The sequence below is a fragment of the Streptopelia decaocto genome (assembly GCF_964273445.1).
Source record: "Streptopelia decaocto genome assembly, chromosome: Z".
Taxonomy (NCBI): Eukaryota; Metazoa; Chordata; class Aves; order Columbiformes; family Columbidae; genus Streptopelia; species Streptopelia decaocto.
Window position 1 is genome coordinate 80315164 of NC_138657.1, and position 285346 is coordinate 80600509.

A 285346-nucleotide genomic window follows, 5' to 3' on the forward strand; every position below is an offset into this window, starting at 1 on the left:
ACAGGCTGATGGCTCGTAAATTATTTCACACCTTCAGAGCAAACAGGCTGAATGGTCAGAAACAAATCTCTGAATTTCACCTCACACCGCCACACCAAACCCCCTCCCCATTTAGATCTTATCCTGAACTTTCGCCCAGCCAGAGCCGTCTACTCCGAGTATTAAAAGGTTAAAAGGTAACTAATTTTTAATTTAGGAGAGCTGCCAAAAGGTCTGATTCATACCAAAAAACTCTCAAATCATACAGGAACCAGGTTTCATTTCCCCGCTTCCTGAGGACCCACCAGAAAGGTGAAAGAGGAGTCACCAGAGAGAACAGGATCGGTGTTGAAAACTGAAAAGCAAATAGAGTATCTGGTTATCAGTCTCAGGATACAACTCCGAGGGAACAGAATCTTTCCTCTTGGAATCGCTCCTAATTTTACACCCCCTGATGGCACCGTGGCAGCGCATGGTGCTCATTACGGCCGACTCCGAATGTTTGGGACATGTCCCAAAGGGACGCTCATAAAACACCAACGGGAGGCTCAGAGCATCCCTGACATTTCCTACCACGTCCCCTCCACACCAGGTATTCTTGACAGAGAAAGCGAGAAAACAACCAAAGATGAAAATACTCTATTTAAAGGATTAAAATGATGGTTGGATTCAAGCCCTTTTATTCCCAGGTTTGTTCCTAAACCAACTGAGATGACGTGGCTGTGGCCATTTTCACCTCACTGGCATAGAGCTCTTCCATTTAGAAACTACAAATATTACAAATAATCTAGAATGTGTTGCACAGATAATCTATATTCTTCCATATTTACCTTGCATATCAAGTCTTGTAAGTAACGTCCATTGAATCTCAGAGAAAGACCTTACTGTTCAAATACGAACACAAGAGAGGGCTAAAAACCATAACGGAGAAAGCGGATTATTAGGAGCTTGAATAGGAGAGAAAGCAGTTCTTAACCTCTTCACTGCTCCCAATTAGCAAGGAAAAGAAGTCTAAATATTTCTCATCTCATTCTACACGGCATCATTCCTACGCTGCAATGATTCTGTAGAGCTTTATAATGAATTTTATCGCCCTTAATCCTCCTACCTTAGACTTTTAAGCTCCTGGGAAACGTAGCGAGCACCCTTAAATGAGTCAAAACATTGCCACCATTTAAATTGGGATGTATTAATAACTAAGATAGCGATCAAAACCAATTTTAACTGTGGAAAATAATGGAACGTAATAGAAACATCCACTCACTTCTAGTGGCACCACAGGGCGCTACTTAACAGTGATGTAACTAGATCACAGTTTTTCATTTTTCCTCCATATGCATTTAGAGTTTTTAACGAAGTGAAAATGTCCTGATAACAACCAGATGTTCGGTTATGTGTACCAGCTCTGACCAAGCTGCTGAAAGAAACCTTTATAATTTAAAGCCTTGGGAGCTCTATCTTGCAACAAAATGTTTAGCAAGAGTTTTGACGTAAAAGTCCTACAATTAAATACTGAAGGTGCATCTTTTTGCTGACTATGCAGTTTTAAGCATTAATATACACTCTTGAGTGCTAACATTAACAAACCCAAAAGAAAAAGCAAAGTATCCGTAACATACCCAAGGGAGCCATAAATCAAACATTCACATACTGTAACACAAGTGTTGTAAGGGGCTGCTCACATCTAATTCCTGAAAAGCAATAATGCTGTAGTTTCTATAAAATTCCTTAAAATTAAATGTTAATATGTGAAACCTTTTTCCTTGGTGTTTCGTACAATGCGGCAGAGCCTGGTTTTCAAAAGGGTAAATCAAGATCTTTTCAATAACTCTCAGAGACAAAACCACGATGCTGCAGAGTCCCACGGTCCCCACTACAACCTGGTTTAGCTATGCACTGTGTAACAGCCTCTAAGCACATTTGCCTTCCACAATACAAACTAACTTTGAGAAATAGTTTCTTAAATTCATCATAGACGATTCTGAACACTCCTAAATATGCTTTGCTGTACATTTCAGCAGGTTTTCCCAAACAAAAGTCACCACATCTGGGTGGTTATTTCATTCAAGCACCTGAATGCCAATACAATCATTGGTCCCAACCAGCACAGGTTCATTTGACGAACTTATTTTCTTTCTACTACAAGGTTACCCACTTACTTGATCAAGAGAAGCCTGTTGTGGTGATATTTTTGGATTTCAATAAAACCTTTGACAGAGTCTCTCACAGTATTCTCCTGGACACCATGTCCAGCATACAGCAGGGTAAACACATAATCCATCTTAGGGCCAAGCACTCTTCAATGGCTTCATGAATGATTTGGAGACAGAACTTGCGGGACTGCTTAGTAAGTTCAGCGATGACACAAAATTGGGGGGAGCTGTCAAAATTCTGGAGGGCGGAGAGGCCCTGCAGACAGATCTGGACAAACTGGAGAACTGGGCCATCACCAACCGCATGAAGTTCAACAAGGGCAAGTGCCAGATTTTGCACCTGAGACAAAGTCTGTCTTGTCATGAGGTGACCCTGCCTCCCCTCTGGCTGCCATACTGAGCTCTGAGGTGGTCTTGGTGCCCCTGGGGCTGCCATTTTGAGTGCTGAGGTGATCTTGGTGGCCCTGGGGCCGCCATTTTGTGTGCTGAGGTGATCTTGGTGGCCCTGGGACCGCCATTTTGTGTGCTGAGGTGATCTCGGTGCCCCTGGGGCCGCCATTTTGTGTGCTGAGGTGATCTCGGTGCCTCTGGGGCCGCCATTTTGTGTGCTGAGGTGATCTTGGTGCCCCTGGGGCTGCCATTTTGTGTGCTGAGGTGATCTTGGTGGCCCTGGGGCCGCCATTTTGTGTGCTGAGGTGATCTTGGTGCCCCTGGGGCCGCCATTTTGTGTGCTGAGGTGATCTCGGTGCCCCTGAGGCCGCCATTTTGTGTGCTGAGGTGATCTCGGTGGCCCTGGGGCCGCCATTTTGTGTGCTGAGGTGATCTCGGTGGCCCCGGGGCCGCCATTTTGTGTGCTGAGGTGATCTCGGTGCCCCTGGGACCGCCATTTTGTGTGCTGAGGTGATCTCGGTGCCCCCGGGGCAGCCATTTTGTGTGCTGAGGTGATCTCGGTGCCCCTGGGGCCGCCATTTTGTGTGCTGAGGTGATCTTGGTGCCCCTGGGGCCGCCATTTTGTGTGCTGAGGTGATCTCGGTGGCCCTGGGGCCGCCATTTTGTGTGCTGAGGTGATCTTGGTGGCTCTGGGGCCGCCATTTTGTGTGCTGAGGTGATCTTGGTGGCCCTGGGACCGCCATTTTGTGTGCTGAGGTGATCTTGGTGGCCCTGGGACCGCCATTTTGTGTGCTGAGGTGATCTCGGTGCCCCTGGGGCCGCCATTTTGTGTGCTGAGGTGATCTCGGTGCCCCTGGGGCCGCCATTTTGTGTGCTGAGGTGATCTTGGTGCCCCTGGGGCTGCCATTTTGTGTGCTGAGGTGATCTTGGTGGCCCTGGGGCCGCCATTTTGTGTGCTGAGGTGATCTTGGTGCCCCTGGGGCCGCCATTTTGTGTGCTGAGGTGATCTCGGTGCCCCTGAGGCCGCCATTTTGTGTGCTGAGGTGATCTCGGTGGCCCTGGGGCCGCCATTTTGTGTGCTGAGGTGATCTCGGTGCCCCTGGGGCCGCCATTTTGTGTGCTGAGGTGATCTCGGTGGCCCTGGGGCCGCCATTTTGTGTGCTGAGGTGATCTCGGTGGCCCCGGGGCCGCCATTTTGTGTGCTGAGGTGATCTCGGTGGCCCTGGGGCCGCCATTTTGTGTGCTGAGGTGATCTCGGTGGCCCTGGGGCCGCCATTTTGTGTGCTGAGGTGATCTTGGTGGCCCTGGGGCCGCCATTTTGTGTGCTGAGGTGACCCTGCACCTGGGACACAGCAACCCTGGCTGTACATACAGACTGGGGGATGAAATGCTGGAGAGCAGCTCTGTGGAGATGAATTTGTGGGTTTTGGTCAACGACAAGTTGAAGATGAGCCAACAGTGTCCCTGGCAGCCAAGAGGGACCCGTGTCCCGGTGCATCCAGCACAGCACGGCCAGCCAGGCAGGGAGGGGAAACATTTATAGTGTAACTCTGATCAGAGAGAGGGAAGTGAAAGGTAAACTTGCAACTAAAATAATCCTGATCAATCTCCTGAAAAAAATTAATACTGCATTAAGCACAAATATCTCAGCCTTATAACATCTTTATGAAGAACAACATTGGATTGGGTATTAGAAAAAGCAAGTTTTTCCACATCTCCTTTCCCCTCACCTATTTAATGATATGGGGATAAAATAATGAATTAAGCCATCGCTTTGTTAAACATGTTCCACCAATAAGCCAGAAAATAATACACACAAAACCCAAAAACCTTCCACATCCAGCTGTTAGGAAAAGCATGTTTTTTGCATAACTGAACACTAAAGATTACAGAGAGGATTTATAATCTTTTTATAAGCTGTATTATATAAGTGTTTTCAACAGCTACTTCCATGCCCAGCGACCACATTGACACAGAAAGAGATGCTGACAAGTTCAGCTGCTGAAAAGGGTTAAGAACCATCACGACTGCAAAACTTCTTTCTGCCAGTAAAACAGAAGAAAAGATACTGGACTCCACAAAGACATTGGGACTTCCAAGAAAGAAAAATCAAAGCCTGTAGGATTTAGGAACTTGCCCGTATATCGTGGTCCTTTCACCTCTTTGTATTTCCTCTAATCCGCTCCAAACAAAAAGTGTAGCTGCGCCAGGAAGTCCTGACAAGCTTTGCTGAACGACGCTCTAAATCATCTCACTAATTAATGACACGCTACCTACCCAAACCCTGGTGTAGCGTTGACAGAGACATATTTAATGAGAGCAATGTTTCAAAAGCTATTGCAACTTTGTCAGTTTTCCAAGCAAAAGAACAACCCAAAGGAGAAAAACTAAATCAGCAACAGAGCAACACACTAAATAGATAACGTGAAGCTCTTTCGGAGCTGTGATGTTTTAATGAAGGCACTACATTTTAGGCATAGATTACAATTTAATACAAAGGATACTGCTAATGCTTGGGTTAAGTTTATGTCGGGGGAAAAGAACTTAAAACTTATCAGGAGAGGTGTGGAAAAACATTTCTGTTTCCCAAGAGCAAAGCAAGTTCTCCTTCATATCATACTGAAGGATGTTACAGGACACAGATCCGTAGAATCAGTGTCTCAAATACAGCAAAAACATGAAAAAAAACATGCAAACAGTTCTGCAGGTATAGAGAAACATTCCACTTATTCATTTCCCTTCTTTTTCAGATGTGAATTTGCTAGTATTCCAGAAATAAGTCTTAATTAAGTCACAGGATTCAAACCCAAGTATTTCAATATTATAACCCCATCACTCCGAGTTTTCTGGTCTTGCAAATGCTCAGTTTATACAAGGAAGCTGGAAAAAAAACAACCAACCAAACTTACAGGAGGGGAATTTCAACAATGAGCTGGATGAGGCAACACAGCAACTCTTCTATGAGGTCTTCACACTCTGTTCCTGGAAAGAAACATACCAAAGGTTTTCTGGATTTCCAAATAACAAAAGCAAGCACAGATTTGAACACATCGATCCAGACGATCGATATTTTAAACACTAGAAGAGTAATTTTACTTGGTTTAGAAAAAGAAAGGACTTGGGATTATCACCAGAGCAAATGGTGATGCTAAACCTTTATATATATATATAAGAATAACTAATAACAATAGGATAAATTCAATGAGATGTTGATATTCTAGGAAATATGATAATGTTAAACACATCAAGCTTTATTTTGCTACTTCCCTAACGTGATATTAAATGGTGTCAGTACTATCAGTTGAATTGATGTGACTTCTCACTGCTCCACAGTTCAAGTCTACCCTCAAAATTCTATATAGTTCTCCACCCCTTTTTTTAATCCCAAATTAAGAATAAGCAGCTACAGATATAAAACAGTTCAATTTGTCTAACGTACAATGAACAATATTCTAAACTGTGATCTGTCAAATACATGCAGCCTACTGTACATATCACTGCAGCTCTTCAGCAATTCAATCTATATATTATTTTTGCCTGAATGCAACTTGATTCATGTAAGAGGTTTTACACATGACAAGGAAGAATTCATGAATTTCCAAAGTGCAGAAATTATTCTACAAAATGCTAAAAAATTGATTTAAAAACAACTCTTCTTAAAGCCAGGATTCAATTTGAAGAAGCACACCAGAGGGAATATGCACAAGAAAGCCAAATTACTTCTTTCCACCATCGGTTTATTAAAAACACATTAAAAATTGTCACCTAGTGAACTGCAAGTTCTAAAGGAAATAGGTTTTATTTTATCACGGAAACATGGTTTCCTTTATATAGAATCCCCCATGAGGAACACAACGTAGCTCCTGTTAGTAAAAATACTCCTGTTTGGAGTATTTAACCTTCGAAATCACCACCGATAATGAAGCCCAGATAATCCAAAGCAACTTGAATGTGACCATTTCCTCAAGTTTTTTGAATCTAGAAAAAGCTTATAGAGCAAAACTGCTGTTAGTTCCCCAAAGGTAATGAACTGTTTCTCTGGACAATTGAGGAAACTGAGGACGAAAGAGGAAAAAGGATGGGAAATAAAGTAAAATGCATTTTAAGGATATTGTTTCTTCCACTATGCTATATACACAACTCATTTGAAGCGAGAATAATACTATTTGACTATGAAAAAGGGCTTTCCCTTCACACTATACTCAAAATAAAGTGAGAAAATATTGGCTTAGCACAACCACGTAGAATGGAAGATGTTGGGCTTTCCTGCTCTGTTCTCAAAGCAGTTTTTCTTTTCTTAAAACAAGCTTAATTGCTGTAATCAATGTCATTCAGCTCCGATAATTAATGTATCCTCTTCCCCATTGGGGCACATGCATTCTTGTTTAATTCTCCTCTTGCCAAGACAATGAGGCGGCCGCGTGCCAAATCTATAACGTGAGAGGGAGCCGTAAACACGGAACGTGATGGATTTTCATCAACAATGCCTCTTTCAATAGCAGGATAAACACAATACTCCTTCACCTTCATAGAACACATTCTTGGATCAAACATACGTGTAAAGCCTCAGGGAAAATAATAAAGGGTGAATCTGGCCAGATTAGACTTAGAGAGAGGAATCGTAGGTGCATCTTCTACATTCTATCACTGCAAACACAAAGACTTTTAAAAAATAAATGAAATAATTATTAATATTTCCTCACAAAACAGTATTTAAAGCCCCCGCCATCCCATTCATTACACAACCAGACTTAAAGCTTCTTCAGGTTTTGCGGTTTTACTCTGAGGACTCCCAAAAATTCCCGATTTTCACTGAAGAGTGTTAATAATGAGTCCATAAACTAATTGCCATCCTTGTTTCCTTTCTATGACAGCTGAATACTCATTAAATCATTTAAAGGCTGCAGTAAACACATTTATTCCCCCTCTATGTCCTCTTATTTGCTATAATACACCAAATAAATTCCTCAGCAGCCTTGCAATAAAATCTTGTCTATAGAGAATTAATTAATTTTCCTATTACAGGTCAGGGAACAGGTTCAATAAGTTGATTATTTGACTTAGACTCCTCTAAATCATCATTCAGTTCTGAATTCCGAATTCACAGGTAAAGACTGTGCAGAAATTATGGGATAAAAACCAGTGGAAGCCCCATTTTAAAGTGAAGAACATGTGTTAACAAGACTAAGTCCGGCCTCAAACCAGCAACTGCTGAGTCCAGTTTAGAATTTACCAATATCATGAATTTTGAGCTGAATCTTAAAGCATGAGGTTTAAATTTTCATAAGGATTTTCCTACAATAACTACTCACCAGCCATTAAGAAAATAAGCCAAGAGTACTTCAAAATTCACACGCTGCATTAAAGCTTTTATCTTATCCGCATAATTTAATTACACTAATATGAGAATGTGTTGAATAAGGCTTGTTTTATCATGCTCACAATTGACAAACAGTAAAATTACATCAAGCTGTAACAAATGAAAAGACTGTAAGGACAACTAAGGACTTCAAGTTTTTAAAAGGATGCTCAAAGATAGTGTGAAGTACGTACAACTTTAGTAAAAGTAGTAATAAATTTGTCTGAACTTCACAACAAGTTTGTCTGAACTTCACAACAAGCTCTAGTTTCTAAATAATAGTAATAAAAAAACCCCAAAGCTACATTTGACTTCATTATGAAAATACAAACAAAAAGAGCATTTAATTCTGGTCTGCTCACTTGAATAAACCCTACCACAACAGCATTTTATTACACTCCGTTAATAATCCTTTACCTTTCCTATAGCTACGTTTAAACCTATAGGAAGGGATTCACCATCTAACCATACTCCAGGTATATTTTAAAAAATAGGATGTGAACCATCTCCACATCCAATCAAGTGCTACGAGACATGGTATAAATGTGGATATACCACAGCGACAAGAATCACTTTCCGTATCAAGCCGCAAGGAACTCCCAGTGTAATAAAGATCGCAGGGGTTCAAGAAAAAACATCTCAGCTTTTCCATCTATTCTACTGTGCTACATTGCACCATTTTTTAACCAAGAATAAACATTAAAAACGTTTGAAACCAAGAATAAACCCAAGGCTGAACTCCTCTGAGTCACAGTAGGCGTCAAGGAGTTCAAACTAAATTTTCATGACCAATTTTGCTGGGCTGATTGTTGAGGGAAATCCACAATCAGACACTTTTGGTCATTCTACCTTCTTGCCAGACCGATTTGGGCTTTTTGCAACTACAGACTCCACAGTATCTTTATAACAAAGGAAATCGAGGCTCCTGTGCCAGCTTGATCCATCATATTCAAGAGCATCTCGACACGGTGCTACACGAAGATTTGTAGCAGCGTCAGGACTTTGGTTTTGCTGTAATCGAACTGATTTTGAACATATTCACATTATTCACGCTCAAAAAAGGAGCAGATAGCAGAAAAAGAAGAGCTAGATTATTTGAGCATCCCTGTCATCCTTCATCTTGTGTAACACGTGCTCTGTTTCCTGGAGATGCACTTATTTTTTTAATATTATGCCTAAATTCTATGACTTTCACTGCACTCTTGTATAAACTACTGCGCACTAATTAAATTTTAGCCGTTGTCTTTTCAATGGATCAGTTCTAACCACAGTAAGGTTACCGTTATCACCTTTCAAACTGTATTAAAATGATCAAAGCTAAGGTAGATCTACAGCACCACTCCTGAACAACTGTTTCAAAACAAATGGCAAATTAAGTTTGGAAATAAACAACCTTGTTAAATTGAATATAAAACTTTAAAGAAAGAAATAAAGCTATTTAAACACTACTCTAGAAGAGGTCTGTTTTGCACTAAGAACCCATAACACATAAAGAGCTTGTTGAAAAATGTTTAATTTTAGCAGAAGATGGCAGTCAATGTTATTAAAAGATCTCAACACATTTTGAAGGTGTTCTCTTTCACTTGTATGATAAATACATCAAATTAGTTTAGATACAAGGGAAGTCGGTCAGTCTGATTATTGACTACACACGGTGTCCCGAAAAGTCAACTTGTTGTATGGAATGTCATTGGTATTTTATTTCTAGTTGAAAAGCAAAGTTTGGGATTCTTAGTCTAAACAAAACATCGAAAAATAGAATCATTCTGGTCGGAAAAGACCCTGAAGATCATCAAATCCAACCATTAACCCAGCACTGCCAAGTCCACCTCTAAACCATGTCCCTAAGCGCCATATCTAAAAACAGCAGAACTTTTTAGGAATAGTTTCTTGTGGGATATTTGTTTCACCTACCATACGAGCCTGGCGCTTTCTCTTCATAAGTAAAATGAAGTTGCAGCTCCTCTTCTGACATTCGACTGATGAAGACTTTGAGCAAACAGCAAATGATGAAGAGCGCGTTGTGAGCTTGCCAAATAAAGAGGTGACTGGAAGAAAAGCAGCAGAAACAAACAGGAATTAGTCACGTTTGACCTGCAAACATGCACCGAAAACCACAAGAAGCAAAAAGGTTGAGGGGAATCCTGAGAGAAAGGGGCATTCAAAAGCAAACTCTTCCTTTTTGAAGCTCCCAATCGGAGCTGTGACTGTGGGGGAACAACTACAGAATATTTCCCGCCAAAACTACGCAGCGCTGCACACGCAACCTCCTGTTCTTTCCTACGGCTGTCGCACGATATTATTTCAAAGGAAAGTCTTTACACAGAAGTTCGTGTTCAAATCCAGTCCAGTTTTAAGAAAATATTGGTTCATACAATTAGATTTAGCTAAAAAGATCAGGTGATTTTTAAACAGCTCTAAACCAGTAGTAACCAGGAGTTACACCACTTGTATGCTAAACGTGTTTATGTAACACATAAGATGAACACAAATGTGGCTTTTTCCCCAGCAATATATTTACCTATTAGACTTAACCTTCTGTGCTTGGAAAAGTACTACATACTCATTCCATTTCAACCAAGGATTTAAGAAAATTCTAAGTTTTGGTCCGTGCGTTAATTAAAAGTGAAAAACTCGAGAGTGAGCAGCAAAAAGAACATTTAAAAGCTTTTTTGCCGGGTACTTACTTCTGACATTCTGCTGAGATTTTTAACTCTTTGGTTCTAGAAAGAAAGACTTTAATCAACGAGCCAAGGTTTCCTGTTCGAGGATTCTTCTCAACTAGATGAGGAAAAATAAGAGATGATTACATAGTTGACACTATTTAGTTCAAATATGATATAGAATGAAACAAAATTTCAACATCTTAAATATTTCTACATAATCTGGTTTTCTGGACAGCTGTTGCTTTTCTTTCAAGATTCTCCAGGACACGCTTTACTACTCCATAAGAGTTTTCTCCTAAATTTCACATACCTTAAATGTGGAGCTCATGCTCCTTCCTTTCCAAGACTTCTCTACAGCACAATAGGCAGAAAACTGGGCAGGTTTTCACAACCAGCTTTTCCCTTCTTGAAAGATCATTGATCAAATGTATATTTTCTCCCTTTGGCCCTCTGATAAATTCTTCCCCCTTATTGATCAGCTTAATTTGCGACAATTTCTCACCTAAAGACTTGCAGACTGAGATGGTGGCTTCTTCCAACAGCTTCAAGTCAGCACTAAGGGAGGGAGGAAAGAAAAATGGTGACATGAGCAATTGGGTTTCTGTGCTTAAGTGAAAAATCATCACAATATTTCTATGAAACACTTCATTTCACCAGTTCGTTATCTGTTTTACATAGATGGGTTGAGGTGAGAAGGAACCTCTGGAGATCATCTTGTCTCCCACAACCACATCCAGGTGGCTTTTCAATATCTCCGAGGACAAAGACTCCACAGCCAGCGAAGAGCTACTATATGAAATAACATCTTTTTAAGAAGCATCAATTAAAGAATCTTCAACTTGACATTTAACCTCAAGCTGAGCACCACTTTCCTTTAACTAATGTTATTATATTAACGCAACGATCACATCAGATACACCAATTTCTTCCTATCTTCATTAATTGCCTGTTGGTATCTAGTCTGAATCTCCCCTTTTATAGTTCAAAACCATCACCCCTTGTCCTGTTGCTCAAGTTATTGGAGAAGATTGTACCATCTCTATACAGACTGAATTATTAATAATATTAATAACAGTAGTCATGCTGAAATTCCCCAAATTAAGTCAAAAAAACCCCAACACAAACCAAAAACCAACACACACGCAAAAAACACCCAAATAGCTCAATGCTTGCAGATATGACACAGTATGTAATACAGGCTGAACAATTTCAGAGCTCATGCAGCTACATCCTTACAATTAAAGGGATGGAAATCACCATCCTCAGAATAAATAGGAAAGTAGCAATGTAATGAAACCCAAATAGTAACTCAGCCTATAAAATCAGTGGTCTGGCCTCCGTTCAAGCACTCGTCTCCTATAAAAATATTGCAAAACATAATACTGCCATCATTAGACTGTCAAAGTCGCCATTGCTTCCTAAGCATTAAATTTGCCGATGAGTAACCTGATTTATATCAAAACAGAGATGAAACACCTCAACCCCGTCTTGGCAACTACCTGTAGGTCTGCAACGGAACTTCTAAAGAAGAGTCCTCCTTTTTCTGTTTTTCAAATTTAAATTGTAAGCCAGTTGACAGCACAGTTGCATCAAGCTGAGATTAACCCTGGTGATATTTGGGAAGCCCCTAAACCGGCTCCACTGTCGGAAAGCCACGGGGATTTGAGCTCTTGGAAGCCGAGTTTAAGCAATGAGGATGAGAAGAGGAGGTAAAGATATTGGTAGAAACAGCAGCAAAAAGAGTCATTCCAAAACTTTTTAATAGGAAATGTTGCAAGACAGAGACGCCAAAACTTAAATTTTAAGATGCCTGCAAGTTTTCCTGTGTATCAGATTAATTTAGTGTGTAGAGACAGCTCAATATCCTAGGACAACTTCAGATTACGGAGATTGGCTTTTTGCTATATCAAATATCAGCATTTTCCTCCCTTCTAAATCGCTTTGAAACATCAGTTTCGGAAAGAACAAACTTACCCTTCCATATATACTTTAAAAGCATTAAACCCAGTCTCAAAGGCGGTCTCTTGTTTCAGTGCTGAAGACATGCGGAGTAATTCAAAACAAATGGTATAAAGCAACTACAGACAACACAATTTCTTAGGTCTATGCGAAACAAGGACTTTTGCACTCAAAAGAAGCTTTTCTTCCCTTTAAGTCATTAAAAAACACACCAAGTCCCCAAATAAATTCCACAGACTTGCCTAATTCCTACAAATTGCCAGGATCAAAACAAGCCCTTCAGATCTTCAGTAAAGCTTTTAACATTGGAGTCGTTCTTTTTCCTACTAAAACAAAGTTCAATGCTTAAAAAATAAATACAAGCCGCTCACCCTCATTCCTACAAGAACTGAATTTTGCCATCCTGAAGACAACAACATCTGTAAAATTTCAGTTGACACCATAGAAACACTTAGAGAGGAGGAGATGCAGCAGGACACTACCACAACAAATAAATAAGTCTGAAAATCGTGGGTTTATATTCAAGATAAGTAATATTAGAGCTACATTCTCATGGATGGTTTCATAGACAGAGTATAGTGAGGAGGTACAAAAAATAGCCCAATTTGGCTTTACCAAGGGGAAGTCATGCTTGAGCAACCTCATAGCCTTTTAGGAGAATGTACCAAGGTGGATGGATGGTGGCAGAGCGGTGGATGTGCTCTACCTTGACTTCAGTAAAGCCTTTGCCACAGTCTCCCACAGCATCCTCACAGCTCAGCTGAGGAGGTGTGGGCTGGACAATAGAGTAGTGAGGTGGGTTGCAAACTGGCTTAAGGAGAGAAGCCAGAGAGCGGTAGTCAATGGTGAGGAGCCTAGTTGGAGGCCAGTATCTAGTGCAGGGCCTCAGGGGGCAGTACTGGGGCCAGTATTATTCAATATATTCATTAACGATTTAGACGAGGGAATAGACTGACTGTCAGCAAGTTTGCTGGTGACACCAAGCTGGGAGGAGTGGCTGACACGCCAGAGGCTGTGCTGCCATCAGAGACCTGGACAGGCTGGAGAGCTGGGCGGGGAATAACCTGATGAAATGTAACAAGGGCAAGTGTAGAGTCCTGCATCTGGGCAGGAACAACCCCAGGTTCCAGTATAGGCTGGGAAATTACATATTAGAGAGCAGTGTAGGGGAAAGGGACCTGGGGGTCCTGGGGCCAGCAGGGTGACCATGAGCCAGCACTGGGCCCTTGTGGCCAGGAAGCCAATGGGACCTGGGGTGTATTACAAGGGGGGTGGTCAGTAGATCGAGAGAGGTTCTCCTGCCCCTCTACTCTGCCCTGGTGAGACCCCATCTGGAATATTGTGTCCAGTTCTGGGCCCCTCAGTTCCAGCAGGACAGGGAACTGCTGGAGGGGGTCCAGCGTAGGGCAACAAAGATGATTAAGGGAGTGGAGCATCTCCCTTATGAAGAAAGGCTGAGGGAGCTGGGGCTCTTTAGTTTGGAGGAGAGGAGACTAAGGGGGGACCTTATTAATGTTTATAAATATATAAAGGGTGAGTGCCATGAGGATGGAGCCAGGCTCTTCTCGGTGGCAAACAATGATAGGACAAGGGGTAATGGGATCAAGCTGGAACACAAGAGGTTCCACCTATATTTGAGAAAAAATTTCTTCTCAGTGAGGGTGGCAGAGCCTGGCCCAGGCTGCCCAGGGGGGTTGTGGAGTCTCCTTCTCTGCAGACATTCCAACCCACCTGGACATGTTCCTGTGCGACCTCACCTGGGTGTTCCTGCTCCAGCAGGGGGATTGCACTGGATGAGCTTTTGAGGTCCCTTCCAATCCCAAACATACTGTGATACTGTGATATTTCCAGGCACCTGGAGCAAAGCTTAGCAGTGGATTTCTTAATATGGGCGGGAAAAAAAGGGAGAGAAAGGGGAAAAAGTTGCCTATTTTTTTGGTGAAGACAGAAGATACATTATATTAACACTTAAGCAGAAAATGCCAGGGCCAAGATTCATAATGTGGCACAAACGAAATGCTACAACCAGCTGCGGTGTTGCCTTTGCTCTCCGATCCCTGCAGAGATGACATTTGGTTAATGAATTAATAGAATAATGGCAACTTAACACTAAAACCTCCATTTTTCATTAATTACTGTCATATAATGATCACAGTGACCTGGGTGAGTTCGCACAGAACCATATGTTTCACCTGGTACTACCTGAACTAAATTATTTGGGTTTGGGCAAATAATATACATATATATATATATATATATATAAAATATATAGTATAATATCCCAATTATATTTACCACCTCTACAATTTTCTGAGGAGTGAGTAAAAGATACAACCTGGTGTTGGGATTCAAACGGGGTGTGAGCAGTGGGGGAAATGCTCAAGCTTCAAAGAAAAATACATTTAACCACATAGCAAGAAATTATTCTATTTGCCTTTTTCTATAGAGGGTAGGCCCACAGACCTCAGCAAAACTGTAATTAATAGTGAAATTAATTCTACCAGCGTAGACTTCTTTAAAGCAAATGAATTCAGCTTGGTTTATATTAAAGGCATCGAAACATGAGAGGTTTTGCAGTGATTAATGTCTTGCAACGTCTCAACAAGACAAGCAGTCAGAATATTTGGCGTATAAATTGTCACTACAAAGCCATCTCTAGGCAGGAAATATCTGCATCACATAGGAAGTGCTGGGAAGGAGAGAGAAGAAATCAAAATGAAGTTTAAACTTGCAAGCTCCAAAACTATCCCTTTGATATCAGCTGTCAAAATTACCCTTTTATATTTCACAAGGAAGAGTGAAAATTATGAGTTATGATATGTAAAGGCATTGATTATTGACCAGGTAGAACATAATACAGAAACAATATTTAGTTAATATAAATTCTGGCATATATGGTAGAAACCTATTACTTCCAAAGAGAAGAAAAAATTATTAAAAAGAAAAACCAGTGGAGTTATTTTACAGTGGCTGAAATAAATTCAGTTGCTTTACTTTAAATTGACAAACAATCAGACTTCAACAAAACCATAATTAATAAAAGATGGTAAAAGAAAGGAGTCATCTTTGAAAAACATGGTTTTATCCCCTGCAGAGGGATCTGGAGAGACTGGAACAATGGGCCCATTGCAATGGGCTGAAGTTCAACAAGGCCAAGTGGCGGGTGCTGCCCTTTGGCCACAACAACCCCCTGCAGCGCTCCAGGCTGGGCACAGAGTGGCTGGAGAGCAGCCAGGCAGAAAGGGACCTGGGGGGACTCATGGACAGGAAGCTCAACAGGAGCCACCAGTGTGCCCAGGTGGCCAAGAAGGCCAATGGGATCCTGTCCTGGATCCAAACCAGCGTGGGCAGCAGGACAAGGGCAGTGATCCTTCCCCTGTGCTCTGCATTGGGGAGGCCACCCCTGGAGTATTGTGTTCAGTGCTGGGCCCCTCAGCTCAGGAAAGAGATTGAAGTGCTGGAGCGGGGCCAGAGAAGAGCAACAAGACTGGGGAAGGGACTGGAACACAAGCCTTATGGGGAGAGGCTGAGGGAGCTGGGCTTGTTTAGTCTGGAGAAGAGGAGGCTTAGAGCTGAGCTCAGCACTCTCTAGAACTACCTGAAGGGCAGTTCTAGCCAGGGGGGGATTGGGCTCTTCTCCCAATAGGACAAGGGGCCATGGGCTTCAACTCTGCCAGGGGAAATTGAGGCTGGAGATGAGAAAGCAATTCTGTGCAGAGAGAGTGGTCAGGATTGGAATGGCTGCCCAGGGAGGTGCTGGACTCACCGGCCCTGGAGGTTTTTCAACTGAGATTGGCCATGGCACTTAGTGCCATGATCTAGTCAATGGACTGGAGTTGGACCAAGGCTTGGACTGGATGATCCCTGAGGTCTTTTCCAACCCAGTCGATTCTGTGATTCTGTGTGTGATTCTGTGAAAATATCTCAACGTGGCAATAGAAAGTATTCTGTATATAAAATGACATTATAAGCATTTTTATTATAATAAGGGCAGACACCATGGTATAAGACCCAAATGTAGTAGACAGAAAACCAGCAGCTTTCCAGATGGTTTTTTCCTCTAAGTAAAGGTTTTTTGCTTGCCATCGACTACAAAACAGAAGAATCGGCCCATTCAATAAATTCACACTGTGGGAATGTTGACTTTAATGGACTAGGCAGAGGAAAGATGTCAAAAGAATCCAAAGCCGTGTCTAATTTATTGTACCAATTTCCAAATCTACCATATTAAAGCAACATAAAAGTCGCTCGGTTTTATGTCTTTCCATTAAAGGCTCCTGCGCACTATTCTGGAAGCAGCCGCTCATTAAAAACTCCGGGAAAGGAACAAAGTGGAACAGTCAATATTAAGCACATGATTTGCAGCAAGTTCTGGTTTAGTTAAGTCCGGTTTAAGTTTGACTAGGTTTTATATGATTTTAACTCTGCTCCAGTGAGTCCGTTCTGTGCAAAAAATAAGGATATGTGAAGGAAAATTTAAAATAATTAAAATATATATATATATAGAAAGGAATTTTACCTACTTGCCACCCATAACCTGCTTTACAGAAGAGGAGATTATAACACAATTTTTACAGTGCAAAGCATGAGGCAACCTAAACTAAACTGCTAGTAGCCTTTGATTTTACTGTCATTTATGTGTATATTACTCATCTCCTACTCCTAAATCATTTAAGTGGCTTTACTTGCCAAATATTCCAGACTTGCTGTGGCTGTAACTATTGCTCATGGTCACGGGCAGTGAACAGGGATTCACCGACAGCTCATTTCTGATAATTGAAGGTTGATTCATAATCAGGATTTACGAATGCACAGACCAGAATGACCCCCAGTTCATATTCACTCTTAATACTCGCTTAACTAGGAAGAAAATCCACATGATGAGAGGAAGAACAGCAAAGCATAAGGAAAAGAAGACAGACAGCAGCGCCGTTATCAGATATGGTATCATGCCCTCATTTTTCTCAGAGTAGAAAACCAGTAAATTCACCAGCTCTCAAGTCCACGAGCTTTTGGTTTTGGGGATTAAAAGACTATTGTTCCTTGGAAGATCCAACTGGGTTTGGCAGCCTGAAAGATCTTCCTTTGGCAGCTGCAATCTGGACGACCTTCTAGAAAGCAAAGCACAACTTGCATATTCCTCATCAGACAGAAAGTACACACAGAAGAGTGTTCAAAAACCCACAAACTTATAGAAACAGATTCAAATTTCCCTTAAATATATTGAGAGTAGCCTCTGTCTTCCTTGCAGCTACTGGTTTCTTCATGACAACGAGGTGAATGTGTGACTCAAAGTGAACCCAATCCCACCACGTCTCAGGTGTTGCTGGTTTTTGTTGTCTTATTTATTGTTAGTTGGCTTTCCTATGACCATATATTCTCCTACTACCTTCTCTTTGCATGTTTTTCTCCTCTTTCCCTATAGCACTGTCATATATAGGACAGAAGTACATCTGAAGCAGCATCCAGAGAATATGACCCCTTTCCAGATGGGGATTGTATCAGTCCCATCTTTGCAAAAATTCAAGGAAGTAAAAAAATATTATTTGAGAAAAAACCTAAATTGCGTCTTGTTGACCAGGTGAAAACCGGCTCCTTTCCACAAGAGCCAAAAAAAGGCATCTTCCTCCTGTCTAAACGCGCTCAAGCCTCATTAAAACAGAGTTAACTTGATACTTTGCGAGGTTTTAATCTCAGAGATGAGCATTGACCTCTATTGTTCTGTTCGTGCAGGCAAGGTTATCTGATTTACACAACGGCATCCAACATCATTTGTCAAATGCTTCTCTCAGGTAGGTGTAACTTAATGGGAAATTTCTGTTTCCTTCCAATTATTAAGCTGCACAAAAGATGCCTCTAAAAAGATCTTTCTACCAGCAAAGAGCACCATCTGGTGTTCAGCTAATTAAACTTGCAACTGGCTTCTGGATCAGTTTGGTTGTTTTTTTAATTATGTTTCTTGTTTGTGTATTTTTTCCTTTGATTATGTTTGGTTTTTTCTAAGAGAACTTACTCTGCACTGGATCGGACTCCATGAAATAAGCATAAAAAAGCTGCAAACTATGAAACACTCCTTTATTTTGGCAGTAGAGGAAGAAGCAGTAGAAGAACTGAAGAAAATTGATGGGGGTTGACATGTAACTATTTCCCCCCCCAAAAAAAACCAAATCAACATGGTATTATATGACTTGATAGAATATTGTCCAACTTGTTAGTCACATGTAGGCTGTAAACAATTCTTGTATCTTCAGGGATCTCAGAGAAAACACAACTGTTCCTTACCCGCTGCTAATTATGCACCACCCTTGACGAACTTTATAACCCACCCCAACACTGTATCTTCTTGTTACCCTGGATACTCTCTCCATGCAGGAGTCAAAATCCTTCCTCCTCACTCTTTACAAAAATCAAGTCTAGTAAATGCCTCCCAGTTGTTTACTGGAACCATTTTCCCTCCCAGTTGCCTGAACATTCACTTAGTCCCAGTAGTAGGAAACATCTGCCTAATCTGGTCCTAATTGTTAGGAAAATAAATGCCATTTTTTGCCTTTCAGAAGGTACTGCGCACAAGACACAGCACAGAGTGAAGTTACGTAAGACGTAAACTATACCTCACTAGAAACCACCTTGCCTTCAGTAAAGCCTTTGCCACAGTCTCCCACAGCATCCTCACAGCTCAGCTGAGGAGGTGTGGGCTGGACAATAGAGTAGTGAGGTGGGTTGCAAACTGGCTTAAGGAGAGAAGACAGAGAGTAGTAGTCAATGGTGCGGAGTCTAGTTGGAGGCCAGTATCTAGCGCAGTGCCTCAGGGGGCAGTACTGGGGCCAATATTATTCAATATATTCATCAACAATTTAGACGAGGGAATAGAGTGACTGTCAGCAAGTTTGCTGGTGACACCAAGCTGGGAGGAGTGGCTGACACGCCAGAGGCTGTGCTGCCATCAGAGACCTGGACAGGCTGGAGAGTTGGGCGGGGAATAACCTGATGAAATGTAACAAGGGCAAGTGTAGAGTCTTGAATCTGGGCAGGAACAACCCCAGGTTCCAGTAGAGGTTGGGAAATTACATATTAGAGAGCAGTGTAGGGGAAAGGGACCTGGGGGTCCTGGTGGACAGCAGGGTGACCATGAGCCAGCACTGGGCCCTTGTGGCCAGGAAGGCCAATGGCATCCTGGGGTGGATTAGAAGGGGGTGGTTAGCAGATCGAGAGAGGTCCTCCTGCCCCTCTACTCCACCCTGGTGAGACCACATCTGGAATATTGTGTCCAGTTCTGGGCCCCTCAGTTCCAGCAGGACAGGGAACTGCTGGAGAGGGTCCAGCGTAGGGCAACCAAGATGATTAAGGGAGTGGAGCATCTCCCTTATGAAGAAAGGCTGAGGGAGCTGGGTCTCTTTAGTTTGGAGAAAAGGAGACTGAGGGGTGACCTTATTAATGTTTATAAATATATGAAGGGTGAGTGCCATGAGGATGGAGCCAGGCTCTTCTCGGTGGCAAACAATGATAGGACAAGGGATAATGGGATCAAGCTGGAACACAAGAGGTTCCACTTAAATTTGAGAAGAAACTTGTTCCTGGTGAGGGTGGCAGAGCCTGGCCCAGGCTGCCCAGGGGGGTTGTGGAGTCTCCTTCTCTGCAGACATTCAAAACCCAAATTTTAGCAGTAAGGCATTGTGGCCTATTTAAACCTGTTACACAAGGGGTTAGATGGCGTCTGTTACTACCCTTTGTGAAAAAGCCAGATCCTTTGCAAGGAAATACCGATGATAATAATAAAATAGTCAAATGAGACGTTCACCTGGCAGAAGATTATCAGGTCACATTATAAACTGTAAAAAACAGTTTAAGTGATAATTAGAAGTATTAGGTAATACCAGACTGTTAAGACTGATAATCAATAGATAGGCCAATGAATTTAGCAATGGACAAGGATTCATTTTCTGTGGGTCCTCCCCAAAATATTAATTCTGTTTATATCTACACCACTTGCTGGAGTGAAGAGACACACGGAACTTGAATTTTAGATCTTCAGAAAATATTTTTGTGGATACATGCCAAGCTTCTTTGTAAAACGTAAAAGACAGGTGGGGTAAAGCCATCCAAAGAAACTCAACAGGTAACCTACAGTTAAATTATGGAAGATGTACTGTAAGTCAAGAGGAAATATTATGTTAGTCTTGAGCAACTCCAGCAGCTTTCCCAAAGAAACAACAGAACATGAAAAAAGGAACCCACAGGAATGGAAGAGCCTCCAAAATTAGAAACAACGGTCCATTTTACACACGCATTTATTCCTCTGCTACCTACAACAGCATTAACAAAACCACTCCTTTGCTTTCAGACTTAGAAATACACAAGCAAGGTTTAGTTTTTCAACAAGAACCCTCTTACCTGTTTGTTGGAGTGGTAAAGCTGAAAGACAGCAGCTGATTCCAGAATGGGTCATTCTCAGAGATGGGCTCTGCTCCTGCTAATTTCTTTAAGTACTCATTTTCTGGAAGCTCACTGATGCTGCTGCTATTTGCTCCCATCTTCCTGATTTGGCAAATTCTTTTCTAAATGTTCATTTCTTCAAGGAAAAAAAAAGAAAAAGAGACACATTTAAAGTCTTTTGTACAAATAAGGAATATACAGATCCTAAATTAGCAATCCGTATCAGAACACAGTATCATAGTTGTATCGACATCAAGGCTGCTACCAGTGGGGAAAACTACAAAGAAATCACAATTTAAGCAGAGACATCATGTTGACAAGCTATTAAAAATTTTTGTTCCAAGTGGATATGTGTAGATAGAAAATTATTTCTATTGTCAAGAAAGGGAGTCCGTCATGGAAGAAACTGCTGCGTGTTATCAATGATCTGCACCTTGAAACCTCTTGTCTTCAAGGAGGGAAAAGCTAAAAAATATATACATCAAAAAACTGCTTTTTGAAGCAATGCCACAGAAGCTGGTAGAGATATTGTCCAAAACCTTTTTTCATTACCGGCTGTGTTGTCCTTGACCTGTGCGAGAATGATGAGGTTTCAATTCTCCATGCTGCTCGTCAGCACTTCTCACCTTTATAAACAATTTAATTAAAGAAAAAAACACCATGATGCTATTAACTATGCACCAGGGATGCTCCTAAGCATCTTCTATCTTTCCAGGACACCAGCTTCAATAATCTTCCATCTTTTGAGAAGAAAGAACTGTGACTAATAGCTTTGAAAGCTTATATTTATACATAAAAGAAATAAGAGCAGGAACAGCTATACTAGAAGATGTAAGATACTACTTGGTAACAACTCTTCCCCTTGGTCTTCATAAAGGTATAGGATCTGTTTCAAGAATCACTCCAGTACTGATTAAGACTCATCAGCATTGCAGAAGCAGTTGCTTCCAGAAAATATCATTCTAGTAGCAGTAAGCACAAGACTTAGACTACACTACCTTTGAAATCAAGTCGACAAATACTAAAGCTCGAGATTAAACAGAAGAATCAATCAAAATAATCAAATTGTTCGACAAATACTTGTAAACTACTTAGTAGGTACATGGACTTCGCAAGCTTTGCCTTCTAATCATTTGTGCGCCAACTTCACTTCGAGCATTCAAATAAACATATTTTTTTTCCCCTCTGTTATACCCCAGGTTTTTTCTTTCCTCTCCTAAAACATTCTATTCGCTATACTCCTCTAAAGTAAAAATCTCCCAAAGTTCTACTGATACTTACTAGAGATGACCACACTTAAAACCAACATTCAACGGGTATAACAAAGCTAACTCCTTCCATCATTAATTAGATTATCTCAAAACTTGCTGGTTTTGTGTTATGCAATGATTTGATGGTGCAGCCTGAGCACCTTCAGCTCCTACAACCTCAAGTGCCATAAGCCCAGCATTAAATCTGAAAAACATTTCAGGTGGCAAAGGAAACAATTATTTTCTTCAGAGTTCATTAATATCCTTTAGGAAAAATGTCTAAAAATAATTTAAACATTAAAAAAAAATAATATTTAATTTTCAAGCACTTTAGCAACAGTAACAAATTATCCCAAATGCTTTAACTTCAATGGTTACATGTTATCCACGATCTCCAATACACTTACAAGACATATACTATTCTCCAGTCACCACCCCAAAGCATTTTGAAACATATTTTTAAATAGCAGACGTGTTTCTTTTCAAAACAGCTGCTATTAGCTCAAAAACTCTCTCAGATCAAACATGACTTAAATTTGCAAATTGCTTTTGATTAAGAAGCATCATCACTGTGTCTCTAACACTGGTCGGGGCAGTAGAGGTTCAAATTTTTATATGATATAACAGGTTGGTCAGTATTTGGAACACACCACTATATTTTAATTGTTTTTTTTTTCATTTTAAATCGTTACCCATGACTTTCCCTAGACTTGACTTCCACGACAGCCCCCACTGCAGCTCCATGGAATCTCAGTCACTTTGGAGCAGAAGGTTCAATAGATTCTCTTTCCTCACGTGCTGAAGTGGGAGAGCCACAAGAAACACCAAATAAGAACAAATCGCTTCTCATTTCCGAAAAAATCAGTCCCAACCCCAGCAGTAAATTACTGAAATACACTAATTGCTAGCACATCTTTTAGTTTAACACTATTATTACCTCTACCAACAATTATAAGTAAGCTGGGAGCAACCCTACATAATCACAGTGTCCCACTCTGTTAAACCCAACATCTGTTTAGTCCTGAACTTGGCTCGGGACGCAGCAGCAGCCGCTCCAGAGCAACCACCGAGGAGTTTGTTCTGCACATCAGGACTCGTTCCGATCTCAAAGGCCGAGAGGTAGATATATATCCCAAGTTTACTGTCCCTTTCAAAAGATTCTAATATTAATTATTAACAATGTTGACAAGAATGTAATTTTTTCTCTTCAGTTTAAAAGTAATTAAGCAACATACATGTTGTGTCTGAGCTCCCAAATGTAACTCGAGGTACAACATGTACACTGTTCAAACTTGTCATGCTCTCTAAACCTTCTATTTCAATCATTTTAGACAAGAAATTATAGTTCCATTAAGTATGAAATCTCCTACTAGTCTCAACTTAATTGATATTATACTAATTCATTCGGTATAACCAGCTCCCCCTTCCAAAACCATCCTTGTCATGATGGTCTGGTTGAATCTGCGTTATCTGAATAATATATATAATATATATATATATAATTATTTTTTTAATTATTCTCTAAGCTAGGCCTTTAACACAACCATATGAAAACAAAATTAAGAAGTGATGCTATTTGAAAACCTATATTTGAAAGCCTAACAAAATTTCATTTCCATATATAAAACCACTTTGGTTACCTTTATAGTGTTAGGAACTAAAACAAACGCACGTTGTTTTCCTTTCAAGGAAAGCAGCTGATATCGCTGTAAAAATTAGAATATATAAGAGGTAATTCTGCTTCTTCAAGTATTAACACAGCTGCTGCACTGAGGTTTTTGGCTAATTCCCACTTGTATCCAAAAACTGTATGTTTAAGGCCACATTTCACCTGTGAGACATTAAAATGTCCCACAAAAGCCTAACATAAAGCTTCCCACACATTTATGAGGCTATTGCAATAAATACATATAATTCTTCATGCAGCAGAAGATGCAGAAGATACAGTAACCGTAGATATTATTCCGCACCAATATTTTAATTATAGTGTCCACGCAATGTATTTGAGTGTCTAATGATCAAAAAATCAGCATCTTTTTACATCTTCAAAGGTAAAAAGCAGTTATACAAATATTTCATTAATACCAAGAGATCATTCATTAAACTTCACATATACTCCCAAACGAGGTACAAAAGCATAAGGATTTTAGGTTTATCAATTAAAATGGTAAAATTTTGCTAAACAAAACTAACAATGGAGAAATATACAGCAATGAGAATTCATGTCCATAAAAGGGATCTTCATAAAAAAAATAATCTTTATAATCCTCAGAATTTATGACCTTCTGCCACTTTTTATCAAGAGAAAAACACCGAAATAATCTTTTTTTTTTTGTTTTTAAGCATGTTAAGGAGTAACAATATTTCAGCTATACCTTAATGCCTGGCAATCATCAAATGCAATCAAACTACTACTAAGAATTTATCTCCTCTTACACACCAGTCACTTATCACCGACCAGCAGGGGAGATTTCAGAATAGAATAAACGCATTCTTCACAACTAGAAATTAAAAGCATTTCCGACTGGTTTTAAGTTAATGAGTTACGCAGGAAAGACTGTTTCAGCTTATTTTACTTTTCGCTGTACTGATTTGCAATTTTCCTCCACTTTTCTATCATGTATTTGGCCACCGCTCCTTTCTCCAACTCCCTTTCCCCACACCTCTTATTTTAACACAGTGTTCAGACACAGAAATCATCAAAAAAGACAAACACGCACACAAAAAAATGTTTTGTGCAAAGCAGAAAGAGACAGACAAGCTGGTTTTTGTCAAAAATACAACATGTGAGCTCTTTCTGAGAACATGGTCAACCATAAATGGGTCTAATCTTTGCAACCTGGGGACAAGTATATTTCATAGTTCTCTAGATATTGGTCAAATTATTTCTCCTCTACCATTTTTCAGACTCTATGAAGTTTGATGGCGACTGTCTCCACTATATCTACAGTCCTTTAATATATTTTTGCAGCAGCACAGCACACTAACCACTCACCAGGTACCAAAATGTAATTCCTTAAAGCTCAAGACCTTAGGACAGACGTACTTTTGTACAGCAATAAGAAATGCAACATAATCATTAAGTGGTCCAGGCAATACTTAAATACAAGAAAAACAAAACCAAATCTTTAGGTAGCTCCCAAGATAACTGAATCGGACTTGTCCACTGTTTATTGTGCTGGATAAGTTAAAAAAATGCTAATTTTGAAGAGCACAGTCTGCTTACTTGGCATCACACCCACAGGACAGTTGTTCTGCTTCCAAGTGATTTTTCAAGACCGTCTTGGTAAGTTAGAATATTTCAAGCAGAAGAAATGGGACATGAGTGAGCCCAGACACTGGTTGTTGACCCAACTGCTCAGTAACTGATGCTACAAATCACCTTTGTCTTTGCCAGTTTATTCTAAAGACCACAGTTTGCTGACTTTTCATAAAATGTTCTGAAAAGCGGGTGATAGGAAAATGAAAACCTAAATTCTATAAATGAGACTGAGATTTGCAGCTTCTCTATCTTCTTAGTACTATCTCAACACACATTTTTCTTCATTCTTTATAATAACATATAATCACTATCTAACAAGCTACTGTTGTGGTGATCAAATCTATTAATGTGATCGCTAAGGAGGCGCGTTTACTAAGCTCAAAATAGCTTATTACAGATGAACAACTTGTCACCTTCACAGCCTTGTCCTGAACTGGAATTACTGACTCGTAGGGGGAAAGAAAAAGCCAAAAAACAACCACCTTGCTCAAACTGCTTTTCTCTAAAGTTAAGACAAGGTCCAAAAAAGCTTCACAAAAAAAAATGCCAGTACTTCTTTCTGTTCCAACCTTTTGCCTCAGAATAAAAACAATCAGCATTTCTAGCATGTAAGTATTCTATGTTTAATTGCCACACATGCAACAAAACTGGTCTCTTGTTCATTAGCATAAAATTCCAAAAGATCTCCCTAATTTTATCCTTTTTTAATGCTGCTGGTTCCACTCCCACACTAAAACATGATACTTGTCGCCAAATCGCCCTGAAGGTTCAAAAACTCTAAAGGGCTTTTTTCTGACCTCCTACATCATTCCAGTGATGACATTTTATTAAACAATTACTAAACCAATCCTTATAATTTGACAGTAGAATGACAGTATCAGCTTTAGAAATACATCCTATCATAACGTGAAGGAAGAATGTGGGGGGCAATTTAAAAAGAAAAATAAACCTCTATCATTACTTTTACATTCCTACATCTCACGTTAAAGTCACAACTCAAACACAGCAAGTGTTTTCTGGAATACATGCAGAAATAATCTCTTTAATCTGATTAGTAAAACACCATTAGAAGGTCAAGCACACCTTACATTACAGTTTAAAAGGCTCGCTGTTTCTCCACCTGTTAAATAGCTACTACAGGTATAAAATATGTGTTCCAAAAGTTTCAAGAAGTGACAATCCAAATGCTAATTCTGCTCTTCGCAGTGGGTGGGTATTTCTTGTTGAAAGTTCATTCCAGGACAGCTGGACTGGGACTATAAAATGAGAAGAACAAATTGAACTTTCAACGAGAATATCAATGGAATATGGAGCTTAGAAAAACTGAAAAAGACTAATCAAGAATATACACAACCCATACCGAGATGGAACTTTACATCTTAAGAACATACTGCATATCGGTACCAGTATTACTGGTTTGACTGGATCTTCTTCCTGTGGCCAAAACCAAACTTTTATTAGCACAAATCCAGCAATGGTTCTCAAAAGAATAATTGCTACACAAACTACCTGATAATCTGGAATGGATTATAGTGTGGGAAACTTTGATATTAAAATGCTTTATGATTATTGATGAAGTTATCCCTCTTTTCTTTTTTTATATTCAATAGACCTACCTAAAAAAATCAATTTGTAGTAACTGACTCAGTTACTGCCATAATTAAAATGGGCAGCTGGGTTGGATACGACACAAGTCATGCTAAACCTGCTATGATTTAATAATCTAAGCAGCTACTAGCTTGGTTTATCTACCTCTTTATGGAAGGGATGTTAAGATTACTGTTATACATATTTAAGATTTTCTCCCTGTTTCACTCTCAGGCATAAATACAACTTGTGTAATGGCCAAAGAGATGTTTCAGAAAGAAAAATTCAACAATAATACCTTATAAGCTTCAGCAAGATGCTTAGATGTTCATTAAAAAGCCTACTTTTTTAAAATATTGGTCTATATTGCTGTATTTCAAAGGTTATACAATTATTTTGGCATCTGTACTCTGCCCACAATTGGGCATTATGTATATTTTTACAACACAGCTATTTGTCTGCGCTTTATATGTTTTGTAGGTACATCTAATTTTATATTACGCTGCAGATCATGATTTATATCACTTATCTCCAGGGCCTACAGCAAATGAAATTACACTTGCCAAAGCGCGTGACTGCTTTAAGGTGCAATAGGCTTTCCACTCTAGAGAATACACTCGGAATAAATACCTTTATCACGTTTAACCATCCACTTTGACCACAGTTCATCAACCACCAAACAGGATTTCCTACTTTGAACACCTTCTGTCAGTCGCCAGCGTGTTAAAAACATCCTGGAATCTTCTTCTGGAAGCACCAGAGCCAGCTCAGTTCAATATTAATTTGCCACACACACTTTTTTTACTGAATTTATCACCAAAATACTAAGCAGGACTGGAAGAGAAGGAGCTGGTGGTTCCTTCCACCAGGTGAGAGTGCTGAGCAGGGTCTAGCATCCCCAGGACCATCCATGGGCTTCTCCTGACACAGCGGTGATGTGAAAATAGAAAACAGCCCAGGGATAGAGTAGAACAACACCTGCTTAAGCTCCTGGCAATCTAAGGAGCAACGACCATCTTTACTTCACCCCAACCGGAGCAATTTCAACGGTTTTGACTCGGGAATCGACCAAACGGGGGATTACACAACCCAGTTGCCTGCATTAGGAAATTGGACCAAAGCACCCAGGAGATTCTTTACACTCCCCTGCACTCAAAAAGCGCTCGGTGCAGGAAACATGAACAATCTACTTACTGCTACTAATACCTGAAGGATTATAATCGCAGCCCAGCACATTATCCCTCAGTCCACGCGGCAAAAGAAAACAGATTATGGCTTCACAAATTCACTACACTTAGCACAAAAGCTAAAAAAAAATATATATATAAATATACACACACAATATATATAAATATATATACAATATGTGGCATGAAGGCATCCAAAACAAAACCTGATGGCAATTAAGACACAAATTCCTTTTTAAACCAAAATATTTTCCCACTCTTACTAAGCGTGAACCTTCAGAATATGAAAATAAACCGGCAATAGTGACCAGGAAGCAGAGCAGAACCCGTTATATTGCAAATGCAGTAATTGGGCACTAGAAAAACCTTGTGGTTCACAAAGGCAGAGGAAAATACGTTATTTTATAGTCTTTTCACTAATAGGGGCATGAACCTCGCTCGCTGTGGTTTGGACCGTGTATAAAGGGACAATTCGGTGACGGTCCTGGGGGGACCCGGAAGGTCCCAGCGGGACCCGGCTGAGGAGATCGGCAACTCCACGGTGCTCTATCGCGATATGGGGCCGAGCAACGACGGTCCCCCCGCCTCCCGCGTCCCTCAGCCCCCGCCACGGGGCGGGCCCGGAGCAACCGCCGCTTACCCCGTCCGCTCGCACTCCAACCGCTGTACGGGCAGGTGGGAGACCGGTAGCGAGGCCGCAGCACCCCCGCTGGCCCGGCCCGCTGCCCAGGGGGCTCCCCTGGGGCCGCGGGGCCGCCCGGCGCGGCCCGTCCGCTCCGCTCCCCTCAGGCGGCTCCTCCGCGCCCGCCAACGGCCCCGCTCGCGCAGGCGCGCGCGCCCACCGCCTCCCAGCCTTCCACGTCGCCAGCGCCTCGCGGCGCGCATGCGCACAGGGCGGCAGCGGATTGGTCAGGGGAGGCGCTGCGCCGCGGGGCACGCTGGGAAGTGTAGGCTGCTCTGCTGTGTCTGTCATGACCCCTGAGGTGACTGGAGGTGCCTGAGGGAGGATTGAGCAGGCACAATCCTGCCCTCACACAGCTTTACAGCATTCTGGAATCTTGTGTCCAGTTGTGGCCCCTCAGTTCCAGCAGGACAGGGAACTGCTGGAGAGAGTCCAGCGCAGCCACCAAGATGCTGAAGGGAGTGGAGCATCTCCCGTGTGAGGAAAGGCTGAGGGAGCTGGGGCTCTGGAGCTGGACAAGAGGACACTGAGGGGGGACTCATTCATGGGGATCAATATGGAAAAGGTGAGTGTCAGGAGGATGGAGCCAGGCTCTTCTTGGTGACAACCAGTGACAGGACAAGGGGCAATGGGTGCAAACTGGAACACAAGAGGTTCCACTTAAATTTGAGAAGAAACTTCTTCCCGGTGAGGGTGGCAGAGCCTGGCCCAGGCTGCCCAGGGGGGTTGTGGAGTCTCCTTCTGTGCAGACATTCCAACCCGCCTGGACACCTTCCTGTGGAACCTCATCTGGGTGTTCCTGCTCCATGGGGGGATTGCACTGGATGAGCTTTCCAGGGCCCTTCAACCCCTGACACTCTGTGATTCTGTGATAATTGATCTCTAAGGCAGGGGGGGAAATTAAAAACTAGCCCATGGGTCGATGTATAATTAGGATTTGGGGAGGGGGAACGGAGGGAAGAAACCACCAGAGACCCACCAAATCTATTTACAGCAAATAATCGACTGCCACGAAGAGCGTTCCATCCTGAAAGATCTCAAAAAGCGATGTGACGAGCTCCTTTTTTCCCCAAAAAGGATGGTCGTTGCTTGAAATTTAAACCCTATACATTTAAACCACTTAAAATAGTACCAGAAAACTTGATCTTTGGGAGTTTATCTTCACTTGTGTGAAGATAACTTAGGATTTACATCTATTTTCCAACGTGCTGTCCCAAGCGCTCTCTGGATAAAGCCACATTTGGTTGGTCTTTCACCCTTTTTCATCATCATCACTTTATGGCTTGAAGAATTAAATGTTTTAAGGCTTCGATAATTATTTTACCATTGCCATAAGAAAAAATATGAAGTTTTAATACATTTTTTTAGCGCTCTATGTATGACAAGATATAATCCTGCTGTGAGATGAAGCGCTGCCCATTTTGGGTCCATCTGCCTTTATTTTCTCATCTCCATGGTCCTTCACTTCTGAGGTGGTTTTAATGCTATCAGCAGCTGGTTGTGTAACCACCCTTTAGTTCCTTCATAAACGAAACTCTTCACAATATGAATAATCCTGTGGCGGGTGCACCCGACCCCCCAGCCAAACCAGAGCAGTTTGGTTCAGGCTCCAGAGGAGGCCACGACCTTCTTTTAGGAAACCCAGAGAGAAGCAGAATGGCAACCGAACCCCAATAACTTGTGTGCGCAGGGAGTCTCGTGCAGACTTTTCCTACTGTGTGCAATTTGACTACGAGTCAACCACTTTATTCCGTAAATCTGACACTTTGAGCCACTTTGAGCTCTACCCACTAACTAAGTGAGCTGTGTGGCAACGGTTTTACTACTCATAGGTGAGTGGATGAGCCCAATTTAATTGTAATATGAATCATTTAGCTTAAGTAGATGCATACTAGATATAACGAATTATTTAGAGGCATAAGGCTGTGTGATTTTTTATATACTCTTTGTTTCATGTTACTTGCTAAAATTTTAAGCTGTAAAATTCTGCTCATATTTACCAAAACCAACTACAAACTCCACGGAACACTTGTAAGATAAGGCCTATTTCACACTTTGCTGGGAAAAAATGGGATTGGGAAAAATAACGATCCATTCCAGACATCTGCAAAATAACATCTAAAATCCAGACTCCAGAGCGAATGGTTATCAGGGAGGGAATGGTTGCAAATTGGCTTTTGTGAATGGGTGGAGGCCTCACCTGAGTTTGATTCTTTAAGAAATCAGATTCTTTAAGAAATACAGATTCTTTAAGAAATCTAAACGTTGTTCTGCAGTGAGCAGAACCCTAAATTACCCCCCTGCAACAGTATCGCAGCGCGTGACGCTAAATACACAACCCCGCTCTCACACCTACCTGTAAAACCCGTCAACTGGGTGTGTGAGCAAACAGGACACATACAAACGGGGCAAGTGCAAAGGTGGGTGTGACCACTTCATATACGTTGGCACAAAAAAGCAAATATCTTTAGTGTCGTGTCCATATGGTGTTTGATAGGACCACTACGGCAATAAAAATGGTGCACAGCCAACAGAGTGGCTATCGAAGAGGTGAGATAAACAATCCTCATGCAAAATACAAGTATTATCTACGTATAAATATATTCAAAACAATTCAAAGACTTTGTTTCAAATGCAACAATGAAAGAAACAGCGCTATGAGCTAAAAAAACAGTCATAAAGCAAGTGAATCGCTGCAGCAAATATGGTTTTCAAGACCGTTTCAATTAAACGACTGCAGTCAGGCTCACTGAAAAGCAAAAATAATGACAGGCTGTGAAACCTAAGATATTATTTGGTTCATCAAGCATGTTCTGACAATCAGAAAACCGCACAAGGGAGATAATCCCTTCCTTCATCTATTAGACAGTTCAATTATTTGAAGTTCTTGGCATCGAGCTACCAAACAAACACATGGAAGGTACCATGTCACATTTAGACCTTCCTGTAAAGAAATATAATTTTAAGTTAGATTATTTTAATGTTATTTTGTTAGTTTTTCAAATAGTGATTTCTTGATTCTTCCTCAATAATAAATAAGCGTAGACAGCTGGAATGCAGAAGGTCTTAGGACATGATTTGCAGAAGTACTTTGGTCTCTAAATCTGCCATTTTCTACAAGTTTTCAGTAGAAATGAAGTTGCTACTCCTCTAGTAAATTCTAGTAGACGTCCACCATCGGTAGGTGTCTAAGCCCTTTTGTAAATCTTGCTTTTAGTGAGTAATAAACATACAGAAATTTTCTCAGTTCAATTAAACATACTTGATACATACATCGTTCTCTCACATGAGGATTTCCTTAATTTCTGTCGACTTATTTGGCCTAAATAAGGCTTTATGCATTTCTTAGCAGCCCAGCAGATGATCTCCCCTCCTTCACCTGTTTTTTTAATCTATTATTTCTTAACTCTTCGCACCACCACACGATTACTGACCTATTCTTGGACATTTTTGCAACACAAACCTGCCAGGCCTCATTCCAGAAAGCTTTGTGATGATTCATTACATTAGCGTCTAATTGCAGCTTCGAAAAGTATTGAACCACCACTTCAGAAAGCATGAATGGGGTCATTTTACAAACAAGAGGCATTATCTGCCTATTTTGCTTTTTGCAGGATTTTTGGCAGCCCTGCTCTTTAAATACGGTGCTAGAAGCCTCATTACTATGGTTTATTGTCCGTGTCGCTGTCTGATGCACTTCCAACAATACCCTAAACAATTAATTATGTAGATTTTAGAAACCGCACGCATTTACAAACCAAAGCAGCCCCAGTACGGCTCTTGCTCTACCTTTTGTCATGTTCCCAGCTCTAAGAGCTGAAGGTATTACTCCAAAACTTTGGCCTGCTTATCAGATGCCCGTAATTTTAAAACAGTGTCTAAGATTAGGACACAAACCACAGCAGAAGGGATGATCTTTTACCTTCTACCGGCTGAAGTTTCGATGGATACGATTTGTCGCAACAATATACAGGTGAAATATCCAAAGATACAGAGGACAAAAATGAGCAGAAACTGGAGCGGCCTCTTTTTCTCACTTCTGCTTCCTAATCCCCGTCTTCTCTACTAAACAATCCACGCAATAATATATCTGAGAAGCGATAGGAGCGCACAGTTAGGATCGCTACCTTTTATTGTATGGATTAGACCATGCAGGCACGCTTAGAATAATAAAAACCAGGTTTTAATATCCCAAAGAGTAAGTACTTGACTGGTCTAAAATGCCACATCTGCGATACACCGATCACACGCGGGATCATGTTCCACGGATGATGCAAAAGCTGCTTCAACAGCAACACGAACTTCACTTCCTAATTGACAGAGCTGCAACATTTGAAACCACCGCAACAGAATATAAAGCAACAATTCTCTTGTATCATGCCCCCGCTGCTCCTATCCGGGAAAGAAAGGCACAATGTTTCAAGGGAAATAATTCATGGAAGTATCAAATCAAGCTAAGTACATTTTGCATATAGCAGAACTCCTTTAGTTCATCCACAGATTTGACATGAAAATCTAAATTCTTAATAATTTAACCATGACATTTATATTCGACAATGCAATTTATAGTTCTTCAGCAAGATCAAGAACAGCTACAGTTTTTAAGGTGCAAACATGAAGTATTATATAGTAGTTAGTCAAACTAAGATGCCAAGATACATTTACCTTCCTAGATTTATTAATAAGTTATTTAACCTAAAAGCTAATCGCATCCAATAGATGAAAAGTAGTTCCAGTGAGGAAAATAACGAGCATTTTTTAAATTAAGAAATGCGCTAGCTGCCATTTCTGTGGCAAGAGACCCTTGTGATAAGTGATAAGGGGTGTTTTTTTCAGCTAAAATGTGCAAAGGAAAAAAAGTCTCTAAGTGAGAGAAATATCACCAGTTCATATTGGACACGAGGGAATAATATCATCACGAATTAATTCCTTTAATCCGTTTTCTTGTCAGAAACCTCTGAGGATCTCTTTGCGGCAATTCCATTTGCGACCCCGTTGCTTTCGAACTGCAAAGAAAAGAGTCACTAATGAGATGGCAAAAATAAAGGACTTCACACCCAGAACGGTTACAGCCAGTGACAAAAAGGACTTTCAGAAGCAAGGGCAGCGAAGGAATCTGCACAAGAACCAAAGAGCTGGTGTCTCGTTTAGATTTACATCTTATCAGCAAGGAAATAAGGGCAGAGGTAACGTACAAATCTTTGCATTTTGTTAGAAGAGACAAATAATACCGTTTTCCCCCATTATGAGCGGCAGAGCTTGCTGAAAAGTGCTTTTTTTTTTAAAATTCTGCTTCATGCATCTGGTGTGATGCACCAATTATTTGACTTCTTCCTCCTCTGAAAGAATACGCAGTCATTAAAAATAGAAAATTAACCAAGTTGTTTCAGAAGACAGGTACAATTCCTGTCCTTCCAAGACCAAGAAGTTGTCTTGAAACATTTATTTCCAACTGGTTCATAAGAAAATAGCCACAAAAACATCCATAAAAACCCCCAACTATTTACACTTTAGCGCTGCCGACCCCAAACTATCACTGGGTGCTTGATTTGCACTTTCCCTGTTGAGCTAAATGCATTCATCTTACTTTATAAACTCCAAATTCATCCTCCTGATGTCTTTTGGCAGCGGAAGGTGCCCGTGGGTTCCCGGTGTCGCCTCCTTGAGCTCGTTTCGGGGCAGGCGTTTCTTCCAGCGCTTTCTTGGGCCACACGCGCTTGACGAACGGTGCGATAAGCGGGTAAATATACGGCTCGAGGAATTTCTTGTAGACCCAGAGGAGGACGGGGATGACGATACACGGAATGCACACCATGGTTTCCTCTTGTTCTGTCACAGAGCTGGTGAGGCGGAAAAAACCCCAACAATTTAGGATGCCACGAGCTAAGAAAACAATCTGAAATCATGAATAAGGATTGCAGTTGATATTTGAACATAAAAGGGTCTTTACTAAGAGATTAAAGTTTAAAAAACGCTGTGCGTTCCAATGTTATAAAGTCCTCAACGAGGGAAATATTCATGATGTTTTAACCAAAAAAAAGAGTAGAGCTTGTATTCATTCATCATTCCCACAGCTGGAACTTAGTAAAACACATTCAGAAAATAAAAAGGTTTTGTCTAAGCCACAGAAATAGAGTTTTATCAGTGAGCTGCAGATATTAGCTCAGTTCTTACTATAACAAAGGGCCCAAAAGGTTTGTTTTTCACTGTCCGTGTATTTGATATATTAGATTGAATATATCAGACACACTCTGCTGCACAGCACAGCTTTGCCCTTCACGTCCCTCTTTTTCAAGCCACCAATATCCCAAATTCTCCCCTTAAGCAGCAAAACAAAAGCTTCCTGGGATGGAGAACGAAGAGGCAGATGCCTCAGGATCAGAGTTTGGCTTTTATTTTAAGCTGACCTAAAGATTTTTCAGCCCCAGGACGAATTTCCAGTTGATTAATTCCACGTGTAGCTTCGGCTGCTTCGGATGGAGTTTTTACGGGATCTGTTAATCCCTGAAATCAGAGAAAAATCTTAAATTGAGACAACACAAACGAGGTGACCTGTTTAAAAAAAATAATTCAGGTATTCTCCCCGCCGCGATTTCTTAAATACTAAATTTCCAGCAAGATGTTCACAGTATCACAGTATGTTTGGGATTGGAAGGGACCTCAAAAGATCATCCAGTGCAATCCCCCCATGGAGCAGGAACACCCAGATGAGGTTCCACAGGAAGGTGTCCAGGCGGGTTGGAATGTCTGCACAGAAGGAGACTCCACAACCCCCTGGGCAGCCTGGGCCAGGCTCTGCCACCCTCACCAGGAACAAGTTGCTTCTCAAATTTAAGTGGAACCTCTTGTGTTCTAGCTTGATCCCATTACCCCTTGTCCTACCATTGTTTGCCACCGAGAAGAGCCTGGCTCCATCCTCGTGGCGCTCACCCTTTATATATTTATAAACATTAATAAGGTCACCCCTCAGTCTCTTCTCCGAACTACAGAGCCCCAGCTCCCTCAGCCTTTCTTCATAAGGGAGATGCTCCACTCCCTTAATCAACTGCTGGACTCTCTGCAGTAGTTCCCTGTCCTGCTGGAACTGAGGGGCCACAACTGGACACAAGATTCCAGGTGTGGTCTCCCCAGGGCAGAGCAGAGGGGCAGGAGAACCTCTCGGACCTACTGACCACCCCCTTCTAACCCACCCCAGGTCCCATTGGCTTCCTGGCCACAAGGGCCCAGTGCTGGCTCATGGTCACCCTGCTGGCCCCAGGACCCCCAGGTCCCTTTCCCCTACGCTGCTCTCTAACAGCTCATTCCCCAACTTACACTGGAACCTGGGGCTGTTCCTGCCCACATTCAAGACTCTACACTTGCCCTTGTTAAATTTCGTCAGGTTATGTTGTGGATTCATCCATTATAGAACAACAGAAACACCCCGGGTTGTCTCCACAGCCCCTTCACGTCCAAATTCCTGACCAAAAATGAAGTCAGACCTACGCCAGATGCAAAACTCAGTGCAAATAGGCTGTAATATGTTTAAAAATTGGTCGTTCCGTGATACTAATGCAGGGAATTATTAGGGGTAGTTATTCGACTGTTATTATGAAACAGGAAAATAAAGCCTACGCAGCCAAAAGGCTTTATTTTCTCTTTCCAAAAAGGATGAGCTCGCCTAAAAGGGCTAATTAGGGACCCCCCGGAGCGGCCGCGCCCCGCCGGTTCCCGCCCGGCCCCATTTACCTCAGCAGCGACCGCCCGCCGCCGCCGCCTCCGCCGCCACCGCACCGGAAGAGCACGGCGCGCTTCCGGCTGACGCGCAGCGCCGACGCTCCACCAATGGGAGGCGGCGGTGTGTGCGTCACGTAACCCACGCCCCGCCCGCAGAGGGCGGTTCTGCTCCTCATTGAACGCGGCCGCCCCGGGTCCTACCGCCCGCCGGCAGGAAAAAGAAACCACCCCGATTTATCTAAAATTCGCTTGTTTTGCATATTAATAATATCCAGAGCCAGCCCTGAAACGCCCAAAAAGTGCACACAAGACTTGTAAACTTTTAAAATTTATTTATGTACATCTCTGGTGGCAGATTTTACTCCCGCGCCATCAGCTTTTGCTTCTTGAGCTTCTTTTGGGAGATCTGAAAAAAAAAAAAAAGAAAACCAACAAAAATGAGAAAACAGCAACAGGCTGGACCTTCCTAAAACAACTTAAAAGAAGTTTGAAGTCGGAATTTGAAAGGAAGACTGAGGATTGTTAGAAATGTCTTCACCTGTTTGCAAAATGATCCACGAATCGCATTGGACCTTTACAAACTTACAGACTTAAAATCTCACCCTCACCCATCACATCTGGGAGGGGCAACAAGAAACCAACCAATATGACCCCCAAAAAGTTCCTTTTTGACATTCTCCAGGCTGTATTTACAATAAATATCAAGGTTGCTCAGAAATAATCCATTTTTTTTTCATGGGTGTTCCAAAGGTGTCCTAAGATAAGTCATCACAGCAACCCCGCGTCCCAAAAATCCCTGAGTATTAATTAAATCCCCGCGATGTTTTGACGGAGGATACGAGTCGGTACCTTTTTCTTTTGAGCGACTTCTTCCTCTGGTTTGGGCACGATCTGCTCCTTCTCGGTGAGGATCATCTCGATGTGGCACGGGGAGCTCATGTAGGGGTTGATCCTCCCGTGCGCCCGGTAGGTGCGGCGGCGCATTTTGGGAGCCTTGTTCACCTGGATGTGCTCGATCACCAGAGAATCCACGTCAAGCCCCTGGGGCGGGAGGGAAAGATCCAAAAACCCGTCATTTTCCTCTTGGAATCAATCGCCTCCGCAGCAGAAATTTTAATAACCACCTCCTCACGTCACTAAAAACACCTTAATTTACCCCAATGACCCTTCTACACGTCACGATGTATTTAAAATTACGCTGATGGCTCAGAAAGAGAGAATTATTCTTTCATGGTTACTCCAAAATAAATTAAATTGTCATCACCGCCATCAAATAAACACAGTATATTGCAAAGATACAAACTGACCACGAGTTTAGAGATATTTGCGGGTTAGTTTGTACATTTTAAAGAGACCTAAACCACACTTAAGAGTGGTTAACCACGCACAAACTCACTGTCCACAAAGAATTATTACAAACTCTTCACATTTAACACCGTCTACCCGGCCCTACCTTGAGCTCCGCGTTGCTCTCCGCGTTTTTCAGCATGTGCAGCAAAAACTCGGCGCTTTTTTTGGGCCACCGGCCCTGCGTCCAGCCCCACTGCTTGGCCTGCAAGACAAGGAACGTTCTTTTCTTTTTGTCCTGTACACGTCGTTAAATTGCTATTAAATCCCTTTTTTGGCAAGCTCGCGTGTCAAAATAACTCAATGTCATTAATTACTTGACACTGCGAGTCGCTACAATGCTTACGCTGGAATCACAGAATGGACTGGGTTGGAAAAGACCTCAGAGATCATCAAGTCCAGCCCTTGGTCCAACTCCAGCCCATTGACTAGATCATGGCACTAAGTGCCATGGCCAATCTCAGTTTAAAAACCTCCAGGGCCGGTGAGTCCAGCACCTCCCTGGGCAGCCATTCCAATGCCTGACCACTCTCTCTGCACAGAATTGCTTTCTCATCTCCAGCCTCAATTTAAGTTTAAGCCCCCTTGTCCTATTGCTGACTGCAATAGGGAGAAGAGCCCAATCCCCACCTGGCTAGAACTGCCCTTCAGGTAGTTCTAGAGAGTGCTGAGCTCAGCTCTAAGCCTCCTCTTCTCCAGACTAAACAAGCCCAGCTCCCTCAGCCTCTCCCCATAGGGCTTGTGTTCCAGTCCCTTCCCCAGTCTTGTTGCTCTTCTCTGGCCCCGCTCCAGCACTTCAATCTCTTTCCTGAGCTGAGGGGCCCAGCACTGAACACAATACTCCAGGGGTGGCCTCCCCAATGCAGAGCACAGGGGAAGGATCACTGCCCTTGTCCTGCTGCCCACGCTGGTTTGGATCCAGGACAGGATCCCATTGGCCTTCTTGGCCACCTGGGCACACTGGTGGCTCCTGTTGAGCTTCCTGTCCATGAGTCCCCCCAGGTCCCTTTCTGCCTGGCTGCTCTCCAGCCACTCTGTGCCCAGCCTGGAGCGCTGCAGGGGGTTGTTGTGGCCAAAGGGCAGCACCCGCCACTTGGCCTTGGTGAACTTCAGCCCATTGCAATGGGCCCATTGTTCCAGTCTCTCCAGATCCCTCTGCAGAGCCCTCCTGCCTTCCAGCAGCTCCACACTCCCTCCCGACTTGGTGTCAGCAGCAAATTTGCTGATGATGGTCTCAATCCCCTCATCTAAATCGTCAATAAAGATGTTCAACAGGACCGGACCCAACCCTGCCCCCTGGGGACACCACTAGTGACCGGCCGCCAGCTGGATGCAGCCCCATTCCCCAGCACTCTCTGGGCCCGGCCCTCCAGCCAGTTCTTACTCTAATTTTATATATAACGTTAACGGACTGTTCTCAACATCATTTTCTTACCTGGGCGCACCTCCCGACTCCCCCGTTGTAGCGGCGGAAGGGGACGCACTGTTTCTTCAGGGTGACGTCCTTCAGGTACTTGGTGGCCTTGCGGATGTGCATGCCCTTGATGGCCTGCGCCGTCTCACGGGTGTTCTACAACAACAAATACACTAAGCCCTGAAGAATAATTAACAACCCTTCTTATTTTCCTCTTTACTACCTCATTTTCTAACGCTTGGCACAATTTCCATCACCAAAATTAGAATTTTAACCAACGTCCAGATCTTTCCAAACAGCAAAATAAAGTTTGAGTATTTATACTTTTCGTAACTCTTTTGACCGCTGATCCAAAAAAAAACGAACCTAAAGGATAAATTCTTACTAAAAGGTTAAATATGGCACCTGAAAGGAAGTGATGAGATACTAAGCTACAGCGTAATTATCTTCATAAGGAAATTATAAAGTGGTGAGAAAAACAATGAAAAAATCAAGGATAAATGATCAGTGCTTAAGACACTAAATGTGAAAGTCTGACAGGAGTTATAACAATAAAATGCAAACCAAACTAAGTGAAATATCACTTTATTAACACCGAGCAGCTGCTCAGCTCTGATCCAACATCATATTCCTTCCAAATGGCCAGAAAGGGCGAATTAAACAAGGAAAATAAATCCCTCATCTAACACCAGCCCGATTCCTCCTGGTAAATTCTGTAAAGACTGATTTTCTATTTTATTTTATAATCTGTGTTATGAAGCTCCACCTTGGGTTTGTTCCTGTGGATAAAGAAACACTACAAGCAGGTAAATAATAAGCACACCACCCTACTTACTAAATATATCATGATCCAGAAGACTAAAAGACGCTTCCTTTAATAAAAAAAGGCAAGACAAACCTTAAAACCAAATATATTTACACATCACATACCTTGAAATGCACTCGCAGGTTGGAGCCCCGTGACTTGCATGCTACGGGAAAAAAAAGACCAATTTTAAGAATTAAAACCTCAAAGATCTACGTGAACATCCACGAAAAAAAGTAACAACTCACATTTTGTGGGGTTCTCCGGATCCAGGGAGTAACGCACCATTTTGGGAGCTCAGCTGAAAAATAACAAAAAATATATATATATAAAGCTTCTAACAGAGATATACAGAACCTGCCGACAGAGAATTAAAGGAGCTGCTCAGAAATTACGCTTTTTTTTTCACAGTTAAATCCAAAGGTGTCCTAAGAGAGTCATCACAGCAGCCATGGCCTCCGCGGGCCCTGATCCCCCCTCATCCCCGAACGCCGCCATCGCCATCATCTCCATCCCCCGCCCGCCCTCCCCCGCAAATACCCAGGGAGTCCGGCGAGGCGGACCGAGCCCTCGCCCCCTCATCGCCTCCCCGCGGCTCCCGGGGCGGGATGGCGGCGGATGGTGACGGATCCGTGTCGGACATGGCTGCCTCACCTCGGGGCGGCGGCGGGGAAGAGGAAGCGCAAGTCACGCCGGAGGCCGCGAGAGCCGTCAACTCTCGCGAGAACTCGGGCGAGATTTCCCGTCGGGCGAGATTTCCCGCCGGGCGAGATTTCCCGCCAGGCGCTGAGGGGCGGGCGACAAAATGGCGGCGGGCGGAGTTCACTGAGGGTTAAAGGCATTGGTGTGGAGAGAAAACACCTGCTTCAGTCAGAAAACACTGATTAATGAGCCAAAGCACAGTTTTATTAACCCCAGCTCAAGGCCGGCGTTGTTTCAGTTTAGAAAGCAGCTGACTAGAGCGAGGAGCAAGGCTGAGGGCTGCAGCTAGATGGCGGTTTAGGATGGGGATACAGCAGCACCTGACAGGGGTGTCAGATCTAACCAAAAAGATCCACGGTTATGAATTGCAACTGGTGCTGCATCATTATTTGGAAAAAAAAAAAAAAATCACTTGTTAAAACAACCCCGAAGTTCAGACTGTGTGTCTGAGAAAGCAGCGGTTCAATAAAACCAAACCATTGACAAAGTGGTACCAGCGCCAGCAAAAGGCTCATTGAGAACAGTTCAAAGTGGAAAAAAAGGATAAATATCTAACTGTGCTGCCGGTGTCTCATGTTCAGACACCTCCCTGCCACGAGAGGTCCTTTTTTTCTTTTTAATTTTTGGATCTCTTGTTTAACGCTAAAAAACCCAAAGTTCGGATTTCACTCAGGTGGGATGAGGAAAATATTGGATCTGTCACAAATATTGAGGTGGCTGGGAACTGGAAAGCTCCAATTCTGACTGCAGCTCTCCATTCACCTGCCTTAAAATGTGCCTTTTCCTTTCTTTTCAAGGAGGAACTTCCTGCAAAGTCTCTTAAATCCACATATTGTACCCAAAATTGGATGGATATACCCCAAAATCCACATATTGTACCCAAAGCTGGATGGATATACCCCAAAATCCACATATTGTACCCAAAATTGGATGCATGTATCCAAAATCCACATATTGTACCCAAAATTGGATGCATATACCCCAAAATCCACGTATCGTCCCAAAATTGGATGCATATACCCCAAAATCCACATATTGTACCCAAAATTGGATGCATGTACCCCAAAATCCACGTATCGTCCCAAAATTGGATGGATATACCCCAAAATCCACATATTGTACCCAAAATTGGATGCATATACCCCAAAATCCACATATTGTACCCAAAGTTGGATGGATATACCCCAAAATCCACATATTGTACCCAAAATTGGATGCATGTACCCCAAAATCCACATATTGTACCCAAAATTGGATGCATATACCCCCAAATCCACGTATCGTCCCAAAATTGGATGGATATACCCCCAAATCCTCTGAAGCCTCAATCTTGAAGAAGGGGAACCTGCTGGGGTGCGAGCAAATATTATTTCTTCTTTTTTCTATACTTTTTGTTAAAAAACCAACCAAAAATAGAGTTAACAGCCCACACCCACAAGAACACTCCTTTTTGTTTATAGATGCTTATTTTGAGATACTTCAAATGCGTTTTCTCCAATGAACGTTTCCATTATTATCTGTGGGATTGGAAGCCATTTGGCACACACCACCATCTCAGAGCAGAGGTACGTGAGGAAAGATCAGCACCGCAAAATACACGCACGGCAGAATTCTTAAGCCCAAAAAACCACACAGCCACCAAAAGGCGTTTCCCTTAGGGTCTCATGACTTTGAGGAAACAATAAATATGTGAAAAGAGATCTCAGCGATGACTTCCGACACTTTCTTAGTGTTTCGGTTCTTCCTACAGAACAAGAACTGTCAGGTTTCTGAGAGCGCCAAGTTTCCAGGTGCAGTAAATTAAAACTAGGAGAAGCTGAGCTCCTCAAACACATCCAGGGGCATCTCGTCTCACAGCCCACCTGGATGTAACTTTACTTCTTCGCCATTTCTGCCCCCAGGACCTGCCTCCATGTAGGAGAAACGCAGCGTCTTTACGTGAAGCACCTTTACACGCAGCTGCAGCTTCGCAACAGAGCACCCAAGCAACAAGAAAGTTTTTGACACCTGGTGGGAATTATCACACGGTTATCACGTTCATCAATCAACCCCCAAACAAACAGGGTGGGTTTTTTGTTCCTTACATTTCTTTTTCACTGACACGTGGAACTGTTTATAATCAGGGGTGGAAGGGCAGAGGTAGGAGCGTCTGCGGATGGTGTCAGGAAATGAGCTGCACGTTTTCAGCTTTGGCAGGAGGTTCACGACTGAGCACGTGCCCTCGTTGAGATTTGACCCGGATTATTATCTGCCTTGGACATTTAGCTTGTGTGAGCGGACTCGATGAGAGCTTTTGCATCCTAAGCAGAAAATTTAGACATTTAAATACCAAATAACGTCCCAAAAAAACTCCAACATAGGAGGCATCTGCCTCCTGATCCTACTGGAATCTCAACTCCATAGGACTTTCAGCATGGCTTGTAGTGACAGGACAAGGGCTGATGGGTTTAAACTAAAGGAGGGAGATTCAGCTGGACATGGGGAAGGAATTGTTGTCCCTGAGGGTGGTGAGAGCCTGTCCCAGGTTGGGCAGAGAGGTGGTGGCTGAACCATCCCTGGAGACATCCCAGGCCAGGCTGGACGGGGCTCTGAGCAACCTGAGCTGGTGAAGATGTCCCTGCTCATGGCAGGGGGGGCACTGGGGGAGCTTTAAATGTCCCTTCCAACCCAAACCATCCTGTATTTCCATTGTATGACTTTACCTTCCACTCCCCTGGTGCCACTCCTGGTGCTTAACTCCGGTTTGTTAAAACACAGTACTGTGCTGGAGGAGAGGGGGTTTGACCTGTTCTTTGCACACGAATGGAAACCAATTCCTCCGATTTTTCTCTAGATTTCTTGGCATTCATCTTGCAGACCCAGTTTTTGCAGCCCAAGGGTTACTTGGGGATATTAACTGTCATTTACAAAATTACATACAAATGGGTTGCTTGTCCTAATGCTTAAGCAGAAAATCTTGAAGACGTTTTAAATTGAAACCAGCTTGAAGGCTGGAAACACTGAAGCTTTCCAGCCTTCAAACCTGTGCCTTCTCCCCCTGAAATTCTCTCACCTGACCAGTCTACAGACTCTTACCAACAATCCCCACAAGATGGGACTGACCACTGTCAGCAGGACAAGACGCTACAGGAGTTTTGTTCTGCATCGGTTATTCTGTCTTGGACCTGGGGGCGTCCAGCCTGGAGAACAGGAGCTGAGGGGACACAGGGACACGAAGAAACGGCCTCAAGTTGCGCCAGGGGAGGTTGAGGTTGGATGTGGGGAACAATTTCTTCCCCAAAGGGCTGTGGGGCAGTGGAACAGGCTGCCCAGGGCAGTGCTGGAGTCACCATCCCTGGAGGGGTTGGAAATACACAGAGATGAGGTTCTCAGGGACATGGGGCAGTGCCAGGGGTGGGTTAATCATTGGACTCAATGCTCTTGAGGGTCTTTTCCAACCCAAATGATTCTACGATGAATACAGATTTTTTTAATATACATATGTGTATCTACAGGTATGTATGTTACATCATGTCATAAGGGGATTATCTAAAACATATGAACAACCGGCATGCTTTTGATTCCCTGTAAGTCCCCCTAAACCACAAGCAATTCTTTACAACAAGAGCTTCGCTACACACTCTTTATTTCTGTGATGTGTGTACCGTACCCAGGCCGGCGGTGAGGAAACGGCCGCGGGAGCTCGGCGTCACCGCAGCGCCGTATCTGTCCTGAGCGTCACCGCAGCGCCGTATCTGTCCTGAGCGTCACCGCAGCGCCGTATCTGTCGCTGCTGACGCGTGACGCCGCGGGGACAGCACCTTCCTGGGCTGCTGGTGAGCGGCCAGCCAGGAGCGTGGGCAAATCAGCAATAAACCACAGCGATCGATGAGATTGCCTTCATTCTCAACAGTTTTGGCATCTTCTCCTACAGCAACAGGTTCATCCACCCCCGCACGCCCAGCGAAGAGGGAATCACTGGTAAAATAAACCTCGTCTGTGATTCAATAACCTCGTTGCTGAAGTTTGTGTGTATTCAGTGTGTTTTCTTGCCAACAGCCCATTTACGCAGGTTGTGGAGGTCTATGACTGCTCGGTCGTGGATTTAATTGCCAGAAATGAACCAGCCGATTGCCTCGATTGAGTAAAGCAGTAAGTAAAGCTCTGCCTGATCATAAACACTATTTGGGATCAATTAAATCGCAGGCTTACGTTTGCTCTAACCTGTCTGGCTCATAACCGAGAACGACTTGAAATGTGCTTTTGGTTAACCAAAAATATCCCCGGAATCAAGGACATTGCCCACAATCTGCATCCACAACTTAGGCACGAATTAAAGTATGGGAAATTCAGTTTAAACATTAAAGGTTTTTCTACTGTGAGGACGGTTGAACCCTAGAAGAGGAGGCTCAGGGAGGTTGTGGAGTCTCCATCTGCATCTCCTAACCACGACGGATCAAAGATGATCCCTACCTGCTCTGTTATTATCTATCTTTTCGGGGCTGCCTTGGACAAGAACTTCTCTGGATCAGCTGATAAACCATCATTAAACCTGGTTTTCTCTTCTGCAGAGCAGAACCCAGGGCAGGACCCATCTCTGCCACCCCTGCAGCCCTCTCTGTTCTGCACCAAGGTGAAGGTGCCCTCGGAGCCTGGAAAACGAGGTTGGATTATGTCCCTGAAGCAAAAGTTCCAGCCAGCGGACAGGTTTCTGGTCATGACACGCTGAGAAGCTACAGCCCTGAACATCTCTTCCCTTCTTCCAAACTTAATAAAACCCGCAGCAACCCTTCCAGGATATCCACTTATCATCCCAGTGCGCGAGTCCTGTCTTCATTCTTTATTGTCTGCGATTTTCCTCCAGTTTCTGCTCTGACAATCGCAGCATCTTCCTCTCCGCAAGACAGAGATTGATTCCAAAGTCGCCTCTGAAGTCATCCCGCCCTCCCGGTTTGCTCCTTCCCTCCCTCTTCCACTTATTCCTCTTCGCTATGACAACAATTTGGACACAACCCCCCTCTCCAAGCTTTCCCGGTCACGGGGAAGCTCATATGATGGGCCGGGCCGGCTGGGCAAGGCCGCGCGGGGCCCCATTCCGAGCGCATCTCCGGCTCCCGCCGCGTCCCACGGCCACGCTGGGACTCCGACAGGTGCTGGACCCGCAGCGCGCGGGGCCGCGACGGCAACTGTGTGCCCACGGGGCTGGCGCGGGCCGTGGAATTGCCTTCCAAATATCAAAATGGAGTATTCTAGTGGGGTCTCGCACCCGTATCCCCCATCCTGCCCACGCACAGGCCTCTCCTCACACCTACAGCGTGCTCTGCTTAAAAAATATGCGCGTCTAACCAACAGAAAAAAACCCTCTTGTTTTCCTGTGCCCTGACCTTCGTCTGTCTGTCTGCCTGTCTGTCCTTGGACTGGGAGTTCCTAAAATGAACATCAGCAGTGTCTGTACGTCGCAGGCAGGAACACGAGTACAAAGTACTCAGACGTGCCCCGAGCTTTTCTTCACTAATTACAGAGCCACTGACTCTTCCTAATAAGAACGAGAAACACAATAAAGGGGAGAAGTTAAGCAATTAAAACTAAATGGCCGGAGAGTGAAGCAGAGCCCGGTGGGCGACCTGCATCCTCAGGGACATTTAATTCTTTCCTATTTTCATATTTCACGTGCTGTAACCGCATGTGATAAATGTCATTACCTTGACGCACTACGGGATGAGACTGGATTCAGCAATAACTGATGAGTTTTCATATTAAAACGTGCAAGGTGGGGAAAAATCAAAGCAATAATAGAGTAGGTGTAATAAAAGGCAACATCTGAGGAGAGCAGGAGATTCCAGCTCAAATTTGAGAAGGTTCAAAGGAGAGAAAAAATGAAAAGCAAGGTGCTGGAGAACAAATTATACCAACCTTGATGATCCACAGCGTTATCTTGTGCTGCTTATTCCTGGGCCCCAAACTGTTTGTCACACTTTTTCTCTGAAAAACAAGATAATGTGGAAAGTCTATGTTTGTGGTTTAAAATACCGTTCGCCTTTAATGTGAATCACAGTAAAATAATGCCAAAGAATCTCTTATCTGTGATGGGGACCATAAGGAGAGGAAGAACGTGCATGAGCTGACCCAGCACAGCCCAGGAAATACGAATTATCTGGGATTTGCCATTGTAAAGCTTGGGAGCAAATTAGCAATAATGGAGAGAACGAACATTATATGGTTTTATAAGGCTTTGCTAAAGTAATTAACTAATTGGTTTTCATAACTAACTCCTTTTCTTTCCTGTAGGCGCCGGGAAGTTGAGTGGCATGCTCAGAGTTTCCTCGTTTCGCTGTCCATACGGATTTACGGGATCAGTTGTGAAAGCCCGAGCGCCACCGAGATCAATTGAAAGTGGATTTTGGAGCGTTGAAAATCAAGCTCTGGATGGTTTGGGCTTCAGTCTGGGAAGTTTTCGGAGGAGATGTCAGCTCACTAATTATTCTGCCCCAATGCCAGCTTGCAAGGTCTTTCAACTGCTAATTAACCAGAAATGAGCCCGAAGAGCTGTACCCTGGTCTGACAGACCCTTCTAAGCTGGCAGGAAAGCTTCTGCCTGCTCTGACGGTTCTTACGGCACCTCTTACTGATGGTGTTTCCACATCCAGCCCAAATTTGGGCCAAATATTCCCATAGATTTGAGAAAAAAAATGTGGATAAGGATATGAACTATAACACAATCGCTAAACCAACCAACCATGCCCCAAACTCCTCTCTGGACTCTCCAGCAGCTCCACTTACCAAAAAAATATCAAGGGAGTAGTGTTAGTAATTGATTATTTTTTAATCTTTTCTCTTTGCTGGATGCAGGAGAGTTAAGGCGGGAGCGATGCTGGGGGTTCACCATCCAAATGGTCAAACGATCCCAAACTTCTGAGCCGTTTCTCCAAATCCCCCCAGCAAAATAGGACCTTGGAAAGGAGGAGAAGCAAACCCTGGCCACCCATGACACCTCTGAACTGCCCCAAGGCCACGTTCAACCCCAAAATGCTCAGCATTCATACAGCTGGGATGGAAAAGCGTGGGGTTTGAGGTAAATGCTTAAAAAGAATGAAAATACATGTCATTCCTCAGCACAGACCTACAGATGTCCTTGTCTGGAGGGTGGTTGGAGCAGGACAAGCACCCACCAGCGGCTCTTGTGTCTGACACAAAGCGGCCAAGCGGTCTGGATCCACCTCTCGGACCACGGGACGTGCGGGGAATGCCAAGCTGCTGAATTCAAGCTTGTCCCGTCAGCCACGGGGAATATTCGCTGAGACACATTGAGCTTTCAGCCTGCGCTCCTGCACCGCTGGGGCCGGAGATGGGGCCTGAACAACCATCAGAGCAACCTGGGGACTAACGTGAGGTGAAAAGAGAGGAAAAAATCATCGTAAAAATCACTTCGTGCCACTCACGGCAAAACGCCACAACAAAAAAGCGGCCAAGAAGAAGTTCGGCCTTGGCGACGGGCGGTCTGGCAGCAGGACCTGCGGTGGGGATCAAGCGTTCTGGAAAGCTCCGGCGATGCCCGGAGCCAGGTACGAACTGTAACGTTCCTCCCGTTCACCAGAATGAGCGTTTCGCAGGAATGCGGGGATTTATTCTTCAAGGCCCCGCGTACCCGCCAGCCCAAACACCGCGCTGCCGGAGCATGTGCTCGATAAGAACCCGGGGACGCATGCCAGCGGATTTAATGTGGGACAGGAGGCCCGCTGCAGGTTTGCAGACTGTTGGCAGGGTCAGCTGTAAATATTCCCCTCACAATCAAAGGCATTCATCGCAGGATTACATGCTGGGGGCTTTGTGCTAAAGTAAATTTGCAACTAACAGCACCATTAATAGTCAGACAGTTTAGTTGGCTCGCTGGCTGCTATTTATTTCCCCCCCACACACACCCCCACGGTCATTTTGACTACATCTAAATACCACGGGGATGGATGCTTGAATGATGTAGCCTAAGAAATCAGCTTAGAAGAAGCAGGAGAAGGGGTTACGTCCAACAAAGGGAGCTCAATGGGGTCCGGAGGGGGACGTCAAAGCGGGTAATGCTGCTGAAGCATGTGAGCCGATTTCATAACCTGTCGGAGATTAACCTCTTCTGTAAACCTGTCGAGGGAGATGAAGAATTCATTGCTTCTATAAAGCCTGCTCATTTGAAAGGCTGAAGAGGGGAGGAGAAGCTACGTGGGGTAAGGAACGGCCGCGAAACAAAGACACCGAGGCCTGTTTTCGCTCCGCTTTGATGCTCACGTCAAAATATCCTGAGTAGAAACTGCGCCGCGTATGCGCTAAATAGATAATAATTGGTGGCGTGAGGGGATGATGACAAAAAAGAGGTCGCACGGGGTGATACAAGGATGTTTTTTCAGCGCAGAGCAGGACTTTTTGGGGAGCACAGATCACATATCGCACGTGGAGCCTCCAGAACTGTCGCTCAGTGCACCCTGAGTTTGCTGCGGCTCTTATCTCTCCCAGTTCATTCTCCAGCCCCATCTCTATCCCTCCTCCACATCATCTCAGAAATAAATTAGGCTAAAGGAGCCAAGAAGGAAACGAACACCAATCTCATGAAATTCTGCTGCCTGTGTTTTATAATTGAAAAGAAAAAACTGGTTTATAAGTTTAAAAGAACATGACGAGAACAATTCCTCCCTCTCCCCTCCTGCAAATCCTACTCCCTATTTCATTGGAGAAAAGGAATGAAAAATAGAGGAAAAACCAGGCAGGAAGAATGGAGGGTGTGGAAAACACTCTCCAGTTTCTAAATGTGGAATGAGAAATTTGCAGAATGGCAAATAATCACTCCCTGGTGCTGAATAGCTGAGCAAAAGCAAAAATAAATCAATCTCTGGCTTATGCCAATGAATGATCCTTAACAAGAACATCTTCAGCTCTTCTCATTGTGCCATTGTTTTCGCCCCACGAACCCAAAAAGAAGCATTAAAGACAGTTGTTTTGCAAAAAGCTTCTGACTTTAGTCTCCAAGAAGAATTGTGACCGCGCTCTGTGTTTTGCTCACATGGAAAGAGCATTGAAAGGGTCTCATTGCTGGATGCACGGCCGTGGAAACCTCTCCAATCCAATGTTGCTGCTGAAAAACCTCTCTAGTCCTTCCCCAAGATCACCAGCAGACTCCAGAGCGTTCAATATTTTGGCATATTCATTTATATAATGTATTGATTTTAGCTTTTTACTCCTAAGACTAACTCCTTTCACATCCTTTCCACCTCCGCATCTCGTGGCTCTGCTCTGATTCGCTACGTTCGGTGCAAAGAACCCAACGCAGCACCCACCTGCGACGAGCTTGTGATCCAGCCAGTGAAAAACTCATCAAAACTAGGAATTTCTCCATAAAATTATTGGCTGTAATGAAGCGTTATTGTCCAAGCACGTCTGGGTGGGAGCCTTTTTATCCCCGCCAAGCCACTACGGTTACGGAAAGGTCATCGCCGAGCCACACGCTGCTTCGATACGATGCCCATCGCACCAATCCCTGGATGATCGTCACCAGGAATTGTCTCCATGCGCTTTCTTCTTGCTGTTCTCACTGCTACTGTCGTTCTTTGGAGCCAGAAGCAAAGAGCAGGACCCCCCCGCACCGGAGCTTCGTGGTGCACGAACACAAGGAAGAGTTTCCCAAGGCCGAGAGGCAGCGGCTGAATGCGAAGGCACAGGAGAAAGAACGAGAAAACGTCACGGTAGCCGATGGTCTGGCAGAGTTTTCTTGGCACTACAGATGTTTTACAAATGATAAAAGCATTTGGGGATGAGCTGATTCATTTCCTGCAAGAATAAGTCTGGTCGTGGGACAGCAGCTGAAACAAGAGACCTGCCAGTGACAAATAACCAACAATAGTGGGTAAAATGATTAAATAAAGAGAAAAGTGATTTATTTTCCTTGTGATGCTGAAGCATCGGGACTGAGCCATTGGGAAAGCTCCTTGTGCTCAAAATGCAGAGCGAGGTTTTGTCACTATTAACGCCGTGCAGATTTCTATTCGTGCTTTTAGGGAGATGGTTTTGGTAGATGAAGCAACACATCGATGTAAGATGCTGCCTTTGGAAAGGTATCTGTGCTGTGTGGAAACTGATCCAGCTTTCCGCGCTGTTCCCAGTGCCCAAAATGAAGATTTTAAGTGGGCTGTAATCTGGGTGAGATGGAGGAGCCTTGATTCAATTCCAAAACATCGGGTATTACATCCTTATCATGCGTGGGGCTGCAAGCCCTGGGGCATGGAGTGCGGCGGGGGGAGCGCTAAGCCCCCCCCAGCCCTTTGCGGGCCCATGTCCTGCCGCTTCACCCACCCGTGACCACCGCGGCGGCTTCACCCACGCACCGCCCCCCCCATCCCACGTGTTCCTGCCCCCACACTGCGTGTTCCCGCAGGTTGCACAGCCCTTTGCGGGGCCGTGTCCTGCTGCCGCTTCACCCACCCGTGACCACCGCGGCGGGCTCACCCACGCACCACCACCCCCCCCCCCATCCCGCGCGTTTCCCCCCACGCCGCGTGTTCCCGCAGGTTGCACAGCCCTGTGCGGGGCCGTGTCCCGCTGCTGCTTTGCCCACCCGTGACCACCGCGGCGGGTTCACCCACACACCCCCCCCCCATGTCCCGCGGGTTTCCCCCTCCACGCCGTGTGTTCCCGCCCCCCCGCGTGAGCTCCACGCTCCGCCCCCTCCCCGGCGCGCGTGGCCCTTTCATTCATGCTCTCGCAACGTCACGGAGGGCGTGACCAATGGGAGCGGCGCTTCGGGCCGGCGCCGCCAGACCCCGCCCCATCGGGCCACGAGCCCCCCCCTCCCGCGCTCGGCCCCTTAAAGGGCCCCCGCTCGCCTCGCCGAGCTCCCGCCGCGCAGCCCCGTCCGTCCGTCCGTCCATCCGTCCCGCGGTCCGTCCGTCCGAGCGATGAGGAGGCTCGTCCTCCTGCTCTACGCCGGCGTCACCTGTTGCATCGCGGCGCGGGGAGGAGGAGGAGGTGGGTGAGCGCGGGCCCACGCGGGACGGGGGGGCAGCGTGGGGATGCGCGGAGCAGGTTCCCCTCCCCGCAGCAGGTTGAAGGGCGCTCTGCTGACCCTTCCCCGCTCTGCGATCCACTCGTTGGCAGATGCCACCGGCGCGGAGCCGCTGGAGGACACGCAGGACCGTGGGCTGGAGCCGAAGCCACAGGTGAAGTTCAACCTCCGCTCCTGGGCGGCCGCCGAGGAGGACGGTTGCGCGTTCGCAGCGGGCCAGCGCGAGCGGCTGCGGGAATGCGGCTTCAACGCCACGGCCAAAACCTTCTTCATCATTCACGGCTGGACGGTGAGTACGGGGGACGCCGCGCGGCTCCGGGAGACGCTTCGTCTACAATCCATCCCCTTAGAGAAAATAAGTTATCCCGCAAATGCTCTGTGCCTGCAGAACATGTCATATTTTGGACAACTTTTCAGGTTTTCAGCACTCTGTGTTTGCATTTCATAGAATCATTTGGGTTGGAAAAGACCCTCAAGACCATTGAGTCCAACCATTAACCCCAACCCATGTCCCCAAGAACCTTATTGCATGTCCCCAGCGCTTGAACTCAATCATCCTATATATATCTTTTGCAACCTAAATGATTCAATGTCTGTATAATTTGAATGCAGGACAAGGACCTTGAGATTAGTGCCATGATCTAATAATTAGTGCCATGATCTAATAAACGGACTAGAGTTGGACCAAGGGTTGGACTCAATGATCTCTGAGGTCTTTTCCAACCCAGTCGATTCTGTGATTCTGTGATTCTGTGATTTTTCCCTAAAACCCAATTAAATGACCACTCTGTTGCTAAATATACAGACTCGCTGTAATCGCAGCTGCGCGTCCGCAGCCTCGGCTTCTGCTACGTGAGAAAGAAACAGAGGGCACACAGGCTTTCTGAAGCTTCTTTTTCTTCTGCGTTTGATGTGCACGAGGGGATTTATCAATTCCACCGGGGTTTATGCAAGCGGCGCTGCCAATCATTTTGCAATCCATCAGAATTTCTGAAACTCTCGAGGAAAAGAATAAAAAGAGAGCGATAAGGTGGCACGTAACGAACGCCTCTCCCTTCTGCCTTAAAAGGCAAGGCAGCTAATTACAGCCGGAGTCTCTCAAAACCTGTTTTTCTTAGTGCTGAGAAGCAGTGGGGCTCGTAGAGGAGCAGAATATGCAAACCATTATACAAATAACTCAACCGGGAACGTGTCACCTGCGTCCCGCGAGCTGGAAACCACCACCTGGATGTGTTCTTTTCTAGATGAGCGGCATGTTCGAGACGTGGCTGGGCAGCTTGGTGGCGGCGCTGCAGGAGAGGGAGCGGGACGCCAACGTGGTGGTGGTGGATTGGCTCCCGCTCGCCCACCAGCTCTACACCGACGCCGTCAACAACACGCAGGTGGTGGGGAAAAGCATCGCCGGGCTGCTCGACTGGTTGCAGGTACGGCGAATTGCCGGTGCTCGCTGTTGTAACGCCGTTGCACAAGGGGACGGAGGGTTCGGTAGCGAGCGGAGAAGGTCGGGGTGTCATCACCACCCCAGGGCTCAGTGGGGTGATGGCTCGGAGCTCCAGTGTCGCTTTGCAGCGCTTTTGGAGCAGCAATGGTGAAGTGGACATCAAATTTAGGAGCCCTTCTTCCTAAAGTCCTTCCTCCTAAGGTCCTTTCTTCCTCCTAAAAAGTCCTTTCTTCCTCCTAAAATCCTTCCTTCTTCCCAAAGTCCTTCTTCCCAAAGTCCTTTCTTCCTCCTAAGGTCCTTCTTCCTAAAGTCTTTCCTCGTAAGGTCCTTCCTTCCCCCTAAGGTCCTTCTTCCTAAAGTCCTTCCTTCTTCCTAAAGTCCTTCTTCCTAAAGTCCTTCTTCCCAAAGTCCTTTCTTCCTCCTAAGGTCCTTTCTTCCTCCTAAGGTCCTTCTTCCTATGGTCCTTCCTTCTTCCTAAAGTCCTTCTTCCTAAAGTCTTTCCTCCTAAGGTCCTTCCTTCCCCCTAAGGTCCTTCCTTCCCCCTAAGGTCCTTCCTTCCCCCTAAGGTCCTTCTTCCTAAAGTCCTTCCTTCTTCCTAAAGTCCTTCTTCCTACAGTCTTTCCTCCTAAGGCCCTTTCTTCCTCCTAAAATCCTTCCTTCTTCCCAAAGTCCTTCTTCCCAAAGTCCTTTCTTCCTCCTAACATCCTTTCTTCCTCCTAAAAAGTCCTTTCTTCCTCCTAAAATCCTTCCTTCTTCCCAAAGTCCTTCTTCCCCAAATCCTTTCTTCCTCCTAAGGTCCTTTCTTCCTCCTAAAGTCCTTCCTAAAGTCCTTCCTTCTTCCTAAAGTCCTTCTTCCTATGGTCCTTCCTTCTTCCTAAAGTCCTTCTTCCTAAAGTCTTTCCTCACTAAGGCCCTTTCTTCTTCCTAAGGTCCTTCCTTTCTCTTGAAGTCCTTTCTTCTTCCTAAAGTCCTTCTTCCTAAAGTCTTTCCTCACTAAGGCCCTTTCTTCTTCCTAAGGTCCTTCCTTTCTCTTGAAGTCCTTTCTTCTTCCTAAAGTCCTTTGTTCCAAGGTGAACTCAGGAGTCGGGAATTCAAAGTCAGCGTTGGGTTGGAAAATGAGGAAAAAGCCCACGGTGCTACACTCACTAATTAAATCTGTGGCCAATACCGAAGGGCTGCTGGCAGCTCCCTGGGTGAAAGTTGCTCCAGATGCTGCTTAAAGAAATAATATTATAATTGGGGGTTGGGTGCTGGTTACTGTGGCTGTGGATAAACCACAAGTACCACCCAAACCATTCAACTTGTAGTCTTGACAAAATAAAGAGCAAAACATGCTCGTCTGCCCCCTCTCCCCAACTTATTCTTAGATTTAGACTTGTGTACTGCAGGTGGGAGAGATGCCACATGTCCTGAAAGCTAGGGGAGGGGAAATTACCTTCTTTTTTAATATATGTTTTATTTTTCCTTGCAGGAGAACCCACTCTTCCAGCTTGAGAACGTCCACCTGATCGGGTACAGCCTGGGTGCCCACGTCGCTGGCTTTGCTGGTAACCACGTCCGTGGGACAATAGGCAGAATTACAGGCAAGTGGCTTTTTCAAAACGATTTCCTTAGTGGCAGCGAGTTTCCCCGAAGAGGCTCATTTCCTGTGTCGTTACGATGTCATTTTGGGGCTTGCTTAGTCAGAAATGACAAGTTTCCTACCTGTGGCAGCAGTATGGGCCTCCTGATGGAAGAAAACAGCTTAATTTTGAACCCTAAATGTAGGGGAGGTTCAATTAAATAAACCTTTCAGAGGCGAACCTGGTCTTGAGTATATTTGAAGTTAAACGTGGGTTCAAAACAACGCCTTAATGTCAAGATACTAAGCCTCTGAGTGGTATTGTTTCTGTAATTATAGCTCATAAATTAATGGAAGTGTGAGCTTTTGGGTGCAGTTTGTCCCATGGGATGTTTAGTCAAAAGGAATAAAATCGGAGAGTGTCTTGAACAGATTGCTTCTAACTTCTAGAGGGAAGCTGATTTCAACATGTAAGAACTTAGGACATGGTACAAGGGACTCTATTCTAGATGAAATCACCCAAATTTCTTACCTGGCGTCTCGCTCACTGTCTCTAACCTCAGGTTTGGATCCGGCTGGCCCCATGTTTGAAGGAGTGGACCCCAGCAAGCGCCTCTCCCCCGACGATGCCAACTTCGTGGACGTCCTTCACACCTACACGAGGGAAACGCTCGGCGTCAGCATTGGCATCCAGATGCCCGTGGGCCACGTCGACATCTACCCCAACGGGGGAGACTTCCAGCCTGGCTGCGGATTAAGCGACGTCTTGGGAGCAATTGCCTATGGGAGTAAGTTCTCGTTACTTATTTTGCCTCTGGTCAGCGTAGACTCTTCGTAAATAGATTTGGGTTGATGCTGGGGGTTGATTTGAACTGTGGGGTTGTCCTGTGTAGGGACAGGAGTTGGCCTCGATGATCCTTGTGGGTCCCTTCCAACCCAGGACATTCTGTGATTCTATGACTTACCAGAGCAAACTATTTCTTTCTAAACTGCCTGTAGAACTGGAGAGAATTGCTAGAAACTACAACCTGCTTTTAATTGTGAAGTAGCACCTTCTCATTCGTACAATAAACTATGGTCATCTTACGTTGGGTCTAAAACCCTCTGTAAATCTCTTTTAGTGGTAAATGGCAAGTCGCCTTCAAGTCATAGAATCATTTTGGTTGGAAGAGCCCCTCAAGATCATTGAGTCCAAGCAACAGTGCCTTGTACTAACCCCTTGAATAGCTCATGTTTGAAAAATTTGGGCCATGCTCAACTCATGTTGGGCTACAAAAAGCCTAAAAAACGGCAGCTGGGTTGACAAACGATTAAATAAAACGTATCCCTTGCGACTCTGCTTCTTTAGCTATTGGGGAAGTTGTTAAATGCGAACACGAGCGGTCTGTGCACCTCTTTGTGGACTCCCTCGTCAACCAAGACAAGCAGAGCTTCGCCTTCCAATGTACCGATTCCAGTCGCTTCAAGAAGGGCATCTGCCTGAGCTGCCGCAAGAACCGCTGCAACGGCATCGGCTACAACGCCAGGAAAACGCGCAACAGGAGAAACAGCAAGATGTACTTAAAAACAAGAGCTGATATGCCGTTCAAAGGTACAGTTTAAAATCTCATCTCTAAGAGCAGACTCCCAAACGCAACGTTGGGAAAGATGTAGAGGTGGAAGAGGAGCAGCGTCTCGAAGCAGCGCAGCAGCAGGTGTTAGTCTGTTGCTGTTATTGGGCTGCATTGCTGTCCTGTGGCATCCCTGGGCTCTTTCCTCTGTGTAAAATCAACAGGCCACAAGGACACTCTGCCTTTTAAGCAGGATTAACTTTGACACGTGTTATAATTCCAAGACCACCTCGACCTTAGAGCAGCGTAAGGTTTGGGGAGCCCTCCCCAGAGTGCACCGCTGTTGTTGTTGTGTGAATGTCAAGTTTGTAATGAGTAAGGGCAGGAAAAAGTGATCAATTCTATCTCAATAAATACACACTCTAGCTTTTGCCAGCCAACACTGTTTCACAAAGAGCTGAGCAACGTTGTCTCTCAACAAAGTCGGTTTCATCTGTGCCCTCCTTGTTTCTCTCCAGTCTACCATTACCAGATGAAAATGCACGTCTTCAGCTACCAAACCTTGGGAGAGGCTGATGCCACTTTCTTCGTCACCCTTCATGGCACCAACGGAGAATCTGACCCCCTCTCTTTGGAAATGTAAGTAAGCTAAAGCTGGCCCCTTGTGCTTGCTTAAGCCTGAGACTAGACAAGGCGGCCTTACTCTTTTTCCCCTGGTAACAACTGAGCTTGGCAGCCTCACCTCGTCACCATTCAAAAAAAACCCCTTTTCATCCCATAACTTCATTATCCAAACAATTTGATGAACCCAGTCCTCTCCACGGCTCATTATTGAAGTGTTTTGCTTTTGCCCTCTACCATAATTCTGAAAGCACCCGTATCTCTGGAGGCATCGCTGACCTCCTTTAGCTTTTCCCAGAAGAAACACGAAGCATGAAATCCATATTTAAGCTACGGAGGGACAGCTGAGCCAAATACACGATCAAACCAGCTACCCAAGCTCACTTTCTTTAGCATAATCACAGTAATTAACTGGTGACAGTCGAACACGAAGCACTTGATAAGCCGCAAAGAGCTGCGTTTAACTTCTGGCATGGAATGAATGAGCAGCTGGCACGGTTCCACCAGGAAGAAACGCTGAGTCTCGGCTTGTCTTTCAGGCTTGATCAAATTGGCCTCAATGCCACCAACACCTTCCTGGTCTACACGGAAGAGGACATGGGTGAGCTTTTAAAAATCAAGCTTACCTGGGAGGGAACGTCTCAATCGTGGTACGACCTGTGGAAAGAGCTGAAGAGCTACTGGTACCGGCCTGCGAAGACTCCCCAGGAGCTGCACATCAGACGGATACGTGTGAAATCCGGGGAGACGCAACAGAGGTGAGAATTGTGTTAAGTCTGCACGTAAGCGGACTTGAAACTTTAATAAAAAAGAGAAACATGCAGCATCTAGCGAAAAAAGTTGGTGGTTTGAGCTTAGCCGGTACCTTAAATTCTCTTTCCTCTTCGGTGTTACCAGGCAATGCCCCCATGGTGTAGGAGAGCAAGTTATTTGCCAGCAGGAGGTTGCAAAACAAGTCACTGCAGATGAGATTCAAGATGTTGTTCTGCTTTATTTAGACCCTGCAACACTGTCTCACCTGCCCCTGGGGGCTAAATTAGGTACTGCGAGATGGTTTAGATCATACCCAAAGGGTTAAAGTACTGACAGCACCAAAAATAGTGAAACGTAGATGAGCATGGCTGTTATTTATAGGCAAAATGTGCTACAAGCTAAACCTAAAACTGCAACCGGTAACATAGGATATAAAACAGCCATTCAACAAGTTGATGGTGTATCGAGATGCTCCATAGGAAGGATGTCAAACCAACTTGTCGCAGAATGAGCTGCAATCCATGTTGTATGTTAATTATAGAGACAAGAGGTCCCTTGTCTTGACTCCCGATTATTCCTCCTAGGTTTGCTTTCTGCGTGGAGGATTCCCAGCTGACCAGAATAACACCCGGGAAAGAGCTCTGGTTCGTCAAATGCCCAGAAGAATGGCAAAAAAGGTACCAAAAAATCAGCGGAGAGAAATCCTCTGACGCTGGGTTGAGTAGAGCCAGGTTTATTTTTGTTTAGACTCCTGGAACCTCTTTTTCCTAAAAAAAAGTTAATAAATTCCAGCCCAAGATTCCCAGCTATTAGATTAAACTTTCATGCATGCCTTAACTATCACTAACTAGGTGATATTATCCTCACTTCTGATCTTGGTTTATCATCCTGTACCTTTATGTGCTTACAAGATCGGTCTAACATGATCCTAAAGAAACTGTCGTGGTAGATGCTACAAATTTGTGGCTACCAATAGCCAAGATCCTTGCAACAGTGGAGAGCAAATTAGAGGCATCTATTAAACGCTCCTACCCTGTAAAACAGAGTAAAGCTGGGAATGCAAAGATTGTTTTGGCCTGGGAGAAGATCTTGATCTCTTGATCAAGTTTGGGCTTAAGACGCAGCTGAGGAGTATTGAGTCCTACTGCTTCATCTCTGGCTCTGCTAATCTATTTTGAGTGTAAACTCAGCCTTGGCCAGAGCATCTCAGCCCTGCCTAAGCTCCATGGGACTTTCCAGACACTTAGGATCAGTCCTAAGAGTAGGACTTCCAGTAAGTCTGGTCCCCGTAGTGACAGCTTGATTGCTTCAAACCACCTCTAGTCATGCTTTGAATGAATCCTTACTCATTTGATTAATTATTGTCTCCTTTAGACGAAGCCCGGCCTTTTAAATTTCAATTTGTCAATGTAGAGCTTTGTGGCTTCTAATCCAGAGAACAAAGTGCTTGTTAGGCTTAGCAAAGTCACGCTTTGCGCAACCTCCAGAGCTCAGCTTAGGAACGCAAGCTGGTTCCGTTCCAGCTTTGGCAGAACCTCCCAAGCTGCTCTAAGACGCGGCGACAAACAATTCCGTGAATGAAACCCCTGTGCAAAACGCTTGTTCCTCTGCCACAGGTCTTGAATAAATATTCCTGCAGGTACAATAAAATAAGATCTAAAACCTATAAAACAGAATTGGTGGCAGATGTGCCCTTCCTGCTTCCTCCTGGACTTGAGCTTTTGCACGAGGCGAAGGTGCAAATCTGAGCTGCAACGCGTTAAGGTTTCTAGGAAATGATCCTTCTTCCCCGAGAGCACAAGAACTTCTTGTCCAGCTCCCCATTCCTGCCAAGTTCACTGGAAAAGGATATAATTCCCTACTCGGAGATTGAGTCTGCAAACATCTGTCCACCCCGAATGGATCCGAACAGGCAGAGTGTAACGTCCAAACCTGTATTTTCTGTTTGCTGCCTGCTTACATGCATAATATCTGCTTCAGGCTCTCGTTGGGCAAAACGCTGCTTGGACAGAATATAATACCAACCTGTGCTGCCTAAACCTGTTCTTAGTGTCGCAGAGTTTCGTAGGAATGATTTATTACTCCTCTTAACTTCTGCGTTTTACTAAATATTTATTTCTCTCTCTGCTCTTCCCAGATCTGTCTCCAATTTGCTCTGAGTGCTTCTCGAAAGGCTCACAATGGAGCGACCTGGATGCCTGGAGACCACACGGGTGGCGAGAGGCAAAATAATCTGGCTTGGTAGCACTTAAAGCAACTGGCTCTTGAGGACAAACATCTCGGATCAGGTGCAAGAAACTGAGGAGCAATTGATGGACTGTGATCCTAGACCTAGAACAACTCAAATGACATTTTCCCTTCCCCAAGGAGCCTGGTTTGTGCGTTTAACCTTCTCTTGACCTGTTACACGCTGTGTTTCTTGCCCTGCTCCTGTTAACTGGGCCTATGGATGAGACCCTCGGCGACTCGGGACCCTCGGCGACTTGAGACCGCCGGCGACTCGAGACCCCCGGCGACTCGGGACCCTCGGCGACTTGGGACCCTCGGCGACTTGGGACCCTCGGCGACTCGAGCCCCTCGGCGATTTGAGCCCCTCGGCGATGATCTGGTCTGCCTGCCAGTGGAGTTGAGAAGATAACCACACGAACTGCCCATCAGAACGTCAGCGATGAGCTGCCAAGAACAAATTAGCATCTAGCGTAGGACTTACCGTGGGTCTGATAGAACTATGGGCTGCAGGAAGCCAAAACCAGCACAGGTCAAGCGTGTGGGGTTGTTCAGGGGAGGGGTGGGAATAAGCACAATGCCACTTATCTTCAAGTTGTCCTTTGCTTGCCTTAAAAATAACCCATTCTGTGTCTGGCCGATACTGAAATCTCTATATGACCTTAGGAGAAGGTATTTCTGCGTCTTTCCCATTCCTGGGGCAGAACATGGCCGGTGATGGTCGGCGTTGGCCACCAGATTGTCCCGTCCCACGTGTCTTTGCAAGAGGAGGTGAACGGCTGCCCATCCACTGACCATAGAGGAGGAGGAGGGTGATGAACCAAACTGCTTCACGCTAGTCCTGTTGACTACTGAGAACACGTTCGCCTCGGTCCAGGTGCTGTTGCAGCACCGGCGCGTCATTAAGACCTTATTTTGGGGCGAAGATATTGAACTGAGCCAAACCGATGACATCCCACCCTCATTGCCACAGCGTCCCGGTTGGATTCGCTGGAGCTGGCTGAACTTGGCTTTGCTTGGAGTTGGACGGACTCTTTACGGCCAAGTGGACGTCGTCAGAAGACGGTGCACTGAGTTCTGAACATTTAGCAAGTCCCGAGGCCTGCAATGCTCTGAATTTTTGTAGCGCTTCAATCCAACCAAAGCAAGCACATTCGGAGATTTATTATTGTTGGTTTTCCACAGTTTTACGCAAAGGCCTCAATAACTGAAGCCTCTGGTGCCTGTGACTTGTCACCGTGCCATATTCAGAGTGGTTTCAAAGCCCTATTTGTATATTGTGGTTTTTGTATGACTTAAAACCTAATTTATTTCTCCTCTTGTACATATGTAAAGTTTTCAACATTTTGGTTTGGAGTAACAGTTTTTATAAGCCAGAAAAATAAAGGGCTTTGTAAAGATGAGTGAAGTCTTGTTATCGCTCTACCACAAACTTTGCCAGAAGAAGCCCAAGCGCAGTAGAAATAGGACACAAAGGCAGCCAGGTGGGTGCTGGCCTTTATCCAGCACCAAATATCTTCAGGAATGGACCTTTCCTTCCCACCCTGTTTTATTTCTGCCATATTAATATTGCTTTGGGCTGAGGAAAAGCAAGATATTGTGTTACTTGCCCTCTATGGTTATTGCAGTGAACACAGTGGACTCTGCTGGCCCAGGCAAGCCAGGACAAGTTCGGACAAGCTCCCTCTTTGTTGACTTCCTGCATTCATTGTTCTTCCTATAGTAAATGTCATTTTCACTTCACCTTTGCCTGAGTTCAATATTTAGCCAACCGGTAAATACTTTCCAAGAAAACTTCCCCGAATCTGCTCGCTCACTGAGGTTTTTCCCAGCAGCGGCGCCGGCCCATGTAAGGAACCCCCTCTTTGTGCTCTGCCTCTCCCCGCCACGAATTGGTGGCACAAATCCAGCAGCGACAGAAGGACTTTGCAAACAAACTCAATACCTCCAAGCTGGGGGAGATTTACATGACATTACTTAGTTAACCTTTTCCTAGGAAAAGCCCAGCAATGGCTGGACTCGACTTGTGCAAAGGCAGGGGGACACATACCAGCTTAGTTTGGGTTGAAATCCTTTTTTGTAGCTGCGATGGGTGACAGGACTACACGTCCTGCAAGTGATGCATCCCAAATCAAATTGGAGAATTAATGCGTCCGGTGATTTGGGATTTATTTTTTGTATTGGACACGGCTGCAGCGCAAGGGCCGGTGAGTCTTGCACAGCGATTCTCCTGCAAGGACAAGCAAATAGAATCATAGTTTGGGTTGGAAGGGACATTTAAAGCCCCCCCAGTGCCCCCCCTGCCATGACAGGGACATCTTCACCAGCTCAGGTTGCTCAGAGCCCCGTCCAGCCTGGCCTGGGAGTCTCCAGGGATGGTTCATCTACCCAACCTGGGCCAGGCTCTCACCACCCTCAGGTGCAAAATCCTCATCAGAACGCACCCCTGCACCGTTCCCCACAGTTACGAGTTGCATTGAGCATTAGAAAAGTGGAAAAAAAAAAGCCAAGAGACTTCACTTTTTGGGTAGGAATAGCAAATCTGGGCAAGGCCTTGCCCAGAAACAATACAGGGAATTCTTTACATCCCTCCTCACCCCAAACTGCAGCTGCCTGAGCTCCAGCATCCCAGTTCAACCTCCCGCCACGGGGCAGTTTCGCCAGGTACACCCCGCTATCCCTGATTTGAAAAGAAAGCGATCGCAAAATCTGTTTGGAGCCTGTTTGTCCCCCATTTCCCCGTGTAACGTCACCCCTTCCCTCAGCTGTAAGATCACGGCTTGGCCAAGCAGAATCCCCTGACGCGGGACGTACCGGCTGCCTCACGTAGACGCTTTCCAAGCTACAAAAGAAATCTGAATAAATTCAACATAACAGCTGCGTTTGGGAAGAGAAAGACCAGCCAGAGTTTTCGGGAACTGACATTCCAACATCAATTCTACAGCTCGTTGCCTGCCCGGTGAGCCCGGCCAGCCCGGCAGCGAACACAAAGGATCCGGCGACTTGTGCAAAAGCATCGGGAGGCCGGAGGGATGGGTAAAGCAGCTCGACCCAGAGCTGACCCCAGTTTCCAACTCAAATCAGATCACTTTTTATTGCCTGATTATTGGGGTGGGTTGTTTTTCCTGTCTCTGTACCTTCTGTTCTTGGTTGTTCTGCAGCTGTTTCACAAAGCTTTGCGATGTTTACGGCAAAGAGGACACATCTGATCTGTAATAAGATTAAAAAATGAGGAAAAGAGACTAATAAAAGAAGGTTTCCAGGCCATGCTGTTCCACATCTAATTAATACGAACAGGCGCACCAGCAAGAAATGACACAAGACTTGGACCAAACCTAAAGGCAAAGCTGGTTGATCTTTCCTTCCTTTCCATATGGCTTTCCATATCCTGTTTTGGGCTGAAAACATGTGTATCCTACAGAATTATGAAGAGAAAGGCCACATTCAGCTTAGCTGGAGCTTAAGCAAGTCTACTGAGACCATCTTAACTCTCATGCTATAAAATCCACAGATGTTAATGAGAAGATGATCCTTGCTCTGCAAAGAAACAGCCAAACCGTTCGGTTATTTGAATAACCCATTGAAACACCCATGGAAAAGCTGGATGGAGAGAACTTCCATGCCAGATCTTAAACCATCGGTTGGATAATAGAGCTTCAAACTGGCTCTACATTTCAGAGCGGTGGATCTGGCTGGTTTAGGGATGACTGGGGTTAATCAGAAAGCTCGCTGCTCCCTCTACAAATTAATTAGCGTTGACTTGATTGTTGAGGAACATGAATCCTCACGATACTCATCACCAACCTGCACCGCTGGAGCACCAACCAAGGGAATGGGGGAGCGAGGGCAGCAAAATTCGCCTTTCCATGACCCTCCCGCTCGTAACTAAATTAAAGCGCAACAAAATCAACCCATGGCCGAAGATTAACAGCTTTGCCTTAATCGTGCTCCACGAGTGCGTGACGGAGACAAATCCCAGACGCCTCGAGCTCCGATAACTGCTCAGCACACACACCAGATGGGCACACGGGCTTCTCTTCCCAGCACTTTTCATGCAGGCAAAAATAGCTGAAGAGCTTCTTTTGCTTAGTGAAGCTTTCTGCCACTTGTTCAGCCTGCTCTAACATAGTTTACACCTCCATCCTCATATAATATGCCGGAAAGCAAAGAAATTAAAAATTAAAACAGAGAGAAGGACTCTCCTAATAGCTGTTATGGGAGAAATTCCATTCTCAGGAAAGAAGCAGCACGTTTACACGCTGTACATATTTCCCGTAATGACTTCCATAAGAAAGCTGCTAATGTGTCCCTGTTTTTGCTTTTGGGCGAGAAGGTGGTTGCTCCGGAGTCCTCGTCCCAAGAGCTCTGACCAGTGTTTTGTAGAATCGTCTTGGTTGGAAAAGCCCCTCAAGATCATGGAGTCCAACCATAACCCACCCCTGGCGCTGCCCCATGTCCCTGAGAACCTCATCTCTGTGTATTTCCAACCCCTCCAGGGATGGTGACTCCAGCACTGCCCTGGGCAGCCTGTTCAATGCCCCACAGCCCTTTGGGGAAGAAATTGTTCCCCACATCCAACATCAGAAAGCAAAAATCACCTGTTGAACTTGTATTTTTTAATACTAGTTGAAACTCTGGAGGTATCTGATGGGTCGATGCTTCTCTAATTTATTTGTAATATAACATAATTAAAGCTTAAAGAGGAAAACAATGCAAAATAAGCTCTCTTCTAGTCTACTCTTCTTCAGTACTTGGGAGCTAGAGAGGACAATAAGTGGGTAATATATACACAAATGTGTATACAGAATTGTACTCTTGATCTTTGTAATTTTTAAAAGAATTATTAATGATAAAAAGAAGGGGAGATGCATTAAATGATTTTTTAAATCCCTTTCTGATGGCTTGTGATCTGAAAACAACTGGTGACTGCGTGAGGCCAGTATGGGGCAGGTTACTTTTTAGTGCAAGAATAACGTAAGGTAGCGCAAGAATAATGTAAGGTAGTGCTGTGGTTTTGCATGGCATTTAAAAAGAGCTGAGTAACCAATGCTTCATGATTTATTATAGTATTTTATATTGTGTCCTTTAGGATTGGGCAGTATTGGAGTATTAGTATTAGTATTAGTATTAGTATTAGTATTAGTATTAGTAAGCAATTCTGTGCAGAGAGAGTGGTCAGGCATTGGAATGGCTGCCCAGGGAGGTGCTGGACTCACCAACCCTGGAGGTTTTTAAACTGAGATTGGCCATGGCACTTAGTGCCATGATCTAGTCAATGGGCTGGAGTTGGACCAAGGCTTGGACTTGATGATCTCTGAGGGCTTTTCCAACCCAGTCCATTCTGTGATTCAACCTCCCCTGGTGCAACTTGAGGCCGTTTCCTCTCATCCCGTCGCTTGTTCCTTGGATTCCTTTTTCCTCTTCCCATCATTTTCATCTACTGACCCGAATTCCTGTCTGAAGTCCAAGCCACACGCTGCCTCCGAGCCAACTCCAGCAACAACATCCAACCCTGACCTCGACCCATTGCGCGTTCCAACAGCTACTTAACAGGACACGATGAACTTTCTATCTAGCGCATCTTGCCGAAATTGAGCCAAAAGAAGCTCCGGTTTTGCAGTTCGAGCCAAAGATTCTCGATTAACTTCTGCTGCTCTGGAATAGGATTCGAGCATTCAAGTCGTTTCCCCTTCCCCGCTGGAAGAACGTGAGTAATAAGTGGAGCAAACCTGCCAACTAAATGGGAGAAGCAATGAACCTGACTGAATAAATGAAACGCTGTCAAACGACGGAGAAAAAACAAAAATAGGAAGAATAAAACCCCCAAACTTATGTGTTTCATTCTCTTAAAAGTTATTAAGTGAGGGAATGCAAGGACAAAATCAAATAGACTTCTGATATTTAAACAGATCTCCCGAAGAGAATGAACAGTGATATTGGAAATAACTGGGATAGGAGAAATTAGCCAGAAAAAATATTCTACTCTTCCACTTATAACAAAATAGTGTGTTAAGAAGAAGAAGAAAATGTGATGAAGACCATGTTAATTCAAGTTAGATTATGTCCAGGCCACTGGAGCCTAAGCCAAGCCCTGCTGCTCATCATCAGTTTCCATAAGGAGAATAACTTCATTAGTTAATTCTGCATAATCATAACCCCTCTCACCTTGTAGCTTGTGAAAATCACCCAGCACCCACATTCCTGCACCCACATCCTGGGGGTGGCTCCCACCCATGAGCCACTACCAGTAGATCCGTATCAGTTCTCCCTATTGGTTTTTAAGCCAAGCTTTAGAAGAATTGGCCCCATGAGCCACTACCAGTAGATCCGTGTCAGTTCTCCCTATTGGTTTTTAAGCCAAGCTTTAGAAGAATTGGCCCCATGAGCCACTACCAGTAGATCCGTGTCAGTTCTCCCTATTGGTTTTTAAGCCAAGCTTTAGAAGAATTGGCCCCTTCCACCGCTTTCTGGGGAGGAATATTTCCTAATATCCAAGCTAAACCTCTTCTGGTGCAACTTGAGGCCATCCTGGATGTCAAAGGTGTTTACAGGGCTCCATCCTTTATATCTTTATGGATCCTGGCTTGAGCATCCTGAAGAAACAGCCACTACTCAAGAGGCGCCTTTCCTGGGAATTCTGAGACAAATTGGGGTTGCAGGCGGTTTGGGAATTGGAGGTGAAGGATGGTGTTTTCCCCCAGCCAAACTCCTGGGGAATATTCATGATACTCACTCTATTAATTTGATTTCTCCATCAGGATAACGCCACTTGCAGCACCTTCTTTACACCCGCTCCAGACCATTTAAACATCTGTTCGCTGTCCGGGGCAATCGGAGGCTGATTTACCCTTAAGGAGATGGGCACACAAGCATGTGTTTGTAAACCAAGGATGATTTATTCCTCTTATTTATTCAGAAGGCACGCCATGTCAACCCCATTCAGCACGCCTTTTATTTATTATTTCATTCCTGCGCTTCGAACAAAGACGCGCATTGTTCAACCCCCCTGCGTTGTTTTCCCCCCCCGGTTTTGCCGAATCAGCTTTTAACCTTTGCATTTTAAAAGCTTTTTGATTTAAAAATAAAAAAGAAGCAAGAAATCTGTTTTTCTAAGCCCACTGAGTTACCTCCTTACGCGGCTTCGACGGCGTTTTGTTGCTCCAACAAACCAGAGGCTGTTTGTGCCAGTTCACCCAGATCCTTCTGCCCATCCCATCCCATCCCATCCCATCCCATCCCATCCCCTCCCATCCCATCCCATTCCATCCCATCCCATCCCATTCCATCCCATCCCATCCCATTCCATCCCATCCCATCCCATCCCATCCCATCCCATCCCATCCCATCCATCCCATCCCCTCCCCTCCCCTCCCATCCCATTCCATCCCATTCCATTCCATCCCATCCCATCCCCTCCCATCCCATCCCTTCCCCTCCCATCCCATCCCATCCCATCCCATCCCATCCCATCCCATCCCCTCCCCTCCCCTCCCCTCCCCTCCCCTCCCCTCCCCTCCCATCCCATTCCATCCCATCCATCCCATCCCATCCCATCCCATCCCATCCCATCCCATCCCATCTCATCCCATCCATCCCATCGCATCCCATCCCATCCCATCCCATCCCATCCCATCCCATCCCATCCCATCCCATCCCATCCATCCCCTCCCATCCCATCCATCCCATCTCATCCCATCCCATCCATCCCCTCCCATCCCATCCATCCCATCCCATCCCATCCCCTCCCCTCCCATCCCATCCCATCCCATCCCATCCCATCCCATCCATCCCCTCCCATCCCATCCCATCCCATCCATCCCATCCCCTCCCATCCCATCCATCCCATCCCATCCCATCCCATCCCATCCCATCCCATCCCATCCCATCCCATCCCATCCCATCCCTTTAACGTGACTGAGCTCAAGAAACAAAGCAAAGGGTTGAGCCTGAGCTTGGGCACATACTGATGTAGCTTTTTCACCCTGATTTGGGGCAAGAAAACCAAAAAATGGTTAACATGGAGCGGTTGGGGCTCAGCGGCAGATTTTAGGAGCTGTTGAATTGAATTGTGGTCTAAATGGATCCACCGCCCCACGGCAGAAAGGTCCGGGGAACGGCACAGGAAAAGGAAAAAACAAATTAAATCTCATAGTGCTCGTTAAACTGCAAATGGTCTCTGTACCCGTTGCAATTAGAGCTGACCTATTGCAAAATACACACCAAGCATCTCGCTGCTGGACTCCTGTTGAACTATCCAGACTCCCCGGAGATGATGCTGAAGCAATCGTAGATATATTTTCACTGGCTGACCCCAAAAAGGGTCTCTGGTTATAGCACAGAACAGAAAAGTAGATCCAAGGTTGGTCATCAGCACTGATATTTAAGGACAACCTCAAGGTTGCCCAGACATACAAAATATGCTACAAATCACTCAGCAAATGGTCAAAACTGGACGATGAGGTTGCTGGTCTCTCTGTTCCTGCAGGATGCTCAAAGCTGACACAGCTGTTCAGGTCTTGAGCCCAGAAATAGGATGAGAGTGGAGGTTGAGGTTGGATCTTGGGGGCAATTTCTTCCCCAAAGGGCTGTGGGGCATTGGAACGGGCTGCCCAGGGCAGTGCTGGAGTCACCATCTCTGGAGGGTTGGACAGACATACAGATGAGGTTCTCAGGGACATGGGGCAGCACCAGGGGTGGGTTACGTTTGGACTCGATGATCTTAAAGGTCTTTTCCAACCAAATGATTCCATGATTGATGACAAATCTCTCAACAGCATGTCCATAACTCGCTCTTCTCATGACCTACTGTCCACAATTACAGGTGAAACTGCTTCAGGTCTGGACATGAGCTGCCGTGGAGGCTTGGGAGGTGGGAAAGGACGGTACCAGCAACCCAGCCTGGTCAAAGGTGATTTTCAAGGGCGAAATCTATTTAAAGCCATTTACGCCGGTCCCATTTTGAGCTTGTGGTTTCTTTCCTTGAGCTGAAATTCTGATGGCCCGAGACAATTATAATGGAGATCCACGGCAAACATGGGGTGATGTCGTGGGGTATACGAAGACTACCAAGGGACATCTTATGCAAGTGTGACCCCATCTATCCATGTGAAAATCCTCTATATAGGTTAGAATGAGCAGAAATACAGTCCCTTTCAACTATATGACATCAAGGACCAGCGCTGACCAAGGGACATGCTTATTTTGGCAAATACAGACTTTTTCAGCAGTAGGAACATGCTACGAGAGCTCCTACCTCATTGAAGTCTGCAGAAGATGTTGGGTCATCAAGGAGCAGCTTTCAATTCCCAGCTTCTGGTTGCAATCTGGTCCCAAGTGTGTTATTTGCACCCTCAAGGGAACACACCAGAAGGGATTTCAGCAGCAATATTGTCTTTATTAACTCTCTAAAGCTGCAGAACAACCTCCCACCAGCTACCGGGGGAAAAACAACTTGAAAGAAGAAAGACATGAAAGAGTTTCAAAGCAGAATTTGTGCACTAAGAGCACAGATAAAGCACTTTGCCCATGACCACACGTCTGGTCTTATCCATATTGGCCTTGATGGTCGAGTTCATGGTCCTAAAAGATCTCAACTGAGTATTTCCAAGGTGTTCAGGTGCCAAAGGAAGCAGGTGAGAACTCAATGTGTTCTCCTGAAAGGTTCTTTTCAAAGGATGTGCCCAGGCGTGCAGAAAATGTGCCCCTCCGGCCTGTCTCTTTATGACCTTCCCTTCGTATCCACCATCTGCTGTTATTGTGTCCCTTATTCTTCAAAACATCTCAAAAACAAGTCTAACATGGTGATACTCCCTGCAAAGATGCCCCTTACTACAGCAGAGGAGACCATGCCGTACCTAAACCTGAGGCCCCAGACCTGTTCTCCAGCATGTTTGCAAGTGGTCCTACCAGATCTTGGTGTTTTATGGACCTCGTGGTTGATATTTTCACTTGTCAGGAGACAAGAAACACAGGTTTTGCACGGGAGTTTCTACATACACAGGAATTTCAGTCCTGGAGCACCTCAGATTTCTAGATCGGTAGATAAGAGGTTGAGGAGAGACCTTCTCGCTCTCTACAACTGCTTGGTCTCTTCTCCCAAGGAACAAGCACCAGGATGAGAGGAAACAGCCTCAAGTTGCGCCAGGGGAGGTTGAGGTTGGAAATTTGGGATAATTTCTTCCCCAAAGGGCTGTGGGGCATTGGAACAGGCTGCCCAGGGCAGTGCTGGAGTCACCATCCCTGGAGGGGTGGGAAATACACACAGATGAAGTTCTTATGGACATGGGTTGGTGCCAGTGGTGGTTAATGGTTGGACTCAATGATCCTGAGGGGCTCTTCCAACCCAAATGATTCTGTGATAAATCCTCAAGTCACTGCTCAGCTGCACAGGGCCTGGAATGCATATCAACCCTTCCCTGACCTTTTTCTTGGGCCTCCTTGAAAAGTTGGCCCAAATACAGTGAGAAGACACTGAGGCAGATCTCAGACTACTGTAAGCTCTGCCCTTGGTGTGAAAAACAGGGAGTTCAGGTTATTAAAACACAGCTTTGAGTTCCAAGAGTCTCACGAGGTGAGGAGCACCTCTTATCACGTGCTTGTCATAAGACAAGGGGTGATGGGTTTAAACCAAAGGAGGGAGATCCAGGCTGAACAACATGAGGAAGGAATTGTTGTCCCTGAGGTTGGTGAGAGCCTGTCCCAGGTTGGGCAGAGAGGTGGTGGCTGAACCATCCCTGGAGACATCCCAGGCCAGGCTGGACGGGGCTCTGAGCAACCTGAGCTGGTGAAGATGTCCCTGCTCATGGCAGGGGGGGCACTGGGGAGCTGGGAAGGTCCCTTCAACCCAAACTACTCTATGATTCTATTCTCAATTATCGACATCCGATGGAGTATGGTCTGTGGAGCTGGAATATCCATTTATATATCACTATATGCAAAGATAAAAAAGCAATTACCTCGATGACCCCTCTGCAGTTTCTATATTGAGGTCTTGACCTCTTACCTTATAATTAGAACAAATAAACAACAAAAAAACCCCACAACAACAAAAAACACACATTCAGCTCTTCAGCTCTTCCAACAGCAACATTTTAGATCCAACTTCAACACCTAAGGTGAAATTCTACATCTGACTTAAATACCCAAGATAAGGATGTAATAAAAACCCGGCTTTTTGGAATTGAATCAAGGCTCCTTCATCTCACCCAGATTACAGCCCACTTAAAATCTTCATTTTGGGTACTGGGAACAGCACGGAAAGCTGGATCAGTTTCCACACAGCACAGATACCTTTCCAAAGTCAGCATCTTACATCGATGTGTTGCTTCATCTACCAAAACCATCATCTCCCTAAAAGCACGAACAGAAATCTGCACGGCGTTAATAGTGACAAAACCTCGCTCTGCATTTTGAACACAAGGAACTTTCCCAATGGCTCAGTCCCGGTCGATCCTGCTTCAGCATCACAAGGAAAATAAATCACTTTTCTCTTTATTTAACCATTTTACTCACTGCTATTGCTGGTTATTTATCACTGGTAGGTGTGATCGGCTCTTCATTAAGCCATTGAACTGGTCCACAAAAGACTGGGAGTGGGAGCAAAACGACTGGTTTTCTGTAGTAAAGAAAACAGGGGGAGAGCAAACAAGATATTAGTTATTAAAATAATCGCTGCTATGCAGTAAGAAAAGAGAAATATTGAAAAATTGGGAGAGAGGTGAATTAAAGAAAAATCACTGTAATGTGCGCAACATCAAAACAAGAATTGGCTCCGTATGAAGCCCATTTGGCTCTGGCAGGGCCCATTTGTTTTCCCCTCTGTTCTTCTTTATTCCTGCTGCTTGGTATAAAGAGAAGATAAAGAAAAGGCTGTAGATCACGTTGCATAATAAAGCACAATTTCTTGCAGGGGATTTAAAAGACAGTAGATCTTGGAGGTCTCAAAATAGATCAAAATCCCAATATTCACTAAAGAATGAATCACTTCCCCAAGGATCGCGTGGCATCGAGCAGCAATATGAAGTGTGGAAGGGAAAATTAAGGTGTAGAAAGTGAGGTGGATCAATCAGGTTGCAAATCTCAATAAATATCTACGTACCAAAGCATGGGTGAAATTATCTCCTCAGGGAAGTAAAGCCTCCCTCCAGCCAGGCTCAAGAGCTTGAGGTCTGTCCATCAATGGAGATCCCATATAACACTAAAATAATATGAAACATTCCTGAAATAAAGTCTTTGAGAATTATTAAAACTGGGAAAAATCTCCTTCCAGTTTGAAGCACCAGGTCAGCTGGGATCTGCAGAGGTTGAACAGGTTCCAGTATAAGTTGGGGAATGAACTGTTAGAGAGCAGTGTAGGGGAAAGGGACCTGGGGGTCCTGGTGGACAGCAGGGTGACCATGAGCCAGCACTGGGCCCTTGTGGCCAGGAAGCCAATGGGACCTGGGGTGGGTTAGAAGGGGGTGGTCAGTAGGTCCGAGAGGTTCTCCTGCCCCTCTGCCAAGGGCCAAGAGGCAGCAGACCGTGACGGCCAGACCCACAGCGCCCAGGCAGCAGCGGCCACCCCAGGGAAGAATTCGGCCCAGGAGAGCGAAACACACGTCCACATCCACGCTCGCACCGTTGCGGCCAGAGGTCGAAATCCAATGCGGTATTTTATTCCTCGTTTAAGTGTCATCTGGCTTTCAGGGCTGAAAGAACATCCGTGTGTGCCCGTGAATCCACGACTCCGCCGGGGATGAAATGCGATTTGCATTCGAAACGAGTCACTGATCCCGTTCCCATGAGGTTCACTTGATGCCCGGCTTAGCAGAGGAGCAGTTGGGTTTTATTTACCGCTGGACTCGGCGCACGCCGGCGGCTCCGTATTTGACATCAGCCCCGCAAAACGCCTTTGATTTTCAGAGACCACATAGAACGATGGTGGCTGCATCGGTTCCTTAGAGCTCCCCACCTCCAAAGCTTGGTCATCTCCTCTACCAATGATGCTCTGAAGACTTTCCTGGTCAGTTTTATCACCCTTGGTGTAAGAGATGCTGTGGTCCTCCTTAATTGTTTCAAGATACCACTACCCAAAAGAAATACACTATTTATATAGGAATTTGCTGATTTTAAAGTGAACTCTTCTGGCTTTTGTGCTACTGGAAGAGGAAAGCTGTGCTACTCCTCACCTGCTTAGTCAGCACTAAGCTCTTAGGCCTGACCTTGATCTTTTAGCATTAGCTAAAAGGCCACGTTGTCCAAAACGCAGAGTCCCAGCTTCTCAATTTATCTGCCCCGAGCACAATCAAGACAAGTGTGCAATACGCATGCAAAAGTAATGAATTTCTTCCTCTTATTTAACCAGGTGGTCACATTGACCAAATAACCACAAGGTGGGACTTGTACTCACTTATCTCTTTACCAATGAAGCGCTTTCACAAAGTTAAGAAGCGAAGCGATTGCACCTACTCCAGGAGGAACTGTAATATCCTTTCTTATTTGAACCAGTTTGGAAAGCTGGGACAGGTATTGGGAAGATCACGGAATCTTAGATGCCATCTAAGCAAAAAGTGGCCACCAAAATATTCCCGTTCTGCTAGTATAGCACAAATGGACTATAGGGTGCCCTCTCTCAAGATATTTTAACAGACAAAAGGGTGGTTAAATGTCTTCCCCCATCCAGGGATGTGATAATTTGGTTAACGCACGATTGCTCGGCTGGTATCACGTGGGTAAGGATGGAGATTTTGGTTCCCCATGCAGAAGGTACCTATAGCAATGATCCAAGCTCCTTCAATCATAGGCTCATTTTGCTTGGAAGAGACCTTTAAGAGCATTGACTCCACATTAACTCAACCCTGCCAAGCCCACCACTAAACCATGTCCCTAAGCACCACATCTACGCATCTTTTAGGTACCTCCAGGGATGTTTAGTTCATTTGCAAGGGTTTGTGGCAACCACACTGCACTAAAACACACTAAGCAGCAGACAAAAAGAGGGGGAAAAACCCAAAACAACTTAATTTGAACTTGTTGAGCTGGGACTGGTGGCCTCATTCACCTGGTGACAAGAAGCCAAGGTGGAGCGGAAGAGGCAAAGTGACAAATCCTAAAACCAAGGGTTAAGCCCCCTGCCAAAAACATAACCAGGGTGGTTCAGAAATACCACCAGCCTTGGTTATCGGGAGCCGAGCAGAGAAAAAACGGTCAAATAAGGGCAATTGAACAATCCCAAGGAAACACAGCCCAAAGGTTACCAGAAACGAGAGGTTGATCGAGGACAAGGGCGGAGGCTGGATGTGGTCGACATGCTTGAAAACCCCTCAACAATAACAGGGAATGTAGCAAGGGAACAAGTGAAAGGGTTTCAAAATAAAGCTTGATCGCCTTCCTAAATATATTTGTGCTGACTCAGGTCTGTCCTCACACCAGTCGCCTGCCTGATGGAAACAAAAGTGCAGTAAAACAGCTCAACAGGGTGAACACCCAATACATGGTGATATTTTTGCACGTCAAATGACTAAAGGAAGAGGTAGATACTGGGGAAGAAGAGTTATTGATTCATCAGGTGCCCAGGTACGTGGAAAAGTGACACTGATATCAACTGAACAAAACAACACACACATACACACACAAAAAAAACCCCACTCTGCTTGTAGACTTTCTACCTAGAACGTTAATTTGGAATATTATCGGTTACACATGTTTGGGGGAGTCTGGTTGTTGAATATCCACCAGTTCCTTCTGATGTAGACACATGGGTTTCCCATATCAAGCTGCTTCTTTCAGGCCAGCATCATACTGGTTGGGACTATATATATTTATATATCAACATATATATATGCCATAAACCTGCTATAGCTAAAAGTCTGCCAAAGCCAATACTTGTGCAATTGCAATTCTGCAATTGGTACCCCATGAAAATACATTTACCCAGCTGCCTAAAGGCAACATGGGCTGGGGAGATAATGGGGGGGACAATCCAAATACTAAACATCAAAACAGCAAGAAAGAAAATAGGGGCAAAAAAAATAGATTAAATCGTAGCGATTGCATGAGAGGAATAATTGGGATGGATAAAAATGTTTCAGAAACGGCTGTTAGCAGCAACTTTTGCAGCTGTGGATCGTTCACTGGTGCTCTCTTCATTTCCTTGGCACTCCCAATGTGTCTGGTTTCTTTTTTCTGGTACTCAGACAGCAATTTGTTGGGGATAGAGACTCTTTTTGGGGTCTCCATGGAGGACTTGGCCCAGCGGGACTCTGATTATGGAGTGTTCTGCAGGCCATAAAACAATAAAGACAGCTCAACCCTGAAGTTTTGACAATCTAGAAACAGTCACGACACTCATTCTTTCCTGCCAAATATTTGACTCGGGGTGAGCTATAGATTTAAAGCATATATGTGAATATATATACATCAACAGGAACATTTTTGATGGTTATTTAGGTTTCTGTTGATGGGATTCCTATAGAAACTGCATCAGAATAATAGCAACAGATCTTCTCCATCTAGCTTACAACACATGGTCCTCCTGAAAACCTCTTCCCAACAAGCACTCACCAACTTCTCCTTGGCTTGCTGGGACTGCTGCAGGTAATTTGGAGGTTCACCAGGCATCTGGTTCACCCTGCTTCACAGATTTTGCTTTTTCAAACTGTTTTAGGGTTTAGTGATCAGCCAGATATAAATAAACCCAACAAATATTGACTTGTGAAGACGCAGCATATGTGTTTATGTCACCATGGGCCTTCCCTGCTAGGATCCTATTTATCCAGCCACAGCTCATGTATATATTCTACCCCTCTACTTCAACCCCCAACTGTGTTGAATCCCCTAAACACTCCGGAGGAGTTTAAAATGAGCTCAGATCTCCATGGGTGGCTCTTACTTCTCCAACGGATCACGTCCAAAGATGAGGTTGAACCTCACGCAGCTTGGAGGTTGCTCTGGAAGGTTCCGTCCATCGAGTGACCCTTGTAGAGGGGCCAACAACTTACATTGGCCCAAAGCGTAACCCCCAGAAATGCGTTAAGGCCGGGATCAAAGACCACAAGAAATGGAGCATCACTGCTGGGCTGCTAATCCTCCTCTTCCAACACAGCACCAGTCTCACGCCAACAAAAACACAGCTATTTGTTGGTTTTAATCACTTGGAGGTCTAAAACTTCTTCTTAAAAATGCTTCTTCAGCCTCTAAATCAGCCAGAATGGGGTAGGGGTGCGTTTGGCAAGTGTCCTGCAGGAGGACACGATGGCTCATGTGAAGTCAGAGGGTCATGTTTCCATCCAACCAAGCGAAACGCCAAGTCAATAAGTGCGTGATGGATGTGTCCGTCCATAGGCATTTCCCTAAGTATAATCAGGCCATTCTGGTCACCTCTGGGACACTATTTGCGCCAAATCTTGGTGTTTCAATCAGTTAGTTCTTCAAAGAGAAAGGCCACACTTCCCCATGTGTTTGTACACCATTGAGTGCCATAAACTACCGATTCTTACAGGGCAAACACCACCAAAAAAAGAGTATTCATAATGTTAAAGTGCAGGAGTTTTCTTATTCAATCCAAGAAGTCCAGAAATATTTTAGAATATAAGTGCCAAGGCAGTCAGCCAATAAACAAATCAGTACTTCTTTCGGTTTCAAAATTCAGCCGTAATACAGCAATTCGCTTCCCTTTTATCCAGGCTCAACGTAGGGGGCAAGTTCAGCTGAAGATGGAATTTGCTGCAATATTTCCCCGAGCTCATGAGGTTGGAACGACTCACCCCAAGCAGATGCCACAGGACTTCAGGTGTCCCACAGCCTCAAACCTCCTGCTTGATCGCTCCCCAAACGTCACCTGGAAACTCTTGCCTGTTCCTTTTTGCACCGCGGAGATTCGTCGCCAGATTGCGCCCACCTACGTTTGGCAGGACGCCACCACCCATCGGGCTCCAGCGATGAGTAACACCACGTTTCCCATGCATTTTTTGTGTATTAACAACACCAATACTTGTGGATTGGGTGAGGAACAGCTGCAAGTCTCTCTCATATGAAATGGATTTTCCCTAAAACGCGGCTGCTGTGAAGAAACCACTCGTGAGTTTTGATCTGGTTTTGCTGGATCCTCTGAGGATCAGGGAGGTCAGGAGACTTCCAAGACCTTTGCCCTTCCTATATCCCCATTTTGTCTTTGTCAATGTAGGCAAAAAAAAGGGCAGTTTTGGCTCTAAGGCACCAATATTTCAATGCAGTTGGAAGAGGCCTTAAATGATCTTGGTCTCTTCTCCCAAGGAACAAGCGACAGGACAAGAGGAAACAGCCTCAAGTTGCACCAGGGGAGGTTGAGGTTGGATGTGGGGAACAATTTCTTCCCCAAAGGGCTGTGGGGCATTGGAACAGGCTGCCCAGGGCAGTGCTGGAGTCACCATCCCTGGAGGGGTTGAAAATACACACAGATGAGGTTCTCAGCGACATGGGTGGATTTGCAGTGTTGGGTTAATGGTTGGACTCAATGATCTTGAGGGTCTTTTCCAACCAAAATGATCCCTATGGATATCTTTGCCAAGGAGGAGACCCATCTCTCCTCTAGGACCTGTTGCAACTCAAGGTGATCCAGAAAACCATATTTATTACTCGCAGAGACCAATCGCCAAGATCCAACCAACAGGTCCAGCTCCCCCTTCCAGTAACACACAACAGAAGATCCGCCCACACCATCAGGTTATAATTCAGTCATGTTTTTCAAGACTTTTTAATTTTCTTCCAGTCAAGACGGTCGGGAGCTTTGCTTATTTATTTAATGGAAGCTCAGTTTCTCACAAACACAAGAAATCGGGCTTTAGAAAAGCATCACAGTAAATGGCAAGACTTGGGAAAGAAACCCATGACCTGGCAACACTACAAATATACACAGGAATTGGGAGATTTAAGAAATTTAGGCTTCAGAAAACTAAGAAATACTAAGAACCAACTTCAAATCCAACTAGTTTTAGTGCAAAACTCCTAAGCACCATAATTTTTGGTTTTCAACCTCACCCCCTAAAAATCCAGAGGAATTAAATGCATTAGCTTAGCACTGACTTAGCAACTGAGCTCTTCACGGCCAAGCAATTCCCAAAATTCGGTGTTTTCCCTGCATTTAACTGTTATACAGGTTCAGTGGAACTGAAAATATAAATGGGTGACTCGAAAAATATTGAATTTTAGAATATTTTTTGTTGGAAGAGACTCTCAAGATCATCGAGCTTTGTGCTTGAGACTCTTAATTCAATTTGGATATTAAAAACGAAGATGGCGGAGCTTGGTAAGGCAAAAGTTGCCTCCAACATGGCCACTGATTTTAGAGGAATGTTGGGAATATCTGGCTACATGCCACTAACAAATTAAATTAGCAGGTATTATAGAAGCTTTAAAAAAGGTCGTTTGTCATCCAGTGCCTAATGAAACTGAGGAAAACCACGGACACGAGGACATAGGGCTCAAGTGGCAATAGTTTGGATTTGCTTCGATAATGCAACCGCTCAGCTTATGAAATGCAGCGGTTGCAAACAAGAGGGAAATGACAAAAAGGCCCCGACTTTGCAGCCAAATCGGAGACTTAAAAAGGCCTTTTCAGCAGGAAAATGCTCTCTCCCTGATGGAGGAAAATCAATGCAGAGCAGGGGAACAGAAACAATAAAATATGTTAATGCTCTTTTGCCTACCAGAGAGTGAAGCTGGGGCCCAAGGAGTAAATGATGTTTCGGGGAGATTTATCTCAGTTGTGCTGCTCCCTTTAGCTAAAAAGAGAAAATGAATTAAAAACATTAAAATTAATAAAATAGCAAATTTTTTAAAAATAAAAATAGAAATCAATCTTTTTTTTACTACTATTGGAATACACAATTTAAACCGGCCTCGGATATGTTCCCATCCCTCAGTGACTCCTAATACACGTCTTAACGGCCGAGCCGCTATCTCGCATCAGGTTGTTTTGTCTACGGCCAAATTCTCTTCGTTTGAAGCAACTAAAACAACTCGTCCTCCTTTGAGTGATTTTCACTGGGATTTCACGCACAAGGACAATTCTGCACCTTCCTCCCCCCAGAATTTGGGACGACTGACTTTTCATTCTGTTTTGATGCCAAAGAACTTGGGCCTAAAGAACTTGGCTTAAAGAACTTGGCCTTTCTCTTTGAACCAGCCAGGGAGTAAGTTCAAGTACCCAACCAACTGTATCTGTACAACTGAATTGTTTGCATATTTAATATCACTTCTTTTTCTGATTTAACATGACCCTAATATGATTTGGGCATCATAAAGAAGGAGTTAACATGACCCTAATATGATTTGGGCATCATAAGGAAGACAATTCGCACCATGTTCCCAAGGGCAGCGTGGATAAAACTGAGCTTGGCTGGGCTATGACTACCCAAGGCTGGGCTTAGCTAATATCTCCTGTTGAAGCAGCTCTCATTTATATATATAATCTCTCATTTATATAAAAATCTCTCGTTTATATAAATAATTGTATGCAGCTTGACAAAGAGACTGTAGCCCAACGATATTGATATCACAGGTAGGTGTTCTCTCCACAAATATTCAGAGCCAATTAAGTCTTGAGTCGCAAAAATCTCGAGTGGTCGAAATAAAAGAAAGAATAAGGATATGTAGAGGTTTGCTTATAAAAATCTTTGCTCTTTTGTGGTTGTATTGGATGTATTGGCCTTTGGGCAACCCAGTTACCTGCATTTGAAAATGTGCCACGGAATCCATGCGATATCAGCAGTGTTTATAGGAATTTGGGGATTACCGAAACACAGAATCCCAGAATGTCAGGGACTGGAAGGGACCTGGAAAGCTCATCCAGTGCAATCCCCCCATGGAGCAGGAACACCCAGATGAGGTTCCACAGGAAGGTGTCCAGGCGGGTTGGAATGTCTGCACAGAAGGAGACTCCACAACCCCCTGGGCAGCCTGGGCCAGGCTCTGCCACCCTCACCCCAAACAAGTTTCTTCTCATATTTAAGTGGAACCTCCTGTGTTCCAGTTTGAACCCATTACCCCTTGTCCTAACACTGGTTGTCACCGAGAAGAGCCTGGCTCCATCCTCCTGACACTCACCCTTTATAGATCTGTAAATATGAACGAGGTCACCCCTCAGTGTCCTCTTGTCCAGCTCCAGAGCCCCAGCTCCCTCAGCCTTTCCTCACACGGGAGATGCTCCACTCCCTGCAGCATCTTGGTGGCTGCGCTGGACTCTCTCCAGCAGTTCCCTGTCCTGCTGGAACTGAGGGGCCACAACTGGACACAAGATTCCAGGTGTGGTCTCCCCAGGGCAGAGCAGAGGGGCAGGAGAACCTCTCGGACCTACTGACCACCCCCTTCTAACCCACCCCAGGTCCCATTGGCTTCCTGGCCACAAGGGCCCAGTGCTGGCTCATGGTCACCCTGCTGGCCCCAGGACCCCCAGGTCCCTTTCCCCTACGCTGCTCTCTAACAGCTCATTCCCCAACTTACACTGGAACCTGGGGCTGTTCCTGCCCACATTCAAGACTCTACACTTGCCCTTGTTCTATTTCATTCCATTTTCCCGCCCAGCTCTCCAGCCTGTCCAGGTCTCTGATGGCAGCACAGCTTCCAGTGTCACCCACTCCTCCCAGCTTGTTGCACAGTCTTCAGTTTCAAGGAGAATTTTAGTTTTCTAGGAGTTTTCTAGGATAATGGAAAATATGAGCAGCTAAGAGCGGAAGGGAGAATTCCCTGCTTCCACTTCTTTTTGTGCGTGTGCCCAGTTTCTGTAACTCCTTGGGATCGCGATTACGCCATGTGGGAAGGTACGTCTGGGAAACCTCAAAATGCCTCCAGATCGATTTCCATAAAAATTTACTACCCTCGCAGTTAATTAAGTCATTTGAACACGCTGGTGTGATGCAGAGGAGATGAAGGATTTGCGGCCGTGATTATGTGATGGTGAGAGAAACGCACCACGAGGAACACGTTCCCCTCGTCCTGAGTTCGCCCAACGCAAACTTGAGCTCCACAGCCAAATCCATGCGAAGAAAATGAAATAATACAGACTAAATGAAGGAATTAAACATCTTGCTGCTTCAGATCATTTTCCTTGGCACCACTCATGCCATAAGAAGATAGTTTATCCCAAATAGGCTTTTACTTTTTCCTCTCTTTTTCACAAAGGGATGAGAGAGAAAGAGGGAAGGTGAATATATTGCACCTCCCGCTTTTTTGGGCATCATGACCTTATTTTAGTGCATCAGGACAACGCTAGAAAAAAAAATACACATCGTTTTGGGAATATTTTGCAGGTGGAGTCATAAATCAACTAAAAAACCCTAAAATCTCTTGGCATCCCGTGTTCACAGGCAGAGCCAAGATTCCTGCTTTGACTTGATCCGCGGCGAGGGAGGGAACACAACCCGTCCCTCCGCTGCCGCGATGCGAAGGGCGTTTGTTCTCTGTTATCAGCAAAGAGCAGCTCCCAGCTTACACGCCGTGCTTTGGAACTCAACCAGAAGACTTAAAAAGCCCCTCAAAACTGTATAAAACCCGCTCTTTTTTTTGTCATAAAGTGGTATTTTTTGGGGGCAGAGTGCCCACCCTGAAATGTGCTTTAATAATGTTGGTGCTTATGACATGTAGACCCGGCTTTTCACGTCACATGAGCCAAGCTTAAAAGCGATTCTCAGCCCCTCCGTGAAATCCGCTTGATCCTCGCGTTGAAATGTGGCTATTTCCAGATGATATGAAGCACCTGTTTAATGAGGGCTGGGGCAGGAAAATCCCATATTCCAGCCAAAAAAGCAGGAGGAACTTCTGGATGATTTAACTGACTTCTCCAGTCGGCCACGCAAGGGAAATTATGGGTTATTGTCCTGCTTTGACTAAAATTGTTCCACCATGAAAGTGTCCTGGTGACTCCCTGACCACGACTGAGTCACAAAGAATTGTCCTCTGCTCCCACCCCAAGCACAAAACCAGCACGACCATCGTCTGCCATGACCACGGGGACCAGTGTTGAGCTGGCACGGCCACAGGCTGACCAGTTATTAACGTAATTACGGGGTTTGGGAGAGAAATGATGATACAAAGATTGGCTGTGTGACTAAGCAAGTCAAGGAGACCTTTGAGGGCCACCTCAGCAGGAGATGATGCTCAGATTCTCCTGCAATAAGGTACAAAACACCACAAAACCCTCTTCAGAATGAAGTTGGAGATTACTCAGGATAAATGGCTGGAAGGCATTCAGGGACCTGTTCTTCCTGTGCTTGCAAAATCGGAATTAATAGGCTTTATCCAGATTCAGTTCCTCGTTGGGGCAGGAAGATTACAAAATAATTCACATTCTCCGTGTAGAATTAAACTGACCTCTCCCCTTCCTGTCTTCCCAACCTGACACAGTAATACAAGGACTCGGATTACTCGTCACCTATAGGTCTGACACCATATATCGCTTGTGGGATCATCCATAAAGCACGCGAGATAAAATGAGACAGAAAACACCCAGCGAGTCACGGTGCCCACGAGATGCGCTGCCAAAACCTGAGCAGAACAATGGGGTTCGGAACAGACAAAAGGACTGAAATCTGAGCCACAAAAGTATCCAGGCAGCAACTGCAGCAAATAATCCACGGGATGAGGCTGTTAAAGGAGAAGGATCAGCATCTACTCAGCTTCCTTGGGTGAAATCAAAGAGAATTAGTTCAGGTTTGGGCCTCTCATGCCATGAAAGGCCTTGAGGTGCTGGAGCTCAAAATGGCGGCACCAGAGTCACCTCAGGGCTCAAAATGGCAGCCCAGGGGGCACCAGAATTACCTCAGGGCTCAAAATGGTGGCCAGAGGGTGAGGGGATCACCTAATGAGAAAGGCCTTGAGGTGCTGGAGCGAGTGGAGAGAAGGGAACGGAGCTGGGGAAGGGGCTGGAGCACAAGTGTGATGGGAGCGGCTGAGGGACCTGGGGGGTTCAGCTGGAGAACAGGAGCGGAGGGGACACGGGGACACAATGAAACGGCCTCAAGTTGCGCCAGGGGAGGTTGAGGTTGGATCTGGGGAACAATTTCTTCCCCAAAGGGCTGTGGGGCATTGGAACAGGCTGCCCAGGGCAGTGCTGGAGTCACCATCCCTGGAGGGTTGAACAGATACAGAGATGAGGTTCTCAGGGACATGGGGTAGTGAGAGCGCTGGGTTAACGGTTGGACTCCATCTTGAGGGTCTTTTCCACCCAAAATAATTCTATGATCTGCGTAGACCTTGAAGAGCAAAGAGAGAAGGGACGGCTGGAACAGCCAGCCCAGGCACACAAAGCTCCTGCAAAGGCCAGAATTTAAAAAGCAGCTCTGAATGCCCTTGACTGTCTAGATGTTGTTGCTGTGCCGTTACGTACGCAGCGCCGACACTCCAAGCTGAGTAAATGGAAGAAAACAAACCCCACACCCCTAACTGAACAGAAACGGGACTCGCTGATCCCGAGCATTCAAAAAGGATGAGTCACAAAACATCACAAAATCGGAAAACACTGTTGTGACGTTTAAATGCCCAGGGCACAGTTGCTTCATGCAACATTCGCCTCCCACGGTGAGGAACAGATGAGCTTAAAACCGGGAATCTCAACACCCTTCCTGAAATCCAGCACATGAGACTGTTGGGAAAGTAACTCCTGGGACACTTTAGAAGATAATTTATCTTATGTTTATTCTTTTTCTTAGCGAGGGATGTTCCCCATGCCCACTAGAGAAGTGTCCACCATGAACCAGATGCATCCTCTCCAAGGAGTCCCTTTTATCTGCGTTACTGTTTGTGTTTTTCATTGACTTCCCCCCACACACACACTTAATATCAGAAGAATTTAATCTTTCCAGAGCATTTCATTTTCAGGATATTCCCGAAGCAGTTTTAGCACAGTGCTTGTATTGGTCACCCCACCAGTTCGCCTTTGAGCATCATGTACCAAGTGAAGCATCACCAGCTTCACAAAGGGAAGGGTTGTATTGCTTTTTACCCTTATCAGTTTGGGATTTATTTTATTAAGTAAAACTGACCGTGAACTTGGGGTCCTCTGTATTTTCCAGCAGGGCGTATCTGCTGTGTTACTGAATCTGCAGCCCAGACACGCTTTCAGTTTTTAGCAGCTTTAGTCCCAATATCAGCTGTTTGCAGACAGTCGTCCCTGTGACCTGCGTGCTGTATCTTGTACCTACGAGAAGCCAAAATAACGCACATTACAGGAAAACTCAGGGTGACCATGAGCCAGCACTGGGCCCTTGCGGCCAGGAAGCCAATGGTACCTGGGCTGGGTTAGAAGCGGGTGGTCAGTTGGTCAGAAAGTTTGGCCAGTGCCAAAGAGCCTTTGCCATTTCAGCTGCTTAGAAAGAGCTGAAAATACACCTATAAAGCTTCTCCTTCGAGATGCGCATCCAAAAAGTGCCACCAATTCATTATTAAGCATCTCAGCCAGGCGGACATTGAAATCCAGCTCATGATTTACATACAAAGAGGGGAAGAACGAGCAAAGAAAGACGCACAGAACGGGATAGCACTGAAAAGATATAAGATCTATTTAGTGATCCCCCAAATGTTGAGCTGTGCTGCCTTCAAAACATCAAACCAAGACAGAAACAGCTCAACTTTCAGATCTATCCCCCAAGTCCTTTTCATCCTGTTGTGGCAGCTCAAGCAGCTGATATTTCCAAGAAACGTTTGGGCCAGAAATGGATATGTTATGACGGATATAAACACGGGCGAGCCATTTGTAGTGCAAAAGAGACAGTGTTTACTGTTGCTGAGCAGTAGAAAAGATAAATAAAAGTATTCTCAAGTGCGTTCAGCTGCATCTTGCTACAAGAAACTGCCCTGGTTGTTCATAAAAACCTTTACAGAGCAGGAACTGGGAAGGAACCACCTTGTTTTCCCATTATCTGGGGAGATTGTCTCCTCACTTCACCATGATTATTGCATTCAATCCTCTTGTTTTGGAGGTACCTTTAAGCAAAATGATTTCTTGCGGGATGTGTGGCAGATACTCACCCTCAGGAAGTTACTTTGCATCTAAAAAGGGGGGAAAAACCCTTCACCAACTCGCCACCACCATAAATCAGTCATCTGCAGAATGTGAACTGGTGTAACACAGCCCTATCAGCACTTCAACAAATATTTCCCAAAGGTTTATACAACGTGAACATCTCTCTGTTTCCTAAAAGTGCTGTAAATGAAGAAACTTCCCAGGAAACACGACAAAAACCCCCTTAATGGTACTGACCTCCAGGGTTCCGTTACAGAGCCTATAAATGGGAGACGTTTTGCCTTGTGAATAAAAGGAACCTAAAAGCCGAGTTTCTCTCTAAATGTTTAGCGAAAAAGGTCACATCGCGATGTCGTCGCAACGCGAGAAGGTGTTTCGGGAAGGGTTTGACACACAATGGGGAGAAGCGAGACCAACATATCCCTGGTCTTTCCAGTATCCAGCATCAGCGTGGAACAGCGCCGAAAATCCCGCCGAACCCCACGGGGCAGGCGCAGATACTATTTTATATGTAAAACTTCATTAACCACCCGTATTTTCAGCTCGCTGGCACCGGAGCTGAGGCTCTTCTCCAAGATTAACGCCACTTTTCGCTTATGTTACCCCATAATCGCATTTCTCTTGAATCCTGGACGCAGATACCGCTGCTGCTAAACCCACTCGGGAGCCAAGGACACACAATATTGTGCTTTTCTTATCATCTCCTTCAAAGTGTGCACAGATGGTCGGTTACGAGCAACACGCTCTCCCTCCCGCAAATAACCGCTGATTCTAGGAAATCTCAGCATCCTGAAACACAACTCAGAGGAGACGCAAATACACATCGTATTTTGCACGGTTGTATCGATACCCAGTATAATTTAGGACCGGGGTGGGGGGGGAAACACAAGATTGATTTCTCCCTTTGGGAAAAGCAGCCAGAGCTATAACCCAGTGCATGGTTTTTAATTCTTATTTCTAATTTTAATTCCCCTTCCCCATGGGGAAAGCGGCACCATCCTGTAAGACTCCCCAGCACTTAGTGATTTCTTAATACTTTGTAGATTTGCAAAGCTCTTTCGTTTCCTGTTTTGTCTACTCCGGTTCGCAGCATCATAAATCAGCGACGTCTCCAGCTTAAGGAGACTGGGTATTAACAACAAAAGTAGACACGCAGACAGATTGGACTCGACTTTGTGACAAGATGAGCCTCACGCTGGTTTTCTTTGCCGTCTCCTTTGCCACATCGAGCTTATTTTCCAATGGGATGCAAACCCCTTTGGTGCTCGTGGTTCCTGCGTGACGGTGTCAAACCTGTTCAAGTGGGCCCAGAGACTCCATTCTGTTCCTAAATAACATCCTTGCCAAACCGTTTTAAAAAAGAGCCAAATAATGAAAACAGGAAACCACGAGCGGTTTCACCCACAGTAAGTTAAACTGTTAAAAAAACACAAAACAAAACCAAAACGCCAAAGTATATTGAGCTGTGTTTTTTGAGACAGGCTGGCCTGACGGCCTTCTCATTCCTGGCTGGTTTCCATCTCCCACCATGGCCCAAGACATCCCCCTGCTTTCCAGAGCATCACCATATCAACACCCAGCCAGTAATTACGCTAACGAAGAAAAATCCTTTTCGTTTTGCTGTTGTTGGCAACTCCACCCTGCAAGGAACCCCCTGTCCAAGCAGACGAAAGGAGGAACTTCTCAGGGTCATTCATCCCAAGGGAATTTGGACTAATCAACCCAACTTGGGGCTCTGAAGTCTTCCTGGTGTCCCAAGAAGTCAATGCCCATCCATCAGTGAAGAGACTGGATTGCTCCCAACACACCCCTGGTTCTCCATGTCCATCCGTCCTTCCTCCCTTTGGTCCACCATGGATGCCCACGGATGAAGATGGTGAGGGCAAATTTTCTTATGTAATAAAGTTTCATTTCACACTGGGAATTTCAAACCAACAAACCATCCGGCCTCCCCACCCCAACCCACAAAGTCCCCAAAGAGGGACTTTCTGAAGGCCAAAAGGAGCCAGAAGTCCTTTTTCTATCCAAAACACTTTCTGTGCACAAAAGGCACAACTACATTAAAATAAGAAAGCACCAAGAAGGGAGGATGAAGAGATTGGCCCCTGACAGCCCCTCCTGGTTCTCCACTTGCTGGTGGGTTCCATTGCCGCCTTCTCCCTCCTCACCATGTCCTCTTGGACAACAAAGGACCAGGAGGTCCAAACCAAGATATCACATCGGCTCCATGTGTGGAGCTTCTGGTGTCAACGGTGTGGTCTGGAGAGGACACCGATGGAAAGTTCTCCACAGAAACAGAGAATCCCAGGTTGGAAGGGACCACAAGGATCATCTGGTCCAACGTTTCTTGGCAAAACTACAGCCTAGGCAAGCTGGCCCAGCTGAATCTTAAAAGCATCCAATGTTGGGAATCTACTGCTTCCCTGGGGAGATTGTTCCAAGGGCTGATTGTTCTCACAGTGAAAAGATTCCCTCTTGTGTCCAACCAGACAGGGACACAAAGAAACGGCCTCAAGTTGCGCCAGGGGAGGTTGAGGTTGGATGTGGGGAACAATTTCTTCCCCAAAGGGCTGTGGGGCATTGGAACAGGCTGCCCAGGGCAGTGCTGGAGTCACCATCCCTGGAGGGGTTGGAAATACACAGAAATGAGGTTCTCGGGACATGGGGCAGTGCCAGGGGTGGGGGAACAGTTGGACTCGATGATCTTGGAGTTCTTTTCCAACCCAAATGATTCTGCGAATCTATGGTAGGAAGCATCTCACCTACAGCCAGTAGAAAGAGAGGGGCACTTCCAGAAAACAGATGATCCCAACATAGCAAAGCAACGTGTAAGAAGATACATGAGCAAATAACTTGGAAAAGCATAAGAAAACCCTAAGAACCAAAAAAAAACCCAGCAAAATTGGGCTGTTTGCTTCCTGAAGATTTATAGAGAGGTAGGATGACTTCACTTCCCTCCTTCGCAGCCAAGTGAGATGGCGAGATGCAGCTCACCTTCACGACACAATAGATCAAAGCGTATTTTATTTTAAATAGAATTTTTATCTAACAACACGACGCCTTGAAACATGAAAAACACACAAAGGATTTCACGTAAGGTTGTGCCTTAACTCCCCCATAACCCAGATTATTTGTACGCAAAGCACCACACGACAAGAGACTTAATTTATAAGTGATAATCCACCTGGAACTGTTAGCTGGCTTCCCACTGTTATTAGGTGATTTGCATGAAAAAACAAAAAGACATCTCCACAAGAAATGGAAAATAAGGATGGATTGTTGAGTCCATCCCTCCAGCCAAAAACAGAACAGGTAGTATTAATCCATAGAGCTGGACTTGAGTGCTGGTCCAGAAAATGTCTCAAGATGACTGAAATGACTAAAAAAGCTTCTTTGCGTCCTGCATATTTAACTTTTTCCCTTCTGCAACACGCTACGCTGGTCGCTGCTATTGCAACAGAGAATTTAAGGGGTTTTTGATCTCCAGGGCGTCTTTGAATCACAGAATGGACTGGGTTGGAAAAGACCTCAGAGATCACCAAGTCCAACCCTTGGTCCAACTCCAGCCCATTGACTAGACCATGGCACTAAGTTCAGAACATTTCCTAATATCAAAGTACCCTCTTCTTCCCACCTGATTTTTAAACATAAATCAGTGTGGATGCACACTGACCTCTCTTTAAATGAATGCAAATACGAATAATTTCTGTTCCGGAGAAGCACCAGGGTTTGATCTCTTTGCTCGCACGGATTTCCCGGGAAGAAGGTGAAACAGGATGACACTCATTTGAGAAGTATGTTGCATTTTTGCAAAGTCAGAGCATCATTCATATTTGACAGGAATGAACTAAACCCATCTTTGTTTCAGGCTTTAGCAAAACTAGAACAAATGGAGTCAGCGTTAATCCCACGGGAAGAAAATGCAACTGCGTTTCCAAATTCTTTAGGTTTCAAGTTATAAATCATTCATCCAGTGCAGGACTGCAAGGGGTGAGGTAACACACAGCTCTGAATCTGATGACATATTTCCCCTGTCCTTATTAATTAAGATCAGATGAATATGTCCGTATGAACATATGTTCTCCAAAATACCTTGACCTACCAAAATCACACCCCTCCTGGTAGAAAAACTCATCAGGACAGCGACTATTGTATATTAACATCATGGAGCTTTGGTGAGAAGTCTCCATAACCGTTCCTGGGACAAGCAGAGCAAGTGTCCTGTGTATTTTTGGTGACAAACGATAAGCAGAACAAAAGGTGCCAGTGTAAGAGTCACCTGAGATCCGATCGACGCAAGTGATGAAGGCTGGAGAGCCTCAAGCAACCATGGGTCGTCTTCCAGATGCTTGACCACACCGATCTCTGGAAGTTGATGGGAACTTGGACGTTGACCACACGTGGAGACAGCAGCGCGTATCTACATTTGGACACTGACAGTCTGGCCCTGAATCCCACCCACGGTGCTTTTTTTAGTAATTTCCCAGGATTAGATTGGATCTTGGGAACAATTTCTTCATGGATGGGGTTATCGGGCATTGGAACAGGCTGCGCAGGGCAATGGTGGAGTCACCATCCCTGGAGGGGTTGAAAATACACAGAGATGATGTTCTTATAGACATGGGGCAGTGCCAGGGGTGGGTTAATGGTTGGACTTGATGACCTTAAAGGTCTTTTCCAACCAAAATGATTCTATGGTTCTAAAGTTCCACCAGAATGGTGGATCAGGCCCACCACAGGAAATCCTTCCCTAATCTTCTCAGCCACTCTCTGCTCTCCATTGTCACTCTCTCCTGATTCATTTTGGCCCACTTGAAGGTGAAGAGCAGTTTTCAGGTAGGACCCCGTGAAAGTCCTATTATTTTTCCTCCACAAACTACCACACGTTGTCTATGGGTCTCAACACCAATGGCCTGAAAGGTCTAGACCAAAACACATCCCTTGCAAGAAGAGCTGAGATGGCAGATGGTGACTTCTCCAAGGTACCATCCATGACTTCTCTTCGCTGGAAGGAGCCCAGAAATACATAATGTTGATTGGCACCTTCCCGTTCGTAGGGTATTTCTTAATACTGAAGAAATGTTACTCGGGTATCACCCTCCACGTCAAGTACACACAATATCATTCTCCAAGGCATGTTGAGGTCCTTGGCAAGCTTGTGCTCTCCCAAATGACAACGCAAATCCAGCTTAGTCCTCTCCTGGATTATGTAACCATGATGACCCAATTTCAGACAAGAGGTGTGTCCACATCATGTACTTTTCTTGTCTGAGGTTGGAGGTTTGGAATTAAATAAGGAAACAAACCACCATAAGTCAGCATTTTGAAGGTCCAAAGTCTGCTCTGGGGCTCTTATTTCTCCAGTAGTTGCCTTCAGCAGTGAGGAATGAGGGACAATGAGTCAGAAATGGGTCACTGTGTCCTACCACTGCCTGTGACACACAGCCCTTCCACCTTGGGAAGATTTATAAATTCCTCCTTTATCTCATAATCCTTCATTTTTACCCCGTAACTTCCTCGGAATCCTCTGTGAGCCAGCAGGATGTTTAAGGCAAGATCGTTGCATGGCTTTGGAGCCGATAAATCATATTCCTGGGCCAACCAAAGGATGTTTTGGCAATATTATCCATCTCTTCTCTCATCCCCAAGCCCCAGAAGAGGGATGGAGTCAGTTCAGGACCTTCATGAAGCTGCTCCAGACGCCGTTGCCTCCATGACCCTTCCCAAGACAAGCTGAGGTCTCAGCGTGACCGTGTCGCACGAAACCGAGAGCCCCTTGGCACAAATCCCGCGTCTCACAATCGTGTTTTCAGCTCCTGGAGAAGTTTTCTTCCAAACGGGATTAAAACACGAACATTGTCAATTGGTGCGTATTAGGGATCGCATGGCCGGCAAAAATATTTACCCTGGGATGCCGGCCAAACCCTTCCCACATGGTCATGTCCTGCCTCCCAAAGCTCTCCCAGGAACAAAAACAATAAATAAATACTTAAAGTTGGTGCTGTCGTTTGCTTTAGAGGTGGGGACGTGTCCGGAATGAGAGACGGCTCAGAGCAAGCGCTCCCATTCGCTGAGAGAAAGCGCCAGAGCTTGATATGGGGGGGTCAAAAGTGCCGCTTTAAATCACTTTATTCCTTAAAAATTGTCGTTTTTGGTTAATCTATCCCGGTCTTCATCTAAAAGTGACGTTGCCTGCAAATGCCAACACATCAGATGTGGACGGCGGCTCCTTTCATCCCCACAGAGGCCTCGGGGGCTCAATTCGCAAAGATCTTTTTCTTTGGAGGTGGCAACAGATTTCTGCCCCTCGCCCCCCTCTCCCACTCCAAGCTACATTCACAAAGGAAAACCCGAACCACACCACATAAATGGATCCTGTAGTGTCTGCAATGTAAAGAATTAGCTGAATGGGAAGAAATGAAGCATGGTCTTTATGTCCTAGTTACAGTCAGTGCAAACATCGCCGCTAATCCCTGTTGTCGGAGGGGAGCGGGGAAGGGACACGGATGGATCCCACTGGGAACATTTTGTCTCGCTCAATCTACACTTGAGATCACTTTTTTTGGGGGGGGTGTAATAAGATTGAGTTGTATTAAGAGGCCTGTGGATAACGTAAAGCTGGGGGGGATATTGTTCGCCGGCTTTTCTACCGAATGTAGCACCTACAGTCTTCATATGCAGGGAGGTCTTAGCAACCCATTCATTTCAGGGGAGAAAAAGGAAGCTATTCATTGCCAGTAAATCCCATTTTGCCATGGCAACCCCCCCTTTTCCCGCCCCTGGCGCACAACAGTTGCTCACAGGGCTGTTTCAAACCAGACAACAAAACCAACCCATTGCCCATCCAGCCCTGGCATCTTCTATTTTGAATCCCCCGGCGACATCCAGCCTGTGAGCCAGGGCAGGGCCAACCCAGTGATGGGGAAAGGGGAAAAAAGCTGCATTGTGACCTCCCCTTGTCCCCCACCATCCCACTTCGCGGCCCTGAACGGGACCCAGCTCAGGGACGGGATGTCGTAGCATCATAGAATCATTTTGGTTGGAAGAGACCCTCAAGATCTGCAAGTCCAAGCACTAAAGCAACATGGCGATGGTCTTGTCACAAGAGCTGCTGGGTACCAACCCAGTTCCCACCAGTTTGGGAGCCTCCAGTTGGCCTGGCCCCCTCCAGCCATCCTTGGGCACAATTCCCATGGCTTGCAGCCCACAGCCACCAACAGAAAACGCCGGTTTGTGCCGCTCATGGAGCGTGTCGGGCATTGGAACAGGTTGCCCAGGGCAGTGGTGGAGTCACCATCCCTGGAGGGGTTGGACAGACACACAGATGAGGTTCTTATGGACATGGGGTAGTGCCAGGGGTGGGTTAATGGTTGGACTTGATGATCTTGGAGTTCTTTTCCAACTAAAATGTGGTTCTGTGATTTTGGGGTTACTAAAGCTGTGTTCAAGCTGCCAGGGAAGCCATGGGAGATGCAGAGCTTCCCCCAGCAGAACATATTCCATTCAAGGTCTCACCTCTTGTCTGTCCATCTCTCTCTCTTCCTGATGTCCCATCCGTGCGGAGCCATTAGATGCGTAGGACGGGTTGGGGTACGGGAACAGCACCCTGCAAGACCAAAGTTCTTTGAGACGCTACCCCAAGCCACTTTGATCTTGTATTCAAACTACATCTCAAGTTACAATTTCAACCAGAGCAACCAAGAGATTGTTGGCCCTGAGGGTGGTGAGAGCCTGGCCCAGGATGGGCAGAGAGGTGGTGGCTGAACCATCCCTGGAGACATCCCAGGGGCTCTGAGCAACCTGAGCTGGTGAAGATGTCCCTGCTCATGGCAGGGGGGGCACTGGGGGAGCTTTGGAGGTCCCTTCAACCCAAACTATTCTATGATTCTAAGAGCGAGAAAGAAATGACCTGTCCGCTGTCTCCTCGCAGGAGCAAGACGTGATTCCTTTAAGCAGTTTTTACCTGTAGAGACTGATATGACGCTACAGGAGACTCACCTGGCAAGCAATGAAACAGGGAAAGAGCAGCCAAAATAGAGCTGAGCAGCATCGGGAAGACACGACCTCCTCGTGGGCTTTAATTTTGCAGCATCACATCTGCTGCCAGCAGCTCTTCCCAAAAAGCTACAAATTCCATCGCTGTTTGGTTAACCTGAATTCATATTTAAGAGCAAATTAGGGATTCCTGGCATAATTTCAGTTGCATAAAAAACAAAACAGATTTAAGAACTTGTTTTGATGAAGAATTAATGGGTCGTTCTCTTTTTAGAAACGCAGAGAGAGTGCGAAACATCAGGGAATAAAAGCAAATGTTTGTGCCAGGTGTTTTTAGAATAAATCCTGGGAATACCACAGATTTTATCCTGCACTTTATTATTGACTGTGGCAAACGAAGCCCTTCTGCTGACCCAGGTTTTACTTTGAGACATCCTGGGCACTAAACCCTCCCTTTCCACAGGCAAACAGGGTCAGGCGGTTGGTCACACCACAGCCTATTAATATTTTAAACAGATCCTTTGGCAAATTGCTCTGGGTGGTGTTTTTTCAAAGCACACAATGAATGTCATTATTTTTAGTGGCACTTCTCCTCCACAACACCTTCCCAGAAAATCCAGCGCATACTGGGATCTCCCCCCACTTTCGCAGCCATAAAACAGTAACTTTAGAGTCAGATAAGACCCCTGTCTTCAGAAAGCAAGTTGTCTTTCTCTAAATCCAACATTTAGTTCGGCCGAACAGACTATTCCTGGATGCTACTTGTCTCCGTTCACCAGAACGAGCATCTGGCTTGCTGAGATATTTCAAATAAGTTGCGACGAATCCCACCAAAAAGCCCCCCTAGAAATAAATCCCTTAATGACAGAGTTTGGCTCGCACCAGATTCACTGCAATCGTGGGAGGAAGGGAGGAAAATAAACCCAAAGGCTTCGCCGTTCTCAAATTTTCACTCAAAGGGCTTTGACGTGAGAAAAAGCAGATTAGAACGAAGCGGTTGGAGAAATTTCTGCTGCCAGCTGTCTGTCCTGCCTCGCTCCCCTCCGCTGTCCCCGTGGACGTGACACAGACAGCCTGGCTCAGGCAACAGCTGTGAAACCACTGGAAATTTCACACAGATTTGGGGTTTCTTTCATATGGGATGTGTAACGTGCAGCTGTTGAGCAGCTGCTCTGCGGGAGCTTAACCACCCGTGCAGACCTTGGGGCAAGCAGAGCACCCATGGTTGATCGGTGTCCATAAATCAGAGCTTGGCCGTTGGTCCCCATCAGTTTTGACGCGGAACGTGGTTTTGGGATCAATCTCTGAAAGGTCTTTGCTCCTTTGGTTTGGTTCCCGAAAGGGATCAGACTCTGGGCGCACAAACCCAGCTCAAACCCAACTGGAAGGTGCGTGGAAGAAGAGCTCTGACCTTGCAAAACCAGACACGGTGGCTGCATTCTGGGAGGCCTCAAAGTATTCAAACGTTGAAAGACCTGCACCACAATGACATAACACGATGTATTTGGGAGAGTTAAGAGCCAAACTCTCTACTACTTGACTATTTTGCTTGGCCAAAGCCTTAAATATGTGCTGGATGAGCAGGCAGTGAGGTGGAGTGTGAACTGGCTGAAGGGAAGAAGCCAGAGAGTCGTGGTCAATGGGCAGAGTCCAGTTGATCCTGTATCCAGTGCAGGGCCTCAGGGGCAGTGCTGGGGCCGGGACTGTTCAATATATTCATCAAGGATTTGGCCGAGGGAATAGAGTGACTGTCAGCAAGTTTGCTGGTGACACCAAGCTGGGAGGAGTGGCTGACACGCCAGAGGCTGTGCTGCCATCAGAGACCTGGACAGGCTGGAGAGCTGGGCGGGAAAATGGAATGAAATAGAACAAGGGCAAGTGTAGAGTCTTGAATGTGGGCAGGAACAACCCCAGGTTCCAGTGTAAGCTGGGGAATGAGCTGTTAGAGAGCAGCGTAGGGGAAAGGGACCTGGGGGTCCTGGGGACAGCAGGGTGACCATGAGCCAGCACTGGGCCCTTGTGGCCAGGAAGCCAATGGGACCTGGGGTGGGTTAGAAGGGGGTGGTCAGTAGGTCCGAGAGGTTCTCCTGCCCCTCTGCTCTGCCCTGGGGAGACCACACCTGGAATCTTGTGTCCAGTTGTGGCCCCTCAGTTCCAGCAGGACAGGGAACTGCTGCAGAGAGTCCAGCGCAGCCACCAAGATGCTGCAGGGAGTGGAGCATCTCCCGTGTGAGGAAAGGCTGAGGGAGCTGGGGCTCTGGAGCTGGACAAGAGGACACTGAGGGGTGACCTCATTCATGTTTACAGATATATAAAGGGGGAGTGTCAGGAGGACGGAGCCAGGCTCTTCTTGGTGACAACCAATGACAGGACAAGGGGTAATGGGTACAAACTGGAACACAAAAGGTTCCACTTGAATATGAGAAGAAACTTCCTGGTGAGGGTGTCAGAGCCTGGCCCAGGCTGCCCAGGGGGTTGTGGAGTCTCCTTCTGTGCAGACATTCCAACCCGCCTGGACACCTTCCTGTGGAACCTCATCTGGGTGCTCCTGCTCCATGGGGGGATTGCACTGGATGAGCTTTCCAGGGCCCTTCCAACCCCTGACATTCTGGGATTCTGTGACTCTGTGAAATGATAAAAATTTTGAACTCAAGAGGCAACCTCCTTCATGCAGCATCTTTGCTCCTTTTAAAGAAACATCCTCAGGGCTTTGGAATCTCAAGAATTTGGAATCAACTCTGATTTTGTTCTCTCTCTTTAGGTGGGAAATATTGCAAAGTTAATCGACCTTTTTAATCAAAGATCCTGAAATACGCCCACGCGACACCGCTGACAAAATCTGCGGGTGATATTAGCGTTGGCAGGATGGGAGTTATCGTTGAGGGCAGGGCAGGTGGGCACGGGATGATGGAAATTTCTCAACCGGCCAAACATATTCAGATAAATCCTATTTTCCCTGAGCTGTATGGAAAGTTGCGGTTGGAGTTGCTACCTACGCGGTGGGAAAATGCGTCCTGGAAGGTTTCAGATGGAAAAGATGAGGACGCGACGATATCACGGTGATGATGCAGGTGCAGCGATGCTGAAAGAGCTGGTAGCGATGGAAAAAACATAAAGGTAGAAGGAATATTTGCAGGTCTCTGCACCAAAAGGAAGGACAAAACACAATGCAACTGCATATCTGTGGATTGGGAAAACAAAAGAAGTAAATAGGTACTAATGGACCCCCAAAAGCCAAAGCCAGACAACTGCAAATTAAGAATAAAGTGCCTTTTTGCAGAGTGTTTGATTAACCACATGGAACAACCGTCACAGGAGACAATAAATCTGCATTTCTTCATCTCTCCAGCTCCAGGCAGCACTTTTCTCAAGAGTATTTTAGCCAAATAGAAGTTATTGTGAATAACGGGGGGAAAGAAGGAGGAGCTTTGTCTTTCTCCAGTTGTGTCGGGATATTTGGTTTTGGTAATCACCTGATGCTTTAAGATGTTTTAATCCTTCCCTTGCACAAGTCAGTGTCCTTTCAAGTTGCCTTTTCCTCTTCTTGCTGAGCAAGGATGAGAACAGCCCTTGATTGGGACACGCCAACGAAGAGCAAGAGAGCGCCGAAAAGCTGCCACGCAACACATTTAACCCTTAATATCAGTCAAAATGCACTTAACTGGAATAATCTGATGGGGTTGATCAGCAGGAGTCTCTGTGCCAAGGACAACCCGTGGTAGCCTCCTCCTCAAAACAAGGGGTGCAGCCCTTGGAGATGGGGGTTCCCACCCCAACCCTCGCTCTTAAAGAGTCCAAACGCTGCCAAGAAAAGAATAGAAGGAGGCATTTGAGACATTAAATCCATTTGGGTCGGGGCCCGAATTAGAGTCATATGTCTCAGGGTTTAGGAAAACGTGTCCGTGTCCTCACAATGTCACCGCTGTGACCAGTTGCTATCGGCCCCCACGCTGGGGGTTGGACTAAATGAGCTTTGAAGGTCCCTTCCAAGCCAAACTATTCCATGATTCTATGATGGTCTGTGCTGGAAGACCATTCTATGATGGTCTGTGCTGTTTGCTCGTTAGGAAATCCTTGGAAAAATGCAGGACAGCCTGTTTTCTCAATGTACAACGTGATGTTTTCTGTCCGCCTCCTGATAACGATCAACTGAGCAAAGTGAAGCACCAACTTCTTTTTTGAATTAAAATTATTGCTTCCATTCTTAGAGTTGGCCAACGTAAAGCTCATCTGTTTAAGATCCTGCGCCGGAGGGTTCTCCTTCCACCCCAAGGCTCCTCATAGACACCTTGCAAGTATTTTAATGCAAACATAAATGATTTGATGCTTATGAAATTGTCCCAACCTCTGCAGCTCGGCTCTCCTTCCAACAATGCGTTCTCTGTGAGCCCCTGAATAGAAAACATCAGCCCATAGTGATAGAGCTCCAGCCTTAACCATGGGATAAAAGTGCTTTTCAATGTGTACTTGGGAGAAAAAAAGTGTCTTTTAATGCTCACACAGTACTTCTTTTAAAATGCTAACGCCACTTACAGCTATTGATAGGAAGAAGTCGGACTAATCTTAGCAAGACGTTCCCATGACCTTTCAGTATCTGCGATATTGCAACTTTGCTTCAAATTGTCTTTGCGGGGGAAAACAATGTAAAATCTACCGAAGGATTTAGAGCAGACAAACGACTACTTGTTAAGAAGCCAAAATATTATAAGAAGAGATTTTGGGTGGCTTTATAAAGCTGGGACTGAAGCGAGAGCAATTCCCAGTGGGAATATTGAAGAGCAAAATGAAAGTGAGTGAAAGGGCTCAGCGGTGATTTCATACGACACAGAGTGTACCTGGGGAACTCCCTGCCCTGTGATATCAGCTCAAATCAGCCCTTAAAAATGAAGCAACAGGGATGAAACACTTTGACCCCATTAACTTTCTCAGCAATAATTAAAAATACTCCGAAGAAATCAAGTTGCAAACCCCCTTTTGTTAGGAAGCAAGGCCGTGAAAGTTGGGAAGAATCAGCAGATTAGAGATGGTAAAATGAATCTTTAAGCAAATTCGCATCAAGCAGCAGCGCTGGGATATCAGATGGAATGGACTGGACGTGGCACTTAGTGCCATGATCTAGTCAAGGGGCTGGAGTTGGACCAAGGGTTGGACTTGATGATCTCTGAGGTCTTTTCCGACCCACTCCATTCTGTGATTCTGTGAAGAGGCTGAATTAGGAAAATAAAAGAGAAAGACAGAAGGAAATTTCTCCTCCCTAATGTCTTTGTGTACTGTGCTCGCCAAGTTATTCAACACCTCTGCCAAACAAAGCTCTACATGTTGTAGCCGGTCAGGCTGACCGAAATCCCAAAGAAACACGACAGCTGGGATAAAACAGAAATCCTGGCAGAGAAAATATATCAAAATGCTATAAGATGGTAACAAAGCAAACAAAAAAAAGCACAAAACCTGATATTAGCTTTGGCTGTAATTAAAATCCGACGGTCGGAGAGAAGCTCGTGCCAGTCTGGCTCTGCTGGGACTCCTGACAACGACTCTGTCCTGATGTGATCCCTGGGTTTGCATTCCAAAAGTGAACATCCAGCGCTTCAATCGAAACCTACAAAGCAGATTAGATTGGTCAGTTCATCGCAGGAGTTGGCCAGGGCGCAGGTGTTGGTTAATCCTGGGGGAACCGTGGTGATGCCCTTTGGAAAACTGGCCAGAAGCCTCATGGTTTTTAAAATGTATTTTAATATTTTTCAACAGAAGCGAGCTGCTGAATAAGGCATTTGACACAGTGTCCCCCAGCATCCTCCCAGCTGAACTGAGGGAGTGCGGGCTGGATGAGCGGGGAGTGAGGTGGAGTGTGAGCTGGCTGAAGGGAAGAAGCCAGAGAGTCGTGGTCAATGGGCAGAGTCCAGTTGATCCTGTATCCAGTGCAGGGCCTCAGGGGCAGTGCTGGGGCCGGGACTGTTCAATATATTCATCAAGGATTTGGCCGAGGGAATAGAGTGACTGTCAGCAAGTTTGCTGGTGACACCAAGCTGGGAGGAGTGGCTGACACGCCAGAGGCTGTGCTGCCATCAGAGACCTGGACAGGCTGGAGAGCTGGGCGGGAAAATGGAATGAAATAGAACAAGGGCAAGTGTAGAGTCTTGAATGTGGGCAGGAACAGCCCCAGGTTCCAGTGTAAGTTGGGGAATGAGCTGTTAGAGAGCAGCGTAGGGGAAAGGGACCTGGGGGTCCTGGGGCCAGCAGGGTGACCATGAGCCAGCACTGGGCCCTTGTGGCCAGGAAGCCAATGGGACCTGGGGTGGGTTAGAAGGGGGTGGTCAGTAGGTCCGAGAGGTTCTCCTGCCCCTCTGCTCTGCCCTGGGGAGACCACACCTGGAATCTTGTGTCCAGTTGTGGCCCCTCAGTTCCAGCAGGACAGGGAACTGCTGGAGAGAGTCCAGCGCAGCCACCAAGATGCTGAAGGGAGTGGAGCATCTCCCGTGTGAGGAAAGGCTGAGGGAGCTGGGGCTCTGGAGCTGGACAAGAGGACACTGAGAGGTGACCTCATTAATATATAGATATATAAATATCCTCATTAATATACAGGTATATAAAGGGTGAGTGTCAGGAGGATGGAGCCAGGCTCTCCTCGGTGACAACCAATGACAGGAAAGGGACAATGGGTTCAAACTGGACCACAGGAGGTTCCACTTGAATATGAGAAGAAACTTGTTCCTGGTGAGGGTGGCAGAGCCTGGCCCAGGCTGCCCAGGGGGGTTGTGGAGTCTCCTTCTGTGCAGACATTCCAACCCGCCTGGACACCTTCCTGTGGAACCTCATCTGGGTGTTCCTGCTCCATGGGGGGATTGCACTGGATGAGCTTTCCAGGGCCCTTCCAACCCCTGACATTCTGTGATCCCTTTTCTTCTGTCAGCGAGTAGTTTTTTTCCCTAGTAAAAACAATCATTAGTTTTACTAGCAACAGCTGTTATCCTGGCCTCGCCTCAGCAGCCCCCGTTCTCCTCAGTCCGTGTGGCTGGTAAGACCTTCAATCTGCAAAATATCAACTCAAACTCTGATCTTTTGGATTTTTTCTTTTAAATCACGTGCACTTTGCTTGCCCGGCCCTTGACCGGGGATAAACGTGGCCTGAGACCGGCGACGTTCGGCACCACGGCGTCCCTGGTTGGGCACCGGTGCTCATGGCCAAGTGATGGAGGTGAGGCCTACGAAGCCCAACCAGACCAAAGGTCACGAATTGGGCACCTTCAACATTTTCACCCATCTCCCATGTCCGCATCAGCTTCTTGCTGATAATTTGGGTTCCTAAACATCTTTGCATTGCTGGGAAACTCCAAAAGAGGGGAAAAAGATCCTTTCCCGGCCGTTCGGTGCATCAAAAATTGGCAATGCCAGACATTTTGGGTTGTTGCATTCAGCCTGAAGGCCTCTTTGTCTAACGTGGCTTATTCATAATTACTCAAGCTGCTAATTTTACTCTTATGTAAATGACGTTGGGAGGCAGAGCACGAAGGCAGGGAGGCACGTACGGGATAATGGGTGGGAGGAGGAAAGAAATGGAGTTAGCACGACATGAGAGCGGCGCCGAGCCGATTCCAGCAAACAGAAACACTTTTGGGAATTCCCTAGAAATCCGGGTGGTAAAACCCAACTCCTCCGATTAACAACGGAAAAGCTGGAAAAGACTCAGTCTCAACTGGGAAAGAATCAGTTCTAGTGCCACATTCATCCCCAAATCAGCCCCATCGCTGCCTCTTTTAGCCCCGGGGTCCTCAGTTTTGCCATCCCAAAGGCACAGCCCTCCGAGGTGGTTGCGTCAAGACGTCTGAAGACATCCCGCCTTCATTTCTTGCTGACAAAACTCCAAATGAAGCCTTATAAACAAGCTCGCTTGCTTTGGGATGCAGAGCAAACACAAGCAGATGCACACAGCAATTTGCAGGAGGCTGCCCTAAGCATATTTATTTCGGTGCTGGTATTTACCTGCTTAACCAGCACTTGTTTTCCATCTTAAACCTCATTACTCTTTAATAAAAGGCATTTACACTCGCAGCGCATACCTTGGCCATCTGGCTGGCTGCACCGTGTATTTTGGAAGCCATGAAGATGTCAAGAGAGGACAGGAGCGGATTTCTACAGCGCGCTGATGTTGTCACTCGCTTCACATAACGCAGAGAAGCGCTGAAAAGCAAAACGTGGCTTTTAAAAGACCTACCAGAAGTCCAGTGAATTCAACGAGTCCATACACTTCGAGCACTAATTTGTTCAACTAAACCTTCCCTAACGAGCCATAGATGTGGCTCGTTAAGCTTGTGCTTAATGGCTGTTAATTCTTAACGTAATGGGTCTGAACCCTACGGTCAATATTTTCAACTCTTATTATTTGCTGGGCCTTCAACGTTTTCCCACAGAAGGTTTGGCCTCATGTACCTATTGCCAGCACATCTTTTCTTGGCTACCTTGCACAGATACCCAACGAAGTAGCCATAGACTTCACCAAATAGCGCTTCTAGGAAAAAAAGTAGTTAAAAACTCAGCTAACGAAGCCAAAATATAGTTTTAGTGATACATCTTTAGACAAGCGAATAGGGAGAAAGCAGCCAGAAGCCAAGTGCTGGTTAAGATGCGAATGTTCACACAGGCTTCAGGAGGTATTTTCTTGTTTTCTCTACTTTTATCTGTTAATTTACTCCAAATCTATGTTTTTAGTGTCATGCACTCTTTGATCTGTCTGCCTTGTCCAATGGTACAGCTGGGTGAGCGGGAGCTGAGACATAACAAGGTTTTCTCCTCACCTGGGGTTGGTGACTCTTCAAATGGGGATACAGGGACGTGACTCCCCAGCGCTGCCTCCCAACACACTGGTTCGATGGGCACTGAGGTTTGCTTTGGGTCAGATACTAGAATCATTGAATCATTTGGGTTGGAAAAGACCTTCAAGATCATCGAGTCCAACCATTAACCCACCCCATGTCCATGAGAACCTCATCTGTGTGTGTTTCCAACCCCTCCAGGGATGGTGACTCCAGCACTGCCCTGGGCAGCCTGTTCCAATGCCCCACAGCCCTTTGGGGAAGAAATTGTTCCCCAGATCCAACCTCAACCTCCCCTGGCACAACTTGAGGCCGTTTCCCCTCATCCTGGCGCTTGTTCTGGGGAGCAGAGCCCGACCCCCCCTGGCTCCATCCAACCTCTTTTCAGGACCATCAGCTGATGCTCTTCAGAACTTGTCTCCTGCTTTTAAATGCTCTTTTTGTTTTAGCTCCCCCATCACCATCTGTCTCACCACGAGCCGTCTACCACACACAAAGCCTTTCAGCTCCACCACGCAACAAGACTGGGGAAGGGACTGGAACACAAGCCCTATGGGGAGAGGCTGAGGGAGCTGGGCTTGTTCAGTCTGGAGAAGAGGAGGCTTAGAGCTGAGCTCAGCACTCTCTAGAACTACCTGAAGGGCAGTTCTAGCCAGGTGGGGATTGGTCTCTTCTCCCAGGCATCAGCAATAGGACAAGGGGCCATGGATTTAAACTCTGCCAGGGGAAATTTAGGCTGGAGATCAGAAAGCAATTCTGTGCAGAGAGAGTGTTCAGGCATTGGAATGGCTGCCAGGGAGGTGCTGGACTCACCGGCCCTGGAGGTTTTTAAACTGAGATTGGCCATGGCGCTTAGTGCCATGATCTAGTCAATGGGCTGGAGTTGGACCAAGGCTTGGACTGGATGATCTCTGAGGGCTTTTACAACCCACTCGATTCCGTGATTCTGTAATAATATTATCCTGAGTAAAAAGTGATTTTACCATGTTAACCTTTCCAATATTCTCTGGATGTCCAATTCTAGCTAAATAATAGTCTGGGGCACTTTAGAAATGAATAAAATGTATTGGAAACAGAAACATTTCCATCTTCTTTTGATACAGGCTACTGAAAAGCTGCTCTGCATGGGGCCGAAGTTTTCCCCTCCTGGGGAAGATGTTAAGCACAAACTCTCAGTTCCACACGTTATCGCTTCACGTCCTAAAAAAATAAACCATCAGCACCATCGTATCCATTTGCAGAGCTGGAAATATGCTCAAAGAACCTCGACAATCCCTTAGGAAGCATGAAACAGCAGAAAATAATTCTGTTTCCATTCCACATCAGCTTCGTCAATTAAAATCACAGCCAAGGGGTGGGATTACATAGAAGCTGAGCCTAACGTGTCCAAAGCAGACTGGTCCATGATGGGATAGCGAATGAAATCAGAGCTGAATCACCGTTCTCCACTCCTACCACCCGCCGAGGTTCATGGTGTTTAGTGGTTTCTTTAAAATCTTCGCTCCTGGGCATCTGTGCGTAAAGGGAAAACGCAGCTGTCGCCAACATAAAACCAAAACCTCCTTCTTGTGGATGCTGGAAAAACAAGAATCAAAGAGCTCAAAAATTAAAAGGTAAACGAGCCCCACTGAGTATGTTATTCAAATAAGCCACTGTGATTTCAAGCAATTTTCTGTGTTGGGAAGAAGAGATAGGGAAGTGATTAACTTTTAACTAATTAAAGCAAGAGAGCCAGGGCTGAAGCTGGTATTGAATTCAAATGCTCCTGTAAGACAGATGTGACTGTTCCAGGAGACACCTTCACATCTGGAAACCGGCTCCTGGGCAAGTTCAAGATCTCAGCCTCTATAAAGTGTTAAAATAAATCCATTTGCCAAATTTGGGGGAAAAAACAGTTGCATAGCATCTGTTTCAGCAAAAATCTTAGCTCCTGCTGCTGTGTTATTTGAAGATTAGGCTACAGAGATGCTAATCAACGTGATAATTTCAAGGGAGATAGTTAGAAGGAACAAGGCTACAGAGCTGCTAATCAATGGCATAATTTCAAGGCAGATCATTAGAAGGGACAATTTTATTATTGTCAGATTATAGCATTTACCTCATAACATCAACTAGAGGTGAGAAGCTGAAAGCATCTATTTAAGAGATACAGAGATTGGGTTGACGGGAAAGAAATAAGGGAAAAAATCACGATTGAGGATGTGGATTTCTTCAGAAGTCGTGGTCAATGGGCAGAGTCCAGTTAGGCCTGTATCCAGTGCAGGGCCTCAGGGGCAGTGCTGGGGCCTATATTGTTCAATATATTCATCAAGGATTTGGCCGAGGGAATAGAGTGACTGTCAGCAAGTTTGCTGGTGACACCAAGCTGGGAGGAGTGGCTGACACGGCAGAGGCTGTGCTGCCATCAGAGACCTGGACAGGCTGGAGAGCTGGGCGGGAAAATGGAATGAAATAGAACAAGGGCAAGTGTAGAGTCTTGAATGTGGGCAGGAACAACCCCAGGTTCAGTGTAAGTTGGGGAATGAGCTGTTAGAGAGCAGCGTAGGGGAAAGGGACCTGGGGGTCCTGGGGCCAGCAGGGTGACCATGAGCCAGCACTGGGCCCTTGTGGCCAGGAAGCCAATGGGACCTGGGGTGGGTTAGAAGGGGGTGGTCAGTAGGTCCGAGAGGTTCTCCTGCCCCTCTGCTCTGCCCTGGGGAGACCACACCTGGAATCTTGTGTCCAGTTGTGGCCCCTCAGTTCCAGCAGGACAGGGAACTGCTGGAGAGAGTCCAGCGCAGCCACCAAGATGCTGCAGGGAGTGGAGCATCTCCCGTGTGAGGAAAGGCTGAGGGAGCTGGGGCTCTGGAGCTGGACAAGAGGACACTGAGGGGGGACTCAGTCATGTTTACAGATATCTAAAGGGGGAGTGTCAGGACGATGGAGCCAGGCTCTTCTCGGTGACAACCAATGATAGGACAAGGGGCAATGGGTACAAACTGGAACACAAGAGGTTTCACTTAAATTTGAGAAGAAACTTGTTCCTGGTGAGGGTGGCAGAGCCTGGCCCAGGCTGCCCAGGGGGGTTGTGGAGTCTCCTTCTCTGCAGACATTCCAACCCGCCTGGACACCTTCCTGTGGAACCTCATCTGGGTGTTCCTGCTCCATGGGGGGATTGCACTGGATGAGCTTTCCAGGTCCCTTCCAATCCCTGACACTCTGGGATTCTGTGATTCTGTGTGAACAGCAAAGTATTAATACACTTCAATCAGCAAAATTGATAGCATTCATTAATAGGTTTAAAACCCCCTGTTTTATGAACACTTAAATGCAAGAATGATATATTTGATCTTTTTCAACTGTTTCATCAAGATGAGATTGCACTGGGGGTTTTCTTTGAACAGCAACAGCCGATGGCAGCAAATTCCCCAGCGAGCATTTCAAGGAAATGAGAAGCATCTCAGCGCGTGTCGAAAGCTTCTTCTGTCGCTGCATAGCACGAGAATATCCGCTGAATTAACGCTGCAAAAATCCCCCTCTCGGCTGCTCTGAGATTTTCTCAGAAGACAAAGCCCCACGGATTTCTCTGTAGTGAGAAATTTCTGTGTGTGGTACCTGATGCTTTTACAGGCTGGTGCGTTCCCTCTACATCCATCTTACGTCAACGGCATCAGGTAAAACATCGCTCAGAAGCCACATTATAGAATCACAGGATGGTATGGGTTGGAAGGGACATTTAAAGCCACCCCTGCCATGAGCAGGGGCATCTTCACCAGCTCAGGTTGCTCAGAGCCCCGTCCAGCCTGGCCTGGGATGTCTCCAGGGATGGTTCAGCCACCACCTCTTGTTGTCCCACCAGTTGACTCCCATTACAGTTCTCATGGACCGAAGCTGCACCAGCCGCAGCGATACCTTCAGAGCAGAACACGCTCAGCCCAGCTCTTGCTCTTGTTATTCATAAACCCTAATTAGAAAGCACTTTCTCCACCCATGCGGTATGCAGAGGAGTTGGTTGCATCATTGGCTTTGATGTTGAGCTACATCAACCGATTCGGCCCTATCCAAGGAGCTGTTTGTCCAGGAGAACCCCAACCCAGGGAGGAGATCATGGACCTGGAGGATACCAGCTCAGAGCTCCCCTTGGACACGGGACGAGCAGGATTGCGCCATTTTTTGGAGCAGAGCCACGAGCAATCATTGCTACCAGCTCACCCTTCAAGGCAGATTGGAGAAAGTGATTTTCTAGCTCCTTTCATAGAATCATTTTGGTTGGAAGAGACCCTCAAGATCATCGAGTCCAACCATTAACCTGACTCCGGCACCAAACCATGACCCTAAGAACCTCATCTATACGTCTTTTTCCATATGAAAAGGCCTAAAAATGTGAATGAACCTGTTGATATGGCTGAGACCAGCTGCACTTTGTGCCTTCAGCTGGCTAAGACCAGCCTTCCCAACACATATATTTGATGGGAAATGACTTAGTTCAGCGTTGGTAAAGCTCAGAATAACATCCAGCCTGGCGCAATGGTTCACAGGTGGACAAGTTCTCTTAGGTCCTGAAGCACAGAAATACTAGAACACTATTTGCTTGTAGAAATCCTTTAATTCAGCCTGGGACTGCCCTTCCTGAAGCTGGTGTGGGGTTATTTACCCAGGCGGAAAATCGCAGGGTGTAACCAGGTGGGAATAACGTGACCTCAGACGGGATCTGATCTGGTCACCGGTCAAACAACCGGCCTGGCAGAGCAGCCTGTGATAAAGAAATGATAAAGATGATAAAGAAAACCCTTTCCCTCCTTCCCTGGAGGAGAATTCAACGTGAATGCCACTGCGACTCCTTGCAGAGCCTCCAGGCAAGGTTGGAAGCTGCTGAAGATGCTCCCACCTTCCCGATGCACATGAGATGTCCTGTGCCATCCCCCCGTGCTACTTGGTGGTGGGATGGGTGGTAGAGCCATGGAAGATTAGGGAAAAAAACACCTATTTTAGGCAAAGGCAAGGGTTGTTAGAAGGTTAATGGAAGAGAAAAGTCACCATCCTACTCACAGCTCTTTAACAGGAGCATAGTTGGACCACTGACATCTCTTGTCCTTCTGATATCTATTGTAGGTGGAGGAAAGTCCATCTGAAGACCCACCCAGCAGCTGTAGATCACATCAGCAGCCCCTGAACACACAGAAGGACCTTGGCGAACGCTTTCACTCCCTGACAAAACTTGGATCAAATTCAGTTGGGAAATGGCTCCAAAAATTACAGACAAAGGAGGCAGCTCCCACCTGCTTCAGCCCAACACCCTGTGGGTCGCTCTCGCCTCTTCTTTCCCATTAAGCCACTTCTGAGTCGATGCCAGGAGGTCGCTACTCTGTCATTTGCATCCTCCTCATCGTCATCTATGGATAACCCTATGGATAAAAGAAGGATCGCGTCATCTTTGCTTCTGGGATGTCTCATGCGCACCAGGAGGAACATAGAGAATAATATAAACCAGAAATATATCTCAGAGCTCGTAGCCACATAATGAGAAACATTTCTCTCTAACCAAAGATTTCCAGGGATAGAAACATTAAGAAATGATCTTAACGCTAAAAATTGAGACAAATTCTTCCAACCCCAAGATAAAGATGATATAAATCTAGGAATTGCTCCCAGGGGTGGAAAGGGAGAGATAGAAGCATCTCATCAGGAGGCCATGAAGAGGTGGGTATCACTCCAAAACCACCTCGGCTAAGATTTTGGGGGTGACCAGCCCCCTTGTTTACCCCAGTCCCCAATAGCAATGGGGTCCCGGGGTCCCCATCCCGGCCAGGCAGCATCATTGGGGACAACGGGCAGGACATCGGGGAGCAGGAGGTAAAAGCTGCTCCGAAGCACCTCAGATAAACGACACAGCTAAAAATCCTCCAGGCAAATCGCTCCACAAACCCCAAAGCTTCTGTGTGTGTTTAATTTTGCCATAAGAGCCCCAGCAGGTATGCGGAGAATTTCCAGGAGTGTATCTAACCCAGCGCAGCAGTGATTCACGCTTCCACATGGTTATTTCCCCCCCCCCTCCGCTTTCTACTTCTTCCCCTGCCCCATCTACATGACCCAACGCGGGCGCAGAACTATAGAAGCTGTATTAATAATCGTCTTTTATGTGGGTTTAAAGATCTCTCCAGATCTGCCAGCCCGCAAACTTGAAACTCTTTATGAATGTGACTCACTCCCCGAGCAAACGTTCATTGGCCGACAAACTCTCCTGATTTCGCCCCGTAAAAGTCCTTTTCCTATTGGAAGAGAGGACCTGAGGTGTTACCTACACTGCAACTCGAGTTCACTGACTCCGAATAACCCCAGATACCGGTAGCGTGTGATTTTATTCTCATTCATTCATCCTCGAGCAGCCTGATAATAAACACTGGTCTCCCCAGCAGAAATTCCCTTTGTACAGACATGCTTTCGACTTTTGCACCCGATATTTTAGACTATCTGCAAGACTAAAAATAAAAAACAAGTTATTTCTCTTCCCAAATATATTAAACATCCAGACTTGTTACAGCGCACTTAAAGGATTTCGATGAAAAGCCTCAATCTGGTTTGAATCAGCATCAGATCCCACTGGTGTCTGACCTGGAGATAAATGACGTCCGGTGAGAGATGAACGGATTGGAGAAACGATTCTAGATTCAAATACAGGCTTTGCGAGTGGCTCCTAAAGCAGAAAGCTGATCCATATGGATGCTGCACCGGCAATTTAAGGTGAGCCGAGGTTCCTGCGGTATTAAAATGTCTCGAATTGCTGCATTGTACAAAAATCCCCCCAAATTCCTGCTCTCCTGCCTCTCCCAGAGCTGCAGATGGATGAAGGAGCAGATTAGAGTCTCAGGAAGATCCTCAACTATCTCTCCCAACACAGAAAAACATCAAAAGGGAGGAATTTCCTGGTTAAAAAGAACTTGGCTGGGGTGTTAAATTCAACCCCTGGACACAAGTGATGGGCTCAGCTGCTAACGAGAAAATTATTAACAGGGCAGCATATAGAAATGTATAGATTTAACCTCCAACAAGCATGTTTTTCAAGTTTACCAAGTACATGGGCCTAGATGGGCGTCTCTTTTGTCCGTGTTTCTGTATTCATAGCACCACATGGAGCATCTCCCACCAGGACCTCGGTTCCATTAGAGCAGAAATCAGCCCCAAAATCTGGACCAGCTCATTTCCCCAACACATTTACACCGGTTCATCCGCTTTCTAAGAAAATCCGGAGCGAAGCGGATACGTGAGATGTAAAGGCAGCTATAAATTGCTTCTCTGCGGAACAGGCCGGAATAAAGAACATCACCACGGCTCAAACATGGAATAAAACATCTTGGATGTGTGCCTGGAACACGGCCACCTGCTGACAATCTACCGCAACATTATATACATGGTGATTTTACCTTCCTATTACGCATCCCCAGGGTGTTCCTGAAACAAGACTGTGTTCGATTATATAAGGTAACCCTCCTTTTTTTTGGATAGGCATTTATTTCTTCGCTCCCTCCCCTAATTTACCTGCTAAAATGTTCATTTTACAATATAACTTTTGTTCTACGCGCTTCCCAAATGTCTTCAGCATCCTACGCTGATTACACAAGTCACCGATACATTTTTGGGAGCGTAGACGTCGTTCTTGAGTATTTTTCCTCCCTTTTCTGCAAGGAAGCTGGTACCAGAAATGAAAATAGAGTGGAAAGCCCCAATGTGGATGGATGGATGGATGGATGGATGGATGGATGGATGGATGGATGATGAAAAGAACGTCTCTTCTCCAGCTCCACACTTGGGATGCAACAGCCCCATCGCAACACATTATAGATTACATAGGAAAGGTCACTCACGTCACTGTTTTATCCATGGTGTATTTGCACAACATATGTGGCTTCTCGTTGAGCTGTGACCACGTCACAGCAAATTCCAGTGTTGGCCTCTTCTGCAAACACCCACTCCATTCAACAAACGGCACTAAAAATGACATGAAATCATGTGAAATGTCACCGGAGCCAAAGCACACGCACATGGATATTTTTCTAATATACTCATGAAACAGAGAAAATCTTTAATCACCACAGATTAGCAAACCCCATCTGTTAAAAGACTAAAAAACCCCAGTTTTAAATAGAAACAAACAATTATTTGCTCATCGTGACACTAAGGTCAGTCCCGTCCTCCCACCGAGCTCTTTGTCATCCAACCTCACAGAAGCCAAACGTGCGTACAAAGCGCTGGGATCGGAGCCATCGGTGTGACATCCCCGTCCCGCATCCGTCACACATTTCGGAGCTTTGACCCCCGGCCAAGGTCCCTTCCCACCCAAACTGTCCCGTGATTCCACGACGGTCTCGTGTTGGGCGGATGGTGCCGCTGGGCAGCCCCTACAACTCACTGTCTGATTTTAGAAGCTGATAACAAGAGGCGTAAAGGTCCCAAAACCCCCCAAACCTTCTCAGCGACAACATCTGGATTCTCAATCCACATCAGGGCTTTGATTTTCCTGCCGTTCACCTCCAAGATAAACTGTTCAATGAGCTGCATCGGCTCTTAGGTAGAACAATATATCACTATATGTGTTCAGAAAAGACAAGCGAGGGATAATCACCGCTGGATGGAACCCAGAGCGCTACCGCAACGTCCAGCTGTTTGCTCCCTTCACCGCACGGAGATGGTTCCGCAGCGACGCGCTGCAAACACAGGCAGCGGGGTTTGCGGTCTTTTCATATTTTCCTTTTTCAGAAAGAGCAAATATCTCGGGAAATCGTCCAAGGCGGCGAGAGACGGACACGGACGTGCCAAAACACGATGCACGTTGGACACCATTCCCCGTTGCAACCTGCCAACGCGTTTCTCCAGCCGGCTGCTCTAAGAGACGAATTTTTCCATGGTCTGGGATCGAATTCAGAAGCGGCGAGATGTCCAGATGGTTTCTCCACCGGGACAGCAGCAGATACGCGTGTTCCAGCTTGGAACCCGCATGTCTGGCCTCGGGTCTCTGTGTTGATTCAGAGCGGTCACTTGTTTTCAGAGGAAAAACCTTACACTTTGATGGGAATCTGGTTGGAAAAGCCAAACTCAGCGCAAGTAGAATCACAGAATGGACTGGGTTGGAAAGACCTCAGAGACCATCAAGTCCAAGCCTTGGTCCAACTCCAGCCCATTGACTAGATCATGGCACTAAGTGCCATGGCCAATCTCAGTTTAAAAACCTCCAGGGCCGGTGAGTCCAGCACCTCCCTGGGCAGCCATTCCAATGCCTGACCACTCTCTGCACAGAATTGCTTTCTCATCTCCAGCCTCAATTTAAGTTTAAGCCACCTTGTCCTATTGCTGACTGCCTGGGAGAAGAGCCCAATCCCCACCTGGCTAGAACTGCCCTTCAGGTGGTTCTAGAGAGTGCTGAGCTCAGCTCTAAGCCTCCTCTTCTCCAGACTAAACCAGCCCAGCTCCCTCAGCCTCTCCCCATAGGGCTTGTGTTCCAGTCCCTTCCCCAGTCTTGTTGCTCTTCTCTGGCCCCGCTCCAGCACTTCAATCTCTTTCCTGAGCTGAGGGGCCCAGCACTGAACACAATACTCCAGGGGTGGCCTCCCCAATGCAGAGCACAGGGGAAGGATCACTGCCCTTGTCCTGCTGACCACGCTAGTTTGGATCCAGGAAGGTGCCGGATGGACTCTTATCTCCCCCATCACCTTCACCGTTGATTTGTGACCCATTTTTTTATTTGCTCGGCAGGTGTGGCCGACTTTTGGCCTCCTTGGAGAGCCACCAGCTGCTCCAAGAGACCTTGGTGACCGCCACGTTCCGATCGCAATAAAATTCGAGCTTGAGTGTGAGTTCAGCCCAGGAAGGAACAAGAGTTACAGAGGGTTTAGCCTGGAGGTGCTCAGATCTCAGCCTGGGCTCGTTGCCAGAAAGGAAAAGCTTCCTGCAAGCCCAGTCTAGAGACAGAGTTTAGTCACAGCATGGATTTGAGACAGCTCTGAAGGGGCTCTAAGAATCCCCACGAACTTGAGCAAGGACAAGGTGGGACGGACATCAAAGACTCAGAAAACAGCACTAAGCAGCAGGTTGGGGGGTTGAAAATTGTAAATTCAGGTCTGAACTCCGCCTAAAGCCCATCTTAGGCTCCTAAGCTTTGTGGTGGGTCACGCTCCGGGGCGGGACAACCGCTTGGGCTCTCTCAGTGCTTGGGCTGAGCAGCATAAGAGCAGCAAAATCTGTCTCTATCTCCAGCACAGAGTTGTTTCCTCACCTCCCGTGCCTCAGTTTCCCTACCTGCTACAGGAGCCCAACAGCGCTCTGGGTGAAACTCACGCCACATATGAGGCCCAGGCATCACTGCAATGTAATTACACCAATTTTCCTCATTAAACATGGCTTTTTCTTCTCTGCCGAGACGTTTCTCCGCTCACATCACCGCAATTCCAGGTTCCTGCACCGTATTTCATTTGGGAACGTCACACAAAGAGCGTGGGAAGCGCGGGGGGACCAGCCCATTGATGTACAGCGCTCAGAAAAGCCCGGCGCGTTCGCTCCTTCTCGCCTCTTTGTAGTCGTGACCTCCCCGTGGCGAGGCCGACCTGCTCCTCGACGGCGTTTCAGAGCTGACCAGGGCGCTGAATGGAGAAATAGCCAGAACACAGCGTCCTTTGTTAAAATACTGATATATGTAAATGGAGCAGGTTACTTTTCCAGCTCCTGTACCCATCAGCAGGTACGGAATGGACCTTCCTAGTGCGGCAGAGCCAGAGCGTAACAACCCCCGTTTCTGTGTGAAACACAAGCCGTCTTCCTCCATCCCGGCAGAGAAATCCGATTGCCTCCAATCAAACAATCAGCTGTTTGATATTTTGCAGGGCAAGAATGTCCTTTTATCATTCCCAGGAGGCTCAGGGGTTTCACGCCACCTCTTCTTGCTGCCAGGTTACTGTCACTCAGCTGGCTTGGGGACCTTGAACATGGCACAACAGCCCAAGCTGGCGGTTCCTCCAGATCCCAACAGCTCCTCTTGCTCCTTGTCTTTGTTTTCCTGATGTTTCTTTGCTCTTTGACTTAACACAGTGTGGTGATGCTCATTGTCAGTGGGCTGGAAACCATCCCAAGAAGCCGGCACTACTCATGGGACTTCATTATCTTGTATATATTGAACACTAAGGCTGCACCTCGAATCCTGAGCTCAGTTTTGGGGTCCTCATGCCAAGAAAGGCCTTGAGGTGCTGGAGCTCAAAATGGCGGCACCAGAGTCACCTCAGGGCTCAAAATGGCAGCCCAGGGGGCACCAGAATCACCTCAGGGCTCAAAATGGCAGCACCAGGGGCACCAGAATCACCTCAGGGCTCAAAACGGTGGCCAGAGGGGTGATGGAATCACCTCATGAGAAAGGCCTTGAGGTGCTGGAGCGAGTGGAGAGAAGGGAACGGAGCTGGGGAAGGGGCTGGAGCACAAGTGTGATGGGAGCGGCTGAGGGACCTGGGGGGTTCAGCTGGAGAACAGGAGCTGAGGGGACACAGGGACACAAAGAAACGGCCTCAAGTTGCGCCAGGGGAGGTTGAGGTTGGATCTGGGGAACAATTTCTTCCCCAAAGGGCTGTGGGGCATTGGAACAGGCTGCCCAGGGCAGTGCTGGAGTCACCATCCCTGGAGGGGTTGAGAAGACACAGAGATGAGGTTCTCAGGGACATGGGGCAGTGCCAGGGGTGGGTTATGGTTGGACTCAATGATCTTGAGGGGCTTTTCCAACCAAAATGATTCTATGTTTTGCGGCACTAAACGTATGTTTAGATCAAGGTTTGACTGAAGGACATGGAAAGATGCTCCAAGAGAAACCTCAGGCTTTCACGTTGCAGTGTTTTAGCAATTAAAGAGTCTTGCAACACTATCCCATGGTGGAAAGCAGTTGAGTGGAGCCACCAAAAGAAAAAGTGGGGTGGGATTTTGTTGGATGACACAACTCTATTTTTCCCTTGTAGTAGCAAATACTGGAGCGAAAAAGGCAACAAAGATGAAAGCCGAGGAATGAACAAAGAGGAGGAGACAAGGGGAGAAGGATCAGAGGTTAAATGGCGCCCAGAGCCTCATACAAAGCACTTGGCTTTTTCATCTTGGCCTCGATCAAGAAGGTCCATCTCACTTTTGTACAGTCACAGGCCATATAATGCCTTGTTTTCTTCACCAAAAAGAAATACAAGCCCAGATCTTTGCAGATACCAGCTCTCACATCAAACCTGAATAAGGGTCACACTTTTCAAAGAGGTCGGAGTCTGTTATATTCTAGACCGAGGACATAAGAGGACCCAGAAGATCTGGGGTTTCTGTGAAGTTCTGCTCTCCACGTGAATGTAGATGACCAGTTTAGGACCGCTCGCCCTCTACCGTGCCTCACATTGGCAAGTTTTTAAGCAAATTGGACCAAAAAATGAACAATCTCTAAGAATGAGCTTTTCTACAAGGTTTCTGGAAGCTTGTGGTAGGCAGAAGCCAAAGAGAAGGAGAAACCCTGGAGGTGTATCCATTTCAGATCCATCTGTGGGTCCATATCCTATTAAATATTGGAGAAATACAGCAGAGAGCCCTTAAAACTCCTTGTCCAGAAAGCTTTCAATCGTAGAATCATTTTAGTTGGAAATGACCCTCAAGATCATCGAGTCCAACCGTTAACCCAAGTCTGGCACTGATCCATGTCCCTAAGAACCTCATCTACAATAAGTTGCAATGGCCACAAACAGGAAAATATCGATGGACGGCAAGTGAATCACAGAGATCTCACAGTCAGAGCGCCGGTTGATTTATCTCTTGGGGTTCATCACCTTACCAACACTTATTAACACCAGAAGGACTAATAGTTTTGGTGGGTCCAGAATAAACGCCCCATTATTTAAAACCACCTCTGCAAAGTGAAGCTCCCTGGGGAACTTTTTCCCCCTAAAGCTGCATTAAAAAAAATAACCCACGGTGACCCCAATCCCTAAATTTAACCGAGGAAATCAGCTGTTATTGAGAAAGTAACGTCGGTATTTTCAGCCGGCGAAGAGGAGGGTTCCTGATGTAGCCCGGAGCGACTCTATCGCAATAACGACGCTCCGGAGATCCGTGTTACCTTATGTGGGAAGAGAATACGCCTCACCAGTCTCCAACTGGGAGGAGGGCTGCACCAACTGGTTCAACTGGTGGGAGGTGTGATGGGTGCAAGCTTTATTTCATGCACCCTGCCATCCTGCGATACCATCAACCCTAAAAATGATGTTGGTAAGAGCAAACGTATCTTAAGAGAGGTTAGTAGACCTAAAATCAAGAGTTAGCCCCTAACTACTGCTGGAGAGGTCTATACATTATCGAATTATAGAAGAATTTGGGTTGGAAGTGACCTTCAAAGCTCACCTAATCCAACCTCAATATATTAATAAATGTCGATAGATGAGATTACAGCCCAACAGAGATGGGTGCTGGTCTCAGCCACGAGGTTCTCCTACTTTAGGTATTTTTACACAACATTTCCTACATTACATACATATTTATATACTTATTCCTTACTTTCCCGCATGAATAGAGCCCATTTCCAAGCACATTACGCACACGTTATACGGTGGGTTAGAGACAGAGGTAATTAAACAGTTTGGATCCCGATCCAAAATGACAAAAAGCTGTAACCACGTTGTTACTGCAACCCTGGTTTGGGTTGTCCCAAAGCACTGTTTTAAATTAATAACAAGGTTCGGCTCGCTGGAGCAATCCCATGTGCCAAAAATTGGATAGGACTCGAAAAAAGAAGGTGTCTCGGTACAAGCGGCGACTTCTTACTTCAAAGATACAACTTACAATGCGTAACTGTACTGGTGGGGAGGAATCGGGGTGAATTTTCATTCCTGGATTAGTCACGGGCTCGTTTCCCCATAGGGTTCAGAACTCAACAGAGGCAGCGATCCAGACCACGGGATTATTAACGAGTGAACGGGAAGGAGCCCAAAACGACGCTGGGTTTCCAGACTGAGTTTCAGGGATCGGCACTCAAAACAACTACCGATTTATCTGCGGTTTGAATTCGGTTTAGTTGGGAAAGCTTGTTTAGGCTCAGCTTTTCTCAGCTGACAGCCCCTTAGTCATCTGTTAGAATCGAGTACACATTGCTACAGGTCTTTATATCATTTCCCCCTCATTGTAACTCTCTAATCTTTCCCTTCGCACAAAAAGACGGCGACACAAACCAAATCACAAGGCCGAGAGCTGGGATCAGCACAATCTGGGATCAGCTCAGCATTCCTGTACGTATTCCAACCTCTATTGCAAGACTCTTTTCCACACCGGTGTTATGAAAGAGCGATAAAGTTGCTGACTCCGGCTTTTTTCCCCACGTTCCGCACCCCTGCAATACATAAATTAAAGGTTCGATACAGAAATTAAAGGTTCGATAGAGAAATTAAACGCTACCCACCCCAATTTTGCCCTCAGCGTCTCCTCGCTCTTCTCCCCCTCACTCTTTGGTTTATTTTTCCCTCGCAAATAAACAGTTGTGACTCAACACTGAAATCCAGACGCCGCTTTTCCACTTTGCTTCTCACCATTGGAGACGTTTCCCTTTATCCGTCGTTGCCCCTTTCGTCTCCAAATGCTCATTGCACAGACCCCATCACTTGGTTTCTTAGGCGCAACTCAACCATTCTTGGGTTTTGATAAACAGAGCTTAATGCTCTTCTATCCTCCCAGTTTAAAGATCCAATTTCTTGGTACTATATTTCAAATCTATCGCTCTTCCCCCACCAGAACCAGCCAAAGCCGCACAAGTTTCTCCCTTTCCCATCAGCTCCTGGTAGCGGAACCATCAGAAGAAGCCAAATCACAGGGACAAGCGTTGGGTGGTGGAGACGCCAAAAAAGGTTCAGATTTCCCAATTTTGGAGCACCTATGGAAAAAGAACAACTCATTTTTCCTTCATGTGTTGCCTTTGATTCACGTTGAACACGGCCCAGTGGTTCCTGTCTCCATTTGCTGGATGCAAAACCCTCATTCGAAAGCCACAAGTTGATGGTAGTTGCGTCTGGATGTTCCATGAGATCACAACATCAAATAAGTTGTATTGGTGTTCGTTTAATCAGAAATAATTCTCCCATTATTGAAGAAGTGAGTTCCAGGACAATATTTTTCTTTAAAACAGAAATTATTTCAATTGTTTCTTAAAGACGACTCATTTTCCAATCATGAGAAATCATCAGATTGCAGAAACTACCTTAAAAACCTTGCCTTGAGTAAATAAATTGAAATAATACCCAAGAAGTCACACCTACCGGTTATCTGAGGCCACACGTATTTGTAAGCACCTATATATATATTATCTTAAAAATCCCTTTGCAGTATTAAATGGGTAATGAATAAACAGCTGCCGAAGGCAAGAAGAACACTGCAGGGTAGGAAACACACAGCATCAATCTCTTTGACATTATTCCCAGAAACACTTGCTGCAAAAATCCATCTTCATTTTTATTTAAGCAAGTCCAATAGTATTCAATGGGAAACGTCACGTGATCGCAGTGTTAAGAGTTGATATTCCACATCTACAAGGTTTTGGCAAGAAAACAAGAGCTTGCTTTAAACTAAGCCCATTGGAATAATATTTAGGAAAAACATAATAATCCTGGACAACACATCCCTACAGAAACACAGAATCCCAGAGTGTCAGGGGTTGAAGGGCCCTGGAAAGCTCATCCAGTGCAATCCCCCCATGGAGCAGGAACACCCAGATGAGGTTCCACAGGAAGGTGTCCAGGCGGGTTGGAATGTCTGCAGAGAAGGAGACTCCACAACCCCCCTGGGCAGCCTGGGCCAGGCTCTGCCACCCTCACCAGGAAGAAGTTCCTTCTCAAATTTCAGTGGAACCTCTTGTGTTCCAGTTTGTGCCCATTACCCCTTGTCCTGTCACTGGTTGTCACCCAGAAGAGCCTGGCTCCATCCTCCTGACACTCCCCCTTTATAGATCTGTAAACATGAATGAGTCCCCCCTCAGTGTCCTCTTGTCCAGCTCCAGAGCCCCAGCTCCCTCAGCCTTTCCTCACACGGGAGATGCTCCACTCCCTGCAGCATCTTGGTGGCTGCGCTGGACTCTCTCCAGCAGTTCCCTGTCCTGCTGGAACTGAGGGGCCACAACTGGACACAAGATTCCAGGTGTGGTCTCCCCAGGGCAGAGCAGAGGGGCAGGAGAACCTCTCGGACCTACTGACCACCCCCTTCTAACCCACCCCAGGTCCCATTGGCTTCCTGGCCACAAGGGCCCAGTGCTGGCTCATGGTCACCCTGCTGGCCCCAGGACCCCCAGGTCCCTTTCCCCTACGCTGCTCTCTAACAGCTCATTCCCCAACTTACACTGGAACCTGGGGTTGTTCCTGCCCACATTCAAGACTCTACACTTGCCCTTGTTCTATTTCATTAAATAAGAAATTTGACATTTGCAAAATGTGCAGCTCGCCCTGCACGGAGAAAGGAGCTGAAGGTATTTAGTGGACATTAACATCTATATTCTGCAAGTGGCAGATGCAAAGGGAAGGGATTAATGTCCCCTGACATCAACCACCTCAAAATTTAACCCCTGATCGTCATCTTGCCTTCTTGTTTAACACAGATTAAAGTCAGTGCGATGTGCAGGTCCCCCTTTCTCACTCCCTAGAGGGTGTAGAAAGCGCTCGAGTGTCAAATTTAACTAGGGGGCTGGAATTAAATCAGAGGTGACCCGCTCCGGAACCAAAGCGCATCGGAGTCCCTGGAAAAACAACAGTGGTAATTCTAGAAAGGGGTTTTTAGCTCTTTGCTGCTGCTGCCCAGAGGTTTGGGGAGCTCAGGATGGGGAGGAGGAAAAAGCAGCTCACCCAATGTCTTGTTTTTTACTTCTTTACATGGCAAACGCTGCTTTTCCGCCCGCGCTGCCAGCTCCGCACAAACCTTTCGATTCTTTTTCTCTTTGAGCAACAAAGCGCAGACGCCGGGCTGGCCGCTGCCGAGCGCCGCTATTCACCCGCCCGAGCGGCGGCGGAGATTGGGGCTCAAGTTTCCTCCTAGTGAGACATGGGCTGACTCCAGAGCAGCCAATCTGCGGCCGAGGCTGCGGATGATGCCGGAGGGGGGGACCGAACACATCCCAGATGACGGAGCAGCCGCCAGGCTGAGTAAGCCGGGCTCTGCTGAGCCTGACCTCGCTTGCACCACCGCCCAGTCCTCCTACACCTTCTGGGGATGCTGCTCAGCTGCAAATTCCTCTTATTTTAAAAAATATTTCTTAGCGGTTTATACTTATTTTTTGCTTTTCTTCACCCAGTTCCAAGAATTTGGCGTTTCCTGTCGCCGCGTGGTTTGTGTTCTGTTGTAACCGCAGGCAAGTGGAAGGTGTTTTACAAAACAAGCGTTGGATTTCCCAACGCGGGCTGAGCTCGGGGGGCAATATCACCAGCAGCACAAAGGGAAATCCCGTCTGTAAAACAGCATTTCAGAATAAATACAGGTCAATGGAAATCGTAGCGAAAGCGGCAGGGATTGCTGGCGGAGCTGAATCCGTAACTCAGACACGGCTTCCCTGGATGAAGAAAATTCAAGCCAGACACAAGTTCCATGGTCAAGTCTTTTGAAAGGTGTAACCTACCCAAAAAAATCCCATTTGGGGTGGATTTGTCATTGCCAAACGAAGCAAAGCAGCTGGAAGGAGCTGGCTGGAGCATTTTCCTTCATTGCCTGAAGCATTAACTACAGCTTAATAAAGAAATTTTGTGGTACTGAGATTGATAAAATCCTTTAAGCTTTAGGTTTCTGTCTTTGCTACATCCACATTTCCTCCTCCTCCTCCTCCTGAGATTTTGCATTAACTACAAACATCTAACGCAGCACAAATAATGTAAAAACCAAAATAAACGCCCTTAGAAGGGTCATTAAAAGTATTATTAACACCTGTTCCCAATTCAAGTATGAAAATCCTCCTCGACAAAATTTAACACACGCTTGTACAATGCAGTTTTTTAATCAGTAAAAGCCCTTTATCGCCTTATTTTGATCTCTGACAACTGTTGCTTGGTGACTTTCCATGGTCTCCAAGGTCCTACCAGTGCTGGCCCTCAAGACCCAGTTGTCACCCTCACGACCCACTTGTCACCCCCATGACCCACTTGTCACCCCCATGACCCACTTGTCACCCCCATGACCCACTTCTTGAGAACTCCGAGGAGCGGAAATGAAATGTGCAGAATTGGTTGTGTAATTTGCGTAAAATAAGTTGAGCACGAACTTAGATACGTCTCTTGGATGACAAAAAGCTTCTAGGAATCCTGAAGTCCCAACAAGATATCCATCCATCCAACTATATCTATAGGGACCTTGACCTCAGCCCAAGTGAAATTAGTGGAAAAAACACCATTAACTCCAGATCAAAAGCACCGTCGAACAGCCCAAACCCACATTTCACAAACTGTAGTTGCCCGGTATCCCCATCCTTTGCCTTCAGGTGGTGGGTGGCCTCGTCCAAGGCCGGTTTTGCGTGTAGGACCTGGTTGTCCCAAAGCAGAGCCCTGCGGGCATCAGCAAGACCTTGGGCTAAGCTCAGCCCGTCACTAATCCCACCTCTTTGGAGGAGATACTGGAGCCCTTCTAAGCAGGGTTTTAGGCCAGCATAGAATCATAGAATTGTTTTGGTTGGAAAAGACCTTACAATCATCAAGTTTACTGTTAACACAGCACAACCAAGTCCACCACTAAACCATAGAACCATGTAAGTCGGAAGAGACCCTCAAGATCATCGAATCCAACCATTACCCCACCCCTGGCACTACCCCATGCCACTGAGAACCTCATCTGTGTGTATTTCCAACCCCTCCAGGGATGGTGACTCCAGCACTGCCCTGGGCAGCCTGTTCCAATGCCCCACAGCCCTTTGGGGAAGAAATTGTTCCCCAGATCCAACCTCAACCTCCCCTGGTGCAACTTGAGGCCGTTTCCTCTCATCTTGGCGCTTGTTACTTGGGAGCAGAGCCCAACCCCCTCGGCTTCAACCTCCTTTCGGGTGGTTGTAGAGAGTGAGGAGGTGTCTCCTCAGCCTCCTTGTCTCCATGGCCTGTGATTGGCCGTGGGACATGACTACAGGGACACGCAGTGTCACGTCATGGGTGCTCCATCAATCACGCAAGATCCCACAGCCATCCAGCCTGCACAAGACCTCACGCCACCTGACGAGTAAAGGAGCCGTAGGTAGTGACGGAGCAGGTACAACCAGCCTGTCGGGGAGCTGGTTGCTGAGCTAGGCCAAAAACCAAGCTCAAATACGGTCCAAAATAAACAACGGGATAATCCACTCCTTTGTTTGGGACATGGTGTTGAAACCTCAAGTGCGCTACAGCAGCGACACCATCTTCAGAGTCAGCTCTGCTGTTTGGAAGGGTACACGTTCATGGGTTCTACGCACACCTACCAAATGCAATAAATAGGTTAAACCCAGGAGAACGGCCACGACTTATCCCACAGAGTGATCCTCAGTCCTACACAATTGCTCCAGTTTTCTTCGGCGTTCATAAATGGCTGAGAAGGAACCACCACAATTCCAACTAAGACACACTGCAAGGAGGACAACAGCCATCTCTGCCATTTCCTACAAGGCAAGGAAGAATCACAGAACAGGTGGGGTTGGAAGGGGCCTTCAAAGCTCCCCCAGTGCCCCCCCTGCCATGAGCAGGGACATCTTCACCAGCTCAGGTTGCTCAGAGCCCCGTCCAGCCTGGCCTGGGATGTCTCCAGGGATGGGCAATCTACCACCAAGAAGACAGGTTGCTCAGTTCCTTAAACCGCTCCTAAAAATTATATATAGCTTTCCTTATTCTAGCACTGACCACGTAACCTTAGAGCTGAGACTGGCTGAGTCCCACCACGTTTAGCATCAATATTTCTATACGTGCATAATTGTGCTTCTCTCATCCAGGCGTTGAGACCTGAAATGGGAGGAGAGGGATCTCCTTTACTCCTCAACACAAGGAGAACTTGGAGAAGACAACCAAGATGCCAAAAGCCGGCGATGCCTCAGCTCCCGGGCTGCGGGACCATCAAACCGTCAACACCTGCAACAAGCGCCTCTGTAAATCACACGAAACACTTTTGGAAACACAGTCGCCATCAGGAGAACATTATTTTCCCTGGACGAGCCCTCCCTGTGGGTTTTAATCACAAAATCTTATGGCTACAAAGGGACAGTTACAAGTTTTCCAGCAGTTTAACAAATACCTTGCTAAACTTCAGCGTATTTCTGGTGGTTGGTCACCTAGAGGATTTTAGTTATATCAAACACACGCTGGTTGCCACTTCAAAACGTGCCAAACTGACGCCTGCGCTGGCCTCAAAAATCATAAATTTCACATTAAGAAATAAAACTTCCCCTCAGACAAACAACAAATGCATTTGTTCGGTGGTCACTGAGAAGACTCATTTCTTAATCAGACTTTGCAAGCGCGACACACACCAACGTAACCTCGTCTTACATCATCTGGGGTTCGGAATGTGCTCACAGTGCGGTTGTGCAGAAGTAGAACTGGGCTCAAGCGCCAGGTCAGGATGAATCAAGCAGTTACCCAGACTAGTAAGGACCTACAAAGCAGTAAGGACACACAAACACTCCTAAAGCTGCAGCACAACAGCCACAGCCCCATTTTTAGGAGCTGAGGCTCTTCCAAGCAAAACGATTCCATTTCACGCGGTGAGTCGTTTCAGAATTCTTATGTCCTTTATTTCACAGGAAACTCATTTTCTACTGCTCAACTTTGAGCCAGGAGTTGAGCTCAGAGCTCTGCTCCTGAATTCAACCCAGGGCTCAACCTAAAGTCCGCAAGGTTTAAGTTCAACACAATCTCATTCCAGCAGGTATCGCTGCGGCTACTAGAAGTTGGACCACCTAATTGCACAAATGTCTAAGCAACAAGGGGGAAAAGGGAAGAAAAAAGATGTAAGAGCTTCAAGCGACTTCTTCTCCATCACACGTGTGCTGCTGGGAGTCACCGACTCTCCCCCTTCCCTCCCAGGAAAGTCACGGTGAAATCCTCCCCGTCTCAGAAACCGGTGATTGAGACTGAAATGACACAGGTGGGAGCGACGGGAAACAACAAGCGGAACGAGGAGCAGCCCTGCTTTGAAGTTCAAGAGTCATCTGGCCAGCACGGAGAGATCTGGAAGCTATTTTAAGAGGGCACCAGCTCATGCAACACAATGTGTTGAGCAACATGAAGTTCTTGGGAATCTGACTCCTCTAGGGCACGGTCACCAAGTTACTACAAACTCAGAAGTTCCTGGAGGAGCTCACGCTCTGTGGGCAACAGGCTTCAGATCCATAGTTGTCCTGTCCCTCGACTTCAACTTACTCCATGCTCAACCTACTCCATACTCAACCTCATACTCAATCTACTCCATACTCAAGTCTACTCCATACTCTACCACATACTCAGTCTACCACATACTCAAGTCTACCACATACTCCAGTTCATACTCAGTCTACTCCATACTCTACCATATACTCAGTCTACTCCATACTCAAGTCTACTCCATACTCTACCATATACTCTAGTCTACTCCGTACTCTACCACATACTCTAGTCTACTCCATAATCTAGTCTACCACATACTCTACCACATACTCAAGTCTACTCCATACTCCAGGTAATACTCAGTCTACTCCATACTCAAGTCTACTCCATACTCTACCATATACTCAGTCTACTCCAAAGTCTACTCCATACTCTACCACATACTCAAGTTCATACTCAGTCTACTCCATACTCTAGTCTACTCCATACTCTACCATATACTCAGTCTACTCCAAAGTCTACTCCATACTCTACCACATACTCAAGTTCATACTCAGTCTACTCCATACTCCAGTCTACTCCATACTCCAGTCTACTCCATACTCTACCATATACTCTAGTCTACTCCATACTCTAGTCTACCACATACTCTAGTTCATACTCAGTCTACTCCATACTCAAGTCTACTCTGTCTACTCCACACTCTACTCCCTTCTACTTTCCCCTGAATCTCAAGTATTTGAATACTCACACTTGCCACTGTTGGAGTAAGAGTCACAAACGCCAAATTCTGCTTTTCGTCCACCACAACTTTACATGTTTTTCTCCAAATTAGTTCAACTTTACCAACTGTAGATTTGATAAATTATTACTCTTAAAATACGGTTTAGAAATTTCTGGAGTTTGGTGAGTATATTTTTTCTTGAAAAGAGCATAACTTTAGTTTTGTGTAGGTGAAAAACTTTAGCCTTGTGAGTAGCAAATGAGTTAATATTCAATTCCGTGATTACGAGTCCAGTAAATACAATTTCTCAATGCTCTGCCATCTCCCTTCTGTATTTAAATTACGTTGTCTTCTTCACACTCTTTCCTGATTTTGCAAATTCCAAGACCTGAAAAGTCTCTATTTATAAATAACCACAGCAGAGGAGGGAAAAACATTGTAGTGTAAAATATTCCTACAAGCCAAACAAAAAGCCCAATGATTTTATCATGTGTATCTTATACTTGAGCTAAATGTTTATAAAGAGGGATTAAGATTTTTCTCCCTGGCAACAGTTATAATAAACACACCGCTAGGGCAAAATATGTGAAATAGAAGATATTCGCTCAACACTGAAGAGACGTGTTTGGATATAGTGAGGGACTTGCAGAAGAGTCTGATTCTATTAAAATCCTGAGCTCCAGCTTGTTGCCTGTGTTAAGGTCTCAATTTTCGAGAAGATTCAAGCTGTGGTTTCACAATCATTAAATGTCACACTCGGGCAATTCCTCATGTCGCAGAAAAGAGATTCAGGCCAAGTCGGGTGTGAAGATGCAGGTCCAGCTTCTGCTGAATCAGAGTAAGAGACAAAACACAAGCTGCTCCGGCTTAATACCTGCCAGGGTGAATCGATCACACTGAGAATTTCAAATAGCTGGGGATTAGCGCTTGACCTGTAATTCCTGTGGCTACAGCGTTACCAGCCCTACAGCTGGATTTGTTATCACACAGTAGCCTTAAATACATTTAAGAACATTACCTTTGAGAAATACTCACCCATTATGAAACTAAACCCAACAGTCTCGTGTAATTCAGACTCAACCTGTGCTCCAATATACCTGTTACATTTAATTTTTCATGTAAATGTACGTAAATTAGCACTAGATCCTTGTAGCTGTTTTTGGAAAACTGCACCCCCGTTACTAACCCTTTAACTTATGCACCGTCAGGAGGATTAATCTCCCCTCTTGTACCTACTCCGTAAAACAATAGACTCTGGGGTCTGTAGTAGCAAATACGTGTTGGGATGGCGGCACCTGCTTGGTTAAAACCCACAGAAGGAGAAACGGGACCTGAAATTTCGTGTGATTCGGTTTCAAGGTTAAAAAAATACTTGTGAGAAAAGCTGTGCTACCATATGGAGGACAAACACCTTTGTAATAATAGGAGTGAGATCTGCAGGGTGTTGAAAATGCACCATCCAGTGGTAGAAAGCTACATCTACGTTTAAGAGTAAATCTCACGCTGCTTTACGGGTCTGTGATGATAAAACATTCATAAGTGATCTGGACAGTGAGGTGGACATCGTGACATATTTATATGTAATTATTCAGGATGACCCAATTTGACTTGCACAGCTCGAATTACACACAGCTCGCAAAAAACTGAGGGATAAAAAGGGGAAATAAAACATTATGTGCAAAATAAAGTGTATGAAGGGGATCGTTCTTTACTGTACCTACGCAGTGATGAGCTCTGAAACAACTGTATCTACACAGGGACGGGATCCTGGAAAAACAGCGGCCAGTTCTCTGAAAACAAGAGTTCAATGATTATCCACAGTCCAAAAGGAAAAGGGAATTGGTTCTTACAGAGCTAAGAAAACATCTTGCTTTATAAAATCAGCGCGGCAACTGTATCTTGAAGAGTGAAAGCTCAGTACCGCTAACTTGATAAGGTACGGTAGAGATATTGTGCCAGATGAACATCTGGTTGCTGCCTTATGGCAGCTGTTTGTTTTTGGAGCAAGCTACAAGTTGTTCCTGAGATCTCGTTTCATCCAAACGGCATCTACGTTACGTCAAATGATTCATATTGAACTCTAGTGCCTGCGAGAGGCGAGACGACTCGCTCGGACGTGCGCTCGGCAAATAAGGTAAGAACAGCCCTGTGTTACATGACCCAAAGAGATGGTACTCGCAGAGGAAATGAAGCAATGAGATGCTGTATTTTTGCAGTCACCACACGGCAATGCGATGAGGTGCAACTGCTCCCCTTCCTGGAAGGCTGGCAGATTTACTAGAAATCTCTAGAAACTACCCAGTAAATACCAGTTATACCTCAGGCAGGAAAAACAGCCTATTGGAAAACAAACACTGGCTTAAAGCAACAATTCTCAGTGGTTTACTTTTAAAACAAAGAAAACAACAAAGAAAACCAACCAACCAACCAACCACGCCGGCCAGCCAACCAACCAACCAACCACGCCGGCCAACCACCCAACCAACCAACCACGCCGGCCAACCACCCAACCAACCAACCAACCACGCAACCAACCACGCCGGCCAACCAACCAACCACGCAACCAACCACGCCGGCCAACCAACCAACCAACCAACCACGCCGGCCAACCAACCACGCCGGCCAACCACGCCGGCCAACCAACCACGCCGGCCAACCACGCCGGCCAACCAACCACGCCGGCCAACCACGCCGGCCAACCAACCAACCACGCCGGCCAACCAACCAACCACGCCGGCCAACCAACCAACCAACCAACCACGCCGGCCAACCAACCAACCACGCCAACCAACCAACCAACCACGCCGGCCAACCAACCAACCACGCCGGCCAACCAACCAACCACGCCGGCCAACCAACCAACCACGCCGGCCAACCAACCAACCACGCCGGCCAACCAACCAACCACGCCGGCCAACCAACCAACCACGCCGGCCAACCAACCAACCACGCCGGCCAACCAACCAACCACGCCGGCCAACCAACCAACCACGCCGGCCAACCAACCAACCACGCCGGCCAACCAACCAACCACGCCGGCCAACCAACCAACCACGCCGGCCAACCAACCAACCAACCAACCACGCCGGCCAACCAACCAACCAACCAACCACGCCGGCCAACCAACCAACCAACCAACCACGCCGGCCAACCAACCAACCAACCAACCACGCCGGCCAACCAACCACGCCGGCCAACCACGCCGGCCAACCAACCACGCCGGCCAACCAACCACGCCGGCCAACCAACCACGCCGGCCAACCAACCACGCCGGCCAACCACGCCGGCCAACCAACCAACCAACCAACCACGCCGGCCAACCAACCAACCAACCAACCAACCACGCCGGCCAACCAACCAACCAACCAACCACGCCGGCCAACCAACCAACCAACCAACCACGCCGGCCAACCAACCAACCAACCACGCCAACCAACCAACCAACCACCAAAATAAATAACAAGCGAACCAAAGGAATAACAAGCGAACCAAAGGAATAACAAGCGAACCAAAGGAATAACAAGCGAACCAAAGGAATAACACCCACCCCTTTTTTTTCTCTTATATTTATTGTTCTTTTGGGAGGCACAATGGAAATTTCAGCTTGCGCTCATTTTTCGCTCGCCAACAGCGGGTACAGGTTACAATCCACAATCAGTACGTACTGAAGGTCTCCAATTAAATTTATATCTCCTGATAATAAAAAGGTGCACGTGCCCGACAGCAGTGGCAGCTGAAAGAAAAATAGTTGAAACAATATTTGCTTCTAGAGCTGCACCAACTGCTACTTTAAGGCTGTTTGGTGAAAGTTTGACAGGTAATTTCCTCAGGAAACGAAAAGAATTTTGCCTACATTATCCCTGATTGCAAAGAGGCTCTCACAAAACCCTTGATCAGTGCGAAATTATATCGGCGTTACGCTTCCTTTGCTTCAAAAGACATTAATTAATCTTTTTGTACGGAATTCAGACTTCCCGGCTATTCCTTTACCTTGCAGGAATGGCACAAAATGAAGGCGGCAATGTTTTATCGCCGCAAAAGGCAGCAGTTTCTCAGGAAATGAGCGATTCGGGCAACGCTGCAGTTTCCAGCGTCTCTCAGGCCGTGTTCTCGATGACAAGAGCAATTCCTTGTCCGCCGCCAATGCAAGCCGACCCAACTGCGTATTTCCCACCACGACGCCTGTACGGAAAAAAGAACAGTGAAAATTACTGATATTTAGGAAACCACAGCAGATGTCATTCGGATTTTATGAAAGGAAACTAGCTAGCAACTAAGTACTATTAAATATGTTTTAGAATGTGTCTTGCATCTGGGTAGGAACAACCCCAGGTTCCAGTATCAGTTGGGGAATGAGCTGTTAGAGAGCAGCGTAGGGGAAAGGGACCTGGGGGTCCTGGGGACAGCAGGGTGACCATGAGCCAGCACTGGGCCCTTGTGGCCAGGAAGCCAATGGGACCTGGGGTGGGTTAGAAGGGGGTGGTCAGTAGGTCCGAGAGGTTCTCCTGCCCCTCTGCTCTGCCCTGGGGAGACCACACCTGGGATCTTGTGTCCAGTTGTGGCCCCTCAGTTCCAGCAGGACAGGGAACTGCTGGAGAGAGTCCAGCGCAGCCACCAAGATGCTGCAGGGAGTGGAGCATCTCCCGTGTGAGGAAAGGCTGAGGGAGCTGGGGCTCTGAGCTGGACAAGAGGACACTGAGGGGTGACCTCATTCATGTTTACAGATATCTAAAGGGGGAGTGTCAGGAGGATGGAGCCAGGCTCTTCTCGGTGACAACCAGTGATAGGACAAGGGGTAATGGGTACAAACTGGAACACAGGAGGTTCCACTTAAATTTGAGAAGAAACTTGTTCCTGGTGAGGGTGGCAGAGCCTGGCCCAGGCTGCCCAGGGGGGTTGTGGAGTCTCCTTCTGTGCAGACATTCCAACCCGCCTGGACACCTTCCTGTGGAACCTCATCTGGGTGTTCCTGCTCCATGGGGGGATTGCACTGGATGAGCTTTCCAGGGCCCTTCCAACCCCTGACATCCTGTGATTCTGCATGTTGTTCTTTTTCTGGAAAAACATCATCCAGCCTCAACTGACGTTGGAATATTTCTGTAGAAAACAAGGTCTGGCTTTTTTACCATCAAGAAAGCCAAAGGAGACAGAATTTCTGAAAGCAGACTCAAAGTACCTTAATTCATGAACCAGATGAGCCGTGATCCGCGATCCCGACGCGCCCAAAGGGTGACCTATGGCGATGGCGCCGCCGTTGACGTTGGTTTTTTCAGGGTCGAGGCCCAAAACTTTTTCGACAGCTAAATACTGAGGTGCGAACGCCTCGTTCACCTGAAACGATAAAACCATTCACCTCTGATTTTCCGCACAAGCTTTCAGTGGCGTCTGCACGCATGGGATGAAATGCGACGTGTTTCTTCTCCAGGTCAATATGAAAAATGGTGTTGGTAAAAGCGGACGCAGACAACGCACAGGTTGTCAGGCCAAGCCATGAGGAGTAACCTCACGTTCATGTTTAAATTCCTTACCTCTACCAAATCCATGTCCTTCAGGGTCAATCCTGCTTTCTTCAGAACCTCGGTGATTGCAGGTACAGGGCCTGTTGGGAAATTGCGTGCAGTTAGTTAGATTAAAATAAAATAATAATAAAAGCTTATAAATACGTAGGAATAGCTTCGTAAAGCCTCATCAGATTCCATTCCATGAGTCTCTGTGCAGGCAATGAATCCAAGAAATAAAAAGGCTGTTCTGGAGCTTGCCAGACACGTGTTTAGTTACAGTTATTGTTGGTTTGGCGGTGTTAATATAATTGAACGGAAAATCTTCTAGTCAATAAAACTAACAAGAAAACGTTCCTTTGGACACAAGTCCCAGCCAACTAAAGCCAATAAGATTTTTTCTTTTGAGAATATTACAGAGTTTGGATATAAAACTGTTCTCTGGAAGAAAGTTGCCATTTATAACCGTGTATAATCCACTAGCGGTGATTAATCTCAAAGCACAGCTACCTAAGGAGACACTCCAAGATAATTCGAAAGGGCTAATTCATTTGAAATTTGAAAGGACAAAGATATTGAGATGACAGCTCATCATGAGACAAAAAAAACACCCCTAAAACATTAACAATCCTATGGCACGATGGTATTTTACCAGACTTTGTGAAGCAGGACTATCTATGTGTGTGAAAAGGCAGTTGCTCAGTCAGAAGGGATCAATCCCAAGGTGTCTGGATTGGAGGGTTTGTCTGCATTAAATTCTACTTGATTAGGAAGCATAAAATACGGGACTGGTGAAAAAAGAAGAGTAACTGGTTTGCCAAAATAATACCTGAATAGATGTGTAGCCTGGAATTCAATCTTAGCTTGAGCAACTCAAAGGGGTACATGGAGCCAAAACTCCTTCAACAAGCAGCGAGGAAGACAAATCAGAGCTACACATTTAATTATGGGAATTAAAGCTTATAGAAATTAAAGTGATTTTCAGGAGAAAAGTGGGTTTAAAAAAATTGAGAGCGTCTGTTTTCTTGAATTACTAACAGAGGGAAAAAGGAAAAAGGTGGGGGACTAAAAGAGCTAAAGTTATAGGTACCACATGTAGCCCTTCAGCCAAAGCGAGGAGTAAATCAGCCCTTGTGAGTAACACTCTGTAGTAAATACACAAAAGCCTTCAGAGCTATCAGACCCAGCACACTGCAGCCTCTCTCTCCTTCCTTTGGGACATCTAAATGCTGCTTGATGCTGTGCTATCAAAAGAATAAAATCTAAGATGCCTCTCAATCCCTGGGAAACTGATAGAACGACTTATCCTTGGTGCCATCTCAAGGCATATCAGGGCCAAGAGGGTCATTAGGGGCAGTCAACATGGCTGCACCAAGGCGAAGTCGTGCTTGACCAACCTCATTGACTTTTAGGAAGACATAACAAGGTGGATGGATGATGGCAGAGCAGTGGACGTGGTCTACCTTGACTTGAGTGAGGCATTTGACACAGTGTCCCACAGCATCCTCCCAGCTGAACTGAGGGAGTGCGGGCTGGATGAGCGGGGAGTGAGGTGGAGTGTGAGCTGGCTGAAGGGAAGAAGCCAGAGAGTCGTGGTCAATGGGCAGAGTCCAGTTGATCCTGTATCCAGTGCAGGGCCTCAGGGGCAGTGCTGGGGTCTATATTGTTCAATATATTCATTAGCGATTTGGATGAGTGAATAGAGTGACTATCAGCAAGTTTGCTGGTGACACCAAGCTGGGAGGAGTGGCTGACACGCCAGAGGCTGTGCTGCCATCAGAGACCTGGACAGGCTGGAGAGCTGGGCGGGAAAATGGAATGAAATAGAACAAGGGCAAGTGTAGAGTCTTGAATGTGGGCAGGAACAGCCCCAGGTTCCAGTGTAAGTTGGGGAATGAGCTGTTAGAGAGCAGCGTAGGGGAAAGGGACCTGGGGGTCCTGGGGACAGCAGGGTGACCATGAGCCAGCACTGGGCCCTTGTGGCCAGGAAGCCAATGGGACCTGGGGTGGGTTAGAAGGGGGTGGTCAGTAGGTCCGAGAGGTTCTCCTGCCCCTCTGCTCTGCCCTGGGGAGACCACACCTGGAATCTTGTGTCCAGTTGTGGCCCCTCAGTTCCAGCAGGACAGGGAACTGCTGGAGAGAGTCCAGCGCAGCCACCAAGATGCTGAAGGGAGTGGAGCATCTCCCGTGTGAGGAAAGGCTGAGGGAGCTGGGGCTCTGGAGCTGGACAAGAGGACACTGAGGGGGGACTCAGTCATGGTTACAGATATATAAAGGGGGAGTGTCAGGAGGATGGAGCCAGGCTCTTCTCGGTGACAACCAATGGTAGGACAAGGGGTAATGGGTACAAACTGGAACACAGGAGGTTCCACTTAAATTTGAGAAGAAACTTGTTCCTGGTGAGGGTGGCAGAGCCTGGCCCAGGCTGCCCAGGGGGGTTGTGGAGTCTCCTTCTGTGCAGACATTCCAACCCGCCTGGACACCTTCCTGTGGAACCTCATCTGGGTGTTCCTGCTCCATGGGGGGATTGCACTGGATGAGCTTTCCAGGGCCCTTCAACCCCTGCCATTCTCTGGTTCTGTGTTTTACCGTAACTCACCGATGCCCATGATGGAAGGGTCGCAGCCAGACGCATGATACGCGACTACTCGTGCCAGAGGAGTAAGACTGTGCTTTTTCAGGGCCGATTCACTGGCAATGATGACAGCACCAGCTCCATCGCACACCCCCTTGGAATGAGAGAGAAAAGCATCTTAAGTGGAGAATATAAACCCTGACACACTTCAAACTCAATATCCCTCTCACAAAAGCTTGAGTCCAGGATATTAATATTTAACAGACAATTAGTAGCGTTTATTCAAAACCACGGTCTTCCACTATTCTGTGGAAGATAAATGTAGGTGTCTAATTAATTTCAATGGTTTAGAAGCATTTTTGCCACTTGAAGCCTCCCTTACACTGGAAACATCGTTCTGTAGACTGGCAAGAACACTATTGATGGTGTATAATATTAATACAGACACCAAGTCCTATTTTGGAAAGGAATTATACAATTACAGCGGTCCTTCTGGCCCAAAGAACATTAATCAATTAATTAAGGTAATGACTGTAAGAGGAACAGTGATGCTAAGCACTCTGGGTAAGAGCAAAGCGTGGTTTGGACACAGAGGATACTAACGGTGGTAAAAGATGAGCAGCAGCCTTGCGCCTGCTAATTTGTAAAGCAAATATTCAGTAATCATTGCCCCCAAAAGAAAGCAGAACGGCTAATTCTACACAGGCAGCAAGTGCATCATTAGAGGCTGATGAGGAAGCGTTAATGACTCACTAAAAGCCCGGCGGCAACGCACAGAACCGAATTATAGGAGCGGACTGAAGGATCCCCCGCCATTTAGAGGCCGGGAGGGTTAATCGCGGCCATTTAATTCCAAAATCAGAAATAATATTCATCAAGAGGCAAAGGTGGCTCAGCGAGACATCAACGCGGCGACAATGGTTCATATCGACGCTTTCAGGAGCCGAGGCCTTGACGTACTCACCGAAGCGTTCCCGGCAGTGACCGTCCCGTCCTTTTTAAACACACAGGGGAGCTTTGCCAGCTGTTCTGGGGTGGTCTGGGGTTTGGGGTGCTCATCCTTTTCCATCGTTTCTTTCCCCTTTCTCGTTTTCACTTCAATCGGTGCCATCTCAGCCTTAAAGTAACCGGCGTCCTGAGCTGCGAGCACAAAAAGGGTTACACCAAGATGCACGAGCTACACAGAATCATTCCAATCAATGCTAAAAACAGACTAGATTTGAAGTTATATCAGAAACGCTTCCATTCTTAAACGGACTAACCAGCTTTACACCTCTGTTGGGTTTTGAGCGCGTATCGGTCACAGTCCTCCCGCGTGATGTTGTATTTTGCGGCCAGATTTTCAGCCGTAAGCGCCATAGGGAGTTTAACGTGCGTATCTGTTAGGCCGGCCCACAACGTGTCTTCCAGCTGCGTGAGAATTAGATAGAATACGAAAATTAATTGTTATTAGCAGTTTCTCGTTAACCAGCGCCTTCTTGGAAACTAGCGGCGCTTTGCAGAATTAACTCAGGTTACCTACAGATATTTTATTTAGATTAAAACAACTGTTGTGCATTATTTTAATTAATCTACATTGTGCTCTAGAGTGATTCTTCCCACTCACAACCCCGAGAGGCTTGGAAAAACCAACGATTCTTCGCATATCAGCGTATTTCACTCCTCCATAAACTATTTATTAGAGACCTACGAGAAAACACATCTGCCTTTCTGTTGTAATAGAAAAACAGTGTAGAAAAAACACCGAAATATCCTAATTTAGCATTTTGATGTTACAAAGAATCACAGAATCGACTGGGTTGGAAAAGACCTCAGAGATCATCAAGTCCAACCCTTGGTCCAACTCTAGTCTGTTACTAGATCATGGCACTAAGTGCCATGGCCAATCTCAGTTTAAAAACCTCCAGGGCCGGTGAGTCCAGCACCTCCCTGGGCAGCCATTCCAATGCCTGACCACTCTCTCTGCACAGAATTGCTTTCTCATCTCCAGCCTCAATTTAAGTTTAAGCCCCGTTGTCCTATTGCTGACTGCCTGGGAGAAGAGACCAAGCCCCACCTGGCTAGAACTGCCCTTCAGGTAGTTCTAGAGAGTGCTGAGCTCAGCTCTAAGCCTCCTCTTCTCCAGACTAAACAAGCCCAGCTCCCTCAGCCTCTCCCCATAGGGCTTGTGTTCCAGTCCCTTCCCCAGTCTTGTTGCTCTTCTCTGGCCCCGCTCCAGCACTTCAATCTCTTTCCTGAGCTGAGGGGCCCAGCACTGAACACAATACTCCAGGGGTGGCCTCCCCAATGCAGAGCACAGGGGAAGGATCACTGCCCTTGTCCTGCTGCCCACGCTGGTTTGGATCCAGGACAGGATCCCATTGGCCTTCTTGGCCACCTGGGCACACTGGTGGCTCCTGTTGAGCTTCCTGTCCATGAGTCCCCCCAGGTCCCTTTCTGCCTGGCTGCTCTCCAGCCACTCTGTGCCCAGCCTGGAGCGCTGCAGGGGGTTGTTGTGGCCAAAGCACGGTTTATTTACCCACTGCTACCCTCACTACCTTTAAAAGCAAAAGAAAATACCAGACCTTGAGTTCTGCTCCTAATCTGGTTCCAAACCGAATGTTTCGAACTGCATATGGAGCCTGGCTCATATTTTCAGCTCCGCCACACAGAACAACTTCAGAGTCGTTAAGGCAAATTTCCTGTTAAGAGAAAAAACAACTTGATTTAGGATTTAATTTGCTGGTTTGGTCAGACCGTAAAAACTGTTTTAGGAAAAGACGGACCACAAAATATGTCACTGTGGAGGGTGAACTTCTTCACAAAACCATGCAGGACAATAGGAAATCGCTACCAGTGGTAGCTAAAAAATCGACGTTAAGCCGCATCCCAAACATGAAGAACATGTTTCTACATATTTCTCTGATCTTAACACTCTGATAAAGGTTATAAACACAGAATGTCAGGGGTTGAAGGGCCCTGGAAAGCTCATCCAGTGCAATCCCCCCATGGAGCAGGAACACCCAGATGAGGTTCCACAGGAAGGTGTCCAGGCGGGTTGGAATGTCTGCACAGAAGGAGACTCCACAACCCCCCTGGGCAGCCTGGGCCAGGCTCTGCCACCCTCACCCCAAACAAGTTTCTTCTCAATTTTAAGTGGAACCTCTTGTGTTCCAGTTTGCACCCATTGCCCCTTGTCCTACCATTGGCTGTTACCGAGAAGAGCCTGGCTCCATCCTCCTGACACTCACCCTTTATATAAACATGAATGAGTCACCCCTCAGTGTCCTCTTGTCCAGCTCCAGAGCCCCAGCTCCCTCAGCCTTTCCTCCCACGGGAGATGCTCCACTCCCTGCAGCATCTTGGTGGCTGCGCTGGACTCTCTCCAGCAGTTCCCTGTCCTGCTGGAACTGAGGGGCCACCACTGGACACAAGATTCCAGGTGTGGTCTCCCCAGGGCAGAGCAGAGGGGCAGGAGAACCTCTCGGACCTACTGACCACCCCCTTCTAACCCACCCCAGGTCCCATTGGCTTCCTGGCCACAAGGGCCCAGTGCTGGCTCATGGTCACCCTGCTGGCCCCAGGACCCCCAGCTCCCTTTCCCCTACGCTGCTCTCTAACAGCTCATTCCCCAACTTACACTGGAACCTGGGGCTGTTCCTGCCCACATTCAAGACTCTACACTTGCCCTTGTTCTATTTCATTCCATTTTCCCGCCCAGCTCTCCAGCCTGTCCAGGTCTCTGATGGCAGCACAGCCTCTGCCGTGTCAGCCACTCCTCCCAGCTTGGTGTCACCAGCAAACTTGCTGACAGTCACTCTATTCCCTCGGCCAAATCATTGATGAATATATTGAATAATATATAAATAACACAGATTAAAAAATAAGAGCTTTATACCTGACATCCATTGGCAATGGATTGGAAACCAGAGCCACAAAGTCTGTTGACGGTGAGGGCTGGAACCGGGACGGGAACTCCCACCCGTAACCCAGCGTGTCTCGCGATATAAATCCCGTCGGCGGCGCTCTGTTGGCAGAACAAATAAAAGGGTTCATTATGCTCTGATTTCTTTAATACTCGGGGTGAAAAGGCAGCGTGGTGTAATTGCATCACTGCGATATGGTGGATGTTCAACAAAAATACTACTTGTGAGAAGAAGCACTTCAAAAACACACCATCCTATATGATCTGAAAGGGACTAAAGATGTTAAGACGGAAATCACAAACTTAAAGAGTCTTATGTTTTCCCTTTTTCTTATGTGGTGAGCACAGGTACGGAATAAAAAATGATAACAGCACTGTAAAGGGTCTTTTCCAAACAGAGAAAACATGTTCTTGGGGATCATACCCTAAGATAATATGAGTTATAAAGGCAAAGTTCTGTGTATAATGCTACTTGCCAATGCAAAAAAATAATCAAGCTACTTCTGCTGAAAGAGAGTTAATGGTGATACATTTAAACTTAAACATATAATACTTAGAAGGAATCCAGGACTAAAAAGAGAAAACCTATCGGATGGGGAAGTACAACGCAAAAATAAACCAAATGTAATTTCAACATGATTGTATCTACTTCCCGTGCACATTTGCATGCGTATTTATACTTTCCATGCTCAATACGAGCACGTGTATAAGTTATTTCCTCGCAGCATCGCGAGTGTATTTTCCTCCCGTGCTTCCACATAAGCACGTGTAGTACTCCGTGCACATCTGCACGTGTATCTCTCCTCACAGGATTGCGAGTGTGTTATAAATTGACCCTTGCAGGATTGCGAGTGTACACTTTCCGTACTCAATACGAGTACGTGTATCCCTTTAAATACTCCCACACCACGTTCAGGCAAGTGTGGACTCTTCCCGGACTCAGGGGCAGCTCCGGCATTGTTTTTGGTGATGCCATGTGCATGCACACTGTGGACCACAGTATGTTTGGGATTGGAAGGGACCTCAAAAGCCCATCCAGTGCAATCCCCCCATGGAGCAGGAACACCCAGATGAGGTTACACAGGAAGGTGTCCAGGCGGGTTGGAATGTCTGCACAGAAGGAGACTCCACAACCCCCCTGGGCAGCCTGGGCCAGGCTCTGCCACCCTCACTGAGAAGAAGTTTCTTCTCAAATTTAAGTGGAACCTCTTGTGTTCCAGTTTGAACCCATTACCCCTTGTCCTATCATTGTTTGCCACTGAGAAGAGCCTGGCTCCATCCTCATGGCACTCACCCTTTATATATTTATAAACATTAATAAGGTCACCGCTCAGTCTCCTCTTCTCCAAACTAAAGAGCCCCAGCTCCCTCAGCCTTTCTTCATAAGGGAGATGCTCCACTCCCTTAATCATCTTTGTTGCCCTGCGCTGGACTCTCTCCAGCAGTTCCCTGTCCTGCTGGAACTGAGGGGCCACAACTGGACACAATATTCTAGATGGGGTCTCACCAGGGTGGAGTAGAGGGGAAGGAGAACCTCTCTCGATCTACTGACCACCCCCCTTGTAATACACCCCAGGTACCATTGGCTTCCTGGCCACAAGGGCCCAGTGCTGGCTCATGGTCACCCTGCTGGCCCCAGGACCCCCAGGTCCCTTTCCCCTACACTGCTCTCTAATATGTACTTTCCCAACCTCTACTGGAACCTGGGGTTGTTCCTGCCCAGATTCAAGACTCTACACTTGCCCTTGTTAAATTTCATCAGGTTATTCCCCGCCCAGCTCTCCAGCCTGTCCAGGTCTCTGATGGCAGCACAGCCTCTGGCGTGTCAGCCACTCCTCCCAGCTTGGTGTCATCAGCAAACTCGCTGACAGTCACTCTATTCCCTCGTCTAAATCGTTAATGAATATATTGAATAATATTGGCCTCAGCACTGCCCCCTGAGGCACTGCACTAGATACTGGCCTCCAACTAGACTCCGCACCATTGACTACCACTCTCTGGCTTCTCTCCTTAAGCCAGTTTGCAACCCACCTCACTACTCTATTGTCCAGACCACACTCCCTCAGTTCAGCTGTGAGGATGCTGTGGGACACTGTGGCAAAGGCTTTGCTGAAGTCAAGGTAGAGCACATCCACCGCTCTGCCATCATCCATCCACCTTGGTACATTCTCCTAAAAGGCTATGAGGTCGGTCAAGCACGACTTCCCCTTGGTGCAGCCATGCTGACTGCCCCTAATAACCCTCTTATCCTTGATATGCCTTGAGATGGCACCAAGGACAAGCTGTTCCATCACTTTCCCAGGGACAGAGGTGAGGCAGAATACAACGCAAAGTAAATTCAGAATACAAAGCAAAACCAAACCAGAAATGCTCTTTGCTGTCTTGCTTAAAACAATACCCTAATCGTAATATCCTAAACCTAACCCTAATATGTGGGTAAAGGCAGTTTTGCAATGCTGGTGCTCTGTACATAACAAGCTCTTTGGAAAAAATATGATTGCTCCCAATAATATCACAAATCATGCAGGGTTAGTCCCTTAAACAGGAAACATAACACTATAAACGCTACTTACACATTTAATTTCCACCCCTTTGGCTTCTTCTTGGCTGCAAACCATATGTAACTATGTATAGGACCAGAGGATGAATAAAAGCGCTGCTGACCAGCGAATTTCCCACGCTACCAACCTGTATGACGTTGCCGACGATGACGCTGTCGATGATCTCGGGAGAGACTTTGCCGGCGGCCAGCGCGGCCCGAGCGGCGATTTCCGTCAGGTCGGTGGCGCTGAAATCCTTCAGCAAACCTCCGTAGGCCCCGAACGGCGTTCGCTTCGCCGCGACGATGAACACGCCTGCGGGAGGAGCGAGAATTAGCCAGATAACCAACGGCGAATCACCATCCTAAGCGGGTAACATCCTAAATTCAGAAGCAGGTTGTAAAGCAAAGAAATGTGAAGCCACACAGTTCAAGATCAGGGCTCTAAATGGGCACCAGGGGCACCAGAATCACCTCGGGGCTCAAAATGGCGGCACCAGGGGCACCAGAATCACCTCAGGGCACAAAATGGCGGCACCAGGGGCACCAGAATCACCTCAGGGCTCAAAATGGTGGCACCAGAATCACCTCAGGGCTCAAAATGGTGGCACCAGAATCACCTCGGGGCTCAAAATGGCGGCACCAGGGGCACCAGAATCACCTCAGGGCACAAAATGGCGGCACCAGAATCACCTCAGGGCTCAAAATGGCGGCACCAGAATCACCTCAGGGCTCAAAATGGCGGCCCTGGGGGCACCAGAATCACCTCAGAGCTCAAAATGGTGGCACCAGAATCACCTCAGGGCTCAAAATGGTGGCACCAGAATCACCTCGGGGCTCAAAATGGCGGCACCCGGGGCACCAGAATCACCTCAGGGCTCAAAATGGCGGCCAGAGGGGTGATGGGATCACCTCACAAGAATGTCCTTGAGGTGCTGGAGCGAGTGGAGAGAAGGGAACGGAGCTGGGGAAGGGGCTGGAGCACAAGTGTGATGGGAGCGGCTGAGGGACCTGGGGGGTTCAGCTGGAGAACAGGAGCTGAGGGGACACAGGGACACAAAGAAACGGCCTCAAGTTGCACCAGGGGAGGTTGAGGTTGGATCTGGGGAACAATTTCTTCCCCAAAGGGCTGTGGGGCATTGGAACAGGCTGCCCAGGGCAGTGCTGGAGTCACCATCCCTGGAGGGGTTGGAAATACACACCGATGAGGTTCTTAGTGACATCGGTCAGTGCCAGGGGTGGGTGAACAGTTGGACTTGATGATCTTGAGGGTCTCTTCCAACCAAAATGATTCTATGATTGTAAGGTATGCAGAATCAATGGTCAGAAAGCAAGACTAGGAAGATTCCAGAAAGCGATTTGAAAAAAAACACCACACCCAGATACAGATTTGCGGACAAACGCATTGGCCAGAAGCAGAATTTCAACTCTGGAAAAGCCGCCTTTGAACTAAACTGAATATCTTGGCACAGCGTCGCTGCTCCCACGTGCGCCCATTTGTGACCTTTCCCCCAGTTGAACAACAGAGCCACGAAACATCCCCGGTTATATTAAGTAACACTAGGAGGAGAAATACAGACACAGGAATGCAGGCGAATGAAAACGCCTGTGCGTTAAGCAGCTTGTGAATGCTGTTTTCAGGTCTGGAATCCAGATTATTTTGTTGGGTTTATTTTCAGGTTGAGGGTTCTCTTCTTTTTCTCCTGTATCCGGATCCCAGGCTGCGCGATTTATACAAAAGAACTTTTCAAACTGGTCAAGGTCACACTCACAACCTGAATACAATGTTAAAACCTGGAGCAGGCAATTAATACACTTATTATCTGGGGGATAATTTAAGCAAGAATTGCAGCTAAAAGATAGGAATGAATGCAAAAAACATGGGTTTTGAAGCCACGAAAAGAGCAAAACAAAGTAACACCCTAAAAACGTGCTAAGCAGGCTGCTGCTGATCCCTTAAAACGTAGCACTGACACAGTAAATATTCCAAAACTATGAAAAGGCAGAATTTATTTCCTCAAAAGAACAAACAGCTGCTAATTTATACACCTAAAAGGCCACTTTTCAGGTTTTTAAGTGCAAAGGGAGCACCACAATCACTACAAATATGGATGTCAAGAGGTTTCTATATAGTCAGAGGTGTGAAAAGTAGCAAAGCTGGTGATGTGAGGAAGGTCTTGTACCCAGGTTGGGAACAACTGCTCGGAACCGGTCCCTTTTATATGTTATATCCATCATTGTTTTTCACTCTTTATTTAAGAGATGCCAGCAAATAATTCACTTTAATCCAACACAATTATCGAATGGTCCCTTTGAGACTTCATCAAATATTAACAACGTAAAGCAAAAGACCCGTAGCTGGTCACAAAGCTTTGCTGCGGCGCAAACTAAAACAACTTGTTCTCCTCCCTTTTGGCCACGGTGTCGCTTATTCACATTATTTGCTGAATAGCGCAAGGATGGAACTTTGCCCTTCAGCTTTCACAATAACATCTCTCTCTCTCACCCTGGTCGCTCACTAAATCTCTAAGGGAAAAAGCAGCACAACCTGTGTGGAGTTATAAATGAGCACCGAGCCTTTCCCATAAGGACTTTTAAAAATATTATTACTGCAGAGCCTTCCTATTTTTGCTTGATTGGAGAGACACCTCCAAATAAAGGACCCCATGGTCTTCAGTAGCTCTAAATCCCCATTAATTAGTACCATTCTACATTACCATGGCAAGACTTCCAAAGCCTCTGCAATTTTCCAAGGTGATAAAACATCGGATGAAAGCGGAATACACTGGAATAAGGAAACTTTTAGGGCTAGAAAGCAAAGGTCACTCTGAATCCTCACCAAACACTGAGTTCAAGGCTTCTTTTAATCAGGTTTTGTTAATCACCCGCTGCCAAAGTGGCTGTTATAACATTCCTTAATCCTCCAGCATTTCTTGGTATGACAATATTTCATCAGATCCTCTTTTAAAAGCCTAAAAAACAACTGGTAACCTCCCCCAAAAATTAACGGGCGAGAAGTGCATATGAAAAACATTATTGCAAGAGAGAAGATTATGAAATGGGCACAGAAAACTACCACCAAACAAGTTTGGGCAAAGCTGCTCTCTATTATCAGTTCAGCGGAGCAATATGGAATTACACTAATTACACCAAAGAGAATTACAGAATTAAATTACACTAGACAGGCTCTCAGCCCTGAAACCTCAAACCGTGATTATAAACGTTATTATTTAGGTACCACCCGCCAAACAGCAAAGCCCTGTCAAACAGATAAAAAGCACAATTTCATTACACTCCAGTTTTGCTTTTAAAGAATATTGGGGTGTATTCACCTCATTTTTAAGAGGCATAACATTTAAACTGCGTAAAGCAGAAAGCACTTCTTTCCACAAAATACTTGGCGCTGACACAGGCGGGGGGGTGGATGTGATAAAATAAAGTTATTAAGTGTCACTTCTAGTCACTGCACGCAAATAGGGACAGTTATTTGACACATATATGCGTATATATTAAAGCTAGGTAGATAAAATCTGGGTTTATTTCTACCACAAGTGGCTTAAGCGCTGCAGCAAGTCAAGCACCGCCGGTCACCTTTCCCTCAGACCCGCCCGCCATGACACGACCAGCCCGGGTCCCGCTGTCCCCTCAGTGCCCGGCGGCCACGCCACCCTCGCTGGGGAGCCCCACAACCCCCCCCCGGTACCGGGGAACCGCCGGGGAACCGCAAGGAACCCGCCGGGGCTGAGGAAACCTCACCCCTCAGAAGCGCCATGGCCGCCCCGCTTCTCTCCGCTCCCGCCGCGCCTGCGCCTGACCCGCCGCACATTCGTCACGCTGGGGGCGGAGTGAAACCAGCATTTTAAAAGATATTTTTAATATATTTCTCCCCCCCCATCCGCAGCTGAATGCCGCGGATGCGGTGAGGAAGGTTGTACCGGGAAAAGTTACCTCAGACCCTGAGGGCGCGTCCCTGTGAGCGGCTTTAATGGCGGTTTGGCGCCCTGAGGCGCTTCGCCCTGTTTCCAACCTTCATCCTGTTCAAAGTTGGACTTTCCTCGGGAGAATCCACAAAAAAACAGCCTTTTCAAAGGTGTTTTTGAAAAAAATACATGTTGAGGTGTATTTGGGTGTGTAAAACCTTTAGTGGATTCACTGAGACTGTCTGGCGGATGAGTGTATTTTTACTTTGCATACGAAGAAAAGTTGTCACGTCTTCATTCAGTTTAAGTTTCATCAATTTTGTATTGTTTTCCTGCAAACAATCCAATGTTTGAGTCAAAATAATCTTTCAGCAGCATTCCCTATATAATTGCAATGGTTTAATGAATCTATTCACACAGCAACAGGCAACTTTGTCTTTAAAAAAAGCAGATTTTATGCTATTTTTTTCCCCTCTCTGCCATTGATTTACCTGGCACTACATCCCCCTCATTCATTAACAAGAGTTCATAAGATCCCACCCTTAATTAGTTTCTAATTAGCTCACAATATTTCAGCACCTTCATTAAGTGATAACTCCTACGCCTTTTAAAGCCTTAAGTAAAAGCTTTGAGACCGTTCATTTGTGTTTGTAAAGTGCTTTGTAATTTTTAAATAGAAATGTTACCCACCTGTAGGATATCAAAGTGTATTTTTCACGCTTCCATTTTTGACCAAAAGTCACGATTTCTTCAAAAGTGTTTATTTCACATTTTTTGTATCCACAGCTGAATATTACAGTGACTATTACAAGCGTTTTCCTATAAACAGAAGTGTAGTTTACAGATTTGTTCCAAATGGAAAGATATTTTATAAGCAGTATTTCATCTACAGTATCTCCTGTATATCATTTAACTTCATTAAGAGCAGCTTTACCTTCTGCTTTTTAAGGTAATTAAGCTCCACATCCACCCCGAAAATCCCTAAACAAACAAACAGACATTGCGCTATAATAGCACATTTTTCTTATTTCAACATAATTCTAAAGCCTTTGTCCACTGGCTTTTATATTTTAAAGGAAATTATATATTCATTGGGGACTATGCACTCTGGATTGTTTTAGGATCTATATTGTTCGAACTTCTTTCAGGAAAATCAATTTATAACCGTAATAAACGTGAAACAATAAAGTTGGAGGAAAAAGCTTCATGCACTTTGTTTTCATTAGGTTATCGTATTTATATGCAAGGACGAAATGCTGATTTATCAGCTTAATACGCTCTGAAATACGCACTTTGCTCATTTATTGTTGCAAACTGGACCAAAACAACCTGTTGTTTCAAGTGCGTCTTTTCCACTTGGTTCTGCAAATGACACGAGGGGGAGTTCGTATCTTATTCATATTTTTGGTGTGATTTGAGTGGTTTAAGTTGAAATATCAGGCAAATGAGCCACTGTGCTCTAATTCTGAAACACACCCGTGTTTTCTAACTCATCCAAAGGCTTTTTAGATACTTTCACGATACTTGAAACTTCTGCAAAATCACCTTACAAAAAAGCCCAAATTCTGCTTTATTATTATAATTATTTTCAACTGTGATGCATTGGGGGGGGAAAAAGGGATAAAATAAAATTCAGAGCATTGCAAAAACATCCGTTTGCAAAAAGTCAGAAGAGGTAGGTCCAATAAATTAAACTATCGCAGAGGAGGTGATGGGAGAGGGCATAAATTATCATTATTGTATAGAAAGGCACTACTGTATATACCCAGTAGACGCAAATGCTTGACGATGATGGTTTAGAGGTAGCGCTGGTACTATACAAGCAATAAGTTTTAGTCTCTAATTAATTGGGTGATGATGAGAGGAAAATAACTTTTAAGTCTGGCCTTAGGCTGGGGCTAAACCATTCGAAACACGGGATTTACCCACCAATAGGTTTCTTCACAGCACTCCATTTCTTTAAAAATGTGCTTTTTTTGGCTCGTAATATACATATATAGTACATACAGGACTCTTACCGTTTGTATATACATAGATTACATACACCATGTTGAAATCAAAATGCTCTGTATCTCAAAAGGTGGCTGCAGCGTGGCGGGATTTTGTGTGTTTTTAAGCGATTTCCCATTTTAATCCTCTGAGGAGTTTGGTTTGTTTTAATTAATAAGTTAGATTAAAAAAGAAATTGGAACAGGATTGGAATTGGTTGTAGACAAAGAGTTCGTGTTGACTCCTCAATGGTTTCAATGACTACGTTGCAATTTTGGATTAAAGCATTTCATGTCTTCATTTGCTTCTCTTCTTCGTTTTTCTAAGCCCTGTATTTGCACGACTATGAAAATTTCAGATGGCTGTTGAACTAAATACAATTTTGCCATGGACTGCTAAGGCTGGGACTAACCCACCCAACAGAAACAGCAGCAATTATTAAACCGGGTTGGTTTTGCACGTCTTATCTACGCGTGCGATTCGGAACCTCAACGGCCGCTGCATCAAAGCTTTTGACTTTTAAAAGCCGAGGAAAAGCCAAGAGCAGAGATTAAGATGATGCTCGTCTATCCTAGAAGCAGGAGGCCTAAAGTTGTCCCTTGTCTCAAGATTATTTCACCAGGACTAAACCTTTGTGAGTCACTTGACAACGGAATTAAGGCCAAGCTGGATGTACATAGGGGAGCAACCGGATTTTTCAAATCTCAAATTTGCGATAAATTCCACGTCGCGGCATCCAAGCCCAGCTCGATAAATACGTATCGCACCTTCCGCAATCTACTTTCTAACTCGCTATCGTGATAGTTCGTAGCAACAAGAGGCAGAACTGAATAGCCCGTTATTAATACAGACAAAACCACCTCAGTATTAGACAAGTTACACGTCCCTCAAGGCAGCAAAAGTGTCTCAGATTTTGGGTTTAACTGCCATTTCTTCATCGACACCTGTGAAGATCAAAGTGAGTCGGCTCCCGCTCATCGTTCTTTTTTGTTAGTGGCTTTGGGGCTCTGAACTGTAGCAACATAAAATCAAGCAGTAAAAAATAAATCTACATGTCAAGTAGTATTATTCTGAGCTGCAAATTACCCCCCAAAAGAAAAAAGAATCACATATAGATCAGTCTCTTTTTTTTTTACTGTACAGTTTAACATCCATTTATTACTGTGGATCGGTGGTTCTTTTAAACCTGTTGTTTAAACAGCTCCTTAAATTCCTTTTAGTGATTTTTCTGCCTTGGCTGGAGGTCTCTGGGTAAGGAAGGCTGAGCTTAACTCCATGTTCTTCAGACTTTCTGGAGAAATTCCAAGTTGAGCGAAGCGGGGATGTGAATGGAGTCCATGGTTATGGAGGAGGGGTTGAAGGGGAACAAAACCGGGAACATGTGCTTGAAGTCCAAGAGCAGCTGCGGAGGGTCGTTTCGCTCCTGCAAGTGCGTCTGCGAGGTGCAGAAGAAGAAAAATGCATCAATCGTTGGCTTTTCTTTGCATTTCTCATCCTCAAAGGCTTGAGAAGCTACAAAATGTTTGGTTTTCATGTCTTTATTTCTCCCTGAGTTGCCTTGTGGCTCAGAAATAATTCAATTTCTCACCGGCTCCCCGCAGCCTCACTTCTGAGTCACGTTGCATTAGCTGAGCTGGGAACTTAATTGCTTATTGCACTTTGTAATTAACAGCCTCGTTATCCCTACAGCTGTGTGTTGCAAGAGCGCGAAATCCCGGACAACACGCAAAATTACAAAACGCCTGAGTTATGCTAACGAAATCTGTATTAACTCGTTACTGTCCCCCCCACTTTAAAGCCTCTAATTTACCTGGATGTCTCGTATGAAAGCTACAGTCACACGTTCTTCAAACTCATTCACGGGAGTGTAGAGATTAAGTATCTTTACAATCTGTTGAGAACAAAACAGCGTTACAGAGACTCAGAGGAGCCCAGAATTCAAAGCACCACTAATATTTTGTCTTGATACGACCAGAACAAGTTTCCCTTGACTCTCTTGAGAAGCAGAAGTAGCACAAGAACCATCCTGATGTTCCTTTGTCCGCTGGAAGGTGCGTGAAGCATCTACAGACCTGCCCAAATCACTTTTTGGGTCAATATGTGTAAATTGGGAATTAAATTGAACAAGGGATTTAACCAGGGACTTCAGGCAGCTGGCACATGGTGACGTGAGTGACCGGTACGGCTGACGTCACCTCTACAACAGTTCTGCTCCCCCACAACCGCTGGTCACCACGTTCAAGATGGAGAAAAGATGCCCAAGAATCACCAGAGATCAGTTCACACCTCTGGCTTCTCCCTCTTACGACATTATCAACTTAAGACCACGCAATCCAGCGGCAAAGAACATGAGTTTAGATCCTCTTGGAACAGAATCTCCAAGTTTAAGGTCAGATCCAGCCTAGAGGGGCCATTCTCAACCCCAGATCCCAATTTTGCTGGGCACCCTGCAGGCTTAGCCAGGTTAGACCTGGGAAGAGCAGCTGGGTTTAAAATCCCACGTGTCTGACTTATACCACGAATCCCTCAGCGCTGGGTTTAATCTTTGAACATGGAAATCTCCACCCCGCTCCCCACCTGCTGCGTGGTGAGCGACGTGCACAAGGAGCAAATGGCCTCGGCGTCTTCCGACGTTTTCTTTTTGAGCTGCAGCAGCTGCGCCGCTTGGATCAAGGGCTCCAAAGTCTGTGCCGCTCCGCTCTGCTGCAGGTTCTTCCCGTGCAGCCATTCCTCCAGCTGGCTGATGTTAAACCTGGGCGAGCAGCCAAGATAAGACGTGAGATGCAAGAGAAGAGAGAAGATCACCTCAAAAATACTCTGCGAGACTCAGGGTGTGTTGCAGCGCTGGTATATGGAGGACAAGTGCGATGGGAGCGGCTGAGGGACCAGGGGGACTGAGAGGAGACAGGGACACAAAGAAACGGCCTCAAGTTGCACCAGGGGAGGTTGAGGTTGGATCTTGGCAACAATTTCTTCCCCAAAGGGCTGTGGGGCATTGGAACAGGCTGCCCAGGGCAGTGCTGGAGTCACCATCCCTGGAGGGGTTGGAAACACAGAATCCCAGAGTGTCAGGGGTTGGAAGGGACCTGGAAAGCTCATCCAGTGCAATCCCCCCATGGAGCAGGAACACCCAGATGAGGTTCCACAGGAAGGTGTCCAGGCGGGTTGGAATGTCTGCACAGAAGGAGACTCCACAACCCCCTGGGCAGCCTGGGCCAGGCTCTGCCACCCTCACCAGGAACAAGTTTCTTCTCAAATTTAAGTGGAACCTCTTGTGTTCCAGTTTGAACCCATTACCCCTTGTCCTATCACTGGTTGTCACCCAGAAGAGCCTGGCTCCATCCTCCTGACACTCACCCTTTTAGATCTGTAAACATGAATGAGTCCCCCCTCAGTGTCCTCTTGTCCAGCTCCAGAGCCCCAGCTCCCTCAGCCTTTCCTCACACGGGAGATGCTCCACTCCCTTCAGCATCTTGGTGGCTGCGCTGGACTCTCTCCAGCAGTTCCCTGTCCTGCTGGAACTGAGGGGCCACAACTGGACACAAGATTCCAGGTGTGGTCTCCCCAGGGCAGAGCAGAGGGGCAGGAGAACCTCTCGGACCTACTGACCACCCCCTTCTAACCCACCCCAGGTCCCATTGGCTTCCTGGCCACAAGGGCCCAGTGCTGGCTCATGGTCACCCTGCTGTCCCCAGGACCCCCAGGTCCCTTTCCCCCACGCTGCTCTCTAACAGCTCATTCCCCAACTTACACTGGAACCTGGGGCTGTTCCTGCCCACATTCAAGACTCTACACTTGCCCTTGTTCTATTTCATTCCATTTTCCCGCCCAGCTCTCCAGCCTGTCCAGGTCTCTGATGGCAGCACAGCCTCTGCCGTGTCAGCCACTCCTCCCAGCTTGGTGTCACCAGCAAACAGAGATGAGGTTCTTAGTGACGTGGTTTAGTGTTGGGTTAAGGGTTGGACTCAATCTTTAGGCTCTCTTCCTAGCAAAATTATTCTATATGTATCTTTTGATGCAAGTTTGCCATACTCATGACAAGAGACAACCAGAGCGAAGCTGAATACTCAGCAACTCAAAGCAAAATTTATACTCTGTGTTGTCTTCAAAATAAATGAGCCACGTAGCAGCTGAAAAGCACGAGAGTTGTGCTTTTCTACAGCATTCAGAGGCATCCGAGTTTCAAAATTAAAATGAAGCTTTTAGATGCTTCAATCACCTTGGAAAACATCTTGGCAAAAAATGCTTTTGCCTGTTTCACTCTCAGGCTCAAGAGGAACACGCCAAGGATCCCAAACCTGATCCTACCTGAGCTGCATGCCCGTGCTCCACGAGCAAACGTCCTTCCTAAGCAGGAGATTATTCAGGGCGACCGCGTTGATCATGTAGAAGAGCTGCTTGAAAACCTGCTGCACGATCTCCGGGTCCAGCCCCTGGTCGCTCATGACGCCGTGGAACGTGTTCAGCTGGCGAATTAGCGCGTCCAAGCTGTAGCTGTCGCCGTCTTCCACGCTGGAGGAGCGATTCCTGTAGCCCATGGGTTTGACACCAGAAAGCCCCTGGATGCTTTCGTTTTCCAGCACCGCAGACACTGAAAAACGGGGATAAAATGAGCTAAAAACGCCTTTATCCACGTGTTACTACACAGAAATCACAGAAAGTGGGAACATCTCTGCTTTGAGTTGTAATCAATTCTCCCTCTATACCCACCACGGAGCCTGAAATTCTGCGCTTCAGGCGATTCGTTGGCTCAAAGGATTGAGAGAAATGAAAAACAGATTAAAAGGAATCAAATTCTTCCAGCCTGATTGATAAAAGAACAGGACAACTTGGCGCAAGGAGCAGGAGGTACACGCAGCGATGGAATCGGAACAACCCCAGGTTCCAGCGTAAGTTCAGAGAGTAAAGGGAAAGAGTCCCAAGATCAAGTGGAATCCAGGCTGGGAGCTCGAGGAAAATACATCAACTAAGAAACAGCAAAGCCTCTCCATTAGCTTAGCAAAACAAGGTCTTTATAAGCCTCTTTTTAATCCTCTTCTCCCTCATAATGTGCATTTTCACTCATAAATAGCTTAAGCATGAGGCTGGTGTGGAGGGGACGCGGTTGCTAAGGACCCACCAGCACCACCGCCCCAACAAAACAGAGATAATTTTCCATCACAAGGGGGAAAAAACCCTCATCTCTGTTACGTTTTATCATAGAGGGAAATAAAAAGTTGTCCTGAAGTTCAGGTCGCTGTCGCTGCCTAAAAAAGATGGTTTTTGTAACATAAGTTCTACCTCTCTACCAACTGCAGGCTTTTCCTTTGGGGGAAAAAATCACTGTACAAAGGTCTGAAAAACCCTCAGGATATATAATAACAGTCAAAAACAAGCGTGAAGGTACCGATCATGGGTTGGAGGACGCCCTGGGCCACCTTGATGAGCTGCTGGTAGATCTGGATGGAGAGGTGGCTCAGCACCTGGCGATACTCGGTCAGGTCAAAGTTCTTCAGACAGTGCTCGTTCTGCTTCGCCGTGTTCTGCGTCATAAACCCCTGAACGCCGGGAGATTAAAACAGCCCGTTTTGTTATTCCACCCATTTATCGCCCGGTAAAATCACTATATTTTTTATTAATATTATAGATATGCTATTATCCTATTTTCTTACCGCGTCTCCGCTGTACTGCTTCAAACAGTGCAGGAGGCGACACGTATTTGCCAGCCAGAACGACGTCATCTCAAAATCATCGCTGTGTTTCTGGAGGAGCAAAATTAAACCATCATTTTGAGCTCGAGATCAAGAAGATCCCTCTCCGTAGACGGGCAATATTAACTATTTGTTCCCCGCAAAGGTTATTTTTTTAAATCTAGAAAGGTAAGCACATTTTTGCTAAGATCAGGTTGGAAATTGGCTACGAAAGGCGAACTTTGACGCGGTTCGAACCACCTCCCGCCAAGACAAAAGGCAACGGCCACGCACCTTCAGCACTTTCTTGACGCCGTTGATGGTGGAGGTGAGCAAGGAGTGAACTTTCTGGTCGTCGTTGATATAATCCGCGTGGCGGATGCACATGTAGAGGATGTAGGCGGGAAGGCAGGGGACGGTCGCAGAAACGGCCTGAGGCTTGAGATCTAAAACATTTGGGTTGTTTTTTAAAAGAATCCTTTTAAAGTTCACCGACTTGCAGCAAAACAAGAGCTGGAGATGCACCCAAGCAAACCCCAAAGTCTTCTGGACGATGAGATTTTGGTTGCGCAACGTGGATCTTTGCAGCGCGGACACGGAGCCAAAGGCGCAACCGCAACCGGGCAAAGCGCAAGAGCCCGCGCTTGGTGACGTTGTCCCATTACGGATGCACAACTAGATCTTTACCGCGTAAACTCAAGCAGCGCGCAAATACTCTTAGCAAAGCTCCCTGAAGCTTTCGGGAATATCTCCCGCAGGTTATAAACCCCCCACTCTGCATTCGTGACGCAGTAAATCACTTTTTCCCTCAAGATACTGAACGGCAGCTGCGAGAATTTGCTGTTATATTTATATATTATCTTGAGTTCTCAAGTTTACAAACTCCTGGGGAAGAGAAAAAGGAGCCAAACGCAGAAGCAGAGCGAGTTCCTCACCTGTTATGAGGTTTCGGATGAGAAGCGGCTCGTCTTCTTTATAATATTCCAACATGCCCTGAAAATCTTTCTCCTTCCTCTGGACGGCAACTTGCATGTTACGCTCGTTCCGCCTCCTCTCGGCCGGTAACGTGGCTTGGGACGCTGTGAAAAGAGCGTGAAAGGTGATCAAAAATGATTCACATCCTCCACAGGCCTTCGAGCGGACACCAGGTCAAAGCATTAGATATTAAATTTCCAATCATATCGGCTTCAAACTGATTAAAACATCAAGAACCGTTGAGCCTCGCGCTTCCATCCAGATTTCATAAAATAGGATGGTTTTAAAGAGAAAACTCTGCAGATCTCTAAGGTGGAGAACCAGAAGCCCAATATCTACCAACAGCCAAGTCACCTTCCAAATCTTGGACCTTCTTCATGTAAATCTTTAGTTGCTTCTTGAGCTTCCTCTCGTTCTTCTCCAACTTCTCGAGCAATTCTTTGAGATCCTGCAAAACAGAAGCCGTGTTGGGATCAAAAAATAAAGAAATTAAACCCCAAAGCAACTCATTTGGGGTGAGTTTGAGGCTGGAGGCGCAGTCAATGCACCACTACTACATGGTGGGAGCATTTTGGGAGAAGAAGAGACGTGTTATTTCTGGATTGCTCAGCAAAACCACGGACATTGTGGATGTCACGCGCCTGATTCTTCTAGAAGTAACATACAGCAGGTAAATATTCACAACACATCACCCAAAACATCTCCCCCGCTCAGGCTACATTTTCAATATATTCTCTTACCAAATTTTCATTGGTGAGCCGTGTAATTTCTTGCTGGAGTCCAAACTCCACCTGGGCCTCCGGCGAGAGCTGCAGGCTCTGCAGAAAAGCCTGTTGCTGTTTCTCCAACTCTTCTCTCATGGCGTCCACCTCGTTTTTCAGAGCTTCCACCTCCTCTTCGTGCTCTCGTCTCTGCTCCTGGAGCTGCGCTTCCAGCAACCTGAGAAAGGGACGGTACCCATGGGTCCGTGATTTTGGTATCGTGGCGGTCGCCACTGTTTTGAGTTTAGATCCTTCAAAATCAACCAACCTGGGAGATGTTTCCCACAGAATCCCAGAATGTCAGGGATTGGAAGGGACCTGGAAAGCTCATCCAGTGCAATCCCCCCATGGAGCAGGAACACCCAGATGAGGTTCCACAGGAAGGTGTCCAGGCGGGTTGGAATGTCTGCACAGAAGGAGACTCCACAACCCCCCTGGGCAGCCTGGGCCAGGCTCTGCCACCCTCACCAGGAACAAGTTTCTTCTCAAATTTAAGTGGAACCTTTTGTGTTCCAGTTTGTACCCGTTGCCCCTTGTCCTGTTACTGGTTGTCACTGAGAAGAGCCTGGCTCCATCCTCCTGACACTCACCCTTTATAGATCTGTAAACATGAATGAGTCCGCCCTCAGTGTCCTCTTGTCCAGCTCCAGAGCCCCAGCTTCCTCAGCCTTTCCTCACCCGGGAGATGCTCCACTCCCTGCAGCATCTTGGTGGCTGCGCTGGACTCTCTCCAGCAGTTCCCTGTCCTGCTGGAACTGAGGGGCCACAACTGGACACAAGATCCCAGGTGTGGTCTCCCCAGGGCAGAGCAGAGGGGCAGGAGAACCTCTCGGACCTACTGACCACCCCCTTCTAACCCACCCCAGGTCCCATTGGCTTCCTGGCCACAAGGGCCCAGTGCTGGCTCATGGTCACCCTGCTGTCCCCAGGACCCCCAGGTCCCTTTCCCCTACGCTGCTCTCTAACAGCTCATTCCCCAACTTACACTGGAACCTGGGGCTGTTCCTGCCCACATTCAAGACTCTACACTTGCCCTTATTCTATTTCATTCCATTTTCCCTGCCCAGCTCTCCAGCCTGTCCAGGTCTCTGGATGGCAGCATCCAAGTCCCGCATCCAAATAATTGATGAATATATTGAACAGTCCCGGCCCCAGCACTGCCCCTGAGGCCCTGCACTGGATACAGGATCAACTGGACTCTGCCCATTGACCACGACTCTCTGGCTTCTTCCCTTCAGCCAGCTCACACTCCACCTCACTCCCCGCTCATCCAGCCCGCGCTCCCTCAGTTCAGCTGGGAGGATGCTGGGGGACACTGTGTCAAATGCCTCACTCCAGTCAAGGTAGACCACGTCCACCACTCTGCCATCATCCATCCGTCTTGTTATGTCCTCATAAAAGTCAATGAGGTTGGTCAAGCACGACTTCCCCCTGTTGCACCCATGTTGACTGCCCCTAATGACCCTCTTAGCCCTGATAGGCCTTGAGACTCACAAATTTGAGTTCCTTTACTCTTCCCCTTAGCAAAAAAGCAACACAGATCAACACCTGCGGGTTTTTCAAAAGCTCAACTTGATCGGGATTTGTTTCACTCGCCCCTTTCAAACATCGCTGCTGACTTGTGAAAAGATTTGTTTCCTCGTATTCCATGCCATACAAATACCAAAAACATGATACACAACTGACAGAAGTCGCCAAAAGCAGCTTTTCTCCCATTTTTTCGCTAATATTTTGTCCTGTCACCCTTGGTTGAAACACAGCTCCGTCATCAGTGACTACGGCCAACACTAGCAATGCCTAATTAGAATCAAGGCGGCTCGTTTGAAAATTAGAGGATCTTGATTCCTTTCGTTTGGCTGATCCCAAAGAGGACAACGGGCCTCAAAACCATAGGCCCCAAAGAGGACAACAGGCCCCAAAGAGGACAACAGGCCCCAAAGAGGACAACAGGCCCCAAAGAGGACAACAGGCCAAGAGCAAAGGAAGAGAAAGAAACCAAAGGAGAAGAGGAAACAGTAGGGGAGAAAGAAAGAGAGTGTTTTGACCTGGCAACTTGCTTTAAACCTTGATAAGCCAAGCCGAGCTCTCCATCTTCATTGAGATACCCCCAGTCCTCAGTCTTGCTAGAAATAAAGGGCAGAGAAAAGGAAACGAGAGGACAGAGAAAGACGAAAGGTCAGTTGCAGCAGAAGGGGAAAAGATGCAGAATCCTTATTAATTTTTTCTTCATTTATTTTATTAATTGATCAGCCAATCCAACCACCTGGCAAGTTACCATCATTCCAGAGATATTCCTATTTTTACCAGAAATCCGAGCTAATTAGATTAATTAATACGTGCCAAAAGAATTTCCGACAATACGGGGTAGACCTCAAACAAGCCTAAAATGAGTCAAATGGACTCACAAAACCTCATTTCTCCTTTATCCTAAATGTTTTTTCCATGTGAAGACACGGCCAGTCCTGCAAAAAACAACTAAAATACCCCCCGTTCTCTACAGAAATCGCTTGCAAGTTATCACCGAAATTCATTTAAAAGTCTAAACCTGATGTGCTTCGAGCTGCCTGGTTATTATTTCTAATATCGTTACCTGGGCTATATAACAGGGAAGCTGGTGGTGATTAATGAGTCATTAAGTAAATCACTAATCATCAATCTAAACATTGGTTGTGATCCAGGGATGAGCCTCCGGGTGCCCAGCACAGAGTAGAAGCTGAAATATGAAGTTTTAAACTATATCTGGACTCAAATATAAAATAGCTGCAAATTCAGAAAATCCAGCCCGTAGTACGGCAGGAATTTGGGGGACGTAGTGTTATTAAAAGCCATTAATCCACGACTTAATCTTTCGACTACCTTGCTGAATGCAAATTATTTCTTTGATTCAATTTTAGGTTGGTTTTTCTACCTTCTCTATATCTCGTCCCCTTGGGGACACGTTGTCCCGATGCCGAGCGCTCCTCACCCATCACACACCTACCTCTTCAATACCCAAGATCCAAAAGCTGATAACTCTCCAAGTTTCATTCACTTTTAGTCCAGAGCCCAATTTTGCCCAAACCCTCCTGCTGCTGGAGAAAGAAATTTAGGCCGCGCTTACCGGTTTGTCTCGCACATCCCCTGATAAGCTTCGATCGCGTCCTCCTGGTCGATGTGCTTGTCGCTGTTGGGCCAGCTTGCGTTGCTGGTGATGTTCTCCTAAAGCCGACAAGCAAAACGTAATAAAATGACACCCTGCACATCTCCCTCTTGCTTTTTAGAATTCCTAAGACCCAAAAAGTCGCGAGCGGCCTCAACGTGAGTTTCCTCGGGGCTAAAGAGCTTCTGGGAATTCGCATGCGTGAAATTGGGAGATGGAAAGAGGATGCGGAGAAGCTGGGAGATCAGGGTTGAAATACAAACCGCACCAAAACCTCCAGGAATGATAACACGATGAATTAAAAAACCCAAGGGAAACTTTTCAATACAAATGCAACCAGCTCGAAAGAAAAAAGCCCTCGGCTGCGATGGGGCCAGGCTGTAAAATATGTAAGAACATATTCCAGCTTCACCAGTGAGCAGAATCTGGTCCAAAAGATCTTTTTCCCCATCCTGTTTCTTTGCGGAATAATTCAGTCGTCACAAAAACATCACGGGGAACATCTTGGACGGCCACGCATCACGGGCTGTATCTTAACCAACCCTACAGAACCTCCTTGAACCATCTTGACGCCCGAAGGCCGAAGCAGAGATGGCATCACTCGGGCACATTTTCAGCGCCGGAAAAGGCAAAGAAACCACATTACCCGCTCAATTACCGTGTTTTTCCCCGTTTCTTTTTGCTGAGCCGCCTTCATAATCTGCGTCCTTAGGATGAGCACTTCTTCCTTCCGCACCTCCAGCTCTTCGTTGGCCGATTTCAGCTGGTTCAGCAAGAGGTTGTAACTCTCCTGGCCATCGTTGGCCGAGTTGTTGTGGGTTGCTCGCTCCGCAATAACCTTGCGCAGCTCATTTAATTCGTTTTTCAGCTTCTTGTTCTCCGACTCCAGCTCTTGCCTCTGGAAAACAAACGCAAAAGTACCACCGTAGAGAAGCCAAACACAGAATCACAGAACGTTAGGGACTGGAAGGGACCTCAAAAGATCATTGAGTCCAATCCCCCCAACAGAGCAGGAACACCCAGCTGAGGTTCCACAGGAAGGTGTCCAGGCGGGTTGGAATGTCTGCACAGAAGGAGACTCCACAACCCCCTGGGCAGCCTGGGCCAGGCTCTGCCACCCTCACTGAGAAGAAGTCTCTTCTCAGATTTAAGTGGAACCTCCTGTGTTCCAGTTTGAACCCATTACCCCTTGTTCTATCACTGGTTGTCACCCAGAAGAGCCTGGCTCCATCCTCCTGACACTCCCCCTTTATAGATCTGTAAACATGAATGAGTCCCCCCTCAGTGTCCTCTTGTCCAGCTCCAGAGCCCCAGCTCCCTCAGCCTTTCCTCACACGGGAGATGCTCCACTCCCTTCAGCATCTTGGTGGCTGCGCTGGACTCTCTCCAGCACTTCCCTGTCCTGCTGGAACTGAGGGGCCACAACTGGACACAAGATTCCAGGTGTGGTCTCCCCAGGGCAGAGCAGAGGGGCAGGAGAACCTCTCGGACCTACTGACCACCCCCTTCTAACCCACCCCAGGTCCCATTGGCTTCCTGGCCACAAGGGCCCAGTGCTGGCTCATGGTCACCCTGCTGGCCCCAGGACCCCCAGGTCCCTTTCCCCTACGCTGCTCTCTAACAGCTCATTCCCCAACTTACACTGGAACCTGGGGCTGTTCCTGCCCACATTCAAGACTCTACACTTGCCCTTGTTCTATTTCATTCCATTTTCCCGCCCAGCTCTCCAGCCTGTCCAGGTCTCTGATGGCAGCACAGCCTCTGCCGTGTCAGCCACTCCTCCCAGCTTGGTGTCACCAGCAAACTTGCTGACAGTCACTCTATTCCCTCGGCCAAATCCTTGATGAATATATTGAACAGTCCCAGCCCCAGCACTGCCCCTGAGGCCCTGCACTGGATACAGGCCCAGCTGGACTCTGCCCATTGACCACGACTCTCTGGCTTCTTCCCTTCAGCCAGCTCACACTCCACCTCACTCCCCGCTCATCCAGCCGCACTCCCTCAGTTCAGCTGGGAGGATGCTGGGGGACACTGTGTCAAATGCCTCACTCAAGTCAAGGTAGACCACGTTGGTTTCTTGTCCATCCCTTTCTCCTTCACAATTAAGAAATCACCGCAAGCCCCACAATGTTTACCTCGTCTTTAAATTCATTAAATGAGGTGGGAAGACGCTGAGTTACAGGACTCGTTAGGTGAGTGACGGCTGTGCGAACTCCCACTATGGCTGTTTGAAAAGACCCTCAAGATCAAGTCCAACCATTAGCACCTTTTCACCTTTGTTTCCTCTTATCTATGCACTATCTGCTTTTTTTTGGAAATCTAATAATTCCAAAAAGAGCTGGGGACAATTTATATAATTTACAGTGTGTAGCCAGCACAGCTGTGGAAACCTCGTTTCCGTAGGAAACGGGTGTTGATAATTATAAATCCTTCCAAATTAGCAATAGCCGGTTTTAGCACAGCAGAGGTGTGAGCGGAATAGATGAGCATCTGGACATCTTGCTGCAAAAACACCCTGGATTCCTTTCCGAATTTACCTTTAAATTATTTCTCTACTCCTTTCTCGGTGGATTTTATGGATTGATTTTATATCTAGAGATATCTGGTGGGTTAATGGTTGGACTTGATGAACTTGAGCGTCTCTCCCAACCAAAACGATTCAGTGATGAATCTACCAGAGCAGAACAGATGTTGACCCAAAGAGAAACATCTGTGAGCCCGGCCCAGGTGCTGATGGATCAAATTATAGGAGGTTTGGGGTTATTTCCACCTTTTTTTGGCTTTTGGATCCACGCCATAGGTGACGGCACCAAGCAGGAGGCTCCTCACTCACCTTCAGACTGTTGTACGCAAAATCCTCGTGGTCCGAAGTCACTTCAGGCTTCGTTTCGATGACCTGCGTGGATTCAAGAGATATTAATTCATATATAAAAGCAGCCAGGAAGCGGCGCACGACACGAGACAGTCGGCTCCACCGTAATAATGGTATTAATCACCGTTAAACAGAGTTCCGGCAACACGTAGAAGTGATTGCTAGAATTGCTTAGAAGACATCGGGCGACCAAGGGAAGCCATGAAATATTAGGATGGATGAAAAATCGGCTTTTACCTGGGATTTCTTGCTCTCTTGCTCCTTTTTCTCCAGTTGGTTTTGCAGCTTCTTCCTCTCCTGCTCGAGCTCCCTCACCCGTTTCTGGAGCTTTAGGAAAAGGGTCATGTCCATGGCTGCTTTGTCCATCCCGACCTCCTGGAGAGCGGAAAAAAATGATAAAAATTCTATGATTCGATGAAAAATAGGAGAAAAAGTCAAGTTTTATAACCCCACAGCATCAAATACTAATTGTTTAGAAACCTGGAATATTAGAGCACAGCCAATACCGATTCACTTGATTTCAACAAACGCTCTCAAAGCGGTTCAGAAATATTAAAGTGCCGTAAAAAGAGGCGCTGGGAGGAAAAATTGGATATTCGGAATAATTTCTTCCCCAAAGGGCTGTTGGGTATTGGAACGGTGGTGGAATCACCATCCCTGGAGGGGTTGAAAATACACAGAGATGAGGTTTAGTGTTAACGGTTGGACTCTATGATCCTGAGGGTCTTTTCCAAGCTAAATGATCAAAGATTCGATGAATTCTATGATTTCCCATGCGGTACCTCCACTTGCTGCACGACGTCCTCAGTGTCCCCGATCTCCGAGGTCGATATGGACGGATAATTGGAATCGGACTCCAAACTGCTCTGGTTGGACGGGTTTCTCCTGTGTCCCGGGGTTTGCTGCCAAGGAGCGACGCGGATATACAAGATATTCAGTGTTTAAAGAAGGATTCCTCCCAAAGTATCATTTCTGAGAGCAAATATGTGTTTATACACTAAGGTTAATTGTATAAAGGTTCAATTGTCACCTTACACTTCACTTTGTTACCTTCATAATCGTCATTTCATCCCGCAAGTTGTCGTATCTCTGTTCCAGCCTCGAATATTCTTTGACCAGGTTCTGATATCGAGATCTTTCTTCTTCCAGCTCTTTCTTCATCTGGATATTTTCCTCAACTGTATTTTGGGCAAATTCGTCTTTCAAATAAGGAAGAAAAAATTAAAAGACGTTACGATCTTCACCTCCAAAATTAACTTGTTGTAAAAACATGCGACAAGTACTAATTAATAAAATTAGCAGAGGCATTCCAATGCTGTAAGTATATAAATATATACATATTTACCTTCAGATTGACACAGAATCCTGCTGTTAAGCTCCTCTTTTTCCTGCTTCAGGAGCGCGTTTTCTTCTTCCAAGTCAGATATTCGCTATGAAAAAAAGACAATCTGCTGATTGTTTCGAGCAACTTACATAGTTAAGATGAATACAGTGAATATGAGCATTAATATTAAATAATTGTGGCTTTTTTAACTTGATATCATGAGATTATAGTCATTTAAATGCTTCACGCTACTGCAGAACATTTACTAGAGTGTGCAGCAGGGCCTTTGGAGTGTGTATACAGCAATTAACAGCAATTAATGGAAGATGTTGAGCAGCGAGCGCTCATGGTGGTTTCAGGCCTTATTTCATGTTCTACCGGAACCATTTGCTCATGAGATTTGGTTTCGGGCCTCCCTGAATCTTGTAAGAATTATGGTATTTAGGATTTTCCTACTAAAAGGCCTGGTGAGGATTTAACCTGAGTAGCCACAAGAATTCACAGCAGGAAACCAAACTCGTACCTCAGGTTATGGGAATGGGGGCAAAGTTTATTCAAAATGAACCTGAGGACCAAAGAAATTCAAGATAAAAGGTCTGGTTTTGCTGTTTGGAAAAAGAAAGATTCATTCTGAAGTCTCTTTCTGCCACTAGAACAGTTTGTTGTGCAATGGTGGGAGTGTTGGATCAACTCAAGAGATCCAGAAAGCTCAGGAGTGTGACTTTTGACACGTGGTGATGGTTTTAAACTGAAAGATTGGAGATTTACATTAGAAATAAGGAAGAAATTGTTGGCCCTGAGGGTGGTGAGAGCCTGGAACACGTTGCCCAGAGAGGTGGTGGCTGAACCATCCCTGGAGACATCCCAGGCCAGGCTGGACGGGGCTCTGAGCAACCGGAGCTGGTGAAGATGTCCCTGCTCATGGCAGGGGGGGCACTGGGGGAGCTTTGGGCCCCTCACCTCAGGGCTCAAAATGGCGGCACCAGAATCACCCCAGGGCTCAAAATGGCGGCACCAGAATCACCTCAGGGCTCAAAATGGCGGCACCAGAATCACCTCAGGGCTCAAAATGGCGGCACCAGGGGCACCAGAATCACCTCAGGGCTCCAAATGGCGGCCAGAGGGGTGGCGGGATCACCTCCCAAGAAAGGCCTTGAGGTGCTGGAGTGAGTGGAGAGAAGGGAACGGAGCTGGGGAAGGGGCTGGAGCACAAGTGTGATGGGAGCGGCTGAGGGACCTGGGGGGTTCAGCTGGAGAACAGGAGCTGAGGGGACACAGGGACACAAAGAAACGGCCTCAAGTTGCGCCAGGGGAGGTTGAGGTTGGATCCGGGGAACAATTTCTTCCCCAAAGGGCTGTGGGGCATTGGAACAGGCTGCCCAGGGCAGTGCTGGAGTCACCATCCCTGGAGGGGTTGGAAATACACACCGCTGAGGTTCTCAGGGACATGGGGCAGTGCCAGGGGTGGGTTAACAATTGGACTCCATCTTGAGGGTCTTTTCCAACCAAAATGATTCTATGATTGCAAAGAGCGCCTACAAAACATGAGCTACAACAAATCCGCACCTTCCTCAGCAAACCCTTCTCCTTGGCGTAGGTGTCCTCCACCACCTTCCTCTCCCCGTGGGCTTTTTGGAGCTCCAGCCGCAGCTGCTCCATCTCCTCCTGCAGGCTCACGAGCTGGTTGTCGTCACCGCGCTGGTTCCTCTCATATTGCACCAGCTCCTTCTTCAGTTTTTCCACCTCGGACGAGTGTGTTGACGTGAGCAGAGAGAGCTGCTCGCTCAGAAGTTTGTATTCCTTGTTCTGCAGCCCCAAAAGAGAAGAAAATATATCAATACGTGCAAAAAGCGTCAAAATCCTCAAGCAGGGTGGCTAACAAACTTCCGATAATGAGCAAATGAGCGTCCTGATAACCTGCAAATAAAACCTTTGGCTGTTTCTCAGAGCTTTGCTCACCAGATTCGCACCAGCTCCTGAGAAAGGAATCACTGTGGTTCATAAATCTCCGCTGTTTTCCCCACCTATAAAGGGGAATCCACAATCTCTGCTCATTTTCCACCACGTGCTTTTGTGTCCCGAGGTTAATATATATATGATTTTAGACGCCAGCAAACTGAGATTTCAACGTTATATAAATGCACCGAAATGTTTTATCTTCTTGTGCAAAAAATCCCTCCCCTGATTTAGAAACTGAATTAATAGGCCGCGTTACGGGTGCTGGAGCAAATACCAGGTCTGAATGTTTTCAGAGAAGGATCTTTTCTCCCTCAGGGGCACAGGGAGTATTTGCATCTCTATTCATGCATGAGCTGAAGCAGCAGAAATAGAAACATTTTCTTCCACAGCGAGGCAAAAAATGATCCGAGTGCTGCTCTCCGCTCACCTGCCATTTATTTTTTCCTTCCCAAGTTAATTGGCATTGTTAAAAGGTCACGTTTATAGATCGGGTCCTACTCAGCGTTTATACTCATCCCTCAAATCCTTGGAAGCAACACGGTGGTAACTTGTAGGTGGGAAAACCCTCCTACATCAAACGATTATTCTGTAGCTCGTTAGTGAGGAAGATCTTCAGACACCGAGGTGGAGACCCAAGATGATCTGCACTTCCGTGGTGCTGTCGCGCCCTTACGAGTGTTTGGTCACCAGTAGAAGGTTGATCTTGTCATGATGTTTGGAAATCACGGTGGTGGCAAATCCTTCCCAGGAAGGACAAGAGCAAAGAGGCAAAGCAGAACCACACCAAGTTGGAGACCCTAGATGCAAATGCATCTATCGTGGTGATGATCAACCCTTACAAGTGTCTGGCTAACAGGAGAAGGTTCCCACCACCACGACATCCTTCCAAACATCATGAGAAGATCAAATTCTTCCCATGAAGGACAAGAGGCAAAGCGGAAACACATGAAGGTGGAGCCCCAAGATCCAAGTGCATCTACCATGGTGATGACCCACCCTTACAAGTGTTTGGCCACCAGCAGAAGGCTTCCACCACCATGACATCCTTCTAAATGTCATGAGAAGATTAAATCCTTCCCCGAAAGGACAACAGAAGAGAGGCAAAGCAGGAGAAGAACCATACCAAGGTGGAGCCCAAGATCTACATGCATCTACCATGGTGGTGTCCCACCCTTACAAGTGTTTGGCCAACAGGAGAGGGCTGCCACCACCACGACATCCTTCCAAACATCATGAGATCAAATCCTTCCAAGAAAGGACAAGAGAAAAGAGGCAAAGCAGAAACACACGAAGGTGGAGCCCCAAGATCCACGTGCATCTACCATGGTGGTGTCAAACCCTTACAAGTGCTTGGACAGCAGTAGAAGGCTCCCCCAACCACAACATTCTTCCAAACATCATGAGATCAAATCCTTCCAAGGAAGGACAAGAGAAAAGAGGCAACACAGAAACACATGAAGGTGGAGCCCCAAGATCCAAGTGCATCTACCATGGTGATGACCCATCCTTACAAGTGTTTGGCCACCAGCAGAAGGCTTCCACCACCATGACATCCTTCTAAATGTCATGAGAAGATTAAATCCTTCCCCGAAAGGACAACAGAAGAGAGGCAAAGCAGGAGCAGAACCACACCAAGCTGGAGCCCCAAGATCTACATGCATCTACCATGGTGGTGTCCCACCCTTACAAGTGTTTGGCCAACAGGAGAGGGCTGCCACCACCACGACATCCTTCCAAACATCATGAGATCAAATCCTTCCCATGACGGACAAGAGAAAAGAGGCAAAGCAGAAACACACGAAGGTGGAGCCCCAAGATCCACGTGCATCTACCATGGTGGTGTCAAACCCTTACAAGTGCTTGGACAGCAGTAGAAGGCTCCCCCAACCACGACATCCTTCCAAACATCATGAGATCTAAATCCTTCCAAGGAAGGACAAGAGAAAAGAGGCAAAGCAGAAACACACGAAGGTGGAGCCCCAAGATCCAAGTGCATCTACCATGGTGATGACCCATCCTTACGAGTGTTTGGCCAGCAGCAGAAGGCTCCCACCATGACATCCTTCCAAACGTCATGAGAAGATCAAATCCTTCCCAGGAAGGACAATGGAAGAGAGGCAAAGCAGAAGAAAACAACACCAAGGTGGAGCCCCAAGATCCAAATGCATCTACCATGGTGGTGTCCCACCCTTACAAGTGTTTGGCCACCCTTAGATGGTTGCCACCACCACGACATCCTTCCAAACATCATGAGATCAAATCCTTCCCAGAAAGGGCAACAGAAGAAAGACGAAGCAGAAGCAGGACCCCAACTTGTCCCAGCGCAAGACATACCTGCTCATCGATCTTCCTTTGAAGCTGGACCACCTTGTTCTCCATCCCGATGTTGAGTTTCTTCAGGTGTTGCGCTGAGCGGGCCTCGATCTTCAGCGCCTTCAGCTCCTGCCTGGCCTTCATACGCCGGTAGTAGCACTGCAGAACGATGGTGGCGCCTCTGACCCGGCGGAAGCGAGTCCGGGCCAACCAGCCACGGGCGTACTTCTGGAGGATCGTGGCTTTGTGTTCCGCTAGGATCTATACAGAAAAAACGGGCAGAAATGCGACAATTAAGGGAGAAAAGTCACCCACAAAGGGAGCCGTAGCCCTGGTTTTGCTGCAACGTTGCGTCAACGCTTCTAATAGTGTCTTTAAGAGGTCGTCTCCAAGTAGGAGAGTCCTGGTAGGTGATGGATGGAGATGGAGGTTGGTATTTTACATCCTTTTATAGATGGGAAGAGGCACCTCAAACCCCATTCCTGGCTGGTGAGGACTCGATGGGGACATTTGCGCTCAAGTGGGACTTTATGGACCCCCTCAAAATAGAACAAAGATCCACAAGATCCATCGGTAGCAAAATAAAACCGCCATTAACACCAACACTTAGTAATTAACTTGCTGCCCCTTCAGCTTCAGATATAACTCACCAGACCAGGTTTTACATTGATTTCTTTCTGTGTTCCGCCCCCGCAACGTGAATAAATTATACGGCAGGTAAATAACAGATCACAAGACGCTTTGCTGTTATTATTTTGGGATGGAAAAGGCACCGTATCAGCTTCTCTTCCAAATCTCTTCTTTCACCCTCAGGTTTTCTTTGCACCCGCAAATTTTAGTTGGGAATAAAGGGGTTGTGTGAAGTCGGGATGCGATTGGATCCCTGAGCTCTAGTGGGTCACCACGTAACTTTGATTGCCCTCAGGACGGGCTCATCGTGCCTCTGACTTCTTTAATTACCCCATGACCATCCAATTAAGCATAAATTTAGCTGACTACCAAAGTAAGGCCGGACCTGAAGAGCAGACACAAGATTCCCCAAAGCTGTTCTTGCTTTTTTGACCACTCACCGTATCACCTACTGTCACAAACCTTTATTTCATTGCTTTCAACTCTTGGTTTAGCACACAAAGAACTAATTCAGGATGGATTTATAGCGATAAATGACTCGACACCTTCCACAACAAACCCTACGGCTCTTCCCACCTGCAGCACGGCTCAATAAATCACTTTGCCAATGAGTATTTTGCCGAGTCTGGGTTAGATCAAGCGACATTTCCAGCTTACCACGATGCCTTAAGGCATCTGAATGACTCATTTCATCGAGCTGCCCCTGCCAAGATCATTTTTGCTCGCACGGCTTTAAATGGCAACGTCTCCCCATCACCGCGTGCTCTCCGGAAACACCAGTCGGCTTCGGCAAACGTCAAAACGGCCACAATAAAGACATTCCCGGGTTCTTTTGACGCCAAGACACCCCGTGGAGACGTACCCTGCGATAAATCCTCCTGACAAACATGCCCCGAGTGAAGGCCTGGATGGTGACGGTCGCGTTGCGGACGCTTCGGAAAGCTCGGAGGACGCGCAGCATTCGGAACTGCTTCTGGAAGACGACGGCCGCTCTCGTCCTCCTCAGGTGCTCGGCAAGTCTAAAAAGCACAGGAAAAAAGGTTCAAAAACCCCTAAAATCATCATGTTTTTTAAAAAAAAATCATATTAAGTTTTAAACTGGACCTTTTGTCCAAAAGTAGCTTGATGGTACTGAAGAAAGACCATCCCAGCAGTACGGCTAAGAAAAGTGCAGCCGGTAGCATGGCTTCGTTAGAATGACGAGAACACGTACGCAACGCTTTGTTATTCCTAAACGGCATTAAAAACAAATATTTTCCAGCTTTTCCCCTTGGTTTGAACTCTTCACTTTAGGTACTGGAGCCAATCAACGTCCCGCGTTGGCTCCGTCACTTCCCCAACTATATATCGAGCGACTCGGTGACAACGGCAGCAAATGGATTTGCCATTTAAAGCGGCGTGCGCTGGTTTGGCAACGCTCGCGGTTGACGGCGAGGAAACAAAGAGGGATGCGGGCAACCCGGTGCCATGTCACTCCCGTTCTCCGACTGACGTCGCGTTCAATTTGCTGTTCCGCAGGTTAATGAACGCCCGTAAAAGCGCTATTTAATTGGATAATGAGCTTGTTTTGCTGCATTTATGATCCGTTTATTGCTCTCAGCATGAGGGATTATATAGATATTTGATCCACTTCTTTATTATGTGAAAAGTGTATCAAAAGCCATATTGGATTGGCTTATATATTCTCTTCGTCAAGGCCAACGATTTCTTATTAGGACCCATTGAGCCAGAGCTTATTAAAGAGGAAGTTTGAAGTGATTTTTCTGATTACAAAGGATACAGTAAATCAATGTTGAGAGCTCCCCTTGGATACCACGGAGGCACAAACCTGCGCTCTGCAGAAAAGGAGCACATAGCGACTAGCAAAGCCGATCCAAGCGCCTTTTGCCAGTAAAACAGTGGTTATGTGAAGCATTTTCACCTAAATTTATATATACTTTAGGCATTTGATTGCAGCCTAACTGCCTACGCTCTAACCCTGAACCTAAGAATTAAATCCATGGAGATATAGAATCAGTTTGAGACAAAGAACTTTGTTCTCTTGCCCCCGAATAAAAGGCTGGGGAGAGGGGCTGGGAAATAAGTCTTGACTTGAGCACCATAGTGCACAAAACAGGTCTTGTTGCTATGAAACCCCCGAGTTTAGGCAGAGATGAGGTTCTTAGGGACGTGGTTTAGAGTTGGACTTGGCAGCATTGGGCGAATGGTTGGACTTGATGACCTCCAAGGTCTTTTCCTGGACTCGACGACCTCCAAGGTCTTTTCCAACCAAAATGATCTTACAATATGAAGTTTAAGGCCTACGAGACGGAATAGATGGGGAACAGGACCCACCTCCGTGCCCGGTGCCCCCGCGCGTAGCGTTGGAGGACGACGGCGGCTCGGCGAAGCCTTTTGTACTTGAGCCTCTGCAGCCAACCCCGAACCGTCTTCTGAATCATGATTGTGGCAGCTCTGAACTTATCTGCCCGTAGTTTCTCCAGATATGCCACTTGGCCTGCACGGAAAAAGATCTTGGTACGTCCAAACTGGAACTTGTCTGGATCCTTTTCAAAAGCATAAAGGAAACTACATTTAATTAAGGCGAACATTATTTCGGTTCGTTTCAGTCTATGCTGCTCAGTAGCTACAGATCAAAACCCCGCTTTGGATCAAGTTTATCAGCTCACGTTAATTGCGTGATGAGGATATTATTAGACTCCAAATCTGAGCTTCTATATACCATACTACAAATGGCTCCGCAGCCGAGACAAACGCTCGGTATGTAAGGAGTAAAAAACCCAATTGAGTAAATAACCCAATTCCTCAAAATCCTACGAGGAAAACAAGGATCAAAAATTAAAGCCCGGCTTAAGATGATGTGCAAGTTCTGGGCTCCGCAATAGACAAGAAGAAACATTTGCGTGCACACTTGTAACTTAAAAATAATGCATACAATTCTATAGTTTTGGTAAGAGGTGCGACAATGCTTATTCGCTTATACATAAGGGGGAAAAGTGCTTTTTCTACGTATTAGTGGCCATTAAAAGTCTCCCATACATCACGATACGGAAATTATTGTGTTTTTCTCATTTGTGCAATGAGATATTTAATGATGGGGTGAAAGAACTGACTTTGATTAAGGTACATGGTGTTGTACACAGCACCCAAAGCTTGACCTCTCAAATACACTCCAACCAAAACGCAGGAGGGGTTGGGGGGATGAGTTTTTTTGGATATAACCCATTTTTCATGTATAATCAGTGATAAAAACCCCCGGACTCCACCAGTATTAAAACAGCACGTTCAGCAATCGAGAGATTCCACATCACGTTTGTTCTCGTTATCTCATTTGGGAAATAAAGTGTAATAAGCATCTGAACGAGCAGCGGGCGAAGCAGCGATTTGATTTGTATCAAAGCCACGAGCTTTTGCGCTTTCAAAAAGCGGCGCCAAAGGTTTGGTCCCGGCTCACCTGAATGAGATCTTCCAACAGGGTCTGGCAAATCTGCTTCTTGTCATTCTTGGAGAGGTCCCTCTTCTTCATCAGAACGCGATACCTATTGAAAAAGTCGTGGTAGGACCACCTGAAAGTGAAGCATACAGAGGATTAACCTGCGCGCTGGGTGGTATTTCTTTAAAATAAAGCGTTTGGAGTCATCGATGAGGTGGGTATATCAGCAATATAACGCTTATTTTGAAACGTGCAAGTTTTGCATCGCTTCAAGTAATAGTGAATTTTAATCCCTATCTACACAAGTTTGTCGTGGGGCCGGACAGTCAACGCTACTCCCACCCTTAAATGATCAAAAATATCAGATTATCACTAATAAAAATAAGATACGTGCTATGCGGAGCTCTCTCTGGGGTGAGGTACAGCACTGCAAACGGGCTGGAGGGAAGAAGCCAGAGAGTCGTGGTCAATGGGCAGAGTCCAGTTGATCCTGTATCCAGTACAGGGCCTCAGGGGCAGTGCTGGGGCCGGGACTGTTCAATATATTCATCAAGGATTTGGCCGAGGGAATAGAGTGACTGTCAGCAAGTTTGCTGGTGACACCAAGCTGGGAGGAGTGGCTGACACGCCAGAGGCTGTGCTGCCATCAGAGACCTGGACAGGCTGGAGAGCTGGGCGGGAAAATGGAATGAAATAGAACAAGGGCAAGTGTAGAGTCTTGAATGTGGGCAGGAACAGCCCCAGGTTCAGTGTAAGTTGGGGAATGAGCTGTTAGAGAGCAGCGTAGGGGAAAGGGACCTGGGGGTCCTGGGGCCAGCAGGGTGACCATGAGCCAGCACTGGGCCCTTGTGGCCAGGAAGCCAATGGGACCTGGGGTGGGTTAGAAGGGGGTGGTCAGTAGGTCCGAGAGGTTCTCCTGCCCCTCTGCTCTGCCCTGGGGAGACCACACCTGGAATCTTGTGTCCAGTTGTGGCCCCTCAGTTCCAGCAGGACAGGGAACTGCTGGAGAGAGTCCAGCGCAGCCACCAAGATGCTGGAGGGAGTGGAGCATCTCCCGTGTGAGGAAAGGCTGAGGGAGCTGGGGCTCTGGAGCTGGACAAGAGGACACTGAGGGGGGACTCATTCATGTTTACAGATCTATAAAGGGTGAGTGTCAGGAGGATGGAGCCAGGCTCTTCTTGGTGACAACCAACAGTAGGACAAGGGGTAATGGGTACAAACTGGAACACAAAAGGTTCCACTTAAATTTGAGAAGAAACTTGTTTGGGGTGAGGGTGGCAGAGCCTGGCCCAGGCTGCCCAGGGGGTTGTGGAGTCTCCTTCTGTGCAGACATTCCAACCCGCCTGGACACCTTCCTGTGGAACCTCATCTGGGTGTTCCTGCTCCATGGGGGGATTGCACTGGATGAGCTTTCCAGGGCCCTTCCAACCCCTGACGTTCTTGATTCTGTGAAAAGCGAACGCAAAGATCACACAAAACGACAGGTTCGTGTTATGTCGGGCTTAAGCTTAAACTTGCTTTCTCAACGCCTCCATTTTCATATTACGTTTCCCATCTTGCGCTTTGATCCTTTCCCTTTGCGCAGAGAAAACCCGTTTCCATTTGAAGCACGTTTGAGGCTTCACACGGCTCTAAATCAAAAGCGACAGAACGACGGAGCCTGCGGCGCTTGGGACCTCCCGCCTGGTTCGGGTCTTATTTAAGCCAGGGATTGCTTGGAGAGGAGAAAAGAGAAGGTGAGAACATTCCCAGAGTCCGTTTAGGGGTTGATATTAATTAACCGCAGCTTTTTAGAGGAAGAAATTATCCCATGGGCTCCTCCGGCAAAGAGCGGATGGCGATGAGACAACGTGTAAGCAAGAGCTGGGTGGAAAACCCCCAAATCCATCATTTTCCTGGGGAGAACCCCCAGATGAAGAGCCAGATACCTGCAGAAATGCCTTCAAAATCAATCATAAATCACCGCATTAACGATCTTTCTTCCCAGCCCGTTGCTCTCGCTTTACAGGGTGATTTTTCCGCTCGTTTCCATTCCAGCCCATCTTTAACGGCACGACATCGTTTCGCCGCGGCCGCTCACTGTGATTTAATAGGAGGTGACAGCCCTGAGATCACAACCACTTGGATTATCGTCCCCGGAATATCAAGATAAAAGCTCTGCAAGGATGGGTCTCAGCTGGTTCATCAGGAGTTTCACCGGTTTCATTTAATTAGCTGCGTCGGGGGGGGTTTGGAGATGCCGTTACAAGATCCCCCAAGAGAAAGGAACAATTAAAGATGATACCTCAGTTCAACTTGTTGATGGGTATTAAATGAAATTGGAAAGCTGAGATCAAGCACAACCCACTTCAAGCATGGAAATTTTAGTCTGAAATCAGTGCAGGTCACTAAAAGCAATAAAAGGAATGGAAGGACAAAGAAAACCAACTTGAATCTGTGGCAAAACCCCTTCTTAGGCTTGAGCCTAAGATGCTCAAGAGCTTGGCGACTTGGTCAACCCCCCAATTTCTTTGTCAACTACAAGAATTAGATGGAGGGAAGAAGCCATAAGACATCCCGGAAATTAAACCTTCTATTTGTGGTTTAAAACCCAAGATTTGGAGGCTTTACACAAAACTCCAAGTGGTATCAACCCCTGAAAGGATCAATATTTTAAGCAGTAAAGAGATGGACTATATGGATCTTTCTATAGCGGCCAAAGTCTGTTTGGGGGGCAGGTGTATGAATATTTAAGCCAAGATTTGGCGTGAAATTCTTTAACGGAGATCTGTGCTAATTAATTTGCTACAGACTCATCGTTACGTGGCCAGTTTCTACAGAGACGAATGGTTTTATAACATCCTCCGTGCTTTATAACGGAGACATCAATGATCAATTTACTATCTACACATTTCAGATGGTCCATTCATCGCAGTCACTTATACACATGCTAATAAATCTATTTCTTAATTGCTGCATAACGTTTCAAATTAAATGATCTATTTTCAATTTACTCACGCAGAGGACCATGGAAATGAGAAAATAAAGGCAGATGGAGCCAGCGCTTCAACTCACAGCGGGAATATATCTTGTCATACATAGAGCACTAAAAAAATGTATTAAAACTTCATATTTTTCTTATGGCAATGGTAAAATAATTATCGAAGCCTTAAAACATTTAATTCTTCAAGCCATAAAGTGATGATGATGAAAAAAGGTGAAAGACCAACCAAATGTGGCTTTATCCAGAGAGCGCTTGGGACAGCACGTTGGAAAATAGATGTAAATCCTAAGTTATCTTCACACAAGTGAAGATAAACTCCCAAAGATCAAGTTTTCTGGTACTATTTTAAGTGGTTTAAATGTATAGGGTTTAAATTTCAAGCAACGACCATCCTTTTTGGGGAAAAAAGGAGCTCGTCACATCGCTTTTTGAGATCTTTCAGGATGGAACGCTCTTCATGGCAGTCGATTATTTGCTGTAAATAGATCTTGGTGGGTCTCCGGTGGTTTCTTCCCTCCGTTCCCCCTCCCCAAATCCTAATTATACATCGACCCATGGGCTAGTTTTTAATTTCCCCCCCTGCCTTAGAGATCAATTATCACAGAATCACAGAAACCCAGAATGACAGGGGTTGGAAGGGCCCTGGAAAGCTCATCCAGTGCAATCCCCCCATGGAGCAGGAACACCCAGATGAGGTTCCACAGGAAGGTGTCCAGGCGGGTTGGAATGTCTGCACAGAAGGAGACTCCACAACCCCCCTGGGCAGCCTGGGCCAGGCTCTGCCACCCTCACTGAGAAGAAGTCTCTTCTCAAATTGAATTGGAACCTCTTGTGTTCCAGTTTGTACCCATTACCCCTTGTCCTACTGTTGGTTGTCACTGAGAAGAGCCTGGCTCCATCCTCCTGACACTCCCCCTTTATAGATCTGTAAACATGAATGAGTCCCCCCTCAGTGTCCTCTTGTCCAGCTCCAGAGCCCCAGCTCCCTCAGCCTTTCCTCACCCGGGAGATGCTCCACTCCCTGCAGCATCTTGGTGGCTGCGCTGGACTCTCTCCAGCAGTTCCCTGTCCTGCTGGAACTGAGGGGCCACAACTGGACACAAGATTCCAGGTGTGGTCTCCCCAGGGCAGAGCAGAGGGGCAGGAGAACCTCTCGGACCTACTGACCACCCCCTTCTAACCCACCCCAGGTACCATTGGCTTCCTGGCCACAAGGGCCCAGTGCTGGCTCATGGTCACCCTGCTGGCCCCAGGACCCCCAGGTCCCTTTCCCCTACGCTGCTCTCTAACAGCTCATTCCCCAACTTACACTGAACCTGGGGCTGTTCCTGCCCACATTCAAGACTCTACACTTGCCCTTGTTCTATTTCATTCCATTTTCCCGCCCAGCTCTCCAGCCTGTCCAGGTCTCTGATGGCAGCACAGCCTCTGCCGTGTCAGCCACTCCTCCCAGCTTGGTGTCACCAGCAAACTTGCTGACAGTCACTCTATTCCCTCGGCCAAATCCTTGATGAATATATTTGTCTTGGTTTTCTCCAAGGCTCTTTGCAGCTTTGGGGGAGATAAGAGGAACCGATAAGCAGCACATTTCTGCCCAAAAAACCCCAAAGCTCATGGTGTTCAGCATCACAACTCTTCACCGAGTGTATTTATAACCCCCTTTGCTCCTACAAAAAGCCTGATGGCCGTGCTGACGTTAACACAAAGCTGCTTGGCGCTAAAACGCACTCAACACATTTTTCCAATTATTTGCCCTTGTCATCTTCAGGGCTTATTTATAGATTGTTTTCTGGCCTTAAAACACCTCTTTGGAATTTTGTATCGCGATTAGCCACGCCGCCCACAACCTTTCCTGTTTTAAGATGGAAGAGGAAGCCTCATACGCTTTGCACGTGCGGCGCTAAAGCCCACGATAATTCCCAACCTTTATTTTCCTTCTCCGCAAGCGTAATGAATTTTTTGGGGCTGAAATGACTATTGTAGCAGGTGTTAGAAGCCAAATAACAACAGAAAGCGAACCATACAGCACAACCGTACAGCACAACCGTACAACACGGTACCTGGAGGGGAAGCCAGCGGCGCTGATGCGGATGGTCTCCAGTACTCCACAAGCTCTCAGCTGCTGAACCGCTCTCTTGGGATCGAACCTGCGATTAGATTTAAGACAGAGATTAACACAGCGAGGAGCAACCCACATCATCACCTAAAGCATCCACGAGAACATAGATGTTGGCGTCCTGGCATGATCCCACTTTTGGATCAATTTCTCTTTGCCCAGAGCACAAGTAGCAGCATCTCCCGTCACTTTTACCTCCTTCCATCCCAACACCGAACGCACAAAGAGGTCCCAGCTCTCCAGCATGAGACATTGGACAATGGACAAGGTTGCTGGATGAAGCTCGGACTCAAAAGATGTTGATGTCCATCAAGGTTGACGTCCATAGATCCTAGGAGTCCACTAACGTTGACGTCCGTAGATCTTTAAGTCCACTAACATTGACATCCGTAGATCTTTAAGTCCACTAACGTTGACGTCCGTAGATCTTTCAGTCCACTAACGTTGATGCCTGTAGATCTTTAAGTCCACTAACACTGGCGTCTGTAGATCCTGAAGTCCGTCAATGCTGATGTCCATAGATCTTGAAGTCCGTTAACACTGGCGTCCGTAGATCCTGAAGTCCATTAACATTGGCGCCCGTAGATCCTGAAGTCCATCAGCATTTATGTCTGTAGATCCTGAAGTCTGTTAACATTGGCGTCCGTAGATCCTGAAGTCCATCAGCGTTGATGTCTGTAGATCCTGAAGTCTGTTAACATTGGCGTCCGTAGATCCTGAAGTCCATCAACGTTGATGTCCGTAGATCACAGAATCATAAAATCATTCCAGTCGGAAGAGACCCTCAGGATCATCGAGTCCAACCATAACCTAACTCTAGCACTAAACCACGTCACTAAGAACCTCGTCTAAACGCCTTTTCAACCCCTCCAGGGATGGTGACTCCAGCACTGCCCTGGGCAGCCTGTTCCAATGCCCCACAGCCCTTTGGGGAAGAAATTGTTCCCCAGATCCAACCTCAACCTCCCCTGGTGCAACTTGAGGCCGTTTCCTCTTGTCCTGTCACTTGCTACTTGGGGGAAGAGACCAACAGAATTTGGAAGGAAAATTGCCAAAGGTATAAGCAGAAGTCGGGCATTCCTCTCTCTTTGAAGTCTTCTCCATCAGGGATCAAGCTCAGACGCAGCAAATTTAATGGTGTGGTGCCAACGTTTCCTCCAGGCTAGAAGTTCTGACGTTCCTCACCTTCTAAAGAAAAAGTCCTTACATTTGCACCAAGATGAAAAGCAGGAATGAGAGTAATTCAGGGAGCAAGAAACCTTGGAAAGTCTCTAGTCCAACATCCTACGCCTACATCATTCCTGTGCCTATTTTGGTTTCCCAAAATCCGGAGTTTTTAACAACTCTGACGATGGGAAGCGTCACTCAGACTGTGACACAAGCACAATTATCCTCCTGGTATGTGCTACCCAGAAGTACAAATGAGTTCGTTTAGCTAATTACTGCACCTTGACAAGCAGGTGTGCGTATGGTTAGCAAACGATATTCACTGAGACTTGAGCATCACGTGAAGAATTGAATTGTCATGTTAAAGGCATATGAAGAGCTAAGCATTTTTGAACTTAAAAGGAACAAAATTGGATAAAAATACCTTGTCTAAGAGGCTAAACAAGGGTAACACCTACAATTCAAAGCCTACGATACGCCTCTAAACTAGAGAAAGATCCAAATTGGCTTTTTCCTTCAGCCATTCGCTCACCTGGAAACCTGGAAAGTTGATACAAGTCACGTCTTTACTTTTCCCACATTTATTTTGGAAGCACCAAGACATTTTGGGTTTTCATTTCCTTCTCTGCTACTTTTCACTGTGCTATCAACCATTTAAATCAAAGCAACTCTAAGATGAAACTGCACAAAGTAAGGATGCTCAGTATTAGCAGAGAATCTATGAATTACTATGACCTGCGTTAATCTTCATTTCACGGACACAAAAACCACATTATTAAACCCAAGAGAAGCAACTCCAGCAAACTATGAGGAACCTTCTGGTTACGGAAACGGCATCACAATGTCTTGGAGCAAGAGGAAAAGTCCAAAGCACGCTCTGGCTGTAATGCTGAACACGTTTAGTCGGCCGAAATCCCACTTACTTAAACGGGAGCTTCTCGTCGTTGGGCTTGATGCAGCGCACGTAGTGCGGGGTGGTGGCGTTCAGAGTCTCCATGAGCAAATGCAACGAGTTGCGGAACTGAAAGACAAAAGGAGAGATGGAGGTGATGGGTCAACGCACCCCAAGTTGGCAGGAAGGGCAAGAAGCCACCTGCGGTGTCAGCCCAGCACATCAATCACCAAATCGTTTTGGTTGGAAAAGCCCCTCAAGATCATGGAGTCCAACCATTAACCCATCCCATGTCCCTGAGAACCTCGTCTGTGTGTATTTTCAACCCCTCCAGGGATGGTGGGGTTCCCAAAAATCCAACCTCAACCTCTTCTGGTGCAACTTGAGGCCGTTTCCTCTCATCCTATCGCTTGTTACTTGCGGGAGCAATTCAGAGAAGACACTGGTGGGTTCAGGGCTTCCAGGTCAATAAGGTACAAGAGCAATAAGCGTTTGCTCAGGGCTTTCATCAGTTGAGGCTTGAAACGCAACGGCCAAACTGTTCCCATCCTCAACAAAGGTCATGGGAGGGTCTCCTTCACTTTTACCCCCCAACCTGTGCTTCAAGCTGAAGAAACGAGATCTGAACTGTAAAAACATCTGGATTTCCCTGTCCCATTCCGCTCATATCGTACGTTACCTGGTGTCCCACTGTTTTCTTGTGCTCCTTGTTGGCAGCTTTGATGGCGGGTCTGGCAGAACGGACGCTGATTTTGGTTGTTCCCTTTGCCACAGAAGCGGTGGGTGCAGCGTCCTTCTCATCTTGGAATAACTCAGCGACCATTTGATACTGAAACCAAAACCCAACACCTGAGCAGCTCTTTGTTTAGCCAACCCACCCAAGTCACGTTGCTCTGGTGGCTTTTTCCCCCCCATTTTAAAGCAGAAAGGGTCAAAAAGGCAATAAAGCGAAAGCAAGAAGCATTGCCTACGTAACCACATCAGCAGGACCATTCGCCGTTGTGTTTTCTAGTTCATCAAACCTTGAAAAAACGGGACCACGTAGCAGCCCTGGATCTATTTTATGGATAAGAGAGAAGGACAGATTCCTCCTGCCCAACCAGCAAAGTCAAAACCACTGATGCATTAATCGTAATAATCAACAGCACACCCGTACGCTTTCAATCAGCGTTCAAATTGCTTCTCTTGATTCAAACAACATCAACTCCCAAGTTTTTGCTCATCTAGGTCACAAACGCACATTTTGGTGTCACCTATGGAGCCACCACAAGACCTAACGGCCGATTCCAAGGATTCCCCAACAAGCTCTCGAGCAGCAAGTTGTTTTTACAATATTTGGGAGAGAAAATGTACATGGCGCAAAATCGGGTAATACAGGAGCAAGAGCGATCGCCAATATGTGTTGATTTGTTAAGATTATGGATTGGAAATGGTGTAAAATAGCTCTAAGAGCAGCTGGAATGTTTCTAAGCTCATGCCAGATTTCCAGTGGTTTATATTCTTTATTTTAAGTCGATTATCTCCCGATTCGCTGGGTTTACCTTGCTGGCTTTGAGGATGTTGATCTGTTCCTCATACACCGTGTCCCTGTTTTTTTCCAGGAATCCCTCGCTTTGATATTCCACCTGGGACAAAGCAAATGAAGAAGCTCAGATTAAGTCCAACCACACAGGGACAAGGGGTTTTGGTCCATCGCTCCCCATCATCACCTGAGACACCAAAGTGGGGGGAAGAAGCGGAACGACTAGTGAGGTGGAGTGTGAGCTGGCTGAAGGGAAGAAGCCAGAGAGTCGTGGTCAATGGGCAGAGTCCAGTTGATCCTGTATCCAGTGCAGGGCCTCAGGGGCAGTGCTGGGGCCGGGACTGTTCAATATATTCATCAAGGATTTGGCCAAGGGAATAGAGTGACTGTCAGCAAGTTTGCTGGTGACACCAAGCTGGGAGGAGTGGCTGACACGGCAGAGGCTGTGCTGCCATCAGAGACCTGGACAGGCTGGAGAGCTGGGCGGGAAAATGGAATGAAATAGAACAAGGGCAAGTGTAGAGTCTTGAATGTGGGCAGGAACAGCCCCAGGTTCCAGTGTAAGTTGGGGAATGAGCTGTTAGAGAGCAGCGTAGGGGAAAGGGACCTGGGGGTCCTGGGGCCAGCAGGGTGACCATGAGCCAGCACTGGGCCCTTGTGGCCAGGAAGCCAATGGGACCTGGGGTGGGTTAGAAGGGGGTGGTCAGTAGGTCCGAGAGGTTCTCCTGCCCCTCTGCTCTGCCCTGGGGAGACCACACCTGGAATCTTGTGTCCAGTTGTGGCCCCTCAGTTCCAGCAGGACAGGGAACTGCTGCAGAGAGTCCAGCGCAGCCACCAAGATGCTGCAGGGAGTGGAGCATCTCCCGTGTGAGGAAAGGCTGAGGGAGCTGGGGCTCTGGAGCTGGACAAGAGGACACTGAGGGGGGACTCATTCATGGGGATCAATATGGAAAGGGGGAGTGTCAGGAGGATGGAGCCAGGCTCTTCTGGGTGACAACCAGTGATAGGACAAGGGGCAATGGGTTCAAACTGGAACACGAGAGGTTCCACTTAAATTTGAGAAGAAACATCTTCCTGGTGAGGGTGGCAGAGCCTGGCCCAGGCTGCCCAGGGGGTTGTGGAGTCTCCTTCTGTGCAGACATTCCAACCCGCCTGGACACCTTCCTGTGGAACCTCATCTGGGTGTTCCTGCTCCATGGGGGGATTGCACTGGATGAGCTTTCCAGGTCCCTTCCAATCCCTGACATTCTGGGATTCTGTGAGTTTGGAGGCTGAAGTTGTCCAAGCTGATCTAGATCTGATTGTCCAACCAAGATGACGGTCAACCAGCCATCCCTACCACCAAAAAGCGCCTCGTGGGGCTATAAATTAATTTCTCATCGTGTTTCTTTGGTTTTCTTACCTTGTCGGCGAAGTGGAGGACGATGAAGGACGTGTTGGACATGCGGGGTTTCTGGAAGTGTTGGCAGGCGCCGTGCCGGTCATAGAGCTTCTGCGCCCAATTCTGGTCGGTGCCTTTGGGAACCTGGACGGGGAGAAAACAGAGCGAAAATAAAGTCATGGCCGGCTATACAGAGAGATTTTGGAGCCCTTGGGGGATTTCTTGGAGTTCAGGCTACAGGAATATTTGCAAAATAAATTCCAGCTCCTCCAATTCTAGTTCTAAATAACTGTAAACTTCTTAAATTAATGCAATATAGCGTCACGGAGATGCAGAAAGACAAGCGGGATGGCAAACAGGTCTGCGAGGAGTGGACGTGAACGTTCTTGGCACTTGACAGAAGGATTAATCAACCAGAAAGGTTAATGAGCATCTTCTAAATAGGGTTAAAAAATGTATTTGGCACATAAAAGGACTTTTCCAACCAAAACGGTTCCGTGATTCTAGAATTTCTCTTGCAAAAGTATCAACCCCAAGTGGCTCCTCCTCTTCAGAGCTCTTCATGTCTTCCCTCCAACCTCAAGGTCTTCTGTCCGCTCCACCAAAGTCATTCCCACCATGATAAGACCAACCACACCCTCAGGCCACCCCAGACATCCAAATCGTCTTCCACTCGCCCTCCCAACTTCCAACAACCCGATTTTCAGAGGACAAGCACCCTCCTCATTGCCCATCTCTCCCGATGGATTCTCCATTGGTCTTGTTCTCCTCAAGGGCTCTGCTCTTAGCCCAAAGTACTTCCCACCAACACTGTTGGCCCCGCGGTGACTCCGTCCCCTCTTCTTCAGGCTCATCGGTTTGTGCTAGAGCACGTCAACGTCGCGCCCATCGTGGTGACCTTGGTTTCTGGCCATGGGACACCAACTCTTGCTGTTCCTCTGGCATCTTTTTACGTCCAAGCAAAACAAAGAGGTTCTAAAAGCTCCAGAGCTGGGCGGGTGACGCTCCAGTGCGGGAAATGGGGAAGAGTCACTTGGAGGACTCCGAAGGACATAAGGTCACAATCCTATGGAGATGACGAGTCCTACTGGGCAGACCAGGGACATAACTGGGGGTTGGACAAAATCACCTCCACAAGCTCCCTCCAACCTTAAAAATTCTACAATAGCTTCCAACTCGTGGGACCTCAAAGCTGTTTAAAAACCCCCAAACTCAACCAAATCCTAAAGTCATCTTTTTCTTTCAGAGTTAGGGGTTTTATCGCTTGCTTTCATGAGACAGGTTTAGTCCTTAAAACTCCAATCTCAACTCAAGACTCTATTTTATTGCCAATTCCCATTTCAATCCCGTCCAGCCCCCTTCTCTGAACAGCGGCAAGACTCAAGATCCGTGACCTTCGTTAGCCGAACGGCTTTGACATTTACCCAACCACCCCCTCCTCAACCTCACATTAAAGATTAAAAATATAAAACTCCATACTGCGAAGCGAGAACATTAGCGCCAAACCCTCTGCATTTGCGCTAATGTTTCATTATGTTACCAGGACCCCCCTCGATGCCGTTTCAGTCCCGGAATATATTTATTTTCCGCCGTTGTGCGTGCTAACGAGACAACTCGCAATTATCCCATTGTGGTCGCGCGGCTGGTTCTCCCCAAGAGGCCGAACACTGCTGCCAGTGACGCGGGGATGAAGGTTTTCATCCATAAACCGGTGCTTTTAGTTGACAGGTTTTGCCCAAATGTTCATAAAGCTGGAGAACGCTTGCAGGTTATTATAAAAGAGCCGATTACAGGGCTTGTAATAAGGGCCTGTGATTAATGACGGCGTTCCCTACTGACAGGTAAATACGCAGACAATTGGCGTTTGATGTGGGGGGGATAGATCTTGTGTTCCATTTCTTTTGGTCAAAAAGAAGTATGGATGAAAAAAGGAGTAGCAGGCAGATCTACGGCAAAGTTGCTGTTTCCTTATGGTCTTCATGACCCCCAAGGAGATGGTTTGAGCCTGAAGAACTTAGCGGAGACTAAATGAAACAGTGCTGAATATCAAGCTGATAGTCTAGTCTGACCTCCTGAGACAGCACTGCCTAAGACGCTATTTGAATGTCATCAAATCAAGTTTAATTCGTTATCATTTTGAAGGAGTCTTCTCGAGATCGGATTTGAAAAGGGCAAAGTGTCCGTATCCCAGGGAGGGCTGAGCTGGTGGGACGTGTGGGTTGGGTCAGTCTGGTTGTGCCCTGTCACTTGGAGGAGAGCAGCCGCTTGACAGGTGGCAGATGTCCCCGACAAGGACAGGTCAGCCTGAAAGCCCAACAGGGACAGTGCTCTGAGAAAAGGATTCCAAACCTTTCCCTCTGATCACTGAATTGTAGAATCATTTTGGTTGGAAAAGACCCTCAAGATCATTGAGTCCAACCATTAACCCACCCCTGGCACTGACCGATGTCACTAAGAACCTCATCTGTGTGTATTTTCAACCCCTCCAGGGATGGTGACTCCAGCACTGCCCTGGGCAGCCTGTTCCAATGCCCCACAGCCCTTTGGGGAAGAAATTGTTCCCCACATCCAACCTCAACCTCCCCGGCGCAACTTGAGGCCGTTTCTTTGTGTCCCTGTGTCCCCTCAGCTCCTGTTCTCCAGCTGAACCCCCCAGGTCCCTCAGCCGCTCCCATCACACTTGTGCTCCAGCCCCTTCCCCAGCTCCGTTCCCTTCTCTCAACTCGCTCCAGCACCTCAAGGCCTTTCTTGGGAGGTGATCCCGCCACCCCTCTGGCCACCATTTTGAGCCCCGAGGTGATTCTGGTGCCCCCAGTGCTGCCATTTTGAGCCCTGAGGTGATTCTGGTGCCACCATTTTGAGCCCTGAGGTGATTCTGTTGCCCCCAGGGCCACCATTTTGAGCCCTGAGGTGACTCTGGTGCCGCCATTTTGAGCCCTGAGGTGACTCTGGTGCCCCCAGGGCCGCCATTTTGAGCCCTGAGGTGATTCTGGTGCCGCCATTTTGAGCCCTGAGGTGACTCTGGTGCCGCCATTTTGAGCCGTGAGGTGACTCTGGTGCCCCCAGGGCTGCCATTTTGGGGAGGAACTCCAGCTCCTGGATAAGATTGAAGGAATCAAAAGTCGCAAGCAACGACCATCCCTATGTGCACCCGGGCCAGAAACGCGAGCTCTGGTGACACCGGGTAGCCAAGCTGGTAGCAAATATCTACCAAGGAGGTTCTGAAAGGTCCTGAAGCAAATAAAACACCGACAGACGCACATGAAAGGAGATAGTTACCCTCCTGCAAGCTACCACAGGTTAAAACCCGTTCTTTAAACTCGTCTAAAACCAAAACATCTTTGTGAAAAGGCTTTTTACCTTGCACTCTTCATCCAGCAGGTCCAAGATCCCAAGTTTTGCCTCTATAAGGTCTATGCAGGGCTGGTTATCGTAGAAATCAATGAGAGTCCAAGGGATTCCCTCCTTCATGTACTCTTCTTGTTCCAGCTTAAACACGTGCTGAGAGGGGAAAGAACAGATGAGTTATCGACCGGCACCTGAACCTGACGTGCCCCCGTTCACACCGGAGCTGAATATTCCCTGGGCGCATCCAGAACGTTCCCTCGGCACATCCCGAAGCTGTAAGAAGCTTTTGGTGCCCTCACGTGCAAGCACAATCTGCCTTCCAGTGAGGAAAATAAGAAGCATCACACTAAGAAACCAAGCAGGAGAGAAATAAAAATAGAAGGTTTTATGACTTTCAACCAGAAAATGACTGAAGCTGTCACTCCGTTTAAGCTGGAGCCAAATATTGAAGTGGACATGATATTTATATCTCTAAGGCTGGGAAAACTGCCCTCTGTCTCTCCTTTATTAGTGTTTTGCTAATTAAAGTAGTGACCTGCAGCAAGCTGACGAGTCGGGAGGTTCACAAAGAGCACCCATCAGTCCACAAAGGATATCAACATCATCTTTCTATTGTAGATTCTTATTAAAAACTTGAATAAAAATCATCTTTGCACAGCTTATATATCTCAGACCTCTGTCCAAGTGGATAAATTGTATCTATTTCAGAGCTACTCTAAGCGTATTAAAAAATGCTTCTTCAAAGATGGCTTTTGAAAACCTCTTCAAACGTCACCTCAGAGTTTGAATTTCTAAGCTTCGGAAGCGCTAGCTGGACATCCTAAGCGAGATACGAATAGCGCAAATACGATCCATAATTCGCTTTTCGTTTTAGCAGCATTAGATAGACCCCAAACGTTCGCGTCGAGGCGTTTGATCTGGTTTCAAACTACCCCGCGGTACTTGGCTGTTTCCAAGCTGACCTTACCGAGTTAAACTGCTGCTGGAGCTTTTCGTTGGCGTAGTTGATGCAAAACTGCTCGAAGCTGTTCACTTCAAACGTTTCAAACCTGCAAAGCAAGGAATAAATCAGCATTAAGCTCCATCGCCAAGAAGAAATCTACTTTTAGCACCACAGTGATGGGGAACACCGGTGATTCAACTGTTTCTTTGCATTTTTTCCATCCCAAATCTACACTTTATTCCTCATTCCACAAAATGTCTCCCTAAGACGCCGGGGATTCAAAATGTCCCTTCTACGCACGGTTGAGATATTCGGTGTGACTGCAGCTTCCTGCCCATCAGGTGGAAGCGCCAAGATAAGAAATGTAACAGCCTCTCTCAGGGAAAAAAATATTATGAAATATTAAATCCAAATAGATTCGCCGCGAAGGTGATGGAGAAACAGGAGCTGCCCCGAAAGACCCGATGTGGTATTTTTAACGCGGAATAAAAAAAGGTATTAAATTCATTATAGCTTCTGTATTTTATCCCTGATAGCACAGGAGGAGGTGGCAGAACAGTATAAAGTATTAAACACATGAAACTTGTTGGTTTTACCCCAAAATGAGTATTTCTAGCACTTTCTGAGGACCAGCTGGCTGTTCTCCACACGATGCAGCTGTTCCTCAGGTATCACCAAGCGTTCACCATAAAAATAACTCAGCCCTCGGGAGAAGGAAAATGGAAAAAAGGGGAAAAAGAGGCACTTTTGTGCTTTTATCCATCCCTGAAAAAACCGAGCATCAGCTCTCTTATCCCTCCCCATGTCAGAAATTGAGCTTTGTGATCTTCAACACAACTGTTGAGTATTGAAACTGGGAGGAGTGGCTGACACGCCAGAGGCTGTGCTGCCATCAGAGACCTGGACAGGCTGGAGAGCTGGGCGGGAAAATGGAATGAAATAGAACAAGGGCAAGTGTAGAGTCTTGAATGTGGGCAGGAACAGCCCCAGGTTCCAGTGTCAGTTGGGGAATGAGCTGTTAGAGAGCAGCGTAGGGGAAAGGGACCTGGGGGTCCTGGGGCCAGCAGGGTGACCATGAGCCAGCACTGGGCCCTTGTGGCCAGGAAGCCAATGGGACCTGGGGTGGGTTAGAAGGGGGTGGTCAGTAGGTCCGAGAGGTTCTCCTGCCCCTCTGCTCTGCCCTGGGGAGACCACACCTGGAATCTTGTGTCCAGTTGTGGCCCCTCAGTTCCAGCAGGACAGGGAACTGCTGGAGAGAGTCCAGCGCAGCCACCAAGATGCTGCAGGGAGTGGAGCATCTCCCGTGTGAGGAAAGGCTGAGGGAGCTGGGGCTCTGGAGCTGGACAAGAGGACACTGAGGGGGGACTCAGTCATGTTTACAGATATATAAAGGGTGAGTGTCAGGAGGATGGAGCCAGGCTCTTCTGGGTGACAACCAGAGATAGGACAAGGGGTAATGGGCGCAAACTGGAACACAAAAGGTTCCACTTAAATATGAGAAGAAACTTCTTCCCGGTGATGGTGCCAGAGCCTGGCCCAGGCTGCCCAGGGGGGTTGTGGAGTCTCCTTCTGTGCAGACATTCCAACCCGCCTGGACACCTTCCTGTGGAACCTCAGCTGGGTGTTCCTGCTCCATGGGGGGATTGCACTGGATGAGCTTTCCAGGGCCCTTCCAACCCCTGACATTCTGGATTCTGTGAAACTAGTTCAGCCAAGAGATATCACATTGAGAGCAAGGGGAACTGTGATCTACATATCAACGACAAGCTAACGAGCCACAGCTCAGGCCGGCTGACCGATGGGAGATGGAGGATGTGCTGGAGGGCACAGAGCCCCATCTCCTGATATGCCCAGCTCGGCAAACAAAGGGGAAAAGCTGAGACCCTTTGACATGGCCCAGGACTTGTCGATCTTTCACAATCACCACTTTCCGCCCCCCCAGACTTTCCCCTACTCTGGGAGCTATAAAAAGCTCACCCAAAAGAGCAGGGGTAGGGAATACCAGCCTACCAGTCTCACCAAAGGGAACACCAGCTCGGCCTCACCAAGGGAACCCAGCACCCTGAGGACCCTCCCTCTGAACCAGCCATCCTGACCCCGGCACCCTCGCCATGGGACCAAGAGGCCACACGTCATCGCACAAGTCCTGTCATCCACACCGCGGGGCCATAACAGACTGGATCCCTCACTCTTTCCTTTCTCTCTGCTCTTTCCTTCTCTCTTCTCCCATTTCTTTGTCTCTCCTTCCATATATATAGACTACTCTCTTTCTCCACCACTCTGGCTTTCCCTTTTGAACATATAAGGATAACACCATCTTTAAGCTCCGCTCATCGTCAGCTCTCCGCAACTAAAGGGACGTGATTTCCTTGGCAATAATTCCTGCAGGTTCATCACGGGAGCAACGGGGCAAGAAAAGACTTAATTAAAACAGAGACGGAAAACACGACGAGAGGAAAAGATACGGGAGGGGAAACTCTTTTTCCACTCGGGAGCCACCAGATGTGATTTACGAACCCTCAGCCGGGGGCTGAGCAGCCACACAACATCAACTCCAAGGAAGATTTCACCAAGTCGTTAATTAAACAACTCCACCAGCGCAATTTGTTAATTGATGGAGCGCAAACCGACGGCTGGTTTGCTCTATTGGTTTCAGCGCCTATATCCTGGTGCAAGAATTAAATATATTCACGTAATCGCATCAACCCGGCTCGGGGACAGCTCTGACGAGCCGATATTGCGGGACGAACGCTGCGCTTTGGCTTTGCTCCCGTTCCCCGTTCTGCCGCACGACTGGTATCTCCTACATCTACCGATGCTAAAATATTTAAAGTTCATAAATAAGTCCAGCATACAGCCGGTCACTTGGGTGTTCACACTTCACACGGCAAGCAGAGGGAAAAATCGTCCCCGTTGATTTCAGGGACGCCGCATGAATCCGCTATTCGGATGGGTATTGCTGCTAAAGCAAATGATGCGCTTTTAATTAATACAGAAAGGTTTTTAATACTTTGCTCTCTCACCCCAAAACCAGCAGAGGAATAAGGACGAAAGGTTGGGAATTAGGAGATAAACCTAATTCTGTCTGCAGAAATCCCACCCACGGGGACACCCTCTGCAAATCTACTTCTTGCCATGGGATCTGCAGGTCTCTATGGAGAAAATAACCCCAAATATCGTACCCCGGGGTGACACCGGCGCTGTAAAAGCATCGGCGGGACGCGACGCACAGGAGACGCGCGGCTAAGGAAGGTTTTTCTTCCACACTAACAGGTTTTCAAGCTTAATCTTTCATGAGCGTTATCCTCAAGTCTCCTTTGATTCTGATTTTGGAAAGACCGCGGTTGGTTTTGTAACTCGGAGGTCCAGCTTTCTGCATTGAGAACCTCAGGGCCATGGGTGAGGGTCTCAAGACCATGGGTGAGGGTCTCAGGACCATGGTTGAGGTTCTGAGGACCATGGGTGAGGGTCCCAGGACCATGGGTGAGGTTCTGAGGACCATGAGTAAGGGTCTGAGGACCACGTTTGAGGGACTTGGGGCCACGGGCAAGGTTCTGAGGACGATGGTTGAGGGTCCTAGGGCCATGGGTGAGGCTCCTAGGACCATGGGTGAGGGTCTGAGGACCACGTTTGAGGGTCTTGGGGCCATGGGCAAGGTTCTGAGGACGATAGTTGAGGGTCTCAGGGCCATGGGTGAGGGTATGAGGAGCATGGCTGAGGTTCTGAGGACCACGTTTGAGGGTCTTGGGGCCACAGGCAAGGTTCTGAGGACGATAGTTGAGGGTCCTAGGGCCACGGGTGAGGGTCCTAGGACCATGGGTGAGGGTCTTGGGGCCACGGGCAAGGTTCTGAGGACGATGGTTGAGGGTCCTAGGGCCATGGGTGAGGGTCTCAGGACCACGTTTGAGGGTCTTGGGGCCACGGGCAAGGTTCTGAGGATGATAGTTGAGGGTCCTAGGGCCATGGGTGAGGGTTCTAGGACCATGGGTGAGGTTCTGAGCACCACGTTTGAGGGGCCACAGGCAAGGTTCTGAGGACCACGTTTGAGGGTCTTGGGGCCACAGGCAAGGTTCTGAGGACGATGGTTGAGGGTCCTAGGGCCATGGGTGAGGGTCTCAGGACCATGTTTGAGGGTCTTGGGGCCACGGGCAAGGTTCTGAGGATGATAGTTGAGGGTCCTAGGGCCATGGGTGAGGGTTCTAGGACCATGGCTGAGGTTCTGAGCACCACGTTTGAGGGGCCACAGGCAAGGTTCTGAGGACGATAGTTGAGGGTCCTAGGGCCATGGGTGAGGGTCTCAGGACCATGGCTGAGGGTCTGAGGACCACGTTTGAGGGTCTCGGGGCCACGGGCAAAGTTCTGAGGATGATGGCTGAGGGTCTCAGGGCCATGGCTGAGGGTCTGAGGACCATGGGTGAGGTTCTGAGGACCATGGGTGAGGTTCTGAGGATGATGCCTGAGAGTCTCAGGGCCACGGCTGAGGGTCTGAGGACCACATTTGAGGGTGAGATAAATCAGGAAGGCCTAATTAACCAGAGCTAAAAGCAGAAAATCGCGCCTACCCGTAGATATCGAGCACGCCGATGAAGGAGTGCTGCTTGACGGTGGTGTGTAGGGCCTTGTTGATGTGCTGCACGATCCAGTTGAAGAGCTGAGCGTAGATGTGCTTGGCCAAGGCGTCGCGGGCGTTGAGCACCTGCTGCACGGACATGTTCTTCACGTAGGTCTCGGCCGTGGTGACGAGCTTGCGATGGCAAAGCCAGTGCTGCATCTGGCCATGCTCCAGGCCCAGCAAAGCGCAAAAGTTGGCCAAGTGCTCGTCCTCGCTCTGGAGGGGGAACGAGAGGTCAAATCAGCAGGTTGGCAACACTGCAGAAGTGGAGTTTTAACAGCGAATCGTCAAATCAGTGCATGGAATTAGTATTTAATGATTATTTAGGGAAATAATGCGTAAGGACGGAGACGCGATGAGGGCTCGTCCAGTTGCGTTGGTCTTCGTGGACGCGGAGGACACGGCTCACGCGGAGCTCTACGTGGTGGGACAACCTGTGGTTTTTCTCTGCTCTTAAGTGAGTCTTAAATGCTTTTAAATGAGGTCTTAAACCTCATCAAAAACCAGATTTCCACAGTGATTGTCTCCACTTTACTCCTCCTTGAGCTGCAACCGCACGCTCCTTCCGAGCAACCTTAATTAACCCTCAATTAAAGCTCCGGGTACGCCGTTCCACCGGCCTTTTACAAACCGACCCCATTTTGAATAGTGAAGTTGCAAAACGCGCATTAACGGAAGGGTTTGTGTTTTGCAGAATCAATTAAATGAAATCTGAACTTCCTTTTCTCCAGTGCGTTACAGAACTCAACAGATCACTGGAAGATTTAAAGATGATTTAGGATGAAATTATGATGTGTTTGGAAAAATAGAAAAGAAAACGAGGAGGGAAAGGGTTTTCTACCAAAGGATCTGCTCGATATATCCATATATGAGCATGCAAAGCTCTTGCTGCCGACCTACCGAGACGCTACAGGCATCGCCGTCCCGTTCCCCTTGGATTTCCAAGTTGCCGAGGTGAAGAATGGCAGCGATGATCCGGAAAATGGTCGTCTGGTGAGACTCCTTCACACCTATGGGAACAATCGACAGCTGATTGTGGCACCGGAAAACAAACGGTGGGTTTTGGTTTATTCAAAAAACGCTGGTTTGGTTTCCTTCCTGTCGAGAATTAGCAGACCGCTCCCAATCAATTCGTCGTTAAGTCATCGCTCAAATGTGACGGCAACGGGAGCTCCTCATGTTCTTTCTTTACCCCTAATGGTTGTATCAAAGGCGTTTTATCATGTGTGGGTTTCACACTATAGAGAAAACGCTGCACAAAGTTTTCTTGCCATATCTTGCATTTTTTCATCCCTGTTGGGTTTCTGGGCCTGTTTTATGTTCAGTTCTAGTGTCCTAATTATCCACCCAAGGTCTGAGACAGCACCTGCTGGGTTTTGAATTATCAGGAGCTTCTCTTTCTCTTTCTCTCGCTCGCTCTCTCGGGACTTTTCTGTTATCAGCACAGTGAGAAACGTTTCAAGGTTACTAAAAGGAGCAACACTCTGGTACTTGGCATTCTTACTTGGAGTTAAGCCTGCCTAGGGTGGGGATTTGCAGATAAATCTGACTTCTCGTTACACATAATAAGGCAGGAGAGTGTAGGAGTAATTTCACCAGGCCCTGAACACAAGCAGAGTTGGGGGAGGCAGAGAAAGGGACCAAAGTGACACCTCGTGTGGCAAAGGGATGGGGACAAGGTCCCCTGGGGGCTACAGTCCCGTGGGCAATTTGGAGCAACAAGAGGCATCATATATTTTCTGAGTAATTAAGAGATATAAGTCGCACAAGCTGGACAGGAGGAGGGTGAAGACAAGACCCTCGGCTCAGGAATCAGCTGCTCGGTACAATCCTGCGATGGTCCGAGAAGTGACATCACCCTCAACCTGAATACAGACTGAACTGTACAGTGAGAGCCTGGAAATAGGGTAAGAAATAGCAAGTGGAAGCTGCAGAGCAGCTTTGACTCCAGAACGATTTATTTGGGTTTCTCTGAATTGAAATTTGGTGTCCTCCATTTCACAGAATCCCAGAATGTCAGGGGTTGGAAGGGACCTGGAAAGCTCATCCAGTGCAATCCCCCCATGGAGCAGGAACACCCAGATGAGGTTCCACAGGAAGGTGTCCAGGCGGGTTGGAATGTCTGCACAGAAGGAGACTCCACAACCCCCTGGGCAGCCTGGGCCAGGCTCTGCCACCCTCACCCCAAACAAGTTTCTTCTCAAATTTAAGTGGAACCTCCTGTGTTCCAGTTTGCACCCATTATCTCTTGTCCTGTCACTGGCTGTCACCCAGAAGAGCCTGGCTCCATCCTCCTGACACTCACCCTTTATAGATCTGTAAACATGAATGAGTCCCCCCTCAGTGTCCTCTTGTCCAGCTCCAGAGCCCCAGCTCCCTCAGCCTTTCCTCACACGGGAGATGCTCCACTCCCTTCAGCATCTTGGTGGCTGCGCTGGACTCTCTCCAGCAGTTCCCTGTCCTGCTGGAACTGAGGGGCCACAACTGGACACAAGATTCCAGGTGTGGTCTCCCCAGGGCAGAGCAGAGGGGCAGGAGAACCTCTCGGACCTACTGACCACCCCCTTCTAACCCACCCCAGGTCCCATTGGCTTCCTGGCCACAAGGGCCCAGTGCTGGCTCATGGTCACCCTGCTGGCCCCAGGACCCCCAGCTCCCTTTCCCCTACGCTGCTCTCTAACAGCTCATTCCCCAACTTACACTGGAACCTGGGGCTGTTCCTGCCCACATTCAAGACTCTACACTTGCCCTTGTTCTATTTCATTCCATTTTCCCGCCCAGCTCTCCAGCCTGTCCAGGTCTCTGATGGCAGCACAGCCTCTGGCGTGTCAGCCACTCCTCCCAGCTTGGTGTCACCAGCAAACTTGCTGACAGTCACTCTATTCCCTCGGCCAAATCCTTGATGAATATATTGAACAGTCCCGGCCCCAGCACTGCCCCTGAGGCCCTGCACTGGATACAGGATCAACTGGACTCTGCCCATTGACCACGACTCTCTGGCTTCTTCCCTTCAGCCAGCTCACACTCCACCTCACTCCCCGCTCATCCAGCCGCACTCCCTCAGTTCAGCTGGGAGGATGCTGGGGGACACTGTGTCAGATGCCTCACTCAAGTCCAAGCAGACCACATCCACCACTCTGCCACCATCCATCCACCTCGTTACGTCTTCACAAAAGGTTGGTCCACAAGAAAAACTTCTACCGCTACTAAAGAACAAGGTAAAGCCAACTAGCTCAGCAGGAAGGTGGGTTTTTAGCACTTAGTATTACAGGATAGCTGCAGAATTCAGCCAAAAATCACTTGCAAGAGGCTTTTCCAAGCGCTTACCAAGCAGGGTGAAGGCGTGCCTGGTTTTCTCCAAGTCGTCGGCGTCGTCCACGCCGTCGATGGACGTGTCGCCTCCCTGAGACGTGTAGAAAAAGTCTTCGGCGCACGCTGGGAGAGGAGAACGAGAAGAAATACATCAGCGACAAACAGCAGATTTGAAGAGCGAGGGGCGTTTGAAACGCAGATGCAACAAGGAGAGACCGCGGGATTTAGAACCGCAATCCCCTTGTTCATAAACCAAGGCTTAATTTGAGGCCAGTCTACCGTGTGTTCCTGCTGGTAACCTTTAAAATCACTGCAATCTGCGCTTAGTTTTCGACTCGTTGTCACCAGAAGGTCCCCACCCCTTCCCAGCCCTCCCGTGGGTTTTTGCATTAGATGTAATTTCAGGTTGTAAGAAAAACATTGAATTCTTTTTGGCACAAAAAGCGCCGGGACGCGGAGGTTTCGGTAACTCGGGAACAAGGGGCGGAAAATGCTGATGACCGTCCCGGTTTCCCCAGCACAATAGAAATTCACCCAGCTAATGATGGAACATGTGGTGTTAATGATTTTAATGACCACAACCCCCTTTGATTCGCGGTGAAAAAAGAGTAACAATAATTATTTGTGTGTGCAAGACACAAAGGAAAAGCAACAGCTCTTGCTTTTGATGTGGAAAAATATAATAAAATAGAATGCTGCTCTCTGCCTCATAAAAAGTGGGGTTTTATAGCAAGATACTCTTAGTTTTGGACAAAAACAGGTAGAAAAGGTTGATTGGTACAGCTCACAGGAGTTAAATTTGAGGTTTGACTACTCATCTCAATATATGGGCTGATAAGTCTGGTGCGAAATCAGTCATTAAAAATCCCTTGAAATAAAGAAATGCTAAAGAATTGTGCACGTCTGCACTCACGGAAAACCCCCCCGACCTATTAATTCCCTGCACCAAAGTCAAACATCTCGAATTTCGGAGCAAATCACTTTTCGGCGTCGTTGCGTTTTGTGGATACGCGAGGGAGGTAGAACCACGTACTTAGGCCGAGGTCTTTGAACTCCGGAAGACTCGCTGAGGCGCAAAGCTGGTAGAAGATGTGGTAGTTGCGCTCGTCCTCTGCCTGCGGGGGGAAAACAGTAAATTCAGGGGTGAGAAGAGGTTATGGCTGTGCTCCCATCCTGACCACCCGCGTGGTCAATGGGCAGAGTCCAGTTGATCCTGTATCCAGTGCAGGGCCTCAGGGGCAGTGCTGGGGCCGGGACTGTTCATTATATTCATCAAGGATTTGGCCGAGGGAATAGAGTGACTGTCAGCAAGTTTGCTGGTGACACCAAGCTGGGAGGAGTGGCTGACACGCCAGAGGCTGTGCTGCCATCAGAGACCTGGACAGGCTGGAGAGTTGGGCGGGAAAATGGAATGAAATAGAACAAGGGCAAGTGTAGAGTCTTGAATGTGGGCAGGAACAGCCCCAGGTTCCAGTGTCAGTTGGGGAATGAGCTGTTAGAGAGCAGCGTAGGGGAAAGGGACCTGGGGGTCCTGGGGCCAGCAGGGTGACCATGAGCCAGCACTGGGCCCTTGTGGCCAGGAAGCCAATGGGACCTGGGGTGGGTTAGAAGGGGGTGGTCAGTAGGTCAGAGAGGTTCTCCTGCCCCTCTGCTCTGCCCTGGGGAGACCACACCTGGAATCTTGTGTCCAGTTGTGGCCCCTCAGTTCCAGCAGGACAGGGAACTGCTGGAGAGAGTCCAGCGCAGCCACCAAGATGCTGAAGGGAGTGGAGCATCTCCCGTGTGAGGAAAGACTGAGGGAGCTGGGGCTCTGGAGCTGGACAAGAGGACACTGAGGGGGGACTCAGTCATGTTTACAGATCTATAAAGGGGGAGTGTCAGGAGGATGGAGCCAGGCTCTTCTGGGTGACAACCAGTGATAGGACAAGGGGCAATGGGTGCAAACTGGAACACAAGAGGTTCCACTTAAATTTGAGAAGAAACTTCTTCCTGGTGAGGGTGGCAGAGCCTGGCCCAGGCTGCCCAGGGGGGTTGTGGAGTCTCCTTCTCTGCAGACATTCCAACCCGCCTGGACACCTTCCTGTGGAACCTCATCTGGGTGTTCCTGCTCCATGGGGGGATTGCACTGGATGAGCTTTCCAGGTCCCTTCCAACCCCTGACATTCTGGGATTCTGTGATTCCCATCATCGCAGCCTCCTCAGTGCCACCAAGAAGGTGGGGACCTTGTGGTACATGGGAAAAAGGAGGTGCCACCCTTGCCCTAATCCACGGAAATCAATACCACAGGATCCAAAAGACAGACCAACTCACCTGGAAAACAACCCGGGATTTTTCCAGCAGATACGTCCTCATGTTGGCACCGATGATGTGGTATCTTTTATCGAAGCCGATCTGAATGTATTTCCCAAAGCGGCTGCTGTTGTCGTTCCTGGTTGTTTTGGCGTTTCCAATTGCCTGCGTAAAAACAAGATGAAAGGTTGATGTTTCATTTCTTCGTCAAGCAGACGAAGTTCAAGCTGTTTTAGTCACTTCTGGGGACACACAGTGACCGCAACAAGAAGGACACGTGGGTTTTACCTCCATAATTGGGCTCGACGCAAGGACTTTGGCTTCGATGTTGGTGTCGCTGGCAGAGCCGCCCACGGTTGCGAAGAAGCGCATGGCGTATTTGGCAGAAACCGTCTTCCCCGCACCCGATTCCCCGCTGACGATGATGGATTGGTTCTTCTCATCCCTGTGGCGGCAGAGAAAAGAAGCTTATTAACCTCGTTAATTTGCTTGTTAATAGTCTGTTTGCATCACGCAACCATCTTCCATCTTCACGCGGCTGCGTCTCTCTCGTCTTCTCACCACCCGGGTGCCGGATTTATTCTGGATTTTACCAAACTAATCATTATTTTGGTTCGAAACGACCCTCAAGATCATTGAGTCCAATGGTGAATAATGCACAATTGTGCTTAACGTTAATTAAAATCTAAAGGATGGTCTGACCGTCCATCCACCTTATAACGTCACAATATGCTGCTTGACATTCATCTAAAGAACTATTAACAATCATTGGCTGAATTTCAGCTCTAATATTATATATTTAACCTCCCTCCAATGCCTTCACTCAAGCATTTTAGCTATTGCTTAATGAAGCACGGGCAATTAGGTGCAAAACTCACTCAAGTAGCCTTATTGCTGAGCTATTAGAACATAAATACCCAGGAAGGTTCCTCTGAGCTCCACATACATGAAAAACTATTGAAATTGTGAAATCAAGCACCATAAAATTAGGAACAGCAGAATTCGTTTGATTCCCTGGGGAATTATAGAAGTATTTTCATACATCTGGTTAAAACTTTGACAAAAATAACACAAAGGAAAAATATAATGGATTTAAAGGACACAACTGCTCCTGCCAAGACTCTGGCCAAACCAACCTGTACTCAGGCTTTGTTTAAAAGATGGATCTTTATGCACGTTTTGTACAATATTAACACACGATCTCCCCGCATCTGCACGTTTCTTTGTGTCCCTGTGTCCCCTCAGCTCCTGTTCTCCAGCTGAACCCCCCAGGTCCCTCAGCCGCTCCCATCACACTTGTGCTCCAGCCCCTTCCCCAGCTCCGTTCCCTTCTCTCCACTCGCTCCAGCACCTCAAGGCCTTTCTTGGGAGGTGATCCCGCCACCCCTCTGGCCGCCATTTTGAGACATGAGGTGATTCTGGTGCCGCCATTTCGAGCCCTGAGGTGATTCTGTTGCCCCTGGAGCCGCCACTTCGAGCCCTGAGGTGATTCTGGTGCCCCTGGTGCCGCCATTTTGAGCCCTGAGGTGATTCTGGTGCCGCCATTTTGAGCCCTGAGGTGATTCTGGGGCCGCCATTTTGAGCCCTGAGGTGATTCTGGGGCCGCCATTTCGAGCCCTGAGGTGACTCTGGTGCCCCTGGTACCACCATTTTGAGCCCTGAGGTGATTCTGGTGCCACCATTTTGAGCCCTGAGGTGAGGGGCTCAAAGCTGCTCCCAGGATTCGAGGTTTGGCCTCCCCAGTGCCGCTCGGGGGTGTTAAAGCTGTTTTTGTAGCACGACCCACCAGACACATGAACCCAACAGAGAAAAACCAATTCTAGCTCCAAAGAAACTAAGACTACGCACCAAAACCCCAAGTATGTTAAATAAACCCTTAGCAGCAGTTCCCAGGACGGGCGACACCAGTGATTTAGCATCATTTATCTATTAAATAGGGGAGAAGTTTCACCTCTGCAGTGATCATCTTCATGGACAACCAAGATGAGCCACAGCCTGGAAAATTAATATAATGACCCAAACTACAACCTCCGTCCATCAGAGATACTTAGAAAAGCACCAAGGTGCAGAAATCCAAACCAGAACCAAGTCCAGGAGGGCCAATGGCAGCCCCAAAAGTTTAAAAGGCGCAAAGTTTAAAGGACGCGGAGATGAGGATTTTAGGGATGTGGTTTAGCGATAGTGTTGGGTTAATGGTTGGACTCGATGATCATAAAGGTCTTTTCCAACCAAAATTATTCTATGATTCCATGAAAGCTGAGGGTTGCAAATAACGGTGGCATCTGGATATAATTTATAGACTGTAAATTCTGAGTGTTTTCCTTCATTTTGCTATTTCAATGTGTTTTTTTCAAGCAGTAATACCTGTTTCTAAGCTTCTCCAGGGTTGCTCCAGCTCTAATCCCGGATCTGACACTAATTCTCCACGTCGCGGAGCGAGTCGATGAGTCTCCCTGCATTTCCACCACGAAAATCATATTTAACCTACTTCTTTGGGGATGCTCAGAGGATTAGTGTCCATAAAGCAAGCTGAAGATTAAAAATGCTTTAAGTATTGTAGTTTGAATTTAGCCTGACCGTAACTAAAAGACCCATAAAGCCTCGATGCACAATAGGCTCTAATACAATTGTGGAGGTTAAAAATGAGCGTAGCTATTACACCACGGTGTTAGCGATACACAAAACGGCAATAATTTAATTACCATCAGTGCCAAAGTCAGCAGCAACATATTGACGGCTTTTCCAGTGCTATTATTTATCCGCAATATCCCATTCCGGCAACATCAAAAGCTGGTGTAACGTCACCCAAATGTTGCGGGGGGGACGTTAGATCACACACGGCCCATCCCGGGTCTTACGTGAGATGATGCATCGGGGTGACAAACCCCCCGGGGTTCACCCTGCGCAGCTTCGGAGACGATTTGCTGACACACACCTGGGTTTTAGCAAAGAGCCAGAGGGAAAATATGGGTTTGAGTCGCTCAATTGCTGCGAAAAAGCATAAAAGTACCAGTTCTGCCCCAAACGGGAAAGGATGAGCACGCGGTGTGATGCTCGAAGAGCAGGTAACGTGCAAATTAACCTTATTTCTGCAGCTACCTCATTAATATGAATATCCATCTGATGCGTCTAATGTTGAGATCAAATACCACGGCGCAAATTCAAACGTCTTCGCGGAGGTCACGGCGCTTTTACGCGACACTCCAGCAAACCAGTTACTCCTACAAGAGCGGTGGGAGTCCCACTGCTCCCAGCTCATTAAATTACTTCCCCCACCTGATGGTTTTGTGCCGTCGCCTGGAAAAGCCCCTTCAACAAGCAAAGAAAACCCTGCGTACACAAAGTTCCTACAAAATGCTGAGCTGTCTCCAATCTTTCCACCAGATCCCAAGGGCCGGCGGGAAGGACGAGCTTCTCCCGGGATTTATGCTCTAGGGAAGAACACAAAGTCCTCGGCCGCGCTAAAATGAGGTCAGCGATTCTTTTGAGTGCTGGTTTTAACGAGAGCAAAACACGCGCCCGGCCAATTTTAGCGGTTCTCTGGTACCCTGATGCTCTTTTTGGCGCTGGGATCGCACACCCGAGCGTCGCCGGCTCCCACCCAAGCGGATGTAGAGCTCGGCGGCCCTGAAAATGGAGATGGCATCCTCCCAAAAAAGATCGCCCAGGGTAAGGATCACAGTGGTTTTCTGCTCCACACGCTTGCAACCCCAGGAGTTGAGCTCTGCAGGCACCAGGAGGACAAGGTTGTTGTTCTTCCACCCCATGGCAGGCCCAGGAAGAGGGTAAAAGAATCATATAATTGTTATGTTTGGAAAAAGACCCTCAAGATCAAGTCCAACCATTAACCCACCCCTGGCACGGACCGATGTCACTAAGAACCTCATCTGTGTGTATTTCCAACCCCTCCAGGGATGGTGACTCCAGCACTGCCCTGGGCAGCCTGTTCCAATGCCCCACAGCCCTTTGGGCAAGAAATTGTTCCCCACATCCAACCTCAACCTCCCCTGGCGCAACTTGAGGCCGTTTCTTTGTGTCCCTGTGTCCCCTCAGCTCCTGTTCTCCAGCTGAACCCCCCAGGTCCCTCAGCCGCTCCCATCACACTTGTGCTCCAGCCCCTTCCCCAGCTCCGTTCCCTTCTCTCCACTCGCTCCAGCACCTCAAGGCCTTTCTTGGGAGGTGATCCCGCCACCCCTCTGGCCACCATTTTGAGCCCTGAGGTGATTCTGGTGCCCCCAGGGCCGCCATTTTGAGCTCTGAGGTGATTCTGGTGCCGCCATTTTGAGCCCTGAGGTGATTCTGGTGCCCCCAGGGCAGCCATTTTGAGCCCTGAGGTGATTCTGGTGCCCCTGGTGCCGCCTTTTTGAGCCCTGAGGTGATTCTGGTGCCTCTGGTACCACCATTTTGAGCCCTAAGGTGATTCTGGTGCCCCCAGGGCCACCATTTTGAGCCCTGAGGTGATTCTGGTGCCGCCATTTTGAGCCCTGAGGTGAATGGCCCAAAACTGCCCCCACGATTCGAGGTTTGGCCTCCCCAGCGCTGAGGTCCTTCACCACCTCAACCATCATCAGCCACCGGTGCTTTTAAAACTCCTGCGCTACCATCTAATTAATTACGGTTGATATACATAAGGAAAACCCCAGATTTTCAGAAAGCACTAGGACCAAATTCTCCACCTCGAGGTCTCAGGAAATTCAGTGAGGACACGGGACAACAAGCAGCAGCTGGGAGGTGGACAAGGGCTTTGTGCTCCCATGTAATTACGATGCTCGTCAACACCATCCTGAATGTTTAATTATATTTGGCGTTAAAGCTTTCACCCCTCCTATTACGACTCCGGTGACACGACAACTTTGTGGACATCACAAAGCATCGCCCTGAAGGATGTGCAAGCGAATATAAACCGCAGCATTTCACCCACTTCTTAGGAGGGTTTTAAAGTCCTGGCTTGTGTGCAGAATGAACCTAACGGGTACAAAATCAAGAGATGGAGCCAAAGATAGAAAAGCCGCACAAAAATATTCCCTATTTGAGCACTTCAGCTGTGATTTTTCTAACAGGAGGTCGCAAAGTTACATCCAAATTTTGATCGTCTCCACAGAAGTGGCAGCAACTGCTGTGATGTTTTTATGGAGAGAAATCAAGTTGCGAGGGGAATATTTTGGTAGAACTCTGGGCTCCTGCCCAAAGCGATGACACGGGAGGGAATCGGAGCCACCGCCGCGACTGGGACACACAAGGGAGCTTTTGTTCCGCAGAGAAAACCGAGAAGCAAAGCAGAATTTGTGCTGGATCTGCGGGGCAGCCTGGGTGTTCTCACAGAATGCCAGAGTGTCAGGGGTTGGAAGGGCCCTGGAAAGCTCATCCAGTGCAATCCCCCCATGGAGCAGGAACACCCAGATGAGGTTCCACAGGAAGGTGTCCAGGCGGGTTGGAATGTCTGCACAGAAGGAGACTCCACAACCCCCCTGGGCAGCCTGGGCCAGGCTCTGCCACCCTCACCAGGAACAAGTTTCTTCTCAAATTTAAGTGGAACCTCTTGTGTTCCAGTTTGAACCCATTACCCCTTGTCCTACCACTGGTTGTCACTGAGAAGAGCCTGGCTCCATCCTCCTGACACTCACCCTTTATAGATCTGGAAACATGAATGAGTCCCCCCTCAGTGTCCTCTTGTCCAGCTCCAGAACCCCAGCTCCCTCAGCCTTTCCTCACCCGGGAGATGCTCCACTCCCTGCAGCATCTTGGTGGCTGCGCTGGACTCTCTCCAGCAGTTCCCTGTCCTGCTGGAACTGAGGGGCCACAACTGGACACAAGATTCCAGGTGTGGTCTCCCCAGGGCAGAGCAGAGGGGCAGGAGAACCTCTCGGACCTACTGACCACCCCCTTCTAACCCACCCCAGGTCCCATTGGCTTCCTGGCCACAAGGGCCCAGTGCTGGCTCATGGTCACCCTGCTGGCCCCAGGACCCCCAGGTCCCTTTCCCCTACGCTGCTCTCTAACAGCTCATTCCCCAACTTACACTGGAACCTGGGGCTGTTCCTGCCCACATTCAAGACTCTACACTTGCCCTTGTTCTATTTCATTCCATTTTCCCGCCCAGCTCTCCAGCCTGTCCAGGTCTCTGATGGCAGCACAGCCTCTGGCGTGTCAGCCACTCCTCCCAGCTTGGTGTCACCAGCAAACTTGCTGACAGTCACTCTATTCCCTCGGCCAAATCCTTGATGAATATATTGAACAATCCCGGCCCCAGCACTGCCCCTGAGGCCCTGCACTGGATACAGGCCTCAACTGGACTCTGCCCATTGACCACGAAGCTTTAACTGGGATTTCAGGGGTACAAACGCTTCCTGCAGCACCCAAAGATGTAAAAAGCACCAGCGCCCATCATAGAATCAAATACTAGGTTGGAAGGGCCCACAAGCATCACCTGCTCTGACCTTTTTTTGGCAAAAAGACGGAAATTTTCATCCTTCCAATTAATTACTGTTGGCTTGTAATGATCAGAATTCCTAATTTGATCTTTTTCCTTAGTTTTGCGTTCATGGAATTATACAAATTTAATCTTAAAACTAACACTGTGTCTGAATTAAGGTACGACCCTCGATGTTCAAACACTTTCTTGTCAACTAAAATTAACCTAAGATTGAAGACTAATTAAATCGATTCATTCACCACAATATTGCGAGTTCAAGCCTACTTGCAATGGAATTAGAATGACTATTTTTTTCTGTATATAAGCCTCTATATGCATAAACACACTTATATAGATAAATAAAGAAAGAAAAGGCAAGAGGTTCACCAGAGATTGTTTCCCTGCTCTCAATACCATTGTAAATTTGACCTTCTGAGATTGCAGGTTGGAGTTTTATTCCCCATCTATACAATGTACCAGACACAATATAATAATTTTAAAGCAAAACAAGTGATGGTTTTGCGCCGGTTCCACACTGGTCAGGAACTCTGGCTCATCTTGGATTAGAAACGCATCTTAAATCGCCACTTCCAACCAAAACGGGGCAGAAAATGGGTTGAAACCCTTGGTAAACGGTTCAGCACTTATTTTTGCCATTAAAAGCCGGGGCTGGACAAATAACCAGTTTATCCACAAGCAAATCTAAACACACTGTGGGAGTCCAGACAACTATAATCAAATGATTCCCAGTGCAACAATTTGAAGCTTCCGCTCAAATTCTCTTTTGTAAGAACAAAATCTGTCCTTGGCGACACAAGAAACACAAATGAAAACTCACACCACGTTCACCTGGTGAAAACTTCAATTTGAAGGACCTATAAATATCTCCAAATATCTACCGGTCACGTCCTAACTCAAAAATCATAGAACAACTGAGTTCAGCCTGCTTATCTCCCTAAATTATCTGAAATGCGGTTTCCTTGGAGCTATTAAACATGACATTTGCAGAGCGGTTTGAATTTCTGCCAGGAAACTCATCCAAGCGGCAACAGAAAGATCCCCCGTCTGAATGGCGGTTGCGCCAAACCCGTTGAGTTTGTGAGGGCCGCGGAGATCCCCGTCAGCCCAGCCTGTCGGTCTCACCAGCCGACACCGCGGAATTAATTAGAAATAGTTGACCTTAAAGTGATTTCACGGAATCACAGAATCGACTGGGTTGGAAAAGACCTCAGAGATCATCCAGTCCAACCCTTGGTCCAACTCCAGCCCATTGACTAGATCATGGCACTAAGTGCCATGGCCAATCTCAGTTTAAAAACCTCCAGGGCCGGTGAGTCCAGCACCTCCCTGGGCAGCCATTCCAATGCCTGACCACTCTCTCTGCACAGAATTGCTTTCTAATCTCCAGCCTCAATTTAAGTTGAAGCCCTGTTGTCCTATTGCTGACTGCCTGAGAGAAGAGACCAAGCCCCACCTGGCTAGAACTGCCCTTCAGGTAGTTCTAGAGAGTGCTGAGCTCAGCTCTAAGCCTCCTCTTCTCCAGACTAAACAAGCCCAGCTCCCTCAGCCTCTCCCCATAGGGCTTGTGTTCCAGTCCCTTCCCCAGTCTTGTTGCTCTTCTCTGGCCCCGCTCCAGCACTTCAATCTCTTTCCTGAGCTGAGGGGCCCAGCACTGAACACAATACTCCAGGGGTGGCCTCCCCAATGCAGAGCACAGGGGAAGGATCACTGCCCTTGTCCTGCTGCCCACGCTGGTTTGGATCCAGGACGGGATCCCATTGGCCTTCTTGGCCACCTGGGCACACTGGTGGCTCCTGTTGAGCTTCCTGTCCATGAGTCCCCCCAGGTCCCTTTCTGCCTGGCTGCTCTCCAGCCACTCTGTGCCCAGCCTGGAGCGCTGCAGGGGGTTGTTGTGGCCAAAGGGCAGCACCCGCCACTTGGCCTTGGTGAACTTCAGCCCATTGCAATGGGCCCATTGTTCCAGTCTCTCCAGATCCCTCTGCAGAGCCCTCCTGCCTTCCAGCAGCTCCACACTCCCTCCCAACCTGGTGTCAGCAGCAAATTTGCTGATGATGGTCTCAATCCCCTCATCTAAATCATCAATGAAGATGTTCAACAGGAGTGGACCCCAACCCTGCCCCCTGGGGACACCACTAGTGACCGGCCGCCAGCTGGATGCAGCCCCATTCCCCAGCACTCTCTGGGCCCGGCCCTCCAGCCAGTTCTTCACCCAGCAGAGAGTGCACTTGCCCAAGCCATGGGCTCCCAGCTTTTGCAGGAGTAGATTATGGGAGACAGTGGCAAAGGCTTTGCTGAAGTCCAGATAGACCATGTCCACAGCTTTCAGCGTGAAGCAGTTCTGCATCGTACAAGAGGCTCAAGTTTTGTACCTCCCGCCAGCGCCCACGGGTGAAGACGAGCACCAAGACGGGGAGACGCGGCACCGTGAAAACGCACCAGAACGCCGTGTCTTGTCAGCTACGAAAATTAAGACGTTTCGTCCTCTGTTCCGCAATTTCGCTACCGTGGCGCGCTGGTAACATTGAGTTTTTGGCTCACCTGGCCATCTGCTTGTAGGCCTCCTCGGCCACGGCGAAGATGTGCGGGTCCATATCGCCCACGTTTTGGCCACTGTACGCGTAGATGACATCTTGTTCGTAGATGGGCAGCTGCTCGTAGGGATTGATGGCAACGAGCACGATACCTTCGGAAAGAGAAATAGATACATTACAAAGTAAGCACAGAGTTAGACTTGCGGCTTTTCAGGGCTTGTGTTGGTTGTTTTGAGTGATTTTTGAAATAAAATGCTTGGAGAAAAACAATATAAGAAGGGATTGGGGAAAGATTCTTAATTCTTATCTCAGCATCTCATTCAAAGTGATGTGCTTTGATATATAAGCTCCCGTACAGCTACACAGGAGGTGAATGGAACAGGTGAGAAAGTAAATATATAATAATCTCCATTATGTAAAGCCAGGCTTTGCAAGGGGAGTGAGAAGAAGAGCTAAACAGCCATCACTTCAGAAAAGCAATTCCTGCGCGATCAAAGCCCTGCCAGGCCCAAACAAATATCCCGGCTTTTCCCCTGACTTTCATTCTTGAGTAAAAGCTCATAACAAAGAACGTACTCAAATCAAAATGAAATGTATAAATCACAGGGAAGAAATGCCAGAGCTTGAATTAAAGCTTTCAAGCGTCTTTCCTTGGAACGCTGAGCGAGGCCAGGAGCTGACGTGCACCCCGCAAAACACAAACGCCCACAAGGTTCCACCTCCAAAAACCTTCAGGTTTTGCAGGTTTAAACTGTTATTGCTCCGGAGAACTGGTTTGGAAAGGTGCCTGGTGGAAAAGGATCTGGGGGGTTGGCTGAATTGGGCACCGGAATCACCTCAGGGCTCAAAATGGCGGCACCAGAATCACTTCAGGGCTCAAAATGGTGGTACCAGGGGCAACAGAATCACCTCAGGGCTCCAAATGGCAGCACCAGGGGCACCAAAATCACCTCAGAGCTCAAAATGGCAGCCCTGGGGGCACCAGAATCACCTCAGGGTTTAAAATGGTGGCGCTGGCAGCACCAGAATCACCTCGGGCTCAAAATGGCGGCACAAGGGGCACCAGAATCACCTCAGGGTTTAAAATGGCGGCACCAGGGACACACAAATCACCTCAGGGCTCAAAATAGTAGTACCAGGGGTAACAGAATCACCTCAGGGCTCAAAATGGTGGTACCAGGGGTACCAGAATCACCTCAGGGCTCAAAATGGCAGCACCAGGGGCACCAGAATCACCTCAGAGCTCAAAATGGCAGCACCAGGGGCACCAAAATCACCTCAGGGCTCAAAATGGCGGCACCAGGGGCACCAGAATCACCTCAGAGCTCAAAATGGTGGCCAGAGGGGTGGCGGGATCACCTCACACCAAGAAAGGCCTTGAGGTGCTGGAGCGAGTTGAGAGAAGGGTTGAAAATACACACAGATGAGGCAACCTCACTGATTTTGGACAAAAATCAAGTTTGCATGAAACTGCAAGCCCACACGCAGCTGCAAAAGGCTGCGAGTTGTGTCAACAGTCAAACATTATGGATAATTACAAATTCAAAGGAAAATTGCCACTATTACCAGCCACTGAGGGCACTTATTTCAAGGATGCTACTCTAAAGAGTCATCTCCTCCTGCCAAGCTTTTCCTCAACAACCCAAATTGCGACACTTAATCATCGCCGTACGCGCCAGCCTTAACCTGCCACAAAAATACGCGTTTCACCAAAATCTTCCAACTCATCACTTTGAGAAGCCAGCAAGGTCTTCTTGAGTGCCAGCCAGAGGGTTCAACATTCAATACTCTCCAAGGTCACTGAATAAAAATGGCTGAATTGCCTTTTTTTGGTTGTTTTGTTTTAGGTTGCAATCTATTCATAGATAACCCACTGTTTCGAATGGTTTTGGCGAGCCACCCTCCCTGGGAATGACAAACCCAAGCTCATTCCTTCTCTTTTGAATATAAGAAGACCCCCAAATTAATCAAGAAAAGGAAGCAATAAGTCTTTTTGCAGCCTTTCAGGAGAAAAACCTGCTATGGACGGGTTGGATCGCACCTTTCTGGCACGCTGCTGTTCTCCGGTGTTTTGCTAGGTCCTACTTTTTCCCTCTCCAGACTGCCAAGCACATCCAAAGTTGGCCTCAAACTCATCATTTAGAGAGCAGTGTAGGGGAAAGGGACCTGGGGGTCCTGGGGCCAGCAGGGTGACCATGAGCCAGCACTGGGCCCTTGTGGCCAGGAAGCCAATGGGACCTGGGCTGGGTTAGAAGGGGGTGGTCAGTAGGTCCGAGAGGTTCTCCTGCCCCTCTGCTCTGCCCTGGGGAGACCACACCTGGAATCTTGTGTCCAGTTGTGGCCCCTCAGTTCCAGCAGGACAGGGAACTGCTGGAGAGAGTCCAGCGCAGCCACCAAGATGCTGCAGGGAGTGGAGCATCTCCCGTGTGAGGAAAGGCTGAGGGAGCTGGGGCTCTGGAGCTGGACAAGAGGACACTGAGGGGGGACTCATTCATGTTTACAGATCTATAAAGGGGGAGTGTCAGGAGGATGGAGCCAGGCTCTTCTCGGTGACAACCAGTGATAGGACAAGGGGCAATGGGTTCAAACTGGAACACAGGAGGTTCCACTTAAATTTGAGAAGAAACTTCTTCCTGGTGAGGGTGGCAGAGCCTGGCCCAGGCTGCCCAGGGGGTTGTGGAGTCTCCTTCTCTGCAGACATTCCAACCCGCCTGGACACCTTCCTGTGGAACCTCATCTGGGTGTTCCTGCTCCATGGGGGGATTGCACTGGATGAGCTTTCCAGGGCCCTTCCAACCCCTGACATTCTCGGATTCTGTGATTCATCTGTTGAGAGGTTGCCACCAAGATTTACATCCATGGACAACAAGCTTGGAGGTTCTCAGTGCACTAACCCTCAAAAGCCACGTCTAGTTTGGCAATCTAAAGCTTGTTGGCTCACTCTGGTGTCTCCCACCCGCCTCAAATTCACACTTTCCACATGCCACAGCCCCTGGTTTGTGGTTGGGAGCGGTTTCTAGGTGGACACGGCTCACCGGGAGCTCAACACATGGCCTGGACACTCACCGCAGTACGTGTAGATGTGGTTGGACTCCAGGAACCTGACTTTGAGGTTGTGGAGGACGGCGGGTTCGTGGAGGTAGCTCAGAGCCGTCAGGTCATTCTCTCCCACCAGGATATCGGGATTGCGCAGGAAAGGCAGCTCGTTTCCTTGGAGATCAATGGGATATTCGTAGAGCTGAGGAGAGACACATGGGGAACAAGAGTTTGTGCTCAGTCTCACGTCTTAACGGCAAATAGAGCGGGGATCTCTTGTGATATTTCAAAATGGGCTTTTCATTCAGGAGTACGGCCAGAAACCATAAAAATAAAAACCCAAAGCATTTCAAGCACAAGGACAAAAGAGAAGCACTAAACAGTCAGGTAATGCATGTTGGCTGTCAGGAATAAAAGGCTTTCAACAGCTTCAAAACCCCCGAAGATACGAACGCTCGGTATCTCCGTCTGATGTACATGATTTTTTTCCCCTTCGCTAAAGCTTTTCAGCCCAACACAACCTGGGTCCGCGTGGGGTTTAATATGAAAAAGCAGCAAACTGGGGTCTCTGGGAGCACCCACAATAAGTAGCAGCTTCTTGTACAACTCCTGAGCATCACGTTTGCATCGTATTATTAAAGATACATTCAAAGATTGATATGACTGAGAGATGCGGGATGGTGAATCCAACAGGTCCAACCATGGAGCTACTGAGTGGGGACCCACCCAGAAGCACAGGATGGTGATTCATGGTCCTACAAGAACAAATCTGGTGCTTCCATGGGACAATGAGGTGGCATCTGGGCATCTTCTCACCATCCATCCTCATTCCCCAACTTATACTGGAACCTGGGGCTGTTCCTGCCCACATTCAAGACTCTACACTTGCCCTTGTTCTATTTCTGGTATCACAGACTAATTTTGCCAGGGGATGAAAAGATATGAGAGGGGTCAAGGGCTTTTCTCACAACCTAATTTTAAACGAAAGCGTCAGGGCAGGGAAACACTGAAGCGTTAAGGCAATAAAACACATTTAAAAATATTTCCTAAAAAATATGAGACGGTTCAGACTTCTTCACACGTTAATTTGAAGCTTGAAATTCATGAGAAGAATAACGACGTGCAAAAGCTTACAGTTTCATCTTCGAGTTTCAGATGGAGGCTTTTATCTCCCTCTTTGTAATCCTTGATGATTTCTGCTGATCTCCAAACTTCGTCGGGGTCAGGAATCCAAACCCGGGTGTACTGGAAAGAGGAAAAAAACAAAATTAAGAATTAAACGCAAGGAAACATCTAGAAATTAAATCAGAAAGAGATTTTTTGGCCGCTGTCTTAAAACCGAACCCGCGGCGCACGATGGGCAAATAATACTTGGAGAGACCAAAGAGCTGAAGGAGCAGTGGCCGCACCGACTGGCGCTTTGGGGAAAAGGTTTTTACACCGAGTGCCTGGAATTGTATCGAGAGCTGCTCAATGGCAGCGGGAACCTGGAGATGTTAACGGAGCTCCAGTAACGTATTGGGGGAAGAGGGAGAAGGGAGGGGAGGAAGAGGGAGAAGGGAGGGGAGGAAGAGGGAGAAGGGGGGGAGGAAGAAAGAGAGAGATCAAACCCGCTCTAGAAACGCCCAAAATAGTCGGGGATCGGGATGTACCCGGCGGCTTCAAAACCAAGATGTTGAACCACGGACCTGCCTGGACAGATGGACGCCGAGAGGGACACGTTGACCCCAAAGAGACCCAAGTATAACGGACCTTGTGGTGATGAACTTTGGGGCCGTCTTGGTGATTCTTCATCGCCCATGACCAGGTGAGATGGTGGAAGCACTGGTGGAGGTCCCAGCTTTCAACGTCCACCACCCAGCCATGGGCTTAGAAGCTGGTGGTCAAAGACTTGATGTCCCACCAACCACAAGAGTAAAGAATTTGAAGAATTTAAGTGGATTCTCCTTGTGCGTCCACAAGAAGACGTCGATGTTTGAAAGGTCTCGGGAACCCCTGGTTGAGACACCTTGAACGTGACCTCTGCTCTTCCCATCCTGCTAAATACGGGTGGTTTTGCTCCACAAACCTGCACCCAACGCTTCCCTCGCACCCATAAATCCCAAGTATGTCACACCACACGGCGCCAAAACCAAAGCTCTTTGTCGTTCTTAGATCTTCACAAGCTGAGCTTTAATTAAAACCCACCAAGGACTGAAGGTGGCCCACGGTGGGGACCACCAGGCTCCCATCTGCTTCCGACTTCCGCAACCTGTTCCCTTCGAAGCAGCTGCGCGTGATGTACGTTTGCCAATTAAATTAATCGCGATGAGAGCCAGAAAGTCACCAAAACCACCTCATAAAATCATAAAATAGTTTGGGTTAAAGGGACCTTCCAAAGTCATCTCAGCCAACCCCTAAGAGAGCATCTCCATGAACATCTCCTTCCATAAATAATTACGCTAGAGGTGAGATTAAGTTTATACCCCACGTTCTGGCTTAATTAGCGTGAACAACATCTTGAGTTTCTGGAGGAGCTTGTTATGAAGGGAAAGGACAGGTGGGTCTATCTCAGTTTAGTCCGGGCTGTTTGATGGTTGTGGCACTTTGGGACAAGCTGGAAGTCCGCAAATCCGTCTTGATTATTGTTTGTTTTAATCCCCCAAGTTATTTCAGGAATGGCGACACTCATGGGTTTGGTTTTTTGGGAATTCTTTTTCCACGGGCATCTTGCCAACAGGGTGAAGACAACAATAGAATATCTCACTGCCAAGGTTCTTCCACGCAGGTTGAGAAGAACTTAGGAAAGGACTTTAAGAGAAACCACGCGCGCCTTAGAATATCAATTACTCGAAGCTCTTGACGAGGACAAAAATACATATTAAAGAGGAAACAGCACGAGCTTCAGTCCTGGCTTCCCCAAGACTATTTACAAACAGAATCACAGGATGTCAGGGGTTGGAAGGGACCTGGAAAGCTCATCCAGTGCAATCCCCCCGTGGAGCAGGAACACCCAGATGAGGTTCCACAGGAAGGTGTCCAGGCGGGTTGGAATGTCTGCACAGAAGGAGACTCCACAACCCCCTGGGCAGCCTGGGCCAGGCTCTGCCACCCTCACCCCAAACAAGTTTCTTCTCAAATTTAAGTGGAACCTTTTGTGTTCCAGTTTGCACCCATTACCCCTTGTCCTGTCACTGGTTGTCACCAGAAGAGCCTGGCTCCATCCTCCTGACACTCCCCCTTTATAGATCTGTAAATATGAATGAGGTCCCCCCTCAGTGTCCTCTTGTCCAGCTCCAGAGCCCCAGCTCCCTCAGCCTTTCCTCACCCGGGAGATGCTCCACTCCCTGCAGCATCTTGGTGGCTGCGCTGGACTCTCTCCAGCAGTTCCCTGTCCTGCTGGAACTGAGGGGCCACAACTGGACACAAGATTCCAGGTGTGGTCTCCCCAGGGCAGAGCAGAGGGGCAGGAGAACCTCTCGGACCTACTGACCACCCCCTTCTAACCCACCCCAGGTCCCATTGGCTTCCTGGCCACAAGGGCCCAGTGCTGGCTCATGGTCACCCTGCTGTCCCCAGGACCCCCAGGTCCCTTTCCCCTACGCTGCTCTCTAACAGCTCATTCCCCAACTTACACTGGAACCTGGGGCTGTTCCTGCCCACATTCAAGACTCTACACTTGCCCTTGTTCTATTTCATTCCATTTTCCCGCCCAGCTCTCCAGCCTGTCCAGGTCTCTGATGGCAGCACAGCCTCTGGCGTGTCAGCCACTCCTCCCAGCTTGGTGTCACCAGCAAACTTGCTGACAGTCACTCTATCAGTCCAATAATCCCCCTTCAGCTCTCGCTAAAATTCAAGTTTCACCAAACTTGCTTTGCGGCAAACCCGTTCTCAGAGCTGGGACGAGCCGCTCGGGTGGTGGTGTCGCTACACAAAGGCATCGGTTTGAAGTTTCTCTGGGGCACCTGCAGCTTTAAAAATCAATTCTGCCCCACTTGGCAGTGACTCAGGAGAAAAATCTGCTTTGGCCGTGACGCAGCAGCGGGACAGAAAAAACTCCGTTAAGGGACTTGTGGATCATTAACTTCTTTATTATTATTTACCATCTTGAACGCCGGGACAGATGGCAAAGCGTAATCAGCCCTTTTCCAAGATTTCCATCCCGGGAGGGATTTCTCCTTTATCAGAGAGACAATCAAAGCGTAGATTGAGGTCGGAGCTCCCCCGCTGACCCCACATCCCGCTTTAATCCGGCTCCTCCGATCGCTGCCGGGTACCAAAAAAACCCTCGCGAGGGTTGGGAGGGGACGGCAGAGGTCCCAGCATCACCCCACTTCTTCCTCACCTTCAAAAACGACCGATAAATCAACGTTTTAACACACAACAAGCGACACGCGCTACCCCAATATCCCGCTTGAGGGGTAGGGCAATAAATATTGTGGGTTTACTTGTTAAAACGGGCGAAAAAAATCCCATTCTGCAGCTCAAAATGTTTGTTTGCTGCGAGTATTAAATGCAAAGGGAAAGACAGTGGCACGCAAAGCGCCTCTAATTACTCAACGTGAGAACGAGTGATTTATGTGTTTCCCAGAGCTGATAAAAACATATAAACGCAAACAGAGGAGCGTAATCTGCACCGGGCCGCATATTCCCCGTCCTCCTCACGGCATCGGTGCCGAGACACGTGGATTTTCCAGCATTTATCCACCGGCTCGTTAGCAGCGTTGCTAATGAACTGGGGTTTAAAAAGCTTCCGTTTATCAGCGTGCCAACCTCATCTCTCCATCAGCAGAGTTAAAACCGGTACTAAGCAAAGCGGGGCTGATGGTGAGCCCGACACCAAGTGTCCCCCTAATATTTCTGCTTTAATTAAGTATTTCCAGGACTAATCAATAGCCTTAAACATAAACAGCCAACTCGTGCCTTCCCATCCTCTCCCCATCGTGATTTCTCAGCGGTGCTCGTTAGCGCAGGCTTAATGAAGAGCGACAGGTTCAGCGCCAAGGTCTCGGGAGCGCAGGCAGCGTCGCTCTGACCGCAGTGACAGCCCGAAATGCAAAATCCCTCTTACAATAAATCATGAGATGCTGCAAAACTGGGTAGAGCCGCAGGTGCTTCAGGATGGCAAATAAATCAACTATTTGGTCTTCATTTGGGGGTAAAAACGGTCGCTCTCAGGCTGACCAGTTGCTCCACAAGACCTTCTACAAGACGCTGACCAGTCGCTCCACAAGGCGCTCTACATGATGCTCTAGAAGATGTTCACCAGTTGCTCTACAAGATGCTCAATCGCTCTACAAGATGTAGAGCAACTCATGAGCAAGATGCTCTACAAGACATTCACCATTTACTCCACAAGACGCACACCATTTGCTCTAAAAGATACTCTAGAAGACACTTACCAGTTGCTCTACAAGATGCTCACCAGCTGCTCTACAAGGAGCTCTACAAGATATTCAGCGGTTATTCTACAAGATGCTCTAGAAGACACTCACCAATTGCTCTACAAGATGCAGAGCAACTCATGAGCAAGATGCTCTACAAGACGTTCACCATTTGCTCCACAAGACGCACACCGTTGCTCTAAAAGATACTCTAGAAGACGTTCACCAGTTGCTCTACAAGATGCTCACCAGCTACTCTACAAGATGCTCACCAGTTGCTCTACAAGGTCCTCTACAACTTTACAGTTGCTCTAGAAGGTGCTCTACAAGATGCCCACCAGTTGCTCTAGAAGGTGCTCTGCAACTCTTCAGTTGCTCTAGAAGGTGCTCGACAAGATACTCACCAGTTGCTCTAGAAGATGCTCTAGAAGACGTTCACCAGTTGCTCTAGACGACACTCACCAGCTGCTCTACAAGATGCTCTAGAAGACCTTCACCAGTTGCTCTACAAAACACTCACCAGCTGCTCTACAAGATGCTCTACAAGACCTTCACCAGTTGCTCTACAAGACACTCACCAGCTGCTCTACAAGACGCTCTAGAAGACGCTCACCAGTTGTTCTACAAGATCCCCACCAGTTGCTCTACAAAATGCTCTACAAGACGCTCACCCGTTGCTCTACAAGGTGCTCTGCAACTCATCAGTTGCTCTAGAAGGTGCTCTACAAGATGTTCACCAGTTGCTCTACAAGACACTCACCAGCTGCTCTACAAGATGCTCTACAAGATGTTCACCAGTTGCTCTAAAGGATGCTCTAGAAGATGCTCACCAGGTGCTCTAAAAGATGCTCTAGAAGATGCTCACCAGCTGTTCTAGAAGATGCTCTAGAAGATGCTCACCAGCTGCTCTACAACTCACCAGTCGCTCTACAAGACGCTCACCAGTCGCTCTACAAGACGCTCTAGAAGACACTCACCAGTTCTACAAGACGCTCACCAGCTGCTCTACAAGACGCTCACCAGTCGCTCTACAAGACGCTCTAGAAGACACTCACCAGTTCTACAAGACGCTCACCAGCTGCTCTACAAGACGCTCTAGAAGACACTCACCAGTTCTACAAGACGCTCACCAGCTGCTCTACAAGACGCTCACCAGTCGCTCTACAAGACGCTCTAGAAGACACTCACCAGTTCTACAAGACGCTCACCAGCTGCTCTACAAGACGCTCTAGAAGACACTCACCAGTTCTACAAGACGCTCACCAGCTGCTCTACAAGACACTCTAGAAGACACTCACCAGTTCTACAAGATGCTCACCAGTTGCTCTACAAGACGCTCTAGAAGACACTCACCAGTTCTACAAGACGCTCACCAGCTGCTCTACAAGACGCTCACCAGTTGCTCTAGAACGTGCTCTGCAACTCTTCAGTTGCTCTAGAAGGTGCTCTACAAGATACTCACCAGTTGCTCTAGAAGATGCTCTAGAAGACCTTCACCAGTTGCTCTACAAAACACTCACCAGCTGCTCTACAAGATGCTCTACAAGACCTTCACCAGTCGCTCTACAAGACACTCACCAGCTGCTCTACAACTCACCAGTCGCTCTACAAGACACTCTAGAAGACGCTCACCAGTTGTTCTACAAGATGCCCACCAGTTGCTCTACAAGATGCTCACCCGTTACTCTACAAGGTGCTCTGCAACTCATCAGTTGCTCTAGAAGGTGCTCTACAGGATGTTCACCAGTTGCTCTACAAGACACTCACCAGCTGCTCTACAAGATGCTCTAGAAGATGTTCACCAGCTGCTCTAAAAGATGCTCTAGAAGATGCTCACCAGCTGCTCTAGAAGATGCTCACCAGCTGCTCTACAACTCACCAGTTGCTCTACAAGACGCTCACCAGTTGCTCTACAAGACGCTCACCAGTCGCTCTACAAGACGCTCTAGAAGACACTCACCAGTTCTACAAGACGCTCACCAGTCGCTCTACAAGACGCTCTAGAAGACACTCACCAGTTCTACAAGACGCTCACCAGTTGCTCTAGAAGACGTTCACCAGTTGCTCTAGAAGATGCTCCAGCAGCCATGGGATGCTCAAAGCCTCACTCCAGCATCACCCACCCGACCCAGCTCCTCTGCTGCTCATTAACTCTTCTAAGCCATCAATTAAAAAATTGCCACACCGCACAGAATCCAGAAACAATCCTTCACACGGTGTCTAAGTGGAATCAAGACGAGACCCCGTCTACCACAGTCCAAACTCAGCCACGCAGTCAAGATTCCTATTCCAATAAAGGTTACTGGGTTTTTACACACCTCGTTTTTTGCTTTTTTTAATTAAAAACCCCGTCAAGCGTCTCCACGGTGTGACTTTCACCAAACAGCCTGTCATATTGCAAAAGTTAAATCCTTCCAGGCTACTTCCCGCAGGTCCCTGTTGATCAGCATTAATTACCCTTCTCGCGCTTACTTCTCAATTAATCAAAACCTTGAGTGGCGTTGTGGTGTAATCTCGTCTTCCCGGTCCCGTTTTCTACCTGAACTCCAAATAAGCACCTTGATGAACATCGACTGGATCTAAAAGCGCTTAATATACACCATATACATTGATTATTAATAAAGTAATTAAAGAATGGCCTTTGGGTTTTAATTATGGAGCTAAAAATGTCCTTTCACCCCAGGTTTTCACAGTTCTCCATCTATAACGTAGCCTCACGATGCTTTAGGGGAATGCATCAGTGTGTTCCCTCCCCAGTGCTGTGACCACCCTCCATTAATTAATTTTATATTAAAATAATCCTATGAGAATTATTTAATTGCAGAGCCACCTCTCCACCAGCCTGAATTTTCAACCCAATTAGAAAGTAATTGGCTTAATCAACCTGTATAGTTATCCCTCACCTTTCCAGAACTCACACGCTTCATTCAAAGCGGTTTTTGACTATTTATGGGGTATTTCTTCGGCATTTTCGAAGCACAGGGACGCACTGGAAAGGCCCCTGGGCCACCTTTGCATCTTTTTCATTGCTAAGCAACTGAAGGAAAGCAAATAGATTACAGAGGATTTAAGTACGCAACGTTTTACAGGTTATAATTAAAAATCCCAGCGATAAGGTTTATTAGCAAGGAGACATTAGACGCCGGAGAACGGCACCAGCGGTCAAGAGCAAAGCTGGAATAAATAGGTTTAATTAGAATATTTGAAGCGGTTTCCTTCTTAATATATAAAATGGGAACTATATCGCAGATACATAGTCAGCTACATTTTCCTTCTTATTTTCTTATAACTTGGCTTTCCAGATCTTCCAGCACTAATATCCTGCAGCCTCTTATTTACATAGCTGGCAAAGCAGCCCCTAAATCCCATATGCAATTTCCTCCAAGAAATATAGGGGACACGAAAACTTAAATGAGAAAGGATGGAAGAGAAACTACCCCCGGTAAGCCCTGAATTTTGAATTGCAGGAGATTTGGGACGCGATGCTGTGTCGTGTTCTACACAAAGGGGACATAGCGTGTCCAAAATATGGAGAGAAGTGAAAGATTTGCTGGATATTCCTTGTCCCAAGTTCTCAACATAAATGTGGATGTTCAACGGTTGAGTCACAAATGGCCACACCAATAGAAATAAAACTTCAATTAATGGCAATTTTTAACTTATCGCCCCAAATTAAGCCAGTTTTTTAGACATATTGTAAAACCACAGGCATCTCTTGACTGTAGAAACACCCCGCGACCCCATCGCTCAACCTACCGAGAAGCAAATTCCTGTTCGTTATGAATAACCATTGAGGATTGAACTGAAATCCATGATCTGAACTTCAATTATTCTCCATACGTGTCAAAATCACCTGGAGATTCGCAGATTTAAGTCTCAAACCACCGTAATTATTGGAATATAATTCCTGCCAATGAAACACAGCAAACTTGGGAGGTTTAAGGTATAAAAGAACCTCAAACCAACTAATGCAATAGTCATACCCGTTTCTGTTCCTCAACAACGGACGGCGGGGAGTCCTTATCAGAGCATTATTCAAGCTGCTGCCGGAGCACAACCTCCCTATTCCAGCTGCAGTGGAGATAAGACCCACTTGGTGTGGAGATAAGACCCACTTGGTGTAAACAGAACGTTCAGAAAGGCTTTAGTAAGAGCATGAGAGGGGAATGGATCCTATCAGAGCATCGGCGAGGTGGATTCAGCAGCAGAAATGCAAATATTTGCTTTTCCTTCTTCTCTCCTTTGTCCTCCTCATGTTGGATTTGCAAAACGGGGTCACCTCCAAATGCAAAGCTAAAGGATGTACCCGGTGTTAACGCTGCACAGCAAAACCAGCCCAGCCCAACGCCCCAGGGACCTGCTGGTCACCTCCTATTGCTTTTCGGTGATGCTTTCAATCATTTCTATGTTCTATACATCGCACTCGATGATCACAGAATCCCAGAATGTCAGGGGTTGGAAGGAACCTGGAAAGCTCATCCAGTGCAATCCCCCCATGGAGCAGGAACACCCAGATGAGGTTCCACAGGAAGGTGTCCAGGCGGGTTGGAATGTCTGCACAGAAGGAGACTCCACAACCTCCCTGGGCAGCCTGGGCCAGGCTCTGCCACCCTCACCAGGAACAAGTTTCTTCTCAAATTTAAGTGGAACCTTTTGTGTTCCAGTTTGAACCCATTACCCCTTGTCCTACTGTTGGTTGTCACCGAGAAGAGCCTGGCTCCATCCTCCTGACACTCCCCCTTTATAGATCTGTAAACATGACTGAGTCCCCCCTCAGTGTCCTCTTGTCCAGCTCCAGAGCCCCAGCTCCCTCAGCCTTTCCTCACACGGGAGATGCTCCACTCCCTGCAGCATCTTGGTGGCTGCGCTGGACTCTCTCCAGCAGTTCCCTGTCCTGCTGGAACTGAGGGGCCACAACTGGACACAAGATTCCAGGTGTGGTCTCCCCAGGGCAGAGCAGAGGGGCAGGAGAACCTCTCGGACCTACTGACCACCCCCTTCTAACCCACCCCAGGTCCCATTGGCTTCCTGGCCACAAGGGCCCAGTGCTGGCTCATGGTCACCCTGCTGGCCCCAGGACCCCCAGGTCCCTTTCCCCTACGCTGCTCTCTAACAGCTCATTCCCCAACTTACACTGAACCTGGGGCTGTTCCTGCCCACATTCAAGACTCTACACTTGCCCTTGTTCTATTTCATTCCATTTTCCCGCCCAGCTCTCCAGCCTGTCCAGGTCTCTGATGGCAGCACAGCCTCTGGCGTGTCAGCCACTCCTCCCAGCTTGGTGTCACCAGCAAACTTGCTGACAGTCACTCTATTCCCTCGGCCAAATCCTTGATGAATATATTGAACAGTCCCGGCCCCAGCACTGCCCCTGAGGCCCTGCACTGGATACAGGATCAACTGGACTCTGCCCCACTGAGGGTCCCTAACGCGTTTCGGAGAAGCCACCTCAACAGAAACCCAAAGCCTTGCAGGGACGGCACCGACGGCCACAGCGACGCACAAGGAGGGGACAACGTGGCCGTCACCGACCGAGCCCGTTTCGGCTGCCAGCACTGACGTCCCAGTAAGAAACCCCGAGGGACTGGTTTTCACAACAGCTCTTTTCATAGAAAAGCAGCTTAACCTGTTTCAAGGGTCTTTTAATCTGCGCTCGGAGGTTTGCCATCCGTCTGCCGCCACCAAAGCGCCGTGAAAAGGTTGGGTTTTGCTTCCATCTCCCTTTAGGATTTGCTCACATGGGAGAAAACCCTCACCTTATTTTGCACCGACACTGGGGAAAATAAAATTGCAAGATATCACAAGATATAAAACAGAGGCTCTGGTAGCTGGACAGACCGCTGCACTTCAATTTGATTATCGCTCCTAACGGGTGCTTTATCGCTACAGTAATTAACCCCAGCGGCGTGAGCTCATCTGCAGAATATCAAATGTAAGAGACATCCCCAGCAAAATCCCCCCCACTGTGGGAAGTTCTGTAATGCAAGTCATGAACAGACTCATTGAGATTCCCCGTGTCGCTCCACCCCACAAATATTTAAGGCTGGTTTACTTACAATTTTGAAAGCAGAAATAAATTATGTACGAAACATAAAAGACACAGGTGAGTGATATTTACAGGGTTGAAACAGGTAAAGCAGACGCAGCCAGAGCCTTTTCCATCTCTTGGGATGTTTCAAAAGTTATTCGGCTTCCAAACGATGAGTTCAGATCCAGCTCCTTCTGCCCTCGGCCGCCGTATTTTGCTCTGTCTTGACTTGCTAAATTACACAGGTTTTGCGTGAGCCAAAACTTCCAAAACGGCCTCTTATTCCCAGAATAATCCCCTATTTGAAGTTTTTAGCCTGACTGCAGGACGGGTTTGTCCAGATCCAAGGTATTTTTTAGCTCTTCCCAACCTCCCGTAAGGCAGAAAAAGCTTCTGTCCCATCGCCGTAAGTCGCAATATACACCAAAAATTAGCTACGATATGAAATTAAGACACAAGTGTTGTTGCCACACATCGCAAAGATTACAAAGCTATTTTTAAGAAGGGGTTACAAGAAGTTTCAAGGCGATAAAGTGGGGTTTTCGCTCAGCTCACGCGGCCGCAATGATAAAAACTCGCGCCAAGAAACGGCCGCAACGAGTCGCTCGACGGAACTTGTAGCGCTGAAAATCACCACTCGAGGAACACTCTCTTTTGTTGGCTTTGAAGAAAAGGTTTATAGACGATATATTTAAGCATCAGGTTTGGCTTCTTCGAGTTTTGCAACATTGTAGTGCTACAGTTCTGTGATTTCTGTTGCTGTTTTGGCCAGAAAAAGCCAAAAATGGAGGAACAGGGATGATTTAGATGAGGGGATTGAGACCATCATCAGCAAATTTGCTGCTGACACCAAGTCGGGAGGGAGTGTGGAGCTGCTGGAAGGCAGGAGGGCTCTGCAGAGGGATCTGGAGAGACTGCAAAAATGGGCCCATTGCAATGGGCTGAAGTTCACCAAGGCCAAGTGGCGGGTGCTGCCCTTTGGCCACAACAACCCCCTGCAGCGCTCCAGGCTGGGCACAGAGTGGCTGGAGAGCAGCCAGGCAGAAAGGGACCTGGGGGGACTCATGGACAGGAAGCTCAACAGGAGCCACCAGTGTGCCCAGGTGGCCAAGAAGGCCAATGGGATCCTGTCCTGGATCCAAACCAGCGTGGGCAGCAGGACAAGGGCCGTGATCCTTCCCCTGTGCTCTGCATTGGGGAGGCCACCCCTGGAGTATTGTGTTCAGTGCTGGGCCCCTCAGCTCAGGAAAGAGATTGAAGTGCTGGAGCGGGGCCAGAGAAGAGCAACAAGACTGGGGAAGGGACTGGAACACAAGCCCTATGGGGAGAGGCTGAGGGAGCTGGGCTTGTTTAGTCTGGAGAAGAGGAGGCTTAGAGCTGAGCTCAGCACTCTCTAGAACCACCTGAAGGGCAGTTCTAGCCAGGGGGGGATTGGGCTCTTCTCCCAGGCAGTCAGCAATAGGACAAGGGGGCTTCAACTTAAATTGAGGCTGGAGATGAGAAAGCAATTCTGTGCAGAGAGAGTGGTCAGGCATTGGAATGGCTGCCCAGGGAGGTGCTGGACTCACCGGCCCTGGAGGTTTTTAAACTGAGATTGGCCATGGCACTTAGTGCCATGATCTAGTCAATGGGCTGGAGTTGGACCAAGGCTTGGACTGGATGATCTCGGAGGGCTTTTCCAACCCAGTCCATTCTGTGTGATTCTGTGAACTGCATGTAAGGCTTGTGATACAAAGAAAACATAGAAATCAGAAAAAGAAAGAAAACAACCATCCTGAACCTGGGAGAAGGTCAGCACAGTAATATAAAAAACAAAAATTACAAATACTTATTATTTCTATTTCTATTTTCCCTCCCTCACCACGTAGCGCAACCTCTATTGTCTGAAAAGCGTTGATTTGAAAGTGGGTCATGTCTCCCGGCATTACTAAACCTTCCCAAATTTCCCCCGATTAGTCAAAGGCGATATCCCCTCTGCCATGTGAGTGATTGAGGTCGCATGTAATGCCATTTTTCCCCTGAATGAGCCACATCAAAGAGGGTTGTGAGCCGGATAAAACAGTCACCAACAGATTGTGCTCAAAATATTACGGAGGAAGAACGACATTATTTCCTTGGAAGGCTTTTTAGAAACATTCAGTCTTTAGGATTGAAGGTGGAGTGACAAGAAAACGCCTTCAGAGTTGATAAAAGGATGAAATTTCAACTTACGAGCTGCGTGATCTGATGGTTAAAAACTATTGTGAGCGCTACCGGCCACAACACAAAAAACCATCGTGTTGGAGATTAGTGAAAGGCCAAATTTGGGAATGAGATGATATTTAAGTAGAGTCATTGGAGGCTGAAAAGAAAAAGGAGAAAACACACTTTGCTATTTACAAATATATTTAAAATGGAGATATAACACTGAAAGCTCCGAGATGATTTATATGCAAAAGGCTCGATATCAGGAAATTATAGAATCAGTCTGAGAGTGGATCTGAGCTTCGTTTTTGCAGGAAAAAGAGTTGGAGATCCCAAGTATTTAGCAGTTCGGTGATTAGATGAGATCCGGGCAAAGTTTAGCAAGTACCAGCAGTTTGCGTTGTGCTGATTTACTCCACGTGACTCTCGAGCGCTGAAACTTTGTACCGAGCAAAGAACGCCAGGAGACGGCAGCTTTTTCACTCCAAAACCAATTAAAAATAAATAAGAAATACTATTTTGGGTGGGTTTTGTGCATGATGTTGGACTTTGGGATGCAAACGCTGGTGTGGAAGCACTTGGGGAGGAGAATCCCGGTCGCCGTTCGGACAGTGAGAAATTCCACCTCGTCACCCCAGAATGAAGCGGCAGGTGCTCAAAGTCAAATCCAAGCAAGTTTTGCGCCTAAAAATGATTTTGACCCACCTCGGCGGTCAAGCAAATGGGTATTTCGGCACCATACGGCATCACGGGGACGGTCGCCGCGCTCGGGGAGGGGTTTCCCGAAAATAAGAGGGTGCGAGCGTGGCCGTCGCTCCCCGAACCAGCCAAAATAGCAGCAAAAGATGAAGATTCGTTCCGACAGCCTCGGCTCCGAGTTTATTTTGGCACGGCGAGAGCACACGGGGCTTTAAAGCATCTCCCAGAGAGGGAGGGGAAACCCACAACCAGTTACACCCAAAAGCACCAGCCCTTTATTCAGTATTTTCTAGAATTCAGATTTGAATGCTTAAGACGTTTGGGTTTTTCTTTTTCAAGCAGATCAAGAGATTTAAACCCTGGTGTTTTTAGGCTCTACAGAGCAAGCCAAGTCCTTCCTATCTCTCTTGCTGAGGTCTTTATAACGCCCAGGGCCATAAAACACACGCGGCAGGAGAGGCAAGAATCCCTCCCCCAGAGTGAGATGTTCACTCTCTGTGCAGACGTCACCTCCAGAAGAGTTTTCTAGTGGTGTTAAAGGGCTTTTTTTTTGGCCAAAACATGTATCCAGGTCTCCATCCCCACCAGGAAATGAAGCATCCGTGGTTGAGACCCTCACCATCCCCAAGGCGCTCAGTGGGTACCGCACCTCCGCCCCGGCTGGACGTCGCACTCACCGTCCAAAAACCAGCGATATCAGAACTCAAAGTAATTAAGAAGCATAAATCCACGAGGGAGTTACTCAGCTTAATTAGATTGAAAATTATAGCTTACATCAGGCCAGGATTTTTGCATTGGCTTGAGGGATGCTTACGCCAAGTTTCTGCTCACTTGGGGCACAGCACCAAGGACCAACTTCACAATAGACACAGGGATCAGATATACTTATTATTTTTGTTCTAAAAAGCCATTTTTAACACTCATTTGCTAAGACACATGTCAGCAGCACCAGCTGCCTGCTCATGTCCAGCCTTATGGGGCTTTCACAAAAAACCGGACCTTCCCATCACCCTCCTCCAAGATTTTTAAAAGCCACCTTTAAATCTATTAAGGGTCATTTTTAATTTGAAGAGCAGCGACTCGGCAGGATGCAGCCCCGAGATGTAACGTGTCATTTTGATAAGTAGCGGCTGTGACTCACCCGCAACACATCCTGCTCGCAACAGCACTGGGAATGGTGGTTGACGTGTCCTACAGGCGCCTCGCGGCTCAACAGGACCATCGGTGACTCATGGGAAGGGGGAAGGTTTGGATAAGCTGGGTTTAAGAGCTGGCTTAACACCTCTGTGGAGCCACAGAGGGAAACGCGACCCTTCATGGAGCCCATTAGGGCTTCCCGTGAGAGGGGAAGAGAACGTGAACCAAAAGGGTTGGTCAACCTCAAGCATGAAGACGACTTGTTCTCAAGGAAAAGCTAAGCTGGAAGGAGCTGGCAAACAAAAGGATGGACCAACAGAACGTCCAAAGGGCAGGATGGACAGGTGGACACAGCTCACGTTTGTTGGGGAGCCACCAAACACCTGGAGCACACCCGGACAACACAAAACCACCCCACTGGTACCACCACCAACGCCCATGGAGCGTGGACCAAAGGAGGAGGTGATGGCCACGCATTAAAGGCGAGAAGAAAATCAATAGATTTTAAAATATCTAATGGGATTTGGTTAAAAGCGGTGAAGGACGGTGGCACAGCGGGTCAGGAACACACATTGCTGGAGGAGCTGAACCATTATCTCACCACCCTGCACCAAGACATGGGTTTGGGGCCATACCCAGCAATTAAGGGCTTATCTTACTTAGAGGAAGGATTTATAGACATATGTTGCTTATAGTTCTCCATTCCCATGACTCACAAGTATCAGAGAGCTGGAGGAGACCGGGTATGGACAAATCGAGGACAAAAGCTGGAGAAAGCGTCACATTTCCAGGCTGAAAGCTCTTCCCTGAAGGGACGTTCCTCTCCAAACCCTCTGGATACCACAGGAAAGGGCAACAAGCAGAACTACCAAATCTTTACCAGCCTCGTTAGTAAAACTAATGAGTTTACCGGCACGTTAAAGAGCAGTCAAGCGAAACCCATCACCCACCGGGCCCCGATCGCTTGTCACCATCTCTGGCCAAGTCTCTGCTCATTTCTGAAGGCCCAAAGCTCAACCCAAGCCCACAAAACGTGTCTTGCATTGAGCCGGAGGCATTTGAGGGCAAACTGCTTTACACAACCAACTCACGCCACAAAAAGCTCACGTGAAACTGTTCTTTCGGTTTTGCTAAATAGCAAATTCCTCGCCAAAGCTGCAATAAAAGCATTTTCCTGACCTGAATTATAGTTGGTGCTGATATTCCTTTAAGCGCCATGAAATGTTTGCAGAACGGGTCAAAGAGCAGATAATAACAATACAAAAAAACCCAAGTCAGGGCTTCACCTACACTACCTGCTATTTATTACGCCCACGACTGACTCAGAAGGTCCAAAGTCCAGTTTTATGCTCAAGTTACGTTATTTCTGTGCTTTCCTGCCCAGAAAACCATCACATTAAGGGTATTCTACTCTTTTTGGCCAGAACTACAAACTAATTGGTGTGTAAATTAGAGCAACAACTCATCCCTGCAGCCCTCAGGTTTCCATCCTGCAGCATGGGAGTTAACCCAGCAAATTGGGCTTGTGTGCATTGGGATGTCCCCCAAATTCACATCCTTAAAATACTATCGGGGTGCTAATTCTTTAAAATAATTTATAGAAGGCAAGTTGATCCCAAGCAGCACAAGGGTACAAAGCAGGAATCAAGTTAATTAAACCTTGCAAGCGGGAGATCCATCCGTACGCTGCCAGGAGAGCGCAAAACCAAATCCCCCCCTCATTTATTCCCCCAAAATGTTTCTATTAATACACAATACACAGAAAATCTCTCTCGTTCGCAGCTGCTCCTCAAGCCCAAACCAGCACACAACCCACTAAGGTTGAATCCTCCCTGAGCCCTAAAGCATAAACCATTTTCAGGAAGGTTTTAAGCCAGAAGGTTTTCTGCCAATTCATGGGCTCAATCAGTGTGTGATCACACTGGGCATATTTATTCGCTTCTGAAAAGTTGCTCCCCAGGGTCATTCATTCCAGCTACTTTATTTAATACAACTTGAAGTGAAAAGCGGGAAGTTTTCTATACCCAACACAAGCCATTAGAAGAGGATTTTAATGCATTAAGTTCTAGCATCTATTAAAAAATACTTGGCAAATAGCAGTCGCTTGGCAGAACGAGAGGGAAAAACGTATTAAAAGAGAAATAAATACCCTGGTTTCTTCTACAGAGTTTGCAAACCTTCTGAAGAAAGTAACTTGAGCTGCAAAACACCCCAGGAGCAGAAAGGCACAGCTTATTCACCACCCTGGCAGAACTATTTTGCATTAGGTTCAGTGGCTACGCTTAAACGAACAATTAACATATTTTAAGAAGTACCTTTAAGAGAGCAGAACATCCAGCAGCAAAAGCAATTAGATTTGTTTTCCTAAGATGAAGAGCTTCGCCGTACAAGAACAAAAGCCGGCGCGCCAACGCGTCTAATCTGCAGTTTGATGCTGCAAATCAAACCGTTACCGGAGGTGGCATCTCCCAGGAGCGACGTCGTCCCTCTGTCCTGCCCAGATTGTCCCCGTTATCTCCTTACAGAGCTGCTGGCATCTGCAGGGGCTTACGGGGATCACGCCGCGGTCACCTCGGCTCAAGTCTGGTTGTGTCAGCAACAGGTTTCTTTGGAGGGCTCTGGCTGGAGAGGAACGAACTTCGCACACAAAGAGCTGCCTTTGCTAAATAGGGTTGGAGAAACCCCCCTGCCCAGTTGCCACCAGTTTGGATGGGCACGTCCCACCAGAGCCACACACCAGTGGGAACCCCGGGGACGTGACAGGAGCAGGACGAGCCCCAGAAAGAGAAGGGGGGGGAAGAGAGAGATGTCGAAGTCACCAGGTGCTGCACAAAGAACATTATAATAGTCTCCCGTAACTATTTGCTCAAGTGGAGTCCTGCGTGCTTGAAGGTTGATGCAGTTTTGGAACTACTCACATGCTCATAATTAGGCACAGCTGTTAATTATCTCATTTGATGGGGGTTATTAAACACCAGTCATCGCTGCTCTTAAAGGGGAATGGATAAGACATCCCATGGAGAGGGTCTCCAGCTGCTGGTGTTCCCAGGACATGTTCTTCTCCAGTTTAAGTGCTCCTCAGACTAGCACCAAGTCTAACACAGCCAAGCCAGCAGCAAGGCTTAACAAGCATAAGCTTAAGCACCAAGAAAATACTCCACGTCTTACAAGGTCCCAGGAGATCTTCTGTGAACATCAAGTAGAAGTTATGGGCTCTCTACACAACCTGTAGTAGCTCTCTACACAACCTGTAGTAGCTCCTCATCACAGCCCAGCTGGTTGGAGAGGTGGGAGGACCTGACAAGTCCCACTCAGCTGCTCCAAACTTCTCCCCAACAGTTTATCTCCTCCTGGTTGAACCAGGAATGACTCCAAGGGACGTACCGTTGTGGCTGCGCTAATGCAACGCCGCACATCAGATCAATAAGCTTTTAGCAAGACAGTTCTATTGATTCCAGCAAAGCGGATCATCCGCCTCCCCCCAAAAAGCCTCATCCCCACGCTGCCCACAAGGTTACATCCAGGAGACCCCACCTCTGCGCTTGGAAAGTCACCTCCTGAACATCTCCCTCCGCTTCACCTTGGGGACCTTCACCAGCAACCGGCACCGTCAGGTTCAGCATCCAAATGTTGCTGAGATTTTTTTAAGTTTTCCATTTTCTTTTCTTATACACTCAAAGTCACAGGAAACATTTTTTAGGCTTCAAAGCCCAGAGCCAGCGCTGAGTCTCCACACAGCAGCCAACCCAGCAGGATAGTCCTAAATCTCACTGCAAGGCCAATGCTCAGCCCCACAAATGACCCACATAGGTTCAAAGCATCATCTGTGGCCCCGCCGCACCAGCCGTGGCCCCAAAATGTCCCCGCAAGACAGACGGACACCAGCAGAAGGGTCAGCGCTGAAACACCAGCTCTCATCAGGAATCCTTGTCGTTATTAAAAATAAATTAAAAATTAGTGATATGAATGTATTGTCACCAAACCCCATCACTTCCAGCACCGGGATCACAAGCGATGCCCCCACGGGCATCTTATACCCATTGAGCAGTATAAACCGAATCAAGTCACCATAAAAACACCACATGGGTTAATTACCTGAGCATCAAGTTAAGAATCAATTAACCAGCCCATAGATATAGATAACACAACAACCAGCTCCCCATTGCATCCACACACTCATCCCATGAGATGCTGCAGGTCGGAGCAGTTTAACCACAGCTTGACTTGCGATTTTCCAAGAGAAAACTAAATAAAAGGTTTTCCAAACCTTGTGAAGGGAGAAATAAAGAGGGCAGCCCCACTTCTTAAATTCCCACAGGTTCAAAAGGAGGAGCTGCCAGATTCACGATTCGTCCTGCGCCCGTTTGACAGCGACAGCCAAAAAAACAACAAACCAAGCGGCAACCCCCAATATTACATAAAAGCCACCCGTAAAAAAAATACACGAGTTACAGAGGCAGAAATGTGCAGCAAAGTTCAGTCCGGGAGACAGAAAGCGGTGCCTTGAGAGGGCTGGTGTGAAGCTGGTAACATCGCCACAGGATGAATTCCAAACAGTAAAATTCTTATTGTCAAAACCACGACGCTTTAGAGTCTTTCAGTAAAAGGTGTTTTGAAGCCGAGCGCTTTTCTCCATCGGCCCCTGCCCGATGTTATCGATGGTTTGAAGATGCAGCGAGACGCTCTGTGTCCGAGTTCTTTCATCGTGCCAAGTCAATCGGAAAATAAACCTCTCTAGATACCAAAGTCTTGCTTTAAAGGGGGCAAAACCCCCCAAATCCGCTTTGGCCAAGGAGTAAAAACACCCTGGCACCCTGAGGATCCCACAGCCGTAAAATAATACAACAAAATCAAATCAAAATCAAAGTGCCAGGCCACCAGCCATGTTCCCTCCCCCGCTGCCATGAGGAAGCAGGTGCGCTGAGGAGTCGCATTTGGGAGGCGCAGAAGGAAAAACAAACTAGAAATTGGGCACCTTGAGAGTATTTTGGTTGCTCATAAGAGTGTTTTCTCCTCTCCCTCCACCCCGGCGGAGGGAACGTGAGGTAAAAATCATTATTCTGTGCGGATTTGGGGAAGCTGAGGGTGTTTTGGGGAAGCTGAGGGTGTTTTAGAGCGCGCTGAGGTGACGGACCCAGTTTAACGCCGCCACAACCGCGACCCACGGGCGAAGTTCACCCTTCGCTACACGGAACCGGGGGGGGAAACCCCGGGCTGTGGGGGACCCGTCCCGGGGACCACCGCGGGGGGACACGGGGAAAGTTGCCGCTTCACGAGTGGAAAACTACACACACGCACACACACAACCCCCCTCACCCCCCGCCCGCCAAAACGCGCCCCGCTCACCTTGGTGTAGAGCTGCGCGGCGGACATGGCCGGGGCGGGCGGCGCTACGCGCGGGGCATGGGGCCGGCGGGCAGCGAGCGGCGCCGCCGGACCGACCGCCGGACACACACGGCGACCTTTGGACCCGCCGCGCCGGCCGGGGCGCGGGGAAGGGAAGGGACGGGAAGGGACGGGAAGGGACGGGAGCGGCGCGGCGGAGCGGCAGGAGGAGGAGGAAGAACCGCCCCCGCCGCGCCCCGCGCAGGTATGGGGCGGTGCGGCCGGGCACGGCTCGGCGGCCTTCGGCTCCCCTCGGCTGCGTTCGGTTCGGTTCGGCTGGGCTCGGCTCGGTTCGGTTCGGCTGGGCTCGGCTCCACTCGGCTGGGTCCGCTTCGGTTCGGCTCACTTCGGCTCCGCTCGCCTCAGATGGGCTCGGTTCGACTCGGCTCCGCTCGGCTGAGTTCGGCTCGGTTCGGCTGAGTCCGGCTCGGTTCAACTCGGCTCTGTTCGGCTGAGTCCAGCTCGGTTCGGCCGACTTCGACTCGGTTCGGCTGAGTTCAGCTCGGTTCAGCTGAGTCCGGCTCGGTTCGACTCGGCTCAGTTCGGCTGAGTCTGGCTCGGTTCGGCTGAGTTCGGCTCGGTTCAACTCAGCTCCGCTCGGCTGAGTCCAGCTCGGTTCGGCTGAGTTCGGCTCGGTTCAACTCAGCTCCGCTCGGCTGAGTCCGGCTCGGTTCGGCTGAGTCCGGCTCGGTTCGACTCGGCTCCGCTCAGCTGAGTCCGGCTTGGTTCGGCTGAGTCCGGCTCGGTTCGACTCGGCTCCGCTCAGCTGAGTCCGGCTCGGTTCGACTCGGCTCTGCTCAGCTGAGTTCGGCTCGGTTCGGCTGAGTCCGGCTCAGTTCGACTCGGCTTCGCTCAGCTGAGTCCGGCTCGGTTTGCCTGAGTCTGGCTCGGTTCGGCTGAGTCCGGCTCGGTTCGACTCAGCTCTGCTCGGCTGAGTTCGGCTCGGTTCGGCTGAGTCCGGCTCGGTTCGACTCAGCTCTGCTCGGCTGAGTCCGGCTCGGTTCGGCTGAGTCTGGCTCGGTTCGACTCAGCTCCGCTCAGCTGAGTTCGGCTCGGTTCGGCTGAGTCCAGCTCGGTTCAGCTGAGTCCGGCTCGGTTCGGCTGAGTCCGGCTCGGTTCGGCTGAGTCCGGCTTGGTTCGACTCGGCTCGGTTCGCCTGAGTCTGGCTCGGTTCGCCTGAGTCCGGCTCGGTTCGACTCGGCTCCGCTCGGCTGAGTCCGGCTTGGTTCGGCTGAGTCCGGCTCGGTTCGGCCGTGCTCTGCTTTCCCCGGGCGCGGGGGGGTAAAGGAGCAGCGCTTTGCCTCACCCCTTGTGTCGCTTTACATCTATATTTTAAGAAACCCCCTTTTTTATACATATTTCTGTTCAGCTCCCCGGTCCCAGCTGCTTCCCGCCCTGATCCCCAGGCAGGGTACCAGGCAGTGGGGCAAAGCATCACCCCTTCACTCAAACACACCCCATTTCTCCTTGGGTTTGGCCTTTTTTAACCTTTTTCTTCTTTTCCAACAGAAAAAAAGAGTAACAAAACCTCAAGCAGGTTCCTCTGGGTGGTTTGAGGCGCTGCCATGAGGGGATGCCCCATTTATTGGGGTGCAGGAACAGCTTTAATGGGGTGTCACCCGCACGAGCCCACTGGAAATCCATTGCAGGAAAGCACCGGGGATGGGTTTTTCTCCATCTTCTCCAGGCTGGAGGTGGATTCCCAGCACCAGCACTGTGCTCCTGGGGTGTCACCGCATCCTACACCCACGGCAAGAATTGGTTTTGGGGCAAAAACGGCCAAAAATCGTCCCGGCTTATCAATCCGTGGCCACAGCGCTTCCCTCCATCCCCGGGTGCTTCCATTCCTGCTTACGAGGCACTTTCTGAGCTCCAGAAGGACGATGCGAATGCAAAATATTCCTGATGAATCACTCTGGCTGCTCATTAGCATTGGAGGTATTTTGCATATGAACTAAGCAGGCAGAAAATGTGCTTATGCTTTGTTTGCTGCGTTGTTCACTGGGCACCCAGTTTTCACTCCTTGTCCCTTGGGGGTGAAACCGTCCCCTGCGTTTGTCACCTGTTCCTTCAGCCCCCCCCGCAGCACCACGGATCCGGTGGGAGGACAAGAAACAGCGCAAATATCTCTTTATTTTCCCAGCTCTAACGTCCTTGGTGAATCCAAATAAATCGCGGGTGGCGCCGGGGGAAATCTCTGCCAAATAGTTTTGTCGGGCAAACAAAACTTGTTCGTCTCCTTTTATTAATTGAACTGTAGAAAGAAAATGTATAAGGGGTAAAAATTTCGGTAGCAATGACAGCCCAGAGGAAAGCGCAGCCATCCCTCTTCTGATTTTCCATTAATATAAGACTTTAATTAAAGAGAAACTAAAGCCCTCAAAACACAGAGAAAATCCCTGAAGTGTGTTCTAAGTGCTGGAAATTCATTTGGAAGGCGAAGGGATTCCTTTGGGAATCAAAACTTGTGCTGATCATGATATTTAACAAGCACCGGCCTATTAAATATTTTAGCATATCGGCAAGCGCCGGGGTTTTAAATTTGGGGTAAATCTGGGGTGATGCGATTGGGACTGGAGTTCCCAGGTCGCCCACCCCATCGAGGTGGAAAAGCAGAATAAAAATATATAGGAAAGTATCATAAAAATATATAGGAAAGTATCACAAGCGAACTTCTTGAGAGTTAGACGTGAGTTTTCGTCTCAAAGGGTGGATTTTGGCTGTTGTATCATAAGGCTTTGCTAGAATGTCCTGGATCTTCTCTTGGTAAGCTCGCTCTGCCGCTAAACCCGACTCGTGTTCTCGCTGCTTCTCTTCTTCCTCAGCATCACGGGCCTGTTGTCGCTGGGCGATTTGAGCCCTGAGTTGCTCTTGGTATTCTTTTATTTCCTTGACTTTTCTAGAAATAACATATGAATGGCTTATTTATAAAGCGTGGCTTAAAAAATAATCAACAATTATGATTATTTAATCCGTTAGCCTTAGACTAAAGAACCTCCTGCCCCAGTTTGGGCTCATTGCTGGAGCGGGAGTCACAAAGACGCCTCAAATGCCAACAGTTGAGTCAAGATTTGGGTGTAAACGCAACTGGGATGGACCGCAAGTGACACGACTAAACGCCGGCTTTGCTAAGCGAAGCTTATTTAAGACAAAACCCAAGGAGATTAAGACCAGAGAATGCAACATTCCCAGTAACTTGGTCACCTCCCCAGTGCGGAGCATCAAAAATAAAGGGAATAAGTGAAATAATGTCGTTTGCATGACACCCAGAGGAACATTTTAGCTACTGCGGGTAACTATTTTCACCCTAAGGTAAGAATTCCATGTTTACGTGCAGCAATCGGGGACTTTGGCGGCTGATTAAACGACCATTTAATTGCTGCATGTGGGTGGAGTTGAGCAATTAGCACTAGTTCACCCAGGTAAGTAACGAACTAACCTCTCATTAACCCTCCTCGGAGTATGAGGGGGTGTATTTAATAAACAAGTCATGCAATGGGTCAAAAAAGCCCCAAACGAGACGTAAGGAAACGCCGTTATTTGTGTGATTAAATCCCTAATTCTGATCTCGCACCAATTGAGCAGCTCCGAACAGAAGAAAATAAGAATTAACCCGCTCACAAATGTAAAAGATCGATCTGCAATGAAATTAATTGATTGGATAAAAGAACAGAAGGAAAAATACCTTGCGTATTTTTCTTCTTCTATACGTCTGAGTTCTGCAATGGCTTCGGATAATAACAACCTCTCTTGAGCGAGTTCTTCCTGCTCCTTTGCGTTTCTTTGCACTGAAAAACAAACCAACTTGTAGAAGATAAGCTAAGCTTAGAGGGACGGTGAGCCTGAGTTCAAGCCTAAAGAGCAAGACTAAGTTTGCTGCTTCTCCAGAGGCACATGAACAATATCAAGTTATTCTCAGCTTACTCGGTTTTTATCCACTCAGAACGCAAAAAGATTTTGCATTCAGAACTTAATAGAGTAAATAATAAAGATTGCTTGCTCATATAATCTGTACTTCACTGGGCTTTGCTTTGGTGATTGTAACAGGATATTAGTGTAAGGAATTCCCTTCTTAGGAAAATCGCTATTAAGTGCGAAAATACTGAGTGTATTTGTGTGGCTTTTCTGGTTTTGGCCCCCGTCTCTTCCTTTTGCACCCGTTCGGTTCACTCTGGGCAAAGGCCAGGACTTGTTAGTCTAAGTAAGCATCTTAACGCCTTAAAAAAATCATGTGTTACCCATAATAAAACGCAAAATTGAATAGCACTAGGTATGTGCTGAGAATATGACTTGAGTGAGGCATTTGACACAGTGTCCCCCAGCATCCTCCCAGCTGAACTGAGGGAGTGCGGCTGGATGAGCGGGGAGTGAGGTGGAGTGTGAGCTGGCTGAAGGGAAGAAGCCAGAGAGTCGTGGTCAATGGGCAGAGTCCAGTTGATCCTGTATCCAGTGCAGGGCCTCAGGGGCAGTGCTGGGGCCGGGACTGGTCAATATATTCATCAAGGATTTGGCCGAGGGAATAGAGTGACTGTCAGCAAGTTTGCTGGTGACACCAAGCTGGGAGGAGTGGCTGACACGCCAGAGGCTGTGCTGCCATCAGAGACCTGGACAGGCTGGAGAGCTGGGCGGGAAAATGGAATGAAATAGAACAAGGGCAAGTGTAGAGTCTTGAATGTGGGCAGGAACAACCCCAGGTTCCAGTGTAAGTTGGGGTATGAGCTGTTAGAGAGCAGCGTAGGGGAAAGGGACCTGGGGGTCCTGGGGACAGCAGGGTGACCATGAGCCAGCACTGGGCCCTTGTGGCCAGGAAGCCAATGGGACCTGGGGTGGGTTAGAAGGGGGTGGTCAGTAGGTCCGAGAGGTTCTCCTGCCCCTCTGCTCTGCCCTGGGGAGACCACACCTGGAATCTTGTGTCCAGCTGTGGCCCCTCAGTTCCAGCAGGACAGGGAACTGCTGGAGAGAGTCCAGCGCAGCCACCAAGATGCTGCAGGGAGTGGAGCATCTCCCGTGTGAGGAAAGGCTGAGGGAGCTGGGGCTCTGGAGCTGGACAAGAGGACACTGAGGGGTGACTCATTCATGGGGATCAATATGTAAAAGGTGAGTGTCAGGAGGATGGAGCCAGGCTCTTCTGGGTGACAACCAACAATAGGACAAGGGGTAATGGGTTCAAACTGGAACACAAAAGGTTCCACTTAAATATGAGAAGAAACTTCTTCCCGGTCAGGGTGGCAGAGCCTGGCCCAGGCTGCCCAGGGGGGTTGTGGAGTCTCCTTCTGTGCAGACATTCCAACCCGCCTGGACACCTTCCTGTGGAACCTCATCTGGGTGTTCCTGCTCCATGGGGGGATTGGATTAGATAATCTTTTGAGGTCCCTTCCAGTCCCTGACATTCTGGGATTCTGTGATTCTGTAATATTATCACTGTGGGCGATGGGGCAGAACAACAGGCCCTCCAAGCGCTGTCAAACATCTTCCCAGAATGGGGCAGGTGGTGAAGATGGTCTTGGCTTAAATCATAAATCAAACCTCTAAAGCATCAAGAACCCCTTGCTGTGTATTCTGTGCGTTTTCCAGTGGGACTCGATGATCTCAAGCATCACTTTCCCACCAAAATGATCCTATAAACGCCCGTCAGAGTCAAGTTTCAGAAGGCGATTCAGCCATTATCACTTACGCTTCTCCTCAACCTGCAGTTGTCGTGTATCCAGGACATTTTTCAGCAGCTGCTCTCTCGCTTCCCTTTCTAACCGCAGTTGTTCGGCCTTCTTGGCCCAAATCTTGGCCATCTCCTCATCCAGGAGCTGCTCGTCTTGCTTTTGGCGCCGTTTCTCCTCCTCCAGCTGCTGAGCCCGGTGCGCCAGGTAGTTCTGTTGCTCCTTGAACAGCTCGTGCTGTGAACGCACAGATATTTGCAGAGCTGATCAAGCTACTTCACCCTCACCTGCATTAGAAACCTCGGGATTGAGAAATATATTAAGACACAATAATAAACGTCACCTCCTCTAAGGTCTAACAGTGAGTTTATACAACTTTCCTAATGTATGTGAGCATCTAAATACCTGGAGCAGAGTAAAAAATTCAGCTCCCTGTTCTCTCAAAGTTACGTCAAGACTCATTTTCAATGGGCAATCGACTTAATTTAAATTTCGGAAGTGACACACACATCTGCAATCTCCAAGATGTTTAACATGTGGGTTTGCATATATATCCAGCTAGTAAAGATTTTAAACCTTTTCTTAGTATTAATGAGTTGGAATAAGATAAATATTGACTTTCCTCAGCTCTTACTTTTCTTTTTGTTTTCTCCTCAGGGTCTTCCTGGGGTTCCTGAAGAGCTTTTTCTAAGATCTTCATCTCGAGGGCAAGTTCGTTTTGTTTTTCCTCATTAAGATGCTGTTTCTTGTCCTCGGCTGCGCTGAGCAACGTGTCCCTGAGTTCCTTCTGTTTCTGTCGCTTCTCCATCTGACGTTGTTCATTTTCTTGCTTAAGCAGCTTCTGCTGTTCTTCCTACAACGGGAAAAATAACCAGCTTGTAAAATCACAGAATCCCAGAATGTCAGGGGTTGGAAGGGCCCTGGAAAGCTCATCCAATGCAATCCCCCCATGGAGCAGGAACACCCAGATGAGGTTCCACAGGAAGGTGTCCAGGCGGGTTGGAATGTCTGCACAGAAGGAGACTCCACAACCCCCTGGGCAGCCTGGGCCAGGCTCTGCCACCCTGACCGGGAAGAAGTTTCTTCTCATATTTAAGTGGAACCTTTTGTGTTCCAGTTTGAACCCATTGCCCCTTGTCCTACCATTGACTGTCTCCGAGAAGAGCCTGGCTCCATCCTCCTGACACTCCCCCTTTCCATATTGATGCCCATGAGAGGATCTGAGACCCCTCAGTGTCCTCTTGTCCATCTCCAGAGCCCCAGCTCCCTCAGCCTTTCCTCACCCGGGAGATGCTCCACTCCCTGCAGCATCTTGGTGGCTGCGCTGGACTCTCTCCAGCAGTTCCCTGTCCTGCTGGAACTGAGGGGCCACAACTGGACACAAGATTCCAGGTGTGGTCTCCCCAGGGCAGAGCAGAGGGGCAGGAGAACCTCTCGGACCTACTGACCACCCCCTTCTAACCCACCCCAGGTCCCATTGGCTTCCTGGCCACAAGGGCCCAGTGCTGGCTCATGGTCACCCTGCTGTCCCCAGGACCCCCAGGTCCCTTTCCCCTACGCTGCTCTCTAACAGCTCATTCCCCAACTTATACTGGAACCTGGGGCTGTTCCTACCCAGATGTAAGACTCCTTGCATATCTTCCAACCAAGCGATGGCTAAAATTAGTTTAATCGGAACACTGAAGAGCAAAGATAAATAGCTTAACATTTTCACTAAATGATAACAGAGCTTCATATATTGTGGATATTCTGCATCTCTAGCGGACATAAATTTATATGAGGTTAGTAATTGCACCCTTATATTCTGATGGGAAGTTACTGAATATCCATTTCCAGTTTATATTGGAAAGAACGGGAAAAGCGACGGTAAAGTTGAGTTCTTAACAAAGAAACAATGAAAAGAGCTAACAGGTATATGTATAATTTAAGATTATTTAGTCAAAATTAAAAAAAACACTAACAAGCACCAGTAAAACCAGCACAACTACAACAAACCTATAGTGGAAAGGAATAGGAAAAAATCAACAGCGTATTGACCACAATGGTTGGGCCAAGGCAGCCAAACACCTCCCGTAATGACACCCAAGAGTAGCCAGGACTAATGGGTGAGAGCGTTTAGGCACTGAATTAGTTAAAAAATAATATATAATGGGTGTATATTCTGAAATTCCAACAGCTGAGGCATAAGCTTTTGGGATTTTGTACATAAATGCGTATCGTGGTCTGAGAGCTGGTGTTGTGCGTCCCAGCTGGGACACGAGGGAACTAGAAATCAGGAAACTGCAAAGATATATGGCAAATGTGCCCAGGTGGCCAAAAAGGCCCAAAAGGCCACCAGCACTGGTACCAGCACTGGTGTGGCCAGCAGACCCAGGGCAGCGACCGTCCCTGTGCTGGGGACTGGGGAGGCCAAACCGTGAATCCTGGGGGTGGTTTTGGGAGCTCAAAATGGCGGCACCAGAATCACCTCAGGGCTCAAAATGGCAGCACCAGAATCACCTCAGGGCTCAAAATGGCACCAGAATCACCTCAGGGCTCAAAATGGCAGCACCAGAATCACCTCAGGGCTCAAAATGGCACCAGAATCACCTCAGGGCTCAAAACGGTGGCCTTGGGGGCACCAGAATCACCTTAGGGCTCAAAATGGCGGCCCTGGGGGCATCAGAATCACCTCAGGGCTCAAAATGGCGGCCCTGGGGGCATCAGAATCACCTCAGGGCTCAAAATGGCAGTCAGAGGGGTAGTGCGATCACCTCCCAAGAAAGGCCTTGAGGTGCTGGAGCGAGTGGAGAGAAGGGAACGGAGCTGGGGAAGGGGCTGGAGCACAAGTGTGATGGGAGCGGCTGAGGGACCTGGGGGGTTCAGCTGGAGAACAGGAGCTGAGGGGACACAGGGACACACAGAAACAGCCTCAGGTCACACTGGGGAAGTTTCAATTGGATATTAGGACACATTTATTCATCTAAAGGGCTGTGGGGCATTGGAACAGGCTGCCCAGGGCAGTGCTGGAGTCACCATCCCTGGAGGGGTTGGAAATACACACAGATGAGGTTCTCAGGGTAGTGCTGGGGTGGGTTAACGGTTGGACTCAATGCTCTCAATAGTCTCTTCCAACCAAAATGATGAATAATTCTATGATTCTAAAAGCTTAAAAAAATGTTGATTTCCCACAAAGGCTCTGAGAGGCTTTAAATGCCCAAGTCCTTGACATGCCGAGTTTCAAAAGCCGTTATTTCCCTCAGTAAACAGGAGCGCGTTTGCCGCAGCTCTGGAAAAGAGGCTTAGCATAATAGGACAGTCTCAGATCCTAATGCAATCAGTGAAGATACAAAGAAGGTATGGATTAATCTAAATGTTTAGTAAGCCTATCACCAGGAGGGCCTTCTAGACACCTCCGAATCGCGTATTATATAGAAATTACCAGCAACTGAGCCTCTTCTTCCTTCAGCCTCTTCTCCTCCTCTTTGCGAGCGCCGAGCGCCGCGACCTGGGCGCCGAGCACGCTGAGCGTTTCGCGGTGCCGTTGTGCCCATTTCTGCAGCTCGGCGGCGTCTCGCTGCTCCTTGGCCAGCCTGTCCCGCCTCCAGAGCTCCGCGAACATCTGCTCCTCCTCCCGCCGCTGCTTTTGCAGCTCTTCCTTCAGAGCCAGCTGGGCCAGCCGGTCTGCGCACACTTCTCGCTGGTGCTTCTTGGCCAGCTGGGCGCGGAGCTCCTCGCATTGTTGGCTGGAAAGGCAACGGTAAAGGTTAAAATTGAAATAACCGCCTCAAAATAACGCGTGAGTCTGGAGGGGTGAGGAGGATGGAGGATCTCGGGTCATAGAGACACAGGGGACTGATGCTCGGGATGCCAAATTCTACAGCTGGTGTGGCGCTGGCTCTTTGGGAGATGTAGGAAGTCAAAGAGAGATTGGAGGGAGATTTGCACCTTGATCTGTTGGGGGGCAGCTCCTGTATCTTCATTTGTAGGAAAAGTGGGGGGAAGAGGAGGAAGGTTGAGGGGGGGAAGAGGAGGAAGGTGGGGGGGGAAGAGGAGGAAGGTGGGGGGGGAAGAGGAGGAAGGTGGGGGGGGAAGAGGAGGAAGGTGGGGGGGGAAGAGGAGGAAGGTTGGGGGGGGGAAGAGGGAAAGGGGGGCAGGAAGAGGGAAAGTGGGGGAAGAGGAATGGATGTAGTTGGAACACGTGTTGTGCGGGGTTTGCATATATAGGCCTTTCTTTTCCATATAAACCACACACACAATACGCTCGTTCAAACATGTTGGCTGTTCTTCATTCAAATAAAGACTTAAATAAGTCTCCTGGTCACTCGAAAGCTCATTCCTATGGAGAAAATACTCGGAGAGCGGAAATTTAGGTTACGCTGTTCAACAGGAACCACTAGAATACGCTGTCAAACAATATTTAATTTGGACAATATATGAGTATTTTAATTGTTTTATATAAATGTTGATCAACAAGGGTGAAGATCTACAGGTGTGACAGACGCACAGGAAAAAAATTTAAATAAAAGTTCAGCACGGGTAGAATAATAGAAAATACTCCCGTAATTGCTTGATTTCATCAAAATAATTCCTTTAAAGCAGCTTTTACAGCAACTTAGAAGCATCTGCTCCCCCAGATGGTTGGTTTTCTTCCTCTCTTGATGTCCTAAGCTTCTTAACATTAAAATTAATGTCTGTATTTGCCACTTCCCAAAGACAAAAACCTCATTTATTTCCCTCCTCTCTGGTTATTTATTCATTTTATGGTACAAAGTCGCTGCAATAACATTTTCCACATGGATCTTTCTGATGTTATCGCAAAATAGAAGAGGATGCAATATGTTTTTTAAGATGATTTTCTTTAAAGGTACCAATAATGAACATACGCAGATTTTTGGTCATGGATCTTCAATAAATATTCATCTCCTGATCAGCAAAGTCTCTGCATGGCCCAAGTTGTTTAAGGATGAAAATAACAAGGGGACAACAGATTTGGAGCTACTTAAAGACAACAAAATTGTCACCTTCCTGCCCAATTGCCTCTTGGTATTTATTTCGGGCAAACACTAAGATATTTTTCTGGTGATACCTGAATTGCTGCTCCCGTTTCTCAGCCACCAGTTGTTCCCTTTCTTTTTCTCTCTTCTCTCTCAGCATTTTCGCTTGTTCCCTCATTTTGTCGTGTTTCTCCTGTACCGTTTCTTCGAGCGCGTCCATCTCAGCGAAGTATTTGGTTTCCTCTGCTTCCAGAAGCTCACGAAGTCTGCATTGAAAATATTCAAATAAAAGTTAAAACGATCACTCTGGAGAATGATAAAGTTCTAGTTTCTTGGTTACAGGTGCAAAATGAAGGTAACAAGGGATTCTGTGATTCTGTGAAAATGGGCACTTGGCTCCTTCCAACACTATCCAAATTTTAACTTGGGGATGACTGCAAAATCCCCTCTGAGGACACAAAAAAATCATGTCCTGGCACAGATTAAGCTCTTTATCTTGTAAACCCAAACCGTACTAGTTACTGTGTTTAAATAAGCATCTCTAGCAATTGGCTCAGTGAGTAGCAGCCCAGTTAACTAATGTTTGCTCTATGTCGCTGCTTCACCAACAAATAAACACGCTTACGCTTTCAGTTACGATGAATAATTAATATCATGCCCCAATGCGTGGTGTAACACGGAGCTGAGCTCTACTGAGTGTTTTTCCCGTCATCATAGGACAAGGGGGCATGGGCTTAAACTCTGCCAGGGGAAATTTAGGCTGGAGATTAGAAAGAAATTCTTTACAGAGAGAGTGGTCAGGCATTGGAATGGCTGCCCAGGGAGGTGCTGGACTCGCCGTCCCTGGAGGTTTTTAAACTGAGATTGGCCATGGCACTTAGTGCCATGATCTAGTCAATGGACTAGAGCTGGACCAAGGCTTGGACTCGATGATCTCTGAGGTCTTTTCCAACCCAGTCGATTCTGTGATTTCTCTAAGAGCAAAGTTAAACTGAAAATATGAGGGGAGATATTGGTTTTAGCTACGCGGCTGGTACCTCTCTCTCCTCTCCTCAGCTCCAGGTAGATATTCCAGCATGGCCGCGTCCACCTTTCTCTGCAGGGCGCTGTGCAGCCATTTCTGTTCGTTGTGTTTCTGCCACTCGTTGACGTGGCGATACTGGGCGTAGAGCTTTAAGAGATTGGCATATTCAAGTTCTTTTTCTTCCCGTCTTTGGGCGGAGGCAAAGTTTTCCCTGGTTTGCTCTTTAGGAGGCCTGGCTCTCTGTAAGAGAAAGCATTGTCAGTGGCGAAAATATGATCTGTGGTTTGGTTTGGATGAATTCATGATGAAATAAGGTGAGGCCGCACCTCAAATCCTGGGTCACTCACGAGAAAGGTCTTGAGGTGCTGGAGCGAGTGGAGAGAAGGGAACGGAGCTGGGGAAGGGGCTGGAGCACAAGTGTGATGGGAGCGGCTGAGGGACCTGGGGGTTCAGCTGGAGAACAGGAGCTGAGGGGACACAGGGACACAAAGAAACGGCCTCAAGTTGCGCCAGGGGAGGTTGAGGTTGGATCTGGGGATCAATTTCTTCCCCAAAGGGCTGTGGGGCATTGGAACAGGCTGCCCAGGGCAGTGCTGGAGTCACCATCCCTGGAGGGGTTGAAAATACACACCGGTGATATTCTCAGGGACATGGGGCAGTGCCAGGGCTGGGTTAATGGTTGGACTTGATGGTCTTGACGCTCTTTTCCAACCAAAATGATCTTATATCTCACCCTCTTCATCCAAGAGAGTGTTTATAGTGTGTTTTACACCCGCCCAACAAACATTCCCACCACAGGTACCCACCTCCACAACCTCTCTGGGCAGCCTGGGCCAGGCTCTGGCACCTCCAAGGAAAGAAGTTCCTCCTTATATTCAGATGGAGCGTCCTGTGCTTCAGTGTGTGCCCGTTGCCCCTCACCCTGTCGCTGGGCACCACTGAACAGAGTCTGCTCCATCCCCTTGTCCCCCTCCCCAGGCCTCAGCCTCCCCCGGGCTCAACATGGTGGTACCAGGGGCATCAGAATCACCTCAGGGCTCAAAATGGTGGTACCAGGGGCATCAGAATCACCTCAGGGCTCAACATGGTGGCCAGAGGGGTGGCGGGATCACCTCACAAGAAAGGCATTGAGGTGCTCCGCGCCGCTCCCCGCCCCTCTCACAGGGCTCAGCCCCAAGCGGTACCGGGCTGGTACCCCCCCCCAAGGCCCGGATGGGCCGCTCACCAGCGCCGTGGAGTGCGGGAAGGGCCCGGGCACCTCCCGGCACCGCGGCGGCTGCCGGCGCCGCGCGTCCATGGCCGGGGAGGCGGGACGCGTCGGCCGTTGCCGTGGCGAAGCGCCGCGCCGGAAGTGGCGTCATGACGCCGGGTGGGCAGCTGCGGGCGGGCTGAGGGACGAGGTGCGGGTGACATGGCGGCCGAGGGGCCGTAGGTTATGGAGGCTGTAGGTTGTGGAGTCACAGAAGCATGGAGAACCTCAAGATAAACGAGTCCGACCATTAACCCACCCCTGGCACTGCCCCGTGTCCCTGAGAACCTCATCTCTGTGTATTTCCAACCCCTCCAGGGATGGTGACTCCAGCACTGCCCTGGGCAGCCTGTTCCAATGCCCCACAGCCCTTTAGATGAATAAATGTGTCCTAATATCCAATTTAAACTTCCCCAGTGTGGCTTGAGGCCGTTTCTTTGTGTCCCTGTGTCCCCTCAGCTCCTGTTCTCCAGCTGAACCCCCCAGGTCCCTCAGCCGCTCCCATCACACTTGTGCTCCAGCCCCTTCCCCAGTTCCATTCCCTTCCCTCAACTCGCTCCAGCACCTCAAGGCCTTTCTTGTGAGGTGATGCCGCCACCCCTCTGGCCACCATTTTGAGCCCTGAGGTGATTCTGGTGCCCCTGGTACCACCATGTTGAGCCCTGAGGTGATTCTGGTGCTGCCATTTTGACCCCTGAGGTGATTCTGGTACCACAATTTCGTGCTCCCAAAACTGCCCCCAGGATTCACAGTTTGGCCTCCCCAGTCTCCAGCACAGGGACGGTCACTGCTCCGGGCCTGCTGGCCACACCAGTGCTGGTACTAGCCAGGATGCTGGTGGCCTTTTTGGCCACCTGGCCCTCCAAGTGTGACACATCACCCCTGCCATCCCTTGTTAATGTAACGTCACCTCGCTGTGAGGTGCTGGTGACATCTAGTGGGAGCAGAGCCTGGCACAGACGGCTACAAGAGCGACAAAGTTTTGAGTTAATAAGCACATAAAAGGAAGATCTCAGCTTCATGTTGGTGGTCGCTGTGTGAACCCCACAGCTCAGGACAAGCCCTGGTAAAAACCTCCTGTGGTCCATGTCCTGCCGGCAGACACAGCCCAGAGCTGCTCACCCTGTAGATAAATAGGAAATAAAACATTATCTATGGATCCGTGATGGCGTCAAGTTCATTGCCCGCAAAGAAGTCACAGGAAAAAGATGTCGCTGAAGTTTGGAAGGTGATAAGAGCTTTCATTCTGGCAGATAGTCAGGACTTGGCTGATAAGAAGTTAGCTCCTGGAAGAGCTAATATTAGTCTAAAAGTATCATGGATGTCTTGAGATGTTAATAATAGATGAAGAGACAGATTCTTCTTAATTCACACGCCAAAGGGAACTCTGGTTGCTGCGCTTTTCTCCAGGGTTTCCTCACTGGGGGGATATATGTGGGATATATACAGTGTGTCTTGGATTCTCCTTCCTGAAACCTCTCTCTAAGGATCTTGCCAGGATAAAACCACTGTTTTACACTCAGGTGTCCACAATTGCACACAAGTCAGAGTTTTAGATGTGGGTTCAGGTTTTAAGCTGCTTTAAACAAGCCCAGCCAGTCACAAAAAGAGCCAGAGCCGCCTCTCCTTTCTCTCCTCGGCACAAAGATGCGGCTCATGTGGTTAAACCCTGATGACGGGGCGACGTGGCTCCTCGGGTTCCATCCGCCTTGGCCCAGCTGCACGAACACGAACGGCGGCGCGAGGGAAGTTCCGGGGACGAGAAGAGGGAAGAACGGCACCTCGTGATGATTTAAAGCAATTTGGGAAACCAGAGATGTGGGAAAGTCCACCCAGGACAGTTGGGTCTTTCTGCTCTTTGCAGAAGCGTAAGTTGATTGTTATCAACTGATGAACAATTCCCCTTTTTCTTTGTACAAAGGAACTTTCAACTTCTTCTTCCAGAAGGAAAATTAACTGCTTTTAAGGGAACCACAGGCATCCCCACCTCTCAGAATAAGGCAAAACTTTCCTTACAGCTTTGCGACATCACCAGTTCTGAATTCCCCAAGGTTTCCTCTGGTCACACTCCCTTCTAACCCTTCCACCTAATCTTCAAAATATTTAGGAAAATCGTTTTGATGTCTTTTAGGTACTTTGGAGATGGAGCCGGTCAGCGTTCAAATATTAGGAGCTGAAAAGAAAACAGTGAATCTTCAGAGGGAATAAAGGAGGCGGCTGATGGGCCGGGGCGACGTTTGGTGGGATCAACATGGCTCCTGCTCGGTCGTTGCGGTTTAGATGTAGAAGTAAAAAGATCAGAGACCTTTCCCGCCCGCGGTGCAGACAGAAACGGGAGAGAAAATCAGCTGCTCTCCACACCCACGGGCAAGTAGAGGAATTAATCTCTTCATTTCCTTCTCTCAACCTTCAAAGAGAAACCACAAAAGAAGGGAACGCAGATGATAAGATCCAACGTGGGTTTCAGCACTTTGTCCCACCGGGATGTCCTCGCTCACCACCTGGATGTCACCAAAATTCCCCTCCCAGGACACTGGAGGCGATGGAGCTGAAATCACTGCGGTGGCAACTTCCTAATTCAACTTCACACAGCAACAATTTCCCCACCGTAAAAATGAGAGAGTATTTGTTGCTGGGCAACACATTTGTTCACAGGGGCAAGAACTGTGTAACTCTGCTAATATTAAAGAGGAACTGAAAGTGTGTAGTTTTTCATACTTTTTGCTAATTTTGGGAGCTCCATAAAAGATTTCAGTATTTTCCGCTAAAAAGCTGGCTGTAAACTTGCCTTCCTGTTATTTTCATGAGGTTTCACAAAAGATCCAAACGATTCTGAGAAATAAGATCATCCACCGTGAAAAGCGCTTCTGCGTCATCCCCACGTGCCCATCATGGGAGAGTGATTTGCTGTCCCCGTTGCACCACGGGTCACCAAACATGCGGCAATTTGGGCAGGAAAGCGGGAATAAAGGGTTAGAATCAAGGGGAGGGTGAGGAAAGGGACGGTTACGGAGTGTTTTTGTACAAGTTGATGGCTCTCAAACGATGGGGTTTATCTTTAATAACTATTAAAATGTTTTTGGTCATCTCAGAGCTGTTCACGGTGAGTTTTTTGGGAGGGATGTGATGTGGGGATGAAGTTCAACAAGGCCAAGTGGCGGGTGCTGCCCTTTGGCCACAACAACCCCCTGCAGCGCTCCAGGCTGGGCACAGAGTGGCTGGAGAGCAGCCAGGCAGAAAGGGACCTGGGGGGACTCATGGACAGGAAGCTCAACAGGAGCCACCAGTGTGCCCAGGTGGCCAAGAAGGCCAATGGGATCCTGTCCTGGATCCAAACCAGCGTGGGCAGCAGGACAAGGGCCGTGATCCTTCCCCTGTGCTCTGCATTGGGGAGGCCACCCCTGGAGTATTGTGTTCAGTGCTGGGCCCCTCAGCTCAGGAAAGAGATTGAAGTGCTGGAGCGGGGCCAGAGAAGAGCAACAAGACTGGGGAAGGGACTGGAACACAAGCCCTATGGGGAGAGGCTGAGGGAGCTGGGCTTGTTTAGTCTGGAGAAGAGGAGGCTTAGAGCTGAGCTCAGCACTCTCTAGAACTACCTGAAGGGCAGTTCTAGCCAGGTGGGGCTTGCTCTCTTCTCCCAGGCATCAGCAATAGGACAACGGGGCTTAAACTTAAATTGAGGCTGGAGATTAGAAAGCAATTCTGTGCAGAGAGAGTGGTCAGGCATTGGAATGGCTGCCCAGGGAGGTGCTGGACTCACCGGCCCTGGAGGTTTTTAAACTGAGATTGGCCATGGCACTTAGTGCCATGATCTAGTCAATGGGCTGGAGTTGGACCAAGGCTTGGACTCGATGATCTCTGAGGTCTTTTCCAACCCAGTCCATTCTGTGTGATTCTGTGCTGGCAGGTTGAAGAACAGAAAAAGGTCTTGGAAATGACAAGCCAATTAACTTCAGTTCCTGAAAAACAACATCAAAAAGGCCGTGGAATAATTGGGAAATCAGCCACAAGAAGAAAACAGGGGGGTGAATACCACGTGACGTGGACTTGTCAAGGACAAGCGGTTTCATTTTAATCTCATTTCCTTCTGTGCCGGGCGCCAGGCCTGGTGGGGAAAGCAGCAAGAAATAACATGTGAGAAGCTTTTAACGCCACCCCATGTCCCACGGCTGCGTGAATGGTCACTTGTGGGTCTGCGTCACCAAACTCTCCCGGGTTTTCATTCAGTAAGAAAGGAGAGGATTAAAAATAGAGAATTGAAATGTGGAGGATTTAGGGGGAAGGCTGAAAAATGCGACACGGAGCAGAAGGGACGAGGGAGCAACGGGGAGAAGCGGATGGGGACGAGCTGGCTCGGAAGCGGCACAAATAGATGTGGAGGGAGCTGGAAGTGAGTCAGCGATGTCCCATTTAAACTCAGTTTTAAGCACTTCAAGAAAAATGGGGCTCAATAGGAGAAAATCAGATCTGGGAAAGACCCGAGCTGTTAAGCTGATACATTGCAAACCACGCAATAAATAAATGGGTGGGGAAGCTGTTGTTTGCCCAACATGTTTTCGAAACCAATTTCAGATTTAAATAAGACAAACCCACCCAATTCATCAAGGGATAAAAGGTTGCGAGGCAGAAAAAGGCTCTGGAATTGTTGCAAAATTAACTCTACGCCTTCAGTGATTTTAAAAGCATGAGCGTGTGGAAATAAAGCGACTTTTGCAGCTCTCCGCAGTCCCCAAATTCAAATCCTTCTGCTCTGAAGCTGCCAAATTAATGTATATTGTGATTAAGTTATAAAAGCCTTACCCATCGACATGAGATAAATGCTTTCTGAATAAGATAAATGCAAAACAAGGGATATTTTTCAAGTTTTAGATCCTTCTGTGTGACGAGGAGACGGAAGATTAAGTGACGCATTGTTGAGAAGTGGAGTGATTAGTTTATATCTAACTAATAATTAATAGCTGTATCATAAGAAAGAAACTAAACAATTATAACTAACATCATCAGTTATTTCTTAGTATAGCTATATGTCAAAATTTTAAAAAATCGTAATGCATATGTAATAATTATGTGAATATAAAACGCAAGAGCGACTGGTCTTTGGAGCACTTATGGAGAATGATCTGCAGCGCTGCTAAAATAAAGAATGCCGCTTAACAGTTTAATTGACTCTGCTGTTAAATTCATTTCTCCACTTCTTATCTCTTTTTATTTGTTTTATTTTGGCGGCCAGGACGTATTTTGGGGTGTCCAAACCCTCCTTGTAGCTGTGGAAAAACGGGCACCACGCCGTGCCAAAGCAGGAAAGTTGAGGAGTGATGGGAGACACTCAGAGGGAAAAAAAAAGATCAAAAACTAAGCAAACAAAGCAAAAAAACATCCTGAAGTGAACATTTGCTGACGGGGGAAGCTCCTCCATGGCCGCCGCCCCATGGGCGGGAAGGGCCGGGGCGGGCGGGCCCGGGGGCGGCTCCACACGGGCCTCACGGCCGGTTCCTGCTCGTTGTGTCGCAGAATCGCTGCTTTTCTGTCACGATATGGACTGTGGCGTGATCACCTCCAAGACTGTGTTGCTGCTGCTCAGCCTCTCGTTCTGGGTACCGAGACTGGGGGGTTTATTTTTGGGGGGAGCCGGGTGGGTTGTGGGGCGGCCGCGGGTGTTGGGTGCGAGGGGTCGGTTCTGACCGTGTTCGCAACCAGAGTTAATCGATTAATTTAATCCACCAGTGCGTAGTTAATCGATTTATTTAATCTACAAGTGCGTAGGGAACTTATTTCTGTAGGGAAACCCTACATACGCATTTTTAAAGAACAAAAAGTTGCGAGCTTTTAAAAGTTTCTGAGGGGGCGCCCTCCCACTTTGGGGTGAGGCGTATTTGGAAAATGGCCGAGAATTTTGTTCCAACTATATTTAGCGACAAATACGCCTTTCCAAATCGCTTCCTGAGTAATTATTTACGACTATTTAAACACAAAAAAAAAAAAAAAAGAGGGTGGGGTTGTGTACTTTTTAGCCGTCGGTTTGAGGGGTTTGGGATGGGAGGTTCATGACATGATGGTGACAGCTTGGAAAAAGATGCGATTATTCCAGTATTCCCTAATTTTGGGGGTTTTTCTCCTGCATGGGGAAATTTGCTTAACCACCCCATCACCACCTAGGGACTCGTGTGCTGCTCTTGTAGAAGGGACCAAATCGGTCACGTAGTTTTGAACGTGACGGTGACAAGGTTGAGAACCCTCGGTCCCCATCGCTCGGCTTTGCCGTGGGGAAGGGAGAGAACCTTGTAAAGCGAGGAGGAATTCAAGGGGAAAAACAGGTTTCCCACAAAGCAGCTACATGGCAAGAAAATAAAAAACAACTATAATATTGCTTAAATTAAACCCTGAGGTCTCTCGGGGTGTTGCGCCTTGTTTTGTAAATAAGGGACGTGCTGCTGGTTGGAGCGAGGAGCTCACCCTGTTTCAGCCTCGTGTTTCTTTATAGCACATTTTATTGCTGAATTTATTTCTGTGTGTATCCGAGGTGACTTGTATCGCTGTGTTTGCTGCTGCATGTCGAGTAATGTGATCTCCCCATTTATATATGGTGTGCGGTTGCTTTTATTCTTAAATACTCGCAGGGAGACATTGGAGCATCCCACTATTTGCGTGTGGAAATCCCCTGAGCTTTAGCTCATCGTGCTTCGGATCAGCGTCATTTCTTGGCTTTTAAAAACCTTAACAGCTTTATATCCTCTTGGAATTGTTTCTGGGACCTTCTGCTGTGGGGGAACTCACTAATCATGATTGAAGCCATTCAGTCCTCTGGATCTATGGACTATCAGTAATTATCCTTCCACACATCTATAACTTCTAAAATTGCGGTGACCCAGACCAACCCTTTGTATTTTTACCCCAGGAAGAGCAATTCAGCTCTGAAGCCCGTGGCGTTTAGACGCTGCCGCCACCATTACGTGCAGTAATCGCATTCCTGCAGTAGAACCGCAGAACCTGGAAATCAGGTTTGGGGAGGGTGGGGAAGGAAGAACTGAATTAATTTTCTTTCAGACCATTTCTAACACAGAATCCCAGAATGTCAGGGGTTGGAAGGGCCCTGGAAAGCTCATCCAGTGCAATCCCCCCATGGAGCAGGAACACCCAGATGAGGTTCCACAGGAAGGTGTCCAGGCGGGTTGGAATGTCTGCACAGAAGGAGACTCCACAACCCCCCTGGGCAGCCTGGGCCAGGCTCTGCCACCCTCACCAGGAACAAGTTTCTTCTCAAATTTAAGTGGAACCTTTTGTGTTCCAGTTTGAACCCATTACCCCTTGTCCTACCACTGGTTGTCACTGAGAAGAGCCTGGCTCCATCCTCCTGACACTCACCCTTTATATATCTGTAAACACTAATGAGGTCACCCCTCAGTCTCCTCCAGCTCCCTCAGCCTTTCCTCACCCGGGAGATGCTCCACTCCCTTCAGCATCTTGGTGGCTGCGCTGGACTCTCTCCAGCAGTTCCCTGTCCTGCTGGAACTGAGGGGCCACAACTGGACACAAGATTCCAGGTGTGGTCTCCCCAGGGCAGAGCAGAGGGGCAGGAGAACCTCTCGGACCTACTGACCACCCCCTTCTAACCCACCCCAGGTCCCATTGGCTTCCTGGCCACAAGGGCCCAGTGCTGGCTCATGGTCACCCTGCTGGCCCCAGGACCCCCAGGTCCCTTTCCCCTACGCTGCTCTCTAACAGCTCATTCCCCAACTTACACTGGAACCTGGGGCTGTTCCTGCCCACATTCAAGACTCTACACTTGCCCTTGTTCTATTTCATTCCATTTTCCCGCCCAGCTCTCCAGCCTGTCCAGGTCTCTGATGGCAGCACAGCCTCTGGCGTGTCAGCCACTCCTCCCAGCTTGGTGTCACCAGCAAACTTGCTGACAGTCACTCTATTCCCTCGGCCAAATCCTTGATGAATATATTGAACAGTCCCGGCCCCAGCACTGCCCCTGAGGCCCTGCACTGGATACAGGATCAACTGGACTCTGCCCATTGACCACGACTCTCTGGCTTCTTCCCTTCAGCCAGCTCACACTCCACCTCACTCCCCGCTCATCCAGCCGCACTCCCTCAGTTCAGCTGGGAGGATGCTGTGGGACACTGTGTCAAATGCCTCACGCAAGTCAAGGTAGACCACATCCACCGCTCTGCCATCATCCATCCGTCTTGTTATGTCCTCATAAAACTCAATGGGGTTGGTCAAGCACGACTTCCCCTTGGTCCAGCCATGCTGACTGCCCCTAATGACCCTCTTATCCCTGATATGCCTTGAGATGGCACCAAGAATAAGTCGTTCCATCAGTTTCCCAGGGATGGAGGTGAGGCTGACAGGGGGCTTTGCGAGTACAAGGCTCCAGATTATTATCAAAACATCAGATTTACAAAAATCCATTAGGTTTCTTCTTTCAGGAGTAATTTGTGCTCAGGCATTGCATGCTGTGAATCTTGCCCAGCTTAGAAATGATTATTGAAAATAATTCACCACATGTGTATTCAGCAGCCGGTACAGTTTTGGTGCTTTGGCAAAAGTTATTGCTTAGAAATATCCTAAAAAGGCAATAAATCCACTGTTGGATCTTTGTTATCATTGTGCAGGGGTGAAGAAAGATTTACCAGAATGACAAATAGAGGTGGAAAAGCAACTTGTCTCTTCCCCACCAGGTTCAGTGTCGTATTTGTGGCTTGTTCTGCTACAGGGGGTGAAATTGGACACCTATGATTATCCAAAATCCCCCCAAACAAATTGACTGAAGCTGTTTTAACTACAGAGGTACCCAGGGTGGTGCTTCCAGCTGTGGGAGATCTGCCCACCTCTAATTTTGCTTTTTAGCACCTACTAATTAGGTCCAAATATGTGGTTATTTTGGTAAATGGGTGTTGGCCTGGTCTGGATGATGATGGGATGGTGGTTTAATTCAATTAACCTAAAAAAAAAGAGTGGAAGGGTTGGAGGAGACACCAATATTCGTGGTAATGTCTTGTGAAGTGACTTGCTGTTAAACACCTCGTCACATCCTGGACTATTTGTGTGGTCGGTGCTTAATCTGCTTCCTGTGCCTTTGGTGCATCCAAGACCAAAAACTACTTGTTTTCAACCTTAATCGTGGTTTCCTGTGTGTATTGGAAGCTCCTCCTGATTTTAAGCTATTCTGCCCAAAAGCAGGAAGCAGAAATCAAGTGACTTTCAGGAAAATGAACTTTGCTGCGTCACATGGATAAAAATAAAACGAAGATATCGGCGCCGCGTGGTCGGAAAAGGGGAAGCGCTCAGATGCTGATGCAGATATGGGGTGAGAAACTTGACCCTTTCTGGCCCGTTTCCAGGGAACAACCTCAGTCTGGGTGTCCCCAAAGCTGGGAAAAGACCTGTTGGGTGGTCAAGTTATGGATTACGGTCTCTTCATGAGTCTCGCGCCTGCGCTTTTCATTATGGCAGGAGGCACAAACCAACCCCGTCCCTTCTCTTTCAGCTGTGTGATGAGCCGTATTTTGGGGCAGATTATAGGCAGTTTCCAGCTCCGAGACGTTTTCCCAGGTTTTAGCGTTCGCTAAGTGAACTTTTCGCTCTTTGGTTTGTAGGTCATGAGGTGGAAGTCGCAGGATCCGGTGGCCGAGCCAGGAATGGCTTAATGAGGAACCGGGGTGGTTCTGAAGGCAAATATTGAACTAGAGGGTGTTTTGTGTCTGAACCGGCCGTTCAGATCAAAACCAGCTTGGCGGCGGCTGATAAATCCACCGGCGCTCGGTTGACATTTGCCGCGAGCTCTTACAATCTGTGCCTTTTATTTGGGGACATGCTCAGACAACTAAATAAAACATTTATTCAACAAGACTTGAAAACAAGCTGGAACATGCCCTGTATTATGATATAATCTACTTTGAAGAGTCTCCCACGACTCTGGAGGCTCAGTAGAGTTGTGTCCCACCTCTGGATTTCCCATGGGGAGACTGTGGTTTCAAGATAGTAGGAAAAGTCTGCACTGTGCCCACAATTTACTGGGGTTCAGTTCCTGTTCCATGTTGCTGTGGGTTTCCTAAAGGAAGTTCTGGGTCTGGTGACAGCTCAGGCCTTTCCCTCCTCTGGAGCCTGAACCAAACTGCTCTGGTTTGGCTGGGAGGGTCGAGTGCACCCACCACAGATGTAGATAAATACCTGAGGTGGGGGCGGCAGGAGGATGGAACCAGATTCTTCTCAGTGGCACCAAGACCGAAGTCAACGAGCATGAACTTGAGCGGTGGTGGATGCTCCATCCTGGAGACATCCCAGGGCTCTGAGCAACCTGAGCTGGTGAAGACGTGAAGGGGTTGGACGAGGTGACCTTTAGAGCTCCCTTCCAACCCAAATTATTCCACGATTCGATGAAATTGAAACATTGGAGGTTCCTTCTGAACGTCGACATTCAAAAGCCATCTGGACGTGCTCTTGGGGGTTCGAACAGATGATCTCCAGATTCCTTCCCACCTCAACCCTTCTATTCTTCGGTGACCTCATACTGCCCCTGTAAGAATGGTCACACGAAGCTGCATCGCACTAATTGATTTATCATTTGGAGAAATGGACACCGTGAATAGGGTAGGAAACGAAGCCGACGCCAGGAGGTCCCTCCCAACCGGGAAAGTTTTAAGCCCAGGGCAGGAAAAGGAATGTGGGAAGTGGGATGGGAAGCACTGAGCAAGGGTTGTCCTGATTTTGGGGGAAAGATGCTCATGGTCGAGTCTGGGACCTCCATGGTCCTCGTGGGCTCAATGGGATTTTAAGCAGCAGTTGGAAAGTCATTAAAATGTTGGGTTTTGTACACAAAGAATTAAATATGTGGAGTATTTTCTGCAGGCAAAAGAGCATCAGGTTTTATATCGGATGCTCCGACTTAAATCACTGCTGAGTGAAGATACTGGTGAAACAAGCCTTAAAATTAACTCAAAACCCCTCCACGAGCTGCTTGTCTCATGAAGAACTAGAAGGGAATGGTTCAGAAAGTGTTTGTGTGGATATTTATAATTCTTCCAGTGTGGTTTTATATATATATATATATATATACACATATATATATATATATACTGGTCCACATTAATGGTCCAAATGATCAAATCAGCACTCTGAAATTGGAAGATTCTGGGAGAAACATTAAAAAACCCTCCCAAAATCTCAAAGCGACAAACGCCGCCTTTTAATTTCCATGCTAGTTTGGCTCTTTTACCATCTTGTATTTAGATGTGGTGGGAGGAGGGAAAATTATCTGTTCTGCCTGTTTAAGGGCCCCCTCTGCGTCTCTGATCAGTGTCGTGACGTATTTGCGTGGCCGTAAATCGCGGTGGTTATGGCTTCGCTTTCTTTCCGCTCAACCCCAACAAGGAGTTTGCTGTGAAAAGGGGTTTTCTTGCAAAATTTCACAGAATCCCAGAATGTCAGGGGTTGGAAGGGACCTGGAAAGCTCATCCAGTGCAATCCCCCCATGGAGCAGGAACACCCAGATGAGGTTCCACAGGAAGGTGTCCAGGCGGGTTGGAATGTCTGCACAGAAGGAGACTCCACAACCCCCTGGGCAGCCTGGGCCAGGCTCTGCCACCCTCACCCCCAACAAGTTTCTTCTCAAATTTAAGCAGAACCTCTTGTGTTCCAGTTTGTACCCATTACCCCTTGTCCTATCACTGGTTGTCACCGAGAAGAGCCTGGCTCCATCCTCCTGACACTCCCCCTTTCCATATTGATCCCCATGAATGAGTCCCCCCTCAGTGTCCTCTTGTCCAGCTCCAGAGCCCCAGCTCCCTCAGCCTTTCCTCACACGGGAGATGCTCCACTCCCTGCAGCATCTTGGTGGCTGCGCTGGACTCTCTCCAGCAGTTCCCTGTCCTGCTGGAACTGAGGGGCCACAACTGGACACAAGATTCCAGGTGTGGTGTAGAGATTCCAGTAGAGGGGCAGGAGAACCTCTCGGACCTACTGACCACCCCCTTCTAACCCACCCCAGGTCCCATTGGCTTCCTGGCCACAAGGGCCCAGTGCTGGCTCATGGTCACCCTGCTGGCCCCAGGACCCCCAGGTCCCTTTCCCCTACGCTGCTCTCTAACAGCTCATTCCCCAACTTACACTGGAACCTGGGGCTGTTCCTGCCCACATTCAAGACTCTACACTTGCCCTTGTTCTACTTCATTACATTTTCCCCGCCCAACTCTCCAGCCTGTCCAGGTCTCTGATGGCAGCACAGTGTTTCAGCTTAGCTAAATCGGTGCTCCGTTAGTATAAAAGTGATTAACAGGATGTGAATTTTGTGTTACAGTTTGAATGAGCATCTAGTTTAGGTGCGCCTTTTTTTCCTTCTAGGTCTTTGCATGCTATAGTCATTACTCCTAAAGTTAAAATATGAATTGCACCGATCCAAACAGCTCCGTATTTACTTTCCCAGGCAGACGCTTAACAAATATCCGCTAATAACTCTCTCGTTTGCATTTCAGGCAGCAGCAGCCGGTCTCAGCTACGTTGGGGGCTACGTCATTAACACCTACAAGAGCTACAACAACTTTCTGCAGGACAAGTATGCCGTGTTGCCGGCCGTCATCATCCTCTGCGTCGCCGTCGTCATGTTCGTCATCGGGTTGATCGGCTGTTGCGCCACATTCCGGGAGTCGCGCGTCGGCCTGGGGCTGGTGAGCGTTGCACATTCTTCGCCCTATTTAGTTCTGTGAAGCCCGAATCTCAACTTGTAGAATGATTTTTAAAAGGGTTCGGTAACTTCGGGCCTCCAGGTCACGTCTTTGAGCTCAACAAGCAGTGCCCAACGTACCTAATTTAGCTGCTGGTTTATTCATTTTATCCCACAGTCATCTAAATTATTTCCTGAAAACTATTTTAATTGCGGAGGCAACAACACATAACGATAACTTACCGCTATAAATTGATGTAATAGGAAATGTGCGATTTAATTCATTCTTTACAGTCTTTTTCTTTTCATTTCAGTTCTTGGCCATTATCCTGGTTATCTTTATTGCGGAAATATCCGCTTTTGTCCTGGGATTTGTTTATAGGGAAAAGGTAAGCAAAGAATTAGTAGCTCTGTAGAAACCTGAAAGTAAAGACTAGATCTTGCATTATTAGAGCATTCGAATATATCCAGGTTTTTGGGGGCTTTGTCCGCTATCCTGCAATCACATTAAAACAATCTGTCTATTTTTTCCCTTTCCAAATAGGTAAAAAGTGATGTGCAAGGCACCATGCGCTCAGTCTTCGACAAGTATGATGGGAAAAATCCAGAGTCTACCGTTGTGGATTACTTGCAAGAACAGGTAAGAAAATACTTCAATTGTTCTCAGAATTATTTAGAAAGGAATAATTGTGTCCTAAACGCAGAATTTGGCTCTGCAGCAGCGTTTAGCATCTGATTCTCCGTAGCAATTAAAGGTGCTCTTGCCCAGCTTGCCAAAGAGAGGTTTAACGTTAATTAGCATTTGTGTTCATCTATATCCATACATCCCCGTAACTGTCCTGTGTCTGGCAGCTTCATTGTTGTGGTGTAAAGAACTACAGCGACTGGACAACCACGACCTGGTTTAACGTCACCCGTAACAACAGCGTCCCGCTGAGCTGCTGCAGGCAAGACGTGAAGAACTGCACGGGGAGTCTGGATCAGCCCCAGGACCTCGACACGCGGGTGAGGATAAAGGACACGGTTCCACAGTTGGGTCGTGATCGCTTAAGGATAATTCATCCAACTCTTGCCAGCGATTTGTCCCCGAACTCTTTTCTCGCCATAGTTTTCCTCTAGCTAACGTCCTTCCTTGTGGTCTGGATGATCAGGTGGTGAGGTGGAGTGTGAGCTGGCTGAAGGGGAGAAGCCAGAGAGTCGTGGTCAATGGGCAGAGTCCAGTTGATCCTGTATCCAGTGCAGGGCCTCAGGGGCAGTGCTGGGGCCGGGACTGTTCAATATATTCATCAAGGATTTGGCCGAGGGAATAGAGTGACTGTCAGCAAGTTTGCTGGTGACACCAAGCTGGGAGGAGTGGCTGACACGCCAGAGGCTGTGCTGCCATCAGAGACCTGGACAGGCTGGAGAGCTGGGCGGGAAAATGGAATGAAATAGAACAAGGGCAAGTGTAGAGTCTTGAATGTGGGCAGGAACAACCCCAGGTTCCAGTGTAAGTTGGGGAATGAGCTGTTAGAGAGCAGCGTAGGGGAAAGGGACCTGGGGGTCCTGGGGCCAGCAGGGTGACCATGAGCCAGCACTGGGCCCTTGTGGCCAGGAAGCCAATGGGACCTGGGGTGGGTTAGAAGGGGGTGGTCAGTAGGTCCGAGAGGTTCTCCTGCCCCTCCGCTCTGCCCTGGGGAGACCACACCTGGAATCTTGTGTCCAGTTGTGGCCTCTCAGTTCCAGCAGGACAGGGAGTCCAGCGCAGCCACCAAGATGCTGGAGGGAGTGGAGCATCTCCCGTGTGAGGAAAGGCTGAGGGAGCTGGGGCTCTGGAGATGGACAAGAGGACACTGAGGGGGGACTCATTCATGGGGATCAATATGGAAAGGGGGAGTGTCAGGAGGATGGAGCCAGGCTTTTCTGGGTGACAACCAGTGATAGGACAAGGGGTAATGGGTACAAACTGGAACACAAGAGGTTCCACTTAATCTGAGAAGAAACTTGTTCCTGGTGAGGGTGGCAGAGCCTGGCCCAGGCTGCCCAGGGGGGTTGTGGAGTCTCCTTCTCTGCAGACATTCCAACCCGCCTGGACACCTTCCTGTGGAACCTCATCTGGGTGTTCCTGCTCCATGGGGGGATTGCACTGGATGAGCTTTCCAGGTCCCTCCCAGTCCTTGACAGTCTGCGATTTTCATATTATTCTATAAAAGCTCCTAGATGATGAAAGGGGGACCAGTCTGGATGTTGGGTCTTATCTGTACTAATAGTTCCTTCATGTTTCATGTTAGACATGAGGAAGGAATTGTTGTCCCTGAGGGTGGTGAGAGCCTGTCCCAGGTTGGCCAGAGAGGTGGTGGCTGAACCATCCCTGGAGACATCTCAGGCCAGGCTGGACGGGGCTCTGAGCAACCTGAGCTGGTGAAGATGTCCCTGCTCATGGCAGGGGGGGCACTGGGCGACCTTTAGAGGTCCCTTCCAACCCAAAATATTCTATGTTGCTACAAAAGCAACATGACAAGGCCAAAGCGTGAGCTATGGCAAGAATGGAAGCCCTCAAATCTGCAGTGGTTGGTTAGACAGGTCTTACAAGGGATGTAAAAGCCCCAAATGTCCAGCTGAATTACATGTTTTGCTGAGTTTTCACCCATTTCTTTCCCGGCAGGGCTGTGCAGCGGAGGTGGAGTTGGGGCTGCAGAGCGTTATCAGCTACGCTATGCTTGTCATCCTGGGCTTTGCCATTGTCAAGGTAAAAATTCTCTCTTCCCTCATGGAAATATGACAAGGAACAAAACCTATTTATGATTTAGAAGACTGAATGGAATGAAATGTGAAACTGGATCATGTTGTGAGTGAAAACTAGAGTTGAAAAGCCCTGATGAAAAACTCGCAATTGGCGCATCGATGAAACACCGACGCAGCTTTGTGAAGGTTTTGACCCGTATATTTTAACCTGGTGCTTTGTCGTTGTTCGCTCTACCTGCTCCCGAGATTTGTAACCTGTTCTTTGTTGACGATCTCAACCCTTTAATAACAGCAAAGTGGTTTTTATTTGATTATAAAAGGGTGGCTGTAAGGTGAGCCGTTGCTATTTAACATCCCATTCCTGAACTCAGTGCAGAAGCCAAAATCTGCCCAGATATCATCTTAGATAACGTTAAATCCAGTGACTGAAGCATAAAATACAGCAAAACTAAATCTCTTACGCGCTCTCTCTTTCTCTTTCAGTTCTTCGCCATGCTGAGCGTCTGCGTGCTGACTTGCAAGAGAGAAGACACTGGGTATCAGCCGCTTTACTCGGGCGTATTCGCCTAATAAAACACAAACATCACCTTTTTTGCTTCCTGATGATAAAATAGACTCCTAAAGATGAACGCTAGAGGACAATTTATTACCTTCTTGCTAAGTATTTTATGTACATGAAACAGAAAGAATGTGTATTGACTTGGGAAAGTTCCTTGTGTGTGGCCCTCAAAACATGCAGAAGAAAAACCTTTTGAATTCAATATATATTCAATATGTTCAAATATTGTTTGTAAGCGTGGGGAGTTAGAATATGTTTTCTCTATATCTGATGGTGTTTCTGTTTGATTTTGCGTTCTCCTTCTGGTCATATGTTGTAATTCAGTTTACCACAGAGGTGGTCAGTGCAAGACAACCTTGTTTAAGGTCTAGAAACGTATATTTGAGTTGTTTTTTAAAGCACTTAAAGCAAATGTGAACAACGCCAGGCTAGGAGGGGACATGTGTTTTGAGCATTTGAGCTCGGGACACCTCTCTTGGCATTGTTTTTTAAAAATTATTATTATTTGACATTAAAAATGGCTTATGAAGCAGCGCTTTTGATTTCTTTTCCTTTTATTGATGCTTTCATAGTTTGTCTAGTCAACAGGCTATGTCTCTTCATTTAACATACAAATTGCAAAGGTTATTGAGAAGATGAGAATCACAGGACGTGTTGGTTCATGTGGTTGTGTAGACGGGGCGGCTGGAGGGCTCAATGCCGCCATCCCTGCCCCTTTCACTGCTTTTCACCCCTAAAAATACAAAGACAACGCATTTTTGTACCGAGGAATTGCAATAATTTGCTGTCTGGCGGAGTCACGCGACTCCTTATTTGCTCTTTTAATTTCTCCTTGAAGTTCTGCTGAAAGTCACTTCTTGGACAACCTTCTTGGTTCTTTTTTAACACATTTGTGTGTCAATCTGTTTCTCACTTCTTTAGGGGTTTTGGGGTTGTTTTTAGGGTTGGGGAAGGAGGGAACTATGAGCTATTCCCTGTTAGGGAATTGTGGAAAAGCAGCAGAGTTTTGCTTATATTTTTATTTGGAGAGATAAGCAGTTAATCCTTAGCAATAAATACTCATATTTGTAGTTAATTAGGAAAAAACAAAGGAGTTTAGGGTAAGTTAAGCTGTTTATTTATACTTTCCTCCCCAGAGTAAAAAGCAATGGGTGATTATTATGTTCTGTATGAGTATGTATATGTTGAAAAGCAACTTAATTTTTATAGAGGGCTTTGTCTTTTACTGAATGTCGAAATAAACTGAATTTATATGGATAATTAATAAAAGCTGTGGGGTGTTTTGTGCCGGGCAGTCCCCCCCCAGAGTAAGAAGCAATGGGTGATGATGATGTTCTATAGATGCACCATTATAAGTATGTATATGTTGAAAAGCGACTTAATTTTTATCGAGGGCTTTAGTCTTTTATTGAATGCTGTAATAAACTGAATTTATACGGGTAATTAATACAAGCTGTGGGGTGTTTTGTGCGGGGAGGAGCCGTGTGGGGCGGTCCCGGGGCGGGTCCCCTCAGCGCTTCCCGCCTTCCCAACGGCCGCTCCGGGTTTGAAACGGCGCCGAACGGCGGCAGCGGCCGCGGCTCTTTTGGGGGAGTTTTTCTCACCCTTCACGGCTTCTTCACCCTCTTCAAGGCTTCTTCGGTCCCCTCACCGCTTCTTCCACCCCTCACAGCCCCGACCGAGCCGGCTCCGGTGAGAGCGGGGCGGGAAACACTCGGGTAACACTGAGGTAAAACGGGGCGGCGGTTCCGCTGCCGAGGGTTGTAGCGGTTTCTCCTGTTTTGTAGCCACAGAAGGCGTGGAAATGGGTAAATCTCTAATTTAGCGAGCGTGCTGGTTCGTCATATTTTAAAAACTAAAAGGAAAAGCTTTGTTTTTAAGTGTTAGGTAACCGCCAGAGGGAGCTGAGCGAGCGCTGGAAACACAAGGGGAGCCGGGAAATAGGATTAAACGCTGGTTTGTTACACTGAGATTGGGGAAGATGCATTTCAGCAATGGTTTTTTATCGATTATTTTCTATGATAGAGTTAATAAACATACTCACACAAGAGTAACCACTTGTGCCTCTATTCTGCTGGCAAGCAACTGCACGTCTTCTTTTGTTTAATTATTAGTCTTAAAGAAAACTACAGACCTACCTCTTTAAATATTGATTACCTGATGCAGAGTGCCTCATAGCACCACTTTATATAGACCAGATGTATCTTTATTGCAGTAAATTGCCATCTTCTTTAGTAACAAAGAGCTTGATATAATACTTATCTAGTTTTATGAGGAATTGTACTGATATTACACTGCGCTGCTCTCCAGAGTTCAGGGAAATTGCTTTGTCTTGTCTAACGTCAGTCACTTTGTGCTTCCTCCTGTTTCCAATTTAGGAGGATAAAAGGTACTTATGACATTTATTGCTTCATTTAAATTCCCTTTGCTGCTTTGACACGTCAGTTTCAAAATTCTGCTCGTGTGCTTTGTGTTTGCGACTTGGGTTGTTCTTATTCTATTTATTTCGCTTCAGTATGATAATAGAGGAACATGGCATCCTCAGTCCTGGAAGATTTGTGCTTTCACATCAACACGAAGATTTCAACTATTAAAAAGACTCTTCAGCTAAGGAACATAGGTAAAAGATATTAAAAGTGGATTATTTCCTTATAGGGAATGCGCTAATGAGACGAGGAATGTGATGGGAAGTGGGAATCAAGTCATAAAGTGAGCAGGGATGGCAAAATAGCAGCATTTGAATGGAACCAGTTGCCAAGCGGAGAACATGAGCTTATAAAACCATATTCCTTTGAGAGACTTGGAAAATGGTGGTTAATGCACCCTATATTTTATATACTTGGTGGGGAAAGCTCCAGATGGGAGAATTAACAAGAAAATGTTGGCAAGTAGGTGAAAACTAATGACAAAAATGTGCAAAGGCACAAATGGAGGTTTATACAGATGTTGTCTTGGCGTTCCGGGATGTACCCGCACAACAAGGAGCAAATTTATTGAAACTGAGCTGCTGAAATTGTTCTGAATGTTTCATGGTTGTTTTGGCTTAATTTTCTCTCTTTGATAGGTCAAGAAGCATCCCTCAAATCTACACTTTGTAAGATAGGAAATGAGATGGCTCTTCTGCACGATCTCCTGAATCAAATGGAGGCGGAAGTTCAACAGCAAGAAAAACTGAATAATTTGCTAAAAGTAATATTTTTTCCGTTCATAAAACGCTGAAAACATTACATTGTTGATAAGTGTGTAGTTCTTTTCGAAGTCATACATTTTGATGCATGTGCTTATGTGCTCGTGACAGGAATAGATCCTGCGATCTAAAGAGCGGCTCTAATTTTCCATCTTTGCAACAGCTATGAAAACGATTTAATGAGAACATTTATCTGTTGGTTTAGTGTGTGGTTGCAGTGCCTTGATGTGTTAAGTCTCTTTGGGAAGGTGTTTTTTTGGGGAATATAGAGGAGTTGCCCATAGTTTCTGTTCATCCCCACCACCCAGACCTTCCAGGGTATTTGTTAAGTATTTACTTGTTACCCACCTAAATATCTCTGACAGACAAGATGATGTTTTGTTGCTCTTGGGGAAATTTGGGGTAAAGAGATGGAGAGAGCAAAGAACACCTCTTGATGTAAAGAAATTTTAGCATCCCACTAATAGCAAACTGATTTTCCTTGCTTGGCATTAAATTTCTGCTGAAATCTAATGTTCATTTCAGGAGCTGCGGAAATCTGCTGAGAGAGATCAAAATGAAGCACAACACCTGCAGGAAAACATTCCTCCCCATCTACCCAAACCGACGCAGAGCTGGTATGTGGAACATTAAGCGATGGGGCCACTCGTGGCAGCATCCGTATGGTTATACCCCTTTTATTCTATATTTTGGGAGCTAATGTCATTAGATGTGTTAATTCTGGAGTTTGCTCTCGACTTGCACCCTAACAAATGGTTCGGGTGGAAGGTTCCGGTAGCGGGCGCGACGTTACAGTAGAAAACTAGTTCATTGATAAACCTGAGCGTTCCTTGCTGTAGAATTGTGAACGCACTGATTTAATAGCTGCGGTGCCTAAGGACTGAAGGGTGGGTCACTAGAACTGATGTTCAACACCCCCCTTCCAAATATCGTATTAAAACCAAAAAACCCATATATAATTCAATCATCTTTCTATAGATATTTAAATTATGGTTGTGATAGTTTTATTCTCCTTTCCCTGCAGCAGCTTGGCATTTATTTTATGTAGCAATGACATCCAATTGCCTTTAGAGGGCTGTACGAAGAAGCCTTTCAGAATGAGCCGCAAATCTGTGACACAACCTCTCTTATCATTCAAAAGGCTTCTAAGATGTTATAACACAGACTGAATTTCTCAGAGTGATTGGTTCTTTTGTTGGAATTGCTTTTTATTTTGTCAGTGATGTTAGTCTATGCCAAATGGGGGTCTTGTCTCCATCCTGACACCTGGAGATCCCTTATTTCCACCCCTGTAGCTCATCACAAGGCAATTTATCACTATTTGAATTTAACGCTTCCAACGTGTGCCCTGAATCTCTCAGCTTTACCTTCTCTTGCTCCTAATGCCAGACAAGCTCAGGCTGAAAACATTCCAGGCGTATTCCAGCAAAGTCAAAGGTTAAGGATGTGGAAACAAGGTCGCAAGGGAGAAAAGTGAACTGTAATTTTTGATAGCGCGTAGCGATATCACCGGCGTTCTGCTTTCTTTGTGTAACTTACTTGACCTTAAATTTACCATAACTCCTGGGAATTGTTTAGATGCAAATGAGGCTTGTTCAGCAATTGTATCATTTTTGATACCAAGAAGATTCTTTGGGGTGTTGGTTTCCCTTCCAATCTCATCCTGCTTTTGGTCAAGATAATTGTGATGTAAGTTGAGCTGGTCTTTCCCTTTCTAAATAGACCCACACGTAAAACTAAGCAAGTTTTTCTAAGGATATTCTATTCTCTGTCAGCTTACAACTGTTCTGCCAGTGGCTACCAGACCAAAATTGGGCAGAACCCCCAAACCTTCATCTGTTTGAGGCTCTAAATTGAGGGTTTATTATAAAAAAATAACGCTCTGACAATCACTCAAACCAGGAAATTCTTTGGCTGTTGAGATCTTGTCTAAAAATATATATATATATATCTTAAAAATAAAATTCAACACCATCCAGCAGGCTGGGATATGCTTCAAAAGCTCAATGGATGAGTCAGGCTTCCTGAGAGTTGAACTTGGTTCTAAATCTGCCCGTTAGGCTGCAGCTCTGTGCTCCGCTTCATCTGATTAAAAAAACCCAAAGAAAAACAGGCCTCCTGTTCTGTGCAATGTAATGGTACGTTGAATTCTTAACCGCTCGCTGCTGCGTTTGGATTCCTTCCAATTCACCTGCTCGCAGCCTCTCCAGCAGAACTGCTCTAATTTAGAGTCAGTGAAAACACACAACCTGAAAATGGAGTAGGCTTGCTGGCTTTTGTTTCTTTTTCTTGCAAAGATGGTGAATTGTGTTCACCCAGATGGGCTGGGAGTAAGCAGATGTACTGATGTACTATATTATTCAATATATTCATCAAGGATTTGGCCGAGGGAATAGAGTGACTGTCAGCAAGTTTGCTGGTGACACCAAGCTGGGAGGAGTGGCTGACACGCCAGAGGCTGTGCTGCCATCAGAGACCTGGACAGGCTGGAGAGCTGGGCGGGAAAATGGAATGAAATAGAACAAGGGCAAGTGTAGAGTCTTGAATGTGGGCAGGAACAGCCCCAGGTTCCAGTGTAAGCTGGGGAATGAGCTGTTAGAGAGCAGCGTAGGGGAAAGGGACCTGGGGGTCCTGGGGCCAGCAGGGTGACCATGAGCCAGCACTGGGCCCTTGTGGCCAGGAAGCCAATGGGACCTGGGGTGGGTTAGAAGGGGGTGGTCAGTAGGTCCGAGAGGTTCTCCTGCCCCTCTGCTCTGCCCTGGGGAGACCACACCTGGAATCTTGTGTCCAGTTGTGGCCCCTCAGTTCCAGCAGGACAGGGAACTGCTGGAGAGAGTCCAGCGCAGCCACCAAGATGCTGGAGGGAGTGGAGCATCTCCCGTGTGAGGAAAGGCTGAGGGAGCTGGGGCTCTGGAGCTGGACAAGAGGACACTGAGGGGGGACTCGTTCATGGGGATCAATATGGAAAGGGTGAGTGTCAGGAGGATGGAGCCAGGCTCTTCTCAGTGACAACCAATGATAGGACAAGGGGCAATGGGTGCAAACTGGAACACAAAAGGTTCCACTTAAATCTGAGAAGAAACTTGTTCCTGGTGAGGGTGGCAGAGCCTGGCCCAGGCTGCCCAGGGGGTTGTGGAGTCTCCTTCTGTGCAGACATTCCAACCCGCCTGGACACCTTCCTGTGGAACCTCATCTGGGTGTTCCTGCTCCATGGGGGGATTGCACTGGATGAGCTTTCCAGGGCCCTCCCAATCCCTGACACTCTGTGATTCTGTAATGTTATTTTTACTACTTCTCTACTATTTATACACCTAATAGTCATTCATTTTACAGCGTCACTGGGCTGATTGTGAAACGTGAAGAGCTGACGAAAATTGTAGAACCTGAACGTGTGAAGAAACCTACAAAAGAGACGAGACCTATTAAAGAAGTGCCCTTTATAACTGCAGAAGAATTTGAAAGTGTTCCTGCGTACGTAAGCCTGGCTTTGCTTAAAACTCTTCATGCCAACTTGGGTTTCAAGTGTAGGCTTGTGAAAGTGAGCTCTTGTAGAACTGAGCCTAATAGAGATGTTTTAAGATTTTACATGATCCACAGGATGAAATAATAGCTCCAAATAGTTTAAATGCAATGCTGGCAAACCTGAAAATTAAATTAATAGAGCTAATTTGGTTCTTTGTGTATATTTTGGGAAGATCAGAACTAATCAGTTATACCCCATATCTCTTACCTCAAATCATCTGTGATAACCTCTCAAAGTGTTTCATTTTCCTCGGAAATGGAAGGTTTTTCAGTTCTGTTGGTGTATGGGGAGAACAGGGACAGACACCATCTAGTTTATAGGATGGTTGTGTCTTAGTTTGAGCTATAGGAAGATGTTTATTGTGATGGGGAAGGTGTGTTTGTCCTTTGGAGGAAGATTTACACAAATTTAAATAGATCTCTTAATCTACCTTTTATTTTTTAATTCTGTTGCCTGGCAATGTTGGAATCCAAGATTGGGAGAGTCCGTTCAACTTATAATTTCGCAGACTATTTAATTAAATCTAAGCAGTGAATGTTTGCGAGCCAAATTTTCTTACACCGAATATATTCTCTTGGCAAAATGAGGATTAGGGTCATATCCCAGTTCTCCAGGTCAGCACTGGTTCTGGTTTAAGATGGCAAGAGAAACACAAGTTAATACAGTGTTTTTATGCAGCTGCTGTGCTAACACAAGACTGTGCCTATGCTAAGCCTGACTGGGGACTTAATAAAGCCCAACTTAGGTGTCTGAATCCTGTACCAACTGTGTATCGTGGGTTTTGCATCTACCAAGAGCCTCATTCCTTTTTCTCTAGGAAAAATTTAGGTGGTTTTCACCCCCTTTGTGCTGAATGGGAAGGAAAATCTATGCCTAACGTAATTAAAAGGGATATACGGTGGCTTCGTATTTTCAGAACCCTGCAGCGGGTATTTCACAAAGGTAGATGCTGAGTTAGGGCGCGGATTCGATCAAACAAAATCCGCTCGCACAGTAAGAAACTTGGAAATATTCTTGGCCTTCAAATATATTGCAGAAAAGGCGCCTTTTTGGAGGAACAGAAAAGAAATGGCACAGTAGATATTTTGTTTAACATTGAATTCAAGGCAAAGAAAATGCTTTATTCTGTGTCTAAAATCCTAGAGCTTAAGATCTTTTTAGAATCTATACATTCATTAGAACCCTCTGAAGTCTGAGAAGATGGTAACTTGAGGGAATATATGTTTCTTTTACCCGAAGTGTTTTTAAAAGAGCAGAGCCTGACCACTAGGAGATTTATCTATTTTATTTTTATTCCCTGTGGTATATATGCGATATATTGTTCTCTTCTTTGAAGAACACAGTGCTTTGGTTTTTAAACCTACAGAAATAAAATCATGTGTTTTGAAAGGGGCTTCTATGGCTTACAAAAAGAAACCAGGTCGCTTAGTGAAGCAGGTTTTAGGGTTATTTTCAATCTGAATTAAATGGATTGGTCTGGATGAGCGGGGAGTGAGGTGGAGTGTGAGCTGGCTGAAGGGAAGAAGCCAGAGAGTCGTGGTCAATGGGCAGAGTCCAGTTGATCCTGTATCCAGTGCAGGGCCTCAGGGGCAGTGCTGGGGCCGGGACTGTTCAATATATTCATCAAGGATTTGGCCGAGGGAACAGAGTGACTGTCAGCAAGTTTGCTGGTGACACCAAGCTGGGAGGAGTGGCTGACACGCCAGAGGCTGTGCTGCCATCAGAGACCTGGACAGGCTGGAGAGCTGGGCGGGAAAATGGAATGAAATAGAACAAGGGCAAGTGTAGAGTCTTGAATGTGGGCAGGAACAGCCCCAGGTTCCAGTGTAAGTTGGGGAATGAGCTGTTAGAGAGCAGCGTAGGGGAAAGGGACGTGGGGGTCCTGGGGCCAGCAGGGTGACCATGAGCCAGCACTGGGCCCTTGTGGCCAGGAAGCCAATGGGACCTGGGGTGGGTTAGAAGGGGGTGGTCAGTAGGTCCGAGAGGTTCTCCTGCCCCTCTGCTCTGCCCTGGGGAGACCACACCTGGAATCTTGTGTCCAGTTGTGGCCCCTCAGTTCCAGCAGGACAGGGAACTGCTGGAGAGAGTCCAGCGCAGCCACCAAGATGCTGCAGGGAGTGGAGCATCTCCCGTGTGAGGAAAGGCTGAGGGAGCTGGGGCTCTGGAGCTGGACAAGAGGACACTGAGGGGTGACCTCATTCATGGTTACAGATATATAAAGGGGGAGTGTCAGGAGGATGGAGCCAGGCTCTTCTGGGTGACAACCAATGACAGGACAAGGGGTAATGAGTGCAAACTGGAACACAGGAGGTTCCACTTAAATTTGAGAAGAAACTTGTTCCTGGTGAGGGTGGCAGAGCCTGGCCCAGGCTGCCCAGGGAGGTTGTGGAGTCTCCTTCTGTGCAGACATTCCAACCCGCCTGGACACCTTCCTGTGGAACCTCATCTGGGTGTTCCTGCTCCATGGGGGGATTGCACTGGATGAGCTTTCCAGGGCCCTTCCAACCTCTGACATTCTGGGATTCTATGATTAATTTGGAACTTCTCAACTTGATACCTTGGACACCCAGGGGCCTCTCAAAGACTCTGTTTTGGGGTGGTAGCACTGCTTTTATTTAAGAAGAGGTTATGTATGCCAAGCAGAGGGTTTTTTATTAATAGAAAAACAGCTGCACCTCCAACTTTGAATCTGCATTGATCAAAAATATCAATAAACTTGAAAAGTGGCTCTAAATAATGACAATTCAGTCTGAAATTAGAGCAATTGCTTTGGATTTGGCAATTTTTACACACCCTGTGCGGACCGGGCTATTCTTAAAATTTACGGTGAGCACTTAATTCTAGTTGACAATTGTAGAACGCATGCCCACCTTCTGCTTTGGAATATTGAATTTGTTATGGATGAGCTACTCGTGCTTTAAATTCTTTGTATGTTGGCCAAAAACTGAGGTTTTCCCATTCAGATGAAATGAGAGAATTTCCTGTTCATTGATCTTTTCGCTCTTATTGTCCTCCAGCTTTTAGCTGCCTGATGTGCTGACTTCAAAAGCCCTTATTATCTTATTAATCGTATTATTTTAGTCCTGGCTTTACGAAATGCTTGGGAAGCGGCCGTTTCTGTACTTTCTGGTACTTGGTTTTTTGCTTCGTGGTTACTGAATTTTAACTTTGATTTGTAGGTATATGAAAGGCCGCTTGACCTATGAGCAGATTAACGCGGTCGTTCAAGACCTGAACAAGGCCGTGGTGGGCAAGTACAAGATCGTGCATCAACCTTTGAAATCAATGAATGCAGCAGCCAGAAATCTCTACCACAGGTTCCTGGAAGATGAAACCAAGGATACAAAAGGTATTTTTCTTTTGCTTTTGTTAGTACTGAACTTGGAACACTTGGATATTGCAGCGCAAGTCTAAAACGTTGACTTACTAATGACAGCACGTGCCTTTTGTGTTAGAATGTAATTAGAGCATCTTATTCTCTTCTGGATAAAGTGTAGCGATTGTTGTTTTGACTGAAGAGTTTTTCCCATAATGGATTTTGTTACTATTTATATGTTTTCACTTCCCGGTGTGTTGTAGCAATAAAACTTCGCATGAAGCTTTAATTTGGCATCGCTACAAGTTTTGGAAGCTCCCGTGTTGATAACCAAGCCGTATAAACTGTGTTTTCACTATTAAACTATTAAAAATGTGTTCTGAAGTCGGGAAATCGGGGTCATCACTCATGCTGCAGTGGCTTTGTGGAAGAGACAGGACTGTCTGATAATCTTAAGAAGTTTTCTCCTTTTAAAAGCACAGAGAGAGCAAAAACGCACCGAAATATCTTCCTAGTTGTCCCAAAGCTACACGGCACAGTAAATCTCTACTATTACAATCTCCTTTTTGACATTCCTTTGGAGAACAAGTATGTAATTATTCCCGGAGGGATGTGCTGTGCATGTCAAGCTTGGCCATGTCCTTACAACGCCCTCAGGTTTCCAAGTTCAGATGTAAAACATGGAGCGAAGGCTCTTCTGTCTCACAGACAGTTCTTTACCTGAAAACAAGACTCTAAATATTTATAGTATGGTGATAACATCCCAAACTTCTAGATTCTCAAGGCAGATTTTGTGTAGGGAAGGAATTCGGAGCCGTTTTTGAGACCTGTAGGATAAACACATCGTGTGAAAGTCAGTGTTGTAAAGGACTTCAAGAAACTAGGACGTTCAGCATCTGGGAGCGTGTGTGTATGCGGTAGATCTTATTTTGGTTTTGTTGTGACTAATCATCTGGAAAATCTAAAGAAAAGGCCTGTCAGACACTTCTTAGCTCATTCAACGTCTTCATCCGTCGCGTTTTTCAGGATGAGGTTGTGCATTCATTGATTGACTTGCTGAGATTTCCCAGCTTTGGATTGCCCAGGTTTCTCAGCCTGGGCTGTTTGCCAGAACTCTCGCTCTGATTCCAAGATGAGAAAAGACGCTGCCTGGTTTATTAGCGTAAGGTTGATCAAGAAGGTGATTCAGCTGGTTTAGATAATTAGTTAGTCCCTGGATCTATTTTGTTCCAACTAAACCACCACCCTGTAGCCAGCTCTGGTTTCTTCAGCAACAAGATCCTGCTATTGAATTCTGAGCAAATATAAGAAAACCACTCAGATTCTGCACAGATTTAGGACATTCAGATGCTCCCAAAGATGTAACTGGAATCAGCATGTGGATTCTTTCTGGTTTCCTAACGCTATTTTGGGGTATTGCCCTGTTACTGGAAATTTTAAACGTGCTTTATCCAATTTTAAGCAGTTTTTTCCTAGTAAGCAAACCTTCCATTTCTCATCTCTATGTGAATTTGGCGGTGCTGCAAGCTCTGAGATTCCTGTATAGTTCCCAGTATAGTCAGATGGCTCAGAAGACGGAATTGACAAACAAAATGGTTACAGATTTGCCCGTGTAAAGCTGCATTGTGTTCGCTTAATAAATAAATCAAAGCTTTCCTGGCAACTTCAGCTTTCCAGCTGGCATCAGCTACTTTCTCTGCGGTGAAACTGGAAGGACCCTTCAATAACTTGATAGAAATACAAGATGCTCCATTTTATTTGAGATGCTGCTGCCTCTGCCTTATTTAAGGGTAAAAAGAAGAGGGAGAGCGCTCTCCTATTCTCTTCTCCAAGCTAAAACATCCCTAGTTTAGGGATTTCTCTCTCATCAATGTGATATTACCAAAGAACGTTATTTCCTTCGACTTATTCTCCTTAAAGATAATTAGGTGTTTCTTTCTTATACCTTAATTAGCACGTTCCTCGTTTGAGAATTCTTTTCTTACGCTTTTGTGAAGACGCACGGTTAAAACCGTATGTTACGAGAAATATTAAATAGATCGTTGTTTTACTAGATCTATAATTATCTCCTGAGTGGTGTATAAAGGCTGAATATGAAACGGTGGGGAGTGAATATCGCTATGGAGGGCTTAGAATAACTCCCTCCCTCCCGTTTGTGGGGATTTTGGGGGTTCTGTTGCAAGTATTTTAATTACTTTAACTTCAGTCAAGGCCTATAAGCGCTTGATAATGAGCATTTCCTATTAGAAGCGGTTAATCAACGACAGGAAGGGATGGGCTGGCAGCTCTGATGCAATTCTCTTAGAGACACAAGGAGGATGCTGTTCCACGTGGTTAATTGTCTTTTTTAATTAACGTTCTGTTCCAAATCTGACGGAAATCAAGGCAACGGTGGCCTGCGTAACTCTGACGTATCTTCAGATAGCTTGAGATCATCCTACTGCTGATTTTTATCTTTTCATCAGCTCGGGCAATTAAGAATTGCCATTTACGAACCGTTAAGCCTCGTTATTTGTTTTGCAGGTGAATTCTTTATTGTGGAGGCCGATATCAAAGAGTTCACTCAACTCAAAGTGGATAAACGCTTCCATAGCATCCTCAACATCCTGCGCCACTGCCAGCGAGTGCGAGAAGTTCGTGGCTCCAGGCTCGTTCGTTACGTCGTCTGCTAACGAACTTTCCGCTTTACCCAAGATACAGGAGGCTGAAGTATTTTGAGACACAGAGAGATTTTGTTTGAACAGAGATTCTGTGCGGACGTTCCTACCCAGGTCTCTTATTTTCTAAAAGCGACAACCACTAAATGTTTTTTGGGCATCTCTCCTAAATTAACATCAAATAGCCTTGAAATATTTTGAGAGAAATTTGTCTTTTTGGTAAATTAGACACACAAACCAAACAGCCGATTGCTGCACCTGCGCTCACACACGGTTTCAATCCCATTTTCAAGTCAACACTTGGAAGTTTAAATCCTCTGCATGTTAATAATGATCCTTTTGTGTTTATGAGTTAAAGACTCTGTAGCTCCTCAAAGGAAGCGGTTAATTATTATTATTTCTTTAATCCCTCAAACCAATTTCCAGATTTCCTTCATCTTTTTCTTCTTCTCCTAATGGTGTGTGTTGGAGTTTCCTGCGTGGCTTGAACAGGAAGATCTGAGGTGGTTTAAGCATTTCCAGATGGACGATGGGTAGTTCTGTTTCCCATGTGCTTTTCATTCTTCATCGCGCAGCCAAGAAAAGTGACTCTTTCTTCCTTAAGTCTGTATCTATTATCCCGACTACTAATCCAAAACACCTTCTCTTGTACCCTGTCGGTGTTAAAATGACAATATAACAAGCAAAACACCCTCAATGAACATCAAACCTTCTTAATAAAGAGATTTTGAGTGCTGTGTAAACCTAGATTCCCTTTTTTTATGTGTTTTTTGGGTTTAAGTAGGCGGGACAGTTAGGACAGGTTTAACTTCTTGATGGGCAAACCATCTAACATTTCAATTCTTTTTCTCCTGCCTGTCATTGCTTTTAACATTTCGTCGTGGGGATTGCAATTTGTGATTAATTAATGTCAGTTAACAGCCTTTAGTCTGTTATTGGAGAGTTTTTAATCGTCTGGATTATTTCCCCTTGGGCGGATTTCCATGATTAATATCTTAATATTGTGTTTTCTTGCTTTTATTTCTTCCAAGAAATTTAGCCATGGATTGTAGTCACTTTCCACCTTTTCTTCCAAAAGTTCACATTGATTTGCAATCTGGAAAACAGAAGCATCCTGAGAGCTTTAAGGAACAAGAGAAGCGATTGATTCTGTTTGTGGTGAGCAAAGTTCCCTCCTTGGGCTGATCTCGACAAAATATAGAATTTAATGCTCTTTGTTCCCATCGCTTTGCTGTTTTTTTGGTTTAAAAATACACTTTTTATTCTCTTTAACCTCTATTTTAAAGAGGCGCCGCTGGAAATAACCTGAAATTGATGCTCAACGCGCTCGTACCCCTGAGGATTGAATTCGGGTGTTCTTTTGGGAGGCGGCGATTTCCATCTCTAAGGAGCAACGGAAACACGCGTTTCATGTCGTTCACGCTGAATCTTCGCTTACAGGGAGTTAATTCTGAGCAAAGCTGGTCCGGAACCGGTAAAATGAAGAAGAGATTAATAATTGATATCAAGGACTGTCACATTCTGCTACAACAGAAGTCTCTGGGAAAGGTGTCTCTCCCGTGTACAGGTGACGCTTTGAGTTGTTCCATTATTAGCTCGTAGCTTTTGCTCCCTCCTATTGAAAACTACTTTTTCTATTTCCTCAATTCTTCATGGATTTACCATGAAATAATGGAATTAGTGCAACACGATGGCTTCTTTAATTGACGTGAGATTAATAAGTGATGATAAGTCCGGGCCTTTAGATCACTTTGTGAACTGGAGCTGTTTGGACTCTCCTGCCAACATTTTACGGTTGTTTCATGCTCAGTAGAAGCCTGAGAGGTTGATCCATTCTGAAGTTTGCTTGTTTTGCCCCAAATTTCAGGGGGAATTTGTTCATAGGAGCAGCTCAACCTCTATTCCCACATCTTTTTGGGCTGACCAGCCTCATTTTGCCCATCCCTGCTGACTCAGCATTTCAATTATGAACTCATGTTTGCTCTTTATGCAGCAGCTGAAAAGCCTAAATAATTAAATTTCCCCATGGCCTGAGCAGGCCTGGAGTCAGACAAGCTTCTTTATAGACACGGCTTAAAAGATTCGCTGCCGTCATTGTTGCTCACCTGTCCGCTCGTTCCTTAATAGAAAGAGCGGCGCTAATCATTAATAATTCAGCTGTGGCTCAACAAAATCAGATAAATAATAAACCAAAATGTATATAGTTAGGTTTATGGAGTGGGAACATGTTAGGTTGACTGACTGCTTTCCATTTGGACCGATTGCAGGTGAGGACTCGGCTTGGCCGCTTTTCTCTGGTTGCGTTTTAGGCCGGATTAAGGAGAAGGCACCAGACGGATGTGAGAACGGCTTAAAAGGGTTGATGCGAAGGAAAAAGAGAAGAATTTGGGTTGCTTAATGTGGGAAGAGGCTTTTGGCTGTGGGCTGGGTCACGCCAAGACCTCAAAGAAATCATCATCCGTCCTCTTAATCCTCTAATTTCTAAATCTGCTCATTCAGGGTAGGTTTTCCATCAATAATGGGCTCGTTCCTCCCTTGCGGCGGCTCCGGCTCTGCCCTTCGCTCCACAAGATCTCAGGAATAACCTCAAAGGGAGGAAAAAGACCCGTTAACCTTTTACCGGCTGTCTCTTCCCTGTGTAATCCAGTTGCTGTTTGTCTTGCGATAATTACTCAGAAGTATGTAATTGCAAGACAAATGTTTAATGAAGAGCAGTTTAGTCTTTTGTCTGCTTCCATCTGGCAAGAACGCGGTTGCGTCGGTCGTTTTGGCAGCTTGGATTGAAGGTCTGACGGCCCGATTCTGCGCCCTGGCAAAAAAAACAAGCAAAGAAATTAAAATACTAATTGGGACCCTTCGTTCTCTGCTGTTGCCATGTGAGCTTTTGATAATTTGCCCCAAATATTCCTCTTCTCGTTGGGTGGGGTGGGTGTCCGGGGCAGAGCCGCCTCCCTGCCTTATAATAACCACAACGAGCCCGAGTCGTTTAAACGTGTTTTTCCCTCTGGAAAATCACCCTGATCTTAATAAGCTTTTGAAATGAAATAATCTGCTGACTCTTCCAAGCTGGAAATAGGTTGATTTTTGGTGTTTATTCTTTGCGGTTTATTCTTTTCTTCTGGTTGTTGCTCAGTTGTTTAAGGAGAGAGAGATTGTTCCCCACTGAGAAAGGGCCCTGGGACTCTGCATGTGGGCTGCACCCCCTAGGATGCGCTATATGGGAATTTATCTATATATATATATATATAAGTATATGCAGATGAGTTGTTACGGGGTCTTAGCGCAGCGTCCATCCCAAACCTGGCAAACCAGCCCCCATCGCGCTCTTCCCTTTCCCCCCCCAAGCAACTGGGATATTTGGAAATCGCTGGAAGTTTCAGCGTTTTTTTCCCCGGTTGCTAATTAAGTGGGTAATTAAGCAGAACAGCAGCGGTTTTACCGATTCTTTAAAACCCCGCGAATGTAAAAACGGCCTCTTTTTTTCCCCACGCTGCCGCATCCCAGCTACGAATCCCTCACTTGTAAATAATCCGCCGCCGCTTTGGGGATGGGAGATGCCATGGCAACATCTCAGCTCCTTCCATTCGGCTAGGAATGTATATGCAACGCGCCAATTAAAATTTAAACAGCCTCTGATGCGGCGAGACCTGTGGTTTATTAATAAAGCATGAGAGCACTGAAGGGCCGTCCCTGCGCTGGTGGGATTTAGAGGGTTTCGGATACTTCGGCCGCAGCGACGTTCTCACGGGGGTTCCCCCAGCGTTTTCCCGTCCCCAAATCGTCACAAGCGACTTGAAGTTATTAATGTGCAAACCATACATACAGATCTCTCATGATTTTGCTGTAGTGTTAATGTTTGGAGTGATTCCTAAGCATGGAATAGTGTTGTTAGCAGTGTCGTACAAATGGAAAATAAATCAACAAGGTGTTAAGATACTTCCCAAGGCTGGAGGTGGAGATGGTGGCGCTGAGCACTTGGCTTTGTCCTTGGTCACCGCTTCCCCACGCTCTCACCTTGGAAATCCTTTTGGCTCATTGACTTGCTAAGCTCCATGTTAAACCCCCTTGGGGAGTCCGGATCTTTCTGTTTCTCTCCCGATATCCAGCTTAAATCACGGCTGAGAAAAGCCTCTTGTCCTTGGTCTTGAGGGTTTCTTGGTGCCTTCTCTAAGCTGGTCCCGCATTTCCCCATCCCAGCATCTCCTTGCTCTGTTCTGACTCAAAAACACGTCCTGGGCTTCCCCACCATCGACCGCTCTGGTTTTCTGGTTGTCCACAGAAATCAACTCCAAATTTTCCAGAGAATTGTTAATTCTTCTAAAGCCTTGATTATTTTGCTCTGGCTGTTCTTGCTGAGCCTAATATCACTTGAACTCACTTATCTTAGCTCAGTTAATGACAGAGCCCAGACAACAAAGCTCCCCAGCCTGTTCAAATCATTTTGTCTCAGCTACGAGGTGGGAACACACAACCCACGAACCCATAGACAAGATACAAATAGGTCACGCAGTTCGTCAGCTGCTGAGAGAAAATTCTCCTGCTTGAAAACATCAGATTACAGATGAATCTTTGAGGTCTCCTCTGAAGTCCTGTGGTTCCTTCTTCTCATCTTCCGCCGCTGCCCTCGCCATCAAAGGACTCGCTTGCGTAGAAGCCGTCTGGAGTCTTCTCCAGTCCGAAAACATTTTGCACCAGTGGCCCAGCTGGTTATTCTGGTTTTGTCTTCCTCACCTTGCAAGCCTGGGAGGACCAGGGAGCTCAAACCAGCGCTGGAAAAGCCTTCAGGGCTCGCAAGGCAGCGTGAGTATCTTTCAACTCGCAAAAAAGCAACCGTGGCTGATCCAGAGCCTTCCGTGGTGAGGAACCGCAAAAACACGCGTCTTCTCGGCTTGGGGTGGCACAGAGCAGCTCAGCATCGCTGCCTCTAGAAAAGGCACGGTAGTATTAATTAAAAGCTCGTTTTCCCAAGCTACCTTGGGCGTTATCTCAAATATCCTCCCCGTGTGACATCCAGATGTTGCTCCCGGCCACGCGTTGGACCAGAAGACTTTTCTGTAGGGAGGTTGTCAGCGTCTGCTCCTTGATTCCTTCATCTTCCCACATTTGGATGGTTTGGCGTCGTTATAAATTCGAGTTGATCGCCTATTAAAAGACTAATTTGGACAGTTTGCACACCTTTTTAAGCTTAAAAACCACTATTTACAAGTAGAACAGCACTGTGGGGAAATGGCCAGTTGTGGCAGGGAGGGGAAAACTTGCTGTGCACTTGGCATCGGTTATTTCTCATGTTGAAATATCCCCCAGACGCTGGATCTAAAAGACAAAGGGCTGGACGATGCCTCAGCTGGGTTGTTCTCAGAGGAGATAACATCTCCCGGCCCAGACAGCGCAGCTTTCCCAAACCAGCCTGCGGAAGGTCATTTAAGAACTTCGTTTGCACATGTTCCAACGGCTCCTTCATTATCATCCGTCAATCCTTCCGCCCTCACCCCGTCCCTTGGATACCCACTGTGGCCGGTGCAAAGCCATCCTGTTTAATTGGGACCTCGGGGAAGCTGTTCCCATTCTCCAGCCAGCTTTAATTAATGAATAAAACAATTTATGAATAGGAAGACCTTGACTAACTCCCGCTTTTATTTCCTTTCTGCTCCCCCAGGTAATTTGGAGCGACGCTTCGTGAAGGTCCCTGTAAAAAAGAATCATCTGGCTGCTTGTTTTCTGCAGGGTCAGTTCTGCAAATGCTGGGAGCTGGTAAAACACTTAAATACTCACGTCAGTTGTTCCTACAGTAGCTCTTTTGCTTAAAACTGAGCCTAAGTGCTGCGAGGGATTTGCCCTGACAGGTGGGGAGCCGTCGATTTTGAAATGACGCTGTTTAATCTGGGCCTTGTCTGGACAGCTGCAAACCACAAATTTGAAATGTATTCTGTTGCTTTGCTTTCTTGTGGCTGGATTTGTGCTATGGGTACAAAACGCCGTGAGCAATCGGGAACGGTTTAAGAAGACGGAATAAAAACAGGGTGATGCCAAATTGGTGGCAGTTTGGGGAATCAAAAGCTTTGCTCTTGAGTTGTTTTGTTGCTGGTGAGATGGAAGGAACGAGCTGGGATCCCTCTTGGCCGGTGAAGTCCAGCAACAGTCTGTGCCCAAAGCTTTTAATTCCCACTTGATATTATTGTATATTAACACTATTCCAGGGCAACTGATCCCACGTTACTGTCACACCCTTCCCTGGGGAATTAAAGAAATATAGACATTATTAAATGTTTTTTTCTTCTTCTTTTCCCAAGCCCAACCAGTATCTGCAGCACTGAATCAAGAATTAGAATACAAACTTTGAGTAGGAAACGCGAACATGGGATTTATCAGCCATTTATCAGCTTCTCTTATTTGATATTTCTCTATGTCCTCCCAGAAAGCTGCGATTTGTTTACTACGCAGGCAATTATTTGATTTTCGCTTTCAAATACAAAAAGCACGTGGCTTATAGCGACGTAATTTGCAGCCTGCTGCTTAATGATACAGCTGATGGAAGAAAATTGGGCTGCGAGCTTAAACTGCTGAGAAAAGCCAAAATTTGGTACGTGTGGGGTAGGCAGCCTGGAGAGAAGAGGAGGTTGCTGAGGCAAGAAATGATCTTTTAATTCTTTTCCTGCCTCAGGCACAAAACCTGATTCTGTTTGATCCCCTCTGCCGTACAAGCTTTCTCTATGGAGATGTTCAAAAACCCGTCCGGAAAACTCGGTGAGGAGCCTGATCTAAGGAGCCACGATCGGAGCAGCGTGGGACTGGATTAGGTGACTCCAGAGGTCTCTTCCCACATAAATTAGTTCCCTGCCAGCAGCTGTAAGATGGAAAATTCTTAAAACCAGAGCAATTCCTAAAAGTCTTCCCCATATATGGAGTGAGAAGGGAACCTACGACGTGTTGATGAGGAAAAGTATCACAGAATCCCAGAATGTCAGGGATTGAGGGGACCTGGAAAGCTCATCCAGTGCAATCCCCCCATGGAGCAGGAACACCCAGATGAGGTTCCACAGGAAGGTGTCCAGGCGGGTTGGAATGTCTGCAGAGAAGGAGACTCCACAACCCCCTGGGCAGCCTGGGCCAGGCTCTGCCACCCTCACTGAGAAGAAGTGTCTTCTCATGTTTAAGTGGAGCCTCCTGTGTTCCAGTTTGTACTCATTGGCCCTTGTCCTATCATTGGTTGTCACCGTAAAGAGCCTGGCTCCATCCTCCTGACACTCCCCCTTTCCATATTGATCCCCATGAACGAGTCACCCCTCAGTGTCCTCTTGTCCAGCTCCAGAGCCCCAGCTCCCTCAGCCTTTCCTCACACGGGAGATGCTCCACTCCCTCCAGCATCTTGGTGGCTGCGCTGGACTCTCTCCAGCAGTTCCCTGTCCTGCTGGAACTGAGGGGCCACAACTGGACACAAGATTCCAGGTGTGGTCTCCCCAGGGCAGAGCAGAGGGGCAGGAGAACCTCTCGGACCTACTGACCACCCCCTTCTAACCCACCCCAGGTCCCATTGGCTTCCTGGCCACAAGGGCCCAGTGCTGGCTCATGGTCACCCTGCTGTCCCCAGGACCCCCAGGTCCCTTTCCCCTACGCTGCTCTCTAACAGCTCATTCCCCAACTGACACTGGAACCTGGGGTTGTTCCTGCCCAGATGTAAGACTCTAGATGATTATATTTGATTTTTCACAGCTCCTGAGATGCTTCCAAAGCCCTGCAGCCAGGATTAGCGCCTCTGGAAATGCGGCTGCTTTTACACTGATGCTTCATTTTACCAACAGGGCAAGTACCGACGCTTTGCATCTTCTTCGGGCTGATAAAACATCAGGGATGAGTCTGGAAAAGGCCACGTTCCGTGTGTCAAAATGATGTGCCAAACGTAGCGTATCCAGCGGGAAACGACAGCGCCGGGCTGACTCGTATCATGTCACCGAGTTCAGATGTGACAGGGGATTTCTGCAACTCAAGTCGTGCTGACACTCAGGTCCCCGTTTATTTCGACAGCGAATGATTTATCTTCCTAAGGACATCAGGCAAGTCCTGTAACTGAAGATAGAATAACATTCGCTTGTTAAAATGGCTCCGCGTACAGCAGCGCCACAAAGTGAAGGATTCAAGGCGAGTCCTCGAAGCCCCACGTCGCTCCCGGCCGGCGCGGACGCAGAACGCGCTCCCACATTTCATGAGCTTCAGCCTCACCCCACAGTCGTTTATTTTCCATTCCCGTGTGGCGCTTGAGCTGAGCAGAGTGGGCAGAGTTGAATTTATTGGAGCATTTTCTATTTTCCCTCGGTTTTCACTGCAGAAGGCGAGGGAGGCTCAGTTCTTCCAGCTCTAACAAAGCAGCACGCTTGTCTGGAGGAGATCAATAACTATCGAACTATTGTGCTTCCTCCACTTAAGGCTGTTGAAGCAGGTTCCTTTAATTGTTCTTTCACACTGTAAATACAGCGTATGGTGAAATATTTTCCATTAAAGCTGCTCAGCGGGTTGTGCCACCTGGGGGTGGAAAGACCTCGGCTACTTCATCTGTAACAGCCCTGGGGGCTCTACCCGAATTCCGTCACACGTTTCATCGGGGAAGGACAAAAAGCCCAGTCGGGGTTTTCAATGTGAGTGTTTCAATTTAGGGGGTTCACATCAGCCCCACCAGCACCCTGTGGTGTTTGGGGGGGCAGGTGGGATCTCCCTTTAGCACCTCCTTACTATGGTGGGGGGAACTGGATCCCCTCAGGTGGTTCATGGGGATGGTGAGGGGGACCAGATCCCCTCAGGCAGCTCCTCATGGGCCATGGTGGGGAGGACCAGATCCCCTTGGGTGGCTCCTCATGGGGATGGTGAGGGGAACTGGATCCCCGCAGGTGGCTCATGGAGACAGTGACAGGGACTAGATCCCATCACGTGCCTCCTCACAGGGACTATGGTAGTGGGAGGAACCAGATCCATTCAGGTTGCTTCTCATGAGGATGGTGAGGGGGACCAGATCCCCTCGGGCAGCTCCTCCTGGACCATGGTGGGGAGGACCAGATCTCCTTGGGTGGCTCCTCATGGGGATGGTGAGGGGAACTGGATCCCCTCAGGTGGCTCATGGAGAGAGTGAGGGGGACTCGATCCTGTCAGGTGGCTCCTCACAGGGACTATGGTAGAGGGAGGAACCAGATCCCCTTGGGTGGCTCCTCATGGGGATGGTGAGGGAGAAGCAGGTCCCCTCAGTGCAGGGAGGGGGACACTGGGTCCCCTCAGTCACCACATGGGGACACTAAGGGGGACACCGGATGCCCTCAGGCAGCTCCTCACAGGGACTGGCCAGGGCAGGTGAATCCCCTTGGTTGGCTCCTTATGGAGTTGGTGAGGGGAACCGCATCCCCTGAGGTGGCTCCTCACAGGAACTATGGCGGGAAGCGGGGAACCAGATCCCGTCAGGCAGTTCATGGGGACAATGAGGGGGAACCGTCTCCCTTCAGTCGACTTCTGGGGACAGTGAAGGGGAACCGTGTCCACTCAGTCGACTAATGGGGACAATGAGCGGTGCCCGTGTCCCCTCAGGGGGGAACCAGATCCTGTCAGGCAGTTCATAGGGACAATGAGGGGGAACCATGTCCCTTCAGTCGACTTCTGGGGACAGTGAAGGGGAACCATGTCCCCTCACTCAGCTCATGGGGACAGTGAGCGGTGCCCGTGTCCCCTCAGGCGGCCCCTCATGGGGACGGTGAGGGGGGAGCAGGTCCCCTCATTCGCCTCAAGGGGACAATGAGGGGGAACCGCGTCCCCTCAGTTGATTCCTGGGGAAAGTGAAGCGGAACCGTGTCCCATCTGTCGACTAATGGGGACAGTGAGCGGTGCCCGGGTCCCCGCATGGGGCTCCTCATGGGGACGGTGAGGCGGGAGCGGGTCCCCTCAGTCGGCTCATGGGGACAGTGAGGGGGAGCCGCATCCCCTCAGGCGGCTCCTCACAGGAACTATGGCGGGAAGGGGGGAACCAGCTCCCCTCAGGCGCTTCATGGGGATGGTGAGGGGGCAGTGGGTCCCCTCATTCGCCTTAAGGGGACAATGAGGGGGAACCGCGTCCCCTCAGCCGACTCCTGGGGACAGTGGAGGGGAACCGTGTCCCCTCAGCCGCCTCCTGGGGACAGTGATGGGGAACCGCGTCCCCTCAGTGGATTCCTGGGGACAATGAGGGGGAACCGCGTCCCCTCAGTGGATTCCTGGGGACAGTGAAGGGGAACCGTGTCCCCTCAGTGGATTCCTGGGGACAGTGAAGGGGAACCGCGTCCCCTCAGCCGCCTCCTGGGGACAGTGATGGGGAACCGTGTCCCCTCAGTCGACTCCTGGGGACAGTGATGGGGAACCGTGTCCCCTCAGTGGATTCCTGGGGACAATGAGGGGGAACCGCGTCCCCTCAGTGGATTCCTGGGGACAGTGAAGGGGAACCGTGTCCCCTCAGCCGACTCCTGGGGACAATGAGGGGGAACCGCGTCCCCTCAGTGGATTCCTGGGGACAGTGATGGGGAACCGTGTCCCCTCAGCCGCCTCCTGGGGACAGTGATGGGGAACCGTGTCCCCTCAGTCGACTCCTGGGGACAGTGATGGGGAACCGTGTCCCCTCAGTGGATTCCTGGGGACAATGAGGGGGAACCGCGTCCCCTCAGTGGATTCCTGGGGACAGTGAAGGGGAACCGCGTCCCCTCAGTGGATTCCTGGGGACAGTGAAGGGGAACCGTGTCCCCTCAGTGGACTCCTGGGGACAGTGAAGGGGAACCGCGTCCCCTCAGTGGATTCCTGGGGACAGTGAAGGGGAACCGTGTCCCCTCAGTCGACTCCTGGGGACAGTGAAGGGGAACCGCGTCCCCTCAGTGGATTCCTGGGGACAGTGAAGGGGAACCGTGTCCCCTCAGTGGATTCCTGGGGACAGTGAAGGGGAACCGTGTCCCCTCAGTGGATTCCTGGGGACAATGAGGGGGAACCGCGTCCCCTCAGCCGACTCCTGGGGACAGTGAAGGGGAACCGCATCCCCTCAGTGGATTCCTGGGGACAATGAGGGGGAACCGCGTCCCCTCAGTGGATTCCTGGGGACAGTGAAGGGGAACCGCGTCCCCTCAGTGGATTCCTGGGGACAGTGAAGGGGAACCGTGTCCCCTCAGTGGATTCCTGGGGACAGTGAAGGGGAACCGCATCCCCTCAGTGGATTCCTGGGGACAGTGAAGGGGAACCGTGTCCCCTCAGCCGACTCCTGGGGACAGTGAAGGGGAACCGTGTCCCCTCAGCCGACTCCTGGGGACAGTGAAGGGGAACCGTGTCCCCTCAGTCGACTCCTGGGGACAGTGAAGGGGAACCGCGTCCCCTCAGTGGATTCCTGGGGACAGTGAAGGGGAACCGTGTCCCCTCAGTGGATTCCTGGGGACAGTGAAGGGGAACCGTGTCCCCCCCCTGCGCTGCCCGGGTCCCCTCAGGCGGCTCCTCCCCCGGCAGGTGGCCCCCGCGCGGCGGCGGCCGGTGGGTGACGTCAGGGCGGGGGCGGGCGCGCGGTGCCGGTGCGCTGAGGAGATGGAGCCGGCCGGGCCATGGCGGAGCCGGTGAGTGCGGGATCCCCGCGCCCTCCTCGGCCGGGCTGAGGGGATTTGAGGGGCGAGGGCGGTGGGGACGGCGGGGAGCGGGTTCGCCCGCTCCTGCCCCGGGTGGGACCCGGCGCTGGAACCTCCCGGTGGCGCCTCGTCCTTCCCCGGGGCTCAGCCGCTTTAACATCCCGGTTGCTGCCCGGGGGAGGGGGGGTGACCCATGTGCATCTGCTTCTCAACGGTTCTATACCTGCTTTTTATCTATACCTGCTGTATGTCTCTATATCTGCCTTATATCTCTGTACCTGCTTTATGTCTTTATATCTGCCTTATGTCTATACCTGCTTTATATCTCTATACCTGCCTTATGTCTATACCTGCTTTATATCTCTATACCTGCTTTATGTCTATACCTGCTTTATATCTCTATACCTGCCTTATGTCTATACCTGCTTTATATCTCTATACCTGCTTTATGTCTATACCTGCCTTATGTCTCTATATCTGCTTTATGGCTATACCTGCTTTAGATCTCTATGTCTGTTTTATGGCTATACTTGCTTTATGGCTATACCTGCCTTATGTTTCTATATCTGCTTTATGTCTCTATACCTGCTTTATGTCTCTATACCTGCTTCATGGCTATAACTGCTTTGCATCTCTATATCTGTTTTATGTCTATACCTGCTTTATGTCTCTATACCTGCTTCATGGCTATAACTGCTTTGCATCTCTATATCTGTTTTATGTCTATACCTGCTTTATGTCTCTATACCTGCTTCATGGCTATAACTGCTTTGCATCTCTATATCTGTTTTATGTCTATACCTGCTTTATGTCTCTATACCTGCTTTATGTCTATACCTGCTTTATGTCTCTATACCTGCTCTATGTCTCTATACCTGCTTTACGTGCAGTACTCGGGCTTGCAGAGCTAAATCTATGCACAACTAAGCTGGTGTCGGGGTCCCCGAACCTTTCCCGGTGTCTAGAGGGGAAAATCTGCTTCTCTCCCTCTTCCCCCATCAAAGACAGGTCGCGTTTGCTCTCAGTCTTATTTAGTCTTAGCCTAAAAGAGATGCTTGTGTCTGAGAGCCGGCGATGGCAGGTGGCGTTGGGCCAGGCTTTAGCGGCATCGAACGTGCTCGGTGTGCGGTGAAATGCGTGTTCGGGAGCCACGGCACCTCGGGAAGGGGCATCCCAGGCTGGTTCATCCCCAGAAAAAGGGGGTGAAACCCGACCCTGATGTCTGACAGGTTGTCCCCACACGGCGCTTTGTCCAGCCCCATCCTCCTGGGGTGGGTTGGGGTCCCACAGGTCCCATGTGCACCCCCTTTTTGGGGTGTCAGAGGTGTCTGGGTACCTGTGCTACCACCCACCATGTGTCCATATACTTGGGGGATGTCATGGCTGGAGAAGCTGATGTGGAACATCAAGGTTTTCTCTCGGTTAAACAACTGGTTTGGTTTTGGCGACGCAATGCTCGGCTGCCGCTGAGAGGAGTTTTAGTCGCTGTGTTCATCCTCGCTGTTAATTAGGTGTGTTTAACCCTGCCTGGTGCTGGGAATGCAGAGAGCTTGTCTTTCTCCAGCCTCCTGCACAACGAGGCCTGGGGGCAGTGGCATCTTTTCCATCACCTTGGACACGATTAAAGATGCGACTGAGGCGCAGTTTCACAGTTCAGTGTCCTCCTTTTGGATGGACAGATGTCCCGTCAGCTTGAAGGTGACAAAAAGCCCCATGGGGGTGTATGTGTGAAGGATTGCAGGGAAAGGGACACCAGGACCACAGGAGCTCCTGGGATAAATCTCATACCCAGCAGGTGAGCATCAGCATTTCCCCTCCCTGTAAAACAGCTGATAACCCACGTACCCTCGATTCTCTTGTGCTTGGGAGATCACCACTGAGCCTCTTGCTTGGTTCAGAGCTAAAGCAGAGAGAAAAGTCAGGCTTAACTGCAGTCCTTGCCCTTCTCAAGCTGAGCCCAGCCTGTTAGTGAGGACTGATAAATCCCAATCAAATAACCCGTGTTCTGAAAGGACGCTGAACTGCGAGCATCTCAGACAACCTCAGGCTCTCCAGGTTGAGTGTTTTAGTGCAGATGGTGTCTGTTTATCTTTATTTTTATACCTAGAACAAAGCCGTGAAGATCTAATTCCAGATTCTGGAGCAGCTTCTCATCCTGCTTCTGCCTCCTGAGTGCTGAGCAACTCGGCAAAGCAAAATCGCCAGAATTGGCATTATGAGCTGAAATTACCTCTCGATTTTCCAGGTGGTGTGAGGCAGCTTGCTTGCAGTTGAAACTGCTTTGCTGGACGCAATTCGTTTGCCCTCGTTTGGGCATCTAAAAGTGTATTTTCGGAGCAGAAATAATCCTTCGGAAACTTTCCGTGTCCCAAGGTGGGAGGTGTTGCAGAAATGTGAGTGCAGGGGAGCGTTTGCAGCTCATCCTCCTGCAGACACCGAGGGCTGAGTTAAAAACCAGCCTGTTAATTTTATTATGGCTCTAAGCACTTGTGAGCACCCCCATCACCTTTCTCCCCATACCCTGTGCCAGCATTTAATTGCTCTGGGGAGATAATATCTCATTTCAAGGTTGAACTTATCTCATTTGGACTTGCAGAGAGGGGGACGTTGTCGTGCCCTTGTCACAAAGGTGACTTGTCACTCCCTACAGCCATTGGGTCACTTCAAAAGGCTGAAGGATTCAAGGTGTTGTAGCCTCAATTCAAAGGCTCTTTCTCCATGACGGATGATTTTTATGGCCACCCTTGGGACTCAGAATATTGTCTAATCAGCTGGCTGATTAGAATTGGATCTTTTTAGTCTCCGCTTCGTGTATTTACCTGAAATTTCTGTCCCGCTGTTGTAGCCGGAGCTGACCCAGCCTTGCGTCCTTTTTTAAAATAGCAACTACCCAAAGTTTCCTTGTGTTTCCCCCATTGATTTTAAACCTTCTTTATTTTAGCAGCTGGCTGGCAACACCGAAATCTCTGTCGCTAAGGGGTTTTAAGGCAGATTCCAGGAGGTTGGGAAAGACACAGGGTGCACGTGGTTAATCTGTAATCGAGCTTCTCTCGGCCTCTTTGGTAACAGCACAAATACTCACTTGCAGTTTTACTGATGGTACCTGACAGTGAATCCGGCAGCTAATTCTCTATTCCTAGCGTGCTTAAAAGTGCCTTACTTTACAATTAATTCTGTTAGCTGTTCAGATTTAATGGATTCCATTAGATGTCCTCATCAGTCACTGACCCTGGACATTTCTTTTTCAGTGCCTTTTAGAAAACCACATTTCCAAGCATTTTCCACGTTTTTTTTTGCCAGAATGATTTTTACATGATTTAACTCTTGCTGCTTTGCTGGGTTTGTAACTTTTGGGGCCTTTGGTAGATGCTCTAAGTGAGTCCTGCTAACGATTGCTTTCGCCTTTGTAAAATTTGCCTTTTTAATGACATCGCTGCCGTTCCTTTGGGCTTGTAGTTTTGATGACTATTGAAAAATCAGAGTTAAGCTCTGATGGAAGAAGCGTTAGGCATTGCAGCTCATTTTGGCTTCCTCCTTGTCACGTCGCTTTGGGCGATTAAAGCTAAAACGGGAGCGACACCAGCGGCTTTGCACCCGAACAACTTACCGGTGCGTTCCTTGGTTTGGCTATTGATTATTCATTAGCCGTTTGCATTGTGGTATTTTTATTTACCTCTCTGCGTGTGTGTATGTGATGAATAGCAGGAAAACGTGGTCTGCCTTGACTGGAGTGAGGCATTTGACACAGTGTCCCCCAGCATCCTCCCAGCTGAACTGAGGGAGTGCGGCTGGATGAGCGGGGAGTGAGGAGGAGTGTGAGCTGGCTGAAGGGAAGAAGCCAGAGAGTCGTGGTCAATGGGCAGAGTCCAGTTGATCCTGTATCCAGTGCAGGGCCTCAGGGGCAGTGCTGGGGCCGGGACTGTTCAATATATTCATCAAGGATTTGGCCGAGGGAATAGAGTGACTGTCAGCAAGTTTGCTGGTGACACCAAGCTGGGAGGAGTGGCTGACACGCCAGAGGCTGTGCTGCCATCAGAGACCTGGACAGGCTGGAGAGCTGGGCGGGAAAATGGAATGAAATAGAACAAGGGCAAGTGTAGAGTCTTGAATGTGGGCAGGAACAGCCCCAGGTTCCAGTGTAAGTTGGGGAATGAGCTGTTAGAGAGCAGCGTAGGGGAAAGGGACCTGGGGGTCCTGGGGCCAGCAGGGTGACCATGAGCCAGCACTGGGCCCTTGTGGCCAGGAAGCCAATGGGACCTGGGGTGGGTTAGAAGGGGGTGGTCAGTAGGTCCGAGAGGTTCTCCTGCCCCTCTGCTCTGCCCTGGGGAGACCACACCTGGAATCTTGTGTCCAGTTGTGGCCCCTCAGTTCCAGCAGGACAGGGAACTGCTGGAGAGAGTCCAGCGCAGCCACCAAGATGCTGGAGGGAGTGGAGCATCTCCCGGGTGAGGAAAGGCTGAGGGAGCTGGGGCTCTGGAGCTGGACAAGAGGAGACTGAGGGGTGACTCGTTCATGGGGATCAATATGGAAAGGGGGAGTGTCAGGAGGATGGAGCCAGGCTCTTCTGGTGACAACCAGTGATAGGACAAGGGGTGATGGGTACAAACTGGAATACAAAAGGTTCCACTTAAATTTGAGAAGAAACTTGTTCCCGGTGAGGGTGGCAGAGCCTGGCCCAGGCTGCCCAGGGGCGTTGTGGAGTCTCCTTCTGTGCAGACATTCCAACCCCCTGGACACCTTCCTGTGGAACCTCATCTGGGTGTTCCTGCTCCATGGGGGGATTGCCCTGGATGAGCTTTCCAGGGCCCTTCTAATCCCTGACATTCTGGGATTCTGTGAAAACCTTCTCCTTGTAACTCAATGAATAGACAAGAGCAAAATTCAGCATTTACGGCCTGCAAACGCTCTGCGAGCGTCTTTCAGACCACGGCAGGAGAAACCACGTGCTTCATGCATTTTTTTTGCGCATTTAAGCTCTGAATCTCTTTCCTAACCAACCGCTGCACCTTGCAAACGCCTTCATCCACACGTCCTGTGATTTGTGCTCCGCTGAGGTGAAATCTCGGGGGGATTTCCAGGGGGAATTACGCACGAGGAGCCGATTTCAGCCAGGATGACCTTGCAGGTGCTGCCCTGGGGCCGGGTCAGGAGCGAGCAGAGCTCCCAAATCTCCCTCCTGAAAACATGGAGGAATTATTAGTGCTTGTTCCTGCAGCGCTTTCCACCCCTTTCTTTAAAAAGCAGCCGGCGTGGTTGTGCTCGCAACAAGCGGCTCGGTTTCTATATTATCCACAAACCCGTCATCTCCGTAGGAAGCTGGGCAGCCCACACCGCTCGGGTTGTTTGCGCATATCTAGACCTGATTTTACAACGATATTAATGACATGGTAACTGATAACACCTGCGACAATTAGCTATGTAAACTCTGATAAAAAGCCGAATCGAATGGCACGTTGCGGAGTACACGCTGTTTGCTTCTGGAGCCAAAATCCCTTCCTAAAGGCAACTCTGCAGGTCATCTCCAAACCCTTCCTATGCTGGAATACACATGAAATTCAATTTATCCACTGCGGATAAATTGACCTGGAAGAAGTTGTTTCCCCTTCCTCGTGTCTCATTTTTGTGGCTACGATGCTGTGGGTCCCTCTGGAAGGATCTGGGGGTGTCACAAATCCTGAGCCACGTCTCAGCGTTTGTTGAGATGGAAGAAAATGCAGCTTTATCAAGGTGCAAACCCCTCGTTGGGGTTTTACGCTCCATTAACTCCCCCTCATGCTGCAAAATACGGAAAGTTTTGAACTATTAGAAAACGCCTTTGGGTAAATGAAACGCTGGAAATGCGAATGTGGAAGTAGGTCCTGGCTTAAAATGACTTCAAGGACACCGGATAGGTGCTGGGCTTCTTGGGATCTGGTTCAGCTGGGACCGGTTCCAGTTAAAATGAGATCAAGGAGAACGAGGTGGTTTGGTTGCATTTCTATCAATATTGCAGGTTGAAATGGCCGGACTGGTTTGCATCTCTTCTGCAAATCGGAAAGTATTTCAGATGATTTCTTTTCGAATTATTTTGCTCTCTGGGAATTCTGCTTTCTCACTGTTTTCATCTGAATCTCCCCATGATTTAGATGTATGTATTTATATAATCTCATCTCCCACGCTGGCCTCTTTTATCTGAATAAATCTCATGTGCCTGCTACTACTCAGCCAGAAAAGAATAATTGTTATCGCCGTAATGTTTGTCAGCTTTTCTCTATCACAGCAATATAGGAAAACCTACAAAAAGCTTTAGGAACATGAGCATTTTTTGACCAATAGATATCGAAAGGAAATTTTAAGAAGTCTTTGGGATGCGAGTCTTGCAAAACAAACCACTCGGCCCCTTTTTATTGGCGCTTAGAAAGGCTGTTGAGTTCACTGATGCTCCCTTAAAATACAGCTAATTCACGTAATCTCATTATAGTAGTAGGTGATTAAACCGAGAACAAGCTTTAGCAAAGCTTTTTATTCCCTATCTATTATCTGGGTGGCTAAAAGTCCCGGGGAGCGTGTTTTGATTTCGCTCGGGCTATTTTAGGAGCGCGATTTACAACATTCTGGCTTGAAATCTCTAGAGAAATCTCCCGCGTTCTTTTTGACGAGATGGGCACGTTTATTCCGTGGCTCTGGGATATTTGGCCGCCTCGATCCGAGCGACGGGGGTTCCGGCAGCGACACACAGAATCACAGAATCCCAGAATCACACAGAATCCCAGAATGTCAGGGATTGAAGGGCCCTGGAAAGCTCATCCAGTGCAATCCCCCCATGGAGCAGGAACACCCAGATGAGGTTCCACAGGAAGGTGTCCAGGCGGGTTGGAATGTCTGCACAGAAGGAGACTCCACAACCCCCCTGGGCAGCCTGGGCCAGGCTCTGCCACCCTCACCCCCAACAAGTTTCTTCTCAAATTGAAGTGGAACCTTTTGTGTTCCAGTTTGAACCCATTACCCCTTGTCCTGTCACTGGTTGTCACCCAGAAGAGCCTGGCTCCATCCTCCTGACACTCCCCCTTTCCATATTGATCCCCATGAACGAGTCAGCCCTCAGTGTCCTCTTGTCCAGCTCCAGAGCCCCAGCTCCCTCAGCCTTTCCTCACACGGGAGATGCTCCACTCCCTTCAGCATCTTGGTGGCTGCGCTGGACTCTCTCCAGCAGTTCCCTGTCCTGCTGGAACTGAGGGGCCACAACTGGACACAAGATTCCAGGTGTGGGGTAGAGATTCCAGTAGAGTGGCAGGAGAACCTCTCGGACCTACTGACCACCCCCTTCTAACCCACCCCAGGTCCCATTGGCTTCCTGGCCACAAGGGCCCCATGCTGGCTCAGCCCACAGCACCTGCTATTGCCAGCTGGTCTCCCATCCAAGTAGTGACCGGGCCTGACCCTGCTTAGCTTCCCAGATCAGATGAGATCAGGCGTTCTCAAGGTGGTATGGCTCTATATATTTTTTA

General features: G+C 47.3%; 10 protein-coding genes across 13 annotated transcripts in view; 4 read left to right on the forward strand and 6 right to left on the reverse strand.

Annotated features, from left to right (window-relative positions):
- DYM (dymeclin) overlaps positions 1-29090 on the reverse strand; it is a 183695-nt gene extending 154605 nt beyond the window's left edge. For 2 of the 3 annotated variants that reach the window (XM_082074231.1, XM_082074230.1), the window contains exons 1-6: positions 28866-29090; positions 20898-21075; positions 11050-11102; positions 10569-10662; positions 9796-9929; positions 5432-5504 (exon numbers count right to left, since the gene is read on the reverse strand). In XM_082074231.1, coding sequence (XP_081930357.1) covers positions 5432-5504; positions 9796-9929; positions 10569-10662; positions 11050-11102; positions 20898-21037 — 494 coding nt within the window. In that variant the 5' untranslated portion in view covers positions 21038-21075; positions 28866-29090. The remainder of the gene's footprint in view (positions 1-5431; positions 5505-9795; positions 9930-10568; positions 10663-11049; positions 11103-20897; positions 21076-28865) is intronic. The other variant, XM_082074229.1, reaches the window with a different exon arrangement.
- A 3931-nt stretch (positions 29091-33021) lies between these two features.
- On the reverse strand, positions 33022-34722 carry LOC309450968 (UPF0729 protein C18orf32 homolog; the record flags this gene model as incomplete). The annotated part of the gene is made up of 2 exons (XM_082074243.1): positions 33022-33913; positions 34495-34722. 2 exons carry the CDS (start codon positions 34720-34722, stop codon positions 33839-33841), a joined length of 303 nt encoding a protein of 100 aa, XP_081930369.1. The 3' UTR covers positions 33022-33838.
- Positions 34723-36935: 2213 nt separating this feature from the next.
- Positions 36936-40873, reverse strand: RPL17 (ribosomal protein L17). The gene is made up of 7 exons (XM_082074242.1): positions 40844-40873; positions 40438-40490; positions 40315-40355; positions 39406-39540; positions 38077-38175; positions 37473-37664; positions 36936-37029 (listed from the first exon to the last, which is right to left on the reverse strand). Exons 2-7 carry the CDS (start codon positions 40475-40477, stop codon positions 36982-36984), a joined length of 555 nt encoding a protein of 184 aa, XP_081930368.1. The 5' UTR covers positions 40478-40490; positions 40844-40873; the 3' UTR covers positions 36936-36981.
- A 10880-nt stretch (positions 40874-51753) lies between these two features.
- Positions 51754-61463, forward strand: LIPG (lipase G, endothelial type). Its single transcript, XM_082075186.1, has 10 exons — positions 51754-51871; positions 52001-52197; positions 53153-53332; positions 54821-54932; positions 55474-55698; positions 56259-56501; positions 56979-57099; positions 57621-57839; positions 58419-58511; positions 59972-61463. The coding sequence occupies exons 1-10, from the start codon at positions 51802-51804 to the stop codon at positions 59991-59993; spliced, it is 1482 nt and encodes a 493-aa protein (XP_081931312.1). The 5' UTR covers positions 51754-51801; the 3' UTR covers positions 59994-61463.
- A 65943-nt stretch (positions 61464-127406) lies between these two features.
- On the reverse strand, positions 127407-142265 carry ACAA2 (acetyl-CoA acyltransferase 2). Its single transcript, XM_082074832.1, has 10 exons — positions 142131-142265; positions 138524-138690; positions 135809-135937; positions 134496-134612; positions 133194-133341; positions 132896-133071; positions 131956-132085; positions 129387-129457; positions 129035-129189; positions 127407-128040 (listed from the first exon to the last, which is right to left on the reverse strand). The coding sequence occupies exons 1-10, from the start codon at positions 142198-142200 to the stop codon at positions 127956-127958; spliced, it is 1248 nt and encodes a 415-aa protein (XP_081930958.1). The 5' UTR covers positions 142201-142265; the 3' UTR covers positions 127407-127955.
- Positions 142266-143033: 768 nt separating this feature from the next.
- MYO5B (myosin VB) lies at positions 143034-224832 on the reverse strand. 2 transcript variants are annotated; one of them, XM_082075253.1, is made up of 39 exons: positions 224682-224832; positions 205059-205169; positions 203955-204126; positions 200896-201040; positions 192213-192369; positions 191946-192089; positions 190668-190749; positions 189650-189757; positions 187223-187332; positions 186273-186538; positions 181735-181816; positions 180780-180920; positions 177441-177563; positions 176058-176141; positions 175196-175345; positions 174548-174645; positions 172402-172488; positions 167380-167491; positions 166260-166471; positions 164788-164944; positions 163317-163556; positions 160590-160829; positions 159045-159129; positions 158750-158898; positions 158482-158601; positions 157937-158074; positions 157661-157723; positions 155486-155725; positions 154789-154886; positions 151668-151866; positions 151282-151375; positions 150888-151031; positions 150247-150398; positions 149935-150024; positions 149670-149820; positions 148592-148874; positions 146861-147035; positions 146094-146174; positions 143034-145718 (listed from the first exon to the last, which is right to left on the reverse strand). In XM_082075253.1, exons 1-39 carry the CDS (start codon positions 224706-224708, stop codon positions 145566-145568), a joined length of 5463 nt encoding a protein of 1820 aa, XP_081931379.1. In that variant the 5' UTR covers positions 224709-224832; the 3' UTR covers positions 143034-145565. The 2 variants fall into 2 exon arrangements, with proteins under 2 accessions (XP_081931379.1, XP_081931378.1); XM_082075252.1 differs by having other exon boundaries at positions 155474-155725.
- Positions 224833-226946: 2114 nt separating this feature from the next.
- CFAP53 (cilia and flagella associated protein 53) lies at positions 226947-237721 on the reverse strand. Its single transcript, XM_082074709.1, has 8 exons — positions 237600-237721; positions 236388-236614; positions 235443-235616; positions 233796-234099; positions 231009-231227; positions 230395-230611; positions 228406-228508; positions 226947-227619 (listed from the first exon to the last, which is right to left on the reverse strand). Exons 1-8 carry the CDS (start codon positions 237669-237671, stop codon positions 227382-227384), a joined length of 1554 nt encoding a protein of 517 aa, XP_081930835.1. The 5' UTR covers positions 237672-237721; the 3' UTR covers positions 226947-227381.
- Positions 237722-243081: 5360 nt separating this feature from the next.
- On the forward strand, positions 243082-254110 carry LOC309451299 (tetraspanin-36-like). Its single transcript, XM_082074895.1, has 7 exons — positions 243082-243217; positions 250106-250297; positions 250608-250682; positions 250838-250933; positions 251146-251298; positions 252938-253021; positions 253501-254110. Exons 1-7 carry the CDS (start codon positions 243158-243160, stop codon positions 253585-253587), a joined length of 747 nt encoding a protein of 248 aa, XP_081931021.1. The 5' UTR covers positions 243082-243157; the 3' UTR covers positions 253588-254110.
- Positions 254111-255108: 998 nt separating this feature from the next.
- On the forward strand, positions 255109-267008 carry SKA1 (spindle and kinetochore associated complex subunit 1). The gene is made up of 7 exons (XM_082074312.1): positions 255109-255268; positions 256092-256196; positions 256641-256765; positions 257289-257380; positions 260097-260234; positions 263466-263635; positions 266126-267008. The coding sequence occupies exons 2-7, from the start codon at positions 256109-256111 to the stop codon at positions 266272-266274; spliced, it is 762 nt and encodes a 253-aa protein (XP_081930438.1). The 5' UTR covers positions 255109-255268; positions 256092-256108; the 3' UTR covers positions 266275-267008.
- A 10803-nt stretch (positions 267009-277811) lies between these two features.
- The window catches only part of MAPK4 (mitogen-activated protein kinase 4), a 24374-nt gene continuing 16839 nt past the window's right edge, over positions 277812-285346 (forward strand). Inside the window, 1 exon segment of the mRNA XM_082074729.1 lies at positions 277812-277850. The gene's annotated coding sequence lies outside the window, so the exon portion shown is untranslated.

Excerpts from the sequence above, each read along its gene's own strand:
- MYO5B (XM_082075252.1), bottom strand. The coding sequence starts at position 224,708 with ATGTCCGCCGCGCAGCTCTACACCAAG. Across the intron at positions 175,346-176,057 it reads ACATCCTCAAAGCCAGCAAG|TATCAAATGGTCGCTGAGTT; the intron begins GTAAACCCAGCG and ends TTTTGGTTTCAG. Across the intron at positions 150,025-150,246 it reads GCGTCAAGAAAGTGCTGAAG|AAACACAGCGATGATTTTGA; the intron begins GTGCGTGGCCGT and ends TTGCTCCTCCAG.
- LOC309451299 (XM_082074895.1), top strand. The coding sequence starts at position 243,158 with ATGGACTGTGGCGTGATCACCTCCAAGACTGTGTTGCTGCTGCTCAGC. Across the intron at positions 250,298-250,607 it reads CGCGCGTCGGCCTGGGGCTG|TTCTTGGCCATTATCCTGGT; the intron begins GTGAGCGTTGCA and ends TTTTCATTTCAG. Across the intron at positions 253,022-253,500 it reads TGGGCTTTGCCATTGTCAAG|TTCTTCGCCATGCTGAGCGT; the intron begins GTAAAAATTCTC and ends TTTCTCTTTCAG.
- RPL17 (XM_082074242.1), bottom strand. The coding sequence starts at position 40,477 with ATGGTGCGTTACTCCCTGGATCCGGAGAACCCCACAAAAT. Across the intron at positions 40,356-40,437 it reads TCCGGAGAACCCCACAAAAT|CATGCAAGTCACGGGGCTCC; the intron begins GTGAGTTGTTAC and ends TTTTTCCCGTAG. Across the intron at positions 38,176-39,405 it reads GAGTCGGGAGGTGCGCCCAG|GCCAAGCAGTGGGGCTGGAC; the intron begins GTAAGAAAATGA and ends CTTGTCTTGCAG.
- LIPG (XM_082075186.1), top strand. The coding sequence starts at position 51,802 with ATGAGGAGGCTCGTCCTCCTGCTCTACGCCGGCGTCACCTGTTGCATC. Across the intron at positions 52,198-53,152 it reads TCATCATTCACGGCTGGACG|ATGAGCGGCATGTTCGAGAC; the intron begins GTGAGTACGGGG and ends GTTCTTTTCTAG. Across the intron at positions 56,502-56,978 it reads AGCTGATATGCCGTTCAAAG|TCTACCATTACCAGATGAAA; the intron begins GTACAGTTTAAA and ends GTTTCTCTCCAG.
- ACAA2 (XM_082074832.1), bottom strand. The coding sequence starts at position 142,200 with ATGTGCGGCGGGTCAGGCGCAGGCGCGGCGGGAGCGGAGAGAAGCGGG. Across the intron at positions 133,072-133,193 it reads CCAACAGAGGTGTAAAGCTG|CTCAGGACGCCGGTTACTTT; the intron begins GTTAGTCCGTTT and ends TTGTGCTCGCAG. Across the intron at positions 132,086-132,895 it reads TCACTGCCGGGAACGCTTCG|GGGGTGTGCGATGGAGCTGG; the intron begins GTGAGTACGTCA and ends TCTCATTCCAAG.
- CFAP53 (XM_082074709.1), bottom strand. The coding sequence starts at position 237,671 with ATGGACGCGCGGCGCCGGCAGCCGCCGCGGTGCCGGGAGGTGCCCGGG. Across the intron at positions 234,100-235,442 it reads AAACGGGAGCAGCAATTCAG|CCAACAATGCGAGGAGCTCC; the intron begins GTATCACCAGAA and ends TTGCCTTTCCAG. Across the intron at positions 230,612-231,008 it reads AGGAGAAAACAAAAAGAAAA|CACGAGCTGTTCAAGGAGCA; the intron begins GTAAGAGCTGAG and ends GTGCGTTCACAG.
- SKA1 (XM_082074312.1), top strand. The coding sequence starts at position 256,109 with ATGGCATCCTCAGTCCTGGAAGATTTGTGCTTTCACATCAACACGAAG. Across the intron at positions 256,766-257,288 it reads AACTGAATAATTTGCTAAAA|GAGCTGCGGAAATCTGCTGA; the intron begins GTAATATTTTTT and ends TGTTCATTTCAG. Across the intron at positions 260,235-263,465 it reads GAATTTGAAAGTGTTCCTGC|GTATATGAAAGGCCGCTTGA; the intron begins GTACGTAAGCCT and ends TTTGATTTGTAG.